Source organism: Astyanax mexicanus, chromosome 20 (assembly GCF_023375975.1).
Source record: "Astyanax mexicanus isolate ESR-SI-001 chromosome 20, AstMex3_surface, whole genome shotgun sequence".
NCBI lineage: Eukaryota > Metazoa > Chordata > Actinopteri > Characiformes > Acestrorhamphidae > Astyanax > Astyanax mexicanus.
This window is the reverse complement of record NC_064427.1, coordinates 6488508-6764578: the sequence shown is the minus strand read 5'-3', so window position 1 is coordinate 6764578 and position 276071 is coordinate 6488508. Positions and strand designations below refer to the sequence as shown.

At 38.7% G+C, this 276071-nt stretch overlaps 4 protein-coding genes and 1 long non-coding RNA gene across 8 annotated transcripts in view; 2 read left to right on the top strand and 3 right to left on the bottom strand.

Annotated features, from left to right (window-relative positions):
* Positions 1-8408: 8408 nt before the first annotated feature.
* Positions 8409-29072, top strand: igsf5a (immunoglobulin superfamily, member 5a). Of its 2 annotated transcripts, XM_049469039.1 has the most exons (10): positions 8409-8766; positions 9799-9936; positions 10895-10975; positions 16014-16328; positions 20444-20734; positions 21839-21967; positions 22341-22365; positions 23548-23636; positions 25192-25259; positions 25386-29072. In XM_049469039.1, exons 3-10 carry the CDS (start codon positions 10930-10932, stop codon positions 25488-25490), a joined length of 1068 nt encoding a protein of 355 aa, XP_049324996.1. In that variant the 5' UTR covers positions 8409-8766; positions 9799-9936; positions 10895-10929; the 3' UTR covers positions 25491-29072. The 2 variants fall into 2 exon arrangements, with proteins under 2 accessions (XP_049324996.1, XP_022536728.2); XM_022681007.2 differs by lacking the exon at positions 9799-9936.
* A 16324-nt stretch (positions 29073-45396) lies between these two features.
* Positions 45397-82409, top strand: pcp4a (Purkinje cell protein 4a). The gene is made up of 3 exons (XM_007244730.4): positions 45397-45524; positions 77440-77491; positions 81291-82409. The coding sequence occupies exons 1-3, from the start codon at positions 45516-45518 to the stop codon at positions 81425-81427; spliced, it is 198 nt and encodes a 65-aa protein (XP_007244792.1). The 5' UTR covers positions 45397-45515; the 3' UTR covers positions 81428-82409.
* An 11177-nt stretch (positions 82410-93586) lies between these two features.
* Positions 93587-238196, bottom strand: dscama (Down syndrome cell adhesion molecule a). Of its 2 annotated transcripts, none has more exons than XM_049468597.1 (33): positions 237456-238196; positions 211415-211732; positions 211177-211323; positions 146097-146243; positions 144336-144614; positions 143936-144211; positions 142496-142792; positions 138334-138609; positions 137132-137410; positions 136907-137026; positions 135969-136148; positions 121054-121268; positions 119972-120068; positions 119730-119858; positions 118046-118213; positions 117398-117468; positions 116251-116491; positions 114017-114163; positions 110740-110895; positions 108891-109024; positions 108076-108229; positions 106714-106831; positions 104667-104827; positions 104461-104559; positions 103015-103203; positions 102224-102514; positions 99581-99757; positions 99356-99386; positions 97382-97497; positions 97088-97273; positions 96773-96970; positions 95691-95993; positions 93587-94757 (listed from the first exon to the last, which is right to left on the bottom strand). In XM_049468597.1, exons 1-33 carry the CDS (start codon positions 237496-237498, stop codon positions 94408-94410), a joined length of 6093 nt encoding a protein of 2030 aa, XP_049324554.1. In that variant the 5' UTR covers positions 237499-238196; the 3' UTR covers positions 93587-94407. The 2 variants fall into 2 exon arrangements, with proteins under 2 accessions (XP_049324554.1, XP_022536727.1); XM_022681006.2 differs by having other exon boundaries at positions 97106-97273.
* Positions 238197-238282: 86 nt separating this feature from the next.
* Positions 238283-251136, bottom strand: LOC125784893 (uncharacterized). Of its 2 annotated transcripts, none has more exons than XR_007427518.1 (4): positions 250860-251136; positions 250519-250575; positions 248055-248173; positions 238283-238424 (listed from the first exon to the last, which is right to left on the bottom strand). It is a non-coding gene; the product is annotated as an uncharacterized LOC125784893 (long non-coding RNA). The 2 variants fall into 2 exon arrangements; XR_007427517.1 differs by having other exon boundaries at positions 250526-250575.
* A 12326-nt stretch (positions 251137-263462) lies between these two features.
* The window catches only part of tmprss2 (transmembrane serine protease 2), a 16916-nt gene continuing 4307 nt past the window's right edge, over positions 263463-276071 (bottom strand). Inside the window, exons 3-13 of the mRNA XM_022681005.2 lie at positions 275878-275970; positions 275011-275082; positions 273792-273921; positions 273542-273670; positions 272374-272417; positions 271055-271220; positions 268943-269115; positions 268618-268713; positions 268194-268336; positions 267379-267531; positions 263463-266933 (exon numbers count right to left, since the gene is read on the bottom strand). Of these exons, the coding sequence (XP_022536726.1) occupies positions 266925-266933; positions 267379-267531; positions 268194-268336; positions 268618-268713; positions 268943-269115; positions 271055-271220; positions 272374-272417; positions 273542-273670; positions 273792-273921; positions 275011-275082; positions 275878-275970 (1208 nt within the window). The 3' untranslated portion in view covers positions 263463-266924. The remainder of the gene's footprint in view (positions 266934-267378; positions 267532-268193; positions 268337-268617; positions 268714-268942; positions 269116-271054; positions 271221-272373; positions 272418-273541; positions 273671-273791; positions 273922-275010; positions 275083-275877; positions 275971-276071) is intronic.

Genomic DNA, 276071 nt, shown 5'->3' with positions numbered 1-276071 from the left:
GTTGGATCGGTATCATGCACAATAGGATGCGTTTGATTAGAAAGATTAAGCTCTTAAGGTGACCTTGAGGTATTTCCAGTGGATTGCACAAAGCCTCTTTGAGGGGCAGCACTTCCTTCAGCACTCCTCCACCTGTCACTAAGTCCAGTCTTCACTCTCACTCTCCACTGCTGGGCCTGCGTTACTCCTCACTCTGTACTTTAAGAGACACTGGATAACAGAAAAGAAATTCAATCTAAATAAAATTTACAGTGTGTTTCTTTAAATAATTCAAAACAGCAAGTTTTATTGTCAAAGACTGCAGTATCATTACATGCATGATACATTTGGATTATAAACTCAATTTATGAGAGGAATGTGTTGCAAACTGTCTACAAAGTGTCATAAATGAGAACCTTGCCAACTCTCTGCCCAGGCCATCTGCCAGTCAGGCCATTACTTAACTTCTTGAACCCTCTGATTATCTTAGAGGTAGATATTCAGTAATTACCATCAGTTGTGCAGCTATTACTATAAAATACTTTTAAATACTACAAATTACTCTATATTTTCTATATTTGTTTCAATCAGCACTATAAATTACTCAATAAATACCACAAATTATTCAGTAAGGCAAGGCAAGTTTATTTATATAGCATCTTTCATACACAACGGTCATTCAAAGTGCTTTACAAATTAGAAAATACAAAGAGAAGTATAACACAGAGAACAATAAAAATGGAAATAAAATATAAAATAAGAATAAAGCATGTAGAAAACATGATTCAAACATGAGTAAAAAAATACTACCACAAATAGTCTTATGAATTGTTGAGTAACTACTGTAAATTACTTAGTAACTATTATTAATTATTTGTTGGTAACTGCTATTAACAATAATATATATAATATTATTTTACTAATAAATATTTAGTAACTACTATGAGTGGTATTACTATAAATTACTTTGTAACTACTAATAATTGCAAGAATTTATAAATAAATAATATCAAAATGATTTTAGTAATTCAGTAACTACTATAAAGTATTTAGTTGTTTTCTTTATTTATTCAATAAATAAATGATAAACAATTTAGCAACTATTTACTCAGTACATCATGTCAACAGTAAATATAAATTATTCATAGTTATTCATATATACATATATTATTTAATAATAAATGTATACATTATTTGGTAACTACTATAAAATTAACAGTAAATAATATAAAATATTTAGTAACTAACTAAAATATCTTTCCATCTAAAAATGTTGCCAGTCACTATTATATATTACACAGTTATGTTATTAACAGTATGCATTATTAACTACCAAAAAGTATTCAGTAACATTTTATGAATTATTTTGAAAAAAAAAAAAAAAAAAAACAAGGGTTATGGATGATAAAATAAATGTATTGATTTAACTTCTTTAACTATGAATTATACAGTAACTGTTACAAAAATTATAATATGTTGGTGTTCTACTTTCACATGTAGGGTTTACTTAGTGAAGAAAGACTAAAAATTTAACTTCCTAATAATGGAAACTAAAAGCAGCTTTTGCTGCACATCTGAAGAGATTAACTTGCCGCCGACTTTAGGCCTGCAGCCTGTTTACAAATGTCCTGCATAACATGTGCAGTTCAGAGCCAGGGCAGACCACTGGGCTGGGGTGACCGATTTGGAAGCATTATGCTGACCCGGTGATTGCACTGGTCAGTAAGTGGATTTCTCCTCTGGGTGGATGGTGGCCTTTCCCATCTGGGAAGCAGCTAAGCTTGTGTAGCTTATACAGCGTGAGAGAAAGACACAGCGAGGGTTACAAAGCTTTGTCGAAACACTGTGCTCTACAGAGGCTCAGTATTGATTTACTGAATGTATTTTATAATAAAAAGATTTTTTATGCTTCATTAAATCTGGTGTAAATATATTGTGCCTTGCTATTTCAATATCATCATATCTAGGCCTGATTATTGGATATTTTACTACCTGACATTAAACATCTCATTAACTCACATCTAATTAAATTTTTTTGGCCAATTTCCCAGACCAAGATTAAGTTTTATGGTGAAATTAAATAGGATTTTTAATGGTGGAACATCAGTGGGTTTGAGCCATGGCATTAAACCACTTTCCCAATATCATTTAGCTCCCCTTCGTTTTACCAAATCAGCTCTGACCCCTCAAAGCATGGAGTCCACAGGGTCTCTGAAGGTGTCCTGTACTATCTGGCACCAAGACATTGACAGCTCATCCTTTAAGTCCTGTAAATTGTGGGATCTCTATAATTACATCAGTGAGTTTTGGGTGCCCAGACCCTGTTGCCAGTTCACTGATTGTCTGGAACTGATCAATGCATACTGAGAACACAAAACACGACCTGCCTGATGTTTTAGACATGCTCTAACTATCTATATATCCATCACCTGGGCCTAGATGTCTCGGCACGGTCAGCTAACTCTACTTTTGGGGCCACAGAACTGTTCAGGTTCAATAGGCAGAGATCTGTGGGGCACCAACAACAGCTAACTCTGTGTTAGCGTTGCTAGATGAGGCCAGTTGCTGGCATGTTAACACTGTTTTAGTAATGTTTGATGTGCCTGTTTTTCCTGTATGCTAATGTTGTGTTAGCAATATTTGATGAGCCCCTCACCAACATGCTAACGTTGTGATAGTGACGTTTGAATAGCATGCCGGCTGCTGGCATGCTAAATAGAAAAAAATATATATATAACTGGGCCTTTGGGTCTGTACTGAACCTGGTCATCAGGTTGCGAACGTTGCATTAGTGATGTTGGGTGAGTCGGACATCAACATGCTAATATGGTGTTAGCAATGTTGGATAAGCCTGGTCGTCGACTTTCTAATATGGTGTTTACAATGCTGGATAAGCTCAGTGGCCGACATTCTAATATTGTATTAGCAAAGCTGAATAAGACTGGTTGCAAACATGCTAATATTGTGTTAGTAATGCTGGATAAGATCAGTTGTTGGACATGCTAATATTGTGTTAGCAATCCTGAAAAAGACCGGTAGCTGACATGCTAATATTGTGTTAGCAATGCTGTATAAGACCGGTAGCCGACATGCCAGTATTGTTTTAGCAATGCTGTATAAGACTGGTAGCGGACATGCTAATATTGTGTTAGCAATGCTGTATAAGATCAGTTGTTGGACATGCTAATGTTGTGTTAGCAATCCTGAAAAAGACCGGTAGCCGACATGCCAATATTGTGTTAGCACTGCTGGATAAGACCAGTTGTTGGACATGCTAATATTGTGTTAGCAATGCTGAATAAGACTAGTAGCAGACATGCTAATATTGTGTTAGCAATGCTGTATAAGGCAGGTTGCCGTAATGCTAATATTATGTTAGCAATGGATAAGACTGCTGGATAAGACCAGTAGCCAACATGCTAATACATGCTAATATTGTGTTAGCAATGCTAGATAAGACTGGTCGCCTGCATGCTAAATTGATAAAGAAACTGTAATCAGAACAATAAACTCTGTACTGGTGCAAAACGAAAAAGCATGGCCTTAGTAACCATTTGGCTCTGCAGTGAAAAAGTGGCTAATGTTATTCACTTTAGTTATCAGTGGTTTTAATGTTGAGGCTTGTTGGTGTAATTAATTGTTTCTGTGATGTCATGAAAACATACATTTACAGTTGCATTAATTCCTAGGTGTAGGCTGTAGGCCCTATTCATTCATGTATAAATTAATAAAGAAAATTATTATTATTTTTTCCTTAAGTGGTCAGTACTAGGCCCGTTCTTTATTGTGCCCCTTGAGCCGCCATACACATGACTCAATCATAAATAAGATTAATGCTTAAGGCTTTCATTGGTAACCATATAAATCCATATCCAATTAACTACAAATGCATTGAGAGTGAAGTGGATGACAGATACAGATATACTGTACGGAGCCACAGTGCAGCGTCCAAACACAAAAACTAGGTCACGGCACATTACAGTATTACAGTTTATTACAGTGGACTGGTGCTGCTTTAAGGGATTTACTAACAAGTGACTAGAGCCAAAAGGCCTGATTGAGGATGAGCACTGAATAATGTTTTGAATATGGTTGACCAGCTTTTCTTTGCGGTCAATTTCTGGCTATTGTTTCACCCCATGATTATAACATGGGTAACAATGGGTGCAGTGGAGGGCATTAGCATCAGCGCTTATGAATGACGGATGAAAACGGATGAAAAGGATGATAAGCATACAGTAAGTCACTCAGTTTAGACAATGCTGATAAAGACGGTTTAAGCCTGATGAGGAACTGTTTAATGAGTGGCTTTATGATGGAGATATGAGGGTGTGGCTTGCAGATGCCCCTCCCCCACAATGTAGGCTGCACCGCTGGTCTTGTGGAAGGGATGGCCTCTCTTGCTTTACAATTAGGGCTGGACGTTATGGGCAAAATTTGTATTTAATTATATTTCTTCATTTTTTTTTTATAATGTATAAACAAATATATAAACAACATAAAAGACTCAGGAAAACTGTTACATATGTCTGTAACTACAAAATTCTGAAAAATAAAATTGCCAATTCATATAATGCGCCTTGTAATGAAGGACGCTGTAAATAATGTATATTAAAATGTCAGAAAAGTAAAACAAATATAAAAGTAAAAAAAAAAGTAAAAAGAATTGTAAAAAAACACAGATTTTTTTTTTGTTTTATTGGCATTTTTTTCACACAGTCCCAACTTTTTTTTTCTAATTCGTGAGTATACGCTGTTTATGTGTAGAATCCACATTTAATGACAGGAGTTACTCGTACACTACATAGGGAATAAGGTGGCGTTTGAGATTCAGCCAAAAGCTGATTAAATGTAAGTTTTGAAATGCTACACACTTGTGTCTTAAAATGTAGATTTAAGTAAATCTAATGAAGATATTAAGATGTTAAAGGTGAAGAGTTTAAAGAATTGTCTTTCCTCTTCTTTTTACTGTGAATATATTTCCACCCAGTGTTATGTGGAGGAACTGCAGGGCTCTGTGTTTACAGGACTAAAGCAGTGGACCTGCAGAAACCCCATGTTGGGGGATGGGGTTACTTGTGTAATGTTTAAACCCTTCCAATCTCAACCAATAGAGGGCAACAGAGGCTAAATTATATGGGATGTGATGATTCTGCTTGGAGTCCTGCAAGTGAATATGGCACATATTTTTTTTATGTGGTGCATGAATACTGTTATTGGGTGCTTTCTGAATTCAGCGTATTCATATGACATAACTCAGATAAAAGCAGTACACATAATACAGAGATCTGTGGAAGCACAAGGTAGGGGAAGGTGTATCTAATAAAGTAAGGAGTAAAGGCTAAGCACAAGATAATGGGTGTTTCTAATAAAGTGGACAGTAGATGGAGGTACAAGGATGGTTGTTTCTAATAAAGCGAAATAAAAACTTTCTAATAAGTGAAAGTACAGGGTTGAGTTTCTAATAAAGTGGCCAATGAGTGGAAGTACAAGGATGGGTAGGTGTTTCTAATAAAGTGGCCAGGTTCTTAAATTAGAATGGAGTAAGCATTTTAATAAAGTGGCCAGTGAGTGGAAGCACAAGGTGGTATGTCTGTGTTTCTAATAAAGTGGCCAGTAAGGGGAAGCACAAGATGGTATTTCAGTGTTTCTAATAAAGTGGCCAGTGAGTGGAAGCACAAGATGGTATTTCAGTGTTTCTAATAAAGTGGCCAGTGAGTGGAAAAACAAGATAGTAGGTTGGTGTTTCTAATAAAGTGGCCAGTTAGTGGAAGTACAAGGATGGGTATGTGTTTCTAAAAAAAGTGGCCAATGAGTGGAAGCACAAGCTGGTATTTCTGTGTTTCTAATAAAGTGGCCAGTGATTGGAAACACAACCTATAGGGGTTTCTAATAAAGTGGCAAGTTAGTGTCAGCACAAGGATGGGTATGTGTTTCTAATAAAGTGTGTGGAAGTATAAGGTAGGTGTTTCCAGTAAAGTGGCCACAAAGTTGGAAGCTCAAAGTGGATTTCTAATAAAGATTTCTATTAAAGTGTAAAGTGAATATATCTCCATGTGTTTAATTTATAAAGCTGTATGTGTATTAACAGGTATCATGTGTGCCAACACACAACCTTGTGTTTGACCCTGAGACTTCATCACCACCCACCGACTCTAATCAAAAGTGTGAGCCCTCATCTCCTGCCTGTCCACAGTAGGAGAAATCACACATTACAAGCCCCACACCTGCCCTCTGCTCAGCTAATACAGCGACCCTTGCCCACTCCCTTAAGCTGCAGCTTTCATCAGCCTTACCAACGCAGCTACAATACCAGTGCTGCACAGCAGGACGGGGGACAGGTTCATTCTGTTATTTTGACAGACCAAACAGTGTGATGAACCCCAGCAGCTCTGTGGAGTACAGAACTGTGTTATTGCCAGTCTACCTGACCTCTAAATCCATGGTTTCTGAAGGAACCTGTGAGTACAATCATGCAGTATGTCTTCCACAAATCAAGAGTATTGTAGGGTTTCCATGGGCAGAGTAATGAGGCCAGGCCAAAGTTCCACTGAGCAACTTTATTTAGAACAGATAAAAGCTTAAAAAAACTATTTGACAAATAGCTAGTAGTTCTTTAATCAAAAGGAGACCCTTATCCACCCTTTAACCCAACACCACCTACCTAAACAATATAAACCGCTGCATGTAACCCAAAAATCAAACATGGTGACCACCAATCATGCTGGAAGTACCATCTGACTTTGCATTCTATAAAGTGAAAGTTGAGACCGACCTGTGCTAAGGTAAAAGCTAACGCTGGCTGATGCTCGCTTTTACTTTATGTCTTTTCTCCTTCACATTCTCGCTCACATGAAAACTAACTGGAATGGCTCAGCTGAACCAAATTTAAGCTAAACACATCAGATTTGAAAGACTCAGGAAAGCCAAACCCAGGGAAGCGAGTGGAGCAAGGCAAGGCTATAAGCTAACCAGCTGCTAGCTCTTAACTTGTCAACAGCATGTTTGTACTGACTGAGCATTTTGTGGAAGGGCTTTATGAGGCAGATGTTTGCTGATTGGCACCAAAGTTGTCACAAGATCCAAAAATGCAGAAGTATCAAAAACAATTACACAATGTACAATGTTTTTATTACAGTGTTAAAACTATGTTATATACTGTATGTTATGTGGATTTTGTGATCTTAGTGAGGTAAGGTATAGATAGTGGCACAGGTGATATTATAGTGCCCAATGAGTGGAGGTACAAATTTGGTGTTTCCAATAAAGTGGCCATTAAAAGGAAGTACGAAGAAGGTGTTTCTAATAAAATGTCCATTGAGTGGAAGCACAAAGTAGGAGAGGCCAGTGAGTGGAAGTATTTAGTAAGTGCTTACAAAGAAGTGACCAGCGAGTGGAAGTACAAGGTAGTAGATGTTTCTAATAAAATGGCCAGTGAGTGGAAATACAAGGTAGTAGATGTTTCTAATAAAATGGCCAGTGAGTGGACATACAAGGTAGTAAGTGTTTCTAATAAAATGGCCAGTGAGTGGACATACAAGGTAGTAAGTGTTTCTAATAAAATGGCCAGTGAGTGGACATACAAGGTAGTAAGTGTTTCTAATAAAATGGCCAGTGAGTGGACATACAAGGTAGTAGATGTTTCTAATAAAACGGCCAGTGAGTGGAAGTACAAGGTAGTAGATGTTTCTAATAAAACGGCCAGTGAGTGGACATACAAGGTAGTAAGTGTTTCTAATAAAATGGCCAGTGAGTGGCAGTATAAAAGGAATAGGAAGTAAAATGTAGGTGTTCTGACAAGGAAATGTAAGATATGTATATGTTTCCAATATAGTGACCAGTAACAGGAAAAGTAGTGTAGTGAGAGGGCCATTCTACACTCTATTTAAAAAGCCAAATCCTAAATGGCTTAACCATTGCTGCGTGGATGTGATTGCATCCAGACTCACAAGACAGCATTAGTAAGGACAGGTGTAATGTTGATAATAATGATAATAATGATGAGTAGCTAGGCCAATCCAAGTCATCCTAAAGGTATTAGATGGAGCTCCATTCCTCCAGAAAGCTACACATCTCATTGCTGGCTGGCTGACTTACCTACCCCTTTAGCCAGAGGCTGGCTTTGGGCATTTTGCCCCATACAACTGGCCAGTGCTGTTTAATACAAGGCGATGACGATACAATTTTACCAAGCTACACCACCCATCCCGTTCCTCAGGAAACACAATAGCCCAGTGTTGTCCTGTTGACTCACAGCAATGCCTTATTGTCTCTGGTATGTACCTGCCTTATTGTCAGTAATCCAACAGCAGATCTTCTGGTATATGACTTTTATATAGTGGGCGGGATTTAGGTATGACTGGTATTGAGACCAGCCGTTGCTTCGCTGTGGGTGTGTCAGTTTCAGTGTATGTAAAACACTGTGCAAATAGTGCACTCATGAGGTGGAGTGCAAACCAGTGCAATTTCAAGCAAACAGATGGGTCATGAGGTCACAGCCTCTGGGAGTAATCTGGCTGGTAGACGGTCCACCTTGGTTGGCATGTCAGTAATCACTCCGCGCCTTGTAATCCTCCCCAACGAGCTTCGGTGCTGCTGGACCTGAGTGTAAAACAGAGCTGCCTGACTGCTATTACTCATCTCGAGTTCATGTGATAAGAAGAATGGCAGGCTGCTGGACTTTGGCCTCCTTTCGGTGGAGGATATTTTTTCCGCATCTACTCTGAGCTGAGGAAGGAAGTTGGAGAGGGTTTTTGTTCTCGATTAACTGCTGAATTGTGTTTTCAGGTAAGTGTATTTATTTAAATAGCTGTTATTTATCAACTTTGATAGATTTTTTTTATAGCTGAGGGCAAACACGCTTATCCGCTTTTTATCTGTTGGATGGAAGTCATTTTACGTGTTTTAAACGTTTCTTTGGTTGAGGCAATGAATACGATCAAATGGTATAAAACGATGGTCTTGTAAAAGAAAAAATAGACAGAAATACCAACAGATGTGTAAAAAATTTTGTATTTTGGGTTGTTAGTAAAAATTAACCATGAAAAACAAGGAAGAGCATTTTTGTTGTAATAAAAAAGTTAAAGCTGAACCATAATGGCAAATTGTATTTATCATATTTGGACTTACTTTTGTTCCTCCTGTAAAAAAGAAAAGAAAATCTTCTACATTCAAAACAAAGCTGGAGAACATGCCAGTACAGGCCAAAACAGTTAGCACTGTAGCTAACACACTACAAGCCTGTTGAGGCCAGCTGTTATCACTGTGGCTAAACTGCTAAACAGAAATAGTGCGCTGTATGGTGTGTGAGACATTTTTTAGTTGAATAATCCCAAAAAATCTCAACAGTATATTTTATTCCTTAATAGTTCACTATCAAACAACCAAAATGCTAATGTAATGCAAAATATAGTGACCAGATAGTGTTCGCTAGCATGTATACCATAATGCAATGCGGTTGAGTTGTGTCACAAATTACGATTAAGTTTTTTGTTTGGTTTTTCATTAGTAAGTTTACTATAGAGTTAATGCTACAAAGTGAATAGTGAATGAGTTAGTCAGTGAACCATTACGAACACAACTTGTTGTGTCTGTTAGCACCGTTAGCCTGACTTTTTTTTAGCTTTAGCGCCAGTGTTCACTCAGGGTTAACTTAAACTTAGCTAGCAAGCAATAAAGTGAAACCTGGGAAAAATAAATAAGGAAAACCTAGGAAGAATAAATAGGGCACTGTGCTAAACTAAAAGCAACTATTGTTGATGCTAACTTTTACTTTTTACCTTTACTTCTGCTGTATTTCTTCTGTCCATCATCTGCTAGTTCAAAGACAAACTAGGATATATCATCTGAACCAAACTGGAGCTAAACACACATCAGCAGGAAAAATATCAGGTTACTTTTTAACTTGATGTCACGGATGACCCAGGCAGGGAGACGAGGAGGCGGACACAGGTGCAGGTAAGGCGAGAAATTTATTAAATAAGTAAATAAACAAATAAACAAAGAACAGCGAAACAAACCAAAACAAACTAGGGAGACTAGAGAACAAGAAACTAAACAAAGCTAAGAACAAAAACAGGGAATAACTAAAGACTAAACACTAAGCAGGTGAATAGGGAACACGGAAACAAACAAGAGATACTAATGATAAACTAAAACCGGGCAAGGGAAATAAACAGAGATAAACACAGAGCTAGAATAAAACACGGAACAAGAAACTAGGTCAATAGGAACAGAGAAACGCAGAGACAGACAACGGGGGACAGTGCAAAGACCGACAGAGGACAAGTGACAGAGGAAGTCTATTTAACTAAACAGGAAACACACTGGGAGTGGAAACACCTGGGGAAGGGGTGGAGCTACAAATGAGACATGAGGTAATGGAAAATCACAGGCAGAACACAGGGGCACGGGTCACGTGGGACAACACAGGCACGAGGACAGACAGGAAACAGGGTCAGGCGTGACACTTGAAATGTTTAAGAAGGCCAAACTGAGCAAAAAAAAAGCAGAGCTATAGGCTAAAAGTGAAATTCCCTAGACTTTTTCTGTGTTCATAAATTATCTGAGCATTTTTCACCTCAACCAAAGTCACATACTTACTATTTATACAGGAAAGATAAACTAAAATAATTTATTTTTATTCAGTGGCACCAGTAAGAATAGTCAGAAAAAGATGTTCTTAATGTGCTCTAAAATGAGAGAAAACTGCGCATCGCAAAGCAGAGATTTCTGAACAATACCACGCCAAGGCCGAATGTGCCCACCTCTACATAAAACAGAGTTTTCACCACATTCAAAGTTCTCCTTTTATTCATTTCAAGGTCATATCCCACAATATGCTTCTAAAATCTTCTACAGTATTCATTTCAAGGCTGTTTCCAAAGCTGATGCTGTCCTTTATCTAAACCCGCAGGCTTTACAAACTGGCATGAGCATTTGTGAAGGAGCATGGACACGTTCGCCCTCGCCGCTCTCCTGCTTTTCATCTCTGGGGGTGAGTATTCTCGTTCTTCCTGCACTGTGGCTTTTCATTTCAGAAAACAAAAGAGCATTCACGTTGACAAGTTTCCTGAACCGTTATTAGATATTGAAAGGTCGGCTTGAGAAAGGGCGGGCCCAAATCTTTCTCAGAGGTTCAGAAAGTGTCTGTTTGCATTCCACTCACTTCTGCTTTTCAAGGCTCAGCTTGTCTGGATTATAGATTGAGATTTAATGTATTTTGTGGCATTGACTTATCTGCAAAGGTGTCAAAAGTATTCTCATTTATTAGTCAGGTAGAAGTATAGATACTAGGGTTTAAAAATACCTCTGCAGAAGTTGAAGCATCAACTCAAGTAAAAGTGTAAAATAACTGAAAATGATTTCAAAACTACTAAAAATATAAAAGTAAATGTCAAACTGGCCAGACACACGACAAATACTCGCAGATACCAACCACACAGTTTATTTACAAAGGACCTAGGCGTACAGGAGTAGTAAGGGACAGGCAGGGTCAGTAATAGTAAGGCAGCAAATATAAACAAATACCAGGGTAATCAGGCAAAAACAGGGTCATATATGGTAAATCCAGCAAAAAAGTGCTATGGCAAAAGAGTAGTAAAACAGTAGTATTAAACAAAAATGATTGAAAGTCAGACACAAAAACAAGTTGGTAACAAAAGGCAATAAACAAAGGAAACATGTTGTAGAAGAGATAGATAACTAGATTCAATAATCAGCAGGGAACATAGCAAACTGAGGGGTATTTATACAAGACAGGCCGGGTGGAAACAATCAGTAACTTGGCGAGCAAGAACACCATAGCTCCATGTGATGAGCAGAATCAGGGAAGTCTGGTGTGAGTGCATGCTGGGAATTGGAGTCTTTGGGTAGTTCAGAGTCCAGAGCAGGCAGACTGACAGCGTCAGGACTGACAGTAAAAGTAATGTCTAAAGTATAAAACTCTAAAAAATGAAGTGATGCAGCTATTTTTAAAATGTAAGAAGTAGAACTTTCAGATCATTATGTGTAAATAAGTAAAGAAACAAAGTATTTTTACTTCGTTATTGACACCTCTGCTCAGGGCTAATACAATCAGTGGTGTGCCTAGGCTGTTATGAAACCTGGGGCTCAGCCCCCAGAAGAATTGTTGCTTTACGAAAAATGTCTGTGAAATAAAGCCAAGAATGAATGACCCACATCACAGAAATACTCTAAAAACAGCACATCTTTGAGGCAGTCTGGTGGAAAGATCATTAATAGCTTCCTCTTGAATGATTTCAAGCTCCTGTTTTTCTAAAGAGAGCACAGCTAAAGACGTGTTTGGCGCAGTGTGCTCCGAAGCCCTAAGAGTGATAAAAGAAGATTTAAAAAAATATTTTTTGCTCTAGAATTAAATCTAAGTCCGTTTTCATAGTTTTGTATGCCGCTGTCAAAAAGACAAAAAAAAGGCAGAGCAAGTTAGTTAAAAATAATGCCAGTATATAAACAGTCATTGGTTTAAAATCAACAATGTGAATTTGGATTGAGAAAAGACCCAGGAATGTTCAAGACAATGTAGATCTAGTGGGCAAGACTACACACTAATGGTAAGTAGGAGTTCAGGGAAGACACACATTAAGCAATTCATTTTGTGTGTAATGTACTTCGTTTTCGGTAGATATTACCTTTTATACAACAATTACATCCGACCTTACAATCTGATTGGCTGAGAAGTGTTCTAACGGAGTGTTCCGAAGGGGGATACAGATGTATTGTGAGAAGACCGTATTGTTATGACAAATGTCAGCACGGTCTTCTCACAATACATCTGTATCACTCCGCGGACGTGTTGCCGAGTAACGGCATATACACATGAGACATTTTTGAATCAACGCCTCCAACAGCAGCAGCAGCAGCAGCAACATTAGCTTAGCACAGGCTAGCGCCCAGCTCGTCTTTTGTGGGAAAAAAGGAAAGAAAATCCATCAGTCACCTCGGCCGCAGTCTGACAGCCAGAACAGTAACCAGCCAGGCTAGGCTAAGCTAAGCTAATGCTAAGCTAAAGCAAGCTATGCTAACCTAAACCACAGTTCTGCCGGCTAGCTAACCGTCACCACCCCACAAACAGGGAGAAATGCTCCCAAACGCGCAGCTTTTACCTAAAGACGACTCTGCGGAGCAGGAGGGGAGAATTTTACCGTTATTTCATGGTCTTAACCTTTACCATCTTCGCTTATTCCCAATCTGGATTCTAAGCTAACGTTCGTGGTGTTACTCTGTATGAACTATACAACAGTTGCAGTTTTGCTACAGTTGTTGTGAAACTACTTGTGGGCGGAAGACACAGTCCACATTAAAGCATATTAATTCTGAATTAAGTTCTTTGATTTATTTTCTTTATTCATTTAGTAAAAAAAAACTGTTGTGTTAAAGCAATTGCACACTCAAAGTCATGTGCTATAATGATCCCTCTCCTGTTCTATTGCTTAAATATCTGTTCAGTTCAAGTAATATTTGCTCAAAATATGGGGTGAACTCTACCCAAACAAAATGTTGAGTGAAAATTGTTGCTTTAAATTGAACAAAGCTTAGCAAAGTTAAGATACTTTAAATTAAAACCATCAACAGTGAAGAGACCTTGCAGATAAACTCCAAAATAGGCTACTACACCACCAAGGAGTACCACTGAACTCAAAACTGCTGCACCTCCAAATCTACCTTTAGATTATACAACTCCAGAAATGTATAGTGTATTGAGTATTGTGCAGTGTAAAAATCACCATTAAAGACCATGTATACCATCTGTCACTGCAGAGCTGAAAACACTCCATCACCCCTATAATATCTGCTAGAAAGAGGCTGATCAGTTGTCTAAAAAGTGTAGCTATATTCTAAGTGTCTATAATAAGTTGACCAATGAGTGGAAGCACAATGTTGGACAGGTGTTTCCAATAAAGTGTCCTAAGTAAAAGTTCCTCCCTGGTAGACGCGGGTGTATTTAGCGTTAGTCTGAAAGCTGAAGTAGTGAGTTCTGTTTCTGCTTTCTCCTTGTTGATGTTTGATCAGTGAAGCTGCTTCAGCCTGGTTGTTCCTTATTTGCTCGACGTTTGCAATAAATCGAGATGTTCCTCACGTACTGGAGACAGAAAGAGAGAGGGATCGAGAGGGAGCGAGAGGGAGTGCAGATGCCTATATACCCCTAATTCATCACTCCAGCATGATGGACGCTCGCTTCATCTTCACTAATCACTGCATGCTCTCTTTTGGAAGTGATTAAACCCTTTAATATGCATTGTTCTGTTTATCAGGCCACGCCAGCAGTGCCTGGAAGCTCAATGCCGAAACACTTTTGCTTAAAGGCTAACATGCAAATTCAGATTTACAGTGAAATCAGCTCAGCTCTACTTGGAGCCAGACCTGTAGCACACTTCTTTCATGCATATGCTGGATAAGCATGAGGAAGATGTGCTTTAAAGTTATTCTAAAGACTAAATTATGCTAAGTTGAAAACATGCACTGTAAACCCTACATTAGGTCTGTAAGAGAAACTGGTGAAGAACCTATACACCCTAAACAGTTCAAGTAAACTTGATAAACACATCAAGTCCATGTCAAGATTAAGAACAGCTCACTTTGAGTTCAAGACAAGACCAAGGGCCCTATCTTACACCCTGCTTAAGGCACGTCACAATTCTCTTTGCTATTTTACACCATGCGAACGCTTACCAATTTACTGTATCTACATCGATGGGCATGGTGGTCTGGAAGTGAGGTGTGTTCAGGAAATTTCTGCTGTATTGCTATCTTGGCAGCGGAAAACACATGTGCGCCACTGATTGACTGATTAGAACCTAGTAGCAGTCAACAGTCAGATGTTCATTGCTATCTTGGCAATGCAGGTGCACCATGCTCGTTCAGCGCATTTACACCCCCACTCATTACACACACATACAATCCATGCCACAGTACCAATCCTAACTTTTACATCAACCAAAATAAAATACCATTGCTGTTCACGTAATTGACCTGCCCATAGGTCCGTTTCTTCTGCTGAGAATTGCAGAAGCACTGCACCTTTAACATACCAATCTGCCAACCTCAAATGCACCTGGCTCTAAAAGGGTATGGCAAGTGACATGCTGATTGGTTGGTTTTAATGTAATGCCCAAAACACAGCCATAAATAATTTAGAGAATTGGTGTACTTGGTGTACTTTTTGCGCCCTCACGATACCAAAAACACACTGACACGCCCTAAATCAAGCTGCGTGGTGTGCGGTTGACATCTCGCCTATAGATTATATTTATTATTTCTTTTTATGGGACAACACTGAAGATATGACACTTTGATACAATGAAAGGTACTTAGTGTACAGCGTTTATGACAGTGTAAATTAGCTGTGCCCTTAAAAAACTCATTAATGTCTAAACTGCTGCCAACAAAAGTGAGTACACCGACTAACAAAGTTCAAGTTAAGACTGAGATCAGGAAAAATATAGTTCAAATCAAGACTGAGACAAAGCCATATTAAGTTCAAGTCAAGACCAATACTGACATAAATAATAAAGACTGTGAAACATTAGGGATCATTTTCCAAAAAAAAATACCAGAATAAACGTCTTTGTTAAACCCATTTACACATTTTTCAGTATTCTTCACCTGAATCTGATGTGGTCTTTCTGTTACAACTTTTAGAAACATTTTTAAGAATGAATTTAAGACAATTCTTAGAAAGATATTGGTGAATGGTCCCTATTGTCTAAGTAAATACTATGTAGTAGTCCAAGTCAAGCAAACTTGTCTTCCTTGGTGGTTTAAAACCATGCACCAGTACTACAAGACTTGTAAACTAGTAAACAGAAGCTTAAATTATACTTTCAGACAAAGCAAATCATTCAACTCCAGCAGAAAGACTTTTACTGTAGAAATGTTTCAAATATATATCAATACTTCATTATGTCTATCAAATACTCTTTTGTATTCTCTCTGTCAGGCTACTCATAAGTTTATACCTGACCTGTTAATAGTACCATTACAGGTACCAATATCTTTTCATATTCTTTTGTCCTCAGGGGTAAGTGCTGAAGTGGTCTTGGAACCCCAGAATGAGTGGGTTCTCCGAACCGCTAACGCCAGTTTTAACTGCAGCACAAAACCAACAGGATGGACGATCATGATCTGGTCACTGAACGGAGTGCTGGCGCTCGCCATTGCGGAGGGACGTGGTGTGCTTGACGGCAGCGAGCGTTTTTCTGCTCTGAACCACTCTACAACAGCACAGGCTAAGTGGGAGTTTATCATCAGGAATGTGTCACGAAATGATGCTGGCCAAGTCAGCTGTCAGGTCCAAAGCACTGAGACAGTGACTGCAGGCCTGTCTGTCCAAGGTAGGCACACTGTATTCCAAATACTTAGAGGGGTAGTTTCCCAGACAGGGATTAAACCTAGTCTTGGGCTACACAGCATTTTGAATTGGGATTTTCCATTAAAGGGAAAATATAGTCTATGACTAGTCCCTGTCTTTCCCTGTCTGGAAAACCGACCCCCACATATTAATTGCTTAGTCTCATAATTACAGACCCTACTCGTGATTTACTGTAGTCCAATACACAGTAAACTCGCCAGAGTGTTAAATCAACACTAAAAGTGTAAAATGTAACACTAACAGTGTTGTTTTAACAGACTGGTAAATTAACTGTGTAGAACACAACAGATTTTAAATTAGCACAAATCTCACAAATCTCACAAATCACAAATTTCTTACATTCAATTTGACCTTTATTCGATTTTAAACAATATGATCCCAATATATTTCATGGTTAGTATGCTCAACTTCATTTCATTGATTAATATACATCCATTCGTGCATTTCAGCCCTGTAACATGTCCAGAAAAAAAAGCTTTACCAATTGCTTGCTTTCTTTTTACAACAATTAAAAGTGATTTTTTCCCTGAGGATACCAATCAAAAAAGGGTTTTGAGTTGTATTTTGTCCCATTCTTCCTGCAAACACACCTTTCACATGGTATTCTACATATTGTAAAAGAGACAATTCAGGTACACATCCATGTATGCAGCATGTGATTTTTTATTATCTTGTTGAAAAATGTATGAACGTCCCTAGAAAAGGTGTCATTTTTAAGGCAGTGGGAAGTTTTGGCTTATAATCTAAGGTGCTGCAATTTTTATCAGGATATTGCTGGTTCAAATCCCGGTCATGTAGCTTGCCATCAGCCATCAGCTGCTGGAGCCCTGACTGGCTGAGCACAATTGGACTTGCTCTCTCTGGGTGGGTAGATCATCCTCTTTCCCTTCATCGCTCTTAGGGTGATGTCGATCAGTACAAGGCATCTGTGAGCTGATGTATCATAACCGAGTCGATGCGCTTTTCTCAAAGCGTTAGCACTGTGATGCTACTCTGCAATGCTGCATCAGTAGCAACTGAGTAAATAAACTGGAGTGTTTTTTTTTGTTTTGTAAGTTTGTTATAGGAAGGGTTCAGATGCTTTGGAATCAGCGGAAACTCTAAAACCCGCACTGAAGTGATACTCCGGTATCTGCATTGAAAAACACTCGTTGGAAACATATTGTACCTGCATACCTGTACAGTATGTATATATGTTGATTTATTTCACAGTGGTTTGGCATTTCACAGTTTATTCACTGTTAGGCAAAACAAATAACTCAGCTAAAGGCAGAATTCCCAGCATTGCGGAGCGTGACCTAGATTAGAAGGTGCTACAGATCTTTACTAATTAATGTTCTTATTAGCTGGACTGTGTGGGAGATGTGAGGAAAGGTCTGCTCTGACAGTCTTGTAGGCTAAATTACACACCATGGGATTTCAAATAACAAGTCAGCAAACGTGCTCATGGATGATTGCTTCCAGTGAACCATCAAAAAAGAAAGGCAAGCAGAGCTGCAGCGCTTACACTCTGCTACACATACATACTAACACACACCCACAGATACACACAGAAACACACATATTACGATACATTACGATCTATCTATGTTACTAGTATCTATGTTACTGGTAATTTATGAGGACAAAATAAACCTAAATAAGGAAATACCAGAAACTATGGATTTATTTTCCGTTTTACAGAATTTCACAAACAATATTCTTTACCATAGGTTTACCCTATTCATTTGGTTAGCGCCACCAATTAGAGTAATGAAGCAGTTTAGAACTCCAATTTTTACATACAAATATTGAAAATTGACACCATGTATTTATATGTATATCAAAAGAAAACAATACAATATATCACAATATCAATACTTTTGTCCCACCTCAAATCAATCTGTATTTAATATGTTCATATTTTAAAGAACACAATCTAGCAGCTTATTCTTTGCTCAGTAAAGTCTGCATTAGACATTTTATAAATAAGTTATCCATTAATTATTAAGCTTTATTCTGTGTGAACTCATGTATCTATGTATCGTTACATAAATGAAAAAAGGGGTCTACTATGTGGACAACACTAAAAATTACTGTATTAGTTGTAAATAATAATAATAATTAATTGTAAATAATGTGTTTTATTACCAAATTATAGAAGAGCTTTGTTCCAGAAAAGATGGTGGCATTAATATGGAGCTGTTAATAGGTAGTGCTGTAGGTTTTCTATTTCTGTTTTACTGTGCAAAAATGGACAATATGTACAAATATTTACAACAGTTTACGTTCACATTCACAATAGTAAGAGTCATCCAGCCTCCAAGTTTTCTTTCAGAGAGACACACTCCAGCTCGTCCGCAGTGGCCCTCTGTGAGAAATGGGATTACGGTTTTTAGCCACGGGCTTGGTGTAAACACTCGCAATGGGGTCTCATCAGGACATGACGGTGCTAAGTATCCTCATACTTCTTTTAGATTAAACGTTTTTCTCACCGCAGAGCTTCTCCCGCCGGAGCCTGAGATGAAAAAATGGAAACGCAGGGCTGAAATGGGCTTCAATCTGCGCCAAATGACAAAAGAGACCAAAAAACTGCCTGGTTTTACAACTGTCCTTCAAAACCCTACAGAGCTCTTACACTCTAAATCACTTTCCTCAAATCTTTATTACTGCAAATCGCCTATCAGCTGTTAACATCAGTTAAAACCGGTGAAGTCTTAATCCGTAAAGACAATCCTGCCATATTGATCTCCAGCACCGTTCTTTCGATTTGGCTGGCAATGCGTTCTATTTGTGGGCACTTTTTCTGTTAGTTCCTTTAAGACGAGGCACCAAGAGTCGATTTCCTTTAGCAACTCACAGTTACTGTAAGTCTCCAGTGAGACCAGTTGTTCAGTTTTAGTGCCAAATTCAATACTAGGTTTTACTCAAGAACTCAGTTTACTATTATATAATTGTACATTGCACTGAGAAGACCTCAGCTTTTCTAAGCTTTTCTGCCATAACTTGCATTTTATTGGGCAGATTTTGTGGGTTTGTGTTTTAGAGGAACCAAAGAGAGCCCTAAATTTAAAGTAGAAAGTGAAGAGCCAATGTTATGTTATGATAATTAAAACTTGATTATGGAAAATTGGCATAGTAGTGTTTTTGTACGTAATGTTTTTTGTTACAAGATGTTGTAAAGACAACTATACATTACATTGTAGACCATCAACCATAAAACATGCTTCATAATATAAACAGCAGTTAAACCTTAAATCTAAGAAGAAAATCTGCTCTACTCTCACTAAAAATATTCTCATTCTTTTGTCTGTCCTTTCACTATGACAGGAGTCCAGATCTCTACATCATTAAATATGTTTGTGAAGACTTAACACTGGAGGTGTGGAGAAATCATTCTCTTGATTTCTGTAGAAACAATGAGAGGGGGGTCTCCCGCACTGCAAAAAAAATCCAAAAACTAGAAGAAATATATGTAATTTAAGACATAAATGCTTAAAATAACCAAAAAAGTCTCCCAATGGGGTGAGCATTTTTTTCTTAGTAAGATTTCTTATTATAAGCAATTACAAATTCTTAAAATCTGAACCTGAAGATTCTTTCATTCTGTAAAACTTGAAGTAATATAAATTAATAGTGCTTTATGTATTTTTCACGGTTAATATATCTAGTATGGTTCTAATTTGGGTCTATCAGCTACTCCTAGGAATCTTGCAGTAGCTTCTCTGAAGTGCTTATGTGGTCAGATACGGCTCTTAAACCAACATGAACTTATTGGATTCCTCTGATTGGATATTGACTACATGAATCTCTTTGATCTTTCATTTTGCACCACATTGAAATCCTGAAATCCTTTTGTTTTTGTAATAAACAATACTATAGCATTTGTCATTGGTCAGCATATTGCACATATACTGTAATTTCTCTTGGGAAATTCTGTTACACACCAGGAAAAAAAATAACATTAACCAAATCAAATCAAATCAAATCACCACCACTTATTGTATACAACCCCATCTCAATGAATAATTAAGGCACAGGAGCTGTGTGTGACTCTCTCATGGTGCTTATTGATGTTCTCCTGCTTGTTGTCTCCAGAGAGCGGCTCAGTGGAGATCGTGGGGTCGAACCGGACTGTGATGGAGGGAGATCAGGTTGTTTTCCAGTGTCTAGCAGCGGGCTGGTTTCCTACACCACAGATATCCTGGACTACGAATGGAACACCAGTGGACCAACAGTTCTTTAACACCAGCTCTGTAGAAGTGGGGACTCTGGTGAACTCCAACAGCACTGTCAGGCTCACAGCAGTCAGCAATGTATCTGTGGCATGCCTGGCGTCTATACCGGCTCTGACTACGCCTCAGCAGAGCAGTGTTTTACTCATTGTTGGTAAGAGAGTACACAATTATTATAAAGAAAATAATGGACACTCGTTACAATATTAGAACTAAAGACTGGTAACCAGATATTACATGTGAATTAACAAAGGATTGTTGGGTTCAGCTCAAATTGATTAAGCTGGTTGACTATCTTAGCTCTTGACCAGCGTAGGGTTTAATGGTTTAGCTAAACCAAGACGAGCAAGCTGGTTGTCCAATATGATCATGGTAATCAACCAGTAGAACTGGCATCTCCAGGCTAATTGTTCAGCAAGTTGGTCGATCAGCATGACCAAGCTGGTAGACCAGCATAACTATGTCAGTCTCCCAGCATGACCATGGTCATCAATCAACATGCTAGTCAACCAACTACTGTATCTTACCAGCACAGGGTTTCCCAACCACCTTAACCATTATCGGCTAAAAAAATCTTTAAAATATTTTACTGCTTTTACATATACAAATAAATATGTTCAATTCAAATGCTGTAACTCTCACTGCCCAAATGCTTCTCTTTGTCCTTTATGTAGGGACTGATTTTAAGCAACACCTCCACTATAGGGCTGATTAAGAGTCAAAAGTCTAAAAAAAACCCCAAAAAAACAAACATGACCATTTTAACAACATATTTTAAATCATTACCCAAATGTAACAGAAACGTTTTGACCAGTGTGTAGAGATTATAAGCTCAATTATGCATGAAAAACATGATTATTTGCTATTCTATGACTGCCGTGCTTGCACAGATCTCCTATTCGAGAATAGGAGGTATGGCGACTCTCTTGATGCAACCATTAAGCGGATTGGCTCTTTCTGTTTAAGGGCATGACTTTATCTATAAGCAGACACTTGGTTGAGTGCTTGAATGATGGTTGAATGATGTCAGTCATACACTGCCTGGCAAACTTTAATATTTTGTTGGACCGCCTTTAGGTTTAATTGCGCCACACATTCTCTATTGCATTGTTTTGATAATCTTCTGCAATGTCACAAGATTTAAATCCATTTTATTCCAGTGTTGCATTCATTTTTTACCAAGATGTTGCTGCATTGGAGATACATTGAGAATATTAATAAAATATATAACTGTGCTTTTTTCTCCTCCTGACTGCAGAGAAGGTGGAAAAGCCATCAGGTATAGACCGGACTGTGCTGATAGCTGTCACCGTGTCCGTCAGCGCTGTTGTACTCATAGTCCTCATCATCATTGCAATCGTCTTCTGCTGTAAAAGGCGAAGAGCAAGTGAGTGCCCTGCAATTCTAAAACGTGAAAGCTGCATAAGGTCCTTGCTTCATCCACTCAGTTTAAAGACAATCAAGGTGACGCTACATGTATTAGCATATGCTTAATCCCACCACCACCATGTATGACATGTATGAATGAGGATCATGAGGTCAGAGACGAGTAATGTATACTGTATGAATGTATAAAGTGTCATGAATCATTAAAAAGCTAAAATGTGTATGTGGGGTTTAATGTTAGGTCACTGTATACATTTATTTTACAGATTATTTATTTATTTAAATTGAATCTAAATATCCCCATTCTCAAGCTTAACCTGTAGGTTCTGAAGACAAAAGTGATAGTCTAACTCTTACTTTATTGCTTTTTTCAGAGTCAAGCTACCAAGAGGAAGCAAGGTACGTACAACTGGCAGAAAAGATGCTAAAAGAGTTAATCACTAGGTTCACATGGCATCTTATACTAGCTTTTAATATGATCTGTATCCCACACTAGTCTAAACAGTTCATGCTCCTAAACTAAAGGCCACGTACAAAAACAAGCAAAGCTTTACATGTAGTTTTGGTTTATAATTGTCTTTTCTATGTTTGGGAGATCGCTGGTTTGAATCCCAGTCATGCAGCTTGCCATAAGCTGCCGGAGCCCTGAGAGAGCATAATTGCTCTTGCTCTCTCTGGGTGGGTAGATGGTGCTCTCTCCCCTCATCACTCCTAGAATGATGTCAATCAGCCAAGTGATACTGGGTTGCATCAGCACAATGCATCTGTGAGCTGATGTATTGGAACCGCTGCACTTTCCTCCGAGCACGCTGTGATGCTACTCAGCAATGCTGCATCAGCAGCAGTTCAAAAAGAGGCGGTGGTAATTGATAGCTGAATGTGTGGGACAATTGGCCAGATTAATTGGAAAGAATAATGGCCAAAAAATGGTAGAAATTATAATTAAAATTTAATTATAATAGACAATTAGCATTATTTTCAGTGGCCCTCTTTTGGCCATGTTTTGACATTTATTTAGAAAACAATATTTCAATCAAAGTTCATTTGAGAATAGATATCATTTGAAATATTTATGAGTCTGTTGCTACTGAAACCCTTTACTGTCATCCATTTTTAATATGAAAGTCACATAAATTAAAATTTGGCTGTTCGGATTGAGTTGCATTGAATTGGAGCTGTATTGGATTCCAATACCACATATTGAAGTGGTCCAAATTGGAATAAAAAATGTCATATTCAATGTGTGAACGTAGTCAAATTTTTTGAGCAAATGTTTTAAACATTTTATAACGATATAACGATTTAACGATTCTAACATTTAGCAAAAGCATTGGAAAATTGCTTAACCAGACCACTGCTTTAAGTCTGCAGAAATATTTAGTCTAAAGCTCGGACATGCTGTGCTAATCTGTGATAAGTAAGTGTGTGTTTACCACTGAAAGTGTGAGACAGTTGGAGAGAGCTGTGGTGAGTTTATGTGCTGGAGTCTCTTGGGAAAGCAAGAGGGGACTTTGTTTCCACTTTTCAGGGAAGTCTCCTTGTTGTTAGCAGGCCTCTAAAAGGTTTTGATTGTTCCGCTAGATCACACGCGCGATCACAGACAGCTGGAGATATACCGACTCGGGAAAGACAGGGACAGGATAACCTTGGATACGTTACAGATCCTAAAGGTGAGAAAACTCACAATCACACACTCTTACACACCTTTCATTCGTTTTCAGTTACAAAACCCAATACAGTTATAACACTTATGATCTTTGGCCCACATTAAGACCTGCATTAATATCTAAAGTCTTTTTTACACTGAAATTGTTCCATAAAAGGGCAATGATATGGCTCTTATTGTAGCTGTTTTTTATTAGAACCACATACTTTTCCAGCCTTTCGTTGCCTCATCCAAATTCTTTTAAAGATATGTTGTTTTTTAGGAAATGGTCAAATATATCACTTTATTTAAGATGCTTTAGGGTGTTTTTCGAACCTGTAGTTGGTTTCTATGGTCAGGATCAGTTGATAAGTGTGTTTACCAAAATGCGCATCAATAAACCATGTGAGCGTGCTTTTGCCTCCACTGATTGGTCAGAGCTGTCTGGCACGGGAGCAATAAAGAAAATATAGCGAGAAGATTTTGTGCAGTGTGAAGCTGCTTTAACGTAAAACGCAAACAAAAAAAATAATTATGCTGCGCTTTTAAACACAGTGTTTTCAATGGGACATGCAGTGCAGATGAACACGTAGTAAACATACTGTAGTTGTGTGCCTGCGAGTAGTGAACACTGCACAGACCATGTGTGTGAACTTCATGGAGCAGCAGAGACAGCGTTTGTTCACAGTAGTATATTATCTGGCTAATATATCAGATTAAACAGCAACTTATGAGCAGTTTAGCTCAAATAGAAGGAGTATATGATATTGATAGTTTGGTTGGATCAAGACCAGATCACGTTCTCACCACAAGCAAACCACTCAAGAGTTCGTTTTGGACCTCTGGGCTTGGTACGGTTATTTTGATTCACACCCAAGTGTGAGCACTGTTTTCACACCTGCTTAAATGAACTGCACCAAGGGTACAAACAAATCAAAGGATTTTAATCCATTTTAAACAGATCAAATAGTGCCTGTGTGAAAACGCCCTTAGATTTTGTCAAATTGATAAGCGGAGCAGTGGCTGCATGCAGTAAGACTTGTAGCTCCGCCCATCTTATTTTTCTCCTCTAAATTGTCGTTCCATCTCAGTTCTTATTTTCCTCTTTTATATCTGTATTTAAAACCTTATTATGCTCCATCACAAGAAGACACAGTTATCATGAAGTGTTAGAAAGCCTGTGTAAATTTGATGAACTACATTTAAACTCAATGAAGGCAGTCTGGGATGCTTGGTCTGGGCACCAAATGATTGCAAATTTGACAACATGGCAGATCATGTTGACTTCATTTCTATAGAACAGATGAGAATGAAACCATGGTTACCATGATTTCTACAGTCATTTTTGTACATCGGACAAACAGAAATGCAACAAAAAAAGACCTTTTTATTTTTACTTCTGTTAAAAATGACTTTTTAATTTAATTATGCATTAATGTTACCATTTCAGAGATATCAGTACTTTTTATGACACTTACTCTGGCATGAATTAAATGTTCCCTATAATTTATTTAGAACTGGATAGGCTGAGAGTACAGTCAATGTTCAGTAGTGAGTTACTGCCTATATCTTCTTTACAGCAAACGACACCAGCAGTGAATTAACTGACAGCGGGATCTGGCAGAGCAGTCACATCAGCACTATTCAGGTACTACTGTAAAAAAAATCAATAAACAATTTAAATAACACAAACACATTCCCTACCACCCCCCCCCCCTGCTGCAGAGTACACTTAAACCATATTATAATAACATTATGTGTTCTTGTGTTCTAGATGCCTCATGTGATCAACGGGAGCCAAAGAGACAACAATCTTTATGTCAGTCACCCCGTTGGTGAAAACGGTGTCAGGAAACATAGACATGTAACTATAGTGTAAATATACAATGAGATACAGTGTTTAATAAGACATAACAGATTTATTTTTCTAGAAAAAAAAAATTGAAAACTGTAAATGCAGGATTAATTTTATGGGAAAATCTTTTTTTTATCTTGCGATATGTGCAATAATTGTAGTGCAATATACTGTATGTGCCCTCCTTTTTCAGAAAAAAAATATATTAAAAGAAATAAAAAAACTTTTAATGGACTGTCACCGGCTGCATAGTTATGGAGCTTAAAAGCTGACAAGTTTTTGTATATGAATTTTCTATATTTGAAATAAATATACAAAATATATTGCCTGACTTTAATAGCATAATTCATTAATAATGTTTTTTTTGTGTTCTGAAATTGTGAGGTGGTAAAATTAGCTGTTTAAAATATATTTCAAAGTAACACGTTAGATTTTCAGATTAAAAAAATTACATCCAAAAAATTTAATCTATTTAATTTAATTCATGGCTCTTAATTTTTTTTGTTTAAAATAGAAAAAGGCATTGTTAAAATATAAAATATTTAATGTCAGGTATATTTAATTCAAATAAACAAAATGCAGATTCAAATACTTATGTCACCTATAACATCCATATTTTTTTACAGTCATTGAAGTGGACCAATAGAAATTCTCTAAAATTACTTTCTACATTGACTTCTACATTCTATTGAATTTTAGTACTTTTTCTTATAAAGTTATTTTTTTTGCATGTAGGGAAATGTTATTCTTTTGGGTCCTAGCTGTGAAATCACGAAATCAAAATGAACATCTTCAGTATTTCAGAAATTAATCATTTATTTGGCTTTATTGTTCCATTAATGGCATATTAATTATCCTTAATGTATCCATTTCCAACACCTCCAAAAATATAGCATTACTCTAAATAGAGAAAACAACCCCGAAAACATGTTACTGTAATTAAGGCTGGGTATCAGAATCTGATTTACAGAATCAATTCGATTCTGATTCACACAGTTCCAGTTGATTCAATTTCTGATTTGATTCAATATCGATTTATTTAGGAATATTTCAGTTACAATTACAATGTTGTAATGATGAAATTGTATAGGCAACACTCAAACTACTATTATTAAAAATATTAGTGAAGAATTAACCAAGGACAGTTACATTCATTCTTTTTTATTATTATTATTTAATGTGTCTATAACAGAACAACAGTGTAACAATGTAAACATACGCCTGCCTGTGATTCTCATATATATATATATATATATATATATATATATATATATATATATATATATATATATATATATATATGCAGCTGGCCCTCCGGCTCTACAGATGGATGACGTTAACAAAAACATGCATTTTATGTACACTGGCCTGTTAATCGCAATACAAACAAGCATTCACAATGTACTGTATGACCTAATTCTGTGGAATTCCTCCACATACCACATACTATACATCAGTGTAGAGTAATCAGAACTGACTGCAGATAATGCAGTAAAAATGTGTTTTTTAATATCACTAAGGAGCTGTAATGTGTTTTAATTGGCCCCCACGAAGATGCAGAGAGGGGCTTATGCTGCCGAGCCTTGAAGGCTTGAAAGCAGCAAAGCACATAACATCACTCACTCGAGGCTTAATTAAGTTCCGCTGAGCTACTTGTGTAGATCTCATATTTACTGTATTGGATTCCACCTTGGCGCAGTGTGTTCTCCTGCGTTCTCCTGTGATTTCATAATGAAATTCTCTACAGCAGGGTGTAGAGAACCTTCCTCGCAGATCATAATGCACAGCTTCACTGTAGATAACTGTTTGCTGTGTTTCTTTCACAGGTTCACTGTTTTAATATTTAAATCGTTATAGGGTCAGTATCAGTATAACATGCCTTCTGTGTCTGTGGCATAGTTGTATAAATTGCACAAAAAAACTGTGTAACAGGACATTTCTTTAGATTTACTCTGAATGAACAGGTATTATTACACGCATAGATGAAATAATAACGAGCTATTTAAATGTGTCACTCTGGGATAACCCAACCATTCAACCCTTTCAGATCTGAATTATGTTCTAGGGATGAAAAATATAAGAATGCAGTTTTTGTCTATAATCAGCACAAAATAAAACACTACTCTAATACAAAATCTACATGAAAATAAGTCTAACTAATTTTTTTTCCTTAACATGATTCAAAATTTTCAAAATCACAAAGAATTAATATAAAAAAATGAGCTTGTATTACTTTGCCTTATTTGTTCTGTAGTGCTGACATGCCCTAATGTCTGAGTTACTAATTTTTTATTATATTTAATAATTTTTTTTATTTATATGGTGGTCTGGATGTGTGGTGTGTTCAGGTCAATATCTGGCATGTTTCTATCTTAGCGGTGGGAAATACAAGTGCATCACTGATCGATTTAAACCCTGACAACAGTAAACAGTTAACCAAGCAGGAGCACCGTGTGCCCAGCTTGTTACCCATGCAAATAAACGATCTGCAGCACACAAATCCAGCTTTTACATCAAAAATAAACAAAATAAAAAATAAAATAACATTGTTGCTGTTGCCCTTAATGAGCTGCTGGTGTACTTTTACAGCATGAACGCTCAGGTTGGTATCCTCTGCTGAGATGAGCAAAAGCTCCGCGCTGTTAAGATAAGAAACGCGCCAAAGTCATAGCACACCTGGCTCTTAAAGGGAATAACCGGTGCTCTGTAAATCAATAAAATAGGGCCCATTGTCTTCATACATAAATAAGGTAAAGCCTGAGCTGTCAAACTTGTCATGGTAATTTTAGAAAATCCAAATCCAAATCTTTGAACTAGAAGAAGGTCACCATGAACGATTTAACAAGTTTGGAGCTCTAGGTTAAACACTGTTTTCATCAAATGCTAATTTTAAAATAAAATTAGTCATGCACTCAGTCATGCAGCTTACCATGGCAGGGTGAAGGTATGCATGACAGGAAATATAAAATGAAAATATAAAGTGATTAAGCTGTGAATGTTTGATTTCTGTTTAATCTAAAGTCTTATATATATTAAATATTAGGCACAGTAAAAGGCAAAATATTCTGATAATGACCCTGTAATTATATCACTAAGATCCTGTGTGTTCATGTATTTCTCCATCCAATAAGTGAATCACACCCTGGATGTACATGTTTATCATTAGCTCATATTTATAGCTCCATGTCGGCCTGAATCATAAACATTGGCACGCTCCACTTCTTTCTTATGAAACTTTGCGCTCTCAGTTTCATGGTCGGTGAGAATCAGCCAACAGATTAATTTTACTGATGAGCTTTTTATGTGGTGCATTATGCTTCATGAACCGTTTGCTATTCGTTTAAATTACCAATGTTCTTATGAAGTGGCCTTTTTAAAAAAAGCTTCCAAGTCGTTGATTGAACACTCCTTTTTATATTGTTGTTATCTCACTGAACAGAAATGTAGGAAACTGTCTGAAAGAGTCCAAAATGTATTTCTGTATAAACTGCCTGTATATTTTCTTTGTATTGATGAATTGATCACTGTAATTATTTTCTGTGTCCATTATTTTGTCACTTTTACATCGTATGTCTCCAAATATGAGACAATCAATTGGAAAAATGGTGTGTCCAAATGCGTCTGTTTTTTTAGTTACAATATTTCTTATGGTTTAGAGACACATTTTTTATGGTTTACATAAAAATAATGGATTTAGCAGATCTGAGTGTGACTCCAGCTCTTTACAGAGTTGGATACTGCAGACCTTAGAGCAAGTTAGGGCTTTTTAGAGCAGGATTTTACAGATTTGAATGTGAGCTGCTCTATTTGGTTAGAGTTGGAATATGCAGCTCTGTGTGTTAGGATTTTACAGATTTTAATGTGAGCTGCTCAAGTTGTATAGAATTGGAATGTGCAGCTCTAGAGTTGAATTAAGCAGTTCTGGGTGTGAGCTGCTCTATATCTTTAATGTTAAATTATACATCTTTGGATGTGAGCTCTATATATTGAGTGTTGGATTCTACAGCTTGATCTTTAAAGTTAAGAGTGTACAGCTTTGGATGTGGGCTGCTCTATATGTTCAGAGATGGCGTGTGCAGTTTTGGATATGGGCTGCTCTATATCTTAAGTTGGGGTGTGCAGTTGTGGATGTGAGTTGCTTTAGATGTATAGAGTTGGAGTATACAGCTGTGAATGTTGAATGTTGTTCTAGATGTTCAGGGTTGAGATATGCAGCTCTGGGTGTAAGCCGCTCTATAAGTATAGAGATGGAGTGTGCTGCTTTAGATTTGTGCTGCTTTTAATGTTTAGAGTTAAAATATGCAGTTTCAGATGTGAGCTGCTCTAGATGTTTAATGTTAGAGGTTTCAGCTTTGGATGAGAGCTGCTTTAGAGGTTTAGAGTTGGAGTGTGCAGCTCTTGATGTGAGCTGCTCTTGATGTTTATAGTTGGGGTGATGTAAAAGCTGCTTTACAATTCTGGATGTAGGCTGCTCTAGATGTTTAGAGATTTGGATGCTCTAGATAGGAGCTGCTTTATACATATTTAGATGTCAGCTGCTCTGGATGCTTAGAGTTGAAATCTATGATTCTGAATGTCAGCTGCTCTAGACTGCTCTAGTATTTACTAATGTGAGCTGCTGTTTACAGCTGGATCATACAGATGGGATGGGATGTTCTTGAGCATTTGAACAAATCTAGTCATTAAGAGGTATTGATAAGCCTAGATGTGACCTGTTTTTGATCTTCAGTCTTTGCATCATTCATCTCTGGTTGTGAGCAGTTCTAAATCTTCACAGGTTCAATTCACAGTTCCTACAACCGTGTTCAGTCTTCTTTCAGGTTTTGTGGAATAGCTAACCAACAGCAGCCAGCAGGCCACCCCACATTCCAGCTGAGCACTGTGTACGCTAGGAAACCCTCCAGATACGTGATTATTAACATACTTTCATCTTTGTTTCCAGTGCAAAATAATGAACGCTTATAAATAAATAAATAAAGTGGAGTTAATGGCCATGTGCCGTCTGGCAGCTATTCCCCAGTGGCTTGTTATGAGCCTTAGCTTCCGCTCGTGCTCTCCCCAGCCTCGTCCACATCCCTCACCGCTCGCCTGTCTACAAGTCAAGCAGCTGATGCTCTCCCACTCATTATGTCCACACTAAAGAAAGAACGGGTTATGTAACATACAGTGTTTTCCTTCTGTATGGTCCACATGTGAAGTGCTGCTTTCTGTCCCTATTAGTTCAGCATTGGTGGCTGAACACCAACAGAAATATTAGCTCGCAACACTGAGGGGACCGCAGTAAAAGGGGGGCTTCTCTGCACCCTGCAGTGTTTCCATTTCATCAGATTATGATGCAACGACCACTCCAATTAAGCCGGCCACTTAAAACCTGTCCCAGCTCCCCCCTGTTGTTTTGGAACATACGCTGACCTCGTGATTACAGTTCAAGTCTTCTTGTAATCTTACCTCAACAAGGTGCTCGAATAATGTAAGGCTGGATGTTGTCTTCTCAGTCCAGACCTTGTTGACTCACCTGCATTAAATATACACTGTGGACATAAGTATGGAGACACCTGCTTGCCAGTTGATTCTTTGAAGATTTTTTATTGGCTAAACTGTCTCTAGAAGTTCCTAATAAAGTGGCCAGTGTGTGGAAGCACATGCTACATTGGCTAATGAGGGCAGATATAAAGTGAGTGTTTTAAAGTGGCCAGAATCTACAAGAACATGGTAATAGATGTTCCTAATAAAGAGGCAAGTGAGTGGAAACACAAGGTAGTTGTAGGGGATCATAATAAAATTGCCATTGAGGGAAAGCACAATAAACAAAGGTGTTTCTAATAAAGTGGCCAGTAAGTGGAAGCACAAGGAAAAAGATGTTTCTAATAAAGTGGCCAGTGAGTGGAAGTGCAAGGTAAAATGTAGTGGGTCTCTAATAAAGTGGAAAGTAAGTGAAAGCACACTGTAGTAGGTACACTCTAAAAAACAGAGGTACGATAAGAGTACTTTTTTGTACTCAAAGGTACACTGTTCATAATTGTACCCTCAAAGGTACAATATTGGTCTTTACAGGGTCAGATTTGTTCCCTCTGAAGTACAAAGTAACTTCTAACAGCAATAAGTACAGATTTGTACCATTTAACCAGCCAAAGGGTACATTCAGTATTCTGTATCACTGTACTAATAAACAATATTTATTTTAACTTCACATTTTTCATTTGAAAGCCAGACAATTTTGGATCATCAAGTTTTTGAGCCATATTTAGTTGATGATAATGTTTATAATCTTTATAATCTTTACTGGCACAAAAAACATGGGTACAAAAAAGGACTTTCACTGAAAGGTACTTTTTTGTACCTCAATATAAGGTACAGCCCCAGCGACAAGCTTTGTACTCTTTTAAGTACAAATCTGTACTTACTTTTCTTAGTGTGTAGGGGTTTCTAATAAAGTGGCCAGTGAGTGAAAGCACAAGGTAGTTGTAGGTGTTTCTAATAAAGTGGCCAGTGAGTGAAAGCACAAGGTAGTTGTAGGTGTTTCTAATAAAGTGGCCAGTGAGCGAGAGCACAAGGTAGTTGTAGGTGTTTCTAATAAAGTGGCCAGTAAGCGGAAGCACACTGTAGTAGGTTGGGGTTTCTAATAAAGTGGCCAGTGAGTGGAAGCACATGGTAGTAGGTAAGGTGTTTCTAATAAAGTGGCCAGTAAGCGGAAGCACACTGTAGTAGGTAGGGATTTCTAATAAAGTGGCCAGTGAGTGAAAACACAAGGTAAAATGTATGGGTTTCTAATAAAGTGGCCAGTGAGTGGAAGCACATGGTAGTAGGTAAGGTGTTTCTAATAAAGTGACCAGAGAGTGAAAGCACATGGTAGTACATAGGTGTTTCTAATAAAGTGGCCAGAAAGTGTAAGCACAAGGTAGAAGGTGGGAATTTCTAATAAAGTGGCCAGTGAGTGAAAGCATGAGGTAGAAGGTTGGGTGTTTCTAATAAAGTGGCCAGAGTAAAGAAGGATTTACTTTGTAGAGAAGCAGTTTCTAATGAGTTTCTAACAAAGTCATTATCACAATTACTTGAACATTTTTACCTCGATTTTGACCAAACATACAATTAATATTGATTTCTACTTAAGAACGAAAAGAAGAAAGAAAACAAAGAAAAATTATATAACCAATAAGACCAAGATTAACTGGATTTGAGGTTTTGAATGTTGATTTCAAATAAAGTGGAGGTCAAAGGTTGGGTTTGTAATAAAGTGGCAAGAGAATTTATATTTCCATTAAGTATATAACTGGGGTTATTTAATGGTTTCAAGCCAGTGTGTTTCCAGCTATCAGATCCAGGCAAGTACCTAGCCAACTAAATTAAAGCTGGCTCTTAATTAGCTAGTTAATTCCATTTTCTTCAGATAGTGTGACTTTTGCATCTAACAGTTTCAATAGCTGTGCATAATTACAGTACGTTAACCACGTAAAGTCTCTGCGTAAATTAATCTGACGCTTATTTGCTTACACTCTCATAAGCAGTAGCCGGAGGGGGTGAGTACCCTGCGAACAGCCACATCTGCATGTGTACATTTAAGTCTGACATGCTCTATTTGCATTTTCGAATCGAAACACATAACGAGTAAACATATTTTAATTACGAAGCCTTTACCGATAAATCCATTAGAGAAACATCATTAGTGACATATTTTACAGATTACGCATCTGGACCCTGCTTCACTAAGCATATTCTGGGCCACAGCTTGCTATCGTAATGAAATTCTGTTTGATGTAATAGAAGGGAATTTGTAAGTGAAAATTAGTCCAGGAATGTAATGGTGGAAGTAATGGACATTTAAAAAAAATCTCTCTTAGAAATAATAACTGGTGTTGGGTAACTTCCAAGGTCAGTGTTAAATAGAAGTTTAAGAGCATTTCTGCTTTTTATTACTCACATCAGCTCAAACACATTCATAGATAATAGAGGTCTGGACTCTGGGATGCTCAGTTTTGATTGTTTTGAGGAAACCAATCCAGCTAACCAAATTTGGATATTAGAACATTTTCTAAACGTTACAGTTAACATTCTTATAACTTTTAACCTGCCAAGTTTTCTGGATTTTCTTAGAACGCTATTATTTAACATTTTAAAACATTCTGGTAACGTTGCTGCAAAATCACTTGTGTCAGGGTTTTAATTTTAAATTTATGGGAAATTTAGTTTTAATGTTTCTGTCATGTCCTGGTTTTGCCTTTGTGTTTTTACTGCCATCCTGTTTGGTTTACTGCCATCTCCTCCATGTGCTCTGCTATATGTACAATACCTCTGTGTCTCCGTCCCAGTGCTGTGTTCCTCCCATGATTAATCTGTATCTCCGCCCCCTTGTTACCTGTCCCCAGGTGTTTCTTCTTTTCTGTTTCCTCCAGTGTATTTATAACCCAGTGTTTTCGTTTTCCTTTGGCATTGTCACTGTTTATGCTACGTCTGTTCAGGTTGAGTGTGCTTTCTTTATTTACTTAGTGTTTCTTTGTTGCTTAAGTTTTTGTTTTATGGTTTGTTTGTTCATTATATTTATGAATAAATATTACTCACAATTGCGTTCGCTCTCCACGTCCTCTTCTTGCTGCACCCTGAAAGTTTCCAAATTGTTAACTTTGGCTTGCTGGAAATGTTATGTAAGAAACGTTCTAATAACATTGTGATGCAAACCGTTATTGCATTACTTGTTTTCAGAACATTCCTGAAACATTATTTCTGTAATGAAATGAAACATGAACTGTCTATGTAGCTAAATTGTAGCTAAATGATAAACTGACAAATGAGACAAACGATAAACTGAATGACTCCTAGAGCAGCTGCTATAAGGTATCCCAGGTAGTTGCTATGGTGTTGCTGGGTAGTTGCTATAGTATTCTAAGCAATATTTGTCACTATTGTGTTGCTATGGTATTACAGGTCATATAGCGAAAATTTGCTATGGTGTTGATGTGGAAGCCCAATTAGTTACTCAGGGGTTTCTATGGTGTTGCTAAGTGGTTGTATATTGTATCCCAAATAGTTGTAAAAGTTTTGGTAGGAGGTTGCATTTCTGAGCATTCATTACAATTGAGAACAATTTACAATGACTATACCAAAAGGTGATTAGTTCAAAAGCATAAAACTAGATTATTGTTTTTTAATAATATTAATAATAATAATAAAGTAAACACAACAAACAAATACAAATAAGCAACACACTATTTCTGAACCACATCTAATCGTTTCTGATGCTTTAATTCAATTGTTAAAGAATCAGATAATCAAATAATCAGCCACTGCAGTTGTAATTAGCTTGAGTCTTCCTCAGATGGTCGGTTATCTTGGTCAACAGGGTACACGCCCCAGGGGGATGCATCTGGATCATTAAGGGTCACAGTACTGAGTTTAAAGCATCCAAATCAAAACTGCTCCAAAGCACTGTTTTTCCAAACTGCAGGACTCCACACTGGTACCTCTCACACACACACACACACTATTAATGTGCATAAATGTTTGATTAGCATTCTGGACTTGTTTATCGGCTTTATGAGGTGAAAACCCCAGTGGCAAATAAATAGATCAATCTTTATTCCATGTGTGGTGCTGCTGTCAATGCAGACTAATTTAGACCACATGCAGCGTACGATAAATCCAGTGGGGGCTGCAGTGCAATTCCACCTGCCTATATGTGCTAACGCCTTAAAAAGATGCAAAGATGCAGCGCTCCAGCAGAAACATTCAGATGTGTGAAAGAGCTTAGCCAGATCAGCAGTGCATGAGAACATGCATAGCCGAGGAGCCGGGAGTGAATCCATTAATCTGCAATATTTAAAGGACTAGTATGTATAAGATTTTCCATAAAAACTAAGGAGACAAGTACAGTTTCATATAGTGCCAGATCACCTTTGGTCTTCATTACAGGCACATTAAAAGCCCAACATTACATTCCAGTGCTCTATTCCAACAGGACAATGCTCGTCCACATGCTGCTGCCATCTTTAGAAATTGCCTTGAGCTCAGATGCATCACCAGACCTACCCCTAACTAAAAAATGTGTGGGATACAATTGGACACACTATCAACACTCCAATGCTCAAGGCTCCCACTGCAAAATTTGCAGGAACTGAGAATCTGAGAATATTCAAGCTGCATTGCATGGATTATCGCAGGACCCCATTAGTAGGAACCCCTGCAACTACAATGCCAAGATATCTGCATATTTTGTTACAGACTGCATCTGTATGTGTAGGTCAAAGAATATGACCAAGAGTCACTCATATCATTCTAAGGGCCCTATTTTAGTGATCTATAGTGCATTGGTCAATTGCAGAATGCACAGCTGGGCTTAGGGCATGTCAGTGTCTTTTTGGTATTGTAAGGGCACAAAAAGTACACCTTGTGTAGCTCAAAGCGTGCAAAAGGCATGTATTAATTATCTTGATTAATCATGGGTGTGTTTTGGGTGTAATGTGAAATAAATCAGTATGACAGTTGTCATTCCCTTTAAGAGCCACGTGAGCTCTGACTTTGGCACGTTCATATCTTAACAGTGTCTCAGCAGAGGATAAAGACCTGTGTGTTCACGCTGTAAAGGTACGCCAGCAGCTCATTTCAGGGAACAAGAATGTTATTTTATTCTTTGTTCTGTTTGTTGTGAAGTTAAAGTTGCGTTTGCGCTCTGTAGCAGGTCCAAGCGCACCTATAGGAATGGACTCTGGCGACTGACTGTTTGTCTAGGTTCATTTCAGTCAGTGGCGCACCTGTGTTTTCCACCGCCACCTCACTTCAAGACCACCACGCCCATCCGTGTAGAATTATTCCTAAACCCTAATGCTATTTTACCAGCGCAGGCACAATGTGTGGAAATAGACTGTTGACCGGATGTAAGATAGCAAAGAGCATCATTTGTATCATGACTTAGCCTAGCATCAGAAACTAGCTCGACTCCTACCCCTGCTGTTTTGAATGCTATTAATAAAGATGGACCACACTGGCCACAAATGAGCATCAGTAACGAGTGTGCAAGTGTATGAAGGCTTCGCTTGCCTGGCTTCACAGCGATAGAGCTCCTCTGCATACAATATCACCCACCGAGCTTTGTCACTGGGCAGAGTTAGCGGCGGCTCTGCTAAATATAACACAAACTTCATTGATTCCAGGACAAACAGACATGTTTTCTTCCTTTTCCCTTCCTCCTCCTTTTGCTACCTCAGTGTAGGCAGTTCCTTTGCCAGTAGTGAATCAGAAATAATTGATAGGCTCTCGCTAATGGCTATTGACAGCCTCTCCCTGCTTTTCACCTGTCCACATAATGAACGGCTTTAAAGTAATCTGGAGAAGTAGGCTTTAATTACGTAATTGGCTATTTGAGGGAAGTTGAAATAATTTTGCTGACACGTTTGGCAGCGAGACCGGGCTTCCAGTTTGAGGCTCTGGGACAGTGATTGGACCGGCTGGCGGGAGCATATGGAGAATACAATGAATATCTTGTGCTCAGTAATGAATGGGTTTTATGGCCTGTTACAATCAAATATTTTGGCGATCAGCATTCATCAAAGCTTGAGTACCATCCCTGACAATAGAGTCTATTGTGTCTGAAAATTGGACATATTTATGTTTTACAAAACGACTTTTAAAATCTGATAGGCGGAGTCTAGGCGGGGTTTAATGCTCACTCTGATCACTGTCTGGGAGTAGCTTGATGTGTTTCCTAACGGCTCCCACAAAAAGCCTTGGTTGGTGGATTGGTCATGTTAAGTTGCCCCCCTAGGTATGATGAGTGTGTGATTACTGTATAAGAAGATGAATAGATGGATTGATGGATGGAATCACATTTAGATATAACAGGTTATACAGGAGTGGTCACCAACTAGTGGACCTAGGTTAGGAATCTGTTAGGAATCATTCCAAACCCACATTATCCCTAAAGCCAGAGCTGCTTATCATTGAATGAATCGAGTGATCAAGCTGATCTTACAGTATAAGAAGACCTCGCTGCTCCCGTTCTGCCTTTCACTCTGATTTTCACTTTCCCTTCCCTTTCCCTTCTACAGAACACATACTTTAGTACTTCCACTTAAGTGTGGAGCTTAAAGAACACTTTAACTTCCACTTAAGTTGAGTTTTTGATTCAGCACTATTGCTTTTATTTAAGTCTGGCTCTCTATTACTTTGTACAGCACATCTCCGGTTAAAACGAAGAGTCATAGTACAGCAGCTTTGAAGCAGATTGGATTAAATGCTTTGCTTAAGGGTCAAACTGTGGCAGGTTAGCAAAAACAGGCATTGAACTGACAACTCCATGATCAATAAACCCACTGAACATTGGTTTATTTTGTTTATGTCGTTTTTTTTGTCATCGGCATCGCATAAAAGCAAAAAGCTCTTACAGAGTGAGTGCACCATGGTTAAAGGGGTTTTAGGCCAACCCTAATAACAGCCTTCGACCATGTAAAATAATTGTAATGCATGGCCTCTCGTGGCTTAATGCTTTATTAAAGGACAAAAGAAGTTGAGGGATGAAAGGCTGCTGGAAGACAGAGGTGGTGAATGAGCGGAGCGAGGGGGCATTAGGCTGAAAGAAGCCTGGTTTACTGTCCCTGAGTGAGCATTCATTATGCAGCTGTCTGTGTGCCCTAGCGCAGGAGAACCGGCCGCGATTAAATTAAGTCTCCAGCCTGCCACATTAAACTGCGCCGTCTCCGGGCCTTTATGTCACCACTGTTTACTTTAACCGAATCAAAAAGCCGGCAGTGGGGTGAGGGGCGGAGAACGAAAGAAGAGAAAGAGCGCACGAGCGAGGGAGCGAACCAAAGAGACTAGAAAACAACAGCAGCCCCACATCTCCATTAGCATTAGCTCGTTAAGACGTTCTTGATGACAAGTGCCACAATCAAGCCTCTTGTATCGGTCGAGAGTCAACAGACATGGCAGCCGACCATCGTAGACGTCACCTTAAATGGTGCCCTCCATTAAAGCGTCTCTATTAAAGTCATTAATGTGAGTGGTCCATCTTTTAGAAAGGAAGAGCAATTCAGCCATGCTCTTTTGAGTGATGAGTGGGAGCTGATGTTGTCATTTAAGAGGCTGGCTCACAAATATATTATTGGAAAGTGGCCAGAAAACAACAGCAACGGCCCTCTGCCACAGCCAAACGCTGATAACACTTTAAATCGTAATCAATATTTAAAGAGGCTCTAGAGTGACAAACTGTGTTTACCTTGGCAGAGTTGAATAATGAGAGTTACATGGTACACTGAACGGTGAATCTTAAACACTGTAAATGATGTTTCGTATTCAGAAGAAAATCCTCTAAACTAAACTAAACTAAACTAAACTAAACTAAACTAAACTAAAACAGAGCTGTAAAACAGGCTAATTCTAATGCCCCTAAACTCTTACATAACACTCTTTACTTGTTATATTTATAGACAAAGAATTGTAGTTTGTCTACACCCTCAGAATAGTTGGTTTTAGCAGGTATGAATACAGAAATTTCTCTCAGGTGCGGACCAAAAAACGCATCAATATCTGTGAGATACTTGAAGCAGTCTCTGTGATGAGAACATGATCTAACTAATTTTAACCCAACTATCAAACATAGGTCCCACTTTATAATAAGTGTCTAATAAGTACTATGTAGTTACACAGTAACAATCCATGTAACTACAGTGTAACTACTAATGAAGTACACATTGTTAAAGATTGACTACAGAGGTACAGGTTATGTATTTATGCATGTGTATTAAGGTTAATTTTGACTTGTGTAAGTACACATGAGTACCAGGGTGAGTGTACTTACACAAGTAATAGAGCAAGTGTACTTACACATGTGTAACAATCAGCCCTAATTACATACTAGACAATAGCTGTTGGATAAGTTTATACTTAACTTATCACACACACTGTTACACATGTGTAAGTGCACTCACCCTGGTACACATGTGTACTTACACAAGACAAAATTAACCTTAATACACATGTGTAAATACATAACCTGTACCTCTGTAGTTACTCTGTAACAATGTGTACTTCATTAGTAGTTACACTGTAGTTACATGGATTGTTACTGTGTAACTACATAGTACTTAGGGACACTTATTATAAAGTGGGACCCAAACATATTCCTCATGATCAGATTGAGATTCAGATTCAGATTACTTTATTTGTTCCCAAGGGCCAATTCAAAGGGCAAAAAGAGTAGCTCAGAGGAAATAATTGTAAAAATAATTTACACAACACACAAACACATGTTTGAGCGAAATGGCTGTTCAGGTGCAGTTTAACTTGATTTATTAACCAAAAAAAAAAAACATCTCTTCTGCTTCTGCTATCTAAAATCATGCAGAAATATGCACTTGTCTAGAGCACTAGACTTTCTTACTGTATTTTCTTTCTTGCTCGACCCCCAGACAAGTCTGACCAATAAGCAGAGACAATGTGCTCACATGTTTTAGAGTTGTAAAAGCATTTTGTTACACTTATAGTTTTCTTTGTGTGAAACAAAACCAAACCAAAGGAAAAAAACATTCCAAGTTAACAAACACTGTTAAAAGACCATGTTAATGTATCAATAACCAATTTAAAAACATCTTGGCAACTTCTTGAGAATATGATGTTGTTGATACTGGAGAGCAGCACATCATCTCATTGGCTGACAGTTGCACTACCACACTTAAACCAAACTGGAGTAAAACACATATCAGAAGGGAAAAAAACGGCATATGTTTTAATATAAGGGAAGCAAGTGGGTGCAAGTATTAAAGCCACAATATTTTCAAAAAGCATGTTAACAGCACATTGCACTGAGAAAACATGAACAGAGGACAGTGGATAGAACACTATCCACTGCAGGTTTCGTAACCAATCAATAAGAGCATACTATATTTTTTATGAACCCCCTATAAAAAGAAAAACAGTGTAACAAGATCGTAAATTGGCTTGTTAAATGACCTTTCAGCATTTTCTACCGTGACAAAAATGTCACATACTTAATTTACTATTTATACCTTAAACATCAATGCAAAATAGTTGTTGCATTGTTTTTTTTAAAGAAATTCACCAGGAATAAAGGAATACTGTAGCATTTGATTTACTGGTTAATCTCTATATGGCGCATATGTACTGTGGCAATTTACATACTGCTGTCCCATGGCTTTTGTCATGTCAATGTAATTGCATTTCGAGTCAACTGACCTTGTGTACCAGGCCAAAGGAAATGCCTCACATTTGCTGTCCATATTAATTGAGTGTACACAACAGATGGAGCGCATTAAGTTGAAAAATACTGGAACATTGCGTTAGCTGAGCCAATTTTGCAGGGATTTCTCTGACAGTTCACAAAAATTAAAGTGTGATCTCAGACAGGCCACATACTCTATTGCTCGGTCTGTTTTATATCATGTATAATTGGCATTTAAACTGTCGTTCAGTCTTCTTCGGAATTGCAAACCCAGACCTTGCACTAGAAGAGCAGCAATTCATAAAGGTTATATTATACCTGTGTGTTTTTACATTCCAACCCAGAACTGGATTTGCCCAATTATGTAAGACGCACTCCGTTACATTTTACAATTCCTCAACGACCACCATCTATAAGTGTATAATAAATGAGCCAGGTATCAAGATCAGTTTCTGCAAATAAAGCCTCAATTAAATCTCTAAATGATGATTTAGCAGTTGAAATGAAGCGTGAGCTGAAGTCCCATAATGCACATTGTGATTGCCTTTTAAATGGTGAATGTAGATGCTGCTTTGCTAGAGCTAATCAGGATGTCCATGCTGATTAGTTAACAGAGAGTACAGGAACAGATCAGCCACAGCATTAAACCACCTGACTAATATTGAGCAGCTCCCTCTTGCACCATTAAATCAGCAATGACCAAAGGAGATATGGACTCCACGAGTTTTCTTAAGATATCCTGTAGAAATCTGGCACCAAGACTATTATTAGCAGGGCCATTCCGGTTGTTGTAACGCTTCCAAATTAAACTTTTTTTTTTGTACCTTTTTTCAACTCTGAATCTAATAACACATGTATTTAACTATTCAAAACATGTACTGGTCAAACTCAGACAGCTGTACTTTACTTAAGCCGAAGATGTTTACATTTTTCTCAGTCCTGTTACCAAAAACTCATGTGACATTTAAAAAGTATGTTTAAAAGCAAGTCCACAAATTCCTTTCATTTTCTCTCAGGAAAGTCTTTATTTTAAAGAAATGGTTGACTGCATGTTCAAATAATTGTGACAAAAAAAAAAAAACACTGAATATGCATGCACATTGTATTTTTCAAAAAGACGCAAAGCCATTTTTATCTTATCAAGAAGACCCAAACCTGAGTTCAAACTTATTATCATGCAATTTATTAAACAAATGGATAAATGATGAACCAAACAAAATTGGAAAAAGTGGTTCACATTAACTAATATTCACATTAATACATCAATAAACCATGAAATAAAATATTTAAAACAAATTGTGCAGGTCCAGCTTTTACTGGTAACTTATTTTGGATGGTCTGTGCAAGTAGTTGAAAAGCTGGGCATTCAGGTAAAAAACATACCCTATGCAGGTAAACCATTATAATGTACAGTATGTTGCAATTGATTTTTGGTCAGGATTTTCCATGCTGGTTGACCACCATGTTCAAGCTTGGTTGGTTCATACTGGTTGACGTATTAACCAGCTTTGCCAGGTTGATTATGTTTGTGAACCAGCTAAAACCATAAAAATCTAACAAGAATATACCCTATGCTGGCCCAGAGCTAAGCTGGCTAACTGATTTTTTTATGGGAATGGGAATTTCTACTACCCAAATCAAGTTTTTTTTACCCAAATCATATTCCACAAAGAAACCACGAAACCTCCAGATGCATGTGAGCTGAATGAGTGTTTCTAAATGTGGAAACCCGAGGCACGCTTACTGCACACTTCTAATAGCACAACTGGAGACACTAATGCAGGTCTCCTGACATTCCTGGCTTACCACGGAGGAGCTGGTCCTCACTCGTTCTCCAGAAACCAGGGCTAAGGCTGACTAATGGCCTTTGCTGATGCAGCTTCCCCTGCTTTTGTATTAAAGATGAGATTGATTCCAAACTCCATTTGTACAGAGATCCTGCTGGGCTTTCCGTCCGAGAGCCAGGAGCCGGGAGTGACCACAGAAATGGATCTGCTGCAGCAGGAGCTGTCAGATAAGAGAGCGCACTCATTGCAGGGGTTTTTAGGTGTTAATTTAATAATGCAAATGGGGGAAATGAATGCAGGTGCTGGAGATGTGCGAGCAGGAGCTTCTGGCCAGCTTATCATCAGCAGTGACCCTCAAGGTCTTGGTGCTGAAATGCTGATGCTCTAGGTAAAGCTTTTGTGGTGGAAATCTGTAATATAGCAGCAAAGCACTAAGTACACACCACACTGCACAACCTTGAGAGCATAAGCAAGAACTTACCCTGCAGCTCCAGTGGGGATTTGCCATTGAAAATCCTTCAAAGTGGGCACCATTTAGTTCCTTGAGGTTCTTTAGCAGTTCTATGCTGAACTATGGCTACACCTATACATCATAGCATAGATTATTTTAAAAGGTTCTGCACATCCACACATCTTTTTGAAGGAACCAAAAGTAGATATTCTATGGTATCACCCAAAGATTCCTTGGTAGCTTCATTATTTTGATTAAGATACAGACAGGTGGTGTCTAGAAGAGGTGATTTTCACTACAAATGTGATTCTTCTCATCTGTTAATTACCAGGACTACTAGGTGTGACTGAACCGTGAAATCTCCTATCTTTGCAGAAGATGAATATTAAGGGTGTTTTCACACTCTGGTTTCTCTGGTTTGAACCAGTTCTTGAGTTTTTAACTTAAAGTATTTTTTCTCCTTTGGTTTGGTTTGGTTTCACACAAAGAAAAACGCAATGTAAAAAATGCATCACAACAAACTATGTGAGAACATTTTCTCTGTTTTTGTTTATAGAGCTGGCCAAATGAGGAGTAAATCAGACGCCAAATATCAGAAATTTAGACTTTTGAATGTAAATTAAAAGTCATCATATGTGTCAGCAGAGCTCGTGGCCAAGGAGGACTAAGCCATCAAGCTGTGTCTTAGCTAGTGGAGCCCACATTCTCTTAACATCCTGTAGAGTATAACAGCAAATCTAACCATGAAACACAAAGTGAAGTTATCCAAACACACAGTGAGGGCCCTATGTTACACCCTGTACATGGTATGTCATGATGCTTATCGCTATTTTTTACCTAACCAGCAGTCTATTTTCTTGCCTTCCACCTGCATCATTTAAATAGCAGCGGTGCTTGCTGATGGGCGTGGTGGTCTGGAAATGCGGTGTGTTCAGGTAAATTTCTATCGTATTGCTATCAGGTGCATCACTGACTGATTACAACCTAGACAGACATTAACACTCAGACATTTATTATCTTGGCATGTGCGTAACCTCCTGCTTGTTACGCACACGTGGACATGCAGCAGAGTACAAAGCCATAGCCAGTGTCAGTTAGCAGCGGAATACAAAATACAACTAGAAAAGGCAAAGTTCGTGAACGAACTTTAAGTTGGCTTGGAAAAGAACGCTAATAACATTAAAAAGTTAAAACGGTTGCTAAGCTGTTTCTGTCTGAAGAGTGTGAAGAGTCATTGATATGCTGTTAACCTTTAGCTAAACGCTAAATGCTAAAAACGCTGAAATCTAAAAACATTTGGTTAAACGCTGAAATCTAAAAACCTTTGGTTAAACGCTGAAATCCAAAAACGTTTGTTTAATGCTAATGAAAAGCAACTGCCTAGCAACTGCCTAGCAACCAGTTAGCAACAGCTTAGCAACCACCTGGAAAACATTAGCAATTAGCATAATTTCTAAAGTGGTTGCTAAGTGGTTGCTAGGAAGTTGCTAACGTATTCCAGGTGGTTACTAAGTGGTTGCTAGGCAGTTGCTAACGTTTTCCAGGTGGTTGCTAAGTGGTTGCTAGGCAGTTGCTAACGTTTTCCAGGTGGTTGCTAAGGTGTTGCTAAGTGGTTGCTAGGCAGTTGCTACCGTTTTCCAGGTGGTTGCTAAGGTGGTTGCTAAGCAGTTAATAGGTGGTTGCTAAACCCTGGCTGGGGTGCCGGGGTGTCCAAACTTTTGACTGATAGCTGCTCCATACAGCAGCTCCTCCATACACTCACAGTACTGGAGGAGCAGGGGAGAGAAGGGGTTCCGTGCGCAGAGCTGCTCGTGTGCGAGATGGAACTCTGGGCCCCCCATTCATTTCTATGGGGAAACTTTGTACGACATTTGTACGAAAACCGTACGACGTATCATTTCGCAACCTGCTATTAATTTAAAAATCTCGACATGATCTATAAGCCCTAAACGCTGTGCGCTATTGGCTGTCGCTTTTCACTGGTGTGTGGATGAGTGCTGAGTATAACTGGTTGTGTGTAAAACGTGTCAATTGTAAAGCATCCTTGGGTTTCTAGAAAGGTGCTATATAAGCTATATAACTTCATCATCAGTTTTTCTTGTCATGTTATTGTGGTCAAGGCTGGCTGACCACAATACTACAAGCTAGACAACCAATACTGGTTGTCTAGCTCGGCCAGGTTGATCGCGTTTGTAGACTCAAGCTCAAATAAAAAAAGCTTGAGCGTTGAAACTCATTGAGCTGGTCACACTGGTTCTTTCATATTGGGATTATTTAAGGTGGAACAGAAAGTCTGTCTGCTGTACAAAGACCTACAGTAAACACTGAATTCAACCCAACCCAGTGCAGATCCAGATCCAATCATTGTGTGTGTGTGTGTGTGCACTATATGCAAGCTTGCAGCATGAACCCTCCTTGTGTGAAGAAGGTGCGAGTGGTGACGTCAGGGAGGGGGGAACGCCTGCGCGCGATTGGACGCGGTGAGAGCGCGAGGAGGAGCTCCCCGTATAAGAATCGCGGCTGGCGCGCTCGGGAACCCCTGCATCACAGCGGAGTTGCGGAGTCGAGAGCGTGTGAGAAAGAGAGTGTGAGTGTGTGAACGCGCGCGCTTGAGAGAGAAAGAGACCACCTCAGCACATCCTACAAGCATGAGCGAGGTAAGAGCGCGAGCGCGCACTGGCACCTGCAGAACCAACGGTGCGCGTGTGAATGAATGCACGCCTGCCTTTTTGTTTGTTTGTTTCTCGTTATTGGGAGGCTGGAATTCGCCGATGAATAACGCAAATTCTATAACGATTTCGCGTAAAGATGGTTAAATGGTGTTGGTTTGCTGTGGGGTAAAGTGGACAGGGCTGCAGCAGTTTAAGGGGGTGGAGATGGGGGCGTTGGTGGAGATGATGGGTGGGTGGATGGATGGGTGTTTGGTGGGGTCCTGTGCGCTGTTCCAAGTGCGCTTGTTTGGGGGGCTTTGGACATCACATGTGGCAGCTGTCACTCAGGCTTCGCCCAACTCCATCTGAAGGAGCCTCGAGCTGCTGGAACCTAACTGAGGGCTGCTCCAGTCTTCAGTCTGGTGGAGGAGTGGGTGGTGATGGGGGTGTGATAAACTGATAAACTGCATCAGTAGTTTGTGGGCATTTATGGCTGTGTTTATGGCATTTCCATTGACTTCCATTTAAAATTACTTGAGATAATATTATTTTATAACCCTGTAAAAATATATTTTTGGAAATACAAGTTTTTTTTTTTTTTTACTGTTGAACAAACTAAACTATTCCCTATACCACTCTATATTCTCTGACTGGACGCTTGTTTTATGCACAAACCTTGCATCTCAATTACCGTTTTTGACTTGTAAATGTAAATATTTTATATATTGCTGTGTGCTGTATATATATATATGCACTATGATGCAAAAACCTTGTATCTACAAAATGGCAAAATCTTTCGATGAGAACAAAAAGCATTCTTAAGTTTACAAGTATATTTGAACCTAGTGTAAAGAACAACTTCTCATTAAAAATTCAGTTAAAAAGTAAAAATGGAAAAAATGGAGATACAATTTTCTTCCATTACACTAAAAATTAATATGTATGTATGCTCATATATAATTGTATATATTGTATATATATCTACTTGCATGTATGTGTGTAATTATGTGGTATGAGATTCTTTCAATACTTCTAGAGGAACACACATCATAAGTGGGCATTGCAGCTCTTTTAGTTTAAATTCTCTTAATAGTAATAGTAATGTATCTCAATCATCATTTTTGACTTAGTGCAAATCCTTTCTGTTTGATCATTGCAATTAAATTCCATCGTTTTTACCCATGTATATTGATGTGCACTGAAAATTGAAAAGGGGTTTCCTTATACAAATAGGCTCTACCTGCACAAAGACTTGCCTTTACTGTTATTACTGTAGTATAAAATATACTGCACCATTCTCTCCCTTCTATCGCAGTTTTGTACAGATAATTGTACAATAAATGGACCGAGAAAAGGAAATGTTATAAAATGAAATTCTCTTACTTTTTTATATTCAGTTCCATTGACATTAAGAAGGGTTTTTCTTGTCCTGTAAAGGTTTTCTTTTTGTATTTCATGTGTCTATTGCACAGACATTTCCTTTACACCACATCACCACACCAGCTCATTTCTGGTCTGTAATTGCAGACTGTAGTCCTGTGTCTGTTTCTCTGCATACTTTATTATCCTCTATTTAGCCTGTTCTTTAATGGGTCAGGACCACCCCAGGGCTGCTGTTATAATTTAGGTGGTGGGTCATTATTCTCAGCACTGCAGTACTGCACTGTAGTGACACTGGAATGGTGCTGGTTATTGTGTTATCGGGATCAGATGCAGCAGTGCTGCTGGAGTTTTTAAACACTGTGTTCTACTAGACACTCCTACCTATAGCTGCTTCACCTTGTAGATAAAATCAAGTCTGTCTCTGACTGAATCTGTTGCTGCACAGTTTATGTTGGCCACAGGATGCTGCCCACATATCTCTGTTGCCTGGACACTTCTCAGTCTAGCAGTAACCACTGAGGAACAGTGTGAAAAGAGGATAATAAAGCATGCAGAGAAACAGATACATGACTACAGTCTGCAATTATACTGTAGAACTACAAGGTGCTCCTATATTATCAGTGGAGCTAATGAGATGGACAGTAAGTGTTAATGTGGATGCTTGGTGTATATATGCACTGTGGTGTAAAAACCTTGTATCTACAAAATGCCAACTTTAGATGAGAAGAAAAAGCATTCATAGTGTATGTTTCCAAATATATTTGAACCTAGTGTAAAGAACAATGTCTCATTTTATATTAGGTTAGAAAGTGAAAAAAGGCAAACATGGAGATACAAGGTTCTTCCATCGAATTAAGGATATAATGTATGGTGATATATTTATATGTATATATGTATATTTATATGTAGTGATTGTAGTCAAACACACATCACACGTGTGCATTGAAGCCCTTTCGGTTTTAATATTAATATTAATATTTAATAATACATACATTCCTAATATTGGTTTAAAATTTATAACAATGTTTATTCATGACGTCTATGACATAAATATTAATATATCATAACATATATATATATATATATATATATATATATATATATATATATATATTATATATATTACACATTGATTGCTGCTCTGGGGTGCACAGTGCAGGGGGGATGATACAAAGGATTAGCTGTTGAGCAGCATTCTCGAGCTGTGCTCACTTACTACTACAACTACTGCTTCTCCTGTGGGAGCACCTGTGATGAACAGCTCACATGTGAGTGTCTGTGTGTGTGTGTGTGTCAGTGTGAGTTTGGTGTGTGTGTGAGAGAGTTTGGTGTGTGTGTGTGTGTGTTTATCTGGTTGGTGTGAATTCGCTGCTGCAGCCGCACCGATAGCAGCAGCAGCTCTTTAAAAGGCAGAGCAGGAGAAAAGGCAGAACCGAAGATGTTACATAAAGGATTAGCGCACACTTTCTTTCTCACTCTCTTCTGATGAACTTGCGTGTAGGAGAAAGCGGCGCGAGAGCGGCTCGGTCAGCCGTGGGCCGCAGCAGCAGCACAGCGCATCTGAAACCAAGCAGCATCAGCAGCAGCAGCATCCCACCGCTCTGTAGACCCTCCACAGGCTTGAGTGACAGGCGGAATTACCAGTGGAATGATGAGTGAGGGAGAGAGAGAGAGAAAGAGAGAGAAAGGGAGAAAGACAGACAGAAAGAGATTGACCCTGAATAATGAAGGCATGGTGTTGACCTGTCCAGTGGCACAGCATCTTCATTAAAGGTCTGAACAAGAGGTTAGGGTGCTAATTATTTTATTCCAAATCTGGACCGTCCCTGGGCATTATCTTGCTCTAGGTAACAGATACATTAAATGGACAAAAGTAATGGGACCTCTGCTCAATGATTTTTTTCTTCTGAAAAGTCATTACAGGTCTGGATTAGAGGTTAAAGTGCTAATTATTATATTCCAAATCTGGACCATCCCTGGGCATGGTCATAGAATTGTACCAGAGTGTATGGGGAAAATTTTTAGTTTTTTTCTGAAAGTAAGGCTATTAGAAATTAGCTTTTCCAGTTTATGTTGAAGTATCTGTCTTTCCTGTCTAAAGAAGGCTTTCTAATTTTCTATAAGATGTTTGGAGCTTTGTAGTGAGGATTTGATTGCATTCAAAGACAAGAACTTTAGTGAAATCAACTCAAACTGTATTGGATTGATAGAGTACCATCATACAATCATCCAGAGAACATGCATGGTTCCTCTGCTCCACAGCTCAGTTAGCGTTTTTCCAACAAAATAACTCTGGTTCTTTAACCAGTTCTGTTCAGGATTAAAAGAACTGTGCTGCTTTTAAGTGAACCAGCCCATGTTTAGACCAGTTTTAGTGGAACCGTCAAAACCTCACATTATATGTAACCAACAGAGGGTGTTGGACAGCGGCGGTGAACAAAAGTGGTCATGGTTCATGCTGAAAAACTAGTATTCTTTGGTTCCCACTGTGAATGAATGTTCCTGGTCCTAGAATCCCTCTGTTGTTGGTGGAAACGCGAAAAAAACTGATTCAAAATTAGGTTTTTAAACCAGAACTGTGCCTTTTCCAGGCCAAGTTTGGGGGCTTAGGGTCTTTTGCCCTGTCTTTTTGCCATTGTTCTTACATCTGTAAGAACAATGGACGCAACCTAAAGTCGTTGATTGTATTCATTAGAAGCTGTGTCCACAAGCATTTGGTAATATATTGTGACTGCATACTGTGCTTCATACAGTGTTGGGCAGTGCATTCAGTCATTGTCAGTGGAATCCCTAGTTGGTTGGTCTTGAGGCAAGAGGGTGGGCGGTTGAGCAGAGCAGAAGGGAGGGTCTCCACAGCCCCATATTGGTGTAGAATTCTCTGCAGTTACATGAATCCTGAACACAATGTGTACTCATATTGACTTTCTCCTGAGCTACACAGGAGACTGGGCTGGACATAATGGTTCTCATTTGTTAAACAGCCATGTGGAAAGACACATCCTGAGGTCATGGAAAAGATGTTAATCTGTTTCAGAAGGGTCCATTTTCAAGCATCAATCACAGAGAACTCTATTGAGATTGCTGAAACTATTCAAAATCAGGTTAAGAACTGTCCAACACATTAATAAAAAGTGTAAGGACAGTTGGGGAAACATCATCTTTGAGAAAGGAATGCGGACAGAAAAGAATCTTGATCAATTAAATGTTTGGTGAAATCAAATCGTGGAAAAAAAACAACACTAGAACTCAGGGATATGTTTAGTAGTGAAAGTAAGAGCACTTCCACACCCACAATGTGAAGAAAACTCAATGGATTAGGACTAAATAGCTGTGTAGACCATGTTTAGAGAGGCTAACAGACTTTACTTTGCTAGGAAGCATAAAGAGTGGCAGATTGTCATGTAAAAGTCCAGATTTACCCTGTTCCAGAGTGATGGGAGCATCAATATGAGAAGAGAGGCTGCTAAAGTGATGCACCCATCATGCCTGGTGCCTACTGTACAAGCCTGTTGGGCAGAGCTATAATCTGGGGTGGCTGCAGTTGGTCTACAGGTCTAGGTTCCGCAACAGTATGTGCTGAATAATGAGGTCAGCTGACTACCTGAATATACTGAATATAGAGCAGGTTATTCCATCAATGGATTTTTCTTGATGCCCTGATGGCACGAGCATATTCCAAAATAACAATTCCAGTATTCAAAAATCTGACTACTGTTTGCATGGACTTGCATCATGCATCAATTTGGCACAACAGATTATGCTGGTGATTCCTGTATCTGCTGTGACTGTAGATTAATCCTTATTTAAACATGCCGCCATCGGATGCACGCACTTCTACAAACTAATCAGTGTAAAGTATAGGTAAATGCAGCCTATATAGGTGATGGTGACATTTAAAGTGGTTTCCTAAGAACTGAATTATTTGAGAATGAGGTGTAAGTGTGAAAAAACCTTCCAGAACCTTCACATAATGTACTGTAAGTTCAATACCAGTTAAACCTTCTGTCTTGAACTGTACATCTCAGTCAAGAACAATTAAGCTTGTTTTAAAGGTGAATTGCAGAATCGAATGCGGTCTGATTGCACACAGCCAGCATTATAAAGAGCAGGAGGTCAGTCAGGGCTGCTCAGTCTTTTCCACTGTGCTGTGTCCTCAGTGATGGTACTGAATCTGTGCGCACAGCTTTCACAGCCAGAAGGCTGCAGCCTCAGAGTGGGTATTAAAGTCCGGGCTGGACGGGGTTCATATGTCTGTTCTACATCCATAGATATTAATCAGATTTTAAAGTCGCTCGCTGTTGCTATGTTGGATTATGTAATATAGGGTAGATTTCCGCAACATCTGATGGGGCAAAAAGTCACATCTGGTCTGGAATGCTGAAGGGTTAAATGGGCTTAAGCTCTTGAGTTCAAAATGTAACTGCATGAACGTGCATGATGTTTATGTCAAAAAGGTCTTTCCAACATTTTTTTTTTTTGAGGTTACAAGGGCTTGTTCTTGAGGTGGGATGCAAATATAGTTTATAGTATTTATTTATTGTGTTTATAGTCTATGCTATTTTTTTAAATGTCTTATTCTGACACATTGTTCTGTTGAAACAATATTATAAGGTACCTTATAGATACATAAATCTCATAAAATTTGCATAACCTGTTTAAGACAATTTTATCTTGTGAAATTTTGTATGAAGTAATTATTTAAAGCATTACTGCTTCAAACTAGCAACATTATCTGCCAGTAGAAAAAGGCCATTAGAATAATGCCCACAGCAAAACACCACATTGCACATTACTCCCTATTGCACACTACTCCCTATGCCTATGAAGTGTTGTATATTCTGTGTTCTAAGATTACCAATTTTAAACATTTAAACTGAGCACTATAAGTTTGTGATAAAACAATATTTACATTTATGTATCATATCCTATTTTGAAATCTGAAATCTAGCTCTATCTATATCTAGACATTGTAGTTTATGACTTATGTAGTTCACTACATAGGGGATAAAGAGGTATTTGAGATTCAGACAAAAATATACATTAATGTTATGTTGTGTTGTGCTGTCAGCTGTTTCATTAAGATACAGAGTGTTTTTAAAAGCTCATTTTTTTCAGTAACTATTGCTTGTGGATTTCTTGTGGACTGGAAGCAAAACTCAGACAAAAACATCAATTTTTCAGAATAATTATATATGTGAGGACAAGACCAATGCAGATCTAGATTTTTCTACTTAAAACAGCTGAAACATGCTCAATATTAATATTAAACTTATTAACTAGGTCTATATTTTGGAAACTTTCCAAGATGTAATTTTAGAGATAGAGATTAATCCACAGATATGTAAAATACTTTCAAAACTGTTGGTCAAGTGTTTTTTAACCCAACATCCCCCTTAAAATATTGTTCCAATTTGACCATTAGATAGAAAATGTCCTCATGAGCTCACTAATTTGGATATAATGTCAAATATCCGTCCACTGAATTCACATTTAAGGAGGTAATGACCTGCGTTCAGAGGCCTGATTACTTCCGCTGCTTATCATAAGTCTAATACACATCAGTCTAACAGAGTCAGTCAGGCACTCGCGGGACATTCTTAGCCCTAAACGCAACGCCTCCCAAATTCAGCACCTTCCCCTGCAATGCTGAGTTTGGCTGCCAGGACTGGATGCGGTTAAGAAGTAGCTCCTCGCCTGCTGCAGGCTTCAATGCTGGATGTAATCAGGCCTGACAATTGTTTTTTGTATATTATGGTCCGATGGTCTTGTTTCTTCCACATGGATAAGGAGGAAATACACAAGCTGCTGGAATGGGAGAAGCAGGCGGCATGAGAATATAGCAGTAGTCTGTTCGGGTGTAGCTGCCTTGGCCACCGTGCTCAGTTCTGCGTTCATTGGGTTTCGCACCATGTTCATTGGCCAGCCAATTTCTGGCACGGCAGTAATGTTCTCGTCGGTTCCCGGGCAATAAGGATCCGCAGCGCTGGCTCTGACAGTAGCCGTCAGCGCACCCTTCAGAAGGCAGCTCTGGGGAGCTCGGTGCCGCTCAGCACTCCGTCCTTTTCCCAGAAGCGCCAGTGCCTGAGCGGTACGTGGTATCGACCCGCCTGTCACTTCTTAGAGCCGTAATCAGCAGAAAGGGATTTCTCCTGCACTTCTTTCCCTATCAGAGAGGAGTCAGGGGCTGCTGAGATTACTACCAATTAGCAGAAAGCCTGGGCTGCGCCAGGAGCGGCGCAGGGAAAGACAAGCCCGGGCTGACTGGGTGTCTCTGAACGTTTCGAAAGCCAATCGCCAGATTAAAAGAGAAGAGAGTGAATTAAATCCCCTCTTCGAAAGGCAGTGTCTGACAACTTTGATGGAGCTTGAAGGAAAGGAACAAGTAGCAAAGAGGCCAAAGAGTGAAAAGGCAAATCAAGTAGCTCTGATTGAAGCAGAAGTAGATCAGGGCTTACTTCTTTATGGCTCATTAGCATTAGCAGTCAGAAGACCACTCACAGAACTCACAGGACTCGCAGGACGCGGTTAATTGGTAAATAGTAACATTCAGGATTTGATTTGATATCACAATATAATAGTATGGCAGTATTTCACAGATTTAAAAGGAGGGTATAGTAAGAGTGTACTGGAACGAACCTCACAATACTGTATGTATCATGATACAGAGGTTACAATTCAATATATTGCAATGCTGCGAACAAAACAATCTATTTCGATTTTTTTTGCTAATAAAATTTTAGGAAAACTGTCACCGTAAACAAATATCATAATTGGCATAAAATCTACATAAAAGAAAAAATATACTTTAATATGTTTTATATAGTCGTAACCGTGGGATTTAAAGATAGGGTCTAACAATACAAGATGAAATGCACTGTCTAAAATCATCCTCTGCAACCTCTTCATCTAAACAATTATTTAACTACTCTCTTCTAAAGATTCAATACAGAATTGCAACACATAAAAACACTAAACTTTTTGTATAGCAATATTTTATTACATTCCTTATTAAAATATAATAATATTAAACAGAATTATAAATATGAATGGATAATATTGATAGACAGACACTAGTGCACATGCACTGGATAGGATTTTGGGATTTTCTGTTGGTTATACTGAACCTGTTTTACAGTGTTATGCCTAAAATAGTGAGTTAGCTGTGATGCTAACATCTGGGTTCAGCCGGCTTAAAGCCATGATGCTAACAGTGTTGGAGCAGGTTAGCCACAATGCTAATAGCCAGCCTATGATAACTGGGGTGGATTACTGACTGATAGTTGTTGACAATGGCATTGAATCCTGCATTCATTTGAGGATTTTTCAAAGTAATCTCACACTGCTGATTTGAATTACATTGTTTTGTTTAAATTCATTAATTATTTAAACCTCAGCTAGTTAATGAGACTAAAGGATGGTTTAGATGGTGTTGGATTCTTAATTTGCTTGTGTTTTACCCCAATACATGTCCACAATATGAGAACCATGCATTTTAATACTATAGTACCCTCAGTAACTCAGACATGGTCATATATATATACACCATTACAGAAACACTCACAGTCTTTGACCCGTTCACATGTGCACCATCCTTGTTTTGTTTTGTAAGAATGTGCAAGATCCATGTGGTCTCGCAAGTCTCCTAATATAAACCCTTCTATGAGTCACTTTCTCAGTGTTTATGTAACAGCTCTCCCACAATTAAAGGAAATACACGTCTGACTGGGCACTTTTTGGGATCATCTGGCTCGGCGTACTTCTCCTGACAGAGTTGGTGATTCATGCTCACCCGAATGATCCCACAGTAAGCAGAGATTACGCAAAGTATTTGCAATCCATCCACACAGTGGTCAATATTGTCAGGCCAGTATTTGCCACCAGTGAGTAAGTTGCTACAGCTAGAATAAATTGTAAATATCAGTGAAGATGAGTGCTGGTGAATGGCTAGTGGGTAGAGATATACATTCTTACTTAATTTAACAACTAATATCAAGAATGTTCTATACTACTGAGTCAATAGTTGCACATTAACAGTTTACAACTCTGGAAAAAATTAAGAGACTTTAGTTTCTAAATCGGTTTCTCTGATTTTGCTATTTATAGGTATATATTTGTTGTTTTATTCTATTAACTACAGACAATATTTATCCCAAATTCCAAATAAAAACAGTCATTAAGAGCATTTATTTGCAGAAAATGAGAAAAGGCTGAAATAACAGAAAAAGATGCAGAGCTTTCAGACATCAAATAATGCAAAGAAAACAAGATTATATTCATATTAATAAAGTTTTAAGAGTTCAGAAATGAGTATTTGTTAATAACCCTGGTTTTTAATCAGTTTTCATGCATCTTGGCATGTTCTCCTCCACCAGTCTTACACACTGCTTTTGGATAACTTTATGCCACACCAGGTGCAAAGATCTAAGCAGTTCAGCTTGGTTTGATGGCTTGTGATCACCCATCTTCCTTTTGATTATATTCCAGAAGTTTTTTATTTGGTAAAATCAAAGAAATTCATCATTTTAAGTTATCTCGTTTTTTTTATTTTTTTTATATCAGAGCTGTATGTATCGTCACATTCATGCAAAAATCATGCATCCCTTTTTTGCTTTTTTTTACTTGTTGCCATAATGTAAATCTGTCAGTTTTCATTGTAAATTAATTAAAAAAAAAAGTCTGCAGTTGATTAAGTGTTTAATTTGCAGTTGGTCACTGCTGTTTTCCAATGGTCAATCAGCTATTCCAGTACTAGTGCACATCTCAAACAGAGAGTAGAGAAAAATATATAAAGAGAAATAGCGTTATTTGCTATAGTTAAGCTCAAAAACAAGGTATTTCTGCTCACAGACAGACTGACTGACTGTCTCAAAGCTCCTACCGGCTCTGCAGATGCTTCAGGGCTGCAGCTTCTTACTGACAACATGAAGGCTTGCCACTCAGAACATGACAGGCAAGAGTCCAGTCAGGCCAGTCAGGGACCTTCACGTGTTCGGACAAAGTTGAGCGCCCTCTCTGATGATGAGAGATCTGGAGCGGGGCTGCGAGCGCGGGAGGCAGCCTGCTGGTGCTGCCGCTAACGCTAAATATTTGATGAGGCCGTGCTTTTTGCATCATTAGTTTTGCTTGGATTATCTCAACAGGAAAAGCAGTGGGTTCTGCTAATCAGCGAATTCAAAAGGAAACGTAGGCCTGAAGACAACTGGTGTAATCAGACTGAATGGGATACGGTGAATTTATTTGGGAGATGCGTAATTAAATATTCACTACACAAAGGCGGCTGTCTGTCAGTTGTTCGTTTTTTTCCCCTTATTTTTTCACTTGGGAATTCACCTGGCTTCTAGTTTCTCTCTCTTTTTTTATTTCTTTCCTCTCTTTCCTTCCCTCTCCCGTGCTTTTTCTCGCTTGCTGGCCTTTTCTCTCGCTCTATGTTATCTCTTATGTTTATCCTTTGGGGCATAAAAACGCATGGAAATATTTATATACGGCCTGACTGCTGTTGTAATGCAATGCCCATTTTCCTAGAGAAAGAGTGTGTGTTAGTGCCTGCTACATCTCACTGGGCCGAGTATGAAATGTTCTATCCCACTTAAGCTCAGTTTATTCACTCTGCGTCTTTCGCATGGAATTCTTCCCAGCAAAAGGTGAAAGCATGGCCAGACTTTGTGCCTAGTGGGTGCAAAGTCTTATTGCAGCACAGCTAAGCTAATGGCAGCCCAATATTCTGTCCATTAATGGACACTGTATTCTGTACAATACTGACCAACCGGCCACATTACGCTAGGAGGATATTACACAAAGCCAGCAACGCAAAAATCAGTTAAACTTAAAATTTATTACAGTGCTAAAACCCATTGTCGCCAATCTTTTTTTTTTAAATAATCCTCCCATTTAAAAAAATGCAGTGTTTATAACACAGGGTAACAGGGTTGTAAATAGGCTGGTTTATCAACATCTGAGACACAACTTTTAAATACACAATAAATGAATTCAGTGGTACTTTTACTAATAATTTTAACTAATTAGCATTGAATTTATAATTTTCACCAGATAATATGCACTAAGTCTCACTAAGAGATTTTAACCCCTTAAAATGCCTTGTTCCATATACAGGCTTCACATGTAAGTAATACAAAACCCTTTTTTTCTGCAGTAAAATAACTTATTTACTTTCTGAAAATTTGAAGGCTTTAAAATCTCCTACAAGACACTTGAAGAAGCTGCCTGTTCACTTTCTCTCTACTCCACGTTATAGTTCCAGATCAGTAACAGGAATCAACACTAAATTCTGCATGTTTGAAAATTAATATAAAAACTAGACAAAGATAAGGACACTAAAGGTTTGGAGGACATGAACTGTTTGATTTGTATTCAGGAAAATATTGATTTTAAAATGAAGTTCAGGAAAGAGACAATTTTTATATTTTATTCATTATATTTGGATATTAGCAGATTTACTAATTACAAACATGGTTTTCAGTAAAATTCCTTACCAAACATAAAAAGCTTATTATGTAATGCTGTAACAGAAATCCTTAAGATTCATGATGTAATGTCAGGTAGACAATTGACCAAAATCCTGACCTGTTTAAGGAGTAGAGTAACCTCGCCAAGGTCATTCCGAACTTCTCTTTGTGCTGCACTGTAGCATTTTTCACAGTGACTGTGTGAGTGGACAGGACAGGACAAGTAAGCACTGCAGTGCAGTCATCACCACAATCGCGAGACTTTCCATCAGACACTTAAAACACTGAATACAGCATTCTGCAGCTACTGCCCCTCCTTACCAAGCTGCCTGATGGCCAACAAACCACTGGAGCGTTATGTTTGGCTTAGACTGCATTTAACAGCTAATGCTCCAGGTTGCCAACATGCGGATACTGACGTTGAAACACTTTGCCCACTGCAGCTCTGGATTTATTCGATTATTTGATTTCAATACATGATAGAAGGAGGAAAGAGAAGTGCTGAGCTGATGTGGCGTGAATATCCAGGCTTCTAAGAAACAGATGTGCTGACTCTGAGAGTACGGCAGCACGAGTAAACGTTAATTTAAGTAGCTGCACACGTGAATTTCACACAGTGATCCTTTGATTGAGATGAGGGGTGATATTTCAGCATATTCATTGTATGATAAATATAGTTAAGATTTATCAGAGTTCCATCGTTTCACAGTTTTCAGAAAAGGGATGTGTTGGTAGAGATGGAGTCCCTTTCTAAGAAAAAAAATGGACAATAGGTTTTGACTGGATTTTATAGTGAATCAGTTTTTGTTCCCCAGAAATCAGATTTTTTTTCTCCCACTTAATATTAGATGGTTATTGAAACTGATACTCATAAATTCACTCACTTCACTACTTCACAGTCACTACTACACTTTTGCAAATTGTCTTAATAAATGTGCTAATAATTGTTAGTCTTACTCAAATAGACTTATAATATAAACTCATATAAAAGATTGCATCCACAATAAACAATCATTTACAGAACATACTTAACAAAGCTTTATCTGAAAGAAACCTTGAAACCTGGAAAAAGCTGCAAACACAATCATGGACATTTCCCATTTCCATTTCATTTTTTTTTTTGCAAGGGGTGGTTTAGGGGGGGGGGGGCACTGGGTGATGTATGGGTTTAGAGGCAGGGCAAGAGGGAGAGCTGATTGGCTAAGATGCAGTTGCAGCAGCAGCAGTGTACCTGCTGGGAAAAATCTGGGATTTTACTTTCCCTTAATAAATACACCAGAATTCAGGAAATAGCAGCTAAATTATGAAAAAAAATTTGAGGGACAACCATGATTGTCTCATATCACAAAGCACAAAACATGTCCCCTATCAGTTCAATATGAAACATGTCTTTTACCTTCCAATCATGAAATAATTCCATATTTTACTGGGTGATTTAACATGTTACGGATGGTTGGCAACGCTGGCAGAGTCATTAAAGCATAGAAATGAATTTGTTCACAGTGATTGAGTTGCAGAAAAGCTGCTGGATGTTTGCAGAGTTGTAGAATTGTGAGGTTTATTTTATGGATAATAAAGCAATGTTGTCTGTGTGTTTGGTCGCAACTGGTATGATATTACTAGCTTGCAATGAAGCATATGTTTACAATGTATGTTAAGCCCTAGTGTTTGAAGACAAGCACTTGTGTATGTTTTAGAGTAGAGGATATGTTCTTTTTAGCTATAATAAACTACTATGTTAAAGAAGTTCATAGGCTGGAATATATAGTAATATATTTTACTTATCATTTCGACGGTATTGATCATACAAAAGGACTGCAGAACCGTGACTAGACTAGTTTAATGCCTTGTAAGCAACTATTTGAGCCCGAGGTGTTTTTTCTTTTAGGCTGTTTAAAGGAAAAACATTCTTATAGTACATTGTCATGATTGTTAGTTATGAAAACCTGTTTTTTTTACCTTCAGCTGTCTAATTGTCTGTGTTTAGTCTGATTGATGGCACTAAAAACTATATGAAATGTATCTCCTGCATGTATCTCATACATGCCGACCTTGCCATTACATTTTGGACATACTCATAATAGCCCAAGCAAAGTCGCTGTTATGTATGATAGCCTCCGTCTTCCAACTTGTTCATCCCATTAATCTGAGCCATCTGCTATCCTTCAAATGTGTCACTTCGGCTTCATACGAACAGGAGGCCCGTTCGTTTTTTTTTTTTTTTCTGCTGTAGTCATCTGTGGCCTAGTTGAGAGTCTCCCCTTTAAATTGTTAATAGACACTGAGTGCAGCATGGAACCCCTCTGGAGTGCTCAAGCTGCCAAAAGACCCAAAATAGCTCCACAAACCGCTTGGAAAAAAAAAGGAACGCATTATTTATTTATTTTTCTAATCCCCTCACTCTTTTAGTGCTGGAGGAATCACTGGGAGGTGTAAGACTGTATTTATGCGCTGTTTTTTTTTTTTTTTTTTTCAGTGCGTCGGGGTCTTTTGTTCATTTCATTTGCATTTTCCGCAGATCAAAAGGAAAGCGGCGTCTGCTGGATGATTTGCATTGACTCTCTGTGGATATAGAAAGGCTCTGTATGAGCCCAAAACAGGATTCCTCAGGTCCGTAAAGCTGTGAGTGTGACTGCTATGGAATGAGCACAATGGTGACTGGACCCTTGCCACACATACAAAACACCAACAGAATATGATTAATTAATTTACTACAATAAAATCACTAAAATAGCTATTGTATAGTTTGTTTCATTTGATTATGATTCAGTAAATATAGACTATTCCCATTATTTGGCAACCAATTACTTCAAAATAAAAAAAAAAGTGAAAAAATAATAGAACAAACTTGATGCATAAGTTGCTCCAGATAGCTATTTGGGCAATGCCATGGAAGAGGTAAAAAAAGGTTCCTTATGGAAACAAAATTGGTTTTACGGTATTGCTAAAAAAAATCTTGTTCAGATATCCTCCTCAATTTAGCTATTTTCAATTTCCGCCCACTGGTTACTGTTGTACAGGACTACCACTTATTCTGACTGCTGCTAACACATCATCAGACTTCATTTAAATGCTTAAAGAAAAAGAACAATAATTTGATGCCCACAATAAGTAAGTAAATCTCAGTCCATTACTAAATTAATTCTGTTGCAGCTTATTTAAATTATGCATGCAATATGAACCAATACCAAAGTGTTGAGCACATTTGACTCTCCATTCAGACCAGACCAGTTTTAAATCACAAACCACCATAATATATTGTGTTTGATAGTTAGACACCATTACACCCCTGTCTCATTCACTAGTGTAGTTGGCTCAGTAAACTATACGCAAAACATTCGGGATTTGAGAAGCAGCCACAGTAATGTTAAATTTGACAGCTTTAACTTGTGGCATTAAATCAGTGAACACATGTACAGTATTAAAATATGATGTGTGATTTAATGTGCCAGATTGAATCATCCTTCTGTTGTTTTACCTGCTTTTTATGTCACCTTTTCTCCTATACCTTTAATTAGATTGCAGATATATAGATATATAAATGTAAATATGAAACAAAACAAACCAAGAACAAATGCAATAGCAATAAATTACAATTCATTAACTTGCTTGGTCTAGAGCAGGGGTCGGCAATTAAGTTTGGCCGCGGGACAGATATTTTCCAAGCCATCACATGGTGGGCCACCAAAAAAAAACTAAAAAAAAAACTGGAAAATTGGAAAATTAAGTGTAAAGGCATGGAGCTCTACAGATTAGTAGCTCTCCAGCCCAGAGGGTTGTTAAACCTAATTGCAGAACAGTTGATCTCAAAGCAGGTAAACCCAAGAAGAAAAGAAAAAAAAAACACACATCCCACTCCTCATGTGGGATTAAACCTGTGTCATCAGTTTCGCGATCCCATACTCTACTGATGCCCTGGCTAGTGAATTGGGACACAGCCTGTAAAAAATGCCTTTATAAGGAGATAGGGAGCCCAAGAATGTGCGGAAAAATGAAAAACGGGTGGAAAATGAGATCTTGCCGAGCGTGACAGAGAGACAGGGGAGAAATTTAAACAAAAGCTTGCCAGGGAAGCATTTTTAAGTAAAATTTTAATTTCAAAGCCGAAAGTAGACCTGAAGTGAAAGTGAAACAGCCCTGTCCTCACATTTCCTCACAAAAGTTGTTTGTTTCCACTTTAAAATACAGCGGATACTCAATCCACCCAATCAATATGGAACATCCCTACCCTAAAGCTGTGCTTAAAATGCACAGCTGCTTGTGCTTTGCTTTCAGTTCCCATCAGCAGCCGATAAATCCTGATGGAAATCATTGAGAACTGAAGGAGATCAATGTCCTCAATGGTGTTGCTAACAGCAGCTTTATAATGCTTAAGATTAAGGGGCTTGACTGGGATTAGCGTGGGTCCATCCGTAAAGTTCAAGAAAACAGGCAGGACCGGGTTAAGCTCTGCAGCTTGTGGCTGGCTCTGCTTTAGATTTCCATGACCGTTTGAGAAAAATGAAAAAAAAAAAAACACTTATTAAAATAGATGATTAAGAACTTGAGAGATCAATGCATTTGTAACGAAAGTATTGCTTAAGGATGATTAAGATTAACTTTTAGCCAGGGATGGGGGCTCGTCCGGGATCAACAATGGTCCATCCGTAATGGTCAGTCGAGTTGGGCAGGAACAGGTTAAGTCTTGCAGCGTAGCTAAGTTGGCGTGACTTGCGGTGGCAGTGCCAGGCGCTGTCCTGAAGGGTTGGGGAGTGCTGAGCTCAGTGCTCTTGGGTTAAACGTGCTGCAGCGAGCTGCATGCCAGGCTCTGCGGGCGTCGCAAATCTGGTTTGTGTGTGTGTGTGTGTGACAGGACACACACCTTCAGCACAACGAGCCTCGAGTCAGCCAGCGAGCAAGTCACTCAACGATGGGAGAGATATCATTCTGTCACTTCACACGCTGCAATGGATTTTCGACCGGCTACACTTTGCGGAGACACTCCAGCCCTCAGTTTCCCGCTATCGGCAAATCAGAATCGACTGCTGAACATATTACAGAGTTTCAGAACTGTACGGCAGCCTTATTTTTTTTTCTCCCAGCTTCACTCCTTCCTGCTGCTCAGTCGGCTGTTCTACCTCCCTGTTCTTACTGCTTATCTATGCTGCACACTGCTCTGCTGCTCTCAAGCCACTGACTCTATGCTGTTTCATCCGAGAAAAAGAAGAAGAAGAAAAGAAGAGCAGCCTGTGCTCTTCAACTTTGTTTGCTCAATCTTCAGTGATCAAGGTTTGCAGAACAATCCAAGCCTTTTTAGAACCTAAATCTGATACATTGAAATGGTTGGTGAAACACTCATGGTGCACAACACTCATGCTCATTGGTGTGAGTTGTAAACGAAGTTTCTTATCCTTAATCCTTAAGTGGTTTCCAATACACAAGATCTTACAGTTGGAATCTGCAGTACAGACTGAGTATGTGCAGACCTACTGCAAGATATACAGCCTATGTATTAATTACTCTTGACCAGAGAGTAGGGTATAGTTGTGACTTAAACTGAAAAGGTAAATTGATGTAACAGATGCAATTTTACCAGTGAGAATTACTTTTTTTAAGCAAGCCATTTTGTCTGCAATTTTAAAGGCCAATTCCCACCTGCTATTGATGCAACATCACAGGGTAGACAGCTAGGAAAGTGCACCAACCCAGGTCCAAACCGCCATCTAACATCATCTACCCAAGAAGAGAAAGTATAGTAAATATGCTCTCTCGGACTCCTGCTGCTGATGGCATGCAGCTTATTCAGTGATTCAAATGATGCTCCTCAGATCATAGTGGATTAGGGGGCAGTTGGAGTGGTAGGCTTATAAAACATAGAGGTGTGCAAAGGGATGAATTGAGATAATTGCTTGAAAAAAAACTATATAAGGTTTTAGGTGTTATCTTGCGAATGAGGTACCCACTCACAAGCCAACACTGCCCAGTGCAGTGTTCATTAGCATATTTGGAAATGGCAAAAGTATTTGAAAATGTATTTGGACAAATGGTTTTTGGCCAAAAACCATTTAAAAGCTCAAGGCTAAAAGTTCTTCAAGGGTGCAAAAAAGAATGCGTTTTGTTCAGAGTTTAGTGAGGAATTTAGGAATTTATATAGTTGGACAGTGTGCTCAAAGCTTCAGAGGGACATATGGAGGAGCCGGTGTGTGAACACACTCACCGTTCCTCAGGGAGGGTGCAGATGAGTGCGTTGGTCCAAAATGTCCCTGCTGGGATCCCGGCTCCAGAGAAGAACTCATTATTTCCTGCAATTACAAAGTCTTATCAACAGGATTCTGCGATTCTCCCTTTTTATCTACTCTCTGCTGCCTGGAATCATCACTTGATTTCCCTCCGGTTCTCCAACCCATGAGGAGATGATGCTTTTTGGTTTTCTAGGCCAGGACATGTGGGCGGAGGGGGCTGCTCTGTAGAACCACTGCCAGGACTCATGGCTCACTAGGAGCTTCTTGTCATCCTTGTGGCTGGTGTAATTTCTTATTACTGTTCGCATTGTTGGCTTCATTTGGGTGCCATCATTGGTCCAACTTGATCATGAAACAAAGACCTTACTTATCTGTGTAGCTAACCACTAAAAGAAACGGTGATAACTCTTGTTAATCAACATTTGTGAAGTTTTGATTGAGAATCTATTGAATCTTATGTGGCCTTATTTATCCAATCACAAACATTGATCTGCCTCATAGCTGCTGATATCTGGCACTATGCATTCATCTGGAGCCTGTTACAGTATGAGTAATCAATGATACTCTACATCAGCTAAGAGTATCATCTTTATCCATTAGCTTGTTGTTTTATTAAGGACAGTTAACTCATGCAAACAGTGAACAGGGTGGGCTCACTACTATTGATTGCAGCAATGTGGTTAGTGTGGGTGGTGCTTTGCTGTTGGGATAGTAATGTGTCATCAATTAACAGTGAGTAATTCAGCTCAGAAAAACAGTTCAAAACATGTCAAACTATGTCTGTTAGCATTCTGTTTAACCAAAGGAGATTCTTTGTCGGTTACAATAGTAATGTGTTCATATGTGTTTTTGACCCCACACCTGGCATTAACATGCGTTCTTGGTGATCTCAAGACCATAAATGGCTAGCACAAAGTACAGGTGTGAACAGGGTATTCATTGTAAGCAAATCACTCCACCCTAATTCGGAGGTAGTCAAAGACATATAAACAAATTATTATTGCAGTGTGAATGCCAAAGCATGTTGATGTGTCCCTTAACAGCAAAACACCACCCCATGATCCAGACCATTTCTGTAACACGTAATAACCACACCATCCACCGTCTGTGCGGGTTAGCTGAGCTGCAATAAAAAGCTAATAAAGACAATACACATGGCTAGTGTGCAGGCAAAAACAACTGCATTATCTCCACTATAACTAAGTGTAAAGATAACTATAACTTAGTGTAAAGAAAACTATAACTTAATGTAAAGAAAACTATAACTTAATGTAAAGAAAACTATAACTTAGAGAATCAGGTTTCTCCTTTGGTGGAAATGACGTGAACAATCAGGTCACAAGATATTGCAATAGACACATTTAAAATGTTAAACTTTTAGTTTATAATCACCACCAGAAAGCCTGGTTTTACTGTGTTTATCATTTTTCCAAATTTTTATTATTTTTATTTATTATTTATTTATTTAATTAATTCATTTCTTATAGCCTTTGTTTTTACTCATTTTATCATTGCTAATTATTCTTATCATTTTATTTTATCATTTACTTTTACTATAATTTTTTTTTGTTTTTATTTTATATTTGATCAATTCTTTACTTTTTTACTTTTTGTGTTTTGAATTCTTATGGTCATTTTGTTTAGATTTTTATATATATTATTCATCTATATTAAATGTACTTATTTAAAATGTGTGATTTAATCACACAAGATGCACCAGGGACCTATAACCACCTCTGAAAGTGGTCTGAGAGCTTAGGTCACTTTGTGTCTTGAGGACACACTGTATCCTGTTCACACCTGTACTTTTTGCTTCAGTAATGATCAGATTACCAAAGATGCGTATTAGTGCCGGGTATGAATGGCATGGCATAAATATCTAAATTCATCCAGGCTTTTTTCAATTCAGTTTAACAGCTACTACTCTAGCAATAACCCCAAACCAGAGTCTAATTCTTCACTAAACATTAATTCTAGAACTAAATCATACCTTACTATTGTTCACCACATTATTTCAACACTAGAAAGCAATCAGTAGAGAATCATTTATAAGAAAGTTGGAAAAAAGCATTTTTTGAAAACTTCCTGATCCATCTAACCCCCTCTGTAATAGCAATGTAATGTCAAGATTTCTTCTTGTAAAGGGATCAAAGATGACGGCTCATGTAGAAGTGGGCTGACGTGTTGGCGTGACCGTTCCAGCTCCAGGTTTGTGTTTGCGGTAGATGGCTCTATGATTGCTGGCACTGTGTGGGAACACATGGTCTTTTTGATGATGGGGCATCCTTCTCCGCCCACTGCTGCTTTCTGCTGATTGCGGCTTTTTTACTGTGCTCCTTGCTGACTTCACCTGGGACTTCAGCCCTTACGGGGCACTAGCAGGCTGCCTCAAGCTCTCACTCATGCATGGTGTGGTTGTCCTTCCTCTAGATTGGCCTTTGGACATATAGAACTATGTAGCTTTTGGCTAAAATATTTAGATTTTTTTTCCTTTTTTTAGATTTGAGCCAATGTCCTATAGCCTGTGTCCTGTATTGAATTCTTGTCTGATGTCCATGCAACCATAAAGACAAGAGTCAGATTGAAATATCCTCTCCATGGACAGCTAATCTAATGGTAATCTCTAGGGAAGCACCAAAGTAAAACCAAATAAAATAGTATGTATACAGTATATGCTTTCCAATGATTTTTTTTTATTGAACAGTTAACATATCATCCCACCAGATATACCAACAAAGTGCAATACAGTGTTTTCTTAACATTTCTTAAATTTTTTTTAGTTTATTTCTTCTTTCTTTAAAACTCCATGTTTTTATTAAACGTCAATCGTGGTTCTAAGTCTGTAGGGGGTAGGGGTGGGCGATATGGCCCTAAAATAATATCACGATATTTCATGGTATTTTTGCGATAGCGATACTCTTGACGATATGACAAAACACTGACTTTTTTTGTTATTTTTCAAGAATACACTACTGCACAATACTAATAATGCACTCCATATATCTCCATATATCCAGTGCTGCAGTAAAATAAATTATATTGGACAGATATAATATGTCTCTAGTAGATATTTAATGGGAAATAAGAACAGTGTGAATTTTTCTTTTGCTAAAAACAGCAAAAAAGTCGTACCCTGATGTGATTATTAGGGGTGGGTGATATGGCACCATATTTCAGGGTTTAATATCTTTCACGATATTCAAAAATGCTAACAGACACCGTTTGTTTGACAATGCTAATGGGGCAGATGGGTTAAAAGCAATGCTGACAGACATAGTTTGGCGTGGTTTGAACTGTTTTTTTTGTTCTGAGCTGGATTAGTCACTGATAATTGATGACAGATCCCAGGTCTTTTTGGCTTTGTTTTGCGATGCAGCTACTGGAAAAAATCCTATTAGAAACACTACAGTATGTCCATCAGTTTCAAATATGCATGGGAATCGTTAAGAAATATCAAAAGCCAAAGAAAAAGAACTTCTTTACATTCTTCTTTAGATTTCACAGCAAGCATTTTCCTGCCAGCATGGTAATGGATGCTAATTGGCCAACAGGTGCTACCTGCCTGGGGTCATCTGTGTTATCTTCAACCCCTTTCACCTGTTCATCGACCGATCCAGTAATGGATTATGAAACATGGCCTGCTAGGCAGGGAAGTGCTCAGTTCTGCAGTTTGCCAGAAGCTCTTCCTCTCAACATGAGACGTCTGCTCGTCCCTCGTCCCAGCTGCTCGTCCAGCTCCTCCTCCACTCTTCCCTGCAGTCCGTCCACCCAGATCTCCATCTGCTTTCACTGAGCGCTGTGCGTTTCAGCCATGGGCTTCCAACTCTGGAGCCTGTCCAGATTTATTTTTGTCTGGGGTGATGCGTTTACGAGCCAAGGCCTCTCTCTTTTCTCTCTCTTTTTCTTTCTCTTTACCGTATTTTCTCTCGTTCTTTATTTTGCGCACACATTTTATATCCCTGTTCTCGTTTTATTCTAACAAATCTTTTTTAACCAAGAAAATATCATTTTACATCCAATGATATGATTTACATCATCGTCAGGACTGTAGGTCCATCGTAGGTCCCCACAAAGAGTGAAATACTTTGCCACGCCCATGCCCATTCATGGAACGGAATGTGCAATGCTGTGAACCATCTGTTTCAGTGAGTTTGTGGCACAGTTTCAGCAAAGAATTTCCTGTTCACGTTCTTGGCCCTGGCCGAGGCCCCCAGCAGACGGGCTGCCCTGTAGGTCTGCTCAGGCACATCCTGGCTGCAGGCACTTGTTAAGATCCAAGGCTCTTGTTGCTGGAGGGACGAGGGGATGTCCCAATCAAGTTTTTTCTTTATCTAATGGGGTTTTCACACCTGTCTTGTTTGGTCCAGGCTTTCAGATAGCTAGTGCTAGCAGTTAGCCACTAATGCTAATGCTGCTGAACCCAGCCTTAGTGGAAATCTGGAAATCTAAGCTTACTGTAAATAAATGGAAGCACTTAATTCACTTAAATAAAAAAAATGTTTGGAAAGAAATCTGTGTAGATTAACATCCAGCGCTTATTTGACTTTTAAGAATTTTAAGAATTACAGTTTTGTTTACTTAGCTTAGCTTTACTTAACTTTAAGTTAACCTACCCCACCACCACCCAGCGGCGAGACCTGCTGAATTAGAAAGGAAAACATGGCGACACCCTCGTTCCTTACTAGTGTTTCATAATGCGGTGCACCTTATGTGTAAAAATAGACCACAATATAGACATTCATTGATGGTGGACTTTATAATCCGGTGTGCCTTACACTTAAAAAAATTCGGTATATTTTAATGCTTAATGTTGTAAATAATTAAAATGTTAATGATAAATAATATCTTAATGTGTTAATAAAAAAATGTGTTGATAAAAAAAATTAGTTGAGACATTCAGTCATAAGTACTGCTAATTTATGCACCCTTATTGTACAGTTTTACAAAAATTGGTACTGACTGCTACAATCGTTTCAGAACACCTTCAGTTATCAGTGCTGCAGCGCGGTTCACACCCGCTCTGACTAAATGAATACAGCTACGTTGCCTAAGCAGGTATTGTAGCAAATGCTGTATAATCACATTTACATGGAGGACTCCGAAGGTTATAATGCAATTTGATGGCTTTATTGTTCTACAAAAGACGTTGGTAAAGGTGATATTTGTGCTGCGTGAGAGAGGAAGGCTTTAATCTGTCTTTCTCTCTTCGGTCTCTCTCTCTCTCTCTTTCTCTCTTCGGTCTCTCTCTCTCTGGTCTCTGCTGGGATGATTTGATATAGCCGAGTCTTCTGCAGTGAGGAAAGCTCCCTGACACCCTGCTCTGCGGAGAACGGGGGGTTTTCTCTCATCACACATGAAGGCAGAGTGTATGTAGGAGAGAGGGCTGCTGTGGGTCAGTGGATCTGCGTTAAAATGTAATGTGTGTGTGTGTGTGTGTGTGGTGTGTGTGTGTGTGTGCTCACATGTACATGCTGGTGGGATGGTGATGTATTAATATACAGTCATGTTGGCCTAAATGGACTAGTATCAACCAATAGCTGTGAGCTTGTGTGCTGGCTATGTTGGCCTACATTCATTAGCAGACATTGGAAATAAATATATTTCCCCCATTTTCTTATGAAGGCAGTACTAGCCTGTTACATGCATATTAGAGTATCGCCATATTATTATTTTATATTTTTATACTTTGTGGTCCACTGATGGTGATATATGCGATAAAACTACATATCTCAATAGTTTATATGTTACAATTGAATATATCACAATAGATTGTGATACTGTAATCAAGGCAACATTTTACGTTTGTTTATATCAAGCTTAAGGAGAACTCTCAAAGTATAAAAACACACTATCGTATTTATAAAAAGTTTACATTTTATCCAATCTGAACAGCTGGAGCTAACGAAAGAGTAGAACACTGCCCTCTAGTGGGCACAGCTTAAACACAACCCTAAATGAACACCTGTCTGATACCAACCTTTACATTCATTTCAATTCAGTTAAAATTATTCAAGTATTTATACAGCACATTTTGCAAAAAATGTTGTCACAAAGCAGCTTTAGGAACCCAGACAGCACAAACAAATAACAAAAGAACAAAGAATGAAAACAATTGTACAGAGATAATGGAGAGCTATACCTAATATAAAAACAGGTTATGAGTTATTAGTATGAGGAGGGTATAGGCACATGCTCAGTAACTAACAATTACAAATCTATACTGTGCTGTTGAAAAGATAGATATGTTATATCTATTTTATATCTACAATATAAAATCTACTGGCGATACTCTAATATGCATGTAACAGGCTAGTACTGCCTTCATAAGAAAATGGGGGAAATATATGTATTTCTAATGTCTGCTAATGAATGTAGGCCAACATAGCAGCACACAAGCTCACAGCTATTGGTTGATACTAGTCCAGTTAGGCCAACATGACTGTATATTAATACATCACCATCCCACCAGCATGTACATGTGAGCACACACACACACATGCATTACATTTTAACGCAGATCCACTGACCCACAGCAGCCCTCTCTCCTACATACACTTTGCTTTCATGTGTGATGAGAGAAACAATATATATATATATATATCTTAACTTGTAAAGTTGCTATAGTTGTGATAAGTTTTTTTATACGTTAATGTACAGGTAAAATACTTATTCTTCTTATAGGCACCGGTTTGCATCTCATTTGAAAAAGGAGTCGAGACTGAAACACTTCTTATAACTTCACCATAAATAGGCGGGGCTAAACTGCTGTAGGCTGAATAGGCTAACCACAAAAACAATACAGGACATTTTTGCAGTTAAATTTCTGAACGTGGACTGTAGGAATTTGCAGTATGTTTTGAAGTTTAAAACTCGAAACAAACTTCTAAAAAAAAAAAAAACAGTATATTTAATTTTCCTTTCGCTGGGGCTTTTAGTTCTCTCTAAAGCTCTTCCCTGCTGAGAGCACTGGCTCTGATGGTGGACTTGTAGGCTTACGTCTAGCCTACCCAGCACTCACCCACTCCTAGTGCTTCATCCTCCTCCTCCTCCTCCAGTGGAGCAGTGTTCTCTCCTGGGGCAGGGTTTAGTGTAGTGGTGGAGGGTGTAATGAATGTTGATTTTATTTCTTCTGCAGGAGCAGACTCTGTTCCTGAGCCACAGATAAAGGAAGAAGCAGAGACTATAAACATCATACTATCATACTGTGCTTTACTGTTACACAGCAAAAACTGTAAATTAACAGTGATTAAAACTACAGTGCAGGAGACTCTTCTGAGCCTGTGTTTTAGTGAAATAATAATTTCCCACTTAATCTATGAAACTATGAAAAGTAAAAAATATATTTTCCCTTTATAGAACACAATTGCGTTATTTTAGGCCTGATTTAAATATATTAAAATAAGTTAAAATTAATGAATAATGATGTATAGCAAAATAATATATAAATATGTATTATAATGCAATCTAACTAGATTAATCACAATTAGTTGTAGTAAAAATGTCAATAGACGTTTTATGAAATAAAAAATAAAATATATATTAAAAAGACTTTTATTTGAAAATTGTTATCAAAAAAGAAAAAAAGGATATAAAAAATCTAAAAAATATATATATATATATGTATATATATATATATATATATATATATATATATATATATATATATATATATATATATATATATATATATATATATAAATTGAATAATATAGTGCATTCACTTTTTATTGTACCAGCTTAAATATTAAATAACTCATAAATAAATAATATGAATAATAAATAAAAAAATACATTTGCTAACTTTTTTATCATTTTTATAAAAGTAAAACAAAACCTTTCATAATAAATGAAATAAATATAAAAAATAATTGCAAAATAAACCAAAATTTACAACAAATATAGCATTACATTAAATGAAACATAATAAAAATGTGAATAATAAATGCAACAAATTATTATGAATAATGTACTATACAGTTTTTTATATAATTTTTTGCCAGCAGCACAATTCACAAATCTATGAAACAGCTCATTTAAACACTGATGGTAATTCACGCTCTGACCAGTGGCAGCAGGATCTCAGGAACTCCCCCCTGCTGTAATTGGATGGTGTAATTGGACTTGTGCTGAAAGAGCGTATTCCCCGTGGCTGTAGTGAATGCAGGGGGAGTCCCGGCTGATCGGCGCGATTGTCACCAGAACTCCATTACTGGATTCATAACGCCGGCTCCTCTCGCTTGGACCGGCTCTGTAATGGTTTCCTAATGCGCCGCAATAACCGAGTGATTTGTATCAAGCGCAGGGGAACGCGCCGCAGCCAAGTGGCCGTGACCGGGCGTGTTTCAAATCCACTCAGGGGCTTTAACCCCCTAAACCCCCCCACCTTCCTTTTCTATCCAACCGCCAGGTTCTTATGCAAATTGCTGCACATTTATCAGGAGCTGTAAGACAAAGATAGAATTGAAGGCAGGGCCGATGGAGGCTTCAGAGAGCGGCGAGAATAATAACACGGTGAAATGGTGCCAGCGCTTTTCCCGCTAATCCACCAACCCCTCCCCGACTCGCGCGCACATTATGACAAGGTTTATTATGTAACCAGATCCGTGCAGCGTGCAATCACAGGAAGAGAGCAGCGAGGAGCAGCGAGGAGCTGTCAGGAGCGCGAAAGCGGTGCGAGAGTGGCTGATGCAACCCTGCTTCAGCAGATCGCATAATGTGCGCGTGTGAGCGCATGCATTTAGCTGTTATTGTTTGTTGGGGCCAAATCTTCTCAGAAACAAAGGAAATGACATTTGTAAAAAAAAATTCTTACCAGCAGATTTCCTTTTGCTTAGAAGGAAGTACAGTATTTTTCACTCTAAAAGGTGCACTAAAAATCCTTTCATTTTCCAAAAAATCATCAGTGCGCCTTATAATCCTTAAGATAGATAGATAGATAGATAGATAGATAGATAGATAGATAGATAGATAGATAGATAGATAGATAGATATTATTTATCCCGAAGAAAATTTAGGGATGATATTCAAGCAATTATGTATGTATTCTACCAGTCAGGCTGTAAGGAGCAGTAAAGCCAGCATTATACAGGAGTTTCAGTTTAGTTCTCCAGCACCAGGGCTGGACTAGCATTAGCATTAGCGCTAACCGCTATTTCCCCATTCAGAGGTGAGGTATTATCAGCCTGTAGCCTGCCGCTAACCCCGGCTAGCAGCTCCAGGAGCAGCAATAGCATTGGCTGCAAATCGCACTAGCTCTTTTGTCGTTCAGAGGTAAGTACATCAGACGGTAGCCTGCGCGTTTACCATGTTAAAACAAGCTACGTGGGACGAACCGCAGCAGTTAATACTAATGCTTTAGCCATATGCTGGAGAAAACAGAAGCGCTTTTCTCACCCAAATAAACCGTTTTCAGCAGAGAAATCTGAGTAGACTAACATCCAGCGCTCGTTTAACTACCAAGCGGTGGTATCCCATATTAGTAGCAGTATTTTCTTTTAAATAGAAGTAAGTAACGCATTATTTGTTAGAAACAAAGGTCCCCATAATGATTGGAAAACATGTGGAAAACATTGGTGTCCATGGTATTATGTTTAGGTATATGATATCATTATTCAGTTACAGTAGTCAGTCTTGTGTAAGATTGCTTAAGTATCATTTAAGTGTGTTAATGTGGTGTTTCTTAGTGGTTGCAGTCATATTCCAGCTGGTTGCTATTGTGTTGGCATTTGGTTGCGATGTGGATGTTACAGTCTCCACATTGGAAATGTGGTGTTCCTAAGTGGTTTTATTCATATCTCTGGAAATTTCTAAGGTTTTGAAGAGGGGTTGCTGTGGTATGCAATTTGTTTGATGTGGTTTTCCTAAGTGATTGCAGTCCTGGTAGCTATGGTACCCCCGGGGGTTGCTTGTGTGTTGCTAAGCACTTGATAGCAGGTAGCTGTGGTATTCCAAGTGGTTGATATGGTGTTGGAAAGTGGTTGCTAGCTATGGTATACTAGGTGGTTGCTATGGTGCTGCTAAGTGGTTACTATGTGAATGTTATAGCAGTCATATTCCAGGTAATTGTTACTGTGTTGGTAATTGGTTGTGATATGTGCTGTTTCTAAGTGGTTTCATTAATATCTCAGGTGGTTTCTAAAGGTTTGAAAAGGGGTTGCTGTGGTATGCAAGTTGGTTGATGTGGTTTTCCTAAGGGGTTGCAGTCCTGGTAGTTATGTTACCCCAGCTAGTTGCTTTGGTGTTGCTAAGCGGTTGATGGCAGGTAGCTTTGGTATTTCAGGTGGTCGATATGTTGTTGCTAAGTGGTTGCTAGCTATGGTATCCTAGGTGGTTGCTATGGTGCTGTTAAGTGGGCAGCCACCTATCCTAAGGTGATTTCTCTGGTATTTCAGACAGTTGCCATGATGTTGCTCAGTGGTTGCTTGGGTATTACAAGATTATAACTAAAGATAATTAAGAACTGCTGTTTTTTGTAATAAAAATTATGATTGGTGAATAAACTGTGAATAGGTGAATGGTGGATCTTGTGGTTGCAGATGTTCTGCAGAGCCGTCTGCTTTAGTCCAGCTTCAGCACAGCTCCAGCATGGTCTGCTCAACCCCTTCATCTGAATTCCTTTTGATTTTTTTATGCATTCTGCCCCCGAGGCAGAACTGTACATGTATGCTAGCTCTGAGTGTGTGTTTATACGAGTCTGTGTGAGTGTGTTTGAGAGTGTTTTTGAGAGTGTGTGTGTGTTTGGGGGGATCTGCAGGAAGTTCATTTCATGGCCTAACACAGTGAGAAACGGAGCGCTGGTGATTCCCTTTGAACTGGGATTATCTGTGTGCGGGACTCTGCAAAACTCGCCGGGGTTTTGTTTTGTAGCTGAGGGCGGAAACACAGTGAGACGCCGCATTACCTCAGTCTGAGGACCGTCCCCACTAAACACACTAAACAAATAATCAGTCCAGACCTTTCTCTAAGATTAATTTAAGTTTTTCTCAGTTGACTGTTTGGATTTATTGTTTTATTAATTTATTAGCACATTTATTTATTTTACAAGTGATTTATAGCCTCGTTAAAACTGTTTCTGCTAATAAATCATACTAAGGGAGGGGAGGAGGCTCTGTATAAATCAGCAAGTCGTTCTGTTTAAATGAATGTAATGTTATATTAATGTAATAGTGGTCACAAAACAAAATCAATCATTTTGTGTATTTAAATGTGGCTCTTACCTGGTCGACTGTTAACTTGTAGATTCTGAGATAAGTAGCTCTAATTAACTGATAAGAGCCAGTTTCATCATAACATTTAAACTTCTTGATTGTTTTTGACTCCCTGATCTTTATTACTTTAAACATTTCTTTAAGTATTTTTTACTTAGTTAAGTTGTTTTTTCATAATATGGATTAGAACATTAATATATATATATATATATATATATATATATATATATATATATATATATATATATATATATATATATATATATATATTTTTTTTTTTTGCAGTTACAGAGTTATAGTATACTTTATTAATATGAATCTGTTTTTCTGAGTTTGTATATATTATTATATGCTGGAGAAGTCTATCCTAGTTTAGGTTTGCAGTATTTAGTTTTTTTAGCAATGTGCTTTATAATATATTATTTAAAATGAGTATAAAATGTTTTTTTTTACATTGATGTTACTTTGACTATATATATATATATATATATATATATATATATATATATATATATATTTGATGCTGTGTAGTATATTTAGTATATTTTTGCAGTTACATAGTTACTTGTATAGTTTATCATATTCTCACAGTATTTAGAATATAGTTCATATGTAATTTTTGCAGTTACAGAGTTTATAGTATATACTTTTTGCTGCTATATACTTTGACATCACCCTTTGAAGTGATGTGGGGAGAGAGCGCCATCTTCTGTACCCACCCAGAGAGAGCAAGACCAATTTTGCTCTCTCAGGGCTCCAGCAGGTGATGGCAAGCTGCATGATTGGGATTCGAACCAGCGATCTCCCCCGATCATAGTGGCTCCCCAATATACATAATCTGTGTTGTAACCTCTGTGTAAATCACAGTATGGTTTAGGGTGTACACAAAAATGTAGTTTTTCTAGCTCTTGGTTGAACGAACAATAAATGGTTTATTGAAAGGGAACTCTGCTCTATTCCTGGGTCCCAGCAGGACCGCGAAGACCGTCCATCACTGTCCCGAGCCCGGTCCGTGTGGTCCCGTTCCAGACGGGACAGCGTGAATCTGACACATGAGGAACAAACACAGCAACAGCAACCCGCTGATCGCCCCGTTCTGTTCTCTCCTTCTGCATAGCTAATGAGCGGAGGAACAGATGGAAGTGTCTGGAAGTGGGTTTCCTCCGCTCGGCCGTGCTCAGAGGAGATCTCTCTCTCTCTCTCTCTCCGTTCTCTTCCCTCCTCCTCCAGCCGAGCATCAAAGCCGAGCCGGAGTGTTTGAAATTCATTGAAAGCGTCGGATTAATTATTCAGCGGGCGACGTGCTGAACCGTGTTGCCAAAGTTGTTTTTGCTGCTTAGGTGGTGAAGCATGCTGTCGCATACATACATCCATATACAAACAAACCCCACCAGCTTCACTCTACTCACTCTACACACTGTAGGACCAGACCTTAACTCTCACTGTACCAATGTAGACGTTATTTTCGGCTTAGCTCAAGGCCTGGCCACTTTATCAGAAACCCCAACATTGTGTTCAACCTTGCTGATGTTCAGTTAGATACTGTCTGTGTTCGATATGTTGGGACAGCTGTGGCTCAGAGTGTAGAGCATCAGAGTATAGGTTAATACTAAAATCATCCAAACTTTAAGGAAAAACATATGGAATTATAAGTGTTAAACACACCAGAATATGTTTTATATTTTAGATTCTTCAAAGTAGCACCTCTTGCTTAGATTAGCTAGTTTTCCCCATCTTGGCTGGATTTCCTTAGTCAGCTTTATGAGGTAGAGTGACCTGGAATTTAGGCTTTCACTTAACAGCTGTGCTGAACTCGTCAAGAGTTAATTGCTCGAACATTTTGTGTTTGAGAGCATCAGTTGTAAAGTTGTGAAGAGGTAGAGTTGGTATGCAGTGTATAGCTCTATTTTACTAATGTTCTGATCTATATTACAACAAGAAGAACTTAACTAAACAAAAGACTTTAAGAAGAAATGAAGACCATTAAAAACGTTTTGAAGAAACTGACTCTCATCAGGACTGTCTCTCATCAGGAAAGAAAGAGCAAGAGTTCCCTCTGTTACACAGGAAAAATAATAAATAAATATGTCATATAGCAGATGAGCACAGTGATATTTGAGAAGTGAAATAAAATTTAGAAGATTTTAAAAGTGTGCAATAATTCTTTAAACAAAATTAAGCAGGTGTATAAATTTGGGAACCCCAACAGGAAAATTACAACAATATTTAGTAGATCCTCCTTTTGCAAAAATAACAGCCTCTAAACACTTCCTATAGCTTCCGTCTAGACTCTAGTTTCTGGTTGAAGGTCCAATTTTGATTTTGGGCCATTCTTCTTTAAAATCATCTCTAGTTCAGTCAGGTTTGATGGTTTCTGATCATGAACTGCCAGGTCTGGGGACTGAGATGACCTGAGATTCCAGAAAGTTGTACTTGTTCCTCTGCTTGAATGCTTTAGTAGAATTTGAGAAGTGTTGAGGGTCGTTGTCTTGTTGAAGTATCCAGCCCCGGCACAACTAAGAACTTCTAAACTTATAAACAGGTGGTCTTCATGTGTAAAGGGGGAAGTGAATGAAAGCAGAAGCTTGTAGTTTGTAGTATTGTGTATATTAATTAGTTTTTTTTTTTTCTCTTTTTTTAATTACAGAGACAAGGATCCGGAGCAGCCACTGGAAACAGCAAACCCTTAGGGGGTCAAGGTAAAAAAAGTTTGTCCGGTTCTTTAAACTCAGAACTGATTTGTTTATGAGAATCCGCCTCCAGACTCTGCCTGAGCTGCCAGAAGTGGCACTCTGAAGCAGCTCTACTGGGGAATCAGTCTTCATGAATCTCTTTTACTGCCCTTCCTAAATGCAGCATGATCAATGACCAGATCCATCTCTGTCCTTCAGCGCTGGAATCTAATTTCCGCGCCGTACGCAGTGCAAATCTGCGGACCCACATATAGCATACTGTATAGATGCAGCAGCGCCGGCTGATAAGAGCCTGGCAGCAGAGCTCGCTGTTCTATCTAACGCTTTCAGGTAGCTTAGGCTGCTGATCTGCAGTTTAAAACCTCTTTCAAAAAGATTCAGCTGCAGTTTAAACAGTTCAAAAGTGACTCACAAAAAACGTTCTGTAATTCATGATTTCAGGGTGTTCTTTGTTCCCTTAGACCTTTTTACTTTTTACTTCTACTACTTAATTTTTTACACAATTATCAGTACTTATACTAAATAGCCTCGTTACTCCTATCTTCGTTCAAAAAATCCATCAGTGAATTTGATTGTGGTCGGATGAGAACTATAAACATACTATATAAATACTATTCCAACACCCTACTTTTACTTTACTTTTATTTTTATATTTTAAGTACTTTTGAAACCAGTACTTTTACACTTTTACTTTAGTTAAAAGCTTGAGTTGATTCTTCAACTTCTACGGAAGTGTTTTAAACCCCAGTATCTATACTTCTACCTACAGAGTAATGAATGTGAATTCATTAATGTTTTGACACCTTTGGTTAATTACGTCTGCATTAGTGTTTTCTGAAAGGTGTCTAAAAGCTTACAGATATTGTTAAAATAGAGTAATAATACTAATATTAATGCTTTAAAGTGCTATTAATGCTATAAACATATAATATATGAAAATGGTTAATCTCACATATTTGCAACTCCCCCCCCCCCCTGCAAAAACAAATATTAAAACAAAACTGCAACATTATGTTAAACATATTTTTTTTTTTATGAAAAACAAGTGACTTATCCTAATTGAACCACTACCTGTTTGAGGTAAGGAACATTATTGCACTAATAATTGATAGAACAATTAGTTTTAGTTTAGTTAGTTTTTTTAGTAAGTAATGAAATATTCACACTGCTTGTTATGATTTTTTTTTTGTTTTAGACATCTTTTGGATAATTAAACAGGCGCCGGGTCAAACTGACCCAGGAACACTATTACTGTTTCTGACAAATGAACAAATCTACTTTTTTTTCACTAGGGCAAATAGGGCTATTCACTGTATGCCAACTCTACCTCTTCACAACTTTACAACTGACGATTTAACAATGTTTATTACTGTTGTAAGTTCTGTTACACTGTAAGCTTGGATAAGTTGAATTTGCTTAAAAAATGTAAGGAAACCGGTTGCCTTAAAAAAGTTAAGTAATGGGTAATGAAAACTTGAGTTAACATAACCTAGAACATCAAGTTATTACAACTAAAGAGAAAGTTAATTTAACTTTTTTATTTTTGTTATACTGTTAGATTGGATAAGTTGAGTTTACTTAACTTTTTTAATGCAGCCGGTTTGCTTGAAAACTTGAGTTAGCATCAATTAAAACATCATGTTATTTTAACTAAGGAGGAACTTGATTTATTTCTAAAGTAGCCCAGGGGGAATCACTACACACTGATGATGAGTGTTAGTCAGAAACTGTTGGACACACCCAGTATCAAATAGATTGTGACAGGAGCCAATGAAAAAGAAGCTGTTATTGGCAACAGACTAAACTCAGTTATTATTAAGTTGGTTCAATTCAAAGATCTCAGTTTGAATGTATTTGTGGCCACAAATGTTCAACTAACTCAAAATAGTTGAGTATTGTTTAGAAATATCCAATTTTATGTAAAACAGACTTTACAGTGTATTTGTGAATTACCAAACATTCTATAAATTAACATACACAGCAGCTCTTCTTTGTATTTGTAAAAAAACATTCAAACAGACAATTAGATCTAACTAAAGAACGCTGAAAGAACTTTCTATTGGATGTACGATATTACCCCAAATGTTTCTGTGCTGAGTGGCGAGTGGCTCTGTATGTTCAGTCCTAATGTCCCTCTCGCTGTTATGAAGACATTTGTCGTCTCGGGCTGTCTCAGGACGAATGGATAACCCTGTATATGTAATATGAGCTGAAGATGGATGGTCTCTATTGAGCAGACTTACAGAGCCTTCTCCGCTCATCCTCTGGATGGAGCAATCACGGTGATGAAGGCGCAGGCGGGAACCCGGGGAAGTGTCCCGGGAAGGCCATTGACTTTATTTAGAGCTTCAATCTCGCTGTTCTTCCCCATTGTCTCTGTATATTAGAACGGGGGCAGCTCAACACAGCGAGGGTACTGTGCTCGCTGTTATGAAACATACATATTCCCTCATACGGGTGCTGATCATCTAAACTGGTCATAAACTATGTGTTTTATGGCGGAGAGAAAGATTACACAAATCACCATCGCATAAATTAATGAATCCTTAGACTTATAGACTAAAGTTATTTTTACACTTTTACTATACACTTTATTTGCATTATGTAATGACTTGTATATAAATTTGTTAATAATTACGCACAGTATAACGCGTTACATGACTAATTATACATACGTTAATGTAATCACTATATGTGATTACTTAAGTGTGATCATATTATTTATTACATAAAGGGTTTTTAGTTTAAGTAATTACATTTACATTGGATTTAAATTGGAAATTATGAATCTAATGTAATTGCACATTTGCATAATCCATTTTTTAATACAATTAATCACATTTACACTCTTAACAAAGGCAAGGCTGAATAATATTAATAATAATCATCACGTATAAATCTGCTTATAAACACCTGTGACGTCCCTGCAGAACATTCCAGCTCCTAAACAGGTATATGCTAGTTTTTGATGGTCAAGTTACAAAAAACATGCCCTATACTGCTAAGCTAACTGGTTATCAGCTCTTGACTAGCATGGTGTACCGTATTTTTTGCGCACTATCAATAAAAGTCTATTTTCTTGTTTATTTTCTGGTCTATTTTCATATATAAGGCACACTGTATTATAAGGCACATTTTAAGAGACACTATAAGAAACTTCCAGGGCTCTGTAACTCTGTAACTATTAAAAGTATAAGTATTTTCTTCTTTTCTTTGCACATTGCACCAGTAAGAGCAGAGTGTGAAGGTTCAATTAGCAGGGTAAGAGCACAGTTTTGCTCAAAATATTGCAATGCACACAACATTATGGGTGACATACCAGAGTTTAAAAGAGGACAAATTGCTGGTGCACGTCTTGCTGGAGCATTAGTGACCAAGACAGAAAGTCTTTGTGATGTATCAAGAGCCATGGTATCCAGGGTAATGTCAGCATATCACCAAAAGGACGAATCACATCCAACAGGATTAACTGTGGACGCTGTAAGAGGAAGCTGTCTGAAAGCTAACATCCACAGTTGGATGTGGATGTTAGGGTGCTAACCCGGATTGTATCCAAAAAACATAAAATCACGGCTGATCAATTCACGACAGAATTCAATGTGCACCTCAACTCTCCTGTTTCCTCCAGAACTGTCCGTCACCACAATACATTATTGTTCTGCTCTAAAACCAGGTGTTTTAGTTTCATTGTCCAACCCCTGTAATTACTTTCATCATATCATTAAATACATTAAGTAAATCATATTACAGCATCATTTATAAGTAATAACAATGATTTCTAAAGCCATTGCTATTCTGCCCACAGATGCATCCAAGAAGGACGTTCCACCCGAGGAGGACTTCGACATCGACATGGGCGCCCCCGAGACCGAGAAGGCCGCCGTCGCCATCCAGTCGCAGTTCAGAAAGTACCAGAAGAAAAAGCATGATGTGAAGTCCTAGGCAGGGCTGGGGCGCAGGCGAGGCCCCAGGAAAGGCCCCTGAGCGCCGTGAGGGCTAGCTATTTGCATGTCTAATAAACCGCACCATCATGGACCCGAGGGTGGAGGTTGGGGGTGGGGGTTACGGGTTAGCTTTTGGGAACTGGGACCAGAAACGTGAAGTGAACCATAACCCTGTCTGTCCTGTCCGTCACCGGCATCTCTCTGGAATAATAAATGTCATCATTTCACATCAGTCCATCATCCCCCTGTCTGTTGATTTGTAGATATAATGGCCTTTCCCTTTATTGCTTCTTTTGATATGCACTGATATTTAACTGATTTATGTGTTGTTTCCATTTGTCTTTGTTTTAAAAAATCTGATTTTTTAAAAAGTATATATATAAACATATATATGATATTAAACCCTGGCCAGCATTAGATTTATGGAATTTTCTTCTGTTTGTAGCTCGAAAAACACCTGGAGAGACAGAATATATATTTAACATTCTGACAAAATAAAGCAAGAGGTATGAACGAATGAATGAATTCCTCAGCTGTGGAATCCTGAAGCGTAAGATCTTTCAGAGGTTTTCCATTATTTAAAGCCAGACATCACCAAATCACATCTCTCACAAATAACGTCAGATCAGAAGGGTTGTTTTTTGACTAAACAAACAAAGAAATTCCAGATTATGCGCCATTTTAACCCTTTACTGTTCTTCTGGGCCCGTGAGCATTGACTGCTGTATTCATGTTGTTCGGTTCTAGAGCTTGTTCACATCCATTAACAACAGTGCTTCAGTGCTCGTGACCCATCCTTCCTCATAACTCAACTCTGACTGTAGCCGAATGTGGCTTCATGAGTAGATATTGTGTTTGTGCTACAACATCCCTCAAAATCAAGCAATGTTTTATCAACCATGTGACCTGTACCACACTATACTGTCCATTAAACACTTAATATAGAAACTTACTACAAATAAATATTGAGAAGAACAAGATGATGATGGTGTGTTTGTGGATCATTCTGTTCAAATTTTGGTTTATTAATCGTGTTTTTTACACTGAGTCTTTAACACTGTATGTGTTAAATATGGCTGCCCAATCAGAGCTCCATTTTCATGATTGCAGACCAAACAAATGAGAATTAATATGATGGCAGAACAGCTCAGGAAAGACAGCATACATGCGGATATAGTAGCACTTTGTAGCACTATTATACGGTGGCCGAGAAAGCCCAGCGCAGTGCAAATTGAAAAGCGCTGCAAAAGCACAAAACACATCCATCAAAATTACAACACAGGCGCAGCAACTAGAAAAACGCGCTGCAAATAGAACCACAACACAACGGAAGTGAGTCACAACACAACAGAATTTTCCCGGGGGACCTTAAAAGATGCTGTACCAGCTGTATACAAAGGACAATAAGTGGCAAACAAGCTTCTGAAAAGTAAGTTATGTTTATTACCTGTGATTACCACGGTTGTGTGCATATTATTAAAAGTTCTGCTTCACAAAACGCCTTGTTTGCCACTTATTGTCCTTTGTACACATAGTGAAGTCCGAGACGTTACTGAAGACGCAGCTTAGCTGGTACAGTATCTTTTAAGGTCCCCCGGGAAACTTCCGTTGTGTTGTGACTCACTTCCGTTGTGTTGTGGTTCTATTTGCAGCGCGTTTTTCTATTTGCAGCGCGTTTTTCTAGTTGCTGCGCGCCTGTGTTGTAATTTTGATGGATGTGTTTTGTGCTTTTGCAGCGCTTTTCAATTTGCACTGCGTTGGGCTTTCTCGGCCACCGTACTATTACACACTCCTACACTGAAAAAAAATGATGCGTTAAATTTACTTTAAAAAAGTTTCGCAACTTTCTGCATTTGCTTTTTTTTTAAGTAAATTTAATTTCAGATAAATTTAAGTAACTTTAACTCGGTTTTAAGACTTTAATTTATTTTTGCTGAATCAATCCTTTCTTTTAGTAACCTTTACTTAAGTTCTGCATACAATATTATCTAATTACAATTACTTAATTTATACAATATTACTCAAATAATGTATGATACATAATATATTATAATTCCTGAAACTTAAATATTTTTAGTTTAAACACACATATTACACTGTCTCAACACCTGGATGCCGTATAATACATTCTTTATTCTAGTATACTAAAATGAATATATTACATGCCATCCATGTGTTGAGACAGTGAGACTTGCTCTGTTTACAAAATAAATCTTTGAGATTATGTAAACATTTGAATATTGTATACATTAAGTAATTGTAATTAGATAATACTGTGTGCAGAAATTAAATAAAGGTTAATTAAAGAAAGGATTGATTCAGCAAAAATAAATGAAGTAAAGTTTACTAAAAGAAAGGATTGACTGAAGTTCAGTTCACTTATTTACTCTGTGTATCATTTAAGTCTTGAAACCGAGTTGAAGTTACTTAAATTTGTCTGAAATTAAATTTTCTTATAAAAAGCAAATGCAGAAAGTTGCGAAACTTTTTAAAGTAAATTTTACACATCATTGTTTTCAGTGTACCTAGCTGTAAAGTTTGTCTAGGAGCTTCATGTTCTCAAAGAATCACAAACTATAGCTTAACCCACACTAGAGAGCTAGATTTGAGTGGAAGAGGAAATAAAGCAAAAGAGAGCCTAAAGCAGACAGGGAGCAGAGAAACAGTAAGAGTGGACATTTCAGTTCTGGTTTACGAAGAACTGAAGACGAAAATCATCAGACACTAGACATTTAAAATAAAAAATCATTCTCAGTGTGAAAGGCCCATTATGCTAACTTGTGTGTCCAACAGCTTCCATCATGTCATTTTCTGGCACTTTACCTTTAATAGGAACCAGGCCAGATCCCTCAATAGCTGTTCAAAGGGCAGCAGTAGAAGCAGCACGTTTTCTCCCGAGCTTGCAGTGAACTCCCGACCCTGCTGGAGCGTTCTGATCCATCAGTGGGATTTTACTTAATTGTTTTTAAAGCCAGCACAGTTCAGAAGAGCCATTAAAGTGGCTGCCAGCAAATCTGCTGATAACCATAAGCTGGGATGGGATGGGAAGTGGTCATCGTAAAAAAGACTGTGAGATTGAAGAATTAAAGAAATAGTCTGGTGAGGAAATGTAATGTACATAGTTTTCTCATTCACTAAATCAACCAGAACACTGGAGTTAGAGTATAAGGCAAATGCAGCTAATAAAGAATGTAAGATTTTGCTAAGGATAATGTCATTTGGGCACATTTATGATCATATAATGCTCTGGAAAAAAATAAGAGAGCACTTCAGTTTCTGAATCAGTTTCTATAATTTTGCTATTTATAGGTTTATGTTTGAGTAAAATGAACATTGTTGTTTTATTATATACAGACAACATTTCTCCCAAATTACAAATAGAAATATTGTCATTTAGACTTAAATTCTGCATTTATTTGCAGAAAATAAGAAATGGCTGAAGTAACAAAAAAATATGCAGATCTTTCAGACCTCAAATAATGCAAAGAAAACAAGTTCATATTCATAAAGTTTTAAGAGTTCAGAAATCAATATTTGGTGGAATAACCCTAAATTTTTAATTACAATTTTTTATGCATCTTGGCATGTTCTCCTCCACCAGTCTTACACACTGCTTTTGAATAACTTTATGCTGCTTTACTCCCGGTGCAAACATTCAAGCAGTTCAGTTTGGTTTGATGGCTTGTGATCATCCATCTTCTTTTTGATTATTTTCCAGAGGTTTTCAATTTGGTAAAATTAAAGAAACTCATCATTTTTAAGTGGTCTCATTTAATTTTTTAAGAGCTGTATAAGCTGCAAAATGTAGACATAATTTCAGTGCATTTAACTCAGGATGTTTAAGGTTGTGTCTCATGAGCGTAAACAATAATGTTACCGGTTTTAATAATGTATAAATAAGCCTTTAAAATGATTCAATACTGCATAGACATAACACCAGCAAACACATTCTAAATTTATGTTATCATTATTTAGAACAATGTCATGACAATGCTGTAGGCACCAATGCAATAGCTACAATGCCTGGGCAAGCAAATGATCTGTGGTTGATGCTGCAGTTGGTCTGCAGGTTTAGGTTCAGCAACATTATGTGCTGAAAGAATGAGGTCAGCTGACTTCCTGAATATACTGAATATAATAGACCAGGTTATTCCATCAATGGATTTTTTCTTCGCTGATAGAAGACGGGCATATTCCAATATGGCAATGTCAGGATTCATGGGGCTGGAATTGTGAAAGAGTTCAGGGTTCAGGGAGCATGAGATCATCCTTTTCACACATGGATTGAGAGAGAGAGTTCACCACAGAGTCCAGATCTTAACATCATTGAGAATCTTTGGGATGTGCTGGATGGAGAAGACTCTCCATCAGACTCTATCATCATCAATGCTGCTGCAAGATCTTGGTGAAAAATTAATGCAACACTGAATTAAAATAAATCTTGTGACGTTGCAGAAGTTTATTGAAACAATGCCACAGTGAATGCATGCAGCAATCAAAGCTAAAGACGGTCCAACAAAAAATTGGAGTAAAGATGTGTCATGTGCAACACAATAGCAACACTTGCTTGCTAAACTGAAATAGCATCAAAGTTGCCAAGAAATTTAGACATAATGACAACCAAAATGTTTGCATTGTAAAGAGCTTTAATAATGATTTGTATGGGTTTATTTTAGTAGAAGAAAAAGGTAAATGACCCAGCGTGCAGAGGTCAATCATGTCCATGTACAGCAGCAAGCGGATTAACCCCCGAGCCGTTTATTCCAGACTGAGCAAAGGCTACTGTATGCCAGTCCGGTCAGTCTGTGAGAAATCACTGCTCCTGCTCAGTTTGTTAACACAATCCCCCCATACTGCCCGTAATCCTGCACATCTGCTGTTTAAAGCTGCCCAGACCTGGTGCCACATTTAGGCTAGTTGTTCTGGAGGCATGCCGATTAGCATTACTCATAACATAGCTGAGTTTGTTTCTAGAGGAACACTATCTACAATACATTAATGCAGTCTAAAATACACTTATCATCAGTGTTATTTTGGAAGGAAGATACAAGGAACAATTATGCAATAATACACTCGAAGTTCATGCTATAACATGTAATATTGGCACTGCTGGCCGAGTGCTGTAGATACCATAATTCCATATTTGCAGTTTATTAAAAGATTTACAGATAAAGAGGACGAGAAAATACGATCCATTTGCTTATAAACACTCCATGAGTTAAAATAGTTCCATTGCTGCTCTGTTTGGTTTGTAAGCGCTGCATCATTGCTAGGTTACCTGTAAGTGGTGGAGTAATACATAAAGAGCTTCAGTTACAGTGCATTACCGGCTGGTAATGGCACTCATAGAATGCCTCTTAGTCAATCACATCGCAGGGTCGGAACTAAGTGTGGTATAATAAATTGTTAAACAAATTGTATTGAGCTACACACACAGAATAATGTATGACACATGAGTAACACAAGATACCAGATGTCTCAGCATGAAGTTGTAGAGGCGTGTATCCTTCGATAATTCACCCCATGCAGCTTAAATTCTCTCAAAAATGTGGTTTTGGGGTGGAGCAGTGTTGAAAGTGCATCTAGGAGCAACCCAAGCTTTTTAAATCAGGGATTTTGTCTGACAATGTGTTTGAACATGGAAGAGTATCTGTTACTCAAGGCAAGCTCTTGAGATGGAAGACGTATGTGGACGAGCATTGTCCTGTTCTCCTGTCAGAAAAAGGTACATAGGTCTGTTAAAGTTCCTGTATTGAAGATCAAAGGTGATCTGGCATTGTACATGGTTTAGTATCCAACACAACGACACCAGGCCTCTATTCATCTTGATTTGATATGGAGCGTATACACTGATCAGATGTGATTCTAGAAGAACTCCACCTCTAACACCGAGAAAACACAATCCCACTATCTTCTAAAAATACCTTTTTATGGTAAAACGATAAACACAGGATCAGAGCACATTGCTCACACTGTTCCATGTGTGAATATCTTCATGCTATAGGCCTATAAGCTTCGCACATTACTCATGTCTGAACTGTGAACCGCGCTCAGCCTGAAAGATAGTCATCATGTGGGAGCTGCCGTACCCACGGCATCTAATTCTGATCTTTAACGGGGAATAGGAAAGCCTGGGCCTAGTGATGATCAAACGGCTGAGCTGAGAAAGAAAAAAAAAAAAAACAGAAAAGAAAAGTAACGCCCACGTGAAAGAATCCGCGGCAGGATGATGGAGCCTGTGCGAGTCAGAATCAATATTAGTGATTCATCATGCTCAAGTCAAGATTCACCAGATATCCGGAGACACTCTCAGCAAACTCTTTCTTTCTGGTGTTCCTCACATCTGTAGGAATTCAATTTGTTCTTTTATGACTGGAATTTTTAATAGTAGTTTTTGTTCAAAGCACAAGGCTGAACAAAGTGCTGTAGTGCAGTGGTTAAAAGCAGTTGTCTCGGGCATGGTTGGCTCGGGTTTGAGCCAAGACAACAGGGCCAAGTCTTAGGGCAGTGGTGACTCAGTGTATAGAGAACTAGGGCATTGATACTGACCACTGTTGAACCCTTGGGCAAGACTTTTAACCCTCCAGGGTTGAAAACGCAGGTCTACTAAGCTACTGCTGTTGGGAAGGAAGTAAACCATCTCTTCTGGGGTGACATAGTATGACTGACCCCAGGTCTCTTAGCGGGCATATGCAAAAACCTCTGGCAATGATTGAGCACTAAGTCGTTATTAACAAGGATGTGGGTTCGTTACCCATATTTATAGTACTACCACTGTTGTACCCTCTGGGAAGGCACTTAACCATCTTCTTTCCAGAGGTGCCATAGGATGACTGACCCCATCTCTGAGCCCAGATCTCTTAGCAGGCATATGCAAAAAAAATGGGCAATGGTTAGAGCACTGGGGCATCATCAACAAGTATGTGGGTTCGATACCCAGGTCTATGGAGCTACCCAGGTCTTGTACCCTCTGGGAAGGCACTGAACCATCTTCTCTCCTGGGGTGCCATAGCATGGCTCACCCAATCTCTGAGCCCAGATCTCTTAGCAGGCATATGCAAAAATCTCGGGCAGTGCTTAGAGCACTGGATCATCATTTACAATGATGTGGGTTAGAGGTCTTTTTTACTAAGCTATTGGGACCTTGGGAAAGTTCCTTAACTTTCTTTGCTCCAAGTACGCTGTAGTATAGCTGGCCCTGCACTCTAATCTTACTAGTCATTGATAAACAGGTTGTGGGTTCGATACCCAGGCCTATAAATCTACCGTGGGCAAGGCTCCAAGGTTCTGACTGTAGTTTTCCCAGCTGGGATATGCATAATCCTGGAACAATGGCTGCCTACTGGGCCGTGTACGTGTGGGGTGGCTTAGTGATTAGAGCCCCGGGTTCAATAATCAGATTCGACAAGCTGCCACTGTTGAGTCATTAAGCAAACCTACTGCTCAAGCTCCTCCAGCACTGCAGCAACGGCTTTAGTCGGTATCTGGGCAGTTTCTGTCCACAGAGGCACTTGATTGTGGGTGGTGGACCACTGTTAACCTTAATCACACATATGCAACACACACTACCAGGTAAGAGGCACTGATGTGCTGAGGACCAACATATGAATAATAAAGTATCTGGTCAACAGTGGCCCTGTGGTCACTGACCAGTGATGAAATGCGTGTGTGGATGGGGACTGAGGCAGATGGGCTTCAGTCTGTAAAAAAAGAAAGAAATCTGCAACCAAGTGAAGACCATCTGCTGATTGCCCCCACCACACTTTTTTCATCACTGGTCAGTGACTACAGGGCCACAGTTGACCAAATACTATTTGATGGCTGACATTACTTATTAGCACTGTGTGCAAAACTAGAACATTCACGAGCTGGAAGCCACATCGCTAATGTCAAAGCCTTGTACTCTTCTGTGCAGTGACATAAACTGTCTAATGCATGGCATCGAAAGAGTTTTAATTGATATGGATGGTGTCTAAACAAATTGGAAAATTTTGACTACTAGGAATTCCATGAAAACCACCAAATGTAACAGTGAGTAGAATCACAAGGTAGTAGGTAGTGGGTTCTATTAAAGTGGCCAAGTGGCCACTAAGTGGAGGCACAAGGAAGTTTGTAAGGGGTTCTTAAAAAGTGACGGCCAATAGGTGAAGCAAATGTGAAGTTAGTAGGCAAAAATTTCTAAAACAAAAAGTGGCCAGTAAGTGGAAGTACAGGGTGTTTCTCCTAGCTCATGCTAGGAAGTGTATCCCCTGGTCATGCTTAACTGATTAAAGCCATCTAAACAGAAGCTTTGAAACAAATAGGCCGCCTTTCTTGAGCGACTGCTGATGGCTCTTTCGTTTCGCTGTTTTGCCGTTTACCGTCGAGCAATTAGAAGAAATAAACCAAGTGCTGTCCCCTTCCTGGTGCGCTCGCTGTCTCGCTCCCTGACAGCTCGGCACTTCTCAACGGAAGATCACAAGGCAGATTTCAGATCGCCAGCCTTTATTTATGGCGGCGGTTAATAACGGCGACGGCTGCCAGCGCGTAAATCTCCGTCAGCTCGCTTAATTTGTGGCGTGCTTCAGAGGAGGATGGCAAATGTAGTTGTCACACAGAGTAATACATTTCCCCATTACCCCAGTGCCGCTGATATAGCACCACCAAAGCAATTTTCAGCGGGGGCAGGGCTGCTGTCGGAGGCTTCCCCCTGCCAAAGCCCTATGAATCGATAGGCCAATTTAGGAGAGGACTGCTCTTTGCTGTTCTTCAAGCCAGTGGACTCACAGCACAGTCTCTGAGGGCACTCGGGACTCGGCACTTGTACGGAACGAGGCACGCACTCGCCAGGCTCTAGGGAAACGCTTCGTGTTTTGCTTCAATTGCATTCCTTGTGACCTTTACAATCTCCTGGCCTTATGGGGGGGAGTGTGCACCTTGAATAACCTCAACGCAAATTTCAGCCTGGCTCGGTCCAAGATCTATACCATGGTTCAGATGTTCTCTCATGTGTAGTCGTCTACAAGTGGTCTACCAGTAGTTTGAACACACCTGATTAAAATGAACTGAACTGTTCTTCAAGAATTGTCAAAATCAAACTCACGCAAACGTTTAACGAGCTCAGGACCAACAGCAACATCCCTGCCGAAGGCATGTCGAGTTTTGCAAAGGTCCACATTACAAAGCACACATGATGAGCTGCAGTGCTGCTCTTCTAAATGTCAGAGCCGACACCAGCACAGAGCAGACGGCCTTTAGCAATACATTTACATTTTTCGTGTTGCAGATGACGGTAAGAAAAGGACAAAAGCCTGACTCTTTGACCCCGCAGGCCGGCAGGAGGCTCATCAGGAGTCAGGAGGTTCATATCCCAGTCAGGAGGCTTACACTGAGGCTTGAGGGGAAGTGAGTTTGGGAAAAAAAGTCAAACTTTTACCACCAGTGGAGAACCCTCATTGTTCTTTATGCTTGGTGAGTTACAAGAACTTAACAAATTATGATTTTGGGATGTCTTATTTGCTAGGGTGGTCATGGAGAGTGGCACAGTGGTACAACAGGTAATATGTTGCTCATCTCCAGGGGTCTAAGGTTGTAGGTTTGGAGTTTGGCTAAAGTCTAGGTTATACTACATGACTTTGGTCCCAATTCTAGTCCATATTCTCAGTCTGGCAGAGTCTGTGCTGGTTGGAGCTAGACTTGAAGATCTTGGAGAGTTTTGGTCAGGTGAGAGTTGAGAGTTGGAGAGGGAATTGAGAGTAGAGTGTGAGGGGATTATTTTTGTCCCCCTGGTTGCATTTCAGACCAGTTTCAAAATATCAAAAACGAGATTTTCCAGTGCTTTAGGACACATTCCATTTGGTTTAGTCATGTAGTGCATGAATCTTTGTCGTTTAGGTTACAATGGACATTTTTAATTTGCTATATAAATCTGAAAACCTCAGTCAGTAAGATACCCAGTCTGTTTATAATCTGTTATGACAGTACAATATGTGTAGTGTACCCAAGGTTTAATTGCTAAATTTCCCTAGGTCTGAGTGAATGGTGGAGAGTAGCACCCTGCCCATGGGGTATTCCTGCCTTGTGCCCTAAAGTAAATTATGAGGGTTCTAGACCCTCAATGATAATGACGAGGAAAAAGCAGATAAGAAGATGGACAAGTGGACTGTAGTGGTTTAGTATTGCTATGATAAGTGTAGTCTTGTTGGCACCCCACCAGTCCTTCCTGTCCCCCTCTCTCTCACTCTTTCTTTTGTGTGCAGAACGAGTCATGTGGATCTCTCTCTATTCTTCATCTCTTACTGTTCTCATATTTATATTTGAAATGACTGAAAGTGTTTGACCAGTATATCTTATTACACCCCATGAATGCATGGTGGATTGTACAAGGTAGAAATATGAATATGCTAATAGGCTACGCTGATGCTGAATATGCTACAATAATATGTTTACACTTCTTTAACACACTGCATGCTGTATTGACGACCTCAGGGGGGCGCTACACATCACTATATAGATAACTTGCACTGTGAACTGTCAGTTCAAATTTGTTGTATAATACTCATACCGAACCGTGAGGTCCAAACTATGGCGCAAACCGAACCGTGAATTTTGTGTACCATTACACCACTAGTATGGTAGTAGGAGTGCAATGAGTTCAACAACTTCTTCAGGTCTTTTGAAAACATTTCCAGGTGGCTCCTCATGAACAGGGCAGTTTCAAGGCATTTGGGGGCCCCAAGCAAAATGGAGTGCAGAAGTTACGTATTTTGCCGACTGTGGAAATCGCTAACCTGGCTAACTGGCTACTGTCAGCAACTACTGAGAAGCGCCCCCTTGGGGGGATTCTGATAACAGTGTTGTTGTATTTTTCTGCATTGACCATCACAGAATTTAAAGGGGAGCTCACACAGTCAATCAATTGTCTTGGGGCCCAAGGCCAGCTCTGGCCCTAAGCAATTGATTAGTTTGCTTGCCTTGTTGCAACGGGCCTGCTCATGAAGCTAGTTGAAAGACTACATAAAATTAATCTATAAAAAATATAATTAACCAAATGTGCACAAGGATTGACCCTCCTTTTCTTCTAGTTCTTTTCTTATTATAATCCGCGCTGTCTCCTCGTGGCTCTCGGGCAGCATCAATAAAGCCGTTTCCTCCGTGTCGCTCGCACCACTGAAGAGGAAAATGTGTGAGCCACACCAAACTGGGCGATACATTTTGGGGAACAGCCTTTTATTAATCGATTGGAACTGCATGGTAAATTCTTTATTGGAGTGACACAACTGTGAACACCCTGTCCAAATGAACGAAAAACAACAAACACAAAGAAAAGATGAGTATTATTGGTCTAAAGAAGTGTAAAGGGGTGGGGTTTGAGAAGTGGGTAGGGTATGGGGAGGTGAAAATAGACTCATCTGATCAAATATACTGGCATATGATCTCACAGCATTCTTCATCGTCCCTCTAGACATCGTCCCTGCAAGACAAAAGAGGGCCGACGCAAAGCTACAGTAACAGATTGCACCCACACACACCTTCAATATACTCACATAGAACCGGATTCTCGTTCTTTAAGGGGATTCTTTTCGGATTGTCTCAGTTTTTTTTATTTATTTAATCATTTCTTTCTTTTTTCCCTGTAGAGGAGCATCACTGCAATGCAGCAAAAATAAATCTAGTGAAGACAAGAGAGCGTGCCCTGCGGACACTACCTAGTGCACTACGCGTAGGGAGGGAGCAGAAGAGGGGGTGGGGGGGCTTAATGAGCAGACACTTTTTTTTTTTGTTTCTAGTGCCGTGGGAGGCCGGGTATTAAGGGTCGCCTCCCGTGGACGTTAAAAATAGTCATAGTATTAATAATAATCATAATATTAATAATAAAAACGAGTATTTACCTTGTAAACAACCAGTGGTAATTTACACCTGAATAAACAGTTTCAGCTTGTCTGCCCCTTAAAGTCATATGCTCACAACATAGGTTAGATACAGTACAGCATAAAGCAAAAAATTATTCCACTTATTTTTTTCTCTTCTCCATATTGCACCATCAGAAGAATGGGACACAAATAATCGTCAACCAAAGACTCGATTTCCTAGGTAAAAACAATATATGTGCAAACATGACTAAGGACTTTATTAATTCAAATCAAAACTGTTTTTTTTTCCCTGTAATACCCACAAATAAAAGTGATTTCTCATTTAATATATATATATTTATATATTTATAGTCATAAGAATACTAAATCTTCACATTTGATCATTTCATAGTGAAAAAAATTAGCAGCTGGATCATCCAGCCATTTATCATTTTTATCTTTATCCTCTTCATCCTCATCCTCATCATCATCATCATCATCATCATCATCTTCTTCTTCTTCTTCTTCTTCATCTTCATCATAATCATTGTCGTTGTATTTATTGGTCAGTCCCCCATGCACCCATAGGAAATTTTTTTTAAACTTTAAAACGATCTGAAAACAGTGACAACTTTGGAACAGTGGTGATCACTCTCGCTCTCTCGCGCGCACGCTCTCGCAAACAAACTTCATTCCATTTTTTTTAGCAATTACACAAATAAATTTCAGTAGAAAAAAAACCTATTGGGTTCCCAGTCATCAGTTTGTGCACACTAAATGCTAAAGTAAATAATAATAATAATAATAATAATAATAATAATAATAATAATAATTCTCAAATAAATTATGTTGGCAATCTCCTTTTTGGAGCAAAAAATTTTCCCAAGAAGTGAATTCACATGTTTAAAAAAGCTTAAAAGAAAGTAAACATTACGAATCGAAGTGGCCTGTCCGGGAGGAAAGGCGTCTATGTACAACTGCTTGAGTCCGCTTTTTGCTCTGAAACTGAAGGTATGTGTGTGTATTTGTGAGTGCATGTGTGTATGCATGTGTGTGTGGGTGTGAATGCATGTGTGTGTGTGTGTTCGTATGTGTGTGTGTGTGTGTGTGTGTGTGTGTGTTGCTGCAGTCCGGTCCATGCGCTGGGTTATACCAGTGTGTAGGACTTTGCGTATGGATTGCTGCTCTGTTTTAAGTGTCCTCTGGAGTCTAAGAGGGATTCCTGCGAGGTGCTGAGTTTGGCTGCCTGAGCCAAGTCCGAGCCGGCCTCTCTCTGAGGCAGCGTGGAGGCGGAGCCCGGCTGCCACTGCTGAGCGTCCCGACTGGCCGGCGCCTCCATGGGCGTGGGCTCCAGCAGGCTGGGCCGCTTCAGCGAGCGGCTCTTCTGAGGCTCCAGGCACGGCTGGCCCAGCGATGCCTCCCGGGACCCACCCGACGCGCCCCGGTTCAGCAGGAAGTCCATGCGCAGGTATGGTGGCAGGTGCACCAGCTCGCCCCCTGGGGGACAACAGGGATTGCGGTGTTAGAGAGGTAGGAAAAGAATTATATGTATGTTTGCCCCAATAAACTGTGTATTAAATCTACCCAAATAACAAAAATCACCATTTCAGGGTTGAATCCTATAAACTGCACGTACCCAGCCTAAGTTTTAATCTAGGCCTAATTCTGGCCCAATTCTTGCCTTACTCAAATACAAAAAAATGCATGTGCTAATACTCCAGTTGCCAAGTATAATATGGCAGTCAGCCCGAGTCTCATGTGCCAAAACCCCGGTTGCCGAATATAGTATGGGAATCGGCCCGAGCAGCTTAAGCCAAAACCCCAGTTGCCGAGCATACTATGAAAATTTGCCTGTAAAGCTTTTGCCAAGTCTCAGGTGGGCAAGTGTAACATAACAGTCGAACCGAGTACCATGTGCCAAGACCCCGGTTGCCAAGAATGGTATGGAAATCGGCCCGAGCAGCTTTTGCCAAATCTTAGGTTGCTGAGTATAATATAGCAGTCGAACCGAGTCTCATGTGCCAAGACCCTGGTTGCCAAGAATAGTATGGGATTCGACCCTAGCCGCTTGTGCCAAAACCCCAGTTTCCGAGCATAGTATGAAAATTTGCCTGGAAAGCTTTTGCCAAATTCTTGCCAAGAATAGTATGGGAATCATCTCGAGCAGCTTTTGCCAAATCTTTGGTTGCTGAGTAAAATATATTAATTGGCTCGAGCCGCTTGTGCTAACAGCCCAGATGCCAAGTATTATGTGAAAACTGGCCTACAAAGATTTTGCCAAATCTCAGGTTGCCGAGTATAAACCACATTAACCCAGGCCCACATGGCTGATGGGAGTCTAAGACAAGGCTTCATACTTCAGCTGAGCACTGACTGATTATTTCTGCTATTTGGGTAGATTTTTAAGTATAGCTAAAGTGATGTTCTCACCTGGCCTATGGGCCTTGGGCACAGCCATGTTCATTACTCTGCAGGCGTCCTGAGGTTTGGGGGGCGAGGCGGTGAACCTGCAGATGCCTGACTCGGACGGTGTGCTGGACGTCAGGCTGTCTGTGTAGTCGTTGGTGCCAGCCGTCATCTGCTCGGAGGACGTGTCTGAGATGAAGCACTCTGTGATGGTGAACTTGGCGTGCCGGAGCTGCTCCTCCATCTTGGCGTGTTCGTAGGCGCGGGCCAGCTCCTCGTAGGTGGAGGAGGCGCTCTCCGTGGACACCATGCTGCTCCGAGCTCGGTCTGAACACAGGAGGAAGCAGTGGAAGCATGTAAGCCAAGATCAGTGGAACGACAGACTGATCTAAATAAGCATATTAGCATCTACAAATGACAAATGACAAAGTGGCAATCACAGGGATCAAAGCATTGTGCACCTAACATAACTTAAGTCATTAGATAGCTGTGGCTGTATATATAAAGTAATCAAGGAGTGTTACCTCAGGGGACGACTTGGGAATGACCAAACCTGTATGAGTTGTGAGGTGTTATCTTGTGATTGAGATTGAACACTGGCCAGTATGCTCAATGCAAAGCCAAAACAATGAGTCATTTCATTTTTGAAGTTCCTCAATCCACACATGTGTACCGGGAATACATTAAAAAAATTATTACCACCCACAGAAGACAACACAGTGGGTGGTAACGATCAGGGGTATCCTGAACGTTAGTAAGTGCAGCATTCCTTAGCTGCAACGGTACGTGGCAAATGCTATGGGTCATAATACTAGTTTATATGTTCAGTTAGAGTGGCATTAAGCTTTCCAAACCTACTCATTTTTTATAGGCCTACATTCAGAGAGTAGCTAAAAAACTAACATTTGTGTTCTAAATGTTTTAGATGTGTTAAATGTCATGTAGCTGAAATACAATAACTCTAATGTTAAATCACTGGTTCTTATTTGAGAAAAATACTGATCCCTGCGAAAAGGCATTTGGAATTACAGATAAACCCACAGAATAAGGGACTATAATCCCTAATCTGAACTGGAATAAGTGAGAGTGAAGAGCAGGAGGGAGACCTGTGTCCTGAGATGGGCTGACGCTGTAACTGTCGCTCTCTTTGTCCACTGAGCCGGCTACTCGGGGCGTGGCGAGCCTCCAGTCTGTGCTGAGGGTGTGGGTGGACACTTGAGGGTGCGGGCGGTTCAGGGTCCACTGGCTGGCGTATCGGTTCCGTGCCGCAGGGCCGGGCTTGGCTGCTCGTCTCGCTGTGGGGTCTGATGGAACACATCACACATTCGTGTCAAATACATCTGAAAAGCATGTGGCCCATAAAGAAAGACACAAATGGTGTAAAATTCAAATTGTTTATTTGTTTAGTCTGATCAACAAACCGAGATGTGTCCTCTTACTCGACAGGCTGCTCTTGCTCGTCCCGGGCCGAACATCCGACACGTCCACCAGCGGCCCGGTGGCCTGGGACAGGGACTGGTAGTGGACAGTGTGAGTTACTGTGGCAGACTTTTGTTTGGCCGTCTCTCCGAAATCATTTTCAGTCAGAAGTACAGTAGATCTGTCGTCTGTTCAGGAGAGTGAGGACAGGGCTGTTAGTGAACTGAGATATAAACTACATGCTTTATACACCTTTATATACCTGTGTCCTTTAAAACCGGCACAGCTGGACTTACCCACAGTCTCCATAGTGTCCCTCTCCTCGATGAGGAGCTGAGCTCGGGGGATGTCGATGTGCATGCGGAGAGTCTGCTGCTGTTTGTTAAGGGTGTCTGATGGTCTGGTGTTTTTGCTGGAGGCACAGGAAGGAGAAGAAGATATTACACCTCTATACTTAATGCTGTCTCAAACACTGATGGGCTACTGTGCAGAAATTAAAAGTGAAATTTTGACAAGGAATGCTGCTTGTTTCTGTTAAAATTACAGGTACATTTATCTGTATTGTTTCTGATTAAAACACCTATAACACAGAAAATAACCAATGGCATGTAAAACATAGGCCTACAAACATGTTAAACACTATAATATTTCAATATTTCTACCACAATCAACAAGAGGAAATACTACAGTATGATTTTATAGACCCTGAGGGTCTTCTTAAGCTTTGGGAAAGAAAAAAAAAAAAATATATATATATATATATATATATATATATTTTTTTTATTATTTTACCAAATTGAAAACCTCTGGAATATAATCAAGAGGAAGATGGATAATCACAAGTTATCAAACCAAACTGAACTGCTTGAATTTTTGCAACAGGAGTAAAGGCATAAAGTTATCCAAAAGCAGTGTGTAAGACTGGTGGAGGAGAACATGCCAAGATTTTTAATCAACTGTAATTAAAAACCAGAGTTATTCATCCAAATATTGGTTTCTGAACTTTATGAATATGAAAGTTTGAGTTCTGAAAGCTTTGCATCTTTTTGTTATTTCAGCCATTTCTCATTTCCTGCAAATCAATGCTCTAAATGACAATATTTTTATTTGGAATTAAGAAGAAATATTGTCCGTACTTTATAGAATAAAACAACAATGTTAATTTTACCCAATTCATTATACCTATAAATAATAAAATCAGAGAAACTGATTCAGAAACTGAAGTAGTCTCTTAATTTTTTCCAGAGCTGTATCTGTAATAAAGTCATTGTGCTAACAGTCTAGAGTGGCTTATGTCTTTTATAAAGCTGTAACAACATACAAAAGCTTTTATTAAATATTACAGTGTTTCAATTAAATAAATCACAAGTAAAGCCAGTATGAATGTAGACAAGAACACTTTATACTGTACTCTGACTTTTTCATTATTTATTTACTTAATAAGAACAATATCATCATCCTATACCTTTTTTTAAAGCGTAATTCTTTTGATAGCAACAAGCTGTACATTAGTTTTTTTCTGAAACTGGGGCAGAATCTCTATAGGCTACTCATTCCCTATGTAGTGCACTATGTAGGCCTTAAAACAACTTCCCCTAAAACAACTACCAAAAATGATTTGACATTTAGACAGTAATTCATGAGTCTCTAAATATTCTGCATAACTACATTGCAGTCTGGGTTTCCACACAACTGCCTGTAGATCTAAGCAATACACAGATGATTTATATTGTATTTTACAGTGAATCTCTTAGCAAACTAATGTAAAAATAAATAAAAGGACAGTTTTTGTGGGCGAGTCTGTTTGTAGAGGAGCACTGCTGCTGTGCAATGTCCTCTGTTGATGAGGTATGATGTGACTTTTTGATGGATCCACTAAAACTGGTGTAAAAGCACCACGGTTGTCATAAGTCTGAACAAAAATGGTTTAAGAACCTGAGTTCTTTTGGTAGAAAAGTGCTATCAGTTGTTTTTATGAGCAGATTTGGATTTGGAGTTTGGCTCATCCAATCCGATTTCTTTCAGCCAAGTAGCTTAACTTAAACCTTATTTCAGTTCTTCTTACTTACTTTATCTGTCAATACACTTAAATGTCCAAATTGAGCAGGTTAACTGGCTCATCCAATCAGATCAAAGCCAACACTTTTCTGCAGTGAAGAAATAAGAGTAATGTATGGAATGATGTTCTGGCGATAAACATTTTTTTAAACAGAAAAAGCCTAACATGAGCTTTAGAATACATCTGAGTATTATAATCCAAGCTTTCTTACCTCATAAGCATCTCCGCCAAGCTCTTTGCATCTGGGAAGTAAAAGCGCAAGCATTTACCAACTCATTCCTTCATCAGAACACTGTAAAAATACTGCCAGTTCTGAAATTTTAATGTGCAGAAATCTGCAAGGTTTGATATTTAGCGTCTGCTGCTTATAAACAGTGCGGTTTGCAGTTTTTTAAGGCTTGCAGAAAAGGAAAAGCGTGGCTGAACGAATGCTTACCTCTGAGCCTCTTCAGCCTCTGCTCCCTCCTCCTCCTCCTGAGCACCATCAGCAGCACGAGGAGCAGCACAATGCCCACCAGGATGCAGGTGATGGTCACCATCATCTTCATGCCTTCATTGCTGCTTTTCTTCACTGGGTCTTTGACTGCTGTCTTTACTAGTGGGGGGATAGTGCCTAGAGGAAGAGGCAGAAAAGACAAAATAACAAAAAAGGGGTTTAGAAGGATCTTCAGGCAAATTTAACTTTACTGTTTGGTGGAGTTTAGAGACCTCTCTGGTGAGAAGAGTACTTTTAAAATGTGCTTTTTGGTGTGTCTTCCTTTTAGATGGGATACATCTGGAAATTTTACAGAGCTCTGCACTCTATTCTAATCTCTTTTAGCCTGCAACCTCACTTCAGTGCTTCTAATTTTGTGTTTATTTGGTTTATCGATGCTTGAAATAGCAAATGAAGACTGTGTTTGCTGTTCTGATATGTTTGCAATAGCTGTTGTATCAGCAGCATTAGCAGGCGTGCTGCTCGGGCAACCAGGAAAAAGCCATGTATCGTAACAGAAAAACTCTATCAGACCACTCTGATATATTTTTATAATGAATATATTTGCCTATGTTGCCCATGTTTTCAATTTATCATCTGATACATGAAAATTATCATCCGATAAATTAAAATAACTTTTGCTACCCTTGATATTACCCACTTGCACATTACAGTTTTACTGCTGCTGAAGTCTTTCACACTGTTTAATCCCATGTAAAGCCAAATAGCAGCAGTCCATCACTTGCGCTGCATCTGACTCTGCACAAACCAAGTTCTGATAGAAAATATGTGGTGAGTTAGTCAGTTATTTACTTTATATGACTCAAACTCAGTCAGAGCCTTATTAGGCTTTATGCCCCTAACCTGATCCACACTGAGAAACAACCTTATCCTCATTCTCTCAAGCACAAATCTCTATCAGGACAACAGACCACTGATCTTTATAGCTTTATATACTTATTAATATTTTTTTATATAGACTCCAAAACCAAACGCTTTCCAAACACTTTCTAAGTTGTCAAGGAGATCCCAAAAACTGACTGAGCTGGTGTGTTGACTTAATTTAAAAACATTTTTTATTTTTATTTTTTTTTATGTAGAATATTTTAACATTGTTATATTCCAACTCCAATGTTTTCCAATTATTTTTTTTTAAATATCTAAAGTTCATTACTATTTTAAAAGGGGGTAATTGTATTATAGAATAAGATAAGAGAGGATCTCCTTTAATATTCTATTAATCACAACAAATTCTTGGACAATTTATCTTCTATTAATAACCAGTTATGATGCCTTTTATTAAAACCTGTTGTCCTTTCCCCTCTTCCACTCAGGAACAGTTTAAAAAAAAAAAAAAAAGAAAAATAGCTTAAGAGCTGCAGATTTAAGGCATAAGCAAATAATCAACTCACTTAACCATTATTTGCAGGAACCTGATAAACCTGATAGCGAAAGGAGCCAATCAGATATCAGCCGCTTCCCAGCGTCTAATAGCAGCCGCAGTGCGATCGCAATCAAGTGCTTGACCTTTGCGGAATTGGCAATAATGCTCACTTGACTGAAGCTCCACTTAAAAGAGATGAACTCATCTTTCTTAAGTGAGCACTCAGCGTTTTTACAGCACCACTGAGGTGTGTGTGTAGGGGGTGTAGAGCGAGTGGGGGGGGGGTCGGAGGGGGCACACTCGGGGGGAACACAGAATGCGAGGAGGGGTGAGGAGGAGAAAAAGCAGAGTCGGTGGGATTGGGACGAGGCCTTGCAATTGCTCACAGGTCCCTGGCCAGAGGATCCGTCATCCGGGCAGCCGTCCGACACATTAGCGAGGTGCGTATTAATTCCAGCCGCAGCGCTCGATACGGGGTCTACACGAGGGTCATAAAGAACTACCCCAGCCACAGACACAACAGCTACGGTGACTCACGTCAGCATAAAATGCGGAGCTATTTTACTACCCGCGGCATCGCTAAAGCAGGAGCCTTTATGACTCGCTAAAGGCTGACAAAGCCATTTTGATCTAAAGAGAGAAGGGTGCCACCCATATATATATATTTATATACATATAGACTCATAGATTTTTATATATGTGAGTGTATTTCATGTCGAGACCCACTTTAATATTGTAAATCAATTATATTTATAGAATTACTAACCCATGCATAGGCCTTTTTTTCTGCACACTCACACATAAAAATATTCAAAAATTTACGGCTCCAGCTGGAGTGGGTGAGGCCACCAGCATTAGTGAACAGATATTTTAGATACAGCCTTCCTTCTTGTCTTCTTTCAACAGACGCCAATGTTAAAAAGAAAATGATTTTAAAATGATTTATTCTACAATTCTGACATATTTAAACTATGATGTCCAAATGTTTGTGGAGACACTAATTTAATAATCAATTAATTGTGTACAGTAAGATTAAAACCAACATTTTACTGTTCGTACTGTCATAATGCTCACTGTATAATGATCGGCCAACTGTGAAGCATGGGGGTGGCAGCATTGCGATGTGCAGCTGTTTTACTAGGAAAGCAAATAATGCCCTTTATAAAGGTAGACGGCTTCTGTTTTAAAAATGCCGAGGAAAGACCATAAAAGCTACTCACTTCCGTCATAGCTGAGCGTGGCGAACTTCACCCGTTTCTCGGCCAGCCCAGCGCTGTTGTACACCTTCATCTGCAGCTCGTACCACGTGGCCTCCTGCAGGTCCATCAGATTGTAGCTTTTGGTGAGCGACGTCCGCTGGGCCTTGGTCCACACTGGGCTGTCCATCGGTCGGTATTCCAGAGTGAAGGAGGTGATTGGACAGCCGCCATCATTCCAGCCGATCAGATTGAGGCGGACGCATGTAGCATTGATGCTGGTGAAGAGTTCCTGCTCTTTGGAGAACTGTGGTTCTATGGGGATGAGGGAGGCAGCATTATTACATTATTACAGTACTGTCACAACACATACTTGTATCTCCAAAACAGTACAGATAACTTTACAAAGGAATGACTCTAAACAAGGCTAAAAAGGCTAAAAATGTGCTAGCCATGCTTAGGGAGAATTAAATGAAGCTAGTCAACCATATACTGTGCTGACTGAACAACACTATTATCTATTATTATCTGGTAGCTATGGAATTTTTAATATTGTTACAGTTTTATCGATATCGATGTTATGCTATGCTATCCTACGCTAAGATATGCAATGCTATGCTAGGCTAGGATAGCCAATAAAAGCAATAATAGCTCATTTTTTTCACTGTAAATTTTTTTTTTTGTAATCTAACACCAAATAACAAGGTGATAAACAAGCTTATTAAAGTACATCTGATCAATTTCCAATTTTAACTTCAATTTCATGTATAGAACTATATACCACTGCACTTTAAAAAGAGCTCATGGTCCCCTACCTTTCCCATGAGTCTTAGCTTCTATGATCTCACTGATGCGTCCTGGGCCCACAGTGTTCTGGGCCGTGAGGGTGAACTTATACCAGGTGCCACACTTCAGATTCTCCAGCCGGTAGGAGCGCTCGCTGGGACTGATGGGAAAGCTGCCCCATTGCTCACTGTTGTCCTCGGAATACTGCAGGATGTAACCTGAATATGTGGACAGGACAGGTAATGTGAATGGTGCAAAAATTCCATGCTGTACACAGATGGTGTTATAAGGAGTTAAATCCAATTCACACACATTTATAGAGGTAGTCAGTCAGTCAGGAGATGTCTAGTGACAAAATGAAATGTTGCTTTTCTAATTTTACACAGTGGTTATCTTGCTATTGTTGCTAAAATACATTACACTAGTCAAAAGTTATCCAAAACTTTTCAGTAATACACACACACACACACAGACACACACACACACACACACACTTCTCGTCTGCTCAAATCTGGTCATAAGGGTGGTGCAGACTTGTCAGTTAGGTTTAGGGTGCAGTTTGATATACAGTAAACAACAAGCTCTAACAAAAAACAATATAAACCCAATATATTTCATGTTCTGTCTGGTCACCTTTATTTCATTTCATCCCTCATTTCATTCCTGCATTTTAGCCCTGCAACACATTCACAAGCTGTTGCCATGTGTATCAGCCAGACGTATTCCTGTACCAGTTTTCTCCAGTTTCTAAGAGTCTTCTGAAGGTGTAGGAAACAGTACTTAAGGCTCTTTGGCCTCATCTGTAATTCCTCTAAAGAAAAGACTTCTACTTTTAATAGAATGTGCCGTGTGTTGAGTAACAGATTTACACTTTGCTCCAGACCCGTTTATTACAGACAAAGGTTTGTAAATTGACCTTTCTTTAAAATCCATTTCCAAAGCTAAGTTTGTCTCTATTGTTAACCAATAAAGATTTTTTTTTGCTAAAAAAAAGTACCCATATTTTTTTAAACAATACATTTTTTCCAGGGTTTTTGTGGCTTGTAGTCCAGACATATCTCCAATAGAAAATAGAACTTTAGAACTTCCAAATAGTTCCAAGTGTTAGAATAAGTGTTGTAAGAAGGAATGGCAACATTGCAAAGTGGTTTATGCTTTACTGTTCCAACTTATTTGAAATGGAAAGCTTTGCAGAGTCAAAATACAGAAATAGATGTGTAGTAAAATTTTTAAATATAATAGGTTTATACTGACTACAATTAAATAAAAAAGTCAAAATAAAGTAATTTTGCCTTTTCCTAATCTTTTTGATTTGGCTTTTAAATTTAATAACTTAAGAAGAGATGTTTTGGGTTACTGACTTCATCTTATGTCTAAAGTGCATGAATTAATGTGGGTAAATATAGTGTTATTTCTGATAGACTACATTTTATTTCAACAATATTTTGTTATGACGGACAGCTGATAGCACAAACCTCTGATAGAACTTCCTCCGTTATCTCCCGGTATCCAGGACAGCGTTATGGATGTAGTCGTGGTCTTGGTCACTGTGAGCCTCGGCTGATCTGGGGGGACTGAAGGAAACATCCATGCTTGATCAAACGATCAAAAGATCTTTAACAACTAGCGAACACTTCTTTGAATTAATCTTTTCACAGCCCAGTCAAACTCCCCCTCTTACCTTGCACCTGCAGGTTCAGCGTTATTTCATCAGTTCCCCAATTATTGCTGGCGACACACGTGTAATACCCAGAATCCTCAGCTTTCACAGTCTTGATCACAAAGCTTCCATTTCCATGGATGCTGCGCCTCCCATCAATGACCGCAGGGGCCGGGCTCCCGCTGGTGGAACACAGTAAGGCACTTTAGAGAAGGGCAGAGTTTGACATTTTCCAGCTTTCACAGCGCTCCCATATGAATCACCGCACTCTCAGACACACGCTGCCCACATTCAGCTTCGCAGGAGTCGAGGTGTTCTAAAACTACGCTGTTAATGGATGCAGAATACTGTTAAAGAGGGTTTCCAAATGCATACACTGGCCTAGTGCTGGGCAATCAAATTATCTTTGTTTTTTTTCTTTGATTTTACAAAAAAAAAACAGTGCTGGAACAAAGATGATGGATAAACACTTCAGAAATGTGTAGCGTTTTTGGGTATATTTTAGATTAAAAAATAAAATGTCTGTATGTAAAAATGTAAAATTGTGATTACACTATTTTGAAAATTGCATTAAAACTATAGTTAAAATTAACCAAATTAATAGTGAAAATCGCCCAGCACTACACTGGCCACTTTATTAGAAAGTAGATCTGCCTTGTTTGGTGTACAATAAGAAACACCCATTTGAGACACCCATACCCTGCTGATGCACAGCTTGTGTTAGCTACATCCTACAGGCCCTTCTCCCACAAATATATGCGCAACACAATAGTGCAAAGCCAATAACAATAACAACAAATAACCTTGTGATCAGAATCTGACCAACGATTCCAATTTTACCTAAACTTAGACAAAGTTGGCCAAGACACATATGGTGTTTGAAGTTCGAAATATTTTTGAAGAGTCTTTCAATGGAGCTTCAAGGCAAAAAAAATGGAAGCCTTAGTCACCAAATAAACTGCAAATTTATACACTGAAGATGTGTTTAAGATGTGTTTAAAATAAAAATTGTATCAATTTTACTTTTTCTGTGAGCCATTCTTTTTTCATTGATTTTTTTATACTGTTTACACTCTGAGCATGGATTCAGTTCTGCTTAAAAGTGATGTGAAGGTAGCACCTCCTTGTGGAGAATCTACAGCTAGCTAAACATGCATTTGTTTGTGCATATTACACGATTTACACATGCATTTTAGGACAAGCTGAGAGATCTAGAACCATAACAGAAAGTAAAAGAAGCATGTGGACTGAGGAGGTAGAGTAATATTACTAGATATATTACTGACTTTATTACACAAATATGACTTGAGTTACACTGCTTTACGTAAATCTTGCGAGTGCTGTTCTTTTCGCTTCACCACAGTCACATAGTGCAGTTAGCAGCATGTAGTCAAGTCTGTGATATCAATGATAATAGTGATGCTACAGGTTAGTGGAGTGTTAAATTTATATTTTAAAGCTGCTATTTTAAGATAAAATGTCAACATACTGTTGCTTTAATAGAACATATTGAATATATTAACAAAATATCAGTCAGGAATCAGCATCTAAGACAAGCTACTAGGGGTGGGCGATACGGCTCTAAAATAATATCACGATATTTCAGGGTATTTTTGCGATAACGATATACTTGGCGATATAGGACAACTAAAATAATTCATTAATTTCAGGAATATGGTATAATAGTATAACAGTATATTCATAATGTGGCAAAATAAATAATATAGCATAAAATAATATAATACAGCAAATAATATTGTAGAATATTTAGTGCATGCATATAAACTGCAAACTAAAACAATTTTATAATAAATACACCTAAAGCTTCACAGTAAATAATAGACTACTTTTAAGACAGAACAGCCCTATTATCACGATATGGATTTTTTTAGTATCATGATATTTCTGCATCACGATATATTGTATACGATATAATATTGTCCACCTCTACAAGCTACCCTCACAAAGTGGCCACTCTCAGGCAGATGTGTGTAATAATCAATAATCTCGACTCGTATATCTCTCTGTGACCTTGATGGCTTTGCACACACACTCTCTCTCTGCTTACCTTTCCTTCAACCATTTGACGGTGGGTGGCGGATCCCCCACCGCTCTGCAGGGCAAAACAATATCCCTCATCCAGGGCGTTGTCACTGTGCCACTAAACGTGAGGATCCTGGCAGGAGCTGCAGGAGAACACACACACACACAAACACATACACTTTACAAAAAGCTCTGAGGAACAGCTGCATGCTTTTTTTTTTTCTTTGTAAATACTGCGCTAATACAACTGTGCTGAAAGATGCACTTAGTTAACAAAGCTTCACAAGGGTCCACTCAATAAAGCACACATGATGCAACACAGCAAGGTTTGCTGTTCTGAATATTAAAGCAGAAACAAGTTTGGGCAGAGTGCTGTGGGAAGCTCATATTAATCATGAAGGGAGGCAAGGACACATGGTCCAAGCTTATAATCTGCTAACCAGCAGGGTGGAATGAATGCACTTTACCCTTTGGGCTTAATGTAGGCATGCAGCCAATACATGGCTGGTGTCTGAAGTTGTATGTAACATGTAATGAAAGCCTATAGCCCACCAATTAACAAGTCGTTTCTGACACTGTATGACATACTACATTTCTCCTGTTTAAAAAGTCACTATTGTGAGGGTCAAGACAACACTCTCTCCCTATTGTGGTAAAAGCCAATCAATATCCAGATGCTAATGAACTATTTGCAAAAATGTACTGGCAAGATTTTTGTCTCTAAAGTGAACATTTTACATTATAAGAGAAAAAAACTCGACTTTCAATGGAAGTCAATGTAAAACGATTTTATTCCAAGTCTTTTTGGAGCATTTCTATTGATTCATTCATCATAAAACGTTGACACAGTGTGAAGTGACAGAATCAAATTATGTCAGAAAGTGGAAAAATAGCACAAACTAAGAAACTAGTTATTTGTTCATGCAAGATTTACAGCAAGACATCAAATGTGGCAACAACATCCAAATATAGTAAACAGTGCTGTTCAAAAATGTAAAAGCAGATATACAGTACCAGTCACAGGTTTGGACACAACCTAAATTCAGTGGGTTTTCATTTGTTTTTTAATGTTCTGCATTGTAGATTAAGAAAAATAATTTTAAATTATTTTGTAACCAAAAAAGTGTTTAACCAGAATATGTTTTATATTTTAGATTCTTCAAAGTTTGCTTGGATGGATTTTCTCAGTCAGCTTTCTGAGAAGGTGTGTCCAATCTTTCGACTAATATTATATAGGCTGTAAACTATAGGCTGTAAGAATATTGAATTCAGTCTTCTTGTAGTTTGAAATGATCTCAATCAAAGCCTTTTATTATATATGGCCTAGGCAGCCAATTCACATCTGAAATTCCCAGTCATTCTGTTGAAGGTGGTATTTTTTACTCACCTTTGGCGAGGGGCTCGACGGTGATGACTTCACTGCTGTTCCCTCGGCCCGCTGCCGTCACCGCCATTACCCAGATGCTGTACTTCCTGTTCCGGCTCAGGTTCTGCACCCTGTGGAGGAACTCGTCCGGAGCGGCTTCGAACTCACTCACCACCTGGCGGATCAGGAAACAGGCATGAGTTTTCATACAGGCTTTAACAGGCTTTAACACCCTTCCTTACACTGAACGCTGGGCCTTTTTAGCTTTTATCACCGAGTCAACCAGCCCCCGATTCATAAAACACCGAAAGAAATATGGACTCCATTAAAGCTGTTAAAGCAGAGAACCTTAAAGCTGATGATTCAGCTTAAGCTACAGAACTGGGAGTAAAGATATTAACCCTTATAGGCATTTTTCTTTTAGCTGCACCATTATTTATGTCATTATAAATTTTAAGTCTTAGAATGAATTACATTTACAATCTATTGACATTTTTAATAAAAATGTAATAACACTAAAACAATAAATGACACTGCTAGAGGAATCTTCATGACAAGCCTTGGTTAGAAAAGTGAAACTTAAGTATGATTTAACACCAGTATCTGACCTTGCTGATATGCTCCTGTGGCTATATACAATCAAATTCTCACAGCAATGCTCTAAAACTTTGTAAAAAAAAATATTGTAAAGCTCTTTCCAGGAGAGTATAGGCTGTAGACTGTATCTGCAGCAAAGTTGGGAGAAAGTCCCTAATAACACCTATAAGCTCGATGCGCACAGAGTGTAAATGTAAAGCTGGAAGAGAACTTTAAGAAATAAGAACTGAGAACTTTACCGTAGGGTAGGAGCTGGAGCAGAACACTGTGTATTTCCTGATCACACCGTTCAGCTTGAGTGGGGGCAGCCAGGACACATAGACCACGGAGTTGGATGCTGCTGCTGCCTTCACACCGCCTGGCGGGCCTGGAACTGTGTGTGAATAACAGAAGATCGTTCAGACTGGGAAGATTTTAGATTAATATCTGTACTGTTAAAAACATTTTACACACTTTAGGGTGTTTTTACATCTGAAAGTCTGGACCGGAATCAGAACCAAGGTTCATGTGTTCATTATCTACATTTATACTGGCCTCATCACCTAGTTGTACTCCATTTTTCTAAACTTGACACTGAATGCCTTTACAGGCTTTGTGCTGAATTCTGCCTCCCTGACAGAATTTGACTCCCCTTTGATCGCACATCCCAACTGAGATGGTGATTTGGGATGAGCTAGAACTCTTTCAAGACACTAAGAAAACTATTCCAGGTGAATCTTCCTCATAAAGACACTGAGATTAAAATAGCAAGAGTGTGCAGATCTGTCCTCAAAGCTACTGTGCCACATTAGACACCAAAGACTCCACTTCCCAGTGTGCATCTGCGCCCAACCTTCCAGACATGGCAGATCACGTGACGTTTCAGCGTTCCGGCTCACCAAGCTTTTGATATTACTCTCACCTTCTTCTTCTCGCTTGCCCGGTATTGAACCTAGATCCCTAGATCTTCTACCCCTCTAAAACTTTGTAAAAAATTGTAAAACCTACAACCTTCAGCTGTAGCTGAAGCAAAGTTAGGAGGAAGTGGCTAATAACACCCATAAGCTCCATGCGAACACAGTGTAAATGTAAAGCTAGAAGAGAACGATCCGGCTCACCCAGCTTTTGAAGTTACTCTCACCTGTGTTTCCTCCTCTTGCTTGCTTGGTATTGAACCTAGATCCCTAGCTCTTCTACCCCACATTTCTTTTGTGTTTGCTACTTTGTTACTGACCAGTTTTGTATTTAGACTACCCCTTTTTGCCTTGCTCTTTTTTAATTACTCATGTGTGACACCTTTTCCTGCCAACTCTGGTATGTTGCTTATCTCTTTACTGCGCTTCTGTTACTGACCTTGCCTGTCCCTGACAACTCCTATACGTTTTGTTCTTTATATAATAAACTGTGTGTTTGTTATCCATGTGTGTCTGTCGTGTGTCTGGCCACCATGACAAACATTGACAATATTCTGTTTTGTTTGCTAAATAATTCTGCATGTGTCCCGGTGAAGCTTTAACATGGTCAATATTAAAAATCGTGAGAAGAAAGAAAACACTTTGAGTGAGAAGAGGTGTGTTCAAACTTTTTTTCTGGTACTGTATGTAATCTGTATAAAAGATTTCAGAAATTCCTTTTATTTCTGTTTATAAATAAGGGATAGTCTACAGTTACAGTAGATACAGGAATCATCAGCATAATCTGTTGTGCCTATACTATTGTGTATCATATGTGAACGCGAAGGGAAGTCAGATTTTGGCACAACACCAGTTCTTTTTCTTTTTCTTCTTCTGCTTCTTCCTGAATTGTTGATTAAAGTCTGACGAATTTTAATCCTTTCGTTCACGGCCATTTTGACAAATGCCATTTTGGATCAGACCAAACAAGGTAGGTTTAAAGCATCCTTTTTAGGGTTCTTCAAAAGTATTATTCCAAAGTGTGATGATAAACATGTCTGCTTCCTTTCTGACTCAATAGGAAAGATTCAGCAGAAGAAAAATAAAACATTTAAGGACCTCCAGCCCCAACTGTAACAACCACACATAATACACTGGCCGCTCCCATACGGTGCAGGTGCTGCAGATAGAACCATAAAAGGAAACAGTTCATTACCGTCCTCTTTGGTGCGGGTGTAAATCGCCTCACTGCGCACTCCGTCCCCCGCCCGGGTAAAGGCCAGCACCTGGATGCTGTAGTTGGTGTATTTCTCCAGGCCGTCCAGCTCCAGAGGGGGCTGCAGGGTGGTCATGTTCCTGATCTCGCCCAGTTCTGAGGAGCCAGAGAGACAAAACCAGTTAGAGGAATGAAATAAAGGAATGTGAGAATAAACAAAGGGTTGTTGCAGCTCAGTCTGGACCCTTCCATTCCCTCCATATGCATTCATTCATTCATTGTCCACGTTATTTGACTCACTGTCCTATTTATGGCAATATAATTTATTACACCCATGTTTTGCCCCACTTTCTGTTGACAATTCACACAATTCTTCTTCCTAATTCACAACACTCTAGAACATCTACACCTGCACACGTGCAAATCATATCTAGAAGCTCTCTAGAATGATCTAGGTCAATTATTAGGAACACAATACTACTAATGGGTGCATGGCTGGATGTGTTAAACACTGTGAGATGCTTTTCTGCTCTGTTCAGTTATACAGAGTGTTTATCTGTGTTACAGTAGCCTTTTTGTTAGATCACTGGATGTGTTTTATTCATGATACCATTCTGAGTAGAGTACCTGAAATCCCTGTAGATCAGCAGTTCTACTTCTATTCACTCAAACTATCCATTCTGGCACCAACAATCAAGTCACACTCAAAATAACTGAGATAATTTTTTTTTCTAAATTTTATCTTATATGATCTCCTGATCATAGTGGCTGGGCTTAGCCTGCTGGACTATTCGGAGCCCCCCATTCTGATAATCTGTTAATGTTAAAATTAGGTCTGCAACTAATGACTATGACTATTCTAGTAATCGACTAATCTGATGATTATTTTTTTTAGATTATTCATGATTATAATTATTTTATCATGCCCTCCATTTATGTTTCCTATTGGTGGGGCTCTGATCTAGTGCATGTTTTATAGCATCTTAATTGCTACACGTTTAGGGTTTGAGGTAAATTGCTTTCTCTCTATTAAAAATTATGTTTAAATGTATAATGAGCTGATGTACAGTGAGTGTAGGAGTTGTCTTGTCCCTTATCTGGTGTGTTTACATTTCTGCAGAAACAGAGAGTGAGCCGCAAGTGTCAGCCTATTACCCTTTCCATGGGGTGTAATTAGATTTATCACACATTAAGGACACATCGACTAATCGTTGCCCTTGTGAATATTACTTTAAGTTGCTGGGCTGCATGAATTTATGTATTGCACTGTTGTCATGCAATTGGTTGATTAGATATTTCCATTGCTGTGTAGGTATACAGATGTTCTTAATAAATGGCTTGGTAAAAGTATATTAAAAGTGTCCTAAAAATTCCTTATCAGTGCATCTCTAATTATTGCATCTCTCTGACTCATGAAAAAAACCTTTATCTCAATTTTCAGCACAATTTCAGAAAAAAAAAAAATAAAAAATTTCAGGACGCTTTCCAGTTGATCTCCTACTGTGAACTGAAGCCTGCTCTCCTTCTGTCTGAAGCCGGTCCTGGAACTGTAAATTATTGATGTCTATCTGTGCCCCTCTCTTTTTTTGCCTACTCCTGCAGCAGACTGGAAGCAAGCCACTGTCTTTCCTGCTTTAATGTTCACTCCACTCGTCGTATAATGAGGCAATCTAAAAACAAACAGTTTTAGAGCACGGGAGGATTAAGCTGTATTTTGTATTACAGTTATTTGTTTGCTCTGTGCATTCGCATGATGTCTGAGGCTATGTTGCAGTATTTTAATAGGTGGAGAAAATAGCCGAACAGGCACTAGGCAGCGTGCCCTTTATGGATTAAGTAATAAGCTGCAGTGGCGTCCACTAAACCTTAGAGCTTTAATGATTAAGTATCCATCCATTTATACAGCCTTACTCAGGTCCTGTTGCACATTAATGTAATTGAAACTATTACTATTGCCCTTTTTAATGGTGGAGATCTGCTAATTCAGAGTGTATGTTCTGCCATCTAGTGGTGATGACATTTTACACATACAGTATTTACACATACTGGGAAAACATTGCTTATAGCAAAAACTATGTTCAGATTGCCAGGTCTGATCTGTTTTAAGTATACCCAGACTGCATATAAATAGATTTTTTGATGATTCGAACAGCCAGAAACCACGTCATCCGATGTTTAACATTTGGAAGTTGTTTTGAAATGGATTTGTACACATGTGTCTTAGTCTGGATGCTCAAATTGGATTTCATTGTTTTTTACATCCCTTACACAATGACCTCATCAAACCCAGAGTGAAGGAAGAGCAGGGATCCATAAAGAAGAGCATCAAAAATTACAGGTGCTCAAAAATGTAGAATATCATTGAAAAGTTACTCTATTTCAGTAATTCAGTTCAAAATGTGAAACTCATATATTATATAGATTCATTACACACAGAGTGATCTCTAACAGAGTGATTTCTTAATATTGATTTCAGACGATTACGGCTTACAGCCAAAAAAAATCAGTGTCTCAGATAATTAGAATATTATATGCCAAGTCCTGCTGGAAAATGAAATCCACGTCTCTGCAAAAGTTGTCAGCAGCTGAGGGACGCATGAAGTGCTGTAAGGTTTTCTGGAAAAACAAAACTGCACTGACTTTAGACTTTAACACAGATATAACACAATGGACCTACACCAGGAGATAACATGACTCTACAAACCATCACTGACCATCAGTAAATTTTACATTTCATTTGTAAATCAAGGGAGCAGAGTCTGGAGGAAGAGTGGAGAGACACACAGTCCAAGCTGCTTGAGGTCTAGTGTGAAGTTTCCACCAATCAGTGATGGTTTTAGAGTCATGTTATCTGCTGGTGTTGATCCACTGTGTTATATCAAGTTCAAAGTCTTTTGTTTGTTTTCCCGCAAAATCGTACAGCACTTCAGCGTTCAGAACAGTGGGTCCTCCAAGACCAGGGTTGGAAACAGGGGTGTTGAATTACAAAGTAATGAATTACAAATACTTTGTTACCTTCCTTAAATTTTAAGTAGAAGTAGAAAGTCTGTATTTTTAGAATAAAAAAATAATAACTGTTTTTTATTTTATATGTCTTAAACCCTGAACTTCTAACTGCCCAATCAAAAAAAAAAACATGACGGTTTTGCATCATTATCTTATATTATCTCATTATATTACAGTAGCTTCACAGACTACGTTCCAGCTAATCCCAGCTTTACAGATGCATTCACCACAATTCCAAACGTTAATGAGGACGTCAGTGTCTGCGCCGTACCTCCGTCAGGCAGGTTGGCCCAGTAGATGAGACGAAAGCCTTGCAGGACGCCGTTCAGGGCTTCTTTGGCCGGAGTCAGCCATGACAGTGAGATGGTCTCTGGAGATGTAGCCGTGGCCTGAACTTTCTCCGGAGGTCGGCTGGGCACTGAGAAAAACAGGGAAAAAAAAGATGTCACTTTTTAAATAATTGGACAATCATGGCTTTTTCAATTCATACTGACAACAGATGGATCCCTGAGCGCTGGAGTCCAGCATGGCGTAGTGATTCCTGTCAGCAGTTAATGACTAAAGGCGTTTTCACACCAGCACTATTTGGTTCGGTTGAAACAGTCTCTGGTTCATATGTACACTTAGTTCGGTTTGATTGAGCAGGTGTGAAAACAGTATTCGCACTCAGATGCAGATCAAGCCAGTGAAGGTGTTCTCGGTCCAGTCCCAAACAAACTCTAGAGAGGTTTGTTTTTGGTGAGAACGTGATCCGGTCTTGATCCGACCCAGCTATCAAATATACTAATTTTATTCAAGCTAAATTGCTGATAAGGTGCAGTTTAATCTGATATATTAGCCAGATAACATTAATTACGACAGCAATGGATTGAAATAAATCTTGTGACATTGCAGAAGCTTATAGAAACAATGTTGAATGATAAAATCACTTACAAAAAAATGTTGAGGTTAAAGCTATAGAAGACGGGTGTAGCTGATATAGTGATGTTTGCTGCTCATGCAGAACTGGTGAACACATTAACTGATATACAGCATTTCAGGCAGTTGGCAAATCCATGCACTAGGTGGCAGCACATATCAACTAAAACAATGTATAATCTGCCGTTGGAATCTAGAGAATTAGAGAATCTATAGAGGGAATCACAGGTTAGCCTACTTGTTAATATATATATATATATATATTTTTCCACTGCAAACCAACACGTGAGTAGCGCCAAGATATAGCATCTGAAGGCGTACTCAACAATATATATACATATGTAAAAATATATATATGAATGAATTACAGATATGATGACTAAAGCTGTGTCTGACATAATGCAGTCTATTCAGACAGGATTATGTGGCAGGAAGGCACCCAGTTATGTATGTATTTTTTATTTTATTTGATGCTTCCAGTTAATAATAACACAGCTAAAAATACTCATATCCAGCATAGTGTGCTGTAAATATTTGCCAATGTTGGGACATACATTTTCTTTTGATACAGATACAGAGACCTTCGTCACTACACTACACTTCCGAGATACAGTGTGGGCCTGTACATGTGGGCAGCAGTAAGGCAACAAGTCAGCATTTCCTGCATTTCAGACACAGCCACTGTTTTATTGCTTTGGCATTAAAGAAACAACTGATTTAAATTCCATAATAACAGGAGGAATTAGCATGTGTCAAAAGGGCTGTAGGTTGAATCAGCAGATACACAATAGGCAAATGTGTGATTTCACAAAAACAATTCATTGAAATTGACCTGTTTATTTCCAGCATAGTTGTCATGGTAAACATGATGGTATGTTTTAAAACAAGTATTTCCATTTTCAGTTTTTAGTTTACTACATCATTTTTAACCAACAAACTGTCCCTTAGTCTGTGTCAAAAAAACTTTGATGACTTGAACAGTAGAAATTCTCTAAAACGACCTCAAATTAACTCATTTTACATTGACTTCCACTGAAAATTAAGACGATTTTTTCTCTGACCTTTAGAGTTGCTGTTTTGGAGATGCTTGTTTTTCATTGAACAGCAATGATATAAACTTTATGAACTAAAACTGTGTTTTAAATGATCTATGTTTGAATTTTGCATCAAACTATGTTTATTTTAAAGTAAAGAAGCTTTTTTTGTCCTTTTATATGTCCTTATAATTAGATAACATGACAAACGTATGAGTAATGGTGGTCGTTAAAATAGACAAAAATGTAGTTTGGAGCCTGATTATTTATAATAATGGAAAAAAAATATTTTCAGAACATTTTTCAGAGCATTTTCTAACCACAGGTCATTTTAATTGTGTTATCATATTTAATTTATTTGATATTCATTTTTAATTTTATGCAAACACTGACATTTGACAAACTGAGTCTGCTTAACAGAAAATGTACACTGGAGTTTTGTGTTAATAATAGTTAGTTCATGTCTTCATTATTGCTCTTTCTAGACCAATAGTAACTCAGCTATAGCCTATAAAGAGTGCCATGTTCTTCCAAAATCTGTCCGTGGGCTTACCGTCCTCCATAGTGGTTGCTCGGACCTCGCTGGACGCTGGGCCGGGCCCGGCGCTGTTGCTGGCCTGCACCACCACCTCGTACTGCGTGTATTTCTTTAGGTTGTTGAGGCTCAGCGTTTCGGTCTCGCCTGTGCTCTCCACACTGATACAGATGAACTGGTGGCTCCCGTTCATGGAGTGCTCTCGGTGGCACACCTGATACCCTCTGATCATCCCGTTCTGGAGATGTTTCTGAGGAGCCTGAGGGAGAGAGAATACTGCTGATAATACACTGCCTGACCAAAAAAATGTCTCCACCTGGATTTAAGTAAGTAAATGATGTGAGGTTGGTTGATGCTGCAGTTGGTCTGCAGGTCTAGGTTCAGCAACAGTATGTGCTGAAAAAGAATGAGTCAGACTCTACCATCATCAATGCTGCTGCATGATCTTGGTGAAAAATTAATGAAACACTGGATTGAAATAAATCTTGTGACACTGCAGAAGCTTATTAAAACAAAGCCACAGCCACATTTTTGCTGTTCAGTGATGAGTATATTGGACTGTAGTCTGCATATTTACCATGTTAAACAAGCTACGTGGTATTAACCATTAGCTAATATTGCCCTGAGTTAACAGAACACTTAGGGTTCCTCAGTGTAGCACTGTTGGACGGCATTTACTAGCGCTAACAGTGGCTAGCGCTACTGCTAGCGTTGCGCAGTTAGCGCTGCTGCTAACCGCGCTGTTGAAAATATTGGAAATCTAGGCTTAATGAAAGTAAACAGAAGCACTTTACTCACCCAAATAAACAGTTGTCAAGAGAAATCTGTGTAGATTACCAGCTAGCGCTCGTTTGACTTTTTCTTTTAAAAATACTGTTTTTAAGAATTACAGTTTTGTTTACTTAACCCCTCCCTCAAAGGTAAGACCTGCTGAATCAGACATGGTGACACCCTTGTTTCTTGCCATTGTCACTCATAATGTGCTCATATGTGACCAGAAAATAGACGTTCATTGATAGAAAACAGACGTTCTTATAATAGAGCGTGCCCTATAGTCCTTACGTTTTGTTAAAGGGAACATTATAAGCATAGAAATTATGGTAGTCTTTACATTTACATTGTTTTGATTCTCACAAGAACCAAAGATGCAAATACACTCTCATACCTTCCATGTAACTTTGATGCTCTGGGAAGAAATTGCTTCAAGAGTCACATCTTGAGGTGGACCTTCAGGATCTAAAACACATTATACAGTTACAGATTAGCAATAAAATACAACAATCTAACATCAACCTAGATTAGACTGGCATTATACCCAACCAAAGCCTCTGTTTACTGATTAGCCTGAACATTACAATCACCAGATCTCCATTGGTGAAACATTGGACTCCAAAAGTCCTTGAAAAGTGTGCTGTGGAATCTGGCACCAAAACATTACAGCAGATCCTAGTTTGTCCACCTGTCAGTGGTTTTAATGTTATGGTTGGTTAATGTAAGCTTAAGCAGTGAAAGTAAATTGAATTTCCAAAAGTGGCTAGTAACAGACTGCATTTAATGCTATCACTTTTTGGCCTCTAGATGGAGTGGTTGCAGTATATTATCAACACTGGTAAATGTATTTGGGGCTTGGTGTTTCTGTACAATATGTTGCCTAAAAACTTGGAGACTGCTGGAGAAAACTCCATCTTTATATGCCTTGGTTGTCATAATTTTTAGCAAAATAATATAATCCTTTAAAAAAACGTCCCTTTACACCTGATTGGTCTATATGTAAGAATTGGAATCTTTTCGTTGTGGCTTCTAAAGTAATCACCTGCTTCATCAGTGGTCACAGTGAGCTCATTGCTGGGTTCGCTGTCTCCAATGTGGTTTTTGGCGAACATGCGGATGTTGTAGGTGGATGAAGGGTGGAGCTCAATGATGGTGGCGAGATTCAGAGTGGGGGAGACGTCTCTGGTCCTGCGGGCTTTGTCCCAGGTAGCTGTATAGAAAAAGGGTGCAGGGTAAAGAGTTACAGAACTGTTGGCAGGGATGCTGTAGAGACGGTCCAGGTGAACGTCTGCCAAAGAGTCCTTTAGATTTTGTGCTTTTGGAGAGTAACTTTTTTATCTTACATCCAACAGTCAATAGCCATTAACTTAAGCCTCTCTTTATTTTCACTCCAAATGACATTGTGACTATTTTAATGTAGCTTCACTTTTACAGTGAATAAGGTTTGGAAGAGAAAAAAAACGTAATATTTAAAAAGGAGAACAACGTAAAATCAATATAGTTAATTTTAGTAAGTAAATTAAAGCAAAAAAAAAAAAAAAAGAACACAGACAATTTGGAAACAATTAAATTAAAATTCAATAAAATACACAATACAGCTCTGGAAAATTTTAAGAGACTACTTCAGTTTGTTAATCAGTTTCTCTGATTTTGCTATTTATAGGTTTATGTTTGAGTAAAATAATTATTTTTGTTTTATTCTATAAACTATGGACAACATTTCTCCCAAATTCCAAATAAACAGAACATTTATTTACAGAAAATGAGAAATGTCTGAAATTAAAAAAAAACAAAAAAAAAAAAAACGCAGAGCTTTCAGACCTCAAATAATGCAAAAAAAAAAAAAACAAGTTCATATTTATTAAGTTCAGAAATCAACATTTGGTGGAATAATCCTGTTTTTTTTAATCAGTTATCATTGATTTTAAGTGGTCTCTTTTTTCCAAGGGTTGTAAATACATTAAAGTAAGAAAAATGAGTGGTTATGATTCTGACGGTGAACTTTCCTTGTAAACAGACAAGTGACTCTGCCAGAAATCACACCCAAGATGGCGGCGCGTTAACACGCAGCGGCCGCTCCGGGTCCGTTAAATGGTGCTTCTGTCTACACTGTGTTTATGTGCACCATGGTCCCTGGAGGAACGTTGTTTCGTTTCACTGTGTACTCTGTATATAGCTGAAATGACAATAAAAACCACTTTGACTTTTGACTTTGCAGAAGACCACAAACATATTCAATAGCTTCTATGAAACATGGCAAAAGTCATGGGACACCCATGTAGCATGTCTGTGTTAAAATGGCAATATTTGCGCATATATGGGCCTCTAAAATGGGTAATTAAATGTTAAACCACTCTAACTTTTAACATTTCAACAAATTTGATGGACATTAGCAGACAAAAGACTAGACTTGTTGCACAGGTGCTGCATCCTATCACAGTTCCACAGTGCTGGAGTTCACTGAGCTCCTGAGAGAGACCCACTCTTTTACTAACCTTTGTAGAAGCATTCTGCATGACTAGCTGCTGCTTTTATTTGAATGGGTGAGTGATATTGTGATTGGGTGGCAATATAGTTCATTTATATTTATTCCCTTCAGACATATCAAAATATCTGCTAAACATCAATGTATATCATTCATGCACACATAAGCAAGCATAAACAAGCAATTTATTCTGACCGCCAACCTGCAAGAGTGACAAGCATTTATTGGCTCTGGGCTGTACCTGATTTATTTTTGCACTCAATGTCATATCCCGTGATTGGGCTGTTCCCATCAAACCCCATCGTCCAGCGAAGGGCAATGGTCCTCTCCTTCACCTCTCGAATCTCCACTTTAGGGGGCTCTGGGGGCTCTGAGGACAAACGATAAAAGGCGTTTGATTCGCGAATCAGAACAATTTCTTTCATCAGGACTTTCTTCCTGTCCCCCACATTAATGACCCTCGAGCCGTTATGGAGCTCTTACCTTGGACTGTGAGCTGAATAATCCCTCGGTCTTCACCGTACGAGTTGATTGCGTGGCAGGAAAAAAAGCCTGAGTCCTCTCTCAGAGTCGGGTAGATCTAGATAGACAGAGATGAAAACAATGCCCTGTAAAATCTCTCCAGTTATCATATACAGCTCTGGAAAAAAATTAAGAGATCACTTCAGTTTCTGAATGAGTTTCTCTGATTTTGCTATTTATAAGTTTATGTTTGAGTAAAATGGACATTGTTTTTTATTCTATAAACTACAGACAACATTTCTCCCAAATTCCAAATAAAAATATTGTAATTTAGAGCATTTATTTGCAGAAAATGAAAAATGGCTGAAATAACAAAAAAGATGCAGAGCTTTCAGACCTCAAATAATGCAAAGAAAACAAGTTTTAAGAGCTCAGAAATCAATATTTGGTGGAATAATCACAGTTTTTATGCATCTTGGCATGTTCTCCTCCACCAGTCTTACATACTGCTTTTGGATAACGTTATGCTATTCACTCCTGGTGCAAAAATTCAAGCAGTTCAGCTTGGTTTGATGGCTTGCGATCATCCATCTTCCTCTTGATTATATTCCAGAGGTTTTCAATTTGATTAAATCAAATAAACTCATAATTTTTAAGGGGTCTCTTATTTTTTTCCAGAGCTGTATTCTGTATGTTGCCTGGGAAGGTACTGTTAATTCTGCAGCACTTTAGCACAGTGTTGCTGTAATGCTGTTTCCAGCCACTAGCTGGCATGATTGCACTATTTACCCTAGAACTGAGGTCTAACTCTTAAACACTGCAGTGATAAAGCGCAATAATATTCACTTCACCATCAAACATCATAATGTAAACTCAGCACAAGTGTCTGTACATGGACGCTCACTTCATTTCCTGAATCTCATAACTTACCATACAATAACTTGCAGATTAGTTTCAGAGCAGTAACTTAATAAAAGGTCTGAATATTAATGACCGAATATTAAAGCCCTAAAGGTTCAGGAGGTTACGCTGCAGATGAAGACCCGCACTGCATAAATCAACCAGGTCAACACAAACACAAACACCACCCCACACCCCCATACCTCCAGTGTGGAGATGACCTCCTCGCCGACCTTCTTGACGGTGACCGTGTGCCTCCACATGTCCGGGTTGATCATGTGGGACTGCTTCTCCTTCTCCACCTCCTTCTCCCACCTCACCATGATGGGCTTCTCACCGTGGGCCTTACAGCTCATCTCGATCTTCTCACCCTTGGTGGCCAGCGTGTTGTTGGGGTACGATGTGATCATGGCAGGAACTGTGAAGAACAGGGACAGGGACAGGGGCAAGGAGGAGAGTATAGAGAGAGGGAGGAGATAGATGGAAAGAAAGAGAAGCCATCAGATGAAGCTTTAATAAAGCTTCTATAAACATTCATAAACCATCTGTGTGAAGCACATTAATGTTTTTTTCCAGCTGGTAGATGTTTATAATTAATTAATAACACATCAAGGTGTAATTCAACAATGTTTTACTGTGTTTTACTGTTGTTCTTCTTAACCACAGTCCTGCAGAGATTTAAGCCAACTCTGCACCAACACTCCTAATTTTCCCTTATAAATAAATATTACCTAGAGTTAAATTTTCTGTTAGATTAGTAGTGTTTAAGCAGTAGTGTTTTCTCAGATGATACTCAGCGATATATATCACTATTGATGCCACAACACCAGGAGGGTGAAGACTAGCACATGCCTCCTCTGACACATATTAAGTCAGCCACCACCTCTTTTCCAACTGCTGTTGATGCAGCATTGCCAAGTAGCATCACATTGCGCTCGGAGGAAAGTGCAGCGACTCGGCTCTAATACATAAGCTCACAGACCCTAGGAGTGATGAGGGGGAAGAGCGCCATCTACCCACCCAAAAAGAGCAAGCCAATTGTGCTCTCTCAGGGCTCCGGTAGCTGATGGCAACATGAACAGGATTTGAACCTTTATGACCAGAAATGTCCTGATCATAGTAGCAGTGCTTAGCCTACTTGACTATTCGTTGCCTTAAGAAAAATATTTTTTAAACGAAATATGCATGAAAAGCCATAACATAATATTGATTATCACAATATTACAATAGAAGGTTGAGGGTTGGGATATATTAGTCAGGAAGTGAACAGTCTATTCTTGAAGTTGTAAGTAAGCATTTTTTAGCAAACTTTATATATATATATATATATATATATATATATATATATATATATATATATATATATATATATATATATATATATATATATAGATAGATAGATAGATAGATAGATAGATAGATAGATAGATAGATAACAATTTTCTAGAGCCAAGCAAACCCAATAAAATAGACAGTATAGTAAAATAAAATATAAAATAAAAATAATGAATAAAGAATAAAGAGTATCCACAACGTATCTGTAGGTATGAAGACATTAAATGTAAGACTTTTTCATATGACACAACAACATCAATTTTAAGTCCGGAATACAGAATGCCTACACACCACATGATTAGCTAATCATACTCAAAGGTGTCAAAAGTATTTACATTCATTACTTAGGTGAAAGTACTTTTTACTTAAATGAAAGTGTAAAAGTACTGGTTGCCTTGTGCTTATAGTGCAAAACTTAACAATGTCAGGATTCACTGATTGGTTAACTCTGCCTTGCTAATGCTACTGTTAGCTGGTAGCCAGTGTGCAAATGTTGTGATGAAGAGATTTGGGATAAGGCCGGAAGCAATGTGGGATGAGGCCAGTCGCCAGAATGCTAACACTGTGGTAGTGATGAATGCTATTTGGCATTGTCCAATTCTATTGTCAAATTTTCAACACTGACTACAAAAGCTGTGTGTGTGTGTTTGTGTGCATTTGCACATCTGTGTCAGCAAATGGTTCAACTTAAAACGACTGAAATAAAGAAGCATTCATTCAAATAGGTGTCCACAAACAGGAAGTATAATATAGTGCATTTATTGTGAAGCCAATGTCTCAGATTATTATATTCTTAGATTACATGTGATGTAACAGGCTGCACTGGAGTAACCAACTCCCTGTTTTACTCTGTTACAAACACACACACATACACACACACACACACTCTCAGCCCCCTCTGTGTACACACTCAAGTCCCTGACCACTAGAGCAGCCATTTTACAGTGGGCAGAGTGTAAAGCAGGAGCTGTGCTGGGGAGTTGGTGTGTGTGCAGCATGGCGTGTGTGTGCGTGTGTGTGATGTTATTGAATGTGTCAGGTGAAGGGTTGCAGCCGTTTACATCTCATCTCATATTCGCCTCAGCCTTTTTCACCAGAGCTCTGAAAAACAGAGCAGAATCAGCTTTTCTTTGATAGCAACAGTCACTACACTGGGCTAGCTTTATAATACTGACAAAAATCTCATCTAAATTAATAAAACTACAGACATCTTAGAGCTATCTGGTTTAGCATGCTATGCTACCAAGGTGGTTGGCTAATCTGTAGTTTAAACAGATAACTAGCTAGCTAGCATAACAGCAAATCAAGGCTCAGGTTTTAGTCAGTTTTAAACAATGTGATCTGAATCTGTAATTAACTATTGTGGCATTCATTGAAGACCAGGATTAATAAACCATTCATAATGCATTTCATTCTAATTTCTTTTTGGCGGCCATGATGCATTTGAGAGTAACCCAAAAAAAGACACAACATGGACCTTACCATTTTCAAAATTCCCAGAGTTGGGTCGGCTTTCACATTTCTTTCAAATTGGTTTGCTTACTTATTTCCAGGGTTGACCAAAATTTACATTTCCAGAATTGGTCCGCATTCACATTTCCAGAACGGATTTGCATTTTAAGAATTTGCCTGCATTTACATTTACAGAATTGCCCTGCATTCACATTTTCTGACTTGGTCTGCATTTACAATTCCAGAATTGATCTGCATTTTGAGATTTTGCCTGCATTCACATTTACTGAGTTGGTCTGCATTCACATTTCCAGAACCAGCCTGCATTCACATTTCGAGAGTTGGTCTGCATTCACATTTCCAGAACTGGCCTGCGTTCACATTTCCAGACTTGATCTGCATTCACATTTCTAGAATTGATCTGCATTTTAGGAATTTGCCTGCATTCACATTTACTGGGTTTGTCTGCATTCACATTTCCAGAACTGGCCTGCATTCACATTTCCAGACTTGGTCTGCATTTTGAGAATTTGCCTGCATTCACAGTTCCAGAACTGCCTTACATTAACATTTCCAGAATTGACCTGCATTCACATTTCCAAAACCAAACTGGATTCACACTTCTAAAATTGGTTTACATTCTCATTTAAAAAAACTGGCAAGATTAACTTGATTACAATTCTTTTCACACACATTTAAAATATAACATACTAAATTGAGGTATTTTGATAAATACTGAACAAATTGTGTCTATGTTAGCGAACTGTGTACAGTATTATTGTATTATAATTTTGCATTAGATTTAAAACAAAAAGAAGGCTGACTGACATTTTCATAAAACTTCAGAAGAGTAAACAAAAGAATGATGATTGGGACTGAAGCGTTCCTTCATCAGGTTAATTATCTTGTGGGAAACAAGATGTGCCATACTTTTTTCACAAATTTTAACCTTGATAGTGGCATTATTCATTCTTGGGAAGAAGGCTGTTTGCTACTGCTACTATTGGAGCTAATTATGGATCGATATTCTTTTTTTTTTTGCTCACGGATCTTCATCATGCAGCATGTATCCATAAATCAGAAGGACAAGCCTACTTGGCCTTCTGTTCCACGTGCCTGTCAAGGTTATTTTGTATTTATTACCAAAGAATACAACGGCGAGAGTCTTTGTCTTACAGGAGCGATCGCAGCTTCCCCCAGGCTGTTAGCTGTCTCCATCATGACTACATAATTGCAACGTTGATGTATTTCTTTAATATCCAGCAGAATTACAGGCAGCAAAGATGAGAGCAGACGAGAAAGCTGAATTTTCCTCCTGAGATCCAGTCACCCTGTCTGGTTTAACACAGACTACAGTAGAACACTTTTACCCTCTGCTGGTTTTGATCTATTCTTTTTTAAAAGAAGTGACAAGTTAGTGATGGGCAATGTATGATCTATACTGGGAGTAATATTATTAGTGGAATTAATGGATAAAGAACTTTACACATGTCTCTGGCTAGATCATTCAGACTATTCTGAATCAGTTTTGAGTTGTGCAGCAAAAGAACTGCATTATCTTGAGTGATAAAGAGTTCTACCGACATCAATCATGTTCCCGCATCAATGTTCCAACATGTACTGTAATGCTTTTCTAAAGAAATAGAGGCTGTTGCTGCAACAAAGTCATAACTGTGAATTTGGGAAATGCTGGAATAAATAGCTTCCTACAAAATGTTTGAACCTGCTGCTTAAAGTGCAGTAATTAAAAGTGTACCTGATTTCAATAAACTTAACATAGTATCCATAACTGACCTGCATTAATTATTTTCACATTTAAAGTGCCTTCATATTTTCAAAACATGACTGAATTCACATTTGCAGAATTAATTCCCAGAATCGGCCTGAAAAATCCCTACTTTCACATTTACTGAATTGGCATCTGTTCATAATTCCAGTTTTGGTTGCATTTACATTCACAGATGTAAACCTGCTTAAAATTTACAGATTTGGCCTGCAATTTCACTATATTCACATTTGCAGAATTGGCTTCAGTTCACATTTCCAGTTTTGGCTGCATTCACATTCATAGATTTGGCCTGTTTTCACATTTGCAGAGTTGACTTGCATTCACATTTACAAATTTCACAATTAGCTTAACTGTATTAGTTTTTACATTTACATTTACTGTATTACCTGTCCTTTATTTAGATATTAGGCCTGCTTTCACATTTATAGATTTGTTTTACATTCACATTTACTAAATTGGCTTCTGTTCACATTTCCAGGTTTGAACCTGCTTAAAATTCACAGATTCGGCTTTCAATTTCCCTACATTCACATTTACAGAATTGGCTTCAGTTCACTTGTTCAGCTTTGGTTGCTTTCACAGTCACAGATTTGGTCTTATTTCACATCTGCAGAGTTAGCTTGCATTCACATTTACAAATTTGGTCTGACTTTACATTTAACTGGTTTGCATTTACATTACCTGTGTTACCTTTTTAGCATTTACATTTATTTTATTACCTGTCTTTCTTAACATTTTTGTACTTTTTTCACAAACGCAGATTTGTCCTGCATTCACATTTACTGATTTGACTTGCTTTTCCATTTCCACATTAGTGAATAAAGTTATTTTTTAAATAAGAACAGCAGCATTTGCTTGGTTAAAACCCTCATATTTGATATATGATATATCTGATATTTGATATATCTTTATCAGAAATCATATTTGAATTTCCTTACCCTTGATAGTAGTGTTTCCCTCTATCATCAATCTCTGCCTACAAACACACCCACAATTTTTGCATCGATACATGTTGGATATCATAGTTACTGTACCTTATTTTTCTTTAATATTGTTTTAAATACCCAAGCCTGACCCCCAGCCACCCGGCCATCCAGCACTTCTGCCTCACTGTGTTTGAAGCTTCATTTTCTACATGCGAATGGAGATAAATTGTCAACAATAGTATTTAAATGTTTTGCCCACAAGGCACTGAGACAAAGCCTAATAGAACTATTGATGAGATCTAATGAAGCAGAAGGGCAAGGAATCTATAGTCCAAAAAAAAGACCCATTACACATAAATTGGTCTGCAAAATTAATCATATATTGATATGAATACGTCAATTTTGTGTATATAATTCAGGTGGGTTGCATTTTTAATATCTATTGCATATATGTAATATCTAATATCTATTGCATTTCTAATATATATTAACCTTTTGCTTTTTAAAAGGATGTATTTATGCACACACTTGACTGCTGCAAAACACATGCAGTTATTATTATTATTATCTATATCTCAGGCAGATTTGTAATTGATATGATTGTAGGTGTGGTCTGATTAGACACTGGGGGCCCTATAGTACACCCTGCGCAAGGCACGTTGCGATGCTCTTTGCTATCTTACACCCCGTCAACAGTCTATTTTCACGCCTTGCCCCCACAATGTTAAAATAGCATTTAGGAATATATTTACGCCAATGGCCGTGGTGGTCTGGAAGTGAGGTGTGTTCAGGTAAACATCTGCCGTGTTTCTGACTTCTGGCAGGAAGTACAGGTGCGCCACTGACTAATTAAAATTCTGACAACAGTCAGCAGTCAGCCACCCAATCCTATCATGCAGGAGCGCCCTCAGCGCTCGGTAAACCCACACACAAACACGCTGTACTGCACAAACCTGACTTTTACCTCAACAATAAACAGAATAAAGAGTAAAATAACATTAGTTTTCCCTTAAATAAGCTGCTGCCATTTATTCACAGCATGAACACGCAGGTGAGTATCCTCTGCTGAGAAACACGAAAGCGCTGCACTGTTAAGATACGAACGTGCCAAAGTCAGAGCACACCTGGCTCTTAATAGAATTGACGACTATTACACTGATTGCTTTATTTCACGTTACGCCCGAAAACACACCCATGAGTAAAAGGTAAAAGTAAAAGTAAAAGGTGTGCTTTTTGCACCCTCAATGAGCAGGACATCCTGCAGGCATGTAGCCTCTCAAGGCAGGAATATCAACTGGCATTTTTTTGAGCAGGATTATGCAGGATAACGCACATTGCAAAGGGTTTTCCAGGGATGTTTCTGCCAGACTGCAACACATCTTTTCTTTTCCCTGCATGGTTATCATGTTAATTTTTTATATATCAGAGCATTTATAGGCTACCATTTGGGAAAGCTTTGAGAATGCAGGATCTACAGGTTAAACTGTAACATCTGTGGGCAAGAATATTCATACAATCATACAATCTATTTAACGAAGCTTCTGTATAGGGTCTAAATTTAGCTAATGAGACAAAACCCAAAATCAATAGAACACAGGCATTAATATATATTTCTTTTGAATCCCAGGACTTGAATTAATATGCGTTTAATTAAAGCCACTTGAGCCCATATGCACACAGACCTGAAAGGCTTAATATGAGGAGGGGAAATGCATCCCGTTTTTGCATAGTCATTTTTGTCATCATCTAACTGACTTTGCTGACTAATCACTCCAGTCCTATCCTTTACTCAAATGTAGCAAACTGAGAATAAAAAATCATCATCATCATCAACACGGCTGAACAGCAACCTATTCAACTTTGTTGACTAATGGCTGCAGCCCTGTCCTTTACTGAACCGCAGAGCAGCGGTGTGGGGGGAGTCCGCGGTTTCTGCTTAGCATCCAGTCCTCAGGGAATCCTGCCTGTTTTCTCCTCGCAACTCCCCCGACACCGCCGCTCCCCTCCCCGCCAAGATTTCCCTTTCACCTGGACATGTTTCCATGCCAACCAGCTCCGGCCTGCCGTCTCTTTCTCTCTCTCTCACTCTCTCTCTCTTTCGCTCACCCCAGCTCTTACAGGGGGCTGTCAATGGAGGACAAGAATAGAACAAACATCCAGAATTGATTTTCAGAGAAGCACAGTTACCGCCACTCATGTTCATATCACTGAAGGAGACAAGGTGGGGAGGGGTCGTCTGTTTAGCATAAAAATGTTAAAATGTTTAGAACTTACATCCAATCACAACTCCTGGGTTTAAAGTGCTGATGGTGGATTTTAATAAATTAATTTGCGTTCCAAATCAGCGAGAGAGATTTTTCTAGTATTTAATTCGGGTAATTAGGTCAGGGTCGGAGTTGACATTTTGCAGAGTTGACGTTCTTCAAGGATTCTGACGCTTGACCTCAAACCATCAACTCCTTCAGAGTGTATCCTGTCTTTTATTAAAGGTCGCTGGAAAGAGAAATATCTTGAGAAATACAGTATCTTACAGATTGTCATTAAAATCTTCTTAAATCTTCTTGGGGAACACAAGAAGATGATCAAACATGCATTTACCTTACAATTTTTAACTACATATAATATCAGTGTTATATCCTATAAACATGATTCTGCCCTTCAAAAAATATCTCTGAGAAGAGAATCCTACAACCCAAAAGCATTTAAGATCTGATAAAAAATGGCTGCCATCTGCTCTAGACCAAAAAGACAAAAAGAACCATCCAGAATTCATTATTCATTCAAAAGTTGTCTGACCAACATTTCTCCCAAATACCAAATAAAAAAAATCTCTTTTGAAACAACAAAAAAGATGCAGAGATTTCAGACCTCAAATAATGCAAAGAAAACAAGTTCATATTATAAATCTAAATATTAGAAATCTACATGTTTGGTGGAATAACCCTGGTTTTTAATCACAGTTTCCATGCACCTTGGCATTTTCTCCTCCACCAGTCTTACACCCTGCTTTTGGATAACTTTATGCCTGCACTCCTGGTGCAAAAAATCAAGCGGTATAGTTTGGTTTGATGGCTTGTGATCATCCATCTTCCTCTTTATTATATTCCAGATGTTTTTAATTTGGTAAAAAAAAATCATTATTAAGTGGTCTCTTATTTTTTTCCAGAGCTGTATATTGAGATCTTGGAGCAACGTATTTTGCCATCTTTACCAGGGACATTCATGCATTTTTCAACAAGCGAATGCAACGTCACATGCTGCACATATTATATTACAAAGGTATGGCCATGGAAGAAGAGGGTATGGTTATTAGACTGGCTTGGCTGCAGTTCTAACCTGTCCTCAACAGAAAATGTGAGAAGAATTTTGAAACGAAAATATTTTTCTGGTATTTTGTTTGCTTGGTATTCTCAATGCTAAAAATAATTTTAAAAGCGTTGTGAGAAGAAATGGCAACATTAAAGAAACGTAAAGGATTTACTGTGTGATGTTTACCTGAAAAACAGGAATGGATCTATATCAGACAAAACATTAAATATATTGGGATCGTGCTGTTATTAGTTTGGTTCCCCCACTCTATAGGCTCTAGTGTTATCCACCTATAGGCTCAGTCGTGGGCTGAACACACCCTATATCTTCCTCCCCTCTTTCCGTCTGTGTGTTGGGAATGTAGGCCACGGCTGCTGCGCCTGACTGGGTCACTGGGGAGATGTGATGTGTGTGTACAGCAGCACCCTGCCCCGCACGGACTCTGCTCGCCAGGGGTAAACAGGGAGATGACTGGTTAAGTGGAGGCACTCGGGATCCTCCGCTGATACCCTTTACTGCACCATTGGGCTTTGCATGGAGAATGAAGCACACCGTGATGCCCAACGGCAGCCAACCAGCGAATGGTGAAAGAGGGGGGAGGGGCTTAGAGAAGGCAGGAGAAAGCCAAACCACACGCCCTGCCATTCTGTAAAAGCTTCAGCTTTATGGGGCATCCTTAATGGGCATGATTGGCGTAATTACTTCTTATTGACACTGATAAACGATGATGGTCTGTCAATGTGTCTGTGATGACTGTTTACTGGGTAGTGTAACAGTAAAGTAGAATGTTGTTAGTGATAAAAACAGATTAAAGCAAGTTAATTGGAAAATAACCATTAACAATGTAATTTAGTCCAAGACCAGTGTAATCAAGTTTAGCTGGCTCTCTGACTGGGAACACTGGAGTTAAATGCAGGTTTTATTATTATTCAAGGGTTTAAAAGATAGCAAAATATGTTTGTGCAGATTTTTTTTAAATAAAAGAGCATGTTAAGTTACAGAACGAGTAAGAGGTAATTGAACATAACCATTTTTTATATCAAGTCTAGTCTTCATTCCTTCCTCCAGTGGATTGGGATCAGGCCAACCCTGCCATTTTTAATGGATTAGGTATAAGCTTTTAAAGCCTGGTCCAGTTCCAATCCTCAGTTTTCTTGTAGCAGAGCACCCTCTGGCATCCTCTAGGCACCATTAAAGACATGATTCTCAGCTACTGCCATTTTTTACAGACAGCATTGTGCTAACTTTAGCCTCCTTTTCCATCCTGTGTCCATTTAAAAAAACAATACCATAAAATACCATATTTTTTTTTTTGCTGAAGAAAACAAAAGAGAGTCTGGTCTATTTTAATATATTAGGCACACTGTATTATAAGGCACATTATGCAACACTAGTAAGGAACGGGTGTCGCCATGTTTTCCTTCTAATTCAGCAGTTCTTGCCGGTGGGGGACGAGACCTGTAAAGCTAAGCTAAGTTTACAAAGTTTGGGTGATTAAAGTGCTTCCTTTTATTTTACAATAAGCGTAGATTTCCAGCTGGCTGCAACAATATCATCATAGGCAGCTAAGCGCTAGCGCTAGCTGTAGTTAGCTTCTTATGGCACCCAACAGCACTATGCTGAGGAACTCTGAGTGTTCCAATAAGCCAGGGCGATATTAGCTAGCATAGCTACTCCATGCAGCTTGTTTTTTTAACACAGAAAACATACAGGCTACATGTCACTAATCGACTCACCTTGAAAGGTGAAAGAGCTAGCAGTTAGCGTGGTTAGCGGCTAATCCTAATACTGCTGGATAAATAAACCTAAACTCCTGTATAACGCTGCAGTTCAGAGGAGTCGCTTTACTGAACTGCTCCTCACAACCTAAGACTCACTGACAATTTTTGGGAAAATTAAATAATTTTTAATTTAATTCCACCTCATGTCAATAATATGATATGTTTATACTTTTCATTCAACCACAATCAAATTCACTCTATCTGGAATGAAAACAAGCTGAAAAATAATTTTTCAGAAAAGTATAGATAACCATTTAACTTTATGGCAAGCTAATAAAGTATTTGTACTTACTCAACATTACTTGACGTTACTTGACATATTTGTACAAATGCAGCTGTTTGTTGAAGTTGTTTCCATGCTGACTACTAACTTATGTATCAAGTAATCAAGTATCAATGCTACCCATGATATGTATGGCAGTAAAACTGAAAAAAAAAAAAAGGACTCCCTGATTGATGTAAAACTAGCTTACTCTGCTCACACCATAGTTTAGCCTCCGTTTCCAGCATTATCAGTGCTTGGACCCCTAAAATTGCTGAGCACTGTTTTTTTTTAGCTGGTTTCTGATCTGAAGGGGGAGCCGCCATCCCCTCCTCTGCTGACAGCAAGCAAGGGCAGCACTTAATGAGGGTCTCAGCTGAGGTGAACATGGCGGGATCACAGCGGCCGCCGAGCCTGGGCGCTAAGGGAGGTTCCGTTACTACGAGCAGAGCACGGTGAATCAAAACAAGAGCTTTACACCACGGGGACCCCCTCACCAGGACATGCACACACTACATTATTCTACCTGCCGGTCTGATCGATCTCAGGAAGGACATGGAGCTGGATAAGGATGTTTGTGTGTGTGTGTGTGTTTCACATTACTGTATATTCAAAAGAGAGAGATAGCAATAGAGAGAGAGAGAGAGAGAGAGAGAGAAAGAAAGAAAGAAAGAAAGGAAGAAAGAAAGAGAGATAGATAGAGAGAGAGGATGCAATTGGCACACATGAAGAAGAGCTCTGCAGGGAAGCTTCTGCTGCAGCTTGATAAGGGCTATGCTGGGAAATAAGCCCCTCTAACATCAGAGCGTGATCAGCTGTGAACGTGGCCTCGGCAAAGGGGCAGCAGACAGGGATTAACTGGATAAAGTGACGTTAAAACAAGCCTCATTCTGCCAGCACATCACACTCCAACTGTACAGCACCTTCGGCTAGCACCGTGTGTGTGGCTGTGTGTGTGTATGTCTGTGTGTGTGTGATGAAATTTTTGGCACTGGAACCAAAGGAGTTAAAAATACGAAGGAGGTTTGGAAAGTAGGATGTTTGTAAATGCATGAAGAAAACAAAATCAGCTGCCAAATTTATGGATTATTTGTTCTGAAGTGTAAGTTTATTAAAATGCAGAAATTAATTTCAGAGAAAAAATACTGTTGGCCTGTAGACCTGCATCACTAGCAAATGTGGCTAGCAACATTATTGCTAACTGAATAAAAGATGGCAAGAACTAGCATGCATAATGCTACTATGATGTTAAGGTATAATAAGAAAAGTTCTGTCCATTTAACCCTTGTGTGGTGTTCATATCTTTGTTACTCCTTTACTTTGGTATTTGTACTTAATTCAGCAAAATTTATCTTTATCTTTTTTATGCTACATTTCTTTTAAAAAGTGCTACTCTTTTTTTATTAGTTTTTTAATAAAATGTAAAAGAAAATAAATTAAACTCAAGATATGAGTAGAAAATTTGTTTAGTTTCAAATTTACAAATAAAGCAATGTTTATTAGCACTTGGCCAAACATACTGTATGTAATATAAATGTGTGTGTGTGTGGGGGGGGGGGGGTGGGGGGGGGGGGGCGTGTACAGTGTGTGTTTATCGAAAATGTGTTTTGATATATGTTTTTCACAAAAAATGAGCCAATGCCAATGAGTTTGAGTTAGAAAAAATATTTCTTTAGTATCATTTGATGAAAAATTAAAACGGGTCCCACAGACCCGAACACCACACAAGGGTTAATCTTTAAAAAAATCTTTAAATGAACCCAACTGCTAATTAACTGCTAATTAACTGCAAATTGAACACTGATTTAAACTGTTGGTTTTCTAGAGATACACAATCATATCGTACCTATATTGTATTGGCTAATTTAGCCAATATTGCAAACCGATACTGTTATTTATTTTTAGTACTTTTAAAGTTAGAAAGTTACACTAGGATGTCTAGTCTCTCTGTAAGTTATAAATGTGTATATTGGCACATATGCATGTGTAATACTGGATATCGGCACAGGATTCCCACATCGGTGCATCCCTGTCGTTTTCATCAGGCAAAAGATGGATTCAAACATGCTAACATGACTTTGGTTAGCCGCTAATGCTAATGCTCCAGCTATAGTGGAAATTTGGAAATCTAAGCTTACTGTTGATAAACGGTAGCGCTTAACTCATCTAAATAACCTGCTGAATTACAAGGAAAACACGGCGACACCCCTGTTCCTTACTAGTGTCGCATAAAATGCGCCTTATGTATAAAAAAATAAAATGAGCCTTGTTTATTAAAACAGCCCAGAAAATTTCCGTTTATTGCGCCTTATAATCCGGTGCGCCTTATAGTGCTAATAGTTTCATAACTGTTCCATAACTACTGGCCATATTTTATGAAACTCCCTCATCAATACCTTCTGTCCATCTGCAGAAATATTTTGCTCAACTCTCAGAAGATCAGCAGTTCTAGAAACCAGCCCTTCTGTCACCAACATTCACCCACAGCCAATATATTCATATCACTGCTGCCACATGATTGGCTGATGATATATTTGAAGTAATTGTATGACTGAGTAGGATGTACAGGTGTTCCTAATAAAGGGTTTGATGAGAGTATATACTGCACCACTCTAGTGCTTCATTATATGGCTGATTCAGCAAACACATATACACACAGACACACATATGCCTGCAAAAAAAACATACACACACACACACAAGCTTTTCAAAGCTAGCTTTTCCACATGGCAGCTTCTGCCTGAGTTGAAGGTTTAATGGAGGGGGATACGTTTGGCTAGCGAGCCCACAGACGCACATGTCTCGGGTAAACGCGCTGCAGTGGAAAAGCGTCAGTGAAGCAGAAGCTCCGCAACGCTGGCCTGAAACTGGTGCTGCTGCTGCTGCTTTCCTCTACGACACAGTGACCTGATTTAACCTTTGAGAAAAGCAAAACCCTGACCCCTGCAAACCCATGCACACAATGGGTTACTCAAAACATGCAGTCGCCAAGCCAACCAGAGTCAACCGCAGGTCCTGGCTTCTCCAGGCAACTGGAAAAAAAAAACAGTGCATAAACAGTGCATGCATCACAAGAACTATCCACTGATTTCAGTGAAGCAAGACTTGTTTATATAGTTTTAAAATTTTGTTTGTATAGATTTAAAACAAAACCAATGGAAAAATAGCATATATACAAAAACTCAGTACAATTAAAAAAGACAAAGAAATAAAAAAGGTCACATCAGGACACAGATATATAAAACATGATAACATGTCTGCTTGAATAAATGTAAATTTTTTTCATTATTGACTTCGCATGAAATCTGCATGGAGAAATTGCAAGAATTTATTTCTATCTTTCAGCATTTTCTTCCTCAATATTTGGGATTTTTTTGGTGAATTTGTAAATTTCTGGGCAAATGATCCAATCATCTAGGCAAAATGTAGAACTGTAGAATTATACTTTTTTCCCTTCAATATGGTTAAAAATGTTTAAGAAATAATCTTTTCATTGTTTATAATGGAGTATCTATAGAAATTTCTACATGTTGGGAGGACAAAAATACTTGAAGCCCTTTTTCCTCCAATTTAATGTAATATTGGCATTTTTTTCACACTATAAAACACATATAAAATCCTTTATTTTTCCCAAAAATCGTCAGTGTGCTTTAGAATCCGGTGCGCCGTATATCAATTTTACCAGTCAGGTTGTAAGGAGCAGTAAAGCCGTGCAGCATTAAAAAGGAGCAGTATTAGCATAAGTGCGCTAAGCGCTAGCGCTTTCGTTGTTAAGAAGTGAGTATTATCGGATTGTAGCCTTCTCGTTGATCATGTTAAAAACAAGCTACTTGGGACAAACCACTAGCAAATATCACGGCTAGTGCTAGTTGTTAGCCACTAATGCTAATGATGCTGCTGCACCCAGCCTTAGTGAAAATCTGGAAAACATGGCGACACCCCAGTTCCTTACTAGTGTTGCATATAAGCACCTTATAATCCATTGCACCTTATAGTGTAAAAAAATATTTCCACTTAGACGCTTAATCCACCACCACCATCACCTCCCCATTCTCCTATATTATATCTCTTAGTTTTAGCTGAATTTAACAGATAGAAAAATCTGGCCATCTAGCTCAAAGCAGATGTTGTGCTTCTAAACTTCTATTTCTACAGTTTCTTATTGTTCTGTGTAAGACTTCAACTGACTGGGATTTTGGTGAGAGTGTGTGTGTGTGTGTGTGCAATAAGAAAAATCAGGGTTCAGAAGAGCAGGGTGTCTTACTTTTCACATTGAGGTACATAGACTTGCTGACATCGGCTCCCACGTCGTTGCTGACCTTGCACAGGTAGTAGCCGGCGTCCTCCTCCAGCACGTGCTTTATGAGCAGCGAGCCGTTACCCAGCAGCTGGATCCTGTAGCCTGAGTTGAGCGCGATCGGGTGAAACTGTGGCACTCCGGCACCTTTTAAAGAGTTCAGAGCATCAGTTAAAACAATTTCAAACTACAAAGTCAGTAGTAGTCAGTAACACGTTATTATTATCAATTAATTACACCAACAAGTCTGACCCCAACTTATACTGTAATCCTTATTTTTTCTGGGGTGGTTTGCTTGTGGTAAGAAAATGATCTGGTCTCGACCCAATACACTTCTTTTTATTTAAGCTAAACTACTGATAGGGTGCAGTTTAATCTGATTTACTGTATTAGCCAGCTAATAAACTGCTATGAACAAACGCTGTCTCTGCTGCTCAATGCAGTTTACACACTAAGAGCGAGGTATGTGCACCGTTCACTGCTCCCATTAAAAAGACTCTTTTTACTAAGTGCGAACCATGCCTAAAGAAGTAGAGAAAGAAGAAGGAAAAAGGGGAGGGAGTTCTGAACTGCGTGCTTGAAGAAGTGTGCAGTTATATCCCACCTTTTTATTTAATAAGAAGTGGAAAAGTAGAAAAAGGGAAGGAGGTGGGTTGCAAACGAGAGGTAGTTAGTTAGGGCAGGTATTTATAGGGCGGTTGATTGATACGGGGTGGAGTTAGAACGTAAAGTTCAGGCGTGGTCCTTTTCCCAAACTTTTGTTATTACATAACATCATTAAAAGTGCACGACTTCTTTTTGTTAAAGCGCAAGACTTTGTTCAAAAACAGAAAGCACATTTGACTTTGATTGACATACTGCCTCTAAAGGATGGGCAGTAGGTTTACAAAACAAACCCTGTTTACCTTTGGAATACTTCCACTCAATCGTTGGTCTGGGTTCTCCATCAGCAGAACAGTTCAGGATAACAGCTTTTCCGTAAATACCATCCTGGTCTTTGGGCTGGACTTTGAATCGTGGTGGAACTGGAAAAAGAGGACGAGATTTATTACACAAAACATCATCTAGGCATTGTGTGATTAATTTTTAATTTTTAATTGTTGAGTTGAATGAAGTAAAGTTCCTGTTACCCCTGACGATGAGCTGGCTCTGATACTTGACGACGGCGGCGTCGTTCCGGGCGATGCATGTGTACGTGCCGTTGTGTACCCGCTGGAGGTTGGAGATACGCAGGGAGCTGGTGAAGTCGATTTTGTCGATGGTCACATCCAGGCTGGCATTAATGGGTTTTCCATCCTTCTCCCAGTCGATGGAGATGGGCAGGTCTCCTGACCGCACCACACAGGGCACAAACACCCTGTGGCCAATGGAGTAGCGCGGGAACTCAAAGGGCTGGATAAAGGGGGGCACTGAGGAGGAGCCCAAACAAATGCATTTAATACACAAAAGATTCTCACCCTAAAACTATATAAACTCTAATGTCCTATGAGAACCTTCACACATACTCTCATAATTAAACAGAATATACTGTAGAATATACTGGTTAACTATTACATACTGTTTAGTCACTGAATAATGTTTTAATAATGGAATAATATTTGAAATCTAGGGTTCAAAGAATCACAAAAATGGTGTTGGAGTTGGTTGTTCAGTTTGTTTCAACAGTTCTGGGCTGGAGCTGCTGGACAGGCTAATATAGCTAAGTGTTTTATCCTCTAGTTTCTGTGTGGCATGCTTATATTTGAAAGTGGGAAAAATTAAAGCTATTTAAAAAAGCTTGTGTATTTTTGTATTGTACAAAAACATAAGCTAAATAAACTGTAAAATTGCCATAGAAACTTTGGATAAACTTTTTTTGTTAGTATGAGGGTATATTGTTGAGGCCGCCTTCAGTCTTGTGAAGTTCTTGTGAACATGCAATGTTAGCAAAACGGAGAAACCCTGTACTTCAGAGGATCCAGGGATGGAAAATGTCCATAAAAGAAGTATAAAGTCTTTTCTTTAACCACATGGTGAAACGGCAGCAAAAATGGCTTTTTGTTTTTCCATAGGAATATCCTTGCTAAAAAACAGCCTGGTTTAGCTGGTTGGCTTCAAAACAGGCAAGTTGGATCAGGTGTGCTTGAGTAGAAAAAAGCACAAAACTGGAATCTGGCGTTCCAGAAGTATTGTTTTGTCAGGGAACAGATGAACATCTCACTAGCATTTTCTTTTATTGGTTTTTACTCTTTTTGAATCTTTTAAATAGCTTAAATACTACTTCTGCTAAAACATCAAAAGCTAAATTTGACTTCAGCTTTATGCATACGGTTGTGTATTGTGACGTATCTACCTTTCACAGTGACGTAGACGCTCTGGTTTTTGAAGACCTGTGGCTGTACAAGAACATGGCAGGAGTACTCCCCCTCGTCCAGCTCCTTCTGCACGTTCAGCAGCTTCAACGTCCCGTTATTTTCGAACGCCCGCTGCCGGTCGTTGAATGGGAGCAGGTTGGAGTTCTTGTACCATTTGATGGAGTAGTACGGGTAACCGATGACGTGGCAGTGAATGTAGGTGTCTCGGCCAGCGATGGCGGTGAGGTTTTTCATCGGTCTTATATCAGCAGGACCTTTAAAGAGATGGAAGAGGAATACCTCTCTTTAACCCTTAGAAGTCTGGAGTTAGTACTGATGTACTGATTTAGATCACAGGTGGTTTGTTATGCAGTGAATTTGTGTTTATTTGGTTTCTATTTTGTATTAAGTCTATGCTTCATATTAACTCAAATAACAGTGTGTACATTCACAACTGCTTTAATGTGTTATTTAAACCTTCATAAATAATTAGGCTCTGAGTAATCCAGTGGACTAAAACCCTAAAGCCCTATCTGGACGGGATCAGTTTCTCAGGGGGACGTCTGTGAAAAAGAACTCCTGCATCCGGACTGCAACTGAAAAAACAGGAGGACCAGTGAGTTTTTTGCGTTCAGTAGCTCCTCCATTTCCACTCGCTGTTGTGTTTTTACATGGATCTCCGTGGTAACGTGCGCCCGAAGTGTAATTACAGTGCATAGCAGCGGACAAATTTTATTTTATTTTATTAAACGTGAGGAGACGAAACTCAGAGATGAGTTCAGCGAAATACAGTAGGTAATTCAGCCTGTAATTTTTTTTAGAGGACGTCTGAGAAAAAAAAAAAAACATACATGGTTGTTCCGATCGGGAATAAAATCACAGAGGACCTCCCCATAAAAGAGAAAATTAACCCAGGACCCCCTGAAAAACCTATCCCATCCGGATAGGGTTTATGTCACTGATCACTTTCCAATTTCTGAGTAGAAATTGGGGTACAATTAGAAATATGTTCTTATTTTAAAAAATCTATCTAGATTTGTAGTTACATAACTAACTTATAATATAATCTATAATAAATAATGCATACAAAGTTAGCACCCAGTTTGGATGGACTAATACCATATTTTCCTTAAAGTAGTACTTTGACATGACAAATATCATTGGACAAAAAAAAAAAAGTACTATGCCCAATTAAATCTAAAGAAATCTGAAATAATCAGCCAGGATATGCATGTGGGTGATGGGGGAGGGGGGGGGGGGGGGGGGGGGGGGGGGGGGTGATGCCTTTTATGACGTATTCTTGGTACATGTTTCATTTTGGATCTCTGAATGTTAAAGGTCTACACTTCATTAAATAAATGTCTTATCCATCTTGCTCAAACTCTGATTCTCCAAACTCCAAACTTCACCTTGCCTTACCTCACTAACAAGATAACACCTCACAACCTACTGTATATAAAGAACTGCGGTAATGAACATATTAAATATATAAAGAATTCTGGTTACTTACTAACTGTAAATATTATTATTATTATTATTTAAAATGCATTACAGTCTACATTTAAGAGCTCCTTTTGGATATTCAAAGCCTGTAAGATGCTGTTCAGACCAGCTCTAGCGTTCACCATCACATTACACATCACATCCACTACTATTACAGAGCCAGTGATGCGACAAACGGTCATTATCCCGTCTCTGGAATGGCACCGATTTATCTGCAGCGCTCCTCTGCCACTGACAGTCAGGGAACAAAACAAGCGCAGACATACACACTGTACAGTCATCTGCACTGACAGCATTATTATTTTTATTAAAAATCCCATCTTGGAGGCTTTGCATATTACCTTAATTAAGCTATCATGAGCCTGAAGGAGAAAATTCTAATGCTGAAATGAAATAAACGCAACGAAACACAACAAAAATGGGTCAGAAATGAAAAAAAAAATGAATAGGGGAAAGAAAAATGTGCATCTTTATAGATAGATATTCAAAAACTGGCCTGCAATCCAGGGTGACATCAATAAAGACATCTAGGAATACAATGACACCTACGACACGGTTTTATTAAGGGGCGTTCAGGTTTCATGGACAGCTTTGTTCCTATTTTTATAAGCCCTTGTTGAATACCAGCAGTAATATGACAACAAAGCTCGGCTAGAGTGTGTAGGAGGTACAATATACTACTGTTAGCTGAGAATAAATATTGCATGACAGATTAATCTGCAAGCACTTGGTGATGTGGGTAGACATGGTTTGCATAAATATAGAACAAAAAAAAAAATACACTTTTACTATATGTCCAAATATTTGCAGATTATTTACATCTGGATCTGATACACAGTTCAGAAGATTCCATACCTTCAGTCTGAACCCTCCCATTTTTCTTGTAGTAGTATTGTTACAGATAAACTAAAAGTAATTTAAAGTGAATAACAGTGAATAAGACCATCATGCCTGTGACCCACTGACAACCCTAACCTTCTGCATTCTTCTTTTCTGATGCTTTTCCAGGCTGCAGTGGCTTTTGGAACATTATCTTGCTGAATCATGATGAATGATTTGATTTCATCTTTCTTTAAATTTACAGAAAAAAACAACTCTCTAAACATCTGAGCTCACTAAACATCAATTAAGATAAACAAGCCTGTCCCAGAATAAGCCATACAAGCTTAAGCCATGACACTACCTCCACTGTGTTTCACAGATGAGCTGATATATTTGGAACCATGAGCAGATCCTTTATTTATCCAAACTTTTTTAGCTTTTCAGCCACATTGGTAAAGGTTCATTTTTGTCAGTCCATCAGTCCATAATCAGTCCACATACTTTAGTCTCTGTACAGCACTCACAATGTTTCTCTCATCACCTGCTGTGTTTTTTTTTCTTGGTCTACCTGTTCATCACCTGTTATTCAGTACACCAGTGACGACTTTCTTCTTCAGGACGTTGGCTATGGACAATATTTGTTCTCTAATGGTTCTGATTGATTTTCTATCTTCTCTCAGCTTCACAGTTGCTTACTTTTCACCCATAGACTCTCACAGCTCTCTAATTATTGATGTTGGTTATTCTCTGACTATAAATGCTTAATCTGCAGGAATAAAACCCAAATCTGAAACTGAGCGTAGTCATTCAGCATTAGTAGTCACATGTTCCAGTACTTTTGCTCACAAGAAAAATGGGAGAGATCAGACAGAAGGTGCTGAATCTTCTGAACTGTGCATCAGATCGAGATGTAAACACCTGGAAATAAAAGCTGAAATGAGGACCTTTTGTCACACATTCATCTTTTAAGGTCAATTTTAAATGTTTTCAGTCTACAGCAGAAATTCACGTCATGGTTCCAATACTTTTGGAGGGCATTGAACATAGTGCCCATAACCTTCCACTGTACTCTACACTCCCACTCACTCACCTTTAACTACAGAACAACAGTGACGGTTTTGATCTGATCAGCAACTTTTGACCCAATATTATATTATATAATTATATATATTTATAACCAGTACTAGTCATTTTCTAAAAAGGTAGTATTGTCCGTATATTATAATTTGTTGCACACACGTAAGACTGTAAATCAAGAAATGTTAAATGGAGAATAGAATGTCCCACCCATCTGCACCCATCTTTAGACCTGCCTCTAACTCAGATAATTATTATTATTTTTTTAACATGAGCTCACTGGCCACTGTTCAACCTTGCTCAAAAGATAACACCTTACTAATAACTTATACAGGTGTGGACGTTCCCAAGCTGTTCAATTGACATTACCGCTATATATGTAAAAATAATGTATCTGGTACTATTAAGCATTTTCAGTGCCTGCATGTAAACATGTGCCATTTATGCAAGTTTAAAATAAAACCGTAAAACCTTTTTTTAGGCATTAAGCAGCACATCCATAATCATTTACTGTAATAATTGTCTGTAAGATTATATGTACCGTCTGAAATTGTAATGCCGACAGCAAATTTACAGAAAATTTAAGACAATTTAAGACCTGATTTTTATTTAAGAAATTTTATAAAAGTCTTTTTATGGACCCGCTAGAACCCTGCAGTTAATAACTCCTGTTAGATATCTTAAGCACTAAAATAAGTTATGCACGTGTGTATGTGAGTGTGTATGTGTGTGTTTTGGAGGAGCTGATCTGACAAGCACCTCTTACGTTTATTCGAGCCTGGTAGGAGACCGTCCCGGCTGAGTTGTTGCAGGTACATCGGTACACCCCGCTGTCTCGGACCTGCGTCTGGGAGATGTTCAGGTAGCTGATGACGTTCCCCTCCGCCGTGATGCTGTGGCCCATCCGGTGACGGCTGTCCTTCATCACCAGGTCATCGTCCAGCGTCCAGGTGACTACGGGCTGCGGCGTGCCTTTGACGTGGCACATCAAGGAGACGAACTCGTTCGGACTGACCACTTTCTCGCTGAAGGCCGACAAGATCTTGGGGGTTCCATCTGTGGAGAAAGTACTGTTAGTGTCAGTTTGTACTGTTAGTACTTTTAGTACTGTTACTGTTAGGACTTTTGTAATAGATCATTTTATTTAAATGTGTCCTAAAATGTATTACAGTGTTATTGTTACAGTGCTTAAAAAGAGAATATAAAAGGCAGCAACCCTTTATTTTTTAGTGATAATACCAAATTAACCAAGTGGATGAAGGGCTGCTGAATAAATACACTTGGTGTTTTTGTAGAGTGAGATTTCTGTAAAACCATGCTATGCTATGCTACGCTATTTTATGCTATGTGACTCCTGTGAGCTGTTGCAGTGCAATAAACAAGCCAATCAGACCTGAGGTTCATTCCCAAAATAGCAGGATGGAAAACAGGCCTGTAAAATCACATCTGAACTTTTTTACCCCAACCAAAGTCAGACACTTACTATTTATACTGTACATCTGAAGCATTTTCAGGAGAATGAGGAGATCAGGAGAATCTCTCACTATCTTTAATAAACTCCTGAAGACAGAGCTCTTCAAAGAGCACTTACTCTCCTAACACCTCTAACTAACTACCTTCTACTACCAGATCAGGAGAATCTCTCACTATCTTTAATAAACTCCTGAAGACAGAGCTCTTCAAAGAGCACTTACTCTCTGCTTCTAACCTCATTTTTTTCTTCCCCTCCTTCACTCCTCTATCCCATTATTTCCCTTTGACCTCCTTTAGGCCCTATATAAAGATGTTTTTACCTCTAACTTCTATTACTTTTGTACTTCACTATTGTAAGTCGCTTTGGACAAAAGCATCTGCCAAATGTAATGTAATGTAATGTCATTTTATAAAAGCTACTCAATCACTCCAGGCAATTACTTTGACAGGTATACCAAATCTCTGATGAAAACTCAGGTCCCCACAGTCGACATGTGGATAATACAGATCTCGGCTTTTATCTCTTTTGAGAAATTGACTGATGAACTTAAACACAAATTAGATCAATTTAAAGGACCTGGGAACCAATGAATGTGTAATTTTTATTACCACTAAATTAATATGCAGTTGTGAGGCCATTTGAATCTCATCAAAATGCAAGAGTTTCACTTTCAGCACGTTCCAAACAAATGCAGAGGTGATGTATCATTAATATTATTTACTGACCTTCTAGGATGACTTGCACAAAGTCCTGAGCTGAGATCTTGCCTTTCCTGGCAAAGCACTGGTAAGCTCCACCGTCACTCTTGGCCATGCCGTCCATCACCAGGTTCTCCTTGTTGATGCCGTTCATGTGCACGCTGGGGCCGGTGTTGATTAGGTCACCGTTACGGTACCACGAGAGCTCGTACTCCCCAGAACCGGTCACGCTGCAGGTCAGGGACACCTGGCTGCCCACGCTGCCCTTCACTTTCCTGGGACTGACCACCACCCGTAGAGGCTCTGGAATGATATAGGTGCATCTTAGGACCTCATCTCATTCAGTAAGTAGTCAAAGTGCCGAAGTTTTCCTTCGAGAAAACTTAATCACAGCCAATCACATTTATCACAACGGAACTGAACATACCCTTGACCAGAAGGCGGCCGATGACCTCGGCGTTCCCGTAGCTGTTCCACACCTCACACACATAGTTCCCGGAGTCGCTGGGCTGGGCTCGCTCGATCAGCAGACCGGTCACGCTCTGCCGGAAGCGGGTGTCCGGCTCCAGCGGCCTGTTGTCCTTAAGCCAGCGGTACTTTGGTGCCGGATGGCCCGAGGCTTTGCACGGCAGCTCCACCCTGTGCGAGGCCATGACTTCCCGCTTCTCAAAGCCATCGAGGATCGCAGGGGACGAGTTTGTTGGATCTTACAGGAAACAAGAAATGCGAAACATATAAGAATAATTCAGTTTAAGTAAAATAAGGCAGCCGTTTTCTCAGCAGAACAGCAAACTGAACGCCTTAAGGAACAGATCTGGGAGAGATTCGATTCTGCTTTTACTGTAATTAAAACAGTCGATAAGCTGAGATATGTCTGGTATCGTATCTGGAATAAGTTTTGTTTTGTTTTTTAGCTTGGTAAGAGTTTGGTAGAATTCTAATTCTAAGTCCAATGCTTAGTAGGTTAATATGTTGAAATAATGTGCAACATCAGATCATCAAATATTTTTTAAGTGAGAGCAGAGTGTCTCAAAAATGTGACATTTTTGGATGTCTCACAGGTCAAATGACTAGATGTGTAGACCCTTCATTCTGTAGTGACTTTTTAAAATAGATAATAAAGGGAAAATATACTTATAAAGACAGATCACAGAATAAACTCAAGACTAATGTTTATATTGATTTATTATGTAAGTTTTTTTTTTTAATAATCTCTGTGTAATAAACAAATCTAAGGATTAAATATTTTACACAATATTAAAACATTTTCCAAAAAAACATTTAGCTACTATGGAGTTACCGGTGTTTACCAATGTTTTTGTCAAATCCAATCAAAATACAGTATGTCCCAATTTTTTTTTACGTTTCAGGTTATCATTAGCATTGTCCTGGGTTAGCACTGTTAGCATTACCAATTGAAGACACTGTATAGTATTATATGGTATCCTCCTCATCCATCAGCATTATTGTAATTGTAATACTACTGATTTTAGCACTGTTTTTATGCAGTGCAGACATCTTTGAAGTTTTAATTTTGGGTTGATAAGGTTCTCTTGACTTAAAAAAGTAGAAAATCTAATATGTGGGGGTGATCTAGAAAAGCTTCCTACTTGGTACTTTAAACAAAGTGCAGCAAAAACCATACATTTTTTCATATTGTACTGTGATGTGGCTAGCTAGCATGTTAGCTTGTGGCTAGTGTGGTAGCTGGTAGCTAAAGTGTTCATAAAACACATTTTTTTTCTCAAATACGGCAATTTATTATGTATGATGTGTGTTCTGAAAACACACATCGTACTTTTACTTTAACAAACGTTAACATACATTCCGAGTACCCTAGCTTATTAATTAGCACCATGCTCTACACGCTGTTTTTGTTTTTTTGATAAAAGCATTTTAAATAGTATCAAAATCCACATAAGTTAAAGTTAAATTTTACTTTTGAAGGATTTGTGAAAGAATTAAGGAATGCAGTTAGCATGATGCTAATAAGTGCGGTTTAAACCTCTGTAAGGCAATTTGTAAACTAGCTAGTTTATCTTTAGCTTATCTTAGCAAACTTCTGTCAAAATCTGTCAAATCTACATAAGCAAACTGTCAACATCAAACACGTCATCACATTTAGCATATGTGGAAAAGAAAAGATAATGTTTTTTATCGCAGAAAGTAACCTTCGTAACCTTCTCACCTGGTACGAAGAGACGGGCGCTGTTGCTCTGCCTCGTTTCGGAGGTGTAGCGATGCCTCGTCATGCAGCGGTAGTTGAATAACTCGTCCTCCTTCTGCACGTCCAGGATATACAAGGCTCCCGTGGACGTTATGAGAAATCGAGGTCCTAAAAGACAAGGCAATATGGGGGAACATGAAAGGAGCTAGTTAACGAATCTACTGCAGCAATCAGCGCGCTACTGCGTGCAACTCCTCAGGCTGCAAGTCAATGAGCGCGAGCTACTCGGGATTTAATTTCACCACTGTCTCCCTCTAAATAAATCTGACGTGCCTGTGTGTCTGGAAGATTATAGCCCTAGTTAACAGAAGCTCATTTTCTCCTCAGCCTCCCCAGGGACCCGCACTGACGGAGCAGAGGCGCGGCGATCGTACGTGGCTTTGATATGGCCCGTGGCTCCCACTGTATGTGGTAATATCATGCTAATTCCTGGGATAACCCAGAACGGTAAGGTCGTCAACGTTTATGAAGAATAATGTGACCTACAGCGGTCGCATACTCTGTCTGGCCTCTGGAGGGGATGTCCGTGTCAGGAATGATTGAATATGCAATTTGGATGAGATGGTCTCTGATACGCTGTGGTTAATACTCCAGGGCTGAGTTCGGGCCTGCCTGCAATAAGGGCTATCAGAGAGTCGGGCACAAAGGTCTGTGTTAGTATAATTCTGCTGAAAGTGTTGTTCTCACTGTGGAGCTCTGTGGACCGATACGAACTTTATGCAGCTCATTTACTTCAGCTACCCGAGGTTATACAACACTAATATGTATTAACAGTCATTTAAGCACACATTTAAAATGTTATACTGTTTAATACTGTTTCACTCTTGTTCCTTGTAACTGTGTAAATTCTGACTGTGCAACGTGTATGTCACGCCCGGCACTGAAAGCACACCTGTCTCTCCCACACTCGCCTCCACCTGCGATCTCCAGTCTCCAGACTACACTATCCAGAATGCACCACACACTGATATCGCTCCCTCAGGCAACCTCATTACACTGCACACGACACTACCCGGAAACCAATCGCCCAGTTGTTAACTACACCTGTCCCATACAGTATACACACACCTCCATTCCGTTTTTCTGTCTCAGCTCATGTCTGAATTCTGTTCAACTATGACAGTGATTGAAGTTGTCCAAAAGCAGTGTGTAAGACTGGTGGAGGGCAACATGATGCCAAGATGCATCAAAACTGATTTCTGAACTCGCACTGAACTTTATGAATATGAACTTGTTTTCTTTTCTTTGTTTTTTTATTTTTTATTTGAGGTCTGAAAGATTAAAAGCATCTATTTTGTTATTTCAAACTAAAGTGGTCTCGTATACGGCACACAAGCTGTATATAACACAATGTTGTAGTCATATTAGGGGAGCCATATTTCAGACACATTTTGCTAAGATTACTCTATGCCCTCAGGTACAGGAGTAGAGGGGTAAAGGGAAGGGGTGAACTCAGATTTTGGACTGGAGTTTGGAGCAGCTTCTCAGGTATGGAAATTAAGCTGAAGCCTGATGAAAGTGGGATGAAGTAGGAAATGAAAGGAAAAAGAGGAGAGGAGTGAGATGGAGACTAAGGGGTTTAAATATGCTGAGTGTGAGGAGTTGAGGGCTTCAAAATCTTCCAAAATTTTGTTAATTTTACTTCTATATCAATAAAGCTTGGTGGGAAAAGCCAGTACTTTGTGCACATTTTAATGCAGTTCACTGGAAGATTGGCCTGCTAATCAATCCAGTTATAAGAAAAGGCTTTTCTTTGTCCTGTGCTGAAAATAAAGTATTGCTTCTTTTATTGTGCCAAATCTTTTTTTTTTTTCAAATATTTCTGGAATCAATGCAGTTAGTAGATTTTTAATTCTATCACTTTTGGCTCATATAAAACAAGTGAACAAAAACAAAACCAAATTACCATTGGTAAAACCAATTACCATTTTCACACGAATTTGATAATTTTTTGCAAATGAAGTTGTCACTTCAGCACATCAAATCAGTTTAGGATGAGCTATTTACCAAGCCGGTTCGATTCATAGTGTGTCTGTGTGTATGTGTGTGTAGCCAAAGACCATAAGTAAACAATTTATCAGTGAATGAAAAAAGCCAGCTCGAGCCGAGCCGAAAAAAGGCTGAGGCGAGGCAGAAAGGAAGATGCTGCTATTGTGAGCTCTGACCCAGTTAAAGACGAGAGACTGTGGATTAGATATCCTAAAGGCATTTTCAGATTGTGGTCTAAATGCAGTGCACGACAGGCGACCGTCCTCACAAGTGCAGGAGTGTGCGTGCGTGTGTACGCCTGCGCATACCAATGCGTTTTTCTTGTATAGCTCAAAAAAGGAAATGTAGCTGGTAACTGTGCTTGGCTAAGCAGAGATTAGAGAACACATAATTCTGATAGATCCAGAAGAGGAAAGTTCAGCAGAATGTCACAGCTTTATTACTCTGTACCATAATGTGCTTTATTTATAATGTTATTTTACTTGAAATTAGTACTCTGTGGTGGCGTATTTTCATACAGAAGGCACACAGGATTATAAGGCGCATTTTAAGGTTTCGCCATGTTTCCTTTTTATTTCAGCAGGTCTCGTGTTATTCTTTAAAAAAAAAAAAAAACGGTAACACTTCCTATGAAACCTGTATTCATAATGCCTTATGATACATTTATAATGCATTATATGACATGCATAATACCTTATAATTGTAATTGTAATAAGCCTGTATTATTGCTCATAACACATTATAAACTACAAGTATACGTGTTTATAAAGAAACAGCGTATAGTGCCTTATAATATCTGTTCATAAGAACGTTGTACAATGAAGTGTTGTAATGCACTATAACACAGATTTGGTATATTTTGGTATAATGCAAATTTCATTACGCCTCCCTGTAATGCCTTATAGAGCATTATGAGTGCTCTTTATTGGCTTTAAGTGAAGTGTGTTTTAAACATGTTCTTAAACAAGTAAATGTTATTATGCCTCACTGTAGGTGTTTGAAAAGGCATCTGAAAACACACTTCACTTAAAGCCAGCAAAGAGCACTCATAATGCTCTATAAGACATTAAAGTGAGGCATAATAAAATTTACTTCACATTTAAAAGGCATATGAAAACTCACTTCACTTAAAGTCAGTAATGACTGTATATGAGGCTTTATAATGTGTTACACACTTTTGTAAAAGCCTAATTTGAGAAATTATAGCTGCATATTATAATGCATTATACCAAAATATACCAAATCTGTGTTATAGTGCATTACAACACTACATTGTGCAATGTTCATATGAACAGATATTATAAGGCATTATACGCTGTTTCTTTGTAAACCCTTATACTTGTAGTTAATGATGTCGCTGTAAGTACATATAAGCAATTATACAGGCTTATTACAGTCATTATAAGGTATTATGCATGTCATATAAAGCATTATGAATGCATTTATAATGCATTATTAATACAGGGTTTATAGGAAGTGTTACCAAAAATTCTTTCAAAGTCAAACGAGCGTTGGACGTTAATCTAAACAGATTTTATCTGTGTAAAGTGTGAGTAAAGTGCTTCCATTTATTTACAGTAAGCTTAGATTTAGTTTTAAGTTTAGCAGCACTTAGTGCTAGTAAATGCCTCCCGAGTGTGCTACACTGAGGAACCCTGAGTGTTCTGGTAAACCAGGGTGCTATAAGCTAGCGATTCATCGCATGTAGCTTGTTTTAACACGGTAAACACACAGACTACAGTCTAAAATACTTGCCTCTGAACAACTAAAGAGCTAGTGCTGTGGTTTTACTGCTGTGGTAATACTGCTCCGGCCTTAATACTGGAGAAACTTCACTGAAACTGCTTTATAACGCTGTACTGCTCCTTACAACCTGACTGTTACAATTCATACATAAGGCGCTCCGGATTATAAGGTGCACTGTCGATTTTTGGGAACATGTAAGGATTTTAAATGCATCTTATATTGCGAAAAATAAAGTAACTGCATTTTTTAGATGAAGTGAGTATGTGATGATATGTATACAGTAGACATACAGTTAGTACAGTGCTAACTGGTGTGCTATGTATGAGCTAGCTAGCTACAATAGCTCAACACTGTACAGCTAAATAGGCAAAAACTTGAACTACGAACTACAATCTCATTAATTGCACAAGTATGAACAAGTATGAAAATCATCACAGTGCAACACAAGTTTACAATGCCTAGGAGTGAATAAATGGAGTCTGTGCAGAAAAAAAAAACACCATTGCCATATTTTTTTATTCATATGTACAATATAGTCTGCAGTCATGTATGAACACGTTTTCCAGAGATTAGACAGGAAGATGAACTGAATATAAGACTATAAACGTTCCTGAAGCCTCTGAATCTCTCGTTCATGCTCCTCTTCTCCAGACTGAGCCCTGGTTGGCACCCTGCTGGGCACCTTAACTTCAAAAAATATTCAAAGCGTTTATTTGTTCTCGGCGCCTCTGAATGCGGAGCAGTTTCATTAGAGCCGACAGCTTGTCATCTGTGACAAAAGGGAAGAAAACCCAGGGAGCACATGCACATCAGAAGCCCGTTCCAGGAAACTGCAGGCATGGGTCCCTGGGAGACATGGCAGTTCAACATGATAGTTCTGCATGAAATAAATTACAGTTTTCCACTTAATGTAGCTGATAAATCAAACTTAACACATTTGACCTCAAACTTGTGGAAAAGCAGCCTGCTAAATGGTTATGTGACTGATGATTTGTTAATTTCATAGCACTAAAAATAACAAAATCATCAAGTCTCAACATTGTATGTATGAGGCTCAGATTTTTTTGATTAATCAATTAGGCCTGTGGTATGTGATCAGATCCATGCTTTATTAATTCTCCTACTTTTCAAATTTGGGTCAACACTTATTAAACATGTCTCCTCTGAGCAACTGTATAAAGATCAGGAAACAAAAGTAATTGATACCTACATGTGTTTAAGCTAACGGTTTCTATAGTGCAGACTGTTAAAAAATGCAATTCAGGGGAATTGTGGAGGTTAGGACACAATCTGGAAGATCAAGATAACTCCAATGCAATGGCAAAAAAGGTAAATAAACCACCTATATAACAGCTAAAAACCTTTAGAAGGACTAATCTAATGAAGAGTCAGAAGTAATGGCTCACTGTTTTCCACTACATGAATTAAGGTTTGATTTGTTTTTGGAATTAGCTCAGTTTCTGTGTGTGAAGGCTGATATGAGTAACTGATAAGTTAGAACCTTTGTAGCCCCAACAAATATCTAGCAGGTTTTTCTATATCTTGCCTCTCAGGGACTCTATATCTAGTAGATTGAAAGATATTGTGAATGAAATTTGGTGCTACCTAAACTACCTTAAGCCAATTAGAGCCCAAGACATGGGTTAAGAAGAAAGCTAAAGTTGGAGTCATACACGTGTTTTTTTTTGTCTTTGTAGAGAAATCCATCTCTGGCACAAAACAATGTGTGTCTCACACATGGCATCACATGTTTTTGTTACAAACTGTGATTTCAGAACAGTTAGGCTTGCCATGGGTTCCTTCTGGTGAAATATTTGTAGATCACATGTGGCTAATCACTCGGGTAGTGTGCAAAACTAGTACACAACTATTAAAGGTCTCATTCCATCATTTTTTCATTCATTTTAAATGTCTAGTTGTGGTCTCTAGTATGACTGAATGCCATGTGAGAGCGTGTTTTTTGTGAAAATAAAAAAGCTCCGGTGTTTCTGTATAGCCCTGTTTTATTTCACTGAGTTAGAGGTCTAACATATAATCTCTGATTGGCTAACAGCACTGCAGCAGAGAAAGTGACCAGTCTCCCCCAACAGTCAATTTTACAGCTCTAAAACTAAAAGGACAAAATGTTTTCAGAGATACAGCCTTAGTTATAAAGATAAAGCACTGAGTGCTAATGTAAAGTTAACCTTTAAACTTCACTTAACGTTAAACTCGAGAAGCCCAAAGCGAATTTCTTTGTATTTCACAAGAAAAAGAATTGGATTTTATGGATTTTAGCAGAAGAAAACTTTTAAAAATGAAACAAGTTGTGTAATGTAAAGTACAACAGTCGGATGACACTAAAAGTTGTATAGTGTGAACCAGACATAAAGAGACACAAACTGATTTTTCAAAAAGAGAAGAGCTTTGAGAACAGTTCTTAGATCTAAACATCAATAAAAATGTATAATTAGAGCTTAAATAAACTGTGCAGCAAGACGACCTACAAACATATCAGAACTTCAGGCCTTCTGCAATGAAGAAGTGCAACTTCCTTCGAACATCTTTTCTATAGAATATTCCAGATTTAACCTATGAGTAAACTGGGTGTTCAGTCAATAGGGTTAAGTGATGCTGTAATGTACATTTTCCATAACCTATACTAGAAAAAAGGATGTTTCAGATATGATATATTAAATGATAAATGATAAAATGTTTAAAATGTATTCGGTGAAAAAATTCATTTTCTGAATCAGATTAGCGTTCAGCTAACGATAGAAAAGGAAGGCATGCTAGCTTGTTTGTCTCAGAAAAACAATAAAAAAATAAGGCATTTGAGGTCACTTTTTTTTCTTTATTTGAGGGTATTATTTTAGCTTTTACAGCATGTTGGGGCTGTGTCATACCTGAGAGTGTGAAATGAAAGGCTGTGGGGCTTTGCTGTGGGGCGGGACTGTGAGCAGTTATAGAGCTGGTGAGATTGAGTAGCAGCGCTAGCCCGGTTTCTGCTAATCTGATATCAGGAGCCTTTGAAGTCTCCTGACTGTGTCGAAACGGCAGGTTATTGCTCGATTGTTTGCCATCCACCTGCAAAATCCACAGATCGCTGGCCCTCCTCGCCTTCATTCGCCTCTCCGCCTGTCTCCTCTCGTAAATTATTCAGCACGCCCGAGCCTCACGCTGTTCCTCCTTGACCCCCCTGGGAGTTTAGCTACAATACCCAGTCAGGCATCTCTTCTGCCACAATGCAAAGATGCACATTTTCAGTTCACCATTTTGGTCATGTCACTGGTTCAACTTAAACATTATGTGGCTTTGAAGGACTCTGTTCCGACTATTCAAGATGTACTTGTTAACATTTGCCTTGGATTTGCAGATTTTGGATAAAATTATAGGCTAAATGATTGGAGTTTAAATAGTTGAGCAGGATCAGCCTCGAGCCTAGTCCACACGTAGCATATGAATACCAAATATGCCCGCCTGGCTTCGAAAAAGATCCTATTATTTATTTAAAGACTCTTCACAGACATGTGTTTAGATTTGGCAACAGATTAATGAAAATCTTCATGTCATTTTGAGTAGATGAGATGTCCTGAGTCAGGGTTTTGCTACTAAATCCAATTTGAGTGCTTTAAATGAATAGTTGACCAAAAAAAAAATAAAAAAAAATATGGTGATTATCGACCCAAGGCACAGTTGATCAACCACAATGTTTGGTTGTTTTATCTGTACTTCTTTAGATCAGAACAAGAAGAGATGCTAGGCTAGCACTGCTAACACACTTACTGGTTTTAGACTGTCAACAATATTATCCTTGTAAAACTCAATAAAAACAATTCTGCTTCCAAACTGGATTTAATGATACAACATACTGTGCAACGGAAAAGGTGCGACCATGAACTGAAGCTTTGCAAAGGAATTACAGACAAAAAAAAAATAAGATCTGAATAGATTTTTAAAACAGTTTTGAAATGGTTAAAAGCGTTTATTTACTGTGATAAGGATGTCTGGAAAATTGTATTGGCTACTGATGGGGCAGTGGCACCACTGTGAACCAAACATAGCATTAGCTTAGCTTTGATTACCAAATTAAGCCTAAGGCACATTCCAATTACAATAATAAACTTTTCACCAGCTAGCAGAGAATATTCAGCCACATTCTGAAAAGATTCCAGGATGATTAGCATGTAAATTACAGAAATAATGTTCTAAAACGCTCGATAAACCAAAAAATGTTAGCTGGGCAACTACGTCAAATATCCAGGGTACTGTTTAGAAAATCTAAAACTCTTTAAATGTTGTGCAAACACTCATGAAACATGATTTTTTTTAAACAACTGACTAACAATCAGGAAGAAATGCGAGAATTGTCAGCTTGTGGCTTTAACAGCACAAAATGTTATAAAGAAAGAGCAGTTCAGTGGAACTGTGGAGGTCAAGATAACATCTAGACCAAGAATACTCTCAAGGAAAGATTTGTAGGAGGGCGTACGTCATCATCATACTTTTTTGCAGTACAAAGTTTGTGCAAAGCCAACATTGTGTTCGCTTTACAACTGCAGGTTAAAAATTTTGAAATGCTGGTGAGCTGTTCCACTCTGCAGCATTGCATGCAAAGTTACCTTAAAACGTTCACAAAACCTGACATGAAATATACACTCTTATAGCTCTATTCTTGCGAGTTTCTGGCCCTTTCCTATTGAGCCGTTAAATGCTCTGAACACAAACAAGATACAGATCCCTCCCTCAGACGAAGTCTACCGGCTAATCCTGCTGTGTTCTGTCTAAAGGGTTGGTGCCAGTGTGGTTCTGATTCTGCAGGTTTCCTTATTGTGATGTCAAAATAAGGCAGCCATTCATAGAACTAGAAGCGTATGACTCTTTTGTGCTTTTTTGTGCTGAGTATTTATAAGGGTAGTTAAGACCAAAGTGGAAATACAAAAGCATGCAAAAAGTGGGTAATATATTGTATAATATGTCATTTAAATATTAAATATTAAATTTAGTTTTCTAAATGTTATTGTTGCAGACGACTTGGTCCTAGCTACATGTCTGCCTGCATGTTCTTTACAAGAACATAAAGAGATCAGTGTCATACTACTGACTAAATTAAGAGGCTTTTTTCCTTGATGAATCACTGGTCAATCAGCGGTGTGTTCCTGCCTGAGTGCAACACTTCGTACCTTCATCAAGCCTTGCTGGAACATTCTGCTCAAGAAGAGACAAGAGCATTAAGTTCAGTCAACATCACAGCAGCCTCTTAGCTTTAACGGTGTCCCTTCGGGGAGCGCAGTGTTTAAAATGGTTAATTGGTTTGATGGTGCGTGTGTGCCCTGCGCATGCTTTCGCAGTGTTTGTGTGGGTGTTTTGCATGCACATGCTTCTGCATGTCCGCCTCTGCATTTGTGCGTGTCTGAGAGACACGGAGAGAGAGAGAGAGAGAGAGAGAGAGAGAGAGAGAGAGAGAGAATGTGTATATATGTGTTTGTGTGTGTGTGTGTGTGTGTGCCTGTGCCGCACACTGGGGGAACACTGAAGTGTGGTCAATAATAACGATCCAGTGTGCTCCACTACACCAGCCCTAGACCTGACAGGCCGCCTACCGTATGCAAACTGACAGAAATGCAGAGAAAGCCTTCAATAATAAATGGCGGAGTGTGTGTGTGTGTGTGTGTGTGTGTCCGTGTGTGTGTGTGTGTGTGTGTGTGTGATAACACAATACTGCATCTTGCTAAAACACACACACACTCACAAACAGAGTGCTTTGTTTTCATGCATGTCTCATATGCATTATGCACACTTACTCAGCACTTCATTAGGAACATCTGCCCAGTTTTTGGTTAGTAGAACATTGTTTTCTGAATGTTACAGTTAAACATCCATAGAACATTCAATCAGTCAAGTTTTCAGGATGCTATTAAAACGTTTTTATTTAATGTTTTAGACAGCTTGGTAACGTTGCTGCAAACTCAAAAAATGTGAATGTAATAGATGTATTACACAAAAAGTGATCTATTTTAATTGTTTATTTCTTTTATTGTTGATTATTATGGCTTACAACCAATGAAAACCCAAAATCAGAGATTTTGACTTTTGGGTTTTCTTTGGCTGTAAGCCATATTATCAATAAAGTTATCAATAAAAGAAATAAACTTTCTTTAAAATAGATCACTCTGTGTGTAATACAACTATTTTAAACTGAAATACTAAAATAAAGTAACTTTTTTTAATGATTTGAAACTTTTTTAATAGATTGTGATTCAAACCATTGTTATGTCACACCTTTTAGAATCTTCCTTAAATATTATAAACCTGGGGTGTCCAAACTTTTTTTGTTGGGGGCCAGAAGGAGAAATATATTTTAAGTCACGGGCCACACTCTGTAATAAAACAAATAATTAAATATTGAATATTTTTTTCCCCGATTATTTCATTTACACACCATTTTACTTGACTTGACTATCTTTGACAGTGTTGTGTAAACTAAGATTTTTCAAATTGATGTTTCATTTCATGATGTCTTAATATTAAACTTCTTACTTACGGCCACTTTTGGACTCTTTGGCACGTTTTTCTGAGCTAGAAATGCGCACTCTCTGCTTTTAGACTCTTTGGCCCGTTTTTCTGAGCTAGAAATGCGCACTCTCTCCGCTTTTAGACTCTTTGGCCCGTTTTTCTGCGCTAGAAATGCGCACTCTCTCCGCTTTTAGACTCTTTTGCCCCGTTTGTCTGCGCTAGAAATGCACACTCTCTTCGCTTTTAGACTCTTTGGCCCGTTTTTCTGCACTAGAAATGCGCACTCTCTCCGCTTTTAGACTCTTTTGCCCCGTTTGTCTGCGCTAGAAATGCGCACTCTCTTCGCTTTTAGACTCTTTGGCCCGTTTTTCTGCGCTAGAAATGCGCACTCTCTTCGCTTTTAGACTCTTTTGCCCCGTTTGTCTGCGCTAGAAATGCGCACTCTCTTCGCTTTTAGACTCTTTGGCCCGTTTTTCTGCACTAGAAATGCGCACTCTCTCCGCTTTTAGACTCTTTGGCCCGTTTTTCTGCACTAGAAATGTGCACTCTCTTCGCTTTTAGACTCTTTGGCCCGTTTTTCTGCGCTAGAAATGCGCACTCTCTCCGCTTTTAGACACTTTTATCCCGTTTCTGACACCTAGCGTTCAAACTTTGAATCTCACATTATAAAAACCTGCTTAACAGCGGGCCAACTTTCATTCTATTTCTAAAATACCCCGCGGGCCGTAGTTTGGACACCCCTGTTATAAACGTATTTCGAAACATTCAATAAACTTTCTTATACCATTCTCTGCTAGGTTGCTGGGTGTACATCATTTTGTTTAGCTTAAATATAATTCAGGATCTTAATTTATTCTGTTTTATACTGATATCAAGATATTCAACAGAGTTATCGCACATCAGATTTTTTTTTTAAGTAAGTTCAGGGTTCTTCTGTAGTCTTCCAAGTCAATGAATCTTAATTCAATAGAACATTGCTGGTCATAGCAACTCCAATTACAAATTACTGGACATTACTGTATTATATAAACCCAGTATTTCACTGCTATAGATCTTTTCAGATCTGCTCTGCTTTATAAGCTTTAGTTTTTTTTTTATTGCACAGGCATGAATTTAGCTAAGCATACAATGATTTTTCCTGTTCAGTGGGTGAATGCATGATCATCACTTTTCCAGCCTCTGCTGCTGGAGATTATTGCTGATATTAAGAGCGCAGCTCAGGGATCCAGCCAGCCTCTGCGCTTGCAAATGAGCCAGTTAAGTGAACACAGTACCGTTCTCATATGCTAATTCACTTCACAGCCTAGATGCAGGCCCATTATTAGCTCAAACACCAGGAACGCGTGCTTAGACAAGTCCCAAATGGTGCTTGAGGATGTCTGACCTCATAACCTCTCTCAGTGGGTGAAGAGCCAGACTTTTCATTTTCATCCAAGCTAAACTCCTATTTCTTTCTTTTCGCCTTGTGCTGTTCAGTTAAAGAAAATGGAGTTCACACCACACTGAAATCAGATGTCTGTTGGTTGCTTTAAACACAGTTTGGCTATGTCACACCTTAGCCTGTGTCTGTCCAGTGTCTTTCCTTAGCGGGTCGCGCTTTTGTGTAAACACAAGTCAGTTTTATTTGACATTAAGGAACTAACACTATGGAATAATATAACAAAAAGGTAACTAAAACAAAACACTATGAACCAAAAGATAAACTAAAAGACTGAAACAAACAAGCCAAAATAACAAATAAAGAAACAAACTACATAAAGCAAACCTGGAAAACTGAAGACAAAAAACACAGCAGGTCTGAGGTTAAACAAAACATATAAACACGATACAGACAGAGTAACAGGACACGGTCAAACAAAAAGCACGACAGAGAACAAAGGAGCACATGAGGTATTTATACACAGGCACACACTAGGGACACCTGTGGAGGTAATGAGGGGGGGGGGGGGTTACAAATGAGACAGGAGGGGTTACAGATGACAAGGCGGGGCTAAGGCGGAGACAAGACCAAAACACAAAAGTAGCAAAGGAAAGACACTGGACAGACACAGGCTAAGGTGTGACAGGCTACAATCAAAACATTTTGAATGCACCCAGACTTAGGCTTGAGGTGAATGGAGGCAACAAAGTAAAAGTTTGGAAGCAACAGTGTATAATGTGTCAGAACAAACATCTTGAATCATGAATCTTGAAACAATCTAGGTAAATTTATTTATATCAGTAGTTTTTGGGAAGTGAGTTAAGGAGCTTAAGGTAAGTTTAGCTCTTTCTAATTGTATTGTAGTGTTACTTCCAGGTTCAAAAATGTTTCAAACCCAACATGTGGGTACAAAATGTTCTAAATCTTAAATGTTTCAAAAAGGTACAAAAAGGTTCTAAAACCAGTGTGCTTTGCCTTAGATACAAAAATGTTCTGAACCCAGTACATTTGGCAAAAAGTCCAAAGGGTTCCTACACCCAATATTTTCTACCATAGATACAAAACTACTCCAAACCCAATATATCTTACAGTTGGTACAGAAATGTTTCACAGAAAAAACAAAAGTGCAGCAGCAGCAGTGTTCCTCTGAGCTGGTATTATTGATTGGTTGATCTGCATATTGTGATGTGTCTGCATACCAGGACTGGTATGTTTCATTACTTCAAAGGAACACATTTCAGCTATTTTAGCTATTTATGGAAAAAAATATGGTTTTGGGTTTAGTGGCTATTTAAAGGAAACACTTCTTTTTTGGCATTTTTACCAGTCTAAGAAGATGTTTGGTGAGCGTGTTCACTGAGGACTTCTACCTCACTCTGTCTCCAGCCTAGTTATGCCACATAATCACATTCATTTAATGTGATCTATTATTTAGGGTGGTACTGCAGCTTTTTTCAAAAAACAAGTGTTCTACACTTGTTCTACAGAACGTCCAAAAATGTTCCAAATCTTACACATTTTGCAGTACATACAAAACAGTTCTAAATCCAGTATGTTCTTTTCCAAACCCAATATATTCTGCCAGATATGTATCACAGTTAGTGTAAGTACGTTTTAGACCCAGTAGGTTTGGCAGAAATTACAAAAATGTTCCAAACATGTTTGCAGTATGCACAAAAAAAGTTTCCAAACCCCAACATGTCTCACAATTGGCACAGAAGGGGTTCTATGTTCTGCCACAGGTACAAAAATGCTCCAAACCCAATATGGTTTGTCTTAGGTGCAAAAATGTTCCAAACCCCGAAATGTCTTACAGTTGGTACAGAAATATTATAAACCAAGTATGTTTCGCAGAAAGTACAAAAAGGTTCTACACCCAGAATGATTCATGGAATGTACAAAAAATGTTTCAAATCTTATAAATTTTGCAGCACAAAACAAAAAAATTCTCTTTTTACCCTTGTGTGGTGTTCGGGTCTGTGGGACCCGTTTTCATTTTTCATCAAATGATACAAAAAAAAAAAAAAATCTAACTCAAACTCATTGGCATTGGCTCATTTTTTGTGAAAAACATATATCAAAACACATTTTCGATAAACACACACTGTATACCCCCCCCCCCACCCCACAAACATTTATATTATATACAGTATGTTTGACCAAGGGCTGATAAACATTGCTTCATTTATAAATTTGAAACTAGACAAATTTTCTACTCATATCTTGAGTTTAATTCATTTTATTTTAAATTTTATTAAAAAACTAATAAAAAAAAGAGTAGCACTTTTTAAAAGAAATGTAACATAAGAAAGGTAAAGGGCAAATATTAACCATGTAAGCTGTTTATATTGCTTGCAATTTAGGCGAAGCAAGCATGTGTAAAGCATTTTAATGTAAAATTGCTTAATTCTGCTGAATTAATAACAGGTAACAAAGTAAACGAGTAACAAAAATATGAACAACACAAAAGGGTTAAACCCAATATGCTCTGCCACATGCGTATCACAGTTGCTTTTAGACCCAGTAGCAGAAATTAGAAAAAAAAAATCAAATATGTTTGAAGTATGTGTAAAACATTTTCCAAACCCTAAGATGTCTTACGACTGGTACAGAACAAAAATGCTCCAAACCCAGTATGCTTTGCTGTAGATCTTTCTCTAAACCCGTACATATATTTCAATCAATGAATATTATCTTAAGATTAATAGCTCAATAATAAGGCTGCAGCGTCAGGGTTAAAGCCTGCGAGTCCTCGGGAGCAGTCTGCAGTGTTGGTGGTTTTGAATATGTTGAATATTTCGGAGGCTGTCTGAGGCTAAGGGCTGCTGTGGGTGTGACCTTGGCCACTCACAGTTCAGTCCACCTGCCAGTGGCAGCAGCGGTGACCCCCAGGCCACCTGCAGCTCCGCCATGTGAATATGTAATGACCGCTGTGCCCGGGAGCTCCACTCCCACATAGCCTCTCTGCTCTCCTGTCCTATTATCGGCGCCCCCTGCAGCAGCGGCACCTCCACTGCTCTCAGAAAGAGACGTGACGTGTAATTAGCATGCAGCAGTGCCGGCGCTGAAGGGTGCCTTAACTCGCCCGCTTCTTACACCAACGAGATTTCAAGGTCTTCTTGTCCAAGAGGCACTAAAAACTCTACCAGGCGTTGAGTTCCAGTCTGTTTCTGTTTGATTCTCTTAAAGGGGCACTAAGCCCCCTGATTTTAGCTGACTCCAACCTCAGCTCATATTTGAACAATGCTAAAAAATGTGAGGGGTAGTTTAGGTATGGCACTGGGTGATGTATGGGTTTAGAGGCAGGGCAGGAAGGATAGCTGATTGACTGAGCTGCAGCAGCAGCAGTGTTCCTCTGAGGTGGTACTTATTGATTGGCTGATCTGCATATTGTGATGTGTCTGCATACCAGGACTGGTATGTTTCATTACTTCAAAGGAACAAATTTCAGCTATTTTAGCTATTTATGGAAAAAATATGGTTTTGGGTTAAATGGCTCTTTAAAGGAACAGCTCTTTTTTGGCATTTTTACCAGTCTAAGAAGAAGTTTGGTGAGCGTGTTCACTGAGGACCTCTACCTCACTCTGTCTCCAGCCTAGCTATGCCACGTAATCACATTTATTTAACGTGATCTATTATTTAAGGTGGTATTGCAGCTTTTTTCAATGCACGTCTCACATTGTAAAAACTCATATTGCAATAATGCAAAAAAAAATATCTTTTTGCCAGCATGAAAGAAAATGTAATGCTTTTTTTTTTTACTCTGTCAGTTTACTTAAAACTGAATGTTAAAAAAATCTAAATATATGACAACAAATTGTATCATAACCCTTTGAAAAAAGTATTGTATCACCAAGCTCTTGCCAATACACAGCTCTAATACAAACAGGGTCAAAAGAATATGTCCCATCTTTTAGTGTCAGAAATCTATTTTATCCTTACGAAAAAAGAATTTCACCACCTCATCTTTGATGCCAATGTTCCTCAACTAGTGGACAGTACTGGTTTTGAGCGTTTCATCAAAGCAGCATTGTAAATACATGCAGCAGCAGCACTGCACATCAGTGTGTAACCTCAGCTCCTCCATCTCAGGCTCATTAGAGCGGGTCTCGACCGCCCACACACACACACATGCACACACATGCACACACACACACTAACACTCACTCTCTCTCCACACCAAATCACATTTTCTCTCCACAGACTGGAACATAGGCTGGAATTAGCCCTTTCTCTCCCACTCACACACACACACACACACACACACACACTCTCCTGCATATTCTCTCTCCTCTTCTGTGTGCTTAGAGCTCCACTCATCTCTAATCACAGAGCACGCCACCCTCACCCCCAAACTCACTTAGCTTAAGCAGCAGGAGCGTTTGGCACCTCTCTGTGCTATTACCGCTGGATTAAATATAGATTCCTCTGTCATGATTCTGCTTTTTTCCCCCCGCTCCTCTGCTTCATCTTACTTTAACACTAACCAGCCAAACTGTGGAACTTCAAAATGACACAAAAATAACATAAATTGATAAAACATAAAAGGCAGGGATATGAAATAGGGGTGTAAAAAAATGATATATAAAATAAAATAAAACATCTACATTGGTTAGTGTTTTTTTTGTGTAGTGTTCAAACCATGACCACTATATAGTAATTATAGTCTTTAGATCCTACCATTCTGATTGGATTAAAAAAAAAACTTTTTTTTTTTTTTTTTTTACAGTTTTTATAATGAAAAACTTCTCAGTTTAAGGCAATATATTTACACTAACATAAGATCTAGGCTTACCAAAATCAATAAAACCTATTGGGATGAGAGTAGCTACACGTCATTCTGCAACCGGCCAGCAGAGGCACTAGACCTGTGGTGGATTTACTTTTGAGACACATTCTGCTATTTATGTTTTTTTTTTGCAGTCACTGATATAAATGATTTGTCTCTGCACTCACTTTATACTGAAATATTACTTTAAATTGAGTAATAAGATATAAAACATATGGTATCTAAAGGAAATGTTATCAGATAGTAAGTAAACCACTGTGTAGAAACTGTATAACAAATAAAGTGATTTCACTGAGGCATTTTAAACTTGATGTCAAATAATCAGAGTGCTCTTTAAATGTTCTTGTATCATAATCACTATTACAAAAAGCACCCATTATCAAATTATTCACTACTTTAATAAAAATTTAAGGGGGTCTACTGCAGGCTAAAATGAATGTATGCTAATATGTAAACAATGTAAACACTTTCAGAATACAAAAATAAACAAACAAATAACTAAATAAACAAAGAAACACGGAGTAAATAGGAACTAGATAATTTAACAGAACACAGAACAACAGACGTAAACACGTACAAGAATCAACAAACTAACACTGAAGACATAGGGGCTTAAATACACATGGAGGGAACAATAAACAGGAAACGCCTGGGGACAGGTAATGAGGGGACGGAGCTACAAATTAACACAGCTGGGAGCACTAAAGACAAGGGCGGAGACATGGAGGTACACACAGGACCATGTGGGGAATGACAAAGACACTGAGAAAAGATGAGAAAAGATAAACAAACACAGAGAGAAAAACAAGCACAGAAGGGAAATGACAGGAAAGAGGGCAAGGATGTGACATCATCAGGATTATTTCATATTTGATATGAATGTTCAATGATGCACCAAATTCTTTCCTAAAGAATTAAATCAAGTTAAATAATCAGAAAACCAGAAACGTACAAGAGAATTACATAAGCTATCCGAAGCCACGTTTGCACGGGGATCTACATTCTGCATGTTTAAGGCAGGAAAGTGTCGGGGAGTGAGGAGGATAAGTGGTTTAAATGAGGTCTTTTCTCTGTAATTACTACAACTGGGTTTGATCAGTGTGGGATCACTGTCTCCATCTGAAAGAGATGGGACGAAATTAACACTGATGTAATAAGTACCATTTGTCACCATTAGAGAGTGAGATGTTGACAGCTGCCGCGGTTGTCAGGGCAACATGGCTTGTCCTGCTACTGTAACACACTCTTACACACACACTCACAACACACACACACACACACACACACTCACTGTGTACACTGTATATGTGAATTAGAATCAGCAGTGTGGAGATTGCGATGCCACCTATTCATCTGTACAGTATGTTAACAGTTTTCTCGCTGGGCCAAAATAAGTAAAAATTACTTCAACCACTGATCCTCAGCTTATACTCTAGACACCTTTGTGTTTTTTCACTCACTGGCAACCTACCTACTATCCTGTGCTTTCTTTTACTGGTCACTGTATAAACTGTAGATCCTGTACTCTGTAGCTCCACCATAAGGTGTAACCCCAATTCTAAAAAAAAAACACTGCAAATTTATTGCAGCTGCTGCTTTAGCATTTTAAGACACCTCATGAAATCTCAATTTCAACCCCTGCAGGGAGCTTTTAGTTTAAAACTAGGGATACAGTGAGTGTAAAAAGAGGAAAAGAGAAATAAGGAAAAAAGAAAAAAAATAGAATATCATTGAAAAGTTACTTTCATTAATTCAAATATAAAATCCACATTCAGTTTATTTACAGACAAGTTAAGACTAGCTAATGTTCTATATTTATCACAGAACACACTAAATACTGTCCAACTGAAACTTCACTTATAAACGATTAGACGAGAATGATACAGAAATCAACGTTTTTTCCCATGTTTTTGGGTTCTGAAGCTCATTGCTAAGCTAGCCTCTAGTACAGCTAATGGAACACAGAGTATCAGGCAGCTCACTATAGCTGCTTTAGACCAACTAACCTGAGTACTGATGATAAAAACTTGTGTCTCAGAGTGTGAAGTCTTACTAGGCTAATCTTAGCTAACAGGCTAAGAGCTAACAGGCTAAATGCTAGCTAGTGTAACACCACAACACCACAAAAGCCATGTTCCAGCTATATGAGACTATAATCACACACATTTAGAAGATAAAGCTTTGAACCTGTGCATTTAGTGAAGTGAATGATCTTAGGAGTGCTTTGAGGCACACCTTACATATTTCTATGTCCAGGTTTGGTGGCTTTCCTTTGATTTGATTGGAGCACATTGCTAAACTTTTAACTACGGTGGTGGAAAATACAAGCACCTGTTTTCAGAGAGCATCCCCATCCTGTGGCCATCTTAAATGCACGTGAATGTCGTGAAAATTACGAAATTCCGTCCTTTTTTAGAGATAGCTTTAAAATGTTTAAATACCGCAGTATACAGTATTACTGTTATACCACCCAACCCTAATTACAGTAACTTTAAAAGCTGAACTGAGACACAGAAAGCCACATTAACCATGCTCTGATACGCAACACTCTGCTACGCTATGCTTTACTATTGATGTTCATCTGCAAGGTGGGAGTGCAAGGGGAGTGTGGGCCTGCCTAGAAAGAAAACTCTCCAATAGGTAGCCAGCACTGCAGCTGATGTAGCACTCGATTACCGGCGTTTCTCAGGGATTTACGAAGCCGTTTGTCGGCCTGCATAACTCAAGCGCGAGTGTGACAGGGGAGCAAGTGGAGGATTAGATAATCAAACAAACGTGCCACTTCAAATCATTTTAGCCCTCAGAGGAGAGCCGGAGGATTTAAAGAAGAAGCCCTCTGCTTTAATTGTCTGATTTGCCTTTATTATGGTCGAGGGGCTCCATAATTCAACACTATTAAATATTCAGCGAGAGAGAGGGAGGAAAAGAGAGAGAGAGAGAGGGAGCTGGAGGAGAGCTAAAACAAGCATCCTCGTTGCTCGCCCCTCCGCTCGCCCTCTCGGGTCGTTTAAAGCAGCTGAAGGCAGAGGAGCCGTGAAAGGTGGGCCGTAACGCGAGCTCATCTGCTAAATTAGATCTGCTTAATCTTTTATGAAACTACTGCGCAGTAAAGGAGCCCGTACTTAAACAGCATGGCGAGAACATGAAGCACGACAAGACGCAACAACAACAACAGTGTACAAGTTGTTTCACTTCCAATTAAGACAGGAGGATCTGCCCAGAGGCCTTATCTAAACCTGTATGCCATAAATCATTCAATACATAAATATTTAACAGTAGTTATTATGCATTCCTTAATGTTTAGTTAGGGTGATACACTTCGGCATTTTCATATTACACATTTAACAACTCATACCATCGAGTAAATGCATGAATATTTGGAAACACTACTTGGATGGTCCATTTGACGGCCTCAACTGACATTCAACTAACATTCAACTACATGTCTATTAAATGCAAATGACCCAAAAGGTGAAAGTAAATGATTATCTATTGAGTGTAACCCTACATTCAACTCTAATCCAAACGCTTATCTTAATACTTTAGGATTGGATTTAGGGTTAGATTTTAAGCTCAGGTTAAGGTTAGGGTAAGGGTGAGGTGTAGGGTTCCATTTTCTAGTTGATTATAGGTTAAGGTTAGGGTTAGGTGTAGGGTTTGATTTTAGAGTTAATTAAAGGTTAGGGTTAGGTGTAGGGTTTGATTTTAGAGTTGATTAAGGGTTAGGGTTAGGTGTAGGGGTAGATTTTAGGGTTGATTAAGAGTTAAGGTTAGGGTTAGGTGTAGGGTTACATTTTAGAGTTGATTAAGGGTTAAGGTTAGGGTTTGATTTTATGGTTGATTAAGGGTTAAGGTTAGGGTTTGATTTTATGGTTGATTAAGGGTTAAGGTTAGGGTAAGGTGTAGGGTATGATTTTATGGTTGATTAAGGGTTAAGGTTAGGGTTAGGTGTAGGGTTAGGTTCTATTTTGAATCATTTACATTCAACATAGGGTTAAGTTCAATTTAATGGACATTCAATTCATTGTTAGTCGAATGTCAGTTGAGCAAAAACAAGGCCATAAAATGGACCATCCAAGTAAAGTGTTATCAAATATTCTTGCTTGGTTCTTTGCCTAATTGAAGGGCTCTTCCCATTGAGGTGGTAAACCATTGGTACAGTAAAAAAAGTTCTATATAGCTCAATGTCAGGTACATGGAGACTTAAAAAAAAAAAAAAAAGGGGTGAAGACTCAGAATACACACAGGGCACGTACAGAGGGGAAAATAAACAAACATAAGGGCAGATAAGATACAGGTTCATAGAACCTTAAAGAGAACTGGTTTTATATATAATCAGAAAGAGTTTAGTATCCTTATAAGTAAACGAACATAAACAATAAACATTTAAATGTATGTAAAGTATATGATTTATACTATTAGTATAAATATTTATCTCTTTAGGCTCTACTACTACTCTACTATAAGTGACCTCAGTTTCATAGACCCTAAAATAGAGCCCTGTGGTATTCTACAAGATGCTAAACCACACAGTCTCCAAATAATGTACAATATTATTTCTGCATTAGGGGTTATATGTGAATAATAAACCAAGAGTCAAAAAAGGTTAAAGGTGCGTAAATATCTTAACAGGATCATATTGGCACAATTATTGGAAAATAGACCAGTCTATTTATCGGATTAGTCTTGTTTGATTCAGTGATAGGTGTATATATTTATATTTGTGGGAAAATCTCCCCATTTTTGCCACTGGAAATCCTGCTTAGGCCCAGAGCTCCAAATATGGGCATATCAAAAACTACAGAATGGCGCATCACTTGCAGTGGAGTGTTATTATACTGGGGTTCTTAATCGGATTCTCACGCTTAAATATTACTTTGTCAATGATTGGCATGACCCTTCTATCAGGGGCAACATCAATCAGCAGCTCTTGATAAAAAAAAAAAAAAGCCACATTATTCACAGTGGGTGAGGAGCTAATATGCTCGTATTCGTGATATCTGGGCATATCAAGGTCCAGCTCACCGCCAGCATCGGACAGAATCTGTGAAATGGCTATTTAACAACCAGGTTCATTTGCGAATAATCCTCCTCTCAACATGGGCCCTTAGAGAGCTGGAGTGTGATGACGCCCCGTCAATTATGCTAACGTTTTAATTGCACCACTGGTGCCATCAATTCCCCCAGTGCCTGGTGGCAGGATTCCCATCTCCATCAGTCTGAATGGGAGCAGACGGCAATGTTTGTCTTGGGAGTCCGGGACAGCACTTCGCCATGTCAACAAGCTGCTCGCTATTCCACTGAAGGAGCCCCATTAACATACTGTAAATTTCCACCCAACGCAAAGCGTGCCAGCTGTCACTGGCACTCTCGCCGAATCAGGCGCGAGAGACCCGGAACACTCGCAACACTTTCGATATTTGAATATATTTGAATACTGACTCAGGGTTAAAGGGGAGCTCCACCAATTCACAAAAAATCTGCATAATTAAATATTTGAGGTGCAAACAAAAGTCATTCAGAGTGGGTTTGGTGTAAAGCGCTCCATTCAAGAGAAACTGTCCGAGTCAGCAGTGCTCACAGTGGTGCTGAATGAAATCAGGCATCTGTTTATTATCTTATTTACAGCTACATCTTACAGAAGTTATGGATACAGTGATCAATAACAGTTGTAAAGTACCACAAGTAAAACCTAGAATCTAAATAATCTAAATAAACCTAAATAATCCTAGTTGGATACAGAACCTCAAACTTAGAGAGTGCACTGATAAACAAAAAAGAAATATAAAAAGGACTTTCATGTCAAGGCACGTAAAATTAGGAAAATTAGGAACATTAAAGAGTTCTTTGTCTAGGTAAAGAGTTTCTCACATTGGTGGGAAAACCTTAGTAGCATATAGAACATTTTGCTTAAATTATTAACTGTCAAAAATAGTTTATCGCTTTCTATATATATAATCATTTGAATGTGTAAATGGCTTTTTACTTGGTTAAAGAGTTCATTTGTTTATTAGTCAACAAAAGAGACAACTAAAAGAATCATATGACTTATTTATTGTCTTAAGCTAAATCACACAGAAGTTATAGCTTGAAACGCTTATGGTGCTCGAGATACTGTTTAATTGTATAATCTAAATAGTTTTTAAAAATAAAATAAAAGGACTAAAACTCTATTTTAAATCCGTTCACGGTGTAATGATACATGCAGGCTGTCCACTTCCACTTACTGGTCACTTTATTGGAAACACCTACTACCACTGGTTACTTTATAAGAAACACCTGCTAGTATCTTGTGTGTTTATTAACACTGGCCACTTTATTAGAAACCAATTCTAACCAAGAACCTAGTAAGAACATTTATGTCAGATTTTGTACATTCATAACTGACTCTCTCTCTCTCTCTCTCTCTCCTTTTTCTTTATGTGGTTCAGGGTTACATACTAATGGTCTTACTGGCAGCTGCTCCACGTAAAGGATGTGAATTGAACGTTACCCTGGTGACAGACAATTACTCCATTACTCTTTTGTGCTGCAGACGCTTTTCCGTCCTCTATTCAGGTCTTCCTCGGAAAAATAAACGACGTTTTTCGTTCCCATTTGCCTACGGGCAAAGTGCATAAGCGCTCACCTCCACGTACTGCGCTGCCGTCTGAGCGCATCTCGTCTGCAGAATGAAGGCAGCTCTGCAGATTCTGCAGATAAAGATCAGATGATGCTACTGTACAGCGTTAGTGGATTCATTCATTACCTGTACAGTGTGCTGAAGAATTTCATCTAAAACCAGCCACCATTCTTCTCACTTGAATATTCCTGTAGAATTTGCAGTGGGGTGGAGAGTTGAGAGCATGTAAAATAACATTCCACGTGTTTTCAATCAAGGGTAGGTCTGGTGATGCAGCTGGCCATGGAAGAGTATCTGAGTATCTGTGTCTTTTTCCCCATTTTCTCCCCAATTTACACAGCCAATTACCCAACCCACTTATTATGATTCCCCCTATTACTAGGGATGCCCCAACACAAGGAGGGTAAAGACTAGCACATGCCTCCTCCGATACATGTGAAGTCAGCAACTAGCTCTTTTTGAACTGCTGTTGATGTAGCATTGTCGAGTAGCAACACAGTGACTCGGTTTCGATACAGCAGCTCACAGGTGCAACCTTGTGCTGCTCAACATCACCCTTTGGAGTGATGTGGGGAGAGAGCACCTTCAACCCACCCAAAGAGAACAAGCCTATTTCTGCTCTTTTAGGGCTCTGGTAGCTTGGAGGTAAGCTTTTAAGATGGCAGCAGTATGTGGATGAGCATCGTCCTGCTGGAACCGTGCCCTGGAGTGTGTCCAATTAGAAACGGTAGGTAGACTGGTTGCAGGGTAATTTAAAAAATATATAATAATAATAATAATAAACATTTGGCTATAAAAGTGCCTCTAATGAAGACCAAAGCTGATTACTCCGGTGCTATATTTCAACTTATAACCTCAGTGTGCATTAAAACGATTTAAAATCATTTTTACAATATAAAAACACCTACCAGATTCACATGTATTTAAAGTAAAAATGGATAGACAGTAGAAGGGTAGGGAGTTTTGCAGAACAGCAACATTTTAAACTACTTGATTAATCATCTAAATAATTGAGTGATGACTTAATAACTAATATAATCTGTAATGGGAGCTACGCGTATGATAATTCCTCTATTTTTTGGCAGCAATAATTCCTCTTATCCCGGTTCCGGCTGCTTTGCTGTCCGTGGTAATTAGCCCTTAGCTATAGCATAATTGCCTGTCAGCACATGCAGTAAAATGCAGGTTAAACGCCCAGGTGCCAAAAGCCTGTGTTTCTATTGTGCGTGCTGCCTGCTGTGCTGACGGGTAGACAGGGCGGACAAGCTTCGGTCTGCACCAGACAGACAGGAGAGAGAGAGAGAGAGCGAGAAAGAGAGAACGAGAGAGAACGAGAGAGAGAGAGAGTAGACTACAATGGAACACGGCTGTCCTGTGAAGCTTGCAAATTTGCAAAAGTAGGGTTGTCATTTCAAGAAAAACACCCACCTCATCCCTCCTTCCCCTCGTTCACCCCTCCCCTCCTCTCTCCTACTGCCTTTCCTACTTCTCCACATGTTAGTCTCCTTCTCTCTCCCCCTTTTCTTCCTATCTCTCTCTTTCTTTCTCCCTTTCTTTCTCTCTATCTCCCTATCTCTTTCTTGCATTCTCTTTCCTTCCATTTCTCCTTTTCTATACATCCCTTTTCCATATGTCTCTGGTTTGCTCCCTTTCTCATTCTTTCTCTCTTTCTCATTCTCTCTCTCTCTATTACCTTGATAGCTGTTTTTTTTTTTTTTTGTCGATATGTAATGAATAAAGGAAAAGGGTGAAAAAGCAAAAAAAGCAAAATAGAAAAGAGGGTGAAACAGCCTTTTCCCATTTCTGGGATGTATCTTTTTAAGTTGGCTTGGAAAAGCCAACTTATTGTTCTTCGTAATCTTATTATTATTAAGTTGGCTTGGAAAAGCCAACTTCTTGTTCTTCGTAATCTTCTTATTATTATTAAGTTGGCTTGGAAAAGCCAACTTCTTGTTCTTCGTAATCTTCTTATTATTATTATTATTATTATTATTATTATTATTCTTACGCCTTTTTTTCTGTACGCTACTCCTCCTAGAGCTTTCAACGTAGAATCACGAAACTTTCACGGATCGTAGGACCTATGCCAACTTAGCGTGCTTGTGCTTTTTGGAGCGATTTATCGTACGGTTTTCGTAAAAACTTCGTAAACGTACGCATTTTTTCCCCATAGGAATGAATGGGGCGAAATTTTAAACGTCCGTAACCGCCACAATTTTTGAGATACGAAGACCAAATTTGGCGAGCTTATAGATCTTACCGAGATCTTTAAATTAATAGCAGGTTGCGAAGCGATACGACGTACGGTTTTCGTACAATTTTCGTACGAAGTTTTCCCATAGAAATGAATGGGGGGCCCAGAGTTCCATCTCGCACACGAGCAGCTCTGCGCACGGAACCCCTTCTCTCCCCTGCTCCTCCAGTACTGTGAGTGTATGGAGGAGCTGCTGTATGGAGCAGCTATCAGTCAAAAGTTTGGACACCCCGGCACCCCAGCCAGGCTTTAGCAACCACCTATTAACTGCTTAGCAACCACTCTCTCTTTCTCACTCTCTCTTTCGCTCTCTACTTCTCTAATTCTCACTCTCTTTCCCACTCTCTCTCTATTTCTATATTTCTCACTCTTTCTTTTGCTCTCTACTTCTCTACTTCTCACTCTCTCTTTTGCTCTCTACTTCTCTATTTCTCACTCTCTTTTGCTCTCTACTCCTCTATTTCTCACTCTCTCTCTACGTCTCTATTTCTCACTCTATTTCTCACTCTCTCTCTACGTCTCTATTTCTCACTCTCTTTCTCACTCTCTCTCTACGTCTCTATTTCTCACTCTATTTCTCACTCTCTCTCTACTCTATCTCACTCTCTCTTTCTCACTCTCTCTCTACTTATCTATTTCTCACTCTCTCTCTACTTCTCTATCTCACTCTCTCTTTCTACTTCTCTAATTCTCACTCTATCTTTCCCACTCTCTCTCTACTTCTCTATTTCTCACTCTTTCTTTTGCTCTCTACTTCTCTACTTCTCACTCTCTCGTTTGCTCTCTACTTCTCTGTCTCACTCTCTCTTTTGCTCTCTACTTCTCTACTTCTCTCTCTCTCTTTTGCTCTCTACTTCTCTATTTCTCACTCTCTCTCTAAGTCTCTATTTCTCACTCTCTCTCTACTTCTCTATTTCTCACTCTCTCTTTCTCACTCTTTTCTACGTCTCTATTTCTCACCTCTCTCTACTTCTCTATTTCTCACTCTTTCTCACTCTCTCTCTATGTCTCTATTTCTCACTCTCTCTCTACGTCTCTATTTCTCACTCTCTCTTTCTCACTCTCTCTCTACGTCTCTATTTCTCACTCTCTCTCTCTACTTCTATATTTCTCACTCTCTCTACTTCTATATTTCTCACTCTCTTTTTCACTCTCTCTCTACGTCTCTATTTCTCACTCTCTCTCTACTTCTCTATTTCTCACTCTCTTTCTCACTCTCTCTCTACGTCTCTATTTCTCACTCTCTCTACTTCTCTATTTCTCACTCTCTCTTTCTCACTCTCTCTCTACTTCTCTATTTCTCACTCTCTCTCTCTGCTTCTCTATTTCTCACTCTCTTTTGCTCTCTTCTTCTCTATTTCTCACTCTCTCTTTCTCACTCTCTCTCTACTTCTCTATTTCTCACTCTCTCTTTCTCACTCTCTCTACTTTTCTATGTCTCTTTCTTTCTACTTTTCTATTTCTCTATTTCTCTCTTACTCTCTCTTTATTTCTCGCTCTTCTCTCTACTTCTCTTTCACTCTACTTTTCTGTCTTGCTTTCTCTTTCTATCTATCTCTCTACTACGATCTCTCTTTTTCCCTAATTCTCTTTCTCTCGCTCATTATTTCTCTCTACTTGTCACTCTTTTTCTCACATTCTCGGGTGTTCTTTATCTACTTCTCACGCTGATTTTCTCTCTACTTCTCTATTTCAGGCTCTCCCTTTTTCTGTACTTCTACATTTAACACTCTTTCTTTTTATCTACTACTGCCTAGCAACCAGTTAGATACACCTTAGCAACCACCTGGAAAACATTAGCAACTGCCTAGCAACCACTTAGCAACCATGTGTAATACATTAGCAACTGCCTAGCAACCAGATAGCAACACCTTAGCAACCACCTGGAAAACGTTAGCAACTGCCTAGCAACTGCTTAGCAACCACTTTAGAAATGGTAGCAACTGCCTAGCGACCAGTTAGATACACCTAGCAACACCTTAGCAACCACCCCAGATACCATAGCAACATCTTAGCAACCACCTAGCAACACCTTAGCAACCACCCAAGACACCATAGCAACACCTTAGCAACCGCCTAGCAACACCTTAGCAACCACCTAGCAACACCTTAGCAACCACCCCGGATACCATAGCAACACCTTAGCAACCACCTAGCAACACCTTAGCAACCACCCTGGATACCATAGCAACACCTTAGCAACCACCTAGCAAAACCTTAGCAACCACCTAGCAACACCCTAGCAACCACCTAGCAACACCTTAGCAACCACCCTGGATACCATAGCAACACCTTAGCAACCACCTAGCAACACCTTAGCAACCACACCATAGCATCCACCCCGGATACCATAGCAACACTTAAGCAACCGCCTAGCAACCACCTAGCAACACCTTAGCAACCACCCCGGATACCATAGCAACACCTTAGCAACCACCTAGCAACACCTTAGCAACCACCTAGCAACACCTTAGCAACCACCTAGAAACACCTTAGCAACCACCCAGGATACCATAGCAACACCTTAGCAACTGCCTAGCAACCACCTAGCAACACCTTAGCAACCACCCAGGATAGCATAGCAACACCTTAGCAACCACCTAGCAACACCTTAGCAACCACCCCGGATACCATAGCAACACCTTAGCAACCACCTAGCAACACCTTAGCAACCACCCTGGATACCATAGCAACACCTTAGCAACCACCTAGCAAAACCTTAGCAACCACCTAGCAACACCCTAGCAACCACCTAGCAACACCTTAGCAACCACCTTGCAACCACCTAGCAACACCTTAGCAACCACCCCGGATACCATAGCAACACCTTAGCAACCACCTAGCAACACCTTAGCAACCACCTAGCAATACCTTAGCAACCACCCTGGATACCAAATCAACACCTTAGCAACCACCTAGCAACACCCTAGCAACCACCTAGCAACCACCTAGCAACACCTTAGCAACCACCCTGGATACCATAGCAACACCTTAGCAACCACCTAGCAACACCTTAGCAACCACCCCGGATACCATAGCAACACCATAGCCACCACCTAGCAACACCTTAGCAACCACCTAGCAACACCTTAGCAACCACCCTGGATACCATAGCACCCGCCTAGCAACACCCTAGCAACCACCTAGCAACACCTTAGCAACCACCCTGGATACCATAGCAACACCTTAGCAACCACCTAGCAACACCTTAGCAACCAACCCGGATACCATAGCAACACCTTAGCAACCACCCCGGATCCCATAGCAACACCTTAGCAACCACCTAGCAACCCTCTAGCAACCACCTAGCAACACCTTAGCAACCACCCCAGATACCATAGCAACACCTTAGCAACCACCTAGCAACACCTTAGCAACCACCCCAGATACCATAGCAACCAGTTAGCAACCACCTGGAAAATATTAGAAACTGCCTAATAACCACTTAAAAACCATTTGGAATACGTTAGGAATTGCCTAGCAACAAGTTAGCAACAGCTTAGCAACCACCTGGAATATGTTCGCAACTGCCTAGCAACCAATTAGCAAGCACTAAGCAACGATGTGGACTACATTAGCAACTGCCTAGCAACTACCTAGCAACCACTTAGCAACACTTTACTTTATAAGATAATTATAAGCTTTTCACCATGTTAGCCAAAACTTTTTGGACTTCAACATTTAGCCGAAAGTCAACAGCATAGCAACCACTCTTCACACGCTTTAGACAGAAATATCTTAGCAACCATTTTTACTATTCAACGTTATTTAACTATTTAACGTACTTTTCCAAGCCAACTTAAAGTTCGTTATCGAACTTTCCTTTTCTAGTTAAGTTGGCTTGGAAAAGCCAACTTATTGTTCTTCGTAATCTTATTCTTATTATTCTATTCGCAAAATTTAATCACTATCTCCTCCTAGGGCTTTTAACGTAGACCCCTGAAACTTTGCAGGATCGTCGGACCTATACCGGTTCAGGTTGCTTGTGCTTTTTGAAGCGATATATCGTACGGTTTTCGTAAAAACTTCGTAAACGTACGCATTTTTTTCCCATAGGAATGAATGGGGCGAAATTTTAAACGTCCGTAACCGCCACAATTTTTGAGATACGAACACCAAATTCGGCGAGCTTATAGATCTTATCGAGATCTTTAAATTAATATTAGGTTGCGAAGTAATACAACGTACGGTTTTCGTACAATTGTCGTACGAAGTTTTCCCATAGAAATGAATGGGGGGCCCAGAGTTCCATCTCACACACGAGCAGCTCTGCGCACGGAACCCCTTCTCTCCCCTGCTCCTCCAGTACTGTGAGTGTATGTAGGAGCTGCTGTATGGAGCAGCTATCAGTCAAAAGTTTGGACACCCCGGCACCCCAGCCAGGGCTTAGCGACCACTTATTAACTGCTTAGCAACCACCTGGAAAACGTTAGCAACTGCCTAGCAACCACTTAGCAACACCTTAGCAACCACCTGGAAAACGTTAGCAACTGCCTAGCAACCACTTAGCAACTGCCTAGCAACCACCTGGAATACGTTAGCAACTGCCTAGCAACCACTTAGCAACCACTTGGAAAACGTTAGCAACTGCCTAGCAACAACTTAGCAACTGCCTAGCAACCACCTGGAAAATGTTAGCAACTGCCTAGCAACCACTTAGCAACCACCTGGAAAACGTTAGCAACTGCCTAGCAACCACTTAGCAACTGCCTAGCAACCACTTGGAAAACGTTATCAACTGCCTAGCAACCACTTAGCAACTGCCTAGCAACCACCTGGAAAATGTTAGCAACTGCCTAGCAACCACTTAGCAACCACCTGGAAAACGTTAGCAACTGCCTAGCAACCACTTAGCAACTGCCTAGCAACCACTTGGAAAACGTTAGCAACTGCCTAGCAACCACTTAGCAACTGCCTAGCAACCACCTGGAATACGTTAGCAACTGCCTAGCAACCACTTAGCAACCACCTGGAAAACGTTAGCAACTGCCTAGCAACCACTGAGCAACCACCTGGAAAACGTTAGCAACTGCCTAGCAACCACTTAGCAACTGCCTAGCAACCACCTGGAATACGTTAGCAACTGCCTAGCAACCACTTAGCAACCACCTGGAAAACGTTAGCAACTGCCTAGCAACAACTTAGCAACTGCCTAGCAACCACCTGGAAAACGTTAGCAACTGCCTAGCAACCACTTAGCAACCACCTGGAAAACGTTAGCAACTGCCTAGCAACCACTTAGCAACTGCCTAGCAACCACTTGGAAAACGTTAGCAACTGCCTAGCAACCACTTAGCAACTGCCTAGCAACCACCTGGAATATGTTAGCAACTGCCTAGCAACCACTTAGCAACCACCTGGAAAATGTTAGCAACTGCCTAGCAACCACTTAGCAGCTGCCTAGCAACCACCTGGAATATGTTAGCAACTACCTAGCAACCACTTAGCAACCACCTGGAAAACGTTAGCAACTGCCTAGCAACCACTTAGCAACCACCTGGAAAACGTTAGCAACTGCCTAGCAACCACTTAGCAACCACCTGGAAAACGTTAGCAACTGCCTAGCAACCACTTAGCAACTGCCTAGCAACCACTTGGAAAACGTTAGCAACTGCCTAGCAACCACTTAGCAACCACTTAGCAACCACCTGGAAAACGTTAGCAACTGCCTAGCAACCACTTAGCAACTGCCTAGCAACAACTTGGAAAACATTAGCAACTGCCTAGCAACCACTTAGCAACCACCTGGAAAACGTTAGCAACTGCCTAGCAACCACTTAGCAACTGCCTAGCAACCACTTGGAAAACGTTAGCAACTGCCTAGCAACCACTTAGCAACTGCCTAGCAACCACCTGGAAAACGTTAGCAACTGCCTAGCAACCACTTAGCAACCACCTGGAAAACGTTAGCAACTGCCTAGCAACCACTTAGCCACCACTTTAGAAACAATAGCAACTGCCTAGCAACCACTTAGCAACACCTTAACAACCACTAGGAAAACGTTAGCAACTGCCTAGCAACCACTTAGCAACCACTTTAGAAATGATAGCAACTGCCTAGCAACCACCTAGCAACACCTTTGCAACCACCCTTGATACCATAGCAACACCTTAGCAACCACCAAGCAACACCCTAGCAACCACCTATCAACCACCTAGCAACACCTTAGCAACCACCCCGGATACCATAGCAACACCTTAGCAACCACCTAGCAACAAGTTATCAACCACCTAGCAACCACCTAGCAACATCTTAGCAACCACCCCGCATACCATAGCAACACCCTAGCAACAACCTAGCAACCACCTAGCAACACCTTAGCAACCACCTGTAATATGTTAGCAACTGCCTAGCAACCAGTTAGCAACAGCTTAGCAACCACCTGGAAAACATTAGCAACTGCCTAGCAACAGCTTAGCAACCACTTCAGAAATGATAGCAACTGCCTAGCAACAAATTGGCAATCAAAAGATTAACCAAAAGTTTTACGATTTCAGCATTTAAACAAACGTTTTTAGATTTCAGCGTTTAACCAAACGTTTTTAGATTTCAGCGTTTAACCAAACGTTTTTAGATTTCAGCGTTTAACCAAACGTTTTTAGATTTCAGCGTTTAACCAAACGTTTTTAGATTTCGGCGTTTTTGGCATTTAGTGTTTAGCCAAAAGTTAACAGCATATCCACGACTCTTCACACTCTTCAGACAGAAACAGCTTAGCAACCATTTTAACTTTTTAACGTTATTAGCGTTCTTTTCCAAGCCAACTTAAAGTTCGTTCACGAACTTTGCCTTTTCTAGTTATTATTATTATTCCGCGCTCAAAATTTAATCACTATCTCCTCCTAGGGCTTTTGACGTAGAACCACGAAATTTTGCAGTATCGTAGGACCTATACCCGAATAGGTTGCTTGTGCTTTTTTAAGCGATACATCGTACGGTTTTCGTAAAAACTTCGTAAACGTACGCTTTTTTTTCCCATAGGAAATGAATGGGGGACAACTTTGAACGACTGTGTAGGTATCAATTTTTGACATACAAAGACAAAAATCGGACGGTCTATAGAACTTAGCGTGTTCTTTCCGAAAATTTTAACGTTTTGACGATACGTCGTACGGTTTTCGTACAAATGTCGTACGAAGTTTTCCCATAGAAATGAATGGGGGGCCCAGAGTTCTAACTCACACACGAGCAGCTCTGCGCACGGAACCCCTTCTCTCCCCTGCTCCTCCAGTACTGTGAGTGTATGGAGGAGCTGCTGTATGGAGCAGCTATCAGTCAAAAGTTTGGACACCCCGGCACCCCAGCCAGGGCTTTGCAACCACCTAATAACTGCTTAGCAACCACCTTAGCAACCACCTGGAAAACGTTAGCAACTGCCTAGCAACCACTTAGCAACACCTTAGCAACCACCTGGAAAACGTTAGCAACTGCCTAGCAACCAGTTAGCAACCACTTAGCAACCACTAGGAAAACGTTAGCAACTGCCTAGCAACCACTTAGCAACCACTTTAGAAATGATAGCAACTGCCTAGCAACCAGTTAGCAACCACTTAGCAACCACCTGGAAAACGTTAGCAAATGCCTAGCAACCACTTAGCAACCACTTTAGAAATGATAGCAACTGCCTAGCAACCACTCAGCAACACCTTAACAACCACTAGGAAAACGTTAGCAACTGCCTAGCAACCACTTAGCAACCACCTGGAAAACGTTAGCAACTGCCTAGCAACCACTTAGCAACTGCCTAGCAACCACTTGGAAAACGTTAGCAACTGCCTAGCAACCACTTAGCAACTGCCTAGCAACCACCTGGAAAACGTTAGCAACTGCCTAGCAACCACTTAGCAACCACCTGGAAAACGTTAGCAACTGCCTAGCAACCACTTAGCAACTGCCTAGCAACCACTTGGAAAACGTTACCAACTGCCTAGCAACCACTTAGCAACTGCCTAGCAACCACCTGGAATACGTTAGCAACTGCCTAGCAACCACTTAGCAACCACCTGGAAAACGTTAGCAACTGCCTAGCAACCACTGAGCAACCACCTGGAAAACGTTAGCAACTGCCTAGCAACCACTTAGCAACTGCCTAGCAACCACCTGGAATACGTTAGCAACTGCCTAGCAACCACTTAGCAACCACCTGGAAAACGTTAGCAACTGCCTAGCAACAACTTAGCAACTGCCTAGCAACCACCTGGAAAACGTTAGCAACTGCCTAGCAACCACTTAGCAACCACCTGGAAAACATTAGCAACTGCCTAGCAACCACTTAGCAACTGCCTAGCAACCACTTGGACAACGTTAGCAACTGCCTAGCAACCACTTAGCAACTGCCTAGCAACCACCTGGAAAACGTTAGCAACTGCCTAGCAACCACTTAGCAACCACCTGGAAAACGTTAGCAACTGCCTAGCAACCACTTAGCAGCTGCCTAGCAACCACTTGGAATATGTTAGCAACTACCTAGCAACCACTTAGCAACCACCTGGAAAATATTAGCAACTGCCTAGCAACCACTTAGCAACTGCCAAGCAACCACTTGGAAAACGTTAGCAACTGCCTAGCAACCACTTAGCAACTGCCTAGCAACCACCTGGAAAACGTTAGCAACTGCCTAGCAACCACTTAGCAACCACCTGGAAAACGTTAATAACTGCCTACCAACCACTTAGCAACCACCTGGAAAACGTTAGCAACTGCCTAGCAACCACTTAGCAACTGCCTAGCAACCACCTGGAATACGTTAGCAACTGCCTAGCAACCACTTAGCAACCACCTGGAAAACGTTAGCAACTGCCTAGCAACCACTTAGCAACTGCCTAGCAACCACCTGGAATATGTTAGCAACTGCCTAGCAACCACTTAGCAACCACATGGAAAACGTTATCAACTGCCTAGCAACCACTAAGCAACTGCCTAGCAACCACTTGCAAAACGTTAGCAACTGCCTAGCAACCACTTAGCAACTGCCTAGCAACCACCTGTTATATGTTAGCAATTGCCTAGCAACCAGTTAGCAACAGCTTAGCAACCACCTGGAAAACATTAGCAATTGCCTAGCAACAGCTTAGCAACCTTTTCAGAAATGATAGCAACCGCCTAGCAACACATTAGCAATCAAAAGTTTAACCAAAAGTTTTACGATTTCAGCATTTAAACAAGCGTTTTTAGATTTCAGCGTTTAACCAAACGTTTTTAGATTTCAGCGTTCAATCAAACGTTTTTAGATTTCAGCGTTTAACCAAATGTTTTTAGATTTCAGCGTTTAACCAAATGTTTTTAGATTTCAGCGTTTAATCAAACGTTTTTAGATTTCAGCGTTTAACCAAATGTTTTTAGATTTCAGCTTTTAACCAAATGTTTTTAGATTTCAGCGTTTAACCAAACGTTTTTAGATTTCAGCGTTTAACCAAACGTTTTTAGATTTCAGCGTTTAATCAAACATTTTTAGATTTCAGCGTTTAACCAAATGTTTTTAGATTTCAGCGTTTTTAGCATTTAGCGTTAACAGCAAATCAATGACTCTTCACACTCTTCAGACGGAAAAAGCTTAGCAACCATTTTAACTTTTTAACGTTATTAGCATTCTTTTCCAAGCCAACTTAAAGTTCGTTCACGAACTTTACCTTTTCTAGTTATTATTATTATTATTCCGCGCTCAAAATTTAATCACTATCTCCTCCTAGGGCTTTTGACGTAGAACCACGAAATTTTGCAGTATCGTAGGACCTATACCCGAATAGGTTGCTTGTGCTTTTTTAAGCGATACATCGTACGGTTTTCGTAAAAACTTCGTAAACGTACGCTTTTTTTTCCCATAGGAAATGAATGGGGGACAACTTTCAACGACTGTGTAGGTAACAATTTTTGACATACAAAGACAAAAATCGGACGGTCTATAGAACTTACCGCGTTCTTTCCGAAAATTTTAACGTTTCGACGATACGTCGTACGGTTTTCGTACAAATGTCGTACGAAGTTTTCCCATAGAAATGAATGGGGGGCCCAGAGTTCCATCTCACACACGAGCAGCTCTGCGCACGGAACCCCTTCTCTCCCCTGCTCCTCCAGTACTGTGAGTGTATGGAGGAGCTGCTGTATGGAGCAGCTATCAGTCAAAAGTTTGGACACCCCGGCACCCCAGCCAGGGCTTTGCAACCACCTAATAACTGCTTAGCAACCACCTTAGCAACCACCTGGAAAACGTTAGCAACTGCCTAGCAACCACTTAGCAACACCTTAGCAACCACCTGGAAAACGTTAGCAACTGCCTAGCAACCACTTAGCAACTGCCAAGCAACCACCTGGAATACGTTAGCAACTGCCTAGCAACCACTTAGCAACCACCTGGAAAACGTTAGCAACTGCCTAGCAACAACTTAGCAACTGCCTAGCAACCACCTGGAAAACATTAGCAACTGCCTAGCAACCACTTAGCAACTGCCTAGCAACCACTTGGAAAACGTTAGCAACTGCCTAGCAACCACTTAGCAACTGCCTAGCAACCACCTGGAAAACGTTAGCAACTGCCTAGCAACCACTTAGCAACCACCTGGAAAACGTTAGCAACTGCCTAGCAACCACTTAGCAACTGCCTAGCAACCACTTGGAAAACGTTAGCAACTGCCTAGCAACCACTTAGCAACTGCCTAGCAACCACCTGGAATACGTTAGCAACTGCCTAGCAACCACTTAGCAACCACCTGGAAAACGTTAGCAACTGCCTAGCAACCACTGAGCAACCACCTGGAAAACGTTAGCAACTGCCTAGCAACCACTTAGCAACTGCCTAGCAACCACCTGGAATACGTTAGCAACTGCCTAGCAACCACTTAGCAACCACCTGGAAAACGTTAGCAACTGCCTAGCAACCACCTGGAATACGTTAGCAACTGCCTAGCAACCACTTAGCAACCACCTGGAAAACGTTAGCAACTGCCTAGCAGCAACTTAGCAACTGCCTAGCAACCACCTGGAAAACGTTAGCAACTGCCTAGCAACCACTTAGCAACCACCTGGAAAACGTTAGCAACTGCCTAGCAACCACTTAGCAACTGCCTAGCAACCACTTGGAAAACGTTAGCAACTGCCTAGCAACCACTTAGCAACTGCCTAGCAACCACCTGGAAAACGTTAGCAACTGCCTAGCAACCACTTAGCAACCACCTGGAAAACGTTAGCAACTGCCTAGCAACCACTTAGCAGCTGCCTAGCAACCACCTGGAATATGTTAGCAACTACCTAGCAACCACTTAGCAACCACCTGGAAAATGTTAGCAACTGCCTAGCAACCACTTAGCAACTGCCTAGCAACCACTTGGAAAACGTTAGCAACTGCCTAGCAACCACTTAGCAACTGCCTAGCAACCACCTGGAAAACGTTAGCAACTGCCTAGCAACCACTTAGCAACCACCTGGAAAACGTTAGCAACTGCCTAGCAACCACTTAGCAACCACTTTAGAAACGAAAGCAACTGCCTAGCAACCACTTAGCAACACCTTAACAACCATTGGGAAAACGTTAGCAACTGCCTAGCAACCACTTTAGAAATGATAGCAACTGCCTAGCAACCACTTAGCAACACCTTAACAACCACTAGGAAAACGATAGCAACTGCCTAGCAACCACTTAGCAACCACTTTAGAAATGATAGCAACTGCCTAGCAACCACTTAGCAACACCTTAACAACCACTAGGAAAACGATAGCAACTGCTTAGCAACCACTTAGCAACCACTTTAGAAATGATAGCAAAAACCTAGCAACACCCAAGCAACCACCTAGCAACACCTTAGCAACCACCTGTTTTATGTTAGCAATTGCCTAGCAACCAGTTAGCAACAGCTTAGCAACCACCTGGAAAACATTAGCAATTGCCTAGCAACAGCTTAGCAACCTTTTCAGAAATTATAGCAACCGCCTAGCAACACATTAGCAATCAAAAGCTTAACCAAAAGTTTTACGATTTCAGCATTTAAACAAGCGTTTTTAGATTTCAGCGTTTAACCAAACGTTTTTAGATGTCAGCGTTTAATCAAACGTTTTTAGATTTCAGCGTTTAACCAAATGTTTTTAGATTTCATCGTTTAACCAAACGTTTTTAGATTTCAGCGTTTAATCAAACATTTTTAGATTTCAGCGTTTAACCAAATGTTTTTAGATTTCAGAGTTTAACCAAATGTTTTTAGATGTCAGCGTTTTTAGCATTTAGCGTTAACAGCATATCAATGACTCTTCACACTCTTCAGACGGAAAAAGCTTAGCAACCATTTTAACTTTTTAACGTTATTAGCGTTCTTTTCCAAGCCAACTTAAAGTTCGTTCACGAACTTTACCTTTTCTAGTTATTATTATTATTCCGCGCTCAAAATTTAATCGACTACTCCTCCTAGGGCTTTTGACGTAGAACCACGAAATTTTGCAGTATCGTAGGACCTATACCCGAATAGGTTGCTTGTGCTTTTTTAAGCGATACATCGTACGGTTTTCGTAAAAACTTCGTAAACGTGCGCTTTTTTTTCCCATAGGAAATGAATAGGGGACAACTTTGAACGTCTGTGTAGGTAACAATTTTTGACATACAAAGACAAAAATCGGACGGTCTATAGAACTTACCGCTTTCTTTCCGAAATTTTTAACGTTTCGACGATACGTCGTACGGTTTTCGTACAAATGTCGTACGAAGTTTTCCCATTGAAATGAATGGGGGGCCCAGAGTTCTAACTCACACACGAGCAGCTCTGCGCACGGAACCCCTTCTCTCCCCTGCTCCTCCAGTACTGTGAGTGTATGGAGGAGCTGCTGTATGGAGCAGCTATCAGTCAAAAGTTTGGACACCCCTGCACCCCAGCCAGGGTTTAGCAACCACCTATTAACTGCTTAGCAACCACCTTAGCAACCACCTGAAAAACGTTAGCAACTGCCTAGCAACAACTTAGCAACTGCCTAGCAACCACCTGGAAAACATTAGCAACTGCCTAGCAACCACTTGGAAAACGTTAGCAACTGCCTAGCAACCACTTAGCAACTGCCTAGCAACCACCTGGAAAACGTTAGCAACTGCCTAGCAACCACTTAGCAACCACCTGGAAAACGTTAGCAACTGCCTAGCAACCACTTAGCAACTGCCTAGCAACCACTTGGAAAACGTTAGCAACTGCCTAGCAACCACTTAGCAACTGCCTAGCAACCACCTGGAATACGTTAGCAACTGCCTAGCAACCACTTAGCAACCACCTGGAAAACGTTAGCAACTGCCTAGCAACCACTGAGCAACCACCTGGAAAACGTTAGCAACTGCCTAGCAACCACTTAGCAACTGCCTAGCAACCACCTGGAATACGTTAGCAACTGCCTAGCAACCACTTAGCAACCACCTGGAAACGTTAGCAACTGCTTAGCAACAACTTAGCAACTGCCTAGCAACCACCTGGAAAATGTTAGCAACTGCCTAGCAACCACTTAGCAACCACCTGGAAAACGTTAGCAACTGCCTAGCAACCACTTAGCAACTGCCTAGCAACCACTTGGAAAACGTTAGCAACTGCCTTGCAACCACTTAGCAACTGCCTAGCAACCACCTGGAAAACGTTAGCAACTGCCTAGCAACCACTTAGCAACCACCTGGAAAACGTTAGCAACTGCCTAGCAACCACTTAGCAACTGCCTAGCAACCACTTGGAAAACGTTAGCAACTGCCTAGCAACCACTTAGCAACTGCCTAGCAACCACCTGGAATACGTTAGCAACTGCCTAGCAACCACTTAGCAACCACCTGGAAAACGTTAGCAACTGCCTAGCAACCACTTAGCAACCACCTGGAAAACGTTAGCAACTGCCTAGCAACCACTTAGCAACTGCCTAGCAACCACCTGGAATACATTAGCAACTGCCTAGCAACCACTTAGCAACCACCTGGAAAACATTAGCAACTGCCTAGCAACAACTTAGCAACTGCCTAGCAACCACCTGGAAAACGTTAGCAACTGCCTAGCAACCACTTAGCAACCACCTGGAAAACGTTAGCAACTGCCTAGCAACCACTTAGCAACTGCCTAGCAACCACTTGGAAAACGTTAACAACTGCCTAGCAAACACTTAGCAACTGCCTAGCAACCACCTGGAAAACGTTAGCAACTGCCTAGCAACCACTTAGCAACCACCTGGAAAACGTTAGCAACTGCCTAGCAACCACTTAGCAACTGCCTAGCAACCACCTGGAATATGTTAGCAACTACCTAGCAACCACTTAGCAACCACCTGGAAAATGTTAGCAACTGCCTAGCAACCACTTAGCAACACCTTAGCAACCACCTGGAAAACGTTAGCAACTGCCTAGCAACCACTTAGCAACCACTTTAGAAATTATAGCAACTGCCTAGCAACCAGTTAGCAACACCTTAGCAACCACCTGGAAAACGTTAGAAACAGCCTAGCAACAGCTTAGCAACCACTTTAGAAACGATAGCAACTGCCTAGCAACCACTTAGCAACACCTTAGCAACCACTAGGAAAACGTTAGCAACTGCCTAGCAACCACTTAGCAACCACTTTAGAAATTATAGCAACTGCCTAGCAACCAGTTAGCAACAACTTAGCAACCACCTGGAAAACGTTAGCAACTGCCTAGCAACCACTTAGCAACACCTTAGCAACCACCTGGAAAACGTTAGCAACTGCCTAGCAACCACTTAGCAACCACTTTAGAAATTATAGCAACTGCCTAGCAACCAGTTAGCAACACCTTAGCAACCACCAGGAAAACGTTAGAAACAGCCTAGCAACAGCTTAGCAACCACTTTAGAAACGATAGCAACTGCCTAGCAACCACTTAGCAACACCTTAGCAACCACTAGGAAAACGTAAGCAACTGTTTAGCAACCGCCTTGCAACCACTTAGCAACCATGTGTAATACATTAGCAAATAACTATCAACCACTGAGCAACAGCTTAGCAACCACCTGTAAGACGTTAGCAACTGCCTAGCAACCACTTTCAAGATTTTAGCATTTATCCAAATGTTTTTAGATTTCAGGGTTTAACCAAACATTTTTAGTTTTCAGCGTTTAACCACACATTTTTAGATTTCAACGTTTAACCAAACGTTTTTAGATTTCCGTGTTTTTGGCATTTAGCGTTTAGCAACCATTTTAACTTTTTAACGTTATTAGCGTTCTTTTCCAAGCCAACTTAAAGTTCGTTCACGAACTTTACCTTTTCTAGTTTTTTTTTGCTCTTGTAAGTCTGCATTCTCACCTCCTCTCTCTCTCTCTCTCTCTCTCTAACTCTCGCTCGCTCTCTCTCTGTCCCTCGCTCGCCCGTCTCTCCAGAAGACATAATCTTCTCTTTAGGTGTGATGTGACAAGAGGAGGAAGGTGAGTTGGTTACTGTGGCAACTGGGCGAGTGACTCTGAGCTGTGACACTGGCGGATGGAGGGGTGGAGGGGTTGCCGGGCAGAGGGAGGGAGGGGAGGGGGGATGTGGTGGAGGGCTGGAGGAGTAGGGGGAGTAGGGGGGGGTGGGGGTGTGTGGATGTGAGCTGAGGCAGATTAGAGGGACGTGTCAGTGGGCTGCTGCTGCCGGAGCAAGACACTCTCCCTGTCTGCAGCTCGGGGGGGAAACGAGCGCTCAGACAAAAGAGGCCCTTCTGAGCGCGCTCAGAGAAAAAAAAACCATGACAGGTTCCCGGGAACGGCTTCGTAACAATCGAGCACCCTGCAAATCTAACATGACTGGTTTACATGTGCGATGGTTTGGTGTGTTAAGGAAGACATGCCAGGGTATAGATGCATACCTTTAAACTATACATATACAGCTCTGGAAAAAAATAAGAGACCACTTTAAAATTATGAGTTTCTTTAATTCTACCAAATTAAAAACCTCTGGAATATATTCAAGAGGAAGATGGATGATCAACAAGCCATCAAACCAAACTGAACTGCTTGAATTTGTGCACCAGGAGTGGTATAAAGTTATCCAAAAGCAGTGTGTAAGACTGGTGGAGGAGAACATGCCAAGATGCATGATAACTGTGATTAAAAACCAGGGTTATTCCAGCAAATATTGATTTCTATACTCTTAAAACTTTATGAATATAAACTTTTTTTTTTTTTTCATTATTTGAGGTCTGAAAACACTGCAAATAAGTGCTTTATATGTCAATATTTTTATGTGGAATTTGGGAGAAATTTTGTTCGTAGTTTATTAAATAAAACAAAATAGATTTTTTTACTCAAACATATACCTCTAAATAGCAAAATCAGAGAAACTGATTCAGTAACTGAAGTGGTGTTCAGATTTGCTCAAATTTGTTCCAGAGCTCTATATATGTGTACATATATTGTGTATACATACTTATCATTCATCGAATCAAATGAAAACTTTATCATGTTTGAGTGAAGGGATATTTCATTGTTGAAAACAATTAAAAGGAAGCTCTACTTCCCTGTTGAGCATCTTTACCCAGATGTTGCAGCTGTGCAATCCTGCAGACATTTGTAGGTTACCAAAGCTTGCATCCCAGCTTGTCCCATAAATGCTCCCATAAAGTGTGCAAAGCAGGTAAAATACCTTGGAGTGCATCATAGATGCATGTCGAGCTGTATACTGAGGATATTGAGGAGGTATACTTCCTCAATGTTGTCTCTGAGAATATCTTGTGGCAAGTGTATACTGTAAAATATGAGCTACACTCTGAACAAAAACTGTTCTATATATAGTCCCAAAAGGATTATTTGGTTTAAAACAATAGAAGAACCTTCTGGATTCTATAGCAAAGCAAAATGTAAGCATCTTTATGTTTTTTTCATCCCTCAAAGAATGCTTTTTACCAGTGTGTATTAGGTTACATTTTACTTATTATTATGCAACCCTTCAATAATCCTATTTATTTTACAGAACATTTGGTTAAATCTAGTTTTTGTTTAAGTTGAAATCTCAGCCCGAGGCGTCTGCTGTGTGATCTGATATCACGGCCTCTTCGCCTAACCTTTAGGGTCGGAAGAAGCTCGGGGAGAAGCAGATGGACAACAAAACCTTCACGACGGGGCAGCAGGAGGAGATGCTACAGCCCCCCGTGGAGAAGATGACCTTCCAGAGCAGCGACACGTTGACCCGGCAAAGCCAAGCATGTGGCGTCCTCCAAACAAGGACACCAAGACACTAAACCAAAAAAAAAAAACCCCTTAAAGTAACATTTAAGACAAATCCCGACAGCCTGGTCGAATTAGAGCAGACCTAAATACAGTGAATTATCAGACAGTCTGAGAAGTGCTTCACTCCAACATGCTCCTCCAAACAGCACAGGAACACTTTTAAACCTGATAGACTGAGCGTGACACCACTGACACATTCACAGATGTCTGATGTCTTTAACTGTCATTGCAAAATATAACAAAATCTTGTTATATCTAGTTAAAATATCTAAAACCTCTTATTTTATGAGAGTTAAATATGCATTAAAGATGATTAAATAAGATTACTGTGATTAATGTAAAGTGTTTTCAGTGATTTCTTTAGAGATACAGTAGATGTATCTTATTTTAGTGGGCAATATACAGCTCTGGAAAAAAAAGATCACTGAAAGCATCAATCTGGCTTACTGGAGCACTCAGGGTTCCTCAGTGTAGCGCTGTCGGGCAGCATTAGCCACTAAATGCTAGCAGTTAGCCGCTAATACTAATGCTCCAGGCTTAGAGCTGAAGAAATTTGGGAATCTAAGCTTACTGTTAATAAACAAGAGCGAATTTTACTCACCCAAATAAACAGTTTTCAGGAGAGAAATTTGTGTAGATTCACATCCAGCGCTTGTTTTTCTTTAAAATAAAGTTGTTGTTTTTTTAATTAAAGTTTTGTTTACTTAGCTTAGCTTTACCTAACTTAGTTAGCTAACCCCCCTCCCTCCACCACCACCCAGCGGCGAGACCGGTTGAATTAGAAGTTTCTTATAGTGTCTCTTAAAATGCGCTTAATAATCCAGTATGCCTTATGTATGACAACAGACCAGAAAATAGACGTTCATTGATAGTGCGCCTATATATTTCCGCTATCAAGACATGAACTGGCTGTTGCTTGTGTTGCTCTATAGGATTCTATGAGAACGGGTCATAGAAACAGCATTTTGGGAATGATGACATAAGACTAATAATAATTTAATAAACACAGAAATACCCAGTAATAAAAGGTGCACTGAAGCTCCGCCACACAGCAGGTTATAACATCAGACCAGGTCGTACGTTAGTTACGGGACACGAGGGGGCGCTAAGGTAGTGATATTATAATTGCCTACTCATCTCAACCAAGCTACGAAGACACGCTGCTGAGCTTTACCAAGTCGATCTCCCCCCCATACCCCGACCCCCCACAATCAAAAAGGTTTCCCTGTGACGCAAGGGCAACTAACAGATCTTTGATAGCGACAACATCCCACATCTAGCGACAACACAAGCGCCAGGGAAAATAAAAGGGGCTCCTCCAGTCCCCAGACACGCTCACTTTCATGTCATGGCGGAGGGCTTTCGGCGTGCCAGGCATATGGTGCCTCCTCGACGGCGTGATGACAAGTGACAGGTTAGCAGAGTGGGTGGAGGAGGGGGAGGGAGTAAGGGGCTGGCCCCGCTCACTAAACGCCTCCATCTGTTCATATCCTGAGGCGCTGTGCCGTCGTCTTCGCGGCGACGAATTCGCACCGGAGTTGTCCTTTTAGCGCTGATGATAGATGGATTTAAATAACGTATGCAGTCTGATGGGAAAGCTTGAAACGGCGGGTCAGTCATCGCCTGGGAACCTGAACTTTCCCCATTATGAATTAGTACAGTTTTCAGAAGTACGCACAACTCTGCGCTCGGCTGCTCTGGTCTCATTCATTAATTACTGCCTAGCTGCAGGCTTCCGTGTTCTCTCAGGAGAGCTGGACTTTTAATGAAACCGTACAGCGATGCACAGCGCTGAACACTAAAAAAACCACTAAAATCAAATCAGGACTTTTACGCACACTTCCTCATAATTCCAAAATGTCTGTACCAAACTTTACCATAGAAGGAAAAAAAAAAAAAAAAAAAAAAAAAAAAACACCAGAATTTGATACTAATGAAAATGACAATTGCCAGATTTACTCTTTAAAATAGCAATATATATATATATATATATATATATATATATATATATATATATATATATATATATATATATATATGTTTATATAAATGTCAGCAACATTACAATATTCATTATTAGAGATTAATTAATATTAATGTCACCACAGATCCATGCACTTTTTAACAAGACAATGCAAAACCACATGCTGCACACTAGTGTTGTAGTCCGGGTCTCGAGTCCGGTTTCTGTCTCCATAGATTCTATTTTTGTTAGTATTTTGGATTTAGTTTAGTTCACATTTAATTGTGTAAATTGTGTTATTCATTTTCAGTCTTTTAAAGAGCAGACATTATTTGCCTCACATCTTTTATTTCGCTTAATGTGTATTATAATCAGTGCGCCTTATGTATGAAAATAGAGCAGAAAAAAGATGTTTATTAGTAGTGTGCCTTATAATAGGGTACGCCTTATAGTGCAAAAAAACATACATTCTGCCACATTTTGAGGACCAGGACAAATTTTTCCAGATATTTAGAAAAAAAGAGGAGAGATAAGTACAAACTAGCAATAACTAATGTTAGCAGTGAACTAGCTAACAAACTAATCGGGGACCAACTTATCGGGGACAGCACTTACCTTAGCAACAAGCTAACTAACACACTAATGTTACCAGGGAGAGTACTAAAGCTAGTGATGAGCTATCTAAAATACTAATGTTACAGGGGAGAGTACTAAAACTAGTGATGAGCTAGCTAACCTTAGCAACGAGCTAGCTAACCTTAGCGACAAGCTTGCTATAATTTTAAATCCTTAAATACTTTAAATCTTAATCCGGTTTAGGTCTTGGTCTTTCCCCAATTGAAAATGTCTGAAGAATTAAGTAAAATATTTAAATGAAAATGATGTCCCCATACTGCTGTTGCACAGCATAAGGGTAAAAAATAACACCTGAAACACTTGATCACCTTAGATGTCTTGTCCACCAAAATATATTTTAATTGTTGTGAAAATGAATGCAAAACATTTTATTGTTCCAACATTTTTTTAGAAGGTGTTGCAGGCCTGAAATGCAGGAATATATGGACAAATTAAATTAGTTTTTAAAAGACAAAACACAAAACTTTTGCAATCAGTCTGAAATCAAATAAATGTTAATATTAGCATGTTTTTATTGCATTACATGTACTGTACTGGTAACTTTTTTACCAAAAATTTGAAAACTTAAAATTAGCATTTTACTTAGAATGTGTGGCTATATTATTTATATATTAGTTACATCATTTTATTTGTTATTTATAGTGTTGGTATCAGTCAACATTAGCATTGTGGTATTTGGATTGGTGTTAAACTGACAGATGCTGTGTTTTTACTAATAAGCAAAATATAAGCAAACATTTAATGCTGTAAGTCATCCTACTGGATTTTTTCTAAAATCCCCAATCTGACGGATCAAATCCATGTAAAAGATTTAAGAATTGTGGTGTTTAAGAAAACGAATCTCGTGCAAATCCGAGCAAACTGTGAGATTATCTGGGAGGAGACACGGTGACGGTGGATAAAGACAGAGAGATTTACTCCTGTAATCTTTATGCCAAGTAAACAGATCCGGGCTGTAGTGTGGGTCCGCTCCAGCTGCATAATGGCATGCTGAATTACATGTGAGGGGCTTCTGAGAAGGCCAGGGAGGAGGGTCTGTTTTACTGCGGGTCGTAAGAGAAGACTGGGGAAGTGCGCGAGGCGTCGGGCTGGTTTGAATCTGGGCGCACTCATTAAACTCCAATTACTCATTAAATGCCTCACTAACTGCAGGCTAGAGAAGTGTCCAGCATTCCCTGCTTACCTTCAGTTATAAATCAGAGCTGCAACATGAGCAGACTTTCCGTACACTGTGTGTCCAAATGTCTGTGGACACCTCTTCTAATAAATTTCACCTATTGCTGAAACATACTGTACAGTGCCCTCCAAAAGTATTGGAACAGTGGGGCTGATTCCTTTATTTCTGCTGTAGACTGAAAATGTTTGAATTCGACATTAAAAGGTTAATATGAGACAATTTTTTTTTCAGGTATTTACATCTAGATCTGATACACAGTTCAGAAAATAGAACCTTCTGTCTGAACCCATTCATTTTTCTTGTAAGACTTCATGTTAAGTTGCAAATCCTTTGCTTGCAGACTCATTGACATCAGGTGTAAATAGCTGGAAATAAAAGCCCGAAATGTAGATTTTTTGTCTTATATTCATTTTTTACTGTCAAATTCAAATGTTTTTAGTCGACAGCAGAAATACAGAGATTAACCTCACTGTTCCAATACTTTTTAAAGGGCACTGTATGTGCAAATGCACACACACAGCATGTCTAATCCTTGTCCAGTGGAGAAGTTAATGTCCAGTAGAGAAGAAAAGGACTGTGGAGAAGTAAAAAAAAAACTCAACAATTCAGGACCATGCTCAATGCCAACAGTCTCTATGTACTCCGTGACTCCTTGTTGCTTAGTTTATTGTTTGTTTGTTTAGTTTTCTTGTGTTTTTTAAAATACATTCTCGCAAATCTCTGCGTCTGAATTGTTTGATTTCAACCAGACGTTATAAGGGTAAGTTTTTAGCATAGTTTCTCCAGCACTAAGGCTGGGTGCAGCAGCATTAGCATTAGCCGCTAACTGCATTGCTAGCTCTTTTGCTATTCAGAGGCGAGTATATTGGACTATTACTATATTGGATATTATGTAGCCTGTGTGTTTGCCATGTTAAAACAATCTACGTAGGATGAAACACTAGCTAATAGTGCACTTTGTTACTGGAACACTCAGAGTTCCTCAGTCTACTTCTATCGGGCAGCATTTACACCCCGCTAGCGCTGCGGTTAGCGGCTAATACCTTAGTGCAGGAGAAACTTCACTAAAAACTCAACCTTAGACACAATATTGGAAATCTAAGCTTACTGTAAATAAACTAAAGAGCTTTACTCTCCCAAAGTTCCCAGTTTTCCCCCAGTTTTCAGAAGATTAGATTAACATCCAGTGCTTGTTTGACTTTTAACGAAAATATATATTTTTTTAAGAATTACAGTTTTGTATACTTAAGCACTCCCCATGTCGCTTAATGCTCCTTAAAATCCGATGGACTTTATGTATGAAAATAAACCAGACAATAGAAATTCGTTGATAGTCTGAAAAATACAGTATTATAAACAGACAAGTGATTCTGGCCCACACACATATCCCACAGGTCAGTGCAGCTTCGTCAGGGACATGTCAAAAGTCACGGGACACAATACCAGCTTTTTTTTACTCCTGATGTTCCTAAAACACTTTAAGCAACCTACTGGGTAGATTTGCTACTAAAGAACCTCATTAATACACTGTTCAGATCCAACACTTTTGTGAAATTTTCACTAACCAGCCTGATATGCCCCTACTCTGAATTCTCATAGAGTCATACACAGATTTTCCAAGAAAAAGCCTGCAGTATCTGATCAAACCTCTGTTAAATTGTAAGTCATTGAATTTTGGTCCAGTAGTAAACAGTAAACAGAAAGACTCGTTCTCTTAAGTCGTCTGGCTTGGCCTTAGTTCTAGGCCGACAAAGACGTCAGCAAGAGTGCCATCCAAAGCTCCTCAGGCTGAGCAAAGACGCTGACGGGTCACCAGAATAACCCCCCGCCACACACACACACACACACATGAACAAATATTTGCTCTTAAGCTGCTGGCCGCTTTAATTCCTTCGTTTTCTTCCTCTGTGTTAATTCCACGCCTTGTCCATATGCCACATAGATTACCACATGCTAGGAAAGGCTGTCTGGGCTCTGCCTCTTTAATTACTGTGGACGGACCATCGTTGAGTGGGCTCTGGGTTCAAGCTGGGGAGTCAATTTCTTATTTACTTGTCAGACTGAGACCACCAGCAGGCCTCGGTTCACAGACGAGACCCTCAACCTCTTGGACGTAATTGTCCATACAGTAGAACACTCAGATTAGATGAAGCAGAGTTAATGAAGAGAGGGTGGAGGTCATCTTTAGTGATGCCAGGCTGGAAGATACAGGAATCAGTAGATTTGTACTGTAGAGTACAGTAGTGTAGAGTAGATTTTTTTGTACAGTAGTTTGGTTTTACTCTATTAGTATTCAAAGTTTTCTATTGGAGTCAATACTTTCAATTCTTCATTTATACATTCCTTGACCTAAAAGTCAAGTTTCACTAGTCACACAGACGCAACATACAGAATAGGGCTTCTATTAAGCATCTATTAAGCAACAGAAGTGAGCTTATAGTCTTAGAAACAACAAAAACAAGGTATAACCCACTTTCTATTTACTTCATTCCAGGGGAGGAGCCTTGGGGACATTGACATGCCACAAGTCTTGAGATAACAGTATGTAAAGTGACCATGAAGTGTATCCTCAGAGAGAGGCATGGGAATGATCATACCTGTTGAATACTTGGCAGAGTGCTCATGGCAAGGCCATGTAAATTACTGTACCATATGTATCACATTATAAGGTCCTTGTGTATGAATTTTACCAGTCAGGTTGTAAGGAGCAGTAAACCACTCCAGGAGTTTCAGTTTAGTTCTCCAGCATCAGCATCAAGGCTGGAGCAGTATTAGCATTAACTGCTAACCGCGCTAGGTGCTACCTCTTTTGCCGTTCAGAGGTGAGTATTATTGGCTTGTAGCCTGCTGCTAACACTGGCTAGCACTGCTGAGGCAGCATTAGCACTAACCGCGCGAAACTCAAGTATATCAGAGTGTATGTAGCCTGCTCAATTACTATGTTAAAACAAGATACGTGCGACAAACCGCTAGCATATATCACCCTGGCTTACCGTAACTTTCAATTCTTCATCTTGTGGTTTTATTATCACCTTAAACCTTAAAAGATAATGCTATAAACTGTAAAAAAAAAAAAAAAAAAGTGACTACCCTCCCTGTCCTTTAACCATCACAACTAAATATACAGTCAGTAACTGTGTGTTGTGTTTAAAATGTGCTTTTTTGTTACCTCTGATTATGAAAGCTAGAGTGTTGCTATAAACATCATACTTAAGTATGGCGATTTAATAAATTTTTCGATGATTTACAAAAATAAAAAGTTACAATTTACTGTACCAAAAAAACGTTAAGACCATTTAAAATACTGGCAAGCACTATATTAGCACTAAACATTATGAGTACACTTTTCTGTCCACATCAAGATGCTGAGAAGCAGCATCACTTGTTGACAAGTCTGATTTAATGTGTCTGTCCTGTTGCAGATTATCCGACATGTTTTCTTTAATTCCAGCCTTTAAGCAGAGGGAGATCATCTCTCTGTCTGGTTGGTTTTCTGCTTCAGCCACAGCGAGCACTCTGAGGTCTCAGAGCTGACAGTGGCAGGTCACTGGAGCAGTCGGGTCACTGGGCTGGGGCCGGTCCTCTGCAGAACTGGCCCCCCACCTCCTCATTAGGATGCTTAATCCTCCAGGACCCATCTGCCAGATAAAGGGCCATAAAAAAGCCAAATACACAGCCAGGAAATGGTCATTATGACGATTGAATAAATATGTTTAACTAATAAAGGCCAATTGTTAATATCAGTGTGATACTAAAATAAAGTGTTACAGCAGTGATTAAAGAGAATTAATTTTGCACAGTTATTATATAGTAGAGTTTTTTTTATTTCTTTAAGATAAACTCAGTACTAAATGGTACTTATTTATTACCATGCAGTTTATTTACTGTAGTACTAGTAATTACGCACTTGACTTGCAGCGTATTATTAAAAAAACATTCTTAAATAATAGATAATAATAATAATAATAATAATAATAAAAGATTTTCTTTGTTTTTACCCAATTGAAAACCTCTGCAATATAATCAAGAGGAAGATGGATGATCACAAACCATCAAACTAAGCTAAACTGCTTAAATTTGCACCAGAAGTGGCACAAAGTTATCATGAACCTTTTTCTGAACTTTTTAAAAACTGGATGAATATGAACGTGTTTTTTTTGCATTATTTGAGGTCTGAAAGCTCTGCATCTTTTTTGTTATTTCAGCCATTTCTCATTTTCTGAAGATTAATGCTCTAAATGGAATGGAATTTCATTCCTAATTACAATAAAATGAACTGGACTGAATGACACTGATTTGAACTGAACTAAACTGAATTTAAACAGAAACTGTATATGTTAATTGAGCACTGATGTACTGATCCTGATTGTCCCATGCTCCAGTTCAACACTGCGTTCAATCAGGCCGCTCGCTCTTAGAAAAGATGGCTGCCTGCGGTCACGTGACTTGGCCTCCATTTTGAAGATTGCATGTTGGAGCGGTTTCAGCGAGTGAGGCTGCGCCGAGCTCCCCGCAGCTCTGAAAGGGAGACGCCGGGCTTTTTCTAAAACCAAACCCGGCTGAAAAGATGAAACATGCTAACAAACAGCGGCGGCTTATCTCCTCGCCGCAGCTAATGTGGAGCGCTCAATTAGATGAAACGCGCTCTCCTTTTCACTCATTTCTCTTCAATTTCTTCAGGCCATTTATTAAAAGGAGGAGAGAAAAACAGCAAGGCTTACATCTGACGTTTTACTGGCTGCGGAGAGGAGAGTCATACGCCGCTTCATCCAATTAAACGCCTGCATCCGCATCAGCTGAGAACCCTAGCAACAACACGGCTGTTGTTTTTAGCAGCGAGTTTTTACAGTTTCTGTGCTTTTTCTTTTTCTTTCTTTCTTTCTTTCTTTCTCTTCCTTCTCTAGTTATTAGCTTAATTATTGGTAGCAATGATTAGCATTGGTCAGTTCATGTCCAGACAAGGGAAAGTGTTAATTGTCCTAGAGTGTACCAAGCTGAACTGCTTGAATTTTTCACCAGGAGTGAGCAGCATAAAGTTAATCAAAAAGCAGTGTGTAAGACTGGTGGAGGAGAACATACCAAGATGCATGAAAACTGTGATTAAAAACCAGCGTTATTCCACCAAATATTGATTTCTGAACTCCTAAAACTCTTTATGTACATATGAACTTGTTTTCTTTGCATTATTTGAGGTCTGAAAGCTCTGCATCTTTCTTGTTATTTCAGCCATTTCTCATTTTCTGCAAATAAATGCTTTAAATGCCAATAATGTTGTTCGTAACTTGAGAAACTGATTCAGAAACTGATGTGGTCTCTTAAGATTAAAGTTTAAGTTATGTTTAAATGTTTAGTTTTGGGAATGTTACTTTTAATATTTTTCATAGTGTTAGTATTCGTCTGGCTGGGAATGTTACTAAACGTTCTAAAAACGTTGAGATGCAAACCAGTATTTCTGTAATGTTACATGCTAACCTTCTTAGAACCTTTATTTTTTTTTTATTTTGCTAAATGTTCAAATAATAATAATAATTATTTAGTTATGTTATTTATTAGCTTTCAGGTTTGAAAATATTTATTTACTTATTTATTTATTTACAATCAGAATCTGTCTTAATCTCCTCCCTCAGATGCACAGTGGCACTAACAGATTATGCAAATCACCCCGGTGAGTAAACGCACCTTAACCTGCATACGGTAGCATCCAACAGGACAGTGTACATTAGTGATAGTCCATAAAACACTTAGAGGATAACACAATGCTGACTCTTAAACAGCCCACAACCTCGCGCTGCTCCCTTCGGCAATAACTCCGCTATTAATAAAGCCTGTGATGTCGCACGGCCGTGCCAACGTGCAGAGATTTGCGCTCGCAGCAGCAGCTTTCACCCTCCGTTCGTAAACAATGGCACAGCAGTGCAGTACCAGACACACACACACACACACGCACATATACACACACACAATCCATCCCTCAGCCACTCAAACACACAGCAGCAGCTGCCTGCCGATGATAAGACGCCGCAGACACGGCCATCAACTCTAATTGGCTAATGCGGCCGGCACACGCGTGTCAAGATTGTGGGATCTAGCGTGGGCAGTCAAAGGTCACTCCTGCACATCACCCCTGGCCATGACGCCACAGCAGTCAATCAAGCACTGATGACACCCGGGGGGGCCGTATCTGAACGCCCTACTCCCTGTATGGCCTCTATTTTGGGAATCCGACATTTTGGAGTCGTAAATAAAGCAGGCATTATCCATCGCGTTTCTACGATCCCACAATTCACAGCATCAGGCCGGCCATGGTGATTTTAGGCTTGTGTGCAGCCATTGACCATTGGCAGTAGGGCTGCATGATATTGGAAAAAGTTTACATCGCAATTGATCTTTTTTCAACTATATATATATCGCGATATTAAACAATGCAGGGCCCATGAAGTCACCAGCCCTGCTCCAACCAAGCGCTGTTTCGCATCCAGACCAATCAAGGAGCCGAGTAAGCGCAAAACAACAGTAATCGGCCATTTAATCAGGTATTTAAATGGCTTTTTAACAGGGATTTTTTTAACAGGGTTTTTTTCGGGATTAAAAGCATAAATTCAGCTGTAACTGGAAATATCTGCGCTGCAAAACTGTGCTGGACTGAGGTGCACAGCTTTGTCCAACCATGTGGATGGAGGTCATGCGGTTACCTTGTCTTTACTCCTAAATCTTCCCTTTTTTTACTTAAGTAAAAGTGTAAAAGTGCTGCCTTTTTACTCAAAACTACTTAAAGTATAAAAGTAAAAATAATGCAAGAAGGAAAAAAAATACCACTTAAGGACAAAACGCCATGTAGTGCATTACCATCCCTCCCCAAAACACATTTTTCTGAAAGCCATAATGAATATAAAGTTATATTAAAATGTTAATGTTTATAAATGCTGGCTCATTGGTTCAGCTGTTGATATAGTAAAGTATAGATGACCAATATATCTACTTAAAAAAAAAGAGGAGCAAAGTATTTAAACTGTATTTAAAAGTATTTAAACTGGTTTGTAGTAGCTTTAGTCTGTCTTAGTGGCAAAAATGTCCTGGTTTGTGTACAGTAAATAAATAAAAAAGAATACATGAACTGCAATTTTATTGCTGAAAAATTACACTTACAAACTGGGTGACCAGTGGAAAAAATATACAGCACTTTGCTTATGATCCTTTAAGCTGAGCTGTACACTCAATAAAAGTGGTCTGAGATGCTCAGTCTGAGAAAAGTGTTGGCTACCAAATGAGTAGGTCAGTCTGGCTCAACCTCTGAATCTGGTTCTCTACTGCATGGACTCTGGTTGCAAATTCAACAATATTGCTAAGGAATGGAACAAAATGGAACAACAGCATGAGTGCTTAAAAAGAGCAACAGAGCGGGCCAATAGAAATGCTTTTTTTTACATTGACTTCCATTAAAAGCTAAGAAGTTATATTTTCCCATTTAAAGTGTGGCACATAGGCCAAAGAAGATTTCTTTTTTGCTCAAGGATTTAAGCGCATTTCGTGAGGCGTGTAAGTGTTCATAAGTGGAAGTGAATGGGTCTCTCCTGGCTTAATTAGCCCTCGCTGTGCTTATCGCTAAGCTGCGTTTTGGATCTCGGCCATTTGTAGTGACCTGGCCATGATCCAGTTCCGCGCTGAGGCATAATCTGTGCACTGCGAGGACGGCAGGTTTGACGAGATGCAAGAATTTAAAAAAATTAAAAAAAAGAACGGCAAATCGGCGGCCTAAGCCCGTCTCTGTTTATTAAAGATTAAGCAACGTTTAGTCCTCACGGCCTCTCTAATCATTTCCATCCCTCTCGGTTTAATGACCAACATTGTGACCGTTTATGAGCGCAGGCCGCGGCACAGATGTGGCACTCGTAGCAAAATGGGATAAAACGGTCATAATCGTTTCATGATCGCTTTTATGACCCATCTGGGTCAGCATATGCTAATCAGGTACAATTATATTGTATTAGCTGTTACTGCTGGATCAGTTAGGATGTGGGTTAGCGAATGGATACATCAGTTTCTGATGATTTTTAACAGATTTTTCAAAGACTTTAAATAGACAAATAACAGATATACTGTTGAAACTGTTGAAGTTAAACCTGAAGACATTTGCACAGGTCTTTATTTTATACATGGTTGTTTAGCAGTTGTTGGTTTCTGTATGAGCATTATGATCACTGTAGACAGATATAACTATAAACATGAATACAAAGCAGCCATATCTATTAAAAACTTGCTACTTGGTGCAGTGGATAATTTCACTAATTTCCTGGTTACAGTGGCACCTGGTCAAGTGATGCACAGATTAAGCAACAAGTGAAGAGTGAAGAGTCTTAAAGACCTAAACATAGCCACGCCCTCCCCATAGGAAATGAATAGTCTCCTGTAACTCATGTAGTCAACTGCCAGTGTGAATGCAGAGTTAGTCTGCTGAGCCATTTTAAGCCAATTATAAGAGTATACCAGGAAAGAGTATATAATTATATATATTAAATATAAATTTCCAAGATGTTTTGCTGCCTCTAATAGGTCTTCTGATTTTGGATTATGTCACTACGCACCAGTGGGTAAAGCAAAATAATATTAGCCAATGCTTCTTACATTTAAGCTTCCTGTTGCACCATGCCCATCTATTAAGGGAAAAAAAAAACACTCATCAGCTCAGTAAACCTCCATGATCGGTGGTTAACCGATAAAATAACAAGTAAAGAAAGAAATTCCTGATTCAAAATTCATGCTGACCTGAACACATCCCCCTCAACACCATGCTCCAGCAGATCTGAAGTATTATCTCTGCTGCCTTTGGAATTAGCTCAGGCTAGCTCAGGCTAACCCACACAGGCTAGTTGCTGAGTGCATGCAGTCGCCCCGGTGTGAATGCACAAACGCTTTTCTCCCTCCATGTACCCATAATTCTCTCTGGCACCCCCGGCATGATTAATGCACAAAGGGTATTGATTTTTCTCTCCCTGCTCCCCAACTCCCTTCCCAAGTATCCTTTTATTCGTCCTGCTAAGCCCTTCTCTGCTAAGTACGAGTGGAAGATGAGCTAGGATCTAGAGATGAATGGAAGATTCTGCGTTTTTCGCTGCGCAAAAAAAAAGAGAAGAAAGGAAAGAGGCTTTAAGTGTTCTGGATTGAGAGAAAGAGAGCGAGAGAAAGAGCAAGCGCCTCTGCTTTGCCTGTTTACCCGGGCTATTCTCTACAGGCCACCTGACCCATTTTTTCCCCTCCGAATAACAATACTCAGGCCGATCACAGCGAGGAAAATGGAGGAGGTGACTGCGATCGGGACGGTAGCGCAATAGAGCGGAGTGGAGGAGAAGAGAAAAGAGAGCCTCCATCTCTTTTACTGGTAAAAATGGCGGCCATGCTGTTCCTCCCTTCGCAGAGCTGCATGGGTAAAGCCATTAGACCTCCACCCCTTTCCAGCACTGCTGGACTCCATTTGAATTCTGCTGGTGTCCCAAAGAGCTGCGCCGCAGTGAGGCAGGGCTTTTTCCTGACCACTGTAAATCTATACCAACAAAGTCTTGTTGCATGTTATTCTTATAGTCATTAGCCGTAGCCTGCTAATGATTTTCCATGATAAATGATCAGAGGCAGCTATCCGGCATGACAAATCATATCTAACAACCTAACCTGGAGCAAAATGAAACTTTCTCATGCAGTAGAAAATGTACATTGGTTGGATATGATTTTTTGCACTTTTAGCAAAGTCACATGTCATATAAATTGGGCGGATTCATATTAAAGCATATTCTTTACTGTAACATGGAACAACCTGGATGAAAATATTGATGAATTCTCAAACAAATAGCCTGTTAAGTCTAGTGTTTTACATAAAGTTTTATATTTCTAAACAATACTCATTACTTTATTTCGACTTAGCTGGAGATTTGTCGGCTCATATACATTCAAACTGAGATCTTTAAACCTTTGAACTTATAATAACTGAGTTTAGTCTGTTGCCATTGCCAGCTTCTTTTCTATTGGCTTCTGGGCGTGTCCAACATTTTCTGACAGACACTCACCAACAGTGTGTAGTCATTCCCCCCGGGGCTACCTTGGATAAACATGTAGATCATATATTATGATTAACTGTGTGGTCTCTGTGCCTGTGTTGTAGGCTGTAAGAACAAGCATTATTACCTGAGCTGTAGTAACTCTGTGTTGACTGTGCTAACAATACTGTTCACCCTGTAGCTAATTTATGTGAATTGATGATTCTGAGAAAAGACTACTAATGTAAGCTTGTTTTATCTACTGCATCCCGTTAAGAGTCTGTGTTAATTCAACTTAACTTCGATGTAATTTATTTAGTGGTGGCCCTTTAATTGAGATTTTTTTGGTATAAAAACAACTACAGTATGGATATGTTGAGTGAAAACAGATAGATCAGTTGTGCAATAGTTACTTTAACATTTTGAGTGTCAAGTACTTGTGGTTTGTCTGTTAAAGATGAACATTAGTTCAACTGCATACAGTGTTATAAATGACTAAAAAACAGTGTTTAAAAAACCTAATTCATTTAAGGCACTGGATTACCACAAATTATTTAAGTAGACATAACTTATTAGGATTTGCAGTGTATCAATGTGTTTAAAAAAAAAAACATTCAACACAAACATTCCTATTTTTTGTGCTGTGGTAAATTACCAATCAACACTGAACAGCAAAAATGTAACAATAAAACAAAATTGATCCCTTTGACCATTCTGGCCAATAACAGTATGGTTATACTAATAAGATTCACTGAATGGAAACTTATGACATGATAAACTCATCTATGTTACATTGAATTACAGTCAGAAGCCCCAGTGCATCTGCCTCGTAAGTGGGTGGAGCCTAACCTACGCCCCTCCTCCCAGTCGCGACAGTGATTAGTAATTTGAGGGCAACAGTTCGCTTGCTGCTCAATGGTTCGCAAAATGTCAGCAGTGTGAACTGTTAAACTGCTAAACGCAGGATGCTTCAGTAATGTCAGCGGCGCATTACCAGCCTCAATAAAGCAAAACCCTCAGGCCTGATTCACGAGTGTGGCAGAAGAACAGCACGGAGCACCGGCAGCTATGAGGTTAACCATCAATATCTAGACATCATCAGTACAGATGATTCTCAAAAGAATTTTGAGAAGGTGTTTAGAAACTTTCCTACTCAAATAAAATTAGAATATGTGATCAAATCATACAAAAAATGTGTATATAATGTAAATAACCTGCAATGTACAATATAATGTAATGTATATGTAATACAATGTAATAGCTCTTGATGTTGGGGTGGAGGGTGGATAAGAGTCTCTGCTGCCATTTTATGTTCACTGGTTTTCATTTATTGCTCCTTTTGCCTGTTTCTAATAAAGTTTCTTGATTTATAGCTGTGTTATAGCTCCCAATCAATACTGGGAGTAGTCAAAACATTCAGGGTCAACACCATTAAACAGCAGTAACAGAGAACAAGCAGACCATCAAAGAGATTCAGTCCAAAGGTCATACATAGGCTGGAGATATCAGAGGGTAGGCAAAATCAAGATTGGAAAAACAAAACAAGGTCATATTCAAAAGGGTAACACAGGTGTATATATAGTAGTGTGAACAGGTGTAATCAATATTCCGGTGATTAACTTCCTGGTGGTGCCGTGTGCAGTGACATTTTATTGTGTGAGTGAGTGATGTCAGTGTGAGATTCATTATGGGTATCATAGTCTGAAGGCTGGAGATCGTTGAGTAGCAAGTAGAGCGTTGAGTATGGGACAGACAGGAGATGACACCTTCTAACGTTATTCATTAATGCATGTAAACACATGTCTTTGCATACATAATTATATATTATTAAATACAAATATTGCATTTTTTTAAAAGTTTGGTCTGTTAGGTCTTCATTAAGGGGGTAAACACAGCAAATACAAAAAATAAGAGACCACTTAAAAAGGATGAGTTTATTTGATTTTACCAAATTGAAAACCTCTGGAATATTTAAGCAAGAGGAAGACGGATGATCACAAGCCATCAAACCAAGTTGAACTGCTTGAACTTTTGCACCAGGAGTAAAGCAGCAAAAAGTTATCCAAAAGCAGTGTGTAAGACTGGTGGAGGAGAACATGCCAAGATGCATGAAAACTGTGATTAAAAACCAGGGTTATTATAGAAGAGAAACTGATTCAAAAATGAAGTGGTATCTTAATTTTTTTCAGAGCTGTAGCTTATTTGTTTTATAATGAAATGTAAAATGAAAAAAAAAATCATTTTTTATTATTACTAAATGCTTATTGTTTATCATGTTGTCATATTTCTGTACACTGTGGCTCAGAGTGAGATAAAAATGAAAATGTTCTCTGTCTCTAATGCTGATGATGACCGGAGGTCCTGATGTGAAGGCTGTGTGTGTGGAATGAGGAAGGATCCCCTGCAGCAGTGTGTGTGTGTGTGTATATGTGTGTGTGTGTGTGTGTGTGTGTGTGTTTGCTTCACTGCTACTCGCTGGCTGGAGCACAACACAGCAGTCAGCGGCCAGATCAGACCATCAGCCGCTGCTGCTGGTGCTCTGGGCCCTAATACTCCACATGAATAATAGACAATATTGAGAAATTCATACCCCCAGAACAGGTGGTAGCTTGGGCTGCGACTATCGAAGATTTTCATTTCCAAACATGCCATGGAATTCTGTTTTGATTACTGAAATATTTTGAGGGAAAAGACCAATATGTGCTTATTAATAATAGTGGGGTATTATGAAAAAATATATACAGCACTGGAAAAAATTAAGAGACCACTTCAGTTTCTGAAACAGTTTCTCTGATTTTACTATTTATAGGTATATGCTTGAATAAAATGAACATTATTGTTTTATTATATAAACTACGGACAACATTTCTCCCAAATTGCAAATAAAAATATTGTCATTTAGAGCATTTATTTGCAGAAAATGAGAAATGGCTGAAATACCAAAAAAGATGCAGAGCTTCTAGACCTCAAATAATGCAAACAAAAGCTCAAGTTCATATTCATTCAGTTTTAAGAGTTCAGAAATCAATATTTGGTGGAATAACCCTGTTTTTTAATCACAGTTTTCATGCATCTTGGCATCATGTTCTCCTCCACCAGTCTTACACACTGCTTTTGGATAACTTTATGTCTTTACTCATGGTGCAGAAATGTAAGCAGTTCAGTTTAGTGGTTTGATGGCTTGTGATCATCCATCTTCCTCTTGATTATATTCCAGAGGTTTTCAATTTGGTAAAATCAAAGAAACTCATCATGTTTAAGTGGTTTCTTATTTTTTTCCAGAGCTGTTTAAGGGACAAAACCATTCAACTAATTAAAAAGGCTGAAATGTTTGTCTTTGTATCAGTTGTTTCAATGAACATATATGTAGATGCGCTCATCATGGACATGAATATTCTGGCAATGTGATTGCACTACATTCATCTTTAAAAATAATTAAACACCCTATACTGTATATACAATGAAAAAGTCTTCTGGAGGACACCTTGTAGGTCAGATAAGTCAGATATTGAGTTCTTTGTCTTTGTATCAACTGTTAAGCATGATGGTGGTAGTATTATGCTGTGGAACCACTCAAACGTTACTGCAAACATTAGCTAGCCATATATGATCCCAGACAACACAGAATAATGTAAAAAGGTCTCCATAATGCTCACACAGAATGAAAAGCTTGACACCACTAGATTTAATGTGAATATTATCCAAGAAACAGAATAAAAGCCAAAACAAACCTTAATACCACAATGTGCACAGTGACCAGAGCAAGTTTTAAAGCTCCAACACATTTACACAGTTCTAACAATGTTAAACATGGTGGTGATAGTATCAGGTTTTTTTTATTTGTTACTACAAATGTTAGCTCACCACTTATGAGCCTTGATATGGACAAAAAAGATCTATTTAAATACCATAATAGGCACAGTGTATACAGAGGCATGTTTGGTGGAACAAACATGAACACTGTACCTGTTAGGGTTCAACTGTAAAGCATGGTGGAGGTAGCATCATAATGTGGAACTACTGCAAATGTTAGTGACCTAAATGTGAATAAGGCCTGTGCAGTTTTTTTTTTGTTTCGCTACCTGATTGTGCTTCCCTCCCTCTAGTCACTCTTATCACACTGCACCTTCAGAGTCCTAAACAGAAATGTGCTCTTAAAGTTAATATTTCATCACGAAAAAAAGTATACCTTTAGAGGACCTTCTTCGTGTGAACCGTATTTAACCATGAAATATTTAACATGGTCAAGGAAAAAAAAACATAGGATTTTAGACGGAGAGAGAAAAAGAGAGGGTATTGTAGTCCATACACACTCACACACCACTCTAAACCCACATAAGAGTCCCATGTCGATGGAAGTGAAGAGTGGACGGTGCTTTGGTATGACACGTGTAATGAATTGTGTCTAAAATCTATTTGTTTGTGAAATATTGCTCTTACTCATCAAATATTTACCAGAGAAAAAGAACAACAGACCACTGAGAACCTAATACTTTCTGACAGGCTGCCCTCATAACCCCTCCCCCTCCTCTGGAGTGGACATACATTTGTGCATGTGATTGCACCAACATGTATTATCATTTTTGGCCCAGCCAAATCAGAGAAAGACATCTAATAAAACCATATATGGGCATAATACTGTACACTCATCTTCAAAAATAATAGTTGCACCCAGAAGGAATTAACTGACATGAATGAAGCTTGGTCAGTATCCATGTCAGACTTGGGCTAGTGGGTCATCTTGTTTGACAAGTTCTGCTTTTGATGTAGTATGCCAAGTTCACACTACACGATTTTAGCTCCGATTTTCAGTTTTTGTAGAAAAAAAAAACTCTGCTTGGAGGCAAAACGGGGATCACTCAACGCTCGCACAGTTGCATTGTATAAACTACTGAAAAACGCTCGCCAAACCACAGCTAACTGATCACCGACCAGTAGCAGACGTCTGGCAAATATTTGGCATGCTAGATATCTGACCCAGTCTGTGACTGGGAGCGCCTGGGAGCTAAGTAGTGGCTACATACTGCCAATGGAATTACAGAGAAAGAGAGAACCACGTGTCCTAAACGCAGCCCCCGCATTACCAAAGCCATTTATTGTTTCCTTTTTTCATCATGAACTGACTGTTAAACTCTAAATCGAGCCCGCAAGTGAATCCAAATAATAAAAAACTACTTGTTCTGATTATTTCTTTAATTTAAAAAAGTAGAATAATGTATGTTACTGAAAAGGCAAAGAAAGAGTGCCTGTATATTTCAGTTTATCTACAGAAAACAGGTTTTAAACTGTAAAGCACAAGCATTACTGCTACAATGAGCTGATTGGTTGTCCATTTAGCCATGTGATAAAATCGTGTAATTCGTGACCTCGTGACCAGTCTTGCAGTGTGACTGACGACTCAAAAAGTCGTGAACCTGGCATTAGACATGACCAACACATTTGTGTGTGGTTGCACATTACACATTACATGCTCAGAATGCCTGATGTTATGGTGTGGGGTAACATTTCTTACGGTGCCAGATTACCCATGATCTTTATTACAGGCACTTTGTCAGCCCAATTTTAGGTTAATGAGGTCCTGCAACCAGTGGAACAACCTCTTGTGAATGCACACTCCAGTGCACTATTCCAACAGAACAATGCTCATCCACATGCTGAAGATAGGTGGAATGCTGTTGGATGCACTATCAAGACTATTAACAAAATATGCAGGACCTACGTGAATATTTAAACTGCATGGATTAATGGATTATCACAGGACACCATTAGGAACCTCTACAACTTAGAGGTTCATGCAAAAACGTTACTTCTAGCGCACTTGTACTTGTAGCGCAAAAAAACTTTGCCTATATCCTGTATTCCTATTCCTGGAAAGCGTTATCTTCCTACAAAATAGCACTGCAATCCGACGCTTCTTTCTTGGCACAACTATTTTGCAAACATAAAGCCCTCTGCTTACCATTTGTGGAGATTATTAAACAAACCCAATAATGTCACATCTGTTATTTGTTGTCCAGCAGATACACGCAGACCATACAGAGAAAATGGCCGCTCTTGCCCTGGGCCTAAGCGATGTTAGTCTCTCTATTGAGTTTGCTAAACGCCCCATATAAAGAGCAGTCACCCCCGAGGGGAGGAAACAATTGTGTGGACGAGCGTTCCATTTAACTGATGTGAACTTTCAAACCGCTCACTCTGTGGCTCCAATTGTGAGAGAACTGGGTCAATACAGTGAAGCTAAATGACACAACTGTCGTAGCCAGACGAGTATTGGACAGGAAGGCTAGACTGGGTGCGGGGAATGGGTTAGAGCACTGTGGGTGTGGGATAACACAGCCAGGTCAATTCTAACACTGTAGTATTAAGTAGTTGTTCACATGTATCAGGGTATTTTTTAATGTATTTTTTTACTAATCTCTAGCAAAAGTCTTTCTTTCCTCCCAGGAAAACAAAAACATCTTAAAACAATCAGATGGTGCACTAACACTTCTGAGCTATCAAGTTTGATGTCAAACAAGTAGAGTAACAGCCAAAAGAGACCTAAAAACAATGGATTGGGACCAATGTGCAGAGAATATAGGTGGTTTCTAAAGTGGAAAAAGTTTTATGTAATACATTTTATGTGCATTTCCCATCATTTAGAAAAAAATCCATCTAAATATTGATGTTGAAAAGCTACATCTAAACCTAAAACCAAAGGTGAACATAAATTATACATTTAGTATAAATTCATTTCCTGTGTCTGGTCAATAAATTCTTTTTGGTATCCATACGTAGAGCTTCCAAAATGTCACCAAAAAAGGGTTAAACATATGTGAAGCTTTTCGAAGGCTTCAAACAGGTAGCCAGACATGTCTCAACATATGTAAAGCTTCTTGAAGGCTGCAAAAAAGGTTAACATATCAAGAGACTCCTGAAGTCTCCAAAAAGGCAGTCAAAAATGTATAAAACATACGTTGAGCTTTTTGAAGGCTCCAAGAAGGTTAGTCAAATATGTCTGAATATATGAGGAGTATCCTAAAGGCTTTAAAAAGTTATCTAAACATGCGTCAACATTAGTGAAGTTTCTTAAAGGTTTCAAATAAGTAGACAAACATGTCTTAGGACATGAGGAGTTTCCTGAAGGCTCCTAAAAGTCAGTTAAAAAGGCCTCAACATATGTGGAGGTTCTTGACAGCTTTAAAAAGGTTGCCTAAAGGGTCTCGATATATGTTATATGTTGCTTCTTGAACTCTTCATATATTTAGCCATAAAGCTCACAATATATATATATATATATATATATATATATATGAAGCTCCCTGTTTTCTCTACATTTGTGGAGCTTCCTGAAGGCTCCAAAAAGGCCAAATAGGCCTAAATATTAGTGAAGCCTATTAAAGGATTAAAAAAGTAGCCAAATAATGTGCCAATAAGGTCTTAACCTATGTGGAGCTTCTTAAAGGCTCTGAAAAAATAGCAGTCAAAATGTCTCAACATATGCAGAGGTTCTTTAAGGCTCCAAAAGGGCAGACTAAACAATTTCAACATATGTGGAGCATTATGAAGGCTTCAAAAAGATAGCTAAATAGGACTTAGCATTAGTAAAGCATATTAAAGGCTCCAAAGAGGCATCAAAAAAGTCTCAACATATGATAAGCTTCTTGAACACTTTATATATTTAACCATAAAGCTTGCAATATATGTGAAGCTCCCTGTTGTCTTCAGAAAGGTAGCCCAAAACGTCTCAACATATATGTGGAGCATTCTGAAGGCTCCAAAAAGTCCAAATAGGCCTAAATATTAGCAAAGCTTCTTAAAAGGGCTCAAAAAAGTATCCAATAAGATCCCATCTAATGTGGAGCTTCTTAAAGCCTCTGAAAAAATGGAAGCCAAAATGTCTTAACATATGCAGAGGTTTTTCAAGGCTCAAAAATGGCAGAAAGAACAATTGCAACATATGTGAAGCATTATGGAGGCTCCAAAAATATAGCTAAATCTGCCTCAGCATTAGTAAAGCATATTAAATGCTACAAAAAGGCAGTCAAAAAAGTCTCAATATACGGGTGGTTCTTGACAGCATTAAAAAGGTTGTCAAAAGAGCCTCAACATATGTTAAACTTCTTGAACTCTTTATATATTTAACCATAAAGCTTGCACTATATATGAAGCTCCCTGTTGTCTTCAAAAAGGTAGCCCAAAATGTCTCAACATATGTGGAGCATTCTGAAGGCTCCAAAAAGGCCACATAGGAAATAGGCCTAAACATTAGAGAAGCTTCTTAAAGGGTTCTAAAATAAGAAGCCAACAAATGTGCCAATAGGTCTCAACCTATGTGGAGCTTCTTGAAGGCTCTGAAAAAATGGAAGCCAAAATGTCTCAACATATGCAGAGGTTTTTCAAGGCTCAAAAATGGCAGAAAGAACAATTTTAACATATGTGAAGCATTATGGAGGCTCTAAAAAGATAGCTAAATATGCCTCAGCATTAGTAAAGCATATTAAAGGCTACAAAAAAAGGCTGTCAGAAAGTTCTAAACATTTGTGGAGGTTCCTGGAGGCTTCAAAAATGTAGCTGTCATTTAAGCTGCGTCAAGGTAAAAAGGGCTGTTTAGACGTGTAAAAATAGAAGCTACGTGTCCGAACTTTTGGACTAGACCAGGAGCCCAGCAATAAATCTGACAGCACACACAACACCTTCATGACACGTGAAATCCATCAAACCCTTAAAGCCGATCGATCAGGAATGAGCCAGCCTGTCAGAGCTGAAGGAGACCCGCGGGGTCTTACCTGAGACGAGGGGGACTGTGTCTCTCTCCCATGACACAACAGTGACGTATTTCTCCACTGAGGAAGGAATAATGCACTTGAAGACCGCTACACTGCCTCTCATGGCTGTCTGGTCCGCCACCCGGACCGTATAGGGCTCTCGTAAGACTGGACACAGAAACAAAACGTGCGTTAGGGGTTACAAAAAAACAAGCAAAAGTCCAAATAAAATCCACCCAAAAATGTAGGATGTACTCACCGGCCTTGATATGAACATCTTGGCTTCTAATTTTCCCTGAAGGATTTTCGGCGGTGCAATAGTACGTGTTGTCGTGGATCACCTTGCTATAGCTCGAGGGAGGGAAGTGGAAGATTTGGAGCGTGCCGTTGGGGTGCACGTGACGGATCCCTGGGACGTTGTAGCTCTCCTCGCCGGTGGCCAGGTACCAGCGCAGCGTGGCTGGGGGCACAGCAGCTGCGGGACAGGGCACCAGCGTCCCTGTGGTGCTGGCGAACACTACCTCTTGCAGAGATGCATTGACAAAATACAAGCTGGAATGTAGATCTTCACTGAAAACTGCAAGACAGAAGAAAGGAAACATGATTAGGGTTTGAAATATAAAAAAACTTTCGGATAAACCACAAAGCAGCAATCCTTACTAAGATAGGGCGATATGGCCCTAAAATAATATCACGATATTTCATGGCATTTTTGCGATGACGATACTCATGAACATTACAAAGTAGTAAATGCTTTTAACAATGGCTTTAACATTTTTTTTTTATTTGTTGCAGGCCTGAAATGCAGGACTGGATGCACTGTATATATACAAACAAAATAAAACATGAAACCTATTGGGTTCATGCTGTCTGTAATGAAGTAAAAGTTGAAGTAAATGCAAGAAATGCTGTTTTTTTCTTTTTTGGACTTTCCCAAATTTACACACAAGATTCACACTTCTTGCTTTCAGGCTAATTCAGGCTACCTATACATTATATACATAAGTATCTGCAATGTAATACACAACAATTCATCCGCCAAATTCAAAAATAGCACTACAATCAATTCTCAAAAAAAGTCATTCTGTCAGTTTTTCAGAGTTAGCTGACTCAGTCGCAACAAATATACACCATATTAAAGGATGTTGCCCAAATGTAAAATCACACACTTGGGTATAAGTGACTAAACCAACATACAATGCAAAAAAATCGCCTTTTTTAGTCTGAAATCGAAGAGTAAACTAACCCCTTCATGCACTTCTAAAAGGTTGAAGCTGAACTCCTTTGAAGTTCCCAAATCCCCAAAGATTCAACTTAGCCTTTAGAAAATCCCCAGCCACTGCAAAATGCACTTTGCTGGAAGGATGGCAGGCGAGAGCTGAGGAACTTCACTGCTTCTGTGTTTTTATACATAATGGAGTTATAAGATCTGTGCGGCTGTAAAGCTTCTTTTGTCTCAAAACCACATTTTTGAAAACATATGAAAAATTCAGACCCCCTTTTTCCACCGCACTCCAACACGACAAAGCTCTGATGGATGCACAGCTCTGGGGACTGGAGACAGTAAAAGCTTTCATTGTTTTTAGTGCTTCATCAGAGTCGAGGCGGAGGCAGAGAAGGCAAAGCTGGAGAGCACTCAGACAATCACAGGCAGGTACACTGGTGATTAACCAAAGCAGAAACCAGAACACCCAAACCGAGACCAGTCACTGTCCACCTTACTGACTGGAACTCCATCCTGTACCTTTGGGATGAGTTGGGATGAACTGAGGTTTTGTGATCTAGAACTAATCATCCAATATCAGACCCTTACCAACCCTCACTAATGCTCTCACAGCTGAATGCACGTTTGTCTCCCAATTCATCTGACCAATTCTCCCACCCAATCAGCAGCTACTTCGCTGTACAGCTCCTATCACTAGTGATGCCTCAACACAAGGAGGGTGTAGACTATTACATGCCTCCTTTGATACATGTAAAGTCAGCCACCGCCTCTTTTCAAACTGCTCCTGATGTAGCATTGCCGAGTAGCATCACAGCGCATTCGGAGGAAAGCGCAGCAGCTTATAGATGCCTTGTGCTGACTGATATCACCCTAGGAGTGATGAGGAGAAAGAGCACCATTTACCCACCCAGAGAGAGCAAGGCCAATTTTGCTCTCTTAGGGCTCCAGCAGCTGAGGACAAGCAGCATGATCGGGATTCGAACAAGCAATTTCCCAATCATTGTGGCAGCGTTTTAGTCCGCTGGACCACTCGGAACACCTAATTGTTTGTTTCTTAGTAGACTTACACAGTTTACATCAGAAAGTACATAAGTACAAAAAATACTCATGTTGACAGAGTGTCTAAGGTCGAAATACACCAAAATGTAACAAAAACTCTTCTGCAGTGCATATATCCTGCTTTAGACCACAGCATCAGCCCCTAACTACTAACCCAGAGCACAACATTGTTTAAATTTCACAAATATGAATATATTCTATATTCTATGAGTATATTCTTTTGATGTGTCTAGCTTTTAGGCAGAAGTGGTTTTAAAAAGGTCTGTTGAAAGGAAAAGTTAACTTAGGCCCCATCTGTGTTTTAAAAAATATCTTCATTTACACCAGCAGGGTTTTCGAAAATATCCCCGTTCACACAGAAACGCAAAACCACTTAAAAACGATAAAATCAACAGGCCAGCTCAGACAAGTAGAGGACCTCCTACAAAACAACATCAAAACACACATTTTGAAGAAAACTAACAAATATATTGCTGAGTAACAGCAACTGAATGAAGTGCATGTTGGTGCCTTCGTTATGTTCTGTGATGAGAGAGAAAATTTTAATTAAGCTGTACTAACATGTTACTAATCCGCAAATCACAGAGACAACAGAAACAATCAGGGCGCTGTTGATGTTTCAGGCTAATTTTGAACACGCTGAACTAATGTAAACACAAAAAGACATGGACAGACTCAGCATTTTCATAGAACTATACTTTCCAAACAATGTTTGAATACGTTGTTTTCATTGACATAAAATTATTTTTTTTTGATGTGGACAGCAGGCCAAAACAGACAAAAACCTTTGCTTCTAAAAATATCCATATTCGAGTGGACTGGGCCTTACAGTATGATTTATGCTAATTGTGTTGGTGTTGGTACAGTTGATGAGATAAATTATCAGGTGCACAACAGTGTCTCCAGCACTAAGGCTGGGTGCAGCACCATTAGCATTAGCCGCTAACCGCAGCACTAGCTTTTTCGCCGTTCAAAGGTGAGTATATTGGACTGTAGTCTGCGTGTTTGCCGTGTTAAAACAAGACACGTGGGACAAACCGCTAGCTGATAGTGCCCTGGGTTACCGAAACATTCAGGGTCCTCAATCTAGTGCTATCAGGCAGCATTAAGCTAATGCTTATGATGCTGCACCTAGCCTTAAGCATTTGAGTGGACCTTTTAGTGCGAAAACATTTTTTTCACTTGTTTAAATGATTATTATTAACATTAGAGGTAACAATAAAAAGTCATTTTTTTATATCTTTATCAGCCCAACGTTAGGTCCAATAGTCATCCTGCTGCACTTGTCCATTAGATCTGAAACATCTAATGATCTTATCATCATTAGACAGAATGAACAGCCTGCACTGTTCAAATATGAATGCTGATCAATCTATAATTCAGTGCGCTTTTAAAAATTCCTGTCAGCTTACTCAAAGCTGTTGGAATGGTAACATTCAGAGCTGCTGTTATCTGCTGTTAGTAAGTGACGGCGTGATTTCCACGTCACTCTGCGTTTTCCGCTCAGCACCACCGCCGTCGTTTTTATACACTATTCAGGATGACTCTAATGCGCCGCTCCGGGCGGGAGCGGCTAATACGTCCGGGCCGCTGGGTGACAGCTCAAGGGCACGGCGCCTCGTAAAGTCAAGGTGAATCGTGGGGGGGGGGGGGGGGGGGCTGAGGGTCGGGTGGGGGGTGAGGGTGGGGTGCGGCGGGGTGGGGCAGGAGCCTGGAGGGGCGTAAAGGTGCTGACTCGGTGGGACAGAGCAGACACAGGCGAGGAAAAATACAGGGCCTTGCAGTATTTCCTCAGAACGTCACAGAAAACCATGCAGGCGATCAATCCATATCTGCTTATCGGCCATTTTTCATCTCTGGTGCAGTCTTAATCAGTCAGACCTCTCCACACACTGAGTATCTGCGGATCTTCAGATGCAGAAGGATTTTTACTGGGATTCAGTTCAGCAGCGCTGCATAAACATCTCCTCATTAGGACTAAGTGCTTCATTTGAATAGACTGAGAACTTAAGCCAGTGAAGAGCCAGTGATAACTTGTTTATCCCGTACTGAGGATACTAAGGAAGTGAAATGCAAAAAAGAGCCTACAGTTTTTCTCCAATTTATGTCTATTTTTTTCTAATTAATTTTCTAATCTAATTCTGTTTCCACTAGAACAAGCCATAGGGATAGACAGAAACTGAAACAAAAAAAAAACATTAAAATTCATAGAAATGTATACAACATATACTCTAGAGAAAAATAAGAGACTACTGATAAGTTTCTTTGATTTTACCAAATTGAAAACCTCTGGAATATAATCAAGAGGAAGATGGATGATTACAAGCCATCAAACCAAACTGAACTGCTTGAATTTTTGCACCAGAAGTAAAGGCATAAAGTTACCCCAAAAAAAGCAGTGTGTAAGACTGGTGGAGGAGAACATGGCAAGATGCATAAAAACTGTGATTAAAAACCAGGGTTATTCCCTCCAAATATTGATTTCTGAACTCTTATAACTTTATGAATATGAACTTGTTGTTTTCTTTGCATTATTTGAGGTCTGAAAGCTCTGCATCTTTTTTGTTATTTCAGCCATTTCTCATTTTCTGCAAATAAAAGCTTTAAATGACAATATTTTTATTTGAAATTTGGGAAAAATGATGTTTGTAATATATAGAATAAAACAGCAATGTTCATTTTACTCAAACATATACCTATAAATAGCTAAATCAAAGAAACTAATTTAGAAACTAAAGGTCTCTTGTTTGTTTTATTTTTTACAGAGCTGTATATAGTTACTGTCTTGCAGTCTTTTTATTTAACATCTTTACTTGAGAAATTATTAACATGACATGTTATCTTCTTAAGGTATCTGGGTCTCAACAATTTATGGCTTTTGTTTTGTAGGAATTAGAACACAGACTTCTGAGATTAGAGCACTACCTCAAATCATTTTCACACTTAAAGGTGTCAAAAATGCACTTATTGAGAAATGTAAGTTGCTGTTCTCATACATAAATAGTGCAACATATAGAAGCAAATGCTCAGATGTTATTTAACAAACATATTTGACGCCTTGTTATTTTCCTTTTACATAGGGCTTATGAAAAAAAGATAAGCTCTGCTTTTATTTAACTTATTTCGGCTCATTTAACCCTCTAGACAACAACATTATCATAAGCCCTGACACAGAACCCTGTGGGACACCATAAGCTATGCTAAACCAAATAATTCCAAATAGTTTCTACACTCGGATGAATAATATTAATAAAAATAATAATAATGAATAAGTAATTAATAATTAATTCTAGGGTTTAAAAAGATAAGGCACTGGCAATGTGTTTAAAACCAGTCACTGTTTATCTGCTGATGGAGCTTAACCAGCCATCGAGGGACTCCTTTCGAAACTGGCCAGGCGATTTATTTAGGTAAATGTGCAAATCAATACTAACTGGGAAAACTGCAGCAGCAGCAGCGGCCTTTCTGCCATTCCCCCATTAACGTCTCCAGAAGACTACCAGGACAGCTAAAGGTCAGAACACCATGTCTCACCATTAGCTTAGTACAGCTTATTTTTTAGAACACAGAGTCATCTCCTTATTCCCTGTTGATAATGTAAATGAGATAGATGCAACATCACCACTACCTCAGTATCTTGTCAGTGTCACACATATAAAGATATAAGGTAAAAGAGGAATATAACATGCTCATCCTTTGGACCTTTAGAAATTTCAGATTTTCGATACTCAAGAATTTGTTGTGTATTATTGAATTAATATAAGACACTTTCATATTTATGTGTTTTCTTGTTCTGGTGGTCTTCTGGAGACTGTTCTACCCAGCCCACTTGTGAAAATCTTTCTTGGATAAATGCAATGGCTACTTCAGAGGAATTAAGACGGCTAAAAAGACTAAAAGCTAAAGTTAAAAGCTAAGCCAGGAAAGCACTGATTGGAAAGAGGCAGACTTCATTAAGCATCACTGTGATTGTAAAAGAGAGAGCACAACAGACAGGGAAAGTGAGGCAGCCATGAAAACCAAGAAATTAAAACAGGTGCTAGGCTAAAAGCTAACTCTACCAGACACTACTACAATCTCTACATCTTAATAACCCCTCACTGTGCTGACTGGACTCTGAGAGAATCCAGAGATGCTAGGAACACTATTTGCTAAAATTCTGGAATAGTTAGAAAAGATTATACAAGGCAAGGGTTAGGCTGTGCCGGTTCCTGTGTTTCCAGAACAGCCAATTAAAAGCAGAGTTTAAAGTTGTTGTTCCTTTCCCCAAAAGCCCTCCGTAGAAGCAAGGACGAATAGATTATTTAACAACTGAAATGTAAAACACTTTTCAAACAATAAATCTAAACATGATAAAAATGTATTTGGGATTTAGCCTTTGAACAAATGTTTCATTTATTTCAGTTTCAGGCAAATATTTCCATTTCAGTGCATCCCTAGTAAACCAGCATGTTTCTTTCTAAGGCAAAACAACAGGGTGGTAAATAGACTTGTTAAAAATGAATCACAGTATGTTTTATGTTAACCAAAGTATTATTATTTATATATTAAACCTCATCATAAAATACTGAAAAAAAATTGGCATCTTTATAAAGAAAAGGGAATTAAGGAGATGCTCGTGGTTGCATGGTAGACCATGCAAAAAATATGTGCAGCATGATGCGAGAACTGGGCACTTTCGATCCTGGGCTAATTCACTTTTACACCACACCTGTAAATACAAATTGCACTTTGAGCACAAGCTGTACACATGCATTTGATGACAAGCTGAGTGATACCAAAACAGCAGCATCTGAAGTGAAAGAAGCATGTGGACTGAGGCAGTACAGTAATATTTAAGGCTTTTACACTAATAATTACCTTCTTTTTTGGTTTGAGTTAAGTAGAGTTAAACAAATCTGGCAAGAGTGCAAATATTGAGTGCAGTGTGAATGGGAGACCCTGTTCTTCTTATTACAGTGGAGTCAGTGGAGCATCACAATTATTTTAGAGCTCTTATTTCCAAGAAACTTGCTATATGTTGCTTTGAGGTATATTTATTAAAATAAAGAACATTTCTTCCTTGTCCTGTAAAATCACCAAATTGGATGTGGGGAGTTCTGCTACAAAAGCATTGATGTGCGTTTGTAAAAAGCACGCTCGGTGATCACGAAAATTGGAAAAGCAAAGAGAGGAGAGTAAATGACTGGCTTAGGCCAAAACAAATGAATAAACACCCTGGCAGCCAGAAGGCAGGCCTGCAGAGACTGCAGAGTGATCCCCCTTTCCCCTACACACACACACTCACACACACACACACCGTGGCAGTGCTGGCTTTGGCGACAGGCCCTGACCGTGGCCGTGTCACTGCGCTCGCTGCCCGATACACAGGGCATCCCCGCCGGCTCCGGCTCTGCACTGACAGCTCCAGTCTCTGAATGCAGGTAATTAAAGCAGTGATGTTTTGGAGTGCCTGGGGTGCTGCGTATGCGCGTGTGAGTGTGTGCGTATGCACGTGTGTGTGTGTGTGTGTATGTGTGTGTGTGTTGGTGGGGGGGTTCCTGCTCTTGCCCTGGGGCCTCAGTAAACCCCAAATGCAAAGAAGCCCCAGCGCCCAATTTGCTCTCATGAATATTAAGCAAAGGCAACGACAGAGTTAATGGACCCCCGCTCATCGCCAATTATGTAAAGATGGTGAGACCCCTCTGATGGTGAGAGAGAGGTTACAGCTAAACAGCACGAGCTCCGCTGGAACTACACTCTCTCTTTCTCTCTCAATCAGTTCTCTCTCTCTTTCTCTCTCTCTCTCTCTTTCTGCTCCTTTCTTCCCTTTGCTCTCTATTGCAATATTCCTCACTCTGTGTTTCACTATCTGTTTCTTTCCATTTCTCTCTTTCTCTCTGGTTCTCTCACTCTTTCTCTGTTTTTGTAGTTTTATCTTTCTTTTCCTCTCACTCTTTCTCTCTATTTCACTCTTTCTCTGTTTTTCACACTTTATCTATATCCCATATATCATATATCCATATATCCCTGTATCCCATTCTATATTACTGTCTGTTTCACTCAGTCTCTTTAATTCTCTTTTTTCCACTCTTTCTCAATGTTTCTCCCACTCTTTCACTTTTCATCTCTTGCTCTTACTTTCTGTCTTTCCAATATCTTTCTTTCTGTCTCCCTGTTTCTCACACTCTCACTAGTTCTCCCTCTCTCTGTTACTCTTTCTGTTTCCTTCTTTCTCTTTTGGCTCTGTCTCTCTGCTTATCTATCGTTCTGTTCTCTTTCTGTGTTCCTCCAGTTTCTCTTTTTACCCTTGTCACCGCCCATATGATTCTTTGCTCCTTCTTTCTTACCTTCATTATCTTTCACTCCATCTCTGACACTAATTTCTTTCTCTCTCTTTCTTTCTCTCTTTCTGATCTTCTTGTCCCTTTGCTCTCTATTGCAATGTTTCTCACCCTGTTTCGCTACCTGTTCCTCTCACTTTCTTTTTCTCATTCTTTCTCTCTTCTTCTCTCACTCTTTCTCTGTTTTTGTTGCTGTTTTTCTTTCGGTTTCTCTGATTTCTTCCACTTTATCTATATCTTCGATCGGTGTCTGTCTGTTTCTCAGACTTTATCTATATCCCACTCTCTGTTTCACTCAATCTCTCTATTTCTCTTTCCTTTCCCCTCTTTCTCTCATTCTGTTTCTCTTGCTTTGTCTTTTTCTCTCTGCTCTCTCAATCTCTCTGTTTCTCTCACTCTTTAGTCTATTTCTCTTTCTTTTCCACACACTCTTTCTCATTGTTTTTTTCTCACTCTTTCACTGTTATCTGTTGCTCTTACTCTTTCTCTCCGTCCCATTTCTTTCTTTCTGTCTCCCTGTTTCTTACACTCACACTCGTTCTCCATCACTGTGTTGCTTTTTCTGTTACTTTCTTCCTCTTTTGGCTTTTGCTCTCATCCTACTGTCTCTCTGCTCATCTATCATTCTGTTATTCTGTTTCTCTCTTTCTTTCTTTGTGTTCCATACTTTGTATTTCTCTCTCTATTCAACCTGTTCTTATTTCTGTCTTTCCAATCTTGCTTTCTGTTTCACCTTCTCACACTCTCACTAGTTCTCCCTCGCCTTTTACCTTTTTTATATTTCACTCCATCTTACCTCTCTCAATTTTTTTCATCCCCTAGTGTATCTTTTTATCCTTGTCACTTGACGTATATTTAAGCATACACATTCACCAGTATCATATATTTTTTCCACGTAGAATGACCACTGGACCACAGGGAACAGATGGAGTAAGCCCTAACTTAAACACATTTGTTTTTTCAAGCATAGACTAGCACTGCTTTCCCCTCCCATACATGGAGTCAGACTGACTTATGTATGTGCGCTATAGGAGCATACGTTAAGTGGTTCCAAGTGTTTTCAAACATAAAGGCTGGACTTAAACATTTCAAGCCAGAGGGCTGCAGATCAGATTTGGGAAAAGAACTCTCTCCAAGCAAACCTAGGTGCTTGTATAAGATGCTGTATCTTCGTACTAATTATTCTTTTTTCTGTAATAAATTTTCTTATATACAAAGAACAGTATCAGCGAAGACTTATTTCATGCATCTACATGACATCACAGCTCAAGATACTACACACTCCCATATGATTCTCTGCTTTCTTGATCCTTCTTTCTTACATTCTTTATCTTTCACTCCATTTCACCTCTTCTGCCTCTCTTTCTCTGTCACTCTCTCTTTCGCTCTCCCGCGCCCTCTCTCGCCCCCTCCTCCTCTGGTCTCTTAAGTGAGACAATCTGAATATCATCTAAACGGCTCCGGAGCGAATGCTCATTTATAGCGTCCCCGCGGTCGCGGTAATGAGATCAAACGGCTGCAGCAGATCCGAATCAATTACGGCGGCGGCAGGACGTTGACGTCTGAATCTGGCGCGAGAAGAGAAAGTGTTCAGCTAAATGAGCCTCCCTCGGCCGTCGCTCGCCCCGGACCCGCTGCCTGCTAATGCCTCATCAGCTCTCGCGCCTACAACCCACTGTGCCACCATTAATATATGAATTGATGCACACTTGATTTGTCCTCTTGGGTAACAGATTGTGTCACAGTGCTGACTATAGGGAATTGAACTTTTAAAGAATCTATATGTGCAATATTATCAATGCAATATCTACAATATTGCTGCAGTTACTGGAGATTAATAAATATGGAAATTCCTGGAGAGTGATGCTAAGGCACCACAGGTCTTGTGTGCCATTGCTGGCTGATGCATAGCTCTGCCCACCCCAATATGTTTCAAAGACAAAACAGGGTATTTTCCTTCCTTTATATTTATCATCAAATAGAACATTGTGCCATAATGAAGTGGCTTTATGCCATCCCTTCTAGTACAGTAAATGGGACTTCTACAGGTGAGAAACCAGGATAAAGTTAGGTTAGGTGTAGATGTAAGGGATAGTGGCACCAGTGGATTAAATATAACGCAGTGCTGCATTGACACATGTGTGAGAATTAGGGGTGTCACGATTCTCTAAATCCTCGATTCGATTTTATTTCCGTTTTTAGGGTCACGATTCGATTTGATTCTCGATTTTCTTTTTTCTTTTTTTTACAGCAGAGAGGCCTATGCCAGTTTTAGATTAGCCTATGGTCAGTCATTGGTTTGATTCATCAAATGTACAATATCTTATTTTAAAAGGTGGGTTTGATATAAGTGATGCAAAGTAATACAAGTGATCTGTAATACACCACATTAGGCACTAATGGTCAAATTTAAATAATTTAATTAAGATATATATGTAATGCCATCTAGTGGCTTTTTTGGTAGCAGCAGTGTGCACTATGAAAACAGCAATGTGCAACATAACAAAATAAATAATAAAAAAATACAGGAAGAGTCATGTACAAAATAATAAAACAATTAGGGCCTCAACAAACTAAACTCTATCCTACTAGAACAGTTAAACATGAAAAAAAAAAACTTTAAGACTTTTTCGGTCCCTGAGAATGACAAGTTTTTTTCTTTAACAAAGATTTATTATTAACTTTATCTGAGAGAAAGATGCTCCTTAAGGTACCAAAACTATTAACATATTTAAGGCTAGACAAAACAACTGTTATTTTAATATTTTCACGTTTTTCTTTAAGAAGATGAGAATGTCCACATTCTCTGGAGAAAGGGCTGCTCTTTGAACAGTCACAGTGTCCTCTGCGTCGGTTACAGTGTGCTGCGCCATTTGCGTAGCGTGCTGCAGCATTTGCTTGCATGCTGCACCATTTGCGTAGCATGCGTGCTTGCGTAGCTTAGAGGGAGGGATCGTCGATCATCTTTTTTACTTTATTTTTGATGCTCGAGACCATGACATAATTTCGACCGATTTCGATAAAATTTCGAAATCGTTACACCCCTAGTGAGAATGAGGGGAAGATTCCTAAATGGAAGAATTCCTGCCAGTGGAGAAATGTGACATCGTGCCCTATACCAAAGGGTGCTCTCGCTAAAGGAAAAAGTTAATAGCAAAATACAAAGTAACATGAAGTCAGTGATGGTAAAAGTTGTTAAATGTGCATCTGTTTCAACCATGGACATTTTCAGTTTTAGGCACACCCCTTCTAAAATGTTCAGATGGTGGGGTGTTTATAATAGTCTTGAATTGTAACCCTGCCACCCTGCTGCCATATGTAAGGAGATAAAACAGTAAAAGGGTTACTGTTTCTGGACAGCCAGAAACCACATTAAAACTAATTTGCAAATTAGATGAAGTATTTTAAAATGTGATCAAATCGCAACAAACAGCAACATCATTACATCCGGTTAGATACCACAGCAACCCATGCAGATATGTTTGTGATTTTGGAACATGCAAATCCAATCTGATCACTTGAAAATAACACTGTAGACAGTCAAGTCAACAAATCTGATTTGAGTAACAAATCCTTTCCCAGCTAACAACTTTTAGTTAGTTGAATGTTTTATGAGCAGTTTGGTTCACGTTCTTAGAATTTACGTTTTCTAGGTGTTCTTTCCCAATTTATTTAATGTTTTTAAACATGCTGGTAACATGGCTGCAATGTCACTTTTGTCAATGTTTTAATTTTCCATTTTGGAAATGTTACTTTTAAGATTTCGGTAATGTTAACATTATTCATCTAGCTGTGAATGTTATAGGAAAAACGTTCTAATAACGTTGTTGTGCAAACCATTATTACGTCACATTTCCAGAACACGTTTCCAGAACATTCATGGAACATTACATCTGTAACTCTACCTAAGGCTAATCTTCCTGGAATCTTCTTAAACCATTGCTAGACTTTCTTACAATGTTTTTTTTTGTTTGCTGGGTGGATATTGGTTGGCTACATTTGGGGTAAATAAGCCCAATAAGAGTGATTTAAATGTGATATTTTGTTGCACGTCCCCTTTAAAACTGAGCGTGACCTGAATGCTCCTGAGGTTAAATGTGATTGTGGGTCAGCTGACGAGACTTCAGTGGCCCACGCTTCAGGCTACACACTGCAGCTTCAACAGACATGCCCTCCGTCTATCTCTCTCTCTCTCTCTCTCTCTCAATTTATTTGTCTCTCTCTCTCTCTCACTTTCTTTTTTTATTTATATATTTTTTGTCTCTCTCACTTTCTCTGTCTCTCTCTCATCTATTTCTTTGTCTCTCTCTCTCTCTGTCTCCCCTCGTCTATCTGTCTTTTCCTCTCTCTATCTCTCTTTTTCTCTCTCTTTATATCTTTATCTACCCCATCTCTGTCTATATCTCTCTCCTGCTTTATCTCTCTCTCTTTGTCTCTCTCTTTGTTACCTCTCCCTCTCTCTTACTCTTTTTCTCTCTCTCTTACAGTCTCTGTCTCACTTTCTGTCCCTGTCTTCTTAACCCTCTCTCTATCTCTCTTTTCTTCTCTCTATCTCTTTATCTCCCCCATCTCTCTCTCTCTCTCTCTCTCTCTCTCTCTCTCTCTCTCTCTCTCTCTCTCTCTCTCTCTCTCTCTCTTTCTACCCCCTCCTGCCCTTCCCTCCAGTCTCTCAGGCAGATCTGCTCCATCTTGAGATTGGCTCTGCGGTGCTGCATCCCCCACCATCATAATAACATTCACTCTATATTTTTATAGTACCTTTATACAAATAAGCAGATCAAAGTGACTTTTGATGTTTTAGTCAATGAATGTAGTATTTGACTATATTTAAAAAAATCAATATAATACTTTCTAAATATATCACAGTATTATAGCAGAAGAATAACAATATTTATTTAATTTAATTGTATTTTAAAATGATAAACCCTTTGATTTATGTTAAAACATATCATGCGTTTGATATAACTGATTCTGATACCAGTAAAAGTCAAAATCTGTGGTGTACATCAGGTGGTGGGTTTAGGTATGTTATTGTGTAAAATTATTCCACAATAAACCTTTTTACAAATGTTTAGTCAACTGCACTTTTGTTTGCATGTTTATATATATATATATATATATATATATATATATATATATATATATATATATATATATATATATATATATATGTGTGTGTGTGTATTATTATACATTTTTATAACATATAATATTATAGGCTTTTTACTTGTTTCTGAGTATATTAGAATGTAAAGCATCACTCAAGGATCAATATCTATATTTATTCAAATATATTATTTGCAGATTTAGAATATCCCAATATCACGGGAAATGACTTTTCTCTGTATTCTTTGTAAAACTCAAAGATTAAAAACTGATAAAAATCTGTAGCTGCACATTTTCAGGCAATTCTATTGCACATTCTTGACACAGTTTAACTGTTTTGTGCATTTGAACAATTATGTGCACGTTTTGCATGTTTTTTGAGCTGACTGCACATTTTTGCACTTTTTATTAGTTTCTGAGCTTTATGCTCTTTTTATGCTGCTTTATGTTGGCATCAATTGGAAACAGTGCTATTTAAATAAATTTGATTGGACTTGAATATGTAAGAAAGCTAGTACCAGACTGGTTTTGCGTAGTTCTTACTTTGATACATTTAATATTGATTAAAATATATATTGTTATTTAATTATTTGTTATATATTATGTTATATATGAGTTAAAACTGGTTAATTTTGTTAAGAATAGTGTAAACTCATAAAATAGATTGTTCAGAGAATGATGTACTGCATGTATTGTTTGGTATTGAGAAATCATAATTAAAACACCAGTATTGTGACAGTGCTAATGCTAACGGCCATGCGCTTTAAGTTTATATTGAAATATAATTTTTATCATGTTGTATAGTCATCATATCGCCCGGCACTACGTGAAGAAGAGAAGAAGAAACAGCAGCAGGCCGCTGAGCTGCGGGACAGTTAGGACACTGTTTTCATCTCTCTGATATATTACCCCGGAGACCACCCGTCCGACACAACCATAAATCTTCCTGATGGACACTTGGCAAATTGGGGCTATATGCATACGAGTCACCAGCAAAAAAAAAAGAAAAAAAAGAAAAGAAAAAAGAAAAGAAAAGAAAAGAAAGAAATTGGGACTATTTTTAGAGAGCAGATGAATCAAGGCTAAAGTACGGTTTAAATCACCACTCCCCTCCTTCTCTAAATCCCTACATTTTCAATCCTCCACCCGATCTGAGTCCCGCGCCGGCGCCGGGTCATCCCTCTTCACGCTCAGTTAGCGGCAGCCGAGGTGAGGAGCGCTACGGGAAAGCCAGGCAGCCAAGCATATGTAAATGTATTCAGAGCATTTAGTACTCAGGATTAATCGAATTATAATTTAATCATCTGATCAAACAGCAATTAGCATAATCACTTCTGGGGACAGGCTGATAGAGAGGAAATGGAAACATAACAGAGCGAGGGGCCAGCAACACTTTAATGAGGCGCTGGCTGCCGTTCCCGATAATGCTGCGCGTTTCCGGCTGCAGAAATTCTGCCCTTTTTAATACAAAACACTCATTGAAACCCGCGCCCGGCTGTTACGCAAAACACACACACACACACAGAAACACACACACGCCCTGCAGCCAGGCATCAGATACAAAATACAACACCCAAAACCCTCCCACATCCCACCCCACCCCCTCTGAAATAACAGCAGATACTCGCAGGCTGGGATTGGCTTCAGTCCTGATGATGATTTTCAGAACAACAGCCAAATATCAAATATCAAACACCTTTAAATAAAATATATTAACATAAATATACATTTTCTAATAAGGGAAAAATGAAACAGCATAAAGCACTGAAATATTCTGTATATAAACTCCACACACAACGCCTTGTTACATACCTGTTTCATACAGCAGAAATAAAAAAATGACTTTTTATTTTTTATTTTAGATATATATTTTTAATTATTAATTGTTATCTATTTACGAAGTTTTTTTTAAATAACAAAAGCTTCCATTTTAATTTTTTTTGTATTTAAGTTAAAAAGCACATTTATCATTCCTTTCATGATATTATATCATTTTTACTATTATTTTTACAATTATTTTTTACATTTTTAATTGTATGATTTTTTTGTAGATACAAACTTTTTAATACGAATTAGTGTTTTGAAATAACAAAAATATTAATATAATGAGGTGAAAAGCAAAGAACACTTTTTTGCTTTTGTTTTTTCAAGTAAAAAAGCACACATTTTCACTTATTAGTGTGATTTATTATATTCTTATATCCACAAATCTTAACATTTTTCTATATTAGCACATTATACAGGGTAGATTTTTACATTTTTAAGAAACCTTATATTTTAGTAAAACATTTAGTTCATGCAACATTTTCTAAAAGAGTTACTCTTTTTCTATGTATATTAGCCTCCTGTATAAAAAAAAAATATGTATTTAAGATGAAAGAGGAAAACTGTCCACATTAATAAAAAAAAAATCATATTTATCAGTTTTGCCGGATGGTGCTGTGTTCATTTTAATAAAATAACAGTTTTAATACAGTTTTAGCCTAAGAATAAATAAAGGTCACCACTGCACTGCAGCACCGGACCACATCTCTGACAGCTCTGACCAAAACAGCCCTGACCTGAGAACAGGTCAAAAAGGTCAGGGGTCAACTTACACCCTGTGCATACTAAAGCACAGATTATACGCAATCTGAGGTTTATTTACCATTTAAATGCCATTAATGTTTTTTTTTTTAAGATTAAACCTTTGAAAAGTGTTCCGATTTTTACATTTTTAAATTGTTGATCAATAATTTTAACCATCTGAAATACAAATTAAAATTTAAGAGTACAGTATTTGTAGATATGAAAATTTACATTTTTTTATCTTTTTTATTATTTTGGTAAACATTTAATGCAAAATTGTTGTGATCATTACTAAAATAGTGATCATTATTTTAGAAAGGAAAAAGTTTGATTTGAATTTCTCTACATAATTGACAAAAAATATCACAGAAAAGATTGTAGAAACTAGTATGGTTGGTAGTAGGAAATATGGTAAGACAATAAGAGAAAGAGTACAAAGATAGTAACCTTTTTTTTTTAAACAGACATTTTTTTTATCTAAAAATCTAAAAATGCATATACATTTACTGCCCAACACTTTACAAAAACACATTTGCTCCTTATTAAATAAAAAATAATAAACAAATTTTTGTGATTTAGTGATTACATTTTACAGAAACTGAAATCTTTGTCATTATTTCAAAAACTGCTTTTAAATTTGAATTAAAAAACAGACAACACATTTCAATGAATCCCAATTCAATTAAAAAAATTATTATGTAGGTGAAAGTTTTTTTTTTCCTAGAAATCTTCAAATGTGGGTCAATTGTAGTCAAGCTTCATAAGCCACCCATATAACACAGTGTGTTGGAGCCTCTCTGAAGGTGCTTTTCCTCACGTCTGTCATCACTGGTGTCTGCTGTGAGTGTTTACTTTGCTCTGCCCCGGTTCTGTACAGAACCTCCACCTGCGCTCAGAACCGTCTGACAGCAACATTTCATTTACCCAACAAGACACCTGCAGCGCTAAACAGGCCCGTAACCGTTTACATAAGAGACAAGCATCGCCAACCCGCCGCCTCGCCGCAGGATGACAGAGGACTTCTCATTAGTGGACTGCGTGTCCTCATGCCAACGAGGCTGGTTTATTCTGCCAAGTCATCAAAGCAGCAGATAAATACTCCTGAAGCCCACGCGACTAGCCCCGTTCTGTCAGCCGCCGCCACGCAGCCCAGCATATTCCCTCCACTTTTCTAGGCCAAAGTGACACTAAGCCACGTCGGAGGAGAGGGATATGAAGGCTGACAGCCTCTGCTAGCCCGACCCGCCCGCTCCGGGGTAACTCCGAGGAGGAGGTGGGGGATGGAGAAGGTGTTCAGACTCTTTCTGCTTTTGGTGGAATTTAAGCTCATTATTTAGATTTTTCTCTCATAAACATTTTATTGTATAGTTTTCCTTTCAGCTGTTCATAGTGTTTCTGTGTCTTTATGACAAATGAGATACAATATGTAAATGACCTCCATTCTGATTGACTGCCATCAAATTCACATGGTGGCTTGATGGTTTGTTCATTCACCCATCAGCACAGGGGTCTTGAGTTTAAGTTCCTATTTGGGTGGAGTCTCTCTATGTTCTCCCTGGGTCTGTGTGGGTTTTAGCAGAGGCTCTTTACTCTAAATTGCTCCGGTGTGTGTAAAGAAATAAGTATAATATGTAAATAAATAAGTGTGTATATGTGTGATTGCCACTCTGTCCCAGTCTGCCTCTTTTCACCAGTATGAGTGTAAAGGATTGCATAAAGGTGTTGATTGTAAAAGTCACTAGTGGTAAAAAAAAAAGGAAATAGAGTGGAATTGTACCTCTATTACATAGCAGAGGGAGGCAAATTCCAAATTTGAAAGCCTTTGCTAGGTGCTGCAGTGATGTACCAAACAAAAAAGCCTCTGATTGGCTCCATTCTCCTCTTTTGCCCCTCCCTAAGCTCTGCCTCCACAAACTTCTAATCGACATTCTAACATGCATTTCCCAAGCATGATGACTGGCCAATATCTCACTGATATAGATGCACTGATGTCAGAATTCTGGGCCATTTATTTAGCTAACTGGTCTTTACATAGATGGTCACAGCTTTAATTGCTTTTGAAACAAATCAAATAAATTAACATTAACTTAAATCCATAAGTTTTAAAGTAGCACAGCCAGTGTTGGGCAACTACAGTAGGCTGGTCCTTTTCCGACATTAAGCTCTGGAAAAAAATAAGAGACCTCTTAAAAAAGCCATCAAACCAAGCTGAACTGCTTGAATAAAGTTATCCAAAAGCAGTGTATAAGACTGGTGGAGGAGAACATGATGCCAAGATGCATGAAAACTGTGATTAAAAACCAGGGTTATTCCACCAAATATTGATTTCTGAACTCTGAACTTCTGAACTTTATGAATATGAACTTGTTTTCTTTGTATTATTTGAGGTCTGAAAGCTCTGTGTCAATTTTGTTATTTCAGCCATTTCTCATTTTCTGCAAATAAAAGCTCTAAATGAAAATATTTTTATTTGGAATTTGAAAACTGAAGTGGTCTCTTAATTTTTTTTCCAGAGCTGGACAATAAATACACCAGCATGTATCAGTTTAAAACATCTAGACAGCCGAAAATGATAAAACAAACAAAAAAGCGTTTATTGTGTATTATGTTGGGCCCTCACTGCTCTGATATGGGCATGTTTGCAGGGAGTGAATATAATGTTTAAAAAGGAAAAATTAAATGTGTAGCATTTCTTGAGAGACCATTGTTATTCCAGTAATACTATCACCCTGGCAACACGTCTGGTATGAATGGCTGCAGGCCACTGTCAGTTGTGTAGCTTCCCTGATTATACAAATTCTGCTAGGAGGCACATTTTTTAGACGGAGAATGTTATGGTCAGTTTTGCCAGGCATTAAATTCCACATTTTTGCACAGATACAGCGGTTGAGATGCAAACAAAGACAATCTGATTTTGGGTTTATGGTGTGAAATTGTTATTTGTGTAGCAACTTACACTGACTGCCATGCAGCAGGAACCACTATCATGTCTTTTTGCATGGTTACCGGCCATAATCATTACCATCCACTGTATGGTCCACTTTGACACTGTGGATCGAGGAATGTTAAATGTCTGCTACTTCAGAAATAGAATGGTCATACCAACTGGCACCAACTTACATCAGGCCTTACTCTAACTCCCATAATTCATGTTGCCTTGCCATGAGCACAATGGCCAGTGTTCAGTGTCATCCACCATCCTCTGAGACAACACTCTATTAACACAATTTACACACTACTATTCCGTAACTATTTAATGTCAGTGTAAAAAATGCATGATTTCAGCTTTGATCAGTGGTGTCCTGAGCTTGACCTTGAACTTGGTTGAACTGTAAATATGTGGTGCATTGCTTACTCCAAATGGAAATGCTTTTTTTATTTATATATTTTTACATTAGCATTTTGGTAAGAACTGACCACTGCATACTAGGAACACCCAACCCCACAAGACCTGCCTGGTGTTTTGGAGATGTCCTGATCCAGCCAATCACCAAGCCATCACATCAAGACCCTTATTAGATCATAAGTCTCTCAGATTCTTATGCTTGTCCATTTTTTTCTGCTTCCAATACATCAACTTCAAGAACTGACTGTTCACTGGCTGCACAATATATAAACCCCACCTCCTTACAGATGCACTGGATCCAGATAATCACTGATATTCACTTCACCTGTCAGTAGCTTCAGTGCTACAGCATTCTGGGATACTGTATGGAAGGGAGTACAAATATGTTATTTGTACGCTGCCACTCTCCAGAACAGAAGCGGGTAGTGTAAACTGGATTGTACTAATGTCTCCATTATGCAGTCAGCAAGTCACACGCCACAAATTCCCTTTAATTCACGGGACAGGAACATATTTCCCACCAAAGTGGAATATCTCCCGCTATTAGTTTTGCGTTTATAGAGTGATTAAAATCTCTGGCTGACAGCTTCATCAGGATCAATCAGTCATCCCTGCCTGCCTGCCTTCCCGTTCTAAATGAGACGCCTAAAGAGCGCTGACAGCCGCTCAGCCTCTGTGCGTGAAATCTTTAATCATTAGAATACGGCGACGGCCCCTCGTGAATTAGCAGGCACTGTCACGTCTGTCCCGCACCGTGAGTAAGTAAAGCCCGCGGGTTTGAACCAGGAACAGCTTTAAGACTCCAAACATGATGCGTGCTTAGGCGTTAGCACCATATTGGCCTTTGCGGTTCTCATACTGCAGAATGCAAACGCAGATTTTAACCAATCACAGTATTTTTACTGTGTGCTGGGGAACTTTCTAACCAATCACAGCTCCAGATCAAAGTTTATGTGGGTGTTTTTTTAAGATAAGTCGATTAGTCAATGATTATTTCTGCCATGTCCTCCATCTCTGCTTTCTGTGGGTATGACTTCTGTTTCTAACTTTCCCTCTCTTTTATAAAAAATGGCAGAAAATTGGATTTAAATGTTCTTCAAATTTCCAGAACAAATAATCAATAATTAGTCAACGATGGACATTTGGAGTTGATTATATCGACTAATCGTTGCAGCCTTAATTTGGTAACATGGTTGAATGTGTTTACTTAACAGGGTAGAGTGAATGTTTAAGGGATTCTCTGAACATAGATATATAACCTCTGTAATCTATAATTCAGTAGATATATATTTAAAGGAATGTGTTTTGGCTATTTTAAGCTTACTCCTGTATTTTAAAAGAATACCCGCTGGCGTCCTCTAGGCTCCAATAACGGAAACTTTTACATTTACTAGTGTCACAGTAAAAAAAGAGATGAAAAAATAGTTTTATGAAGAAAAAAAATATATATATATATACATTCGGGCCACAATATTGTTACTGTAAGGACATTCCAAGCCCATTGCAGTGAGAAGCTTTCTTAGGGGGTAACAAAACAGGTTATAGTGTAACATTATTTACAGTGGAACCCCAAAAATGTGTTTTATCTTGGAGTCTGTGTTTGAGCTGCTTTTACAAATATTTTACTGTTAAATTTTGGCTGGGTATGCTGGTTTAACTTTTTTATCAGTAACTAAATCACACACATTTATTTGGTTCTAAAACAGCACTGAGCAGCTTGTTCAAAATGTGTTTATGTGTTGAATCAGGTTTAGGAATTGGACATTTGAGACACCTGAGACAATTTGAGTAGCTACCAGTGATCCAAAAGAAGGATAAGAATAACTGGTGATGCTGGGACAGGGTCATGGGTCATGGGTCCAAGAATTTATGAGGCTTATGGAGGCCCCACCTCATAACTGGACATAACAGGAGTAAAAGGATCTGCTGCTTACGTGAATCTTGGTGTCAGATATCACAGGACACAGATCTCAGAGGTCCTCTGGATCCCCAGCTGTTTTGAATGCTGAGTTGAACCTACACTATACCTACTTTTAGGCAGGGTTTTTAATATTATGGCTGAATAGTGTCCAAAAAAAATAGGAGAGGGTTTGTTATTGTTGTGATTCATTGCTCTCATCACTGACCTCCGGTGTGTAAAGCCGGTGTTGTGCCAAATACAGCACCCCCGCTAGGAAAAGCACCCCCTCTCTGCAGCGCTCACCCACGTCTTCTTGATAAAAGTGGAGATGACTGCTTTAGCTAACTTTAATTAGAAACATGCTCCCGAGAGGGGGTGCTTTTCACGGCGGGGGTGCAGATTTTGGCACGCTTTCAAAATAAAAGTTAATTTGAAAACAATTATTAAGCTGCTTTTTCTGCGGTAACATTTTTTGGGGAAACAAATCCATCTACTTCTGATATTGGGTGCATCCTCCCTGTTCCTACCCCAATGATAGTGTGTATTACAAAATTCATATACATGCATTTCTGGCAGTTTTCTTTGGGTTGAGCTAAACGTTCTCTCCTCCTGCATCAGTGGGCTGCTGTGGACTGCCCGCCTGACGCCATGCCCTATATTTGCACTGCTTATTAGTGTCCAATTGAGTGTGTATGAGATTTGCCCCGTGGCGCCACCTTGCAAAAACATCATCATCCCCCGTTTGCCAGGCCGTCTCTCCAAGGATGGGGCTTGTTGTCCCAATTAGGGCTGCGTTTTTTAATCGAGACACAGCGGCGAGGGCACTCCAACCGGAGAAGAGCCCTTCACAACAACTCTCCACATTATTACATGTAAAAGCGCTGGCTGTCCAGCTTCACAGAGCGCAAAACAGCAACAGAGTGTGAAAACAGAACTGCTGAGCAGAGATCATGGAGTCACTGAAGAATCCCTCTTAGAATGCATGCAACAGAGTCAGAATTGTGCAAAATAACACCAATAGTAAAACTTTTAATATAAAAACGCTATTTTCTATTACTATTACCATTCTAAACATGATAAACATAATTTAAAGGGGAACTTCACTGATTGTTTACAATGTCTGTGAGATTAAAATTTTAAATCATTCACAGTGGATTTGATGAGAGATGGTCAGATCTTGAGGAATGTGGCCAGTTTGCCTTGTTCTCAGAGGTGGTGAATGGAACCAGATATATACCCAAAATTGTATTCCTCTACTTTACAATTTTAATACAAAAATTGTTTACAAATATTCTGCCTGAAACCTGAGATAACAATGCTCAATGAGAACAAGCTGTAGGCCTGAAATATCATGTCTATCAGGTAGAATGTTTTTAATATTTTTTGGATTGTAAGGTTTCTGCTCATACCTACATTTTTTTCTTATGTTTATTTATTTATACATGTATTTATACATGAAAAGTAATGCAAGTTCTTCATTTCTACACTTTTTTATTATTAACTAGTTTATATTCAGAAATATAAAAGAAAAAGGCCTATCTTCAAATACATGCTCTATTTGTCTCTATAAGTCTGGAAAATAGTTTATGAGACATTTATAAAGTATTAGTTGGTAATATTTAGTATTTAGTGATTATTTATCAGTAATAACCATTTGATGCAACCCATTAACAAGTTGCACGTTTTTATAGAACATTTCTGGAACATTATTTCTGTCACTTTTTTAGGCTAACCTTCGACAAATGTTTCATAATCATTGCTTAATGTACCTATAACATTATTTTTTAGCTGCAAGTATTATTCCAAATCCTTTCATAATGGGACACTACCTTAATTAAAGGTGTTATTAGGCAAAATAGTCCTCAAGGCGAAAAAAAATAATTTATCTCTGTTTCACTATTATAAAAACTACATAATAAAAATCCAGTATCACAATATTTAATGGCATTTTCTCCATCTCCAAAAAAAATTGCACAATATTTTGACACAAAAACAAAATGCATCATTAGCTGCAGATTCCTAAAACTTGTCATTATGATATTCTCCTATATTTTATACAATGATTTTTATTTAAAATGTACCTAACTAGATCCAATTAAACAGGACAATTAAACATTTTGTAATAAAATGTAAAGTAGGTCAGTGTTCTTAAAGCACCGTCAATGTAAATAAAATGTTGTTTATATTGTTGTGTATCACAATATAACAAAATTCATCACAAAAATAATAAAATATAGTGATATTTCCCAGATCCAACAGTGAATTACTCTAACAACTCATTTTACAACAAAACCACTCTCAACGTGTTTATCTGCACTAATAAATACAAAAAAATATTAATTTGAATTCCCCTTTAATGTATACAAATCTATGAGAATCAAAATTCAACACAAAAATCAAATTTAGCATCTTCAGTATTACAGAAATTGATCCTTTTTTGGTTATTTTGTTTCATTAATGGCAAGAAAAAATTTCTCAATCTCCTTAATTCACCCTATTTATAATCATATTATTCCAAATGTTCCATATTCTGTATTTAATCCACAGCAAATTATGCAACCTTTCGCACAGCCATTAAATTACAGGTTTGCGAGCACTTCCGGGGTCACCTGTGTGGACCGCAGCCCCCCAACACAAGAGCCACTGCACCATCCATCGTCCATTACAGGGGTTTCCATAGAGACCATGCAAGGAGTGGGCTGTGTACTCAGCCAAATCATGAAAGCTGCATTTTGTAAGGCATCTACAGTCAGACTTGCGCACTCCGGGGACGACACAGCCGCTCTGACAGCCGTCCTCCGAAAGAAAGATAAAAATAATTAAAAAACAAAAACAGCAGCAACAAAAGCTAAATCCGCAATCGGAAAAAAAAACAGATCAATTAACTCTTAGTGTGCCTTTGGCTGCAAATGGAACGGTACAAATGGACAAATGGAAGTCTATTGATCAAATGGACCTGCTTTGAATGCCCTCATCCGAACACCACTATCCTTTATTATTGGAAGTTCTTATAATGAAATGGCCCTAAAATGATAATCAATAGGTGCAGTTCTTGCTATTCGCCATTCACTTCAATAGCGAACCGTCCGCAGACCTGATTTCATAAAAATGGGGTTAGAGACAAAAATTTGACTGTTTTAAAAAATGAACCGACGGCAACACATGAAGGTGGCTGTGAAGAAGCTGCTTCTCCGCACATGTCCATCATCCTAAAAAAACAAATGTGCTAAAAAAACAACCACTGCTTTTTCGTCCAGCACTTCAGCCTCGACACAAAATAATGTTATTTTTTCTGTCATCTTCACTTGATGCATCACCATCACTCTGCTTTCTGTCTCTGCGCCGCATTCAGGGTTTTAACCTAGTCCTACATCCGTCCCTCTGTATAAAAAAAAAATCTAATAAATGCCCCCATTTTCTCACTCAATCCACCATACACCCCCCCCAACCCCCCCCCCCCCCCCCCCGCACACACACCACCCCTTCCTCTACCCCACCACCACTAAACCCCCCACCACCCCACACCACCACACACACCCTTCTTTTCTTGATTTAGCCCAGCAACCAGGCACCCCTCTCTCAATGTCTCTCCATTTTAAATCCACATTTTGCCTGTTGTCGAGCATTCGCGGGAAAGCTCTTGGAGGTCATTCGGATTCAGGATTCGAGGGTTCGGACCTGAATTTGGACGCTGACAAAAAGCTAAAATAATCTGTTCTAGTGTAAAAAAGAATTTTGTGCTACATAATGTGTTTTGTGATAGTTGGAATTTAAGATTTTTAGGCTTTTCATCCCCCCATTCAAGCCCTTCACTGTTTCCGTTAGCCGTTTGCAACATGGCGCATGTGACGCCATAATAACAGAAACAGCTTCCTTTTTTTTTCTCCAGCGGTTGTTATTTTCCTCTGCTCAGGTTTATATTTGTAGCATTTTCCTTTCCTCTCTCTCAAATCAAATTCGAAAGCATATTAAGATCAATAAAGTACTGCACCTAAGTTGAATCTTGAACAAGAATCAAAAATTTACATTAATTTGCTAATATTCTAGGAGGTCAAAAGTAAAGGGGGGCGGGCGGGGGATGGGTTTGGAGGATGGGGGGCTGTTTGGACGTTGCTACAGTCTTCATTTTATAAAGGTTTTGAGTAAATAATTATCAAATTAGATTTTTGATTTGAAGGCCACATTTTTTTGCATAATCATGCAAAATTTTAGGACAGAATTTTAAATTCTTGCTTTAGCAGAAGATGAAGGTGGGGGGGACTTGAGGGTTAATGGTGTAAAAAATAAAAACAAGCAGGGGGTGTCTTCCACTTTTGCAATTTTACCTTCCTATCATTTTTCCATTTTACACCTTTACACATTCACTTATCTCACACAAACACACTCTGCACGCCTGCATTTCTGATGCTTTCAGATGCTGCATTGTGGTTTGCACAAGTAAATAGTGCACAATTGACTCGACGACAAGAAACAAAGCATAGAAACACACAGTGCAGCTCATCCAAAGTTAAATGCATTTCACCTTTCTGGACATGCTCAGGGTGCTCAGAGCTGCTGGTGCTGCTCGTGTGCACTGCATGCAGCATGAGCAGCCAGCCAGACGCTCTATACCTCTCCATCCATCCATCCATTCATCCATGGGTTTAACAGCAGTGTGCATGGTTTGCATAAAGGTTTGCTGAAGGCGAAGCCTCAGTTTAGGCCACACAGAGGACTAGAGCATCAAAAATTCAACCAAAACAAAAATTAAACAAGCAAGCAAACAGATCTCACCATTCAAGATGCACTGGAAAAAGATGATGGCCAATATCCTCATGCCCCGCTCCTTTCAATCCCCCCAGCCAAGATTTCCGTCCTCTTTTCCACCCACGTGCACTTTTTTTGAAATTTTTGATTTTTGGAATTTTTGGTCGTTTTTTTTTTTTCCTTTTTTTTCTTTTTTCTTCCTTAAAGTTTTTCTCTGCAGATTTTTTTTTCAGCGTCTTCGGTTTACGAGGTTACAGCAGCACGCGCATGTATAACAGTCTGCCTCTCTCTCTCTCCCTCTCTCTCTCTTTTTTTTTCTCTCTCGCTCTCGCGCTCGATCTTCAGCACCACGAAGCCTCCTCGCGCAGCTGCAGCAGCACTTCACGTGCCTCCGTGGCATGCAAAAAAGCCAAAGTGCAGAATTTAAAAAAGGAAGAAGAAAAAAAATCCAATTAACCCAATTAACGTGGCTAATTAATCCGCGCCGGTCACAGCAAAACTTTTTCTCCTTTTCCCAGAAAAAGAAAAAACAGGATGGAGGAAAAAAAGTGCAAAATAAAGAAAAGAAAAATAAAGAAAGGGATAAACCAAAATAAAATGGACGGAAATGCAACAGTGCATGAGGAGCAGGGGTGGAGCGGTCGGTGGTGGTTAGCTGCGCGCGCCGAGTCCCTCTTCTTCATTACCTGCCAGCGTTCAGCCGCGTGCGGCGCGCAACCAGCATCTTCCCCTCTGCTGCACCGATCACACTGCTCCCTCCAGCCCCTCCGCTCTGAGCCTGGCGGAGTACACCACCCCCCACCACCACCACCACCACAGCCTCCACCCCACCCACCCCAACACACACACCTCTCTCTCTCTCTCTCTCTCTCTCTGCGGCTGCTCCTCTCCATCCTTGCCTTAAAGGAATAGTCCAGCTCCAGCGTTTTCCTCACTTTTTCACTTTTCAGCTTTATAACAGATGACGTTGCTGATGTTTTTGTGAATCCTGCGCTTCTAAAACAAGATACAGATGAGTTTATCTCAATCATTTCTTTGATGTTAGGTTTCATAAAAAATTAACATGAAACATTTAAATACATTAAAAACAATTAAGGGTCATTTAATTTACACAAATTATTTAGCTTCCCAGAAATTAATTCACACTAAATATACATATACCTAAATATATACTATATATTTTAACATTTTATCAAATTTCAGACAAATGCTACTTTTTGAATTTGCAAATAATTTAATTTTACACCAATTTCTGTCACTTTTACATATCCTCATGCATTTTACTGATACCTAACTGATACTGTGCATTTCTGATACCTACGAAACCTATACAAGTTAATCATAAATTAGTTATTATAGATTATTCATGATAAAAATGTAAGTTTATTTAATTGTAGACATAGTATATTCACACATTCTCAATCTTTTTTAATATTATAGATACTGACTTTATAAATTAACATTTTTTACTAGTCAGACACCTCCTATGTTTCCAAAAAATGAAATGGAAATAACCAGTAAATATTTGCTAAAAAAATGGTATTTATAAATGTTACAATGATACTACAACTTTATTACACCTTCACGTAATTATTTACCATTAGTTTCAAATTGAATATAATATAAAATATTAGATATAACATCTAGCGGCAGATTAGATCAAAATGTGATTATGATAAATGGACCAAGAGAAATGCTCCAAATGACAACATATTTTATTATATTGAATGTATAGAATGTTATGCTTTCTACTGTAAAATGACAAAATGTTTTATCTCACTATGCATTCAATTTTAAAATTTGTCCTGTAAGTATATTTATTCCCTACTATTTATTTGAAACATTTTGGTGTTATTTTTTTAGTGCTTTTAAAGTGAGACACATATGTGTTTATTTCTCGTTAACTGGTTTCCATGGGATGCAGAAATCACAGTACAGCGCTAATGTGCAACACAACATCCTGAAATAGTTAATAGCTATTTTTTTTCATCTTGGGGCAAGACATGATGATCTCACATGGGAGTAGTTTATTACTACGGCCTCGTTTACGTTCTTGCTTTCTCAGATGGAAGAACGAAGCTGACTGAAGGTACTTTTTTTTATATTGTTTCAGGTTATAATATAATATATATAATATGTTAAAATACAAATTATATATTATACTTATTATATATATTATACTTTCATTATATTGAGAATGTGATGTGACTAAAATAAGAGCATTATTAAGATCTATAATTTAAGGAATCCAACTGAAAACTATTTTACCAACAAAAAACAAGCCCCAAACCTACTAAAATCTACTAAAACATTTTCATAAGCTAGACAAATTGAGTAAAAAGCACAAAAAACATCTCCTATTACTTAAATTGTACTGTTTCTTTAGTTCAAGGCACAGTGACTCCTCGACTCAGCACAGATAAAGAGAAACCAGTTATCAACCAGTGTAAATGTACACATGATAGCATATAATATCAGTCCCCATTTACACGTTCACAATGTTTAAAACAACTGCAACAACTTCCATTGAAAAATGTGTCCAAGCTGAGAATCCGGACCTGCGTCAGTGCCATCAGACGGCCCGCTCGCATGGGCTTAATTGGACGATATCAGACGATGTGCTTTGGCGTGTTTGCTGTATAATTCATGAGCCCCGAGGGGGTGTGAGCATTTACATGGGGCCTTAAGTTGTGTTCATTAATTGACCTTGACAAATCTGCGCGCAGCTCTCCTGTGCAGCGGGGGCCATTAAGCAGCTCATTGTGCTTCAGAAAGTTAAAAATGTTCCATATTAACCCCTGTTTAAGATCTAAGTGCCGACTGTCCAAACCCATTCATTAGCTCATTTATTAGCAGGATTTGTTCTAGTGCTGCACTAACCACTATATAGGTATTATACACATTATAAATAATATATAATATACAGTACTATAAGCGCAACAACAGAGCATATGTTGTTATTTCATTCAGTACTAAGCCTTTTAATTCTGTATGAAACAAACAGAACACCACAGTCAACAGACTGGAGCAAATATAGTGCTTATTATAATACGGGACTCATTACCCTGCATTAGGTCTCACCCTGCATTAGTACACACTGTACCCACAGTGAGAACACATCGTTCATCCTGTTTCTCTAAATCAAGAGCATATATTAGCTTGTTTTAAGCATATTCATATGCACGCGCCTATTGAATTCTGTAACAAAAAATAAAACGAAAGATTAATTATATTTAGATTTTTTTTCTAATCCACTGAAATATGGTTTTACATGTTAATTAAAAGGGTTATGTATAAAACTACACTCTAAGCTAAAATACTAATTATACTACTATTATAATACTATAGACTCAATTATGGAATCCTTTTCGATGCAGTATAGAACCCCACAGAACCCAGAAAGCCAATTTAACTACAGTATACAGTCTAATAGCAATACTAGAACCCTTTTTTGGTGTTTGATTACACTGAAGAATCATTAAATTAGTACTAAAAGTAGTTGATTCTTCTGATAATAAAACCTTTTTGATGATATATAGAACCATATAAAATTATGATTTTGAGTAAATTTACAAACAGGTTCTATATAGTTATAAAAATGGTTAATGTGCTATATAACACAATATAAAAGAATGTTTTTGATTATACCACTACACTCTATAGAAAAAAAAAAACAGGTTCTACTGAATGGGTCTTTCACTCCTAACAAATAATAATGTTAAATAGTGTTTTGTGCCATACAGAACCATACACAGAATAAAGTATAAAGTGTATTACAGTAAAGAATCATTTAACTACACTATGAGCAAAAATGGTTATATTCGTAGTACTGAAAATGGGGTTATTTTACATATTAATGAAAAAAAGGTTCAATGATTTATAAAAAAATAGTGCTTTATGGAGCTGTATAGGAATACACTGTATATAACCCCTTGGTGATGTATACAATAGCACAATATAAATGTTTTTTTTTTTTCTAAAGAAACATTTAACTAAACTACTAAAAAGGGTTTTCCACCAATCTGAACAACAATTTAAGCAAGTAAAGGACATTAACATAACCCAAATGAGTTGTAATTCATACAAAATGTAAATTATATAATACAGAACCAATGTGTATATAATATTTTATATAGTATTTTTTTTTTTGCACTGCTGTATAGTATATGTATATGTACTGTAAAGATGAGACATTCACATTGCTTGGCATTAGACACATATCTCCTGAGATCTTCTGTACTGTATTCTGTGTATTCTGTGTTGAGTGCTTTGCAGACAAACTGCACCTGTCCTGTCTTTGCTGGCACTGTCTGATTGGTTTAGCATCCACCACAGACGTGCACATGTTGTCGACTACAGGAGCTGTCATTGTTCGCCGCCTGTGGCCACCCAGCCAAAAATACAACACATCATTAGAGCTAGCCACAGAAAGCATGACTAACACAGCAGCGCTCCCCTTCTCTCCAGCAAGGTCTCCCGTACCCCACCACCTTTTGTTTTGCCGTTTGGGAAATAAATTACCTCCAAGGCGGCCCGGTGATTTGGGGACTTTCTCATTTTAAGCGGACGGATCGAAGGCATTATCCCCGTCGACCGCGTACTGGATGGAGGCTGATGGAGACAGTAATGGCGCGCTTTCTGGTTATCAGCACCGCTCCAGCCCTCCGCCTGCCTGTTGTCTTCAACCGCCGGTTCCGCCATGCTACCATCCCTCACTCCCCCCCACCGCCTCCAGAGTGCTACCATTACACCATTCACCGAAAGAAGCACACCACATTACCTCCATTACTACTGAATCAGATCCCCTACAGTTCTGTGTGTACCATCATGCATGTGTATGCTGAGTGGTCTGGTAATGCTATGGTATATGTTCAGCTCTAGGAAAAAATTAAGAGACCACTTTAATTTCTAAATAAGTTTCTCTGATTTTGCTATGTATAGGTATATGTTTGAGTAAAATAAACATTGTTGTTTTATTCTATAAACTACGGACAACATTTCTCCCAAATTCCAAATAAAAATATTGTAATTTAGAGAAATGGCTTAAATAACAAAAAAGATGCAGAGCTTTCACACCTTAAATAATGCAAAGAAACAAATTTTATATTCCTAAAGTTTAAAGAGTTCAGATATCAATATTTGATGCAACAACCCTAGTTTTTAATCACAGTTTTCATGCATCTTGCCATGTTCTCCTCCACCAGTCTTACACACTGCTTTTGGATAACTTTATGCTTTACACTCCTGGTGCAAAAATTCAAGCAGTTTAGCTTGGCTTGATGGCTTGTGATCATCCATCTTCCTCTTGATTATATTCTAGAGGTTTTTAATTTAGTAAAATCAAAGAAACTCACCCTTTTTTAAGTGGTCTCTTATTTTAGGACACCCCTCCTAATGAATGCTACATTCAGCTACTTTAAGTCACACCCACTGCTGACACAGATGTGTAAACGCACACAAAGACACAGCTTGTCTAGTCCCTCTAGAGAAATACGGCCATTAAATGGAACTCTCTGGAGCAGATAAAAATGAACCTATTGGCACCGTGCCTAATGCTAGGCTAGAGGGGTCCAAAGCCTTTCAGCTTTGAGCTGTGGAACAGTGGAACTGTGTTCTCTGAAATGACGGTGCTCCTTTTAATAGTTTTCCGAAGAGGTGGGGTGGTGTTCATCCAACATCCTGACCTCACTAATGCTCTTGTCGATTAATGCAATCAAATCCTCACAGCAATGCAATTCTCAGACTCTTTAAGCCTTGGGTTAACGCTCATCAAACATGGGCTCCTCTAAGAAGAGATGTGCAATGACTTTAAACACAGCCTTTCAATTAAACTAGACGAAAATTCACAGCCCTTTTTCACAACCTTATAGCTCTAGATGTGAGTCAATGATAATGTCATGACCATATGCAAACTGTAAATACTCTGTAGATGTAGGAACTGATTGAACCTTATTTTTAAACTGTTTTATCAAAATAATATTATTAGAAAGAATGAGAAACATCAAATCACGTTTGCCAACCCTAGAGGGATAATGTAGGAGAGTTCAGGGGAACTGTGGAAGTCAATTTGAGATGTGCTAAAAACATAAAAAAGCTGATAAGACAGGCAAAGTGGTGCTTTCTTATGCAATCTTAAAGCACAGTAATGAGAAGGAAACTTTACTATAGACCTTATCATAAAAGGAGAAGTGAGATGTGTTTTAGATACAAGTGCTATGGACTGAAGAAGACAAAATAGTACTGTGAAGCATGAGGGTGGATGTATCATGCTTAGGAATATATCCTCTGGGTCCTCACAACAAGATAATGATAGAAAATATATCGCAAAATCCACCATGCAGTGCCTGAAGAGACACAATCTGTACCTTTTAAAATGGTCCCATGCAGTCCCCTGATGTAAATATATATCATAATATATATCAGAAAGAGCTGTGTAGCAATATGACCCAGAAACTGATCAACAAGACAGATAGACAATATGCAATAAATCAATCGAAGAAAAGGCCCAACACTGTGCTTTTCTTCGAGGTTTACAGCAGTGTAGCTGATACTAGTCAGGCAGGGGGGCTGTGCCAGCAGGGGCTGCATCGGTTGCTATCAGGAAACGCAAATATCTGAGCATCTCGTTGGTGCGTTAGCATGAGGGCGGACCGAGAGTGAGAGAGGCGTCGCCCTCGGACATGTCTTCCACTGTTAACTCCCTCAGAGTGAGCCCCCCGCCTGCGGGACAGGCCAAACCGAGCGGCTAATTACAGCACAGCACACTGGGATGGGCTTCATGGGGGGAGAGAGACAGAAGATGAAAAAGGGAGTGAGAGAGCTTCTTTCCAATTGGTTAACGAGATGTTCTCTAATATATAAGGTGGCTGCCGTTCGGAAATCCAGCAGTCTTTCTGGATTTGTGCATTTTCAGCTACTTTTTTCCAATTCTGTCTACGTGGTTGATTGTCACTGCAGTTATGAATGGTCACTATGCTAGCGGAGGTCCCTTAGCTATCTGTATTCTGCTGCAACAAGCACTTCCACATCCGCCCATCAGCACTGACTGAACCGGTCTAAAGGGGCGCTGCAGTCTCTGGCTGGTTGAAGCTTACTAAAGATGAACTGCTTGAATTTTTGCACCAGGAGTGGCATAAAGTTATTCAAAATCAGTGTGCAAGACTGGTGGAGGAGAACATGCCAAGATGCATGAAAACTGTGATTAAAAACCAGGGTTATTCCACCAAATATCTTGAAACTTTATAAATATGAACTTGTTTTCTTTGCATTATTTGAGGTATGAAAGCTCAGCATCTTTTTTGTTATTTCAGCCATTTCTTATTTTCTACAAATAAATGCTCTAAATGACAATATTTTTATTTGAAATTTGAGAGAAATGTTGTCCCTAGTTTATAGAATAAAACAACAACATTCATTTTTCTCAAACATATAACTATAAATGGCAAAATCAGAAAACTAATTCAGAAACGAAAGTGGTCTCTTAATTTTTTTCCAGAACTGTATATTTATGTCATTTGTATTACTACAAATGGCCTAGTATGAAATTTAAATTTGATTGGAAATGTGTTTTAAAGCTTATTACAATCTTATTGCTTTGAAAAACCAATACAAAACTATGTTTAACCAGGTTTTTAAAACAATATAATACAATAAAATCAAGAAGCTTGTATTGAGCTTGAGGTAAGACTCTGAAGCTGAAGCTAATGTGCAAGCTAACACAATATTTCTAAAGTAATATTGTAACTGTCTGCTAAGACCCTAGTTCTGAGTTATCATTTAAAGAAACTGTAAATAACTGTAAATACTGTGTAAACTCGAAAATATTTAATCAGCTAATGAACTGAGCTAGGTCTCTTGTGTAATCTAAGATGAAAGCTAACTTAACACCCCCAAACTAGTATGCTAACTGTTAGTTAAGTCTCCAGCTAGGAGTTAATGCAATAATAAAAATAAAAAAAACAGAAAAATAAATGTGCATTAAATGTGCATAGCCCGAGCAAAGACTATAGTGAAAGCTACTGTCCTTACAAGCTAACTCTTAGCTAAGACTACCTCTCAATTACAGGGCCTGAATAAAACATGTAGATGCTGTATTTACTTATATATGTTTAGTGGCCCTAGGAAAGGCCTAAAATACCGTGTTACAGACACATCCAGCACTTTTAAATGTCACTGCTTTTTGCACTGGCATTCTCCTGACCCAAAAATTACACATTTACATTTTAATTTTTTTGCCCTTATACTTTCCCGCAAATGTTGTGTTTTATTACACTGGTGGCTCAGTGTTACAGTAGAGGTAATAAAGTGGCTAACTCACATCACCAGGACTAAATTAAATGCTCCCCTCAGGAAAAAAACAGTGAGCAGCTGATTGGGTAGAACAGGCTTGATGACCCACTGTGGAGAATCCATACATTGATCCGCCGTATTGACCAGCCGCTCCATCCAGAAGCACAGGGCTTTTTCTTCAAGCAACATGTCCCCCTGCACCACAGCCATGATCTGAAGGCCAAAGAAGTCTCAGAAACGCTGTTTGCACATATATGCAAAATATATATATATTTTATGTTTCTAATGCGGTTTTGTTGATTTTGAGCATGTAAATGTTGCTGTTCTAGCCTGTGCACTACAGTATGGACTATTGTTAGCCTCCAACACGTGCACAGACACACACACACATGCTGTTATCCACTGCAGGGCAGAATAAAGGCTTAGGGGCCTGCTCTAAAGTAGCTGTGTTAAAGTAGGCTGCTAAAGGAGTGCAAGTAAACAAAATAAATAGAAAAGTACTGGGACACCTGCTTATTCATTGTTTCTTCTAAATCCAAGGCTAATAAAGAGATAATCCTGCTTTTGTTGGAGTAACTGTAGCAACAAAAAAGAAAGAAGAGGCTACAACAAACATTAACCACGACAGCATCTCACACAGACACACAGTCTCTCGCTCATTTAGAAACAGAAATGGCAAGGAAAGTGATCTTGGTAAAAATGTAATGTAAACTTTGGTTCCTGTGACTTTTTCTTTGTATTCTAATTATGTATTTACATGTCTTATATTACTAACCAACACTGTACATAAATTATTATACAAATAATACAAAAAATATACATAAAAATGCATTGTAAAAAAAGGGTTGCAGTGTTGCTTAGTAACCATGGCACATGGCTGACCTTATCCATTTGGTCATAAAAATGTATGAAGGCCTTTTATTAATATATTTTTTGTCCCCCCCCTCTCTCTCTCTGCTTCTCTCACTCTCTCTCTCTCTCATACACTCACATCATATCTAGATGTGGCTCGGAGCAAATATGAGCCAGCCAGTGCGGCCGTGTTATTGGAGGCATTGCGGAGCTGGTGTTGCTTTGAGCTTTAAAAGAGAATGAGGTGGTTTCTTCTGTAGTTTCATCTTCAGGCGGCCGGTCTGCTAATTCCCTGCCACAGCTCTGCTGCTCATTCCTGCACATTTCTATGGCACATTCCATCTGTACAGTTGTCCAGCAATCCTGTGTCTGCTGCCCGTCATGGCTTTGACTTCAAATAACACGGCCCTGCCAATTTCTGGCTGTGCATGCCCAGAGATTCCAGTACAAAACTGAACATCAACAACATTGAACCTATGATCTATAGTCAAAAAACTGACTCTGTGCACACACAACGGATAATCTCAGTATTTTTACTGTGCCAATAGATGGGGACGTTCTGGTGCAGGTGCAGATGAGCAGCATTAAAGGCTGTTGCACTCTGGAAGCAATGCAACATGCAGCACTAGAAATATGTAAATTATTGCTTTGAATGGAGTCAAGGACTCAGAGCACTGTTCACTATTCTTTGTGTGGGTTATTTTTTACATGAAATAAAATAATAAAAAACAATAATAAAACCACAAAAGGTGATAATATAGCATTCCGATATATAATGACTTGAAATTTACATAAAATGCAGGAACTGTCATTTATATTAAATAATATTTTCTTAAGTTCTGTACAGCTTATTGATGTCACGATTGCTCAAACGAAGCTCCCTAATGGATATCTAATACGTTAAATTGACAGTTCGTAAGTCTTGGAAATTTAGAGGTATCTCTAGTAAGAATGTGTATTTAAACCAAGCATGAGGTAGAGTACTTTTTAAAATGTGCATTCTGTCACAGTCTCTTTTCAGAGTAAATGTTTTAGGAGGTTTAAACAAAAAATATTTCACACTTTCTCAACTTGCCAGTTCTCTTCATTTCTAATTCTGTGTCTTTTTGGTTTACTGATGCATAAATAAGCAGCCGAAGACTAAGTTTGCAGTTCTGATCTCTCCATGTTCACAGTAGCTCTAATTTCAGCATCATTAGTAGAACCATGTTTCTCAGGTAACCAGTAAAAGCTATCGTGGCCAGATAAACTCCCAGCGGGACCTACCAGACACCTTTTTTGTTTTTACAAAGAACATATTTGGCTTTGCAAGGATGGTCACAGAAACACACTGATGCCATTTATTAGAATATTGTGTGCCCTCCCCACTCAGGAATACTATTTAAAAGCAATTTAAAAGGAAATCATAAGGACAGCTGCTTTAAACAAAGTAAACTCATTAGATAAGTGATCTAGATTCCATAAAATGTTGTCAGAATGCTTTACCTTAACATCTTCAGTATTAACAGATTGCCTCACTTCAGCACTCCTTTGCAGCTGGTGACAAAAGTCCCAAAACTGGGACATGGAGCAGTTCAGGGGAACTGTGGAGGTCATGATAAGATCTGAAAGACAAAAAAGAAGACCAAGTAAGAACTGCTTTTATGCTGGTAATGATTGCTTTTAGGTACTTTAAGTTAGGCAGATTGCTGACACAGATGTGTCAGCCTATGTGTTTTCTAGTCCCTGAGGAGAAGTACTGGGAATTAAATTTGACTCTCTGGAACAGACACAGGATATGTAAACCTGTTATCACTAGGGCTGCAACAATTAGTTAATATAATCGAGAATTGTCCACTATTTAAATGTGTCGACTCCAAATTTCAGTGTTGATTAATCATTACATTGTAACGGCATCACAGTACACAAAGCGCTGGGCGAGGGGTAATGGGCTCACTTACACAGATTAGACACAACTTTGTATGTGTCTCTAAAAGTCCACACAACAGAATACATTATACATTAAATATTAGAACTTTCCTAATTTAAATCCTACATCTAAGCCTAATGCCAGGCATGGTCTAGATCTTGTACAGTGTGGAAATGTAACAAGTGTTCACACATTTACCAACGCCTTAAGGGCACACTTTGCACATGCATTTCTGGACAAGCTGAGCAAATGTACTTTAATTTACCCTCTTTATAGTACAAGTGAAAACTGACCACATTGTAAGGTAGATGATTCTAACAAAGTAGCCAGCGAGATCATTTCCCTCTTGTGTAATTTAGTATGCATGATGTGCTTAAGGTTAGAGGCTGAGTCAGCTGTTTACGTTGCAAGTTCAACACGGCAACCTGTCAGAAGTGCCGTATCCTCCAGGCTGGCAGCTCGCAGCCTAAGGGTGCTGGTCCGTGAGAAGCCCGAGCTGCGCAGCTGACTGTTTGTAGTGTTAAGTGCTTCCTGGCTGCTCCCACAGGGCACGCAGATGTTACAGGAGAACATCTACCTAGCTACAGGCCCAGCACACAGCAGCCCACAGAGAGGCTGATGGAGGGAGAGGAGCCTGGCAGATGGTGTGTACTCAAGGTGCACTTGGGGGACGTGGGCCTGGTTGAAGGAGGGCTGGCAGGGAAGGGGGAGGGGTGGAGACGGGTGGAGGGGTGTGTATGTGTGTGTGACAGGTACTAACACACACTCCCATCTGGTATCATCCCTGGTGTATGGCCAGAGGACATCAGCATTTACAGTACACGTCAACACAAAGACAAGCAAGGGAAGGGCTAGTCAGTCTGCTTAGGTGGTTTTCTTTATTTTTGTCCTGTAGTTATTTGGACCAGATGAATGCAAATTTGATCATAGGTTAGTTTAACCTGTCCCTACATTCAAGTTTAAAAACTACTAAAATTGAATCGATTGCACCAAGTAAACTAGTTTAAACCTCTCTTAAATCTCTAAGCTATAATTTAAAATCTAAACCTGTAGTAGGTAAACTCAGAGAGTTCTCTGCCGTTACACACATTTAAACAGGTAGACAACTTCGACCAATACTGGTTAAATGTTTCCACAGATTTGCAGCACCACACATACAGAAACAGATCACATACTGTCTCCATAATTTTATCTCTTTTAATTTTGTTTGTCCCTAATAAATTGCTACAGGAACATGACTCATAAAGCAGAAAATACTGTAAAAAAATAAATTAAATTAATATATGGACGGGAAAAGTAAAATTGTTTTGCTAATAATGATAATGAGATTAACACGTGCTCTAACTGTAGCCAATTATGTTACAAAAAGGCCCTTGTCTTTAACCCCAAAATTAGCAAAAGTTGAGGGATTTTACATATATTTTTTATTTTTTTATTTGTTGAAAAAATGCAGATTTTTTTTTTTGTAAGGCAAAGAGGATTTTTAGTTTGTCTTATTGTTTCAATCATACATTTCATTACATTTCATCTCCCACTGCGAAACAACAATACATTACGGTAGAAGAAAAGCTAGAATTGTGATCTGCTCCATGGACTCAGCGTAGCAATAAGCTAACATTAGTTTTATCAACCTGCTGTTTTGGTATTATATAATTTAAAACATTCACAGTATTTGATGTAAGAATTAATATGCTAAATAAGCTAAAACAATAGGTTATCTAACACTGTTTTAAAATTATTATGTAATTATTTAAAAATATATATATATAAAATGTATATAAAATATAAATGTTTAACATACTCTAATTAACTAATAATAATTTATTCTTAGCTTTTTACCTGTCTCTTTTAGCATCTTTAGCTAACTACAGTCTTCTGAAAAATATCTGTAGTTAGCTAGCTTTAGCTAACATAAATCACAGGCTATTACATTAGCTTCATTCATAACCGTAATGCTAGTGCTTTTATCACCAAGTTAATGGAAATGTAAAAATGTTTTAATATTATTTATGACAATTGTAAATTATACATTTAACTCACCTCTTACCTCAAATGTAGCAGTTCTTTAGTGACTTCTTCCGTGATTTCCAATTTAGCCTATAATTATAGAGCAGAGACATTTAGTTGCTTGTTAGCTGGTTTAAGGTGTCTCTCTGCTGGCTGTTACAGAATGTAAACTTTAAATATGAAGCCTTTATAAGATGTTAAGACTGTTTTATATTTAGTGTTTTTTTTTAGGGTAATGAACAAGCATGTAAATGATGTTTTATTAGTGTTTGTTATTTTCTCTTAGTAGAGTCAACAGTCAATAGGTAAGTTACAACTGCCCCAAAACATGGGCATTTTTGGCAATAACAAAATTAGAAAACAAATTAACTTACTTTACCATTTTCTTCTTCTTCAGTTTCTTCTGAAGACAAAAGACTGCTGTTATTTAGTTAGCATTAGTTAAGCTAGGTTAACTCTCAGCTGTTTCTGTTCCCTCTTCAACCTATATAACCTATAGTCTGTATCATCTCTACAACCTACTTAAAAATAATAATAAAAAAAAAACATAAACCATATTGCAGTAGGTAAGCTACATTTTTTTCTTTCCATATAATCTAAAACTTTGACTTAAAATATTGCATATAAAAAATACATTGTTAAACATACATTGTAAACAGATTTTATGCTAGTTAGCTAACTAGCTAACCTAGATAAACTAACGTTAGCATTCATCTAGCTAACCTGAAGCTAATGCAGAGTTAAGCTAAAAATAGTAACGTTAACTAGTTACCATTAGCACTGTTTTTAATATTATTTATGAGCGTTTTGGAATTTGAGGGGTATAAATGTACACTTAACATACTTTACCTGATAAAAATGTCTTCTTAACTCCTCAACATTTTATTACCTGTCCCCCTTTATCATCTCCACAATCTTAAGGAAAAATGTGTAACATAGTTAGCTAAGCTAACCTAGTTAACTAGCTAACTAATGAGATATTCCAGTAGTTAACTAGTTAATACTAGTTAACTAGTTAATAGTTCATAACCATAATTTTGGTTAGTGCCTTCAGCACTAAGCTAATGAAAATATAAACTTAATAATAAAATAAAATATAATATAATATAATATAGTATAATATAATATAATATAATATAATCTGGATAAACAGCAGAATGTCATTCAGTCCACTCCACTTTCTGCTGTACTTCAGTAACGTTAGCTACAATATCAGACTTTATCATGACATAGATTTATTTATTTTAACAATATTTCTGCTTTATTCCAGGATTGGACCTTAGGACTCTACAGTCATCATTTTTACATTTAAAATGTATTATATATTAATAACATCATGGTTTAATAAGAGGAAAATGTAATGTTACAACTGAAAATGTGGATGTGAAACCTGTTCTTAAAATTAAATATTATTAAAATAGTAGAAAAGTATGTGCAGAGCTTTGTGCAAAAAAGCTCCCCAAATAGTAATAGTCTCCCCAAAGCCTCTTCCACACCTATTCAGATATTTTTAAACCAGTAGGTTTAGCCAGCTAGGTTATCTAGGTTAAAGTTTGCAATGCTAAGCACAAGTTTCCTTAATTACAACAGCTTACCATTACTGTTATGACATTCTGTTTTAGTGCTTCAGCTAACATGGAAAAAGTCCTGCACTCATAAAATAAAAGGCTGTGTGTTTTAAAGTGTTCCCACCTGTAAATAAGATATTATCCATAATATCCAGGTAACCTTATGAGGCTGGAGGCAGCAGAAAAAGCACTCCAGCTAGTTGTAATCAGGTCCTCTGGCATCCTCGCTCAGTTTGGTGGCGCTGTTTCCTCAGTTTACTTCTCTTTATTAAAGGTTATTTATTTTAATTGTCAAAAGATAAATAAAAAACACACGTGGCTCTTAATGACCGACTTTTGGAATTTGAGGGGTATAAAATGAATGTTTAACATACCTTAACTAATCAAAATCTTGTCTTTTTAACTCTTAGATTTTCACCTGTTCCCTTTAGCATCTTTACATTCTACTAGAAAAATCTGTAGTACCATAAATCACATGATATATGATAGCTACATTCATAACCATAATGTTTTCATGTAGTTTTTAATATCATTTATGACCATTTTGATGTTTGATGAGTGTAAAATGTATGTAAATGTAAAATCCCCGTACATTTCACCCCAGACATAGCAGTTTTATAGTTTTATATTATCTAATAATTTAATTAAGCGTAAATATCACATCATGCATAAACATTACTAGAAGAACCCATAAAACCTTTATATTGTAAAACGTAAAATGTATTTGAATGTAAAATCCCCATACATTTTATCTCAGATGTTGCAGTTTTATAGTGACTTTTAACTTATGAGCCTATAATTTAAAACATTATCAAAGCCAATTAACTAACTAAATCCCATTCACTCCTGTGTTTATACACTCACTATTTCATTGCTGACATGCTTAAATTTACATCATTACAGCAGAAGGAAAAATCTTTTTAGTTTTTAATGCAATTCAACATAAAAAAAACATATTATTATATTTTTTTCATTAAATTGTTAGATAAAACAATTACAGGTGTAAACTACATACAGTCACATCATACAATTTTTGTTTCCTAATATTTCAGTAAATTGTCTACTTAGATAAGTTTAAATAAACTTAAATAAACAAATAAAATAAATTATTATTATCCAATAATATCACATCATGCATAAATATTCCTAGAAGAACCCATAAATGACCATAATACCTCCATATTATATTATCACAAGGTTCTTTTTCGAATAAAATTCAGGCATTGCCTGAAGGACCTTTTGAACAGGTTGTGTTATCATCAAACTCTAGCACCTTTCTATGTAGCTGTTACTAGAGTAAAGACAAAGAAATGCACCGCTGATTCGCTTCTAAGTCGAGATCAGAGCTTTTGTGTCCACTGTGGACGATGCCCTGCCTATAACCCCACTCTCTGACCACTTTCCAGGCTTTCATGTGAAGATGAAAGCACACGTGCAGTCTCTGAAGATGACTGCTGGAGAAGATGCAGAACAAGAAGAACCAAACAATCAAGGGTAAAATATTCAGCTATTTTTGCTGCCATAATCATCACTGATTCCTTTTTATTCCTCCTCTGTAGCAGCGTGTTTGCTAAGAGGCCACGGCGGACCCGTGATGCTGCTCATTATACCAGCCTCCACAGTACAAGCCAGCAAACTGACCGCTAAATGATGCTCGTCGGTCAGTATGGGGTATGACCAGGGCTCTTGTAGTGGAGCTAATGATCACTGCCCCCATGCTTCAAGCTGAAGGTGGCGGTTTAAAGGGTTTATATCATGAGAAAAAAAATATTTGCCCTTTATTTATTTAAGTAAAAGAGTTAGGATGGGGTGTGTAAACACTGTTACAGTGTTAACATTTATAATTCTTCCCACAGATCATGTAATTCAACAGCAGGAGGACTGCATTGAGAGATTGCAGCACAACCTGGAGATATTGAGGAAGTTGGATTGGTTTCTGAATAAGGTAGAGTAAATAAATAAATGAATTAACCATGTTTCAAATGTTCTGCACATCACATCTGAGGTCAGTGTTTTGTTTGTTTTTCTATGTTTCTTTTATATGCACTGCAGCTAAATGGCTTTAATTCAAGCATAAATATAAGTATAAATAAAAAGTGAAAAAGTGTGTCTGATTTTGACACATATCCCAGTAAAACTGTTTAAAGTGAAGGTAAGTTTAGTCCCTGACGGCTGGTGGAGAGTCTTGTTACAATATAAACATGCTTTTAATCTAAGAACGGCTTATGTACAGTATGTCCATGAAACATTGATACATTTAAATCTCTAATAGTAAATAACAGCGGATAACATTAATTTAATGTTGGGGATAAGAGCCAAAGGATGGTAGATTGTAGTAATTTGTTTTGACCAAACCCCTCAAATCGAGCCCTGTCCACACTTTATCCTTCTTAACCCCTGTGAGAACAAGCAAAACAGGTCTCAGATCATAGCCAGAAGCCCCCAGCCTCTGTCCAACACCCCCTACGTGGGTGGGAGATGAGATTGGCAGCACAAACATGTGTCCCGGTCATTACAGTTCATCCCGTCTTAATCCACCAGAATGTGGAGCTGCCTGTAATTACATTGTATCCAATATTGCAGGAAAATGCTAACAGATGCTACACGTCTAAGACAAGCATTATGTGCTTAAGGACGTCTTGTTAATTCTGTTTTTGCCCGGGCTCTTGATTACGACACTATGAAGCGGTGCTTGAGCTGGTGGGTGGGTGGATGGGTGGGTGAGGATGTGCAAAACAGGTGGAAGCGGGCCGAGCTTTCTTACGTCAACTGGAATTCAAATCTTAGGCTAAGAGATTGTTGTTGAGTCGTGCGGAGAATCTGCTGAACAGTTTGTTTTTAAGGGGAATTCCATGGATTTGTAGAATTTTAGTTTCCAATAACACACTTCAAAAAAATAATTCAGCATGGGGTTCATTGTGAATTGCATAATAATTGTGTTTTTCATTGGAGATGATAGCTAATTTTATATAAAAGACGAGGTTTTACTTTAAATGCTGACATTTATTTCATGTTTTGTTAACAAAAAATTAATTAATTTAAAAAAAGAATTTGTTATTTACATTTTGGAGAGGTTGTGTGACTAGCAAAGGGACTCTTAAAAGGAAGCTGCACCTTCACTGTATTATTCAGTTGGAATACTTTCATATAAAAAGGAGAAATCCACCCCATATTTTGCATAGTGAAAAAAATGAACCCATGGTGACACATGTCTCAAAAGCAGAACGTGTTGGATGACACCTGGCTAATAATTTTTTCTTAGTAGTATGTTTAATCTTAGAATATTTAATCTTTAAATTTTATTTAACGTATTTAAACATTCGGATAACATTGCTGCAACAGTGCAGCAGTGTTATGCTGTGTCAGCATTTTTTTTCAGATTTATAATTGTTACTTGTTACTTCTAATGTTTCCATTATGTTAGTATTTGTTTAGCTGGAAATGTTATGTGAGAAGCATTCTAATAACGTTATGATGCACTATTACCATTATTATGTCACACGTTTTCAGAATGTTCCTGGAACATTATTTCTGTAATTTTACAGGCTAAACCTACTGGAACCTTTTCAAAAAAGTTTCATGTAACATTTTTTTTTTAGCTGGGCATGAACTTGTCAGTTTGTGGTCACTAAAATTCAAATAGTTGTTTTTCATATTTTGACCGTTACATATTTTTCTCAGTATCATAAAGTGTTTCCTAGTAAACATTTAGCTTTTTAGTAATTTTACTTCATAAAAGTAGAAACTTGTTAATGCACGGTGAATATACAAATTCAGAATTTGGATGTATAATTCCAGAGGGAAATTAGAAAAAAAGTTACATATTTTAGAAAAACGTCAGTTGCAAATTTAAAGACCACTTCAGTTTCCGAATCAGAGTCTTTGATTTAGCTATTTATAGGTATATGTTTGAGTAAAATTAACATTTCTACCAAATTTAAAATAAAAATATTGTCATTTAGAGCATTTATTTGCATAAAATGAGAAATGGATGAAATTTGCAGAGCTTTCAGACCTCAAATAATGCAAAGAAAACAAGTTCTTATTAATAAAGTTTTCAGAGTTCAGAAATCAATATGGGTGGAATAACCCTGTGTTAAATCACAGTTTCGTGTTTCTTGGCATGTTCTCCTCCACCAGTCTTACACACTGCTTTTGGATAACTTTATGCTACTTACTCCGGGTGCAAAAATTCAAGCAGTACAGCTTGGTTTGATGGCTTGTGATTATCCATCTTCTTTGTGATTATATTTCTGAGGGTTCCATTTTGGTAAAATCAAAGAAACTGTTTTTTCATTTTAAAGTGGTTTCTTATTTTTTTCCAAAGCTGTACATCATCTAGTATCATCTCACATGCAAGTGTAAAGTGTAACGCCTCTATTTCGTTAGGCATGTTGACTAAGAAGAAACCACATTTCTATCTTTACTCAGAAGCGGATGGAGAACAAAAGGGAAGGCACAGCTACAGCAGTGTTTTCTGCGTTGCACAACTAGTCTAAAGCCGCAGAAACGCAAGACTTCGCTTGCAATCAGAGAATGTGTCAATCACGCGTCCAGAGGATGTGTTTTGTTGGAGCCGGAGGGGTCCTTGGTGACCCAAATACAAAACTGTCAACAGAAACACTGACCAACTGAGAGCAGAGCCGTACACTGTGCACTATTCTCTGCTTTAAGACTCTAATTATATACAGCCAGGTTTATTCTGGTTTATATCAAAGGCTCTGTGCTTTAAAATGGAGTGTAAGGCAGGCAATGCTGATATAGATATCTCCACTTATTTAACAGAGTAATCACACACACTCAGTCTTTTAATACTGGAGATGAACAGGGGTTTAAAGTGATGTTGGCATCAGTCATTAGTCCTTATTTATAATGCAGCTCATATGGCTCCCTGTAGATGGGGGCCGGCGGGTGGGGTGGGCTGCCCCCTGTGGCAGTGCAGAGTGATGATGAAAGCAGGTTTCCCCCAGCGGTGTGGTATGTTTTCACAAGCAGCAAAAAATGTGTATAAATATGTATTTTAGTTCAAAATAAATGCCTTGTGGCCTTCAAATCAGACAAACATGAAAGCTGTAAGATATATGTGTGGTATAGTTTAAGAGAAAGATAAATATTGCACATTGTGTTTATATAGCTCTGGAAAAATGAAGAAACCACTTCAGTTTCTGAATCAGTTTCTCTGATTTTGAGATTTATAGGTTTATGTTTGAGTAAAATGAACATTTTCATTTTAATCTATAAACTACAGACAACAGTTCTCCCAAATTCCAAATAAATATATTCATTTAGAGCATTTATTTGCAGAAAATGAGAAATGCATCATGGCATGTTCTCCTCCACCAGTCTTGCACACTGCTTTTGGATTACTTTATGCTGCTTTACTCCTGGTGCAAAAATTCAAGCAGTTCAGCTTAAAGGTTTGATGGCTTGTGATCATCCATCTTCCTCTTAATTATATTCCAGGGGGTTTCATTTTGGAAAAGTCAAACAAATTTATAATTTTAAGTGGTCCAGAGCTGTATGTATCAGAGATAGCTAAATAAATGTAATAATAAAAGTATATAATAAATAAATTTGATCTAAAAATAGTATTAAATAATTAAATAAATCAATAATCCTTATTTGTTATTTGTATTAATTGTATGTATGCATTAAATAAATTAAAAAAGCAAAAGAAAATTCAGCAAAAAAATGTAAATAAAAAAAAAATATTATAAAATAAAGATATTTAATTAAACACAATTTTTTTTTATAAATATTGTCCCTGTCGCATAAAACCTTCTAAAACACCAATTTTACAGTAGAAGGAAAATACTTTCTTAATTTTCATTGGATGTCAATGTAAAAAAGTAATTAAGGTAATAAGTAAGTAATCATGGGTCAATTTATCAAAACCTTAATAAAAATATGATTTTTATTATTTTCTGTTATTATTATTTTTATTATTCATTTATTCACACATCCCAGAGGAGTCCGCTCTGATGTCATCCCAGCTCAGATGGCCCGTCACATCAAATTAATGTTGCCACCCAGCTCCTCTCTCACCTACATTCTTCTATTTACAGAAACACACTGTTTACTGCTTGTCTCAACCAGCACTGTATCAGAATTATCATAGAAATATTCAAGCTGCTGCCCTGAGAACAGTCCAAAGACCTACAGTACAATATCAGATGGTAATTTAGTGTCTTTAAAGCTTTTTATTGTGACCAAAATCCAAAAAAGTAACAGCGCTTCACATGAAGTTTCAGTTTCACCTTTTTCCACATCACAGGAGCTGTCAAGGAGTTCCAGTGGTGGCAGCTGGATTAACATGAACATGTTTTTTGACCCCACCGACTTCTTTAGCTTGGATCCTTACTTTCTTTTACACTTTTTACACTCACTATCCCACCACAAAAAAAAAACCTCAGCCGCTGGTGTCATCCATTTTTACGTCTCTTAAGCAAATATTAAGTTGGATTAATGTGTCTTTTTAGCTGTTCAGATTAAGTCGCATTGCCACAAATTGGATATGAATCATATTTATTATTTTTTATTTAAATATTTATTTAATTTTTTTTTTTATTATTATTTATTTAATTATTTTCACTTAATTTGCACAGGAGTGCTCATATGAATATTTAAGGCATATTCCGAATCTGTTCCATTTTGGTCCCCAGGAAATTATGTTTAAATCTGCACAAAAAAATAAGGTGAAAATACTTAAAATTATTAAGCATAGTGTCTTGTACAAAATGATAACTATTAAAACCCTTCAGAGATGTTTTTTTTTTTGCATTGTTGTGTGACTCCAAATCCCAAATATTTTTTTCATAATAAATCCACATATAAAAAGTAACAGGAATGAGTGCAATTAACAGGAGTGATTTTTTTTTTGTCATAAATATCAATTATTTAAACATGCAGTCAAATATATCTGAGAGAAAATGAAAGGAATTAGTGAACTTGTTTTTAAATCTGCTTTTTAAATGTCACATGCATTTTTGTTGCGATCTTCGGCTTAGAAACCTTGTATAAATTAAGTAAAGCTTGAACAGTTTCAACAGTACATGTTTTGTTTAGTTAAATACAACAAGCTAATGACACCCATTTGGTGGAATGGCCCTTAACTATATCTGTATTTTTACCATATGACAATCAAAACATTAATAACGAACACATTTAGTCATTTAAGATTATTAAGTAAGATTTATTTAATAATTAAAGGTAATGGGTTTTTATTGAGGGCAGTTAATAAAGGAGCTTGTGCAGAAGCGTAGCTGAGGTGCACTAGTAGCCTGTTATTTAGCTGACCTACAAACTCGGCTCACCCAACGCACAACCCCAGAACTCTGCTGTGTCTAACAGCCGCACGCTGCTGCAGGAATCTATGAGCCCTGACGTATGACATCGACCTCAAGGAGAGAGAGTGAGGGAGAGAGAAAGAGAGAGAGAGAGAGAGAGAGAGAGAGAGTGCGGGGGAAAAAAATCCCCCATAACTGCCCAGTAACAAGCCTCTCCTTCCTCATTGGCTGCTGAGCCATGTGCGTTTGATCGTACCCTTAGACCAAATGACACACACAGTTTGATCCATGTATACACAAAGTGCTGGTGAAAGCTGGAGCACGGTCAGGCCTATAAGCACCATTTAACTCTCAGCCCTGTCCCAGGGCCCTGACCGGTCTCTGCACCGCAACAGAGCCCGCTTCACCTTCACCTTCACCATCGTCCCAAAACACCAGAGACATCCAAAAATGTCAGCAAATTTATTCAGAGGCTTATTTATTTAAAGAGAATGCCACAAAATCGCTATTTGAGTTTTTTTAAACCATATGATTGTGGCTCTATAATTCTTACCTGTAAAATAAAAAAAAATCAATGTAATTACATCATTACATAATCAGTTCCATGACTAGGTACATAATGAATTGCATTTACATCTACATTATGTCTTTTATTCACAAGTGTGCACCTCCTATCTCCTCTACTACTTAAGGCTCATTGTGTTTAATGTTAAATAAGCTCACTAATGCGTACTCTGCATTCATTTTCATTAAAAGCTTGCGGATACAGACAGAATGTAGCAATACAACTGGAAAACTGTGGGGGCAGTGTAACCAAAACACAATCACTGCCACATAAACACAAAGTAAAAATTAGTAAAAATTAATAGCTGCACGTTTTTTTAAACCATGTACAGTTTAGTTTACTATTTACAGTTTAGTTTGGCTCCATTTGTTTCTCTGTCTCAATTGACGATGAATTACACCTTTTTAATTCAGTTGCATTATTGGTCAAATAATAGCGCTTACAGCACAGGTTTTTAGACTCTCTCAATCATCTTTACTGAGCTTTAGCACAGCTAACAGGAGCACAGCTAACATGTGGAAACGTTCCTCCAGCACAGACTAAAGGCTAGTGTTTATTAGAAATATGACGTCACATTAAAGCTTATTACTATAGACCCATGTGTGATCTTGCACGCCTTCCGCAGTGCCTGAATACTGAATTTGCACTATTAAAGGGATAGGCAAGCCATCAACCATGCACTGTGCCATTTACTTAGGGAGTGTCAGTGAGACTTTGCTATCGTAATGACGGGAAAAGTACACCTTGTGCAGCTCAAAAACGAACAAAAGGCGTGTACGGATTATCTTAATTAATCATGGGTGTGTTTTGGGCGTAACATGAAATAAACCAATCGAAGTGTAACTTTCCATTCCTTTTAAGAGCCAGGTTTGCTCTGACTTTGGTGGATTGCTGTTTCAATGGTGCAGCTACCTGGATGTGTCCTGCTTGTTCACACTTGTGCATTCTGTTCAGTGTTGATGTAAAATTTTGCAAAGCTGCCAACTAGTATGTGCTATGGGTAAGAGCACTGCTGAGTGTCCATGTGTGCGTAACAAGCGGGGATGTACGTGTGTGGGCTCATGCCTGTGTTAACAATTCAGTTCCAAGATAGCAATGAACGTCTGAATGTTGACATCTTCCTACGTTATTTTCAGTCAATATACCTGAATATACCTCATTTCGAGACCACCATGCCCATTGGCGTAAATACAGTATATTCACAAGCACCATCGCTATTTAAACAACACAGACATAACGTGTTAAAACTGATTGTTTGCAAGGTGTAAGATGAGCATCAAGATGCACCTTGCACAGGGTTTTAGATAGGGTCCATTGTGGATAATTAATTTCTACATTAAACTACTCACCAACACACACTGCTGCCAGTCCTCACTGATGAAAATTTTGATAAATACTAAATAAATTAATGTTGTTGTTTAGTTTAGCTCTTTAAATCACTATTTTAACTAAATTTTAAATTGAATGCTGGCCTGAAAAGTGGGCCACTCTGGTTTAGTTTTAATCTCATTTGATTGATTTCCTAGTTTAAATAACACGTCATAAGAAGTTGAACATTTTAATCCTGATGGAGTTTGAACTCTGGTGAGTGTGTTTAACTAAATTATTGGTGTATTTTGTAATGTGGAGTAGCCTCAGCAATTTATTACAACAACCCACTTAACACTGCTTGTTATTGATGGTTCCACATTTCATGTCTGCAGTGCTGCCTGGTAAAGTTGATTATTAATTACTTTAAGTGGTTAAAATACACGTTTTTATTATATTTTCTTTAAGTTTTGAAGATGTTTCAATAATTTGGGCAATTAAAATGTATCTTTGAAACCCCTAAACAATTCCCTGTGTTGTGTACTCTAGGTCAGGGGTCAGCGATTAAGTTGCGGGCCACAAAAAAAAAAATCTGTTTGGGAAAATGAAGTGTAATGGGATGGAGCGCTACAGACTAGCAGCTCTCCAGCCCAGAGAGTTGTTGAACCCAATTGCAGGACAGTCGATCTCAAAGCCGGTAAACACAAGACAAAATAAAAAAAAAATTTAATTAACACACTCGTGTCGCCACAGTCGCGGCCCAATACATTACTGATGCCCTTACTAGTGAATTGGGACACGGCCGGGAAAAAGCGGCCTTATAAGGAAATAGGAAGCTCAAGAACAAGTCTGAGCATGACAGAGAGATGGGGAGAAATGTAAACAAAAGCTCTCCAGAGAAGCATTTTATTTATTTTTTATTTTTTTCATTATCAATCATAATAGTTCAAACAACCTCACGCATTTTGTAGACCCCTGCTCTAAGTCAACCATGTTTTTTTTTGTTTTTTTATCAAATAAATAAATAAAATAAAATTGTCCACACTGTCATACAGCTAGACATAAGAGGGTGGATATATGACAGGTATATTTGGGTACGTTTGGGTCTTTTATCTTTAGATATCTCAAAAGGAAAACGTACCATTAAATCTCTCCAGTGAAGCTGAAGTCTGACCTCTAGGCCTATTTCTAAGCAGTTTCTACAGTAGGTCAACCTGCTAAACTCAGTAGCCAAAACTGTCAGAGCTGAAGAAAAAAATGCTGTTTGTTTGCCAACAGAACGTGATTTTGCTGCCAATTCTGCTCAATCACAGAGCCTAGGGGGCAAAAAAATAAAAAAAAAAGATGGATAAAGCCGCTCTCTTTCTGGGGGCGGTGTAATTGCGAGGCCCCTCGTGCTAAACGAGCGCTCATTCAAATGAGCCCCTAATTGCCACATCTGTTAACCCAGTGAAGAGGAGGCAGTGGTGTGTCACACATCTGCTAATTGGTACAAACAGGTAGCAGATGCACTCTCCACTGCTGAGCATCTGCCAATTAAAGCTGAAAACTCAATGAGCACTGATTAGGAGGGGTAGAGAGAGAGATAGAGAGAAAGGGAGAGAGCGAGGGAGGCCAAGACTGAAAGAGAGGGGATTCCTCAATTGGCAGATCTAAGATATGAGTCGGCAAAATTTGCGTGAAAGAGGAGGTTATCTCATTAATTATTTATATTTACCAAACATGAACTACAATTTCAATTTCTATTTAAGGAAATTGTTTCTATGTTTTAGATACAAAACTATTATCTTAATGTTAACTGTCCAAAAGTATCTAGACAGTGTTCCAAGCATGGTCTAAAGACCCTAAAGCGGTTCTCTTGAGTGATAATGTTTCATGCAATACCACTGTGATGAGTTGGAGTGCTAGAACTAACAAACTTACATCCTTACCTGATCTCTCAATGCCCTTATACCTCTGAATGCAATCAAATCCTCCTCACAGCAGTGTTCCAGCATCTAGCATGAACCCATCCCAAAAGATTGGAGGCTGAATTAAAGGTAACATCCTATTAATGGTCCTCATGGTCTGATCTTTCTATAGACTGAGCTGTTAAACTCGAAACAGCCAGCAGAGGGCAGCCATTACTTGACCAATAGTCTTTTGAATTTTTAGGCATTTCTATTTATAGGTTTATGTTTGAGTAAAATGAACATTGTTGTTTTATTTGATAAACTACGGACAGCATTTCTCCCAAATTCCAAATAAAAATATTGTCATTTAAAACATTTATTTGTAGAAAATGAGAAATGGCTAAAAATAACAAAAAAAGATGCAGAGCTTTGAGACCTCAAATAACGCAAAAAAAAAAAAACAAGTTCATATTCATAAAGAGTTTTAAGAGTTCAGAAATCGATATTTAGTAAAATAATCCTGGTTTTTAATCACAATTTTCATGCATCTTGGCATCAGGTTCTCCTCCACCAGTCTTACACACTGCTTTTGGATAACTTTATGCTGCTTTACTCCTGGTGCAAAAATGTAAGCAGTTCAGCTTGGTTTGATGGCTTGTGATCATCCATCTTTCTCTTGATTATATTCCAGAGGTTTTCTATTTGGTAAAATCAAAGAAGCTCATCATTTTTTCCTCAATGCTTTAAATAAAACATATATTAAACATATAATAAAAAAAGAAAAACATATTTACAAGAATATTTGAAGTATACATGAAATACATTTGAAATATGTCATTAAATAAAGAAACAAACAATGTGAAAAAAATAGTTTTAAAAAAAACAATGCTTTATCATTTTTTAAAGGGAAATGGCACTTCATTTTTGCTTGCAAGTTTAAAAGTAAAAAAAAAATTATAATCATTTAAAAGTGGATTTTGGGAAAATGTTTCACTCTAGATAAAATAACCAAGCCAGAATGGTTCACAGCGTCAATGAAAAGAAGCACATGTTTGCAAAATGTAGCACACCTTAAAGCTCCTACACAAATAATATATTATATATTATAATATATATTATATTATATATTATATTAATATTATATTATATTAATATATAATATAATATGTTATATATTACAATATAATGGTTATGACTACACTGCCTGATGTCTGACTGTTTAACCACATTGTGAATAAAAGAAATAAGCCATTCCATAAGCATTACCACCTACAGTGGATAGTTCAGTGGGTGCAAATGATCATGAGCGGTGGTGTCTGGCTAGAATTGTCCATGATAACAGACAAATGACCCTGAGTCACAAATGACTCAGGTCAGTGTAGTATTCTTTAGCTTCCATTGAACATGGCAAAAGTCACGGGGCCTAATCCTAATATTGCATCCCATGACTTTTGGAATGCCTGTGTATTTGTGTTGTAGTCATGCTGATGCCTAAATCCATTCATTATCACTGTAAAAAATATTCAAGTTGTTAAATTTGTCTAAAGTGAACCACAGTTTCACAATGAACCCGTTCTGAATGATTGTGTTTACATTTCAACCACTGAATTATTCAAAGCATTTAAAGCATTTGAGGAACTCCCTTTTTAATAGTACAACCACCCCAACAAGACTACGTATAAGTGTGTGTGTGTGTTAAGGAGTAATTAAGCATGAATAATGATGTTATTTCATACAAATACGTCACTTAAATCTCTTTAAGCCATAAACATGGAGTGATACTAGGTGTGCATTAAGAAAAATAAGGGCGGCTAGTTACTTGAAGTCCTCTGGAATACTGATCACACCCTTTTACGTGCTTTGTTGTAGCGTTTTGAATAGAGCGAGGTGTGCAAATAAAGCTTGGGTAAATTTGAACAGAAACAGTGGCTGAGAAAGCGAGACTGTTGAAACATGTCGAATAGTTGGAGCCAAACACAGTTATCTGCACGTCTGGCACAAATGTCTGTGAGACAGCGGCAGTGAATAGCAGTTAATAGATCAGAAACATTAAAAAATATATTATAATGTGATTAGAAACAGTCATAAAAATAAATATTTATGATTAAATTAAGTTATACAGTAATTTTACATACAATTCATAAAAAAAAAAAAAAAAAAATCAGAAACACATATTTGTCCAAATGTTTCCCAGCCAGCATGCTCATGTGGGGTTCCCATAGATGGAACGTGGGCTTTCAGGTAGGTTTCGGGGTCTGGGCATGGGTTCTAAGTGGGTTTTTTTCTCAGTGTACAACACAGTTGGGGCCCATGTTTAAGCCCTCCTGGTCACATTCACTGACTCTGTTGGGGCCAATAACTGACATCCATATAAGGGGCCAACATGGAACCCACTGACATAACCTGCTCCTACAGGCCCTACATGGCCATATTACTGTATCGGGGACAAATTCCTTCAAATTGTGGTGATTTAAAGTGCAACTCCTGCTGACAAAGCCCTTCAAATGCAACAAGTCAACAAGTGGTGCTCAATTCAGTAACTTTAAGAAGACCTGGACTGACAGAACTGATCTCTTGACTTCACTATTGCTGTTTTGTGGACTAATGTAATTACTGTAATTTCCAGGTTATTACGTTTTTCTCTACATTCCGCCAAAACACGCCAGTTCAATCAAAACTATAGAAATATAAGCTAACTGTAAGGTAACAAAAGTGCTTTATTCACCTAAATAAACTGTTTTCAGTAGAGATAAGTGTGTACTGTATTTTTCACACTATAGGCGCACTTAAAATCCTTTCATTTTCCCAAAAACTGTAAAGCCACTCCACTGAAGTACAGCAGTAGGCTGGAGTAGCATTAGCATTAGCCGCTAACTGTTATGTCCCCGTTCAGAGGTGAGTATTATCAGCCTGTAGCCTGCTGCTAACCCCAGCTAGCACTGCTGGAGCAGTATTAGCATCAACCAGTAGAGGGGAGTATATCGGACTGTAGTGTGCATGTTTTCTGTGTTGAAACAAGCTATGGACAAACTGCTATCTTATTTCGCCCTGTCTTACGAGAACACTCAGGGTTCCTCAGTGTAGCGCCGCAACGGTTAACCGCTAATGCTAATGCTCCAACCTTAGTGCTGGATAAATTTGAGAATCTAAGCTTACTGTAAATAAACTGGAGTGCTTTACTCACCCAAATAAACAGGAGTGAAATCTGTGTAGATCAATATCCAGCGTCCAAGTTTTTTTTTTATTATAGTTTTGTTTACTTAGCTCAGCTTTACTTAACTTATTTAGCTACTTTGGGAGACAAAATTCGGCACAACATTGTACATAGCCTATTTAATAAAAAAATTCTGTAGCATCTTTCTGCGTAAATATTTCATGTTATATAACATGGACAACTGGAGCTTGTAGTCAGGTGCGCTCTGTATATGTGCATTTTTTTTTTTTCCTAATGGGTGCGGTTTACATTCAGGTGCGCTCAATATCCCGGAAATTACAGTAAGTCCTCCTCAGTGCAGTATTCCAACATCTACTATAAGGCCTCTCCAGAAGATTAAATGCTATTACTGCAGCAAAACAAAGAAACTTTCCCATTTATATCATCTTATAATATAAATGTTGGCATCTAAAATCCTTCGGACATGTAGCGGACATGTAGTGTACATAATGCATACAAAGTAAAACATGAAAAAGACAATACTGCAACTGTACAAAATATTAACACAGACATCATTGAGTTACTCTTCAGTCCTTTGTTCTGACAGCAGGATAAGTGTACTTGTCTCTATATTGTCTCCTATTAACTAAACTCCTCCCAGTTTAGTTAATATTTCTGAGGAATAAAAGAAAATACATTTAGTGTGTGTTTACGCAGTTAATAATATTCACTGTATTCACTGAATACCAACTCTACCTCTTTACAACTGATGCTCTTAAACACATTAAACACATGCAAAAAATTGAAGTAAATAACTCTTGACAAGTTCAGCGCAGCTGTTTACTGAAAGTCTGAATTCCAGGTGACTCTACCTTATAAAGATGTGCAAGATGTTTTTTTTTTACAGTCAAATTAGCATAAATATTTATAATAATTTTAATTTATGATGCATATTCTAATAAACTGATTTGGAAAAAAAGAAAATAAATCTTTAATAAATTCTAGCTTTTCTATTTACTGTCTGTGATGTCAGAATTTTGGTCAAAGTACATTCTTACCTATTTTCTTGTTTATGGATAATTACACTAATAATATAAATATTAATATTTAAACTTCATACCTGCATTTGCTCGGAAATCCATCCAAGGAAGAAGGTAACATTTCCATAAACACCAGGCTTGTTTCTAACAGCACATCCCTGACCCCAGCTGGTATCCCCAACCAGATACCATAGTGAATTCTCCTGTGTGACCAGAGGACCCCCACTGTCCCCCTGTAAAGAGAAATGTTTACAGGCCAATGTTACTCCCAGCCTTTACAGCCTTACTGTTTAATTTTACTATATTACAATAAATGTTACTATATTACAATCTATTGAGAAAACATTAAGTGTTGCATGCACTTAATAATCTGTAATAAAACTGCAGAACATAAGTATTCTGATCAATGTGTTTACATACACTTATCTGAGTAATCAGAAAATGGGAAACCCTGCCATTTATACTTTAGCTAATAAAAAAATGTGATGTGACACCAACTTCATGCCACATGTTCAGAGATTACCATGCTAAAAGCTGACTCTGTTTATCTGATTTGATTTGATTTAATTTAATACGATTTCTAGGCCTTATCCCAGTCGTAGAAATCTGCATCTGATTATGATTATATTTTTTAAGTGCATCTCATATTATTCAATATGGTATAAAATCACAGGATAAATGTCTTTCTTTTTTTACACAGTCAAGAGGATAGAAGTGAGAAACCTAATTTCTGGGTTTAAATCCAGCTCTCTATACGTTTTTTTTTTAAATCATTTTTATAAGCATTTAAAAGAAAGTTCTTTAAGCAGTTATTGGCTTGTTGGCATGTTGGCTGATCAGATTGTTATCATTGATATCAGTCAGGCTATAAGTGTTTCTAATATTCTACACTAACCTGACAGGCATCCACTCCACCCTCCAGCTTTCCTGCGCAGATCATGGTGTCTGTGATTTGTCCGTTGTAGACCACGCGGCTGTTGCAGATGGACCTGTTTATCAGTGTCACTTTGGCCTCCCGTAACTCATTTGAGGCAGGACCTAAAGCAGAAATGAGATTTGTAATTGTTAATTAAGCCTAATTGCATTTTTTTATCCAAAACAACTGTAAAACATGCAAAAACATGCATTATAAAATTGTACAAATGCAAAGGCTATGTCCCAAACCACACACACTTAAACTAAATATGTTCCCCGCCATTAAACTGCACTATTGCTGAATAATGTAACAATAAGCCACCAATTCAAACAGTTAATCAATTAGATTCATTAAGGTCATTCACAGCAGGACTCTAAAAGCTCAAATGATAAAAAAGCAATACCTTGGCTGAAAAGAGCTCCAAATCCAGTGATATAACATTCCCTTGGAGCAGAGAAGTCAAGGCCGGCACTGGGTAAACAAACTGGTCCAACACTAGCTACAGTGGACAAGAGCAAAAATATATATATATATATATATATATATATATATATATATATATATATATATATATATATCAGTCTCTATATGATCAACAGATTTAAGGAAGAAACCACACAAAAGCCATCAAATCAAAGATAAAAAGCTGATTGGCTCGATGCAGACAGCTTATGTGTCTATGAAAGTTTCTACTGTCTGAATCATGAAAGATAACACAATCTACTTACATGATAAGCGGAGTGGTGTTGAAAGTTTCATCAGAGCAATATCGTTATCATTAGTTCGGGAATCATAGCCAGCGTGGGAGATGATATGGCTGACTGAGTTTCCAGGACTGGACCGCATCTCATTCCGTGTGAGAAATCCTGCAAACACAGTCCACTGACTTGGATGCGGACGTCTGCACAGAGTGAGGGAATGTGAATTAAGTGATTGTCAGTATCCAGTGACACATACACTGCATAGTTAGAGTTATATCCTGTTGTAGAAAAGAAAATGAAAGGTGGGTCAACACCCACCTCTCGTCCGGGGTACAACTCCCCTGCGTGTTCGTTTGATAGAGAGAGTCAGACAGGTGGAGTGAAGTTGAAAGCAAACCAAGTATTTATTACACAGAACTGGATCCAGGAGAACATACAAAGAAACGGTTATCAGCCGTCCCAGTATAAGTTCTGACCCCCCTCTGATCTGACTCCATGTTTATACCCCAAATGATGTGAAACCTGCTGATGAGGCGTTGCTAAAATCATCTCGTGTTAGTATGCATATTTTCACGTGTTAGTGCTCAAGTTTCACAGGTCTGACCGGACCACTAGTGTTTGGCCTTGGTTGTGTCCAGCCGGACAGTGTGGTATTGTTTTAAGAATTGACTGGGTCCAGTCAGACAGTGTGATATTGTTCCAGTAATTAGACAGTGCCGCCCTCCCTATGTGCGCGTGTCCTCATCCCGCTTTGGTAGGTGAAGGACTTTGCACGCACAGAGAGAAAGGCCGCACTGTTCGTCCCGAAGCCTCCTTTGTATCAATTTAGTTCATCCAGAGTGCACTAGCTGATGATTGATGGTCGTTAGTCAGAGACATGCAGTAAACGAAATGCTTCAAGCATGAGCTACACAAGTCTCACAATAGATCTCATATGTTATATGTTAATGTGTTAGTGGCGCGTGGTTAGACCGCCATACAATAGACCCTATGTGTTAGTAGACACCTTATGTATCGTGTGGGTTAATTTGTCATAATAAAGTCTGTGTTAGTCACATGCCTGATCAAACAATGTTTTACTATATATGTAAAGAATATATTGTATATTATTGGTTAATCTTCTATATAAATGCGTGTAAAATACACTGTGAGTGAAAATGATCAAATGTAAGGTGAGTATTGGTTAATGCATATAAAATACAAGGTTTCACACAATGATTATGTAATTATAGATACTAAGATAAGTAATCATAACTGAAAGATATTTGTCAATACACCCAAAGTGTAATAAACAGTTACTCTTCAATCCTAACAACTCATTATATATAATGAAGTCACAAGTCATAATTAAGAAATACGATATACACTGCCTGGCCTAAAAAAAAAAGTCTCCACCTGGATGTAAGTAAGTAAATGATGTGGGGGTTGGTTGATGCTGCAGTTGGTCTCTGCAGGTTTAGGTTCAGCAACAGTATGTGCTGAAAGAATGAGGTCAGCTGACTACCTGAATATACTCAATATAGACCAGGTTATTCCATCAATGGATTTTTTCTTCCCCGATGGCACGACCATATTCCAAGATGACACAATATCAGGATTCATGGGGCTGGAATTGTGAAAGAGTTCAGGGTTCAGGGAGCATGAGATCATCATTTTCACACATAGATGGTTCACCACAGAGTCCAGACCTTAACCTCATTGAGAATCTTTGGGATGTGCTGCATGGAGAAGAGCTGCTTTGTGCAGTGGTTGGTCAGACTCTACCATCATCAATGCTGCTGCAAATCTTGGTGAAAAATGAATGCAACACTGAATTGAAATAAATCTTGTGACATTGCAGAAGCTTATCGAAACAATGCCACAGTGAATGCGTGCTGCAAGCAAAGCTAAAGGCGGTCCAATGAAATATTAGAGTGTAGTGTGTGACCTTTTTTGGGCAGGCAGTGTATGAATGGAAATGCTAATGCAGCTTTACGCTAATGGTAGCCGTCAGCGTAGACTCACTCCAAGATAGCAAGAAGTGTGCTTGACCCTGCTGTGTTCATTTAATTGATAATCTTGTGTAATCTTCAGTCTGTTGATTATATTATTTGATGTAAATGTGTTCAGTCTGGGTGTTCAGTCTGTGCTGCAGCTTACGATTGAAAGCAGTGAGCAGCGGAGACGATCCAGGACGAGCTGATGATGGACCCTCCACACAGGTGCCCCCCGCCAGACTGCAGGCTGACCTGCCAGGGCCAACGGGTTCTACTGGTCACAACTTCCCCGCCGACTATCCGCGTCTGAACTGTGGATTTACCACACTCTGCGGCAGAGCAGGAGAAAAAGGTTCATATTAATTGTACATTAAAAAAAGTTACATTAATATTTGTATAATTTAAAGCAGAATTCAAAGCAGAAAGTTAAATATACATTTTAATACTTTTAATGAAAAGTGCATTCCTGAAAGAAAATGTGGAATGGTGGCTCAGCTACTATGACATGTTCCACTATGGTTGCTATGATATTCATAGTGGTTAATGTGGTGTTGCTCAAGGTAGTTGTTGAGGTTTTGCATTGGTATAGTCAGACATCCCAAGTTGCAAAAGTTGATTTCAGGGAGGTTACCCCCCCCCCCCATCCCCCCCCCCCCCCCCCAAAAAAAAATTGGCCACACACCCAAGGATAACGAAACTTTACTTTTATATTAATTAATTTGACTTTTTTTTTATTAACTTTAGAGTATACAGAGGTGAGATGAGTTTTATCTTTTTTTCTTTTTGGAAGGCCCTGCCACTGCTTTCCTTTTTTCGGAAAAAAAAGTCTTTATCTGACAAAAATTGACAGTTACAATATCACAAAAAATTGCACAACATCAAAAACATTTCATATCATATTACAATAATTATTAATATTGCCTCCGCCATGATCTGCTTTCTCTCACTCACTGAACAAATCCCGTCCGGGAGGGGGGAAAAACACTGCCCGCCCACACTAAAAACTGATTGGCTGTATCACAGACTCTCTCCTTCCCACACGCGATTAGAGAAAAAAAGTCTGTGGCCTGTGTGCGCATTTGGGGCACTCGTTCTGAATTCCGGGAGATTATATGTGACTCGCGGGCATCAGGGAGACTTGGTTTGTCTGTATAGTTGTTAGCTGTGAAGCTGTCATTGTGTACAAAGCACTGAGTGTCTTAATGTTAATGGTGTATATCAGTGTCGATATCCTAAAAACTGTAGAATTAGTTACAAAATGAAAATCTGGAAGAAAAATAAATCTACCTTAGGCCTATAGACAACCGTTATAATCTGAGTTACTGCAAACTAACCACAAACAGCTGTGATTATAATAAGTACATAATGTCTGGTTAGCGATTCAGCAGAGGTCATGCTTCAGTAGAGCCTGGCAGGGGTGCAAAGGTCACCTTCAACAGTGTAAAGAATAAACTGTGTGAATAAAAAGTGTGAATGACTTACCAACACACTTCAGCGTGACCACTGCGTTAGACTGGCAGGTAGAACTGCAGGAGAAATTAATAAATAAATAAATACGTACATAAATGAATAAATATTAATCAGGTTATCATAACTAACATAGTTACACAGTATCATAAAGGAAAATCTCCACACCATAATAATATTAAATGTACTACCTTAGTATATATTAGAATATACTACTAAATATACTAATAAATAATAGCAGCACTAATAATATTAATAGTACTATTACTACTAATTATACAACATTTCCAATAAAAATAAAACAAAGATAAATAGGATCAGGAATAATAATATTGCTGTTTATATTATTAGTTACTTATTTGTTAACAAATTATTAATTTAAAAAAAAAGATATATATATATATATATTTTTTTTTTTTTTTTTTTTTTTTTTTTTGCTGTCCAATGAAAATATCCAAAGCAACTTTACAGGAGAGATAAAAAACCTTCTAAACTTTAGTCTGTAATGTAAAAAGAGCTTATTGAAGTATTTCTATTATTCTGTTTATTAAGACTAATTATGTAGTAAACAAATAATTGACAAAATTGAGTTTTTTTATTGGACAGCGACTATATGCATTTATTAAGCACACTTAAAATTAGTGCCATATATTAGTTATAGTTTTTTTATAGACTTTTTAAAAATAATTTTATTTCAAAATTTTTATCCTATCACTAGTGATGCCCCAACACCAGGAGGGTGAAGACTAGCACATGCCTCTTCTGATACATGTGAAGTCAGCCACCACCTCTTTTCAAACTGCTGCTGATGCAGCATTGCCGAGTAGCATCACAGTGCACTCGGAGGAAAGCGCAGCGACTCAGTTCATATACATCAGCTCACAGACACCTTGCACTGATCGACATCACCCTTTGGAGTGAAGAGGGGAAAGAGCGTTATCTACCCACCCAAAGAGAGAGCAAGGCCAGTTGTGCTCTCTCAGGGCTCTGGTAGCCGATGGCAAGCTACATGGACAGGATTCGAACCGACGATCTCCTGATCATAGTAGCAGCACTTATTCCGCTGGCCCACTCGGAGCCCAATAGTTAAATAGATTAAATAATATTATTTTTTTTATAGTTTATTAATGTTTTTAACCTTTCAATCTGTCTATGAATCTATAGCACCATAGTATAAACACACCTGTCAGTGAGGTAACTGTGTGCAGACTCTGCAGAACTGATCCCGCTAATGTAGTCAGTGTTCAGAACCATGTAGCCGCCCGAGGAACCGGAGCCTGGCTTCATCTCCCCAGAACTTACATAGTCGGTCCTGAAAGATCAGAAACACCACATATTATATCATTACAGCCATCAGACTGCTGAAGAATAAACTTTAAATAGAAGAGTTTACTCATTATCAGAGGAGGCCTAGCCAAACCCAGAGCTCTGACCTGCTGTATCCCATCTGCTGGCATGCTCTCCTCCCAATGTTGTCGTCCCATCTGGACGAACACACCGGCTTCCATGTTTTGTCTTTTGCTGAGAAGCTCAGCAGCTGGAAATTTGATCCATATAGTCGAACTAAAAACAAAAAGCATAGCCAAAATGTATTATTTAACTCCATAAATAAGTAGAGACATTTATTGCTATATCAGGATGGCATAAAATCACTAGCAAAAAAAATACAGCACCCTGTATGGCTGTAAACTCACATGTCCTTATTATTATCATTACAGATGTGATTAGACACTAGGGACCCTGTCATACACCTAGTTTATTCTGTTTTCTTTTTGAATTTTATTTCTAATTCTTTTTCCCATGTTCTCCCCAATTTATACAATTTACTCATTGAGACTAACTTTATAACTTTATCACTAGTAATGCCCTAACACCAGGAGGGTAAAAAAAACTAGCACATGCCTCCTCCGACACATGTGAAGTCAGCCACTGCATCTTTTTTCGAACTGCTGCTGATACAGTTCTGCATTGCCGAGTGGCATCACAGCGCGCTCGGAGGATAGCGCAGCCACGCGGTTCTGATACATCAGCTCACAGATGCTTTATGCTGCGGACATCACCATTTAGAATAATGTGGGGCAAGGCCAATTCTGCTCTCTCAGGGTTCCTATTTTCTTCTTGGGCTTTGACAGCGGTCAGGTTTGAGTATAGAGACCTTGTTGTGGAGAGGTCATCATATTTATTGTCAACTGAGCATTTCTGTTCATTTATGTGCATTACATCCAGTGAGTCAGTGGGTGTTCAGTATATTCACACATTGTATATAAGGATACACTGACATGGGATTTCTGGGCCGATGTCGATATATTTACATTTATAACTTATAGAGAGACTAGACACCCTGGTATAAGTTTAGAAACATGTGTAACATTTTGTTTTTACATTTGCTATCATTACTAACATAGGCTGGTCACACTGGTTAACCACTCTTTTAAAAAAAAAAAAAGTTAACAAGTTAAATAAAACTGATCAAGTAAAACTTAAATAAGCAAATAAATAAGCAAGTATCAGCAAGTATCAGTTTGAAATATTGGCCAAATTGCCCAGTGCTGATGATTCTAAAATAAAGCAACTATCAGACGATACCGATGTAATTCTAACATTATGAAATTTACAACAATGCACAAAATAGAGAGTAAAATAGAGCATTACAGCACTCTCCTCCCGAACAGTCCCTCAGTCCATTCTCCCCACACCTCTGGCCCGTGCCACACATCTGGAAGGCTGTTTGAGCACAGAGATCAGACATCAGACACATTTATAAAACCCCAAGTTTTTTTTTTTTAACTTATACACACAAATATACATGAGATGCATGTTTCGTAAAGTTTATGTTATTTACTGGATTGTGTACTCTGGTCTATGTGTCATGGTCTTTTGTTTTATATATCTGTTGCTATTACCTTTCTTAGTGGTTGCTATGGACTTGCTATTGCAAGTTGGTTGGTAGGTGGATGCTAAGTGGTCACTGCTGTTGCTATGATGTTGCTAAGCAGTTGCTGTGGTATCCCAGATGGTTGCATTGATGTTGCTAAGTGGTAGTATTTCACGCAATTACGCAATAATGGTATTGTTAGGTGATTGCCAGGGTATTCCAGGCAGTTGCTATGGTGTTGCTTAATGGCTGCTTAGTGTTGCTGGGTGGCTGCTGAGGTCATCTCCTAAAACATTTTAGAGTACTTCATGCTTCCCTCTGCTGACGAGCTTAATGGAGATGCGGATTTCATTTTCCAGCAGTACTTGGCACACTGCACACACTGCCAATAGTATCAACTGGCCTTATAAAGTATTCTAAATTTCTGAGATAAAGTTTTTTTTTTTATTATTATTATTAGCTGTAATCTACAATTAAAACTTCATTAAAATAAAGAAATGATAGAAAATAGATCACTCTGTGTGTAATACATGAACTTTTTGATAATATTGTAATTTCGACATACACATGTAGATCATTATAAGCTCACACAACCACCCCACTTGTCATTACATTTGCCTAGATGATGATTATTCGTTACTTACCGAAGTACCAGACCAGTACAGCTGCTACTCCCACAACCACTAAGATGGTGATGATGGCGGGCACTATGCAGAACCATTGATTCCTCCCAGCCACTGTCAGAAGAGAAAAACCCAGAGACTCAGAAGAGACTCAGTGACATATCACACAGTTCATGAACTCTAAACACCTGAAACTAGAGCAGGGTTTTCCATCC

Bases quoted from the DNA above. Each gene is read 5' to 3' on its own strand.
- igsf5a (XM_022681007.2), top strand. From the start codon at position 10,930: ATGGACACGTTCGCCCTCGCCGCTCTCCTGCTTTTCATCTCTGGGG. The intron at 20,735-21,838 runs GTAAGAGAGTAC...TCCTGACTGCAG, and splicing joins CAGTGTTTTACTCATTGTTG to AGAAGGTGGAAAAGCCATCA. The intron at 21,968-22,340 runs GTGAGTGCCCTG...TGCTTTTTTCAG, and splicing joins CTGTAAAAGGCGAAGAGCAA to AGTCAAGCTACCAAGAGGAA.
- pcp4a (XM_007244730.4), top strand. The intron at 77,492-81,290 runs GTAAAAAAAGTT...TTCTGCCCACAG, and splicing joins CAAACCCTTAGGGGGTCAAG to ATGCATCCAAGAAGGACGTT.
- dscama (XM_049468597.1), bottom strand. From the start codon at position 237,498: ATGAGGATATTGGCCATCATCTTTTTCCAGTGCATCTTGAATG. The intron at 142,793-143,935 runs GTCAGTAAATAA...CTTTCTCCACAG, and splicing joins TGTGCAAGTCATCCTAGAAG to ATGGAACCCCCAAGATCTTG. The intron at 119,859-119,971 runs GTAAGAGCTCCA...GTTTGTCCTCAG, and splicing joins TATTCAGCTCACAGTCCAAG to AGCCCCCAGAGCCCCCTAAA.